General features: G+C 39.6%; 1 long non-coding RNA gene across 1 annotated transcript; it reads right to left on the minus strand.

The window, feature by feature from the left end:
* Positions 1–77,813: 77,813 nt before the first annotated feature.
* On the minus strand, positions 77,814–205,189 carry LOC110350256 (uncharacterized). The gene is made up of 9 exons (XR_015442434.1): positions 204,901–205,189; positions 133,331–133,418; positions 130,510–131,686; positions 118,064–118,139; positions 116,836–116,914; positions 115,679–115,993; positions 114,011–114,130; positions 94,730–94,899; positions 77,814–80,953 (listed from the first exon to the last, which is right to left on the minus strand). It is a non-coding gene; the product is annotated as an uncharacterized LOC110350256 (long non-coding RNA).
* Between the last annotated feature and the right edge of the window lie 56,399 nt (positions 205,190–261,588).

Here is a 261,588-nt window from a genome sequence, read left to right on the forward strand (position 1 = left end):
CCTCTTGGTCAGAGAATGCAGATGGGAAGAAGGACACTAGCCAGTCCCTGTTCCATCCTAAGAGACCTGATTCTTCCCTTAAAATGATAGGGCTTCTGGTGGTGATTTCAACAAGGAATGGCTGCCTCCATACTTGTACTCACTGTGCTCCAGAGTTGCTTTATCTCTTTTTGCAGCCTGACACTCTAACATAACTTCACTGTGAAACACATTTAACAATCAAACAATAAGAAAAACACCCATCGAGCAGTGAGTAGTGGGGGTTGCTATAAGTAGATTTGCATGCACTAAAGAACCTATAGATTTGTTATGGCAAGCATCTTACTCTCCATCTTCATGTTTGTTCCAGTTGTGCTCTTAAGGCATGAAAAACAAAATAATCAACAAACAAGCATGGATCCTTTTGTAGCATCAGTGAGTTCAGAAGCAGTTCAAAGTACTGCAAGTGAAATTCTTCTGTTAAGAGGATGGTAAATGGAGCAAAACATTGGTTTCCTTATAGATCAAGGCATTGGACTGTAAAGAATGAATTTTGAGATGCTAATTGTGGTAATGGGTAGTGAGGAGACCAGGAAGTATATAAGATCAACAAAGAGAGATGGGAAGCTGGAATGAAAAGCCAAAGGAAGCAAATTAAAAGCATGGCATGATGTGATGTCAACACCCATGCACCAGAAAAGCTAAAATGAAAAAGAAAGACAATATCAAGTATTGGAGGGGGAGCAATGAGAACTTTTATACACTGTTGGAGGTGGGGTGAATTCTAAACTCCCACTGGATATTATTTGTCTGTATCTACTAAAGCTGACCATCTGCCTACTCTGTTACAGTGATTTTATTTCCACACATATACCACTCGTAAGATCACCAAACCATATATAGCCGAATATCCATAACAGTACTAGCATCAACAGGAAATTATCCAAACGTTCACCAATAGTATAATGGATAAACCAATGATGGTATTTCTCAAAACTGGAATACTATACAACAATGATGTTTTAGCCATTTTCACGTCACTGGGACACAATATCTGACCCCCACAACTTAAAGAAGAGGTTGATTTGGCTTATAGCTTCCAGTGGGTTCAGCTCAAAGTTGGCTGGCTCCAAGGCAGAAGAAATGCACAGTGGAAGGGCCTTATGGAAGAAAGCTGCTCACCTCACGACAGCCAGGGAACAGAAAGAGAAAGAAGGAGATGGGGACAAGAATGTACCCTTCATGTTATGCCCAAGTGGTCAGCCTCTCCAAACAGTGCCTGCCTCTGAAGAACACAGTCAACTACGAACTCATCAATGGATTCATCCACTGATGAGGATAGAGCCCCCACGATCCAGTCACCTTTCAAAAGCCCACCTCTGAATTCTAGACTTTCAGGGGATGTTTTCAATCTAAACCATAACAAATGAGATTTAAAGTAACATAAATATATACAATATGCAATATGAAGGAATTTCATAAATATTGCATTGAGTGAAAAAAGCCAGCCACAGAAAAGTTCATCCTGTACAGTTTTCCTTTTTTTCATTTGGATAACGTATGGGTTGAATGGCATCCTCCTACCCTCCCCAAAACATGTTGCAGTCCTAATCCTCTGTACCTGAGAATGTGGTTTTAATTGGAAATAGGATGGATACAGATGTAATCCCTCTGATAAAGTCATTTTGAAGTAGAATGGATCCTTAATCCAGTATGGCTGGTGTTCTAATAAGAAAAGAGCCACAGAGGAACAGGCACAGAGGGGAGAATGTCATGTGACGACAAAGGCAGAGATTGAAGAGCTGCCCTTGCGAGCCAAAGAACACCAAAACCTGCAGGCAAACCACCAGATGCTAGGAAAAGATAAGCAAGGAGTCTCCGTTATAGGGATCATGGCCATGCTGACATCTTGATTTTGAACTTGTAGTCTCCAAAATTGTAAGACAACAAAATTCTACTAAGTTACCTACTTTATGGTAGTTGAAGATGGTCACTCAGTTTGTTGTAACTCCTTTGGGAAACTAATAAAGAAGGCAAAAACCATCCATGCTACGTAAGGACATAATTACCCTTCATGTGAGGAGTGATGTCTGGAAAGCGGAATAAGAGGGGATAGTACATTGTTCTCTATGTATGTTTATTTTAATGAAAAGTTAACACACACACACACACACACACACACACACACAAAGGAGGGATCTTCTGAGTTACAGGTGAGACCAGATCCCCTAAGAAGAGAACCTGCAAGTAATAGTCAAAGAAACCTGTCAAGTGCATTCAAAAATAATATTGAAAATACCCTATGTGCCAGATACTATGGTGGGCAACACAGCAATCAGCCAAATTCTCCATTAGCCCCCACCCTGGGATTCTTCTGTTCTCTAGAAGGGTCTCATGATTCCTGGCCGCATCTGCCTTTCCAGGTACCCAACTAGCAGTGATTCCTTCTCTAGCCCAAGGGACAGAGGTGAACTGTCCTACTCAGATTTAAACCACACATGGCTTGGCCACTTTATACCTCTATAACCTTAAGTAAACTGCTTAGTCTCTTTATAATATAGTTTCTTCATCTAAAAAATGAGATAATAACTGCACCTACAGCTCATAGGATTTTTGCAGAGATTAAATCACCTAATACATGAAAAGGGCCTTATTCAATAAATGTTGGCTGTCTTGTTATTTTAACTCTTTTACTATGCTTCTGACCTTGGATGACACACATGCTCTTTGATCACCAATGTCCAGTTCTCCTCTACATTCAAGAATTAGGGGAGGAGGGTTACTTCCTTTATTTTCTATTGAGGAACAATTTGCATAAAATAATATGCATAGTTATTGTTAGGGGCTGAATTGTGGGCCTTTCATTCATATGTTCATAACTTAACCTCCAGTACCTCAGAATGTGACACTCCTTGAAAATAGGGCCTTTATAGAGGTAATGAAGTTCAGATGAGGACATTACATTAGGCCCAATCTAATATGACAGGGGTCCTTGTGAGAAGAGATTAGGTTACAGAGAAGGGTGATCATGTGAAAACACAGTGAGAAGACAGCTGTGAGCCAAGAGGAGAGGTCTCAGCAGAAACCTACCCCATGGGCACCTTTGTCTTGAACTTCCAGTCCCTAGAGCTATGAAAAAAATTTTACATGACTTTCTAGTCAACAATCCCCAGCCCCATTAAAAATCACTTTCTGACTTTTGTCATGATAGAGTAAATTTTCTGGTTCTGGAATTTCATAAAAATGAAGTTATACAGTAGATAATTTGAGATTTATTTATATTGCTGCACAAATTGTTTATTCTTTTTTATTTTATTTATTTTAAAATTTTATTTTCAGTTTATTCTTTTTTATTTTGGAAAATATTCACTTATATAGATATACCACAATTTGTTAATTCATTTGCTTATCGATGGACATTTTGGTTCATTCTTGTTTATGCCTATTGCAAATAAAGCTGCTCTCAATGTTCATGTATAAGTCTTATTGTGAACCTGTATTTTCATTTCTCTTGCGTAAATGGAATTGCTGGGAATGAAATTACTGGGTCATAGAATTCAGTGGGTGACTATAAAGAAATTGCAAGTTTTCCAAAGTGACTCTACCATTTTACAATGCAATTGACAATGTATAAGTTCTGATTGCACCATATCCTCATCAGTATTTGCAGTTATCGGTCTTGTTTTGTACTAGCCATTTCCATGGATGTGAAATTCTTGTCTTGATTTGTTTGTACTTTCTGAGCAAAAACTGGCTGAAAATCTGCTAGAGAGGCAAAACCGTCAGTTCAGTGTATATAAAAAAGAGCAAATAACAACAAGGTCTCTCAGCATCTTTGAGCTCTCCATGAAGGGGATAGTCCATTGGAGGGTGATGTCCTGTGATGTCCTCACAGGAACCCTCTACAGAGGTCATGACCCAACCAGCAGGGCCAGGCCAGTAAAGATCTGAGAGAGGCACTGACCAGGGGTGGGAATCTGCAAGTCAGAGAATGTGGGTAACTTGAAATTTCAGGGACAAATATCAATTCATATCAGTCAATATTTTTTGCTGAGTAAATACCTATAGCATGCAAGGGGTTCCCAGAGGATCCAAGGGGGGAATAGCCCAGACTGAAAGATTTACTCTTCTTAATGTTGCATTATCTGTGCCTCCAACCCCGTCCATTAGCATGAATAATTAACAGCCAACAGAGCTATCAGCCACAGTAAGAGCCTCTTAGGATTCAGGCTTTGTGCTCTGCCAAGGAAGAGAAAAGTCTCATGGATTTGAAGGAATGATCGGGGTCATGATAGGAGAAAGATGACATACATTAAGTATAAACGCCATGCAGTCCCTTAGTTTCTGTTTGTCTTATTAAATTGTCTAAATCTTCATATAATACATGAGTGCTAAATTAGAAGTAATAGAGGAAACTTCTCAAACCACCCTTGCCCTTTTCTACTTCTCTCCCCTGGGAGTAGTTGGAGTTTACAGTTGAATTCTGTTCTTCTTTCAGATTTTCTAGAAAAGAGTTTACACACATAAATGAACATATGTAGCTTTCCTTTAAGTACAAATTGATAGGATTCTATCCTACATCTTATAAATCATTGTATTCACATTATTCTTTCCTTTCCTGTCTGTATGTACCAAGGACTCCATTGTACAAATATGTCACAAATTTATTTAACCACTCCCCTTAGGACGGACATTTAGGTCGATTCCATTTTTCACTATATCTTTGAGTACATGCATAAGTATGTATTATAGGATAGAGTTTATAGAGGCTGGCTTGAAAGAAGGCTTGCCGAGCCAAAGGATCTGACCGTTTTTAAATGTTGCTAGAAGCTGCCAAATTGCCCTCCAAAATGTCTTTGCCAGTTAAAACTCCCACCAAGGTGTACAACAGTGCCCATTTCCCTCCTACTCTCCCCAACACTACATATTATCAATCCCTTTGATATTTGCCAACCTACTGGATGAAAAATGGCCTCTCATTTCTGTTTATAATCACATCATACTGATTTCTAGTGTGGCTGAATAACTCTTCATACTTTCTATAGCCTCATCAAATCTGTAGGTAAAAGAACTATGCTATAATACTAGGAGGAAGCAGGAAAGTGAAAAATGTCCCTCCTGGCCAGTAATCTGATCCTCAGTGTATATTGTCGAAATACATCCAGAATGAAGTTGCTCAAACCTCTGGCAGTGACTTGGGAAGGTGGATTTGTTCAGCTGTGTTCAGACCCAAGTAATTAGCTGATCATTTGGGCATTTTACTAGAACATCTTGCCAAGATGCTGCTCACTGTAAATTCCCAGTGAGGAAAGGATGCACTTTGGGCCAGTTTATCTTCTGATTACCTCTTGAGTCCTTGAAGAAAATTCCTCTTCTGTTAGGACCACACCCTGGGTACACTATTTCTGGTGATCTGGATGGATGGGAACCATCAGCTCAATTGGTAGCTCCAAAACCAGTTCCAGAGGATTGCTCAGAGAACAAAGAAAAACATTCCTAGGGTTGTCTAAACAACACTAAACTAAAATCCTACTGTTCCAGTCCAGGCCTCGGGCTTCTCTCAGTGGCCTTTAGTTTGCTTATCCTCCTTCCTTCTTTAATGAAAATGACTTTTCCAAGCCTCCAATCTAATCTTTGCCCTCCAATAATAGTAATAGTTTGCCAGAACTGAATACTCAAATGGTGCCTGGCATTGCACTAAACACTTCATTAGCATTATGGTTGAATTGAAATCCATTGCTTTAAAACTACAAGCATTGGGCTGGGGATTTAGCTCAGTGGTTCTGCCACCTGCCTCACAAGCGCAAGGTCCCAAGTTCGATCCCCAGTACCAAAAAAACAAAACAGAACAAAACTACAAGCATTGCCCTCCTGCTGTTAGCTTATACTGACCTGTTCCCATCTCCCTGCCTTGCTGCTCCCTCAGCCTGCAGTGTTGTTACCCAGACCCAATATATGGCTTATTCTTTTACTTCATTCAGGCCTCTTATCTAATAACCTCTAATAAACCTCTCAGAGAGGTTTTCTGATGACTTTACCTAAAATACCTGAAATGTCATTCTCTGACCCCTATTCAGCGGTAGTTTTCTTCATAGCATGTTCCATTACATGATATTTTGTTGTCCATTTATTAGTCATTGCAATCTCTTTTACTCTGCTACACTTTCATTGAGAGCAGGTACTTTGTTCACTGCTAAATCTCCTATGACTAGAACAGTCCCTGCAATGTGGATGGTTTCAATAAATCTTTACTGAAGGCATGTATTTATTTATTTATTTGGTACCGGGGATTGAACTCGGGTCCTTGCACTTGCAAGGCAGGCGGCAGAACCACTGAGCTAAATCTACGGCCCTGAAGGCATGTATTTTGAAAGTATTTTGGCAATATATTGTAGAATTAAGTATGTAGATGCTCCATGACCCAGCAATTCCACCCTTGGGATTATAGCTAAGAAAAATCCATGCACAGGTCTGTAAAGGACATAGAGGAGGATTTTTTTAATGAAAGGAGACAGATAGAAGTAACATAGGTGTCTATTATTAGAAGAACTGATGAGAAAAATGAGGTGTGTGCATATCATAGAGCATTACAAGGCTATTAGAAGAAAAAACTAAGTGCATGTATACCAGCATGCATAGATCTTTAAAAGGATTCTTGAACAAACAGCATAAGGAGAATGACATTTATAGTATAACACCATTTATGTAAACGAAAATCACATATGCATAAAGCAACACTATGTATTATACAAATGCAAAGAATACACTTGTCCCTCCAAGAATGTGGGTTCTGCTTCCATGAATTCAACCAACTGTGGATAGAAAACATTTGGAAAAATACTACATCTGTATTAAAGATGTGCAAATTTTTTCTTGGTATTCTCCCCAAATACAACAACTATTTACATAGCATTCATATTGATGTAGGTATTACAAGACATCTAGAGATGATTTAAAGTATGTGGGAGGATGTGCATAGATTATATGCAAATATGGTACCATTTTATATGAGAGGCTTGAGCATTTACAGATTTTAGTATCCCCAGGGGTTCCTGGCACCAATTCTCTGAGGATGTCAAGAAATGTTTTTAAAGATACCACTTACATGTCTTCAAGAAGATGCCTATAAAGTGAGGGAAGGGACCTGGGGAAATGCAGATTTAAGGGGAAAGAGGAAGCAAGCAAAAGGGGTGACTTTGATGGACCAATGAAGATAGTGTTCGCAAAGTGAAAGACATAGCTAATAAAACTTTTCTGACCTCAGCTTTAAAAAGAAAGAAAAATTAAAATAAAATACCCCTTCCTATTCTCCATCTGACATGTTCCACACACTTTTCAAACTTAGCTCAGCATCATCTTTGCTTTGAGGGTTTCTTTGACCTTTCCCCATAGGATGAATTCCTCCTTTATTGACATTCCCATAGCATTTTAATGATATTTTCATTTTAGTGTTTATAACCTCATATAACAGCTATTTGCTTACACATCTGCCTTCTCCACTAGGAGATAACTGATGTGACTTATAAATTTTGGTAACTCTGCTACCTAGAATTGGTGATGAAAAAAATTAATGGTGGGAATGAGCAACCATGTTGCAGAGTCTCAAGAATGACCGTAGTTTGCATTTAATCAGCAAATTTTGTGGTTTCAGGGTCATCCAGTGTCTGACTGGATGGAAATAGAGTTTCTAAATGTAGAACGGAACTTCAAAGCCAAAAGCATTTTGTTTATCATAGATGGAGAAGCAATGAGCATAGTGCAGCCAGTGTGGGCTGAGGCATCTGGATCAGAAACTCTATCATCAGAATGGGGAGGTGAAAAGGGGTTGGAAGTGGGCTGCAGACCCTCCCACAGGACTGAGGTGAATTCAGGGCTGCTGGCTTCATTGCATGGACTCCTAGAGGAGATTTGTTCTAGAGGCTGAGTCCGGCATCAGAAATTATAGCCAATTCTTTTCTCTATCCAGGCAAATATTCAATAATTAGGACAAAGTAGCTGAGACTGAGCATGGGCCCAGGCACCCATGGTAGGTAGGGCATGGAGGTACAACCAAAAGGATATGATGCCGGGGGCCCAGCCATGGAGAGCAGCCCTTTGCCACTGGCAGGACTTTAGTTTCTGGAAAGGGTAATGGCATTGATCCTAATTCACTAGGCAGACTTCTATAGCCAAATCTTCCTTCCTGAGCAACTTCCTGGTGCCAGGCATTGTGCTTAATGCATAAAGTATAGGGAAGAGGGACTGTGGGAGAAACTGAGACTTGGGACTTGGAGCACACAAGGGTGGGGCAGGAGAATAAGGCTTAGGACTGGGACCCACATTTGGGTGGGTCCTAGCTGCAGAGAAGTCAGTGATGAAATCCTAGATGCTATAACTTGAGCTGCTACAAGGGCCAGGGGATTAGCCATGAGAATTAGAATGTCAGTTGACTCTAAATGTGTGGAGGAGGACAGCTGGGCTAGAAGTTGGCAAAAGTTCATGTGCTGGAAAATTAATTTTCAATGTCATACATTGATGGTATTTGAAAGTGGAGCCTTTGGGAGGTTACCAGTGTTAGATGAGGTCATACGGGCTGGACATATATGTTGGCATGAGTGACTTCACAGGAGAGAAAGAGGGAATGAAACATGCTTGTCCTCACATGATACCTCCACGATGCAACAAGGAGGGCCTCACCAGAGTTTGACTCCATGCTCAGGGACTTCCCAGCCTCCAGAACAGCAAGCCAAATACCCTTCTGTTCTTCGTGTGTTATCCAGTCTTGGGCATTCAGTTACAGTAACCAAAAACAGATTCAGACAATGACCTTAGGAGTATCTTCCCACTTCCAGTGTTTTCATTTCCTCATCAGCAGAATTTTTAAAACATTTTAAATTTGCCAGGTTTTTGTTAGGTCCCCCTAGAACATTCTAGATGTTTTCTATAATTTCATGGTTGTGCCAGTCTTTGTGCTAGGTGGCACTGTGAGAGTGAAACCAAAGCACAAAGAGGTAAAGTGACTTGCCCAGGTGACAAATCTGGCATTTGAAGCTAATAGTTTAACCACAGAGTGCACACAGACATTCTCACATGCTGCACTGCCTTGCTAAAGTGAGTGTGTGTGTTGGGGATAAGATGGCACCATCACCTCACAAAAATATGTTCGACAGTTGAGAAACATCTGCCAAGAACTCAGAGCGACCCATTTTCTCTGGCCACTGAGTTTTCTCCATGTGATAGAGTGGGGAGAAATTAGACCTGACAGCTGTAGCTGGAGGCTCTGGTTTCTGTTGTCAGGGATACAGGTACCCTCAGACAGTTCATGCAAGTGGGTGACTAAGGCCTCTTCAGCCTTGCTCTGAGGAAATCACAAATGGTGCTCTCAGAACCGTCAACAGCACACTTAAGTCCCTTCAGTGGCTTCAAGTTCCACCCTGTGCTGGGCCAGAAGTCAGTGGTTGCCAGGCCCCTGCTCTGAGAGCAAGTGGCTGGTAGAAATTGGATTTTGTGACACTTTAGAGAGGAGACAGAAAATGCTCAGGACACAAGAAGAACTTATTCCTGTGTAGTAGAGGCTGTTGGTGCCACCCATACCTGTTCCCTTCCTGTGTCAGTGCACACGGGCCCATCTCGCAACTGCCAGTACCCACATCCCCTGAGTACTTTCTCTGCCCTCCCTCACAACCCTACTTTGAGCCCCTGTACAATAGGCCCAGAATATTTGGGACCAAATACATTTTGAGAGTGACTCTCAACTCATGAAGAATGAGTAGGGGGCCTCCTTGCCTTTCAGCAAGCATAGTTCTGAGATGTGTACTCTTACCTGGTGCCCAGACGTGCCCAGTGGGATTAGCTCCTGTTGCCTGAAATAGTAATTTTATTAGCTTCCTTCCTTCTCTTTGCAGCCTCACCTCTTTGCACTCCTTCTGTCAACAGAAAGGACTTGTGCAAATTATAATACGTCCTGCCTTCTAGGAGGGAAGCTTTCTTCTAACCTTCCTAAAAGACTGGTAGTTCACAGAATTAAGACAAGCTCAGAGAAGCCTAGAAAAGAACTTTTAAAATCTGAGTGAAAGTCCGGGTGTGGTGGCACATACCTATAAACTCAGCTACGTGGGAGGATGAGGCAGGAGGATCTTGAGTTGGAGGCCAGAGAGATCAGTCTCAAAAAATGGACTCAATATGTGCATAAAATACGCTTGAATTTCCAGTACATCTCTAGTCCTTCCCAGGTGGCTTCCAGAGCACTTGGAGTTTCTCTCAGCTTTGGCTTCTATCTTTGAAAATGGAGGCAAAAGTGACCCCTTCTTTTTTCTATGAGGGTTCTTCTTGATGCTCTGGTCTTCTTTTGCCGCATCCAAATGGAAATTACTTTTCTGCTCCAGTTAGCAACAGTTTCTGCTTTCCAGGTGAATAAACATAATTCTCTGCAGGGGTAAAGGAAGCATCCAAGTTGATTCTCACAGTTGGTTCTGGCTGCTCTCATATTTACCCAGGGCGCCCTCTCCTAGCTATTCAGCCATCCTTCCTTTGGCTTGAATAAATCCCCAAATCTGCCAATAGCAGGAGTCATACATTCTCATCTTCACAAAACGCAACTTCTCTTTAAGAAATACCTGAATGGAAAAGGTTGACAGAGATGGCATTTCTCTAGAGCTGTGTGTTCTAGCCCTTTTCACATCATGAGACCTAAAGTAAATTTCTAACATTTTTCACACACTGAGGAAAATGGAGAAAGGAACTCCTGGCCAGAGGCAATTGAGAGAGGATTTTCTGCACCCCAGGCCCCAGTCAGCTGCCCTGAGAGCTGTAAGGATCTGTAATGTTCTAGCATTTCTGTAACCTATGTGGCATGTCAGTTATATTAACGATGTATTAACGACTATTCTGAGTTTATTTCATAGAAAGTCACAGTGTATCACAGGACGAAAGCACACATGATTCTTCTCAGGAGCCACAGTTTCCCCCTGGGTCCTAGTTCTGCTACTTACTAAGGTTTCCTTAAAAACAATTGACTCAGTTTTTTAAAAAGATTTGATTGGAGTGCAATTTACATAGCATGCAATTCATCTGTTTTAAGTGAGCAATTCTATGGCTGTTTAGCTTATTTGCAGAGTTGTATAACCATCACCACAATCTAATTTTAAAGCACTTTCCATCATCCCCCAAAGAACCCATATTTAATCCCCTTGTGCTTGTGAGGTGTGACAGCCAGTAACAAAGCACTGTCCTAACCTGCCTTCCTTCTCTAGTTATTTCTAGGAGTGCACAGAGAGTATTCTCTAGGTGTGCGTGGACATGTCAACTTCTCTCAAGCCCTGACACCTCTTCCAGGTTTTTCCATCAACAGGGACTGTCTTCAAAGTGCCAAAGCTAAGATGTGGTCCTCGGCAAAGAGTGTATGGGTGGGGGGAGGCTGGTAACAATCTTTGAAGGGATCCCAAAGCTGCAGTCTTCACTAACTCTTTACTGTACTCCTGCTCTGGGCTGGGTTCTGTACTTTATGTAGGTAAAGTTCATGTGCAGAAAATTCTCTAGTTCCTAAAGTAATCCAAGTCTGGGATTCCCTTCCACTCTCCACCAGCCCTGCTTGGGTGTGTTTGGTGCCTGGCGTACATACAGAAAAAGGATCCCCATTTCATTAATATTTTCACCGTTATCATTAGCTACTATTCGTATTGACTTAATCTTTTTAAAAATGAGTATATAAATTACTGTTGATAGATAAGGTCTTATCCCCTTTCCTACCTCTCAAGGAAAACAATGGATTTGTTTAGTATTGTTCCAGTGCATTCTGGTACCCCTAGTAGTACCAAGCTGTTGGTCCTTCATCTAGATCCCTTAGAATTTTTCTGCCAGTTCCACGTGTCCCTTCCTGGCTTTATATGGCCTTTGCATCAGTAGCCCGCAGTGAAGATGCTGGATATTGCTCATGGGTGCCTTGGAGTCAGGAGTGCCTGATCATTTGTATTTTTGCAGGGGCCCTTAGCCAATGACTGACTGGTGCAAGAGAAGGAAACCTCAGAGCTCCCCTTCTTTTTCTAAAATATATTTTTATTACTTCCCATTATTTTTACATATATTAGGTTTCAATGTTGTACTGTACTTTCATACACATATATCATATATTTTGATCATAACCTTTCCTCCTATTACCCCCCCTTCCCACCCTCCATTCCTTCTTCTCTAATAATAGTCTATGTTCTACTCTCATGTTTTCATTTTTGTTTTTCCGGTACTGGGAAGTAAATCCAGGGCCGGTGCACTGCCAGCACTTCCCTTCTGCATCAACTGAGGCTGCCCGGCCTTGGCTGGAACTCAACCCTTGCTGGGCTTCTTCTGCTTCTCTATCCTGCTCCCCTGATCCCTTACTGGCTTCTGGGTGGGCACTTCCTTCGTAGATCACTGCACACTCTGACCACAATAAATTACAGTCTCATTTGCCATAAGATACATCTCTTCCTCCAGAGGAGTGATGGTCTAAGGGAGGAACTTAGTGAGATTATTGGCAGTTTTCAATGTACCAAACATTCTCCAAAATGCTTGTACTAATTCATGGTGACAGAGTGCCCCTGTTACATTCTTAAAAACTTATGATATTGTCAGACTTAAAGTTTTGCCAATCTGGTAGCTAAGAAATTGTACTTCATTATTTTGCATTGATGTCATAACATGTTTCATGCCCTTTCAGCTTTTCTGTTCTGTGAATAGCCTGTTCATACCATTTGTCCATTCTTCTGTTGTTTTCTTTTCCTATCTGGTTTGTGGGAATTCTAGTATGTTCTAGAAGCCTATATGTGTGGCAAAATTTGAGAATTCTGTGTCCTTTCAAAACAGAAATACAATTTAAAAATGATAACATATGATATTTCTTTTAAAATTCAAATAATGCAGAAGGAAAATTATAAGGTAAAAATTGTTTCCGATAAGCTGAACTCTAGCCTCAGGCTTCAACTCCACCTAATGATGAAAAAATAACTGCTGTTAACAGATAGGCACACATTCTTTCAGAATGTGTAATGCATGTGTAAATATACAAACAGTTTTATATAAATAAATTGACTAAATATAATTAAGCATCTGTCATGAGTCAAGTATAAATGGTAGCACAATATATAAATTGTTCAAAATACACAGAATATACAGGAAACATTCCCTAACTAGCTTTTATCAATGCTTAGTTTATTGTAGATATCTTTTAATATTAAAACATATAAATACCCTGATCCAGCATAATATTCCATAGGAAAGCCTTATCATATTTTATTAAACTAATCTTTCATCAACAGACCTTTTGGCTATTTCTACTTTTTCTAGTTTATAAAGACTCCTTCAGTGAATATCCTTGAACATATGTCTTCTTGCAGTTACCTGATTCTTAGCATAAATGTCTTCAAGTTGAATTTCTGGATAGAAAAGTGCCCATTTAAAATTTCGATACACATTGCTAGATTTTCCTAAAGAAATCTTGTGCCAATTTACACTTTGACCAACAATATATAAATATGCCAATTTCTTCACACTATCAAACTCTTCTATAAAGTAAGATTCTTGATAAGCTATATCTGGAACTTCCAAAATAGCCCATATAATTTTTCTTTCTTTATAGATTTTGAAAGAAATAGAAAAGAGCAACTTTGGTAAATTTTTACAGCTCCAGCCTAACAAGATATTTTAATTGTTTTATTAATTCATTAAATCCCCTCTCTGGGAACTACAGGTCCAAAGTGAAATATGTTTGAAGGAAGAGGTCTGATTGGAAAAACCTACCCAAAAGCATTTTGGTTTCACTTATTAAAGGGACTCCTTCCTAAAGTGTCTCACTCCTGTACATCCCCACAACAAGGACCTCTGTCACTTATTGTAAGGCTTCCTGGCTAACCCATACCTCTTGTGTGTCTCTTAGCTCATTCATACCTTTCCATGGCATATAGAAACACACTATATATATATATATATATATATTTACTTGTTTACTAAAATCTGGAGCCTGATGGAAAAAAAATTACAGGTAGAAATAGAATGTGAACACTTAGCTTTTCACACCAGAAATAAGGAGTCCTTTAGCATCTCCAAACCAAAGTACTGGCCCATGTCCACTTCATCTCTTGCATTGGCACCATCTGGTCAACCAGCAGTAAGTAGAACCTGTACAGAAAATTTAACAGTGCAAGGTGAAGGTGCTGGTTTCCTAGGGTGGCAACAAATTCTAACATGTAAAATTCTTCTTCAGCAATATCTTTATTATACAGCCTTTCGTTATTCTGGTGAATCAAATGATATCCATGGGAAATCCTGGCTGCCCCTCTGTGAAGACCTTCCAGTATTACTCCAGGTCTCCTTGGCTAAGGGTGCAGTAAGAATGTTACAGTGAAGGCAGGTAGGAACTTAGGTAGACATCATAGAATAGGACCATACCTCATTAGTGTTGACATCCAAAGAGATCTTTGTTTATTTTGGTTTGAGTTTGTATATTTTATTGATAGATACTTTAGAAGAAGTGGCAGGATTCATTGTTGCAAAGAGAAACTCTTGTATCATCTATAAGAAGGAATTTAACCCCAGAGAAGATTGGAGGCTTGCAGTAGTATTGGAAGGGCTGAAAAAGTGGATTCTACACTGCACCCCTATGAATGAATCTGGAAACAGTATAGTATTGAGCCAGGAGACTAGCACTACTCTGCCACTAGAATATTGAGTTCTAGAACAGAGCGCTGTAGTTCAGGGATCAGAAAATGAGAAGCAAGAAGGGGGGCACTAACCCTGAACTCACTGCTGCCAGTGCCAGCAGAATGGAGCCCAGACATAAAATGGAATCTTACATTTTTACAAATATCATTGCCTGCAGAGAAAGAGCCAAAAGACCAGAGTACATCCTCTGCCTCACTACTGCCTTCCAGAACTTACATAAGTACTTTTAGTCAGCAAAACCTCAAACTTACAGCAAAAATCCAAGTTTCTGGGGAATCAAGGGAAAGGTTGTTTAAACTTTCTAGCCCATGTCTTGTAGAAAGGTAGCAGAGGCAGAGGGTGGGATAAACAACCCAAACTCAGTATCCACCACAAAAGGAAAGTAAGTGATTTATTCATGAAAATAAGAAAGAGAGAGGGAGAAGGGGGGAGAGAGAGAGAGAGAGAGAGAGAACTTGTTAGAAATCATGTTTTCAAAAGGAATGGTAGCTTCCAAAGGGAAAGATTAATTGCTATCTTATAATAGATGTGTCATTTAGGAGCTTGAAACTGACATTTTTGTGAAAGTTCACTTGTGACTCTAATAATCAACCTGTTTCTGTTGCTTTGGGACAGAGGTTTTGTGTTCATGGGGCCAGCACTTTCTTGAACATGTATATGTCTTATTTCCTTTCCCTTCCATAGGTGATGGGAAGCTCTTCTCTGAGTGTGATTTATTGCAGACTTACTGCACAATATAAACACTCCCAGGGCCCACTGATTTCTAGTGTTATCAGGTGTCATGATGTGAGATACCTTAGTAATCAACTAGAACAATACCCACATTTCATAGTCAGATAAACTATGATCCAGAGAAAGGAAGTATGTTACTTCTCCTGTCTCAAAGCAAATTGGTGTCAGAGATAGGACTACAGTTTAGATCTTTTGAATCCCTGACTAACGTATTGACAGTCATCTCTTTATGAGTTGTCTGTGAAACCTCTTCAGGAAGGGAATATATTTCCTGCTGATCGTGGAATGTGACAGGTCCCTTGTTGTTGACAGACCCAAATGTTGTTCCCAAGTCTCATCTCCTTTGCTGTCTTCCATTGTAGGAACTAGAAGCCACACACTCTATTTTCCAGCCCCATTAATAACTAAATGAATGTATGACTCAGTTTGGACTGATAATGTGAAAGATGAGTGTTTTAAAGGGCTGCTGTGACATGAGAAGAGTCACGGGATGTATGTTTTTGTTTGTGTTTGGTTACAAACACTGCTTCCTACCCTTGAATGAGATTGTGGTGCTTGGAGTCCCAGCAAGCATCTACAATGAGGGCAAAATGCCAACACACAGGCTTTGGCAGAACACAAGGGGAAAAAAGGTGCAGGCTACTGATGACATCACTCCACTGCTTGAGATCTTGAAGAGCTTTTTCTTCAAGGTGAGGCAATGTATGGAAAGAGTCAGTTAACTGATCTTTAAAGCTCTTTAATAAGACTATGCAAGTAGAACTACACATTATGGAAAACTAAGAAATGTATCTAGACAAAGAAACAAAAGTAAACTCACATGTAACTTCACTGTCTAAAAATGATGATTCCTGACTTTGTGTGTGTGTCTTTCCAGATTTAAAGACATATGCATAAACACGTACACCTCCACACACACATATCTAATGGCATAATGGCTGAAAGAACAGGTTCTCAATCTAGACTTCCTGGGTTCAAATAGCTGTTCTGCTTTTTTTGGACCATGTAAATTTTGGGCAAATTAATTAATTTCAATGTGCCTCAGTTGCTTATAATAGCAGTACCTTACCTCATAGGGGTATTATAATGACTAAATGAGTTAATTTTGGCAAAGTACTTGGATCATTGTCTACAAAATAAAAATTATTTAACAAATATTTGATATTATTGTTACACATTTACACAAATATATATCCTAGTGCATACACAGTCTCGTAACGTTTTATTCATTGAGCAGTTCCATGATGAACAGACCTAAGTTAATAACATACTCACAGTTCAAATCTAAGTGAGTTCATTGGTATTGTTTATAGGTTTTTTATTGTTTATAAGTATTGTTTTATTGGTTATAGGTTTATAGAACAATTTTTGGCATCAAAAGACCTTCCCATAAGCCCATCCTTACCAACTGAGAGTAGGGCAACATTTTGGTTTAAGAATTTTCAGTACTTTATATAATTCCCTTGTCATAACTAGTGCTACATCATCTTATTTTAGAAGTAGATACTATTTTAGCTTGATTTTTTAACTACCAGTGCGATGGAGTGAAACTATTTTGTTTCTTCTAAACAGAGTTTCTTATTATTATCTTCTTTTGGTTGTTGTGGTTTCAAGTGCTCATCTTAATGTCAAGAAGATGGCAAGAAACACCAGTGTGATAAAAATCAAATGACAATCCCATACACATGTAAATGCTATTTACAATTTTCAGTGAATTGTGAGTCCAAATCTTCCTCAGCCAAAAAAAGTTGAAAAGCAAGGTGATTAGCTTTGTATATCGAGTCAGAAACTGTGCTGCTCTATAATTTATGTGGGAGTGATTCATACAAATCAAATGCTGTTTAAACAAAGTTTAAAGTGCTACCCAACAATTTGGTTGTATCAAGATTTCACAGAATGAAATATTGCTTATAATAAATATGCTATTAGGAGTTTGCAGTAGATTGCAGAAAATGGTCATAAAGTCTTTACACTTCCTCCCATCAAAAGATGGTGTCTATTTCTCTATCTCTTGAATTTGGACTTGGCTGTGTGACTTGCTTTGGCCAATGAGACATTAGTAGAAACGCCTATAGTAGAAAATTGAAAGTGATGTACACTGAGGCTTCATTATCTTGCTATTGTGAACTCTTTTGCCAACATAGAAAGTAGCCTGGGTTAGTCTCTTAGAAAAGAAACAACAATGTGCCCTAGGTACCCAGACATTTCAGCTGAGGCCCCAGGCACATCAATGGGGCCACCCTGGACCATCAGCTCCAGCCAGATCCAACCAGGAACTAACCACCTGACTCACAGAATAATGAGTAAATCACATTGTCATTTTTCTTAGAACACTATGTTTTGAGGGACTATGTCAGCCAGAATTCTAATATGGACCCTAAGATGTCCTGTTCTTATTGCAGTTTTGTGGACTATAATAAGACATCATTCCTGCATCTATGTTACCTTATATGCCACAGTTAACTTTAAGAAAGAAAGTTTAGGTTTTACTTTCAGAGTGTTGTAAGCAACATGGCAGAATAGGAAGTCAAGACATCTTTATCTTAGATAAAGACATTTTTATCTTAGAGGCATGCTGACTTAACAATGCATGATCTAAAAGTTCTTTATGAGATACCAGAAACCAGTTCGGAAGTCACAGTATCCCTGGTAAGCTCAAAGCCAAGGGCAACTGCATGGAAATAGTGAGAAAAGCTGTTTCATTTTATTGCATTAGATCCTAGCTCAAGCCAGCACAACTCAGTACCATTGGTAGAAAAGTCCAACTCATGGCTTCTCCTTTGTGACAAAAAGAGAAAAATGGAACAAATGTCAAATATTCTGGCTTTTTAGAGGACTGTGCAAGGGAATGGTTTCTGTCTCATTTGCCTCAATGCTGACAGAGATACTTTGGATACTTTAGAGCTGCATAAAATAAAAGAGAGCTCAATGGCTTGGTATAGGACTAGAGAATTTGTAATATTACAAAATTGGCACAACTTTACATGATTAGGAGAAAACAGCCAGCTCCTGGCTTTCTCCGGATAGAAAGAGAAGAATGGAACCCATATCCAACAGTCTAGATTTTTAGGGGCATTACCCAAGCTATTTTTTGTATTATTGATGCAGAGTGCTGATGGGAAAATAGTACCAGGGGGCCACAGAGAGTAAAAGAAAGCTCAGCAACTTGGTGTAACATCAGAGAACTTGCAAGAACTTGTTCACCAAAGGGAACAAGAGATGGCAAAATCCTAATAAAGAAACAAACAAAATTCTCTAATTGAGAAATTACACACACACACACACACACACACACACACACAGAGGCATAGAGAATATTCATCCTCATAATACGTTTAAGAGGGCAACAGAATCTTTAGCCAGGCTGATTGATGAAGATCTTCCCCTGTACACAGACAAAGACTAGGAGATGCTGCTATTTTTTCAAATGCAAAAATCACAACAGAAATAACAATGCAAATGAAGAAATGGGGAAACATGTCCCATTCAAAGGAACAAAATAAATCTATAGAAACCCACTCTCAAAAGATTAATTACTTGATGATGATGTCAAAATTATCTGCCTAAAGAAACTCAATCCACAATAAGTAAATGCAAACAACTAAATGAAAGCAGGAAAACAATATATGAGTAAAATTAAAACATTAACAAAGGCAAACTATGAAAAGTCAAAGAAATTTAGAAACTGAAGAGTGCAACAATTAAATTTAAAAGTTTGTTATAATAATTGAACTGCAAATCTGATTAACCAGAGGAGAAAATGAGAGACAGGTAATGAGAAATTATCAAGTCAGATAAACAAAATGAAAAAAAGAATTAAAAAAAATAAGAAAACCCAATCAGACCCATGTACACATTATGGGACTCATAGAAGGAGAAATAAAGGGAAAGCTAGGAAGAGAACTTGTTTGAAGAGATAATCTCAAAAATCTTCCCAAATCTGAGGAAGCGAATGGATATCCAAATTCAACAAGTCCAAAAGACTCTAACATAACTCACCCAAAGGCACATAATAATAAAACTTCCAAGAATCAAAGGGAAAGAGTCTTGAAAACACTAAGAGAAAGGCAGGGCCGGGGATTTAGCTCAGTGGTTCCATAGCCTGCTCACAAGCTCAAGATCCTGAGCTCAGTCCCTAGTACCAAAAAAAAAAGAAAAAAAAAAAGAGGAAAGCAACTCCTCATGTACAAGGGAGTGTTTATAACATTATCAGTGGGTTTCTCAGGAGAAACATTAGAAGCCATGAAAAAGTAGGATGATATATTCAAAGTACTGTAAGAAAAAAAATAAAGGGCAAACAAAGACCCTCCTGGATAAACACAAGCTGAGAGAGTTCATCATGACTATATCTGTCTTACAAATTTGCTGAAAGGACTCCTTCAAGTAGATAAGAAAAAAAGAACACTAGATAACAACAAAAAATCATATGACAATATAAAGCTCCCTAGTAAAGGTAAATATATAGACAAAGACAGAATCCTGTAATACTGTAATTTTGGTGCACAGATCACTTAATTCAGGTATATAATTTAGAAGATAAAAGCATAAGTAAATAACTATAACTATGAACCATGTTAATATTACAAAATCTAAAAAGATCTAATTTGCAACATTGATAAATAAAGTGGGGAGGACAAATGTAAAGGAGTAGAGTTTTGTGTATGAAGTTAAATTGTTATCAATTTAAAATAGATTAATATAACTATATGGTGTTTTATGTAATCCCCATGGTAACTACAGAAAGTACCAATAAAATATGCACAAAAGAGAATGATAAGGGCATCAAATCATGCCACTATAAAAAATCAACAAAATCTGAAGACAGCAAGAGAGAAAAGGAGAGTCAAAATAACTACGACACACAGAAAATAATCAACAGCATGATGATATTAATCGCTTTCCTACCTACAATAATTACTTCAAATGTAGATGGAATAAACTGTCCAATCGAAAGACATTGGTGGCTGAATGTATGAAAAAAAAAGCAAAGCAAAGAAAAAAATGTCCAAGATCCAACTACTGTATATGCTGTTAACAAGAGACTCACTTTAAATATAAGGACATAAATAGATTGAAAATAAAAGGTTAGATAAAGGAACTCAATGGAAATGGTTACTTAAAGGGAACAGTGGTATCCATAGTTATATCAGACAAAATCGAATTTCAGTCAAAATCTTTCATGTGAGGCAAAAAGATATACAATGATAAAAGGGTCAGTTCACCAGGAAGATATGCCAATTATAAAAATATATTTACTTAACAGCAGAGTTCCCAAATACATAAAGCTACCACTGACAGAAATGAAGGAAAAATAGATAGCAATACAATCATAGTAGGAAATTTCAGGATCCCAATATTCTATAATGGAGAGGAACACTACAGAATATTAATAAGGACACAGTGCACTTGAACAGACCCATTTAATCCAACAGATACATACAGAATACTCCTCCCAATAATAGCAGAGTGCACACTTCTCTCCAGTGCTCATGGGACACTTGCCAAGATAGATCACATGTTAGGCCACAAAACATGTGCTAGAAAATTTAAGATTTAAAGGCCACTAAGTATATTTTCTGACCTCTATGGATTAAAACTAGGAATCAATAGCAAAAAGAAAAGTAGAAAATCCACAAATATGTGGAAATTAAACAGCACACTCTTGAAGAATGAATGGGCTATTTAATTTACAAGGAAAATTAGAACATTTCTTGAGACATATGAAAACAAAACCATATCATACCAAAACTTATAGGGTGTCCCCAAAACAGCACTAAGTAGTTTGTACAAGTAACTGCTTACATTAAGAAAGAAGAAAGATTTATATGATCTGAAGTGCTGTGGGCTGAGCCTGAAGATGGTCCTTCGCCTCCTCCCTACTCCCTTTCTCTTCATAGACTAGATAAATCAAAAGGACATAGTCTGTTTGACTACTAACATTGTAGAACCTGGATAGCACGGCCCCAGGAGACAGTTACATTATGTATCCTTCTTCCTTGCTCCCTTTCTGCGCATGCCCCAATCACAAGACAATCACACTACGTTCAGCCTGGGCCACCTAGGCCATGTGGCACTAGTTACCCCACCTTCTCTCTTGTTTGTCTTACACTATAAATAAAGAGCATGCTGGACTCCAGGAGGCCATTAGCTTATCAGGCTATGGTTCCACCTGGTCCCAGCTTTCAAGCATAATCTTGGTATGTATCTTTCTTTCTTGTTATTTTTCAATTTTCTTCATCTCCCACCACTCTCCCTAGCTTTGGATCCTATGTTGTGAGGGTCATGGCACTGAATGAATGCAAACATTATGTACTACAAATACATACTAGTAATGAAAAATGATATGAAAAGAAAGAAAGATTTCAAACAACAATTTAACTTTTTATTTCTAGAAACTAGAAAAAGAAAAATGAACTAAACCCAAATTTAGCCAAAAGAAGGTAATAATAAAGATTAGAAAAACCAAACAAACAAATAAAAAGATTAGAGCAGAAATCAATTAGAGTAGAAAAACAATTCAAAAATCAACAAACTTTAGTTGTTTTTAAAAAGATCAAAGATGACAGCTATACTGAAAGAAAAAAAAGAGCACACTGAAATAACAAAAAGAGAACATTTACAAATTCATTTTATTTTTTTATTTATTCTTTTTTTTTTTTTGATGCCAGGAATTGAACTCAGAACCTTGCACTTTTGAGGCAGGTGTAGCACCACTGAGCTAAATTCCCTTCCCAAAAATTCATTTTATGAGGTCAACATTACACTGATACCAAAGCCAGATAAGGACATTACAAAAAAAGAAAATCATAAGCCAATATCCTTGTTATAGTTTGTGTGTAGATGTCCCCCAAAATCCTCAAGCAGTCATAGGTGGGGCTTTTTTAGAGGTGGCTGGATCTATAGTGTGTGAATGATTCATGGTGCAAAACTAGGATTAAGGGTGAATAATTACTGAAGAAGTCCATTGATTGGCTTGGCACTTCCCTAATTCTTATAGCCTAGACAGAATATAAAAGGGGCAAAAAAAGTGGCTAAGGTCCCTCATCTGCTTGCTTTGCTACCTTCTGCCTGCCATAAACTATTTCTCCTCTGTGATGCCTGTCTGCCATGTGCCACCCTGCCTTGGAGCCAGCAATTATGGATTGAAACTTTTACGAACTGGAGCTAAATAAACCTTTCCTCCCTTAACTTTGAGATGTTGGGTATTTTGTCTCAGCAATGAGAAAAGCAACTACTACAGAATTTGGTACCACAGAAGTGGAGTTGTTGTGACTACACTTGATCACGTGGTTTAGGAGCCTTTGGAGCTGGCTTGTGAGAAGGGGAAGTTGAGAAAGTTTCAAAGGTAACAGCTGAAAAAGTAGAGCTAGAATGCCCTAGGCTGCACTTGATGGGAGATTCTGGTCAGATTTCAGAAGAACAGAATACTGACAGAAATGATGCTTGTAAAGATCAGGCTCAGGAGGTTTCTGTTGGGAAGAAGGACTGCATTGGCTATTGACTCCAGACCATGTGTGTTATAGCTTGGAAGAAAGTTTGTCTGCATTTTGCTCATGTTCAGAGACTTTGCCTGAGACTGAGATTAAAGGTGGTAGACTAATTAATCTTGCAGAAGAAATTTCAGGACAATCTAAAGTTGGGGCAGTGACATGGCTACTGTTAGGGGCTTTTGGCAAGATTTATGTTAAGAATCAAGAGCAAAGAGCCCAGTATAATGATTTAAAATGTTTTGAGTTTGGCCAGAAAGGAAGTTCCAGTAAAGTTAGGGCTTGTAAAGATGGAAGAAAGGAGAAATTTGTCAATGAAAAGAGTAGAAAGAAAAAGTCAAATATTTCAGAAGAAGACAACAGAAAAGATGGCCTGAGGACATCACAAGGATCAGCAGAACCCCAACCTTTGCAGCCTCAGAGTTGCAAAGGTGAAAGACTTTGCTGTGAGAACAGAGCCCTACAGCACCATGTTCCAGAATGGTGGTGGCCTAGGGAAGTTGTTTCTTGGGATTTGGTTCATAGGCACTGGACCCCTATAGCCAAGAGAGAAGGAAGCCTGGCTACTGCTCCAACTGATTGCAGACCTTGGCATCATCCACGTGGTGCTTGTTTTAGGTGTGTGCAGAATGCAAGAGTTGTGGGGCCAGTAAGGCTTCCACCCAGATTTCAGAAGAAGGCCTGGGAGGCCAGGCAGCATGCCCCTGAGAAGGTAGTGTGTGAAGCTGAAGGTGCAGTGGAGACCCCAGAAGTTTGGAGAAGCCAGGAATGTGGATCATCTGAGGAAAACTGCAAGGAGGGAGCAGAATTTGCCCAAGAGAGAAGCCATGGGAGCTAAAACCACTGGAATTGCTATAGGGGTGGAGCCACCCAAGTCCTTTGGAGTTCATATCTTGCCACAGATTGACTCAGATGTTGGACATGGAACTACAGGACTTAATGTTTTCCCTGCTGGGTTTTGGACTTGCTTTGGTCCCATTCTTTTGTATCCCCCTTTTGTACCTTTTGGAATGATAATGTCTTTCTTGCATCATTGAATGTTAGAAATGTTTAACTTCCTCTTCATTTGTACAGGGGCTCGCAGCTAAGAGTTTGTCTTATCTCAGAGACTTTGAGCATCAACTTTTCAGCAATGCTGAAACTTTTAGGACTTTGGCAAATCTTAGAGATGGACTAAATTCCTTTTGCATAAAGGGATATGTATGAGTCTTTGGTGGGGGTCAGGGGTGGAATGTTACGGCTTGTGTCTAGATGTCCTCTCAAAGCCTCATGCAGTCATAGGTGGGGCTTTTTCAGAGGTGGCTGAATCTAGAGTGTGTGATTGATTCATGGTGCAATGCTAGGATTAAAGGTGCTAGGATTAATCAGTCCATTGATTGGTTTGGCACTGCCCTAATCCTGGTAGCCTAAATAGAATACAAAAGGGACAGAAAAAGCTGCTAAGATTCCTCACTTGCTTGCTTTGCTACCTTCTGCCTACCATGAACTGTTTCTCCTCTGCAAGGCCTGTCTGCCATGCCACCCTGCCTTGGAGCTAGCCAGTTATGGACTGAAACTTTTACTAACTGTGAGCTAAATAAACCTTTCCTCCCTCAACTTTGAGGTGTTGAGTATTTTGTCTCAGCAACAAGAAAAGTAAGACAATCCCAGGGAAACATAGATGCAAAAATTCTCAACAAAATAGTAACAAGCTAAATTCAAAAGCCCATTGAAAGGATTGTACACAATGATCAAGTGAGATTTACCTCTGGGATGTAAGAATGTTTCAACATACTCAAATCTACAGGTGACACAAAATGAAGGAGAAAAATCACATGTTCATTTCAATAGCTGCAGCAAAGCATTTGTCTAAATTTGATATCCTTTCATGATTAAAAAAAAACTCTTAACAAATTACATCTAGAAGGAAAGCTTTTCAACATAATATAGGCCACAGCTAACATACTCAACAACAAAAACATGAAAGATTTTTTTCTACAATCTGGAACAAGACAAAGGTACTTACTCTTGCCACTTGTATTCAACAAAGTACTTGAAGTCCTAGTGAAAGCAATTAGTCAGGACAAAGAAATAGAAGGCATCTGAATAACGAAGAAGTGAAACTATCTCTGCTAACAGATGGATGACATGATTTTATATAAAGAAAACCCTAAACACTCCACCAAAAACTGTTAGGAAGAATTAATGAATTCAGTAAAATTTCAAGACACAAAATCAACATAAGAAAATCAATTACATTTTTATAAACTCTGTGTGCTTATACCATTTATATTTAAAGCAATTATTGATGTGTTAAAACAAGATTAATGCTTTATTATACATTTTCTGGTCATTTTATTTGTCCTTGTTTCTCTTTTCCTGCCTTTTTTGCTGTCATTTGAATGATTTTTTGCAGTGTTGTTTGCTTTATCTATGGGCTTTGAGTATGCCTCTTTACAGAATGTTTTTACTGGTTACTCAAAGAATTGTAGTATACATATGTAATTTATTATCACTTATTATCAATATTTGTTATTTCAAATTAAATGTAGGGACCTTATGCGTTTATTTTTCCTCCTTAACTCAATTTCTTAAGTATTTCCTCTACATATGTTGAGATAATCTTAGCATCCTTAATCTTAGATAATCTTAGCAACCTTCTAACAATGTCAAAGACTCAGGCAGAAATGGATAATATAGTACATCTTCCTATATATTTATTAAACCTCTTGTTCTTTCCTCATTTTTGAGTTCTCAATTTTCCTTCTTATTTTTTTTAATTCATTAAGTTTATTGGTACACTTTAGGTATGCAATGTGACTTTCATCTTTGGGAATTTGTACCTGCACATGATATATCTTGGTTCTTATTTTTTTCTCCATTCTCCTCCCCTCCCTTCAACCCCTGCACCTCTCCTTATTTACAAAGACTTTGTTTCTATTTGTTCTTTTTCTTATATTTCTTCCTTTACTTTCCCCTAGCCTTCCCATTTCCCCTTCCCCTTTGGGCCTTATCTTCCTATTTTACATTATCTATTCTACATTTTGATCCTTATCTATACTTTCAGTTTCTCACACCAGAGAAACTATTTGGTATTTACACATGTGTGTCGTATTTATTTCACCTAAGAGTATGGCCTCAATGTGCATCCATTTAGCTATAAATGTCTCTAGTTCTCATTCTTTATGGCTAAGTAGTACTCCATTTTATTAAAAAAACAGTGTCTTCTTTATTCAGTCAGCAGTTGATGGGCAATTGGGCTGTTTCTAAGCTTTAGCTATTACAAACTGTGCCGCTATAAACATGAGTGCACATATATCACTGTGGTATGATTCTTTTAATTCTTTGTGGAAGATACTCAGCAGGGGAATAGCTGGGTCAAATGGGACTTCTAATATTAGTTTCTTGAGGTGTCTCCATACTGATTTTCACAGTTTTTGCAACAGTCTACACTCCCACCAACAGAGGAGAAGGGTTTCTTTTCCCCATAGCCCCGCCAAAATTTGTTATTGGTTGATTTCATGATAGCAGCCATTCTTTCTGGGGTGAGGTAGAATCTCAGCGTTGTTTTCATTTGCATCCTTCAAATGACCAGTGATGTTGGACATTTTTTCATATGTTTATTTGCTATTTCTACTTCTTTGTCTGAGAAATGTCTGTTCATTTCACATGCCTGTTTTTGAATTGTGTCTTTAAATTTGGGAGGTCTGATTTTTTTTAAGTCCTTTATATATTCTAGATAGTAGACCTTTGTCTGAGGAACAGCTGGTAAAAATTTTTTCCCACATTGCGGGTTGTCTCTTTACTCTGTTGGTGGTTTCTCTTGCTGTGCAGAAGCTTTTTAATAAGATGAGATCCCAGTGGTTGATTCTTTGTGCTATTTTACATTTAAGGCAGATCTGTTGGCAACAAATTTTCTGAGTTTTCCTCTGTCTGAGAATACCTTTGTTTTAACTTCATTATTAAACTCTACTTTCTCTGGATATAGAATTTGTGGGCACAGAATCATTTCAGTATATGGAAAAAACTGTGTCACTTTCTTAATAAGCACCTTGATTGCTAATGAGAAATATGGTGTCATTTGAAATACTTTTCCCCTGGGGATATTGTGTCATTTCTCTCTAGCTGCTTTTGTGCTGTTTCTTTGTCTTTACTGATGTCTCCTACCAAACACAGGATATTTTCAACCATTATTTCTTTGAATTTTTAAAAATCTCATATTCTTTCTTTTCTCTTTCTGACACTCTAATGATATGACTATTAGCTTTGTTTGTTATTATCACAGAAACCTAAGGATCTGTTTATTTTTTCAATGTAGTTTTTCTATTGCTCATTTTAAATTCACTAATTCTTTCCTCTGTAATCTCCATTCTGCTATTGAACCCCTCCAGTGGGCTTTTTAAAACTTTTTTTCAATTATTCTTTTGGCTCTGGAATTTTTATTTAGCTCTCCTTTGTGTCTTTCATTTCTTTGCTAAAATGTTTTATTTTTTCATTAGTTTCAAAATATTTGTAATTATTCATCACAGCATTTTTTGATTGTTGTATTAAAATTGCTGACAGATAATTCCAACATCTGTGTCATCGTGGTATTAGCATCTGCTCATCTTCTTTTATCATTCCAATTGAAATTTTTCATAGTTCTTGATATGATGGGTGTTTCAGTTTTATTCAGGAAAACTTGCATATTCCATCTCTGGTTCTTATTTGCATAGTCTATCTCTGGTTCTTATTTATATCTTGTTGCTCATTACTTCTAGCCAATGATGGTAGACAGGGTTCTATTCACATATCTGATCTCGGCGGAGGTCCATTAGTAAGTAAGAAAAAGGACACTATATCACAGTTGCTTAGGAGGAATGGAATTAAGGTCTTTGCTGACATATATCTTCTGCTGGTACCCACCTGCTATGAAGAGAATCTACCTCACTTCTGCTCCGCTGGGATGGTCGTGAGGAATCTGCTCATACATAGGCTCTGTTGATGCCCACATGCCAGGAGGCAGAGGGGTTGCCTTGTTACTATAAAAGTGGGGTGGTAGTTACAGCTCTCCACATACAGTCTTACTGTTGAGTGCAGTGCACGGTTGGCTTAGGGAGAGCACAAGTGTGTGTGGGTATTCAAGTGGAGTAGGGCTCATGTTGCCAGAAAGGTTTTACAATGAAAGACTTTCCACATCCCCAGTCCTTTGGGAAAAGAGAAAAGGTTTAGCTTGTTTTATTGTCTGGATTTGATTTTTTGGTGTGTTTGATATTTCTGGATCATGAGCTTCTATGACATCCATACCAAGATGTATAGAAAACAAAATGTTCACTTGTCAAATCTCAGGGTTCATAGGCAGACTACTTCTTTTCTCTAATTTTCAGTGTCTTCTGATATCTGCCTCATGTATGTTTTCCAGGATTTTTAAGAATAATGTGAAATATATTCACTCCATTTTGTCTAAAACCAAATTTTCATTTATTTGAATGAGAAAAATCATGATACTCTCTATCTCAACCTGACATACAGAAAGAATATCCATAGAGATAACATATATTAAATAATAAAACAGGTTTCTATGAATAATAAATAATTTGTAAGTAAATAAATATAATTAATACACAAAATATCATGAAGGTTTAGTGTTCTTGTCAGAGGAAGAAGAGATTTGATAGTAGTGAAGAGTGATGGAAGAGGGTCATGAAAGCATCATTAGGTGGAAGTTGCATTCTTTCTTTCTCTCTCATTTTCTACACCAAATTTTCAACCTATTGAGGCTCATGAGTATATTGCATTCAAAGTTCCTTGAAAACAAAGTTATAGCATAGGAAAAACACCTACAGGGCAAAAGAATGACTAAGCAGAAGAGTGCTTTGGAAATGTGGAAGTAGCACATGTGAAAGAGAAACTTGTAGACAAAGATGTAGACTACGTTATCATCCTTATTTCTAACCATATTTGTGCAAGAAAAACCGCACTGGATTCATCAAAATGTGGCATGTAATAAAATTTTGTGTCATATGATATACTCTGACTAAAAACTGATTATGTCAGTTTGTTATGACACAAAGTGATGAACTGAATGGTTATTATGGGAGGTAAATACATATAAGTCTGAATCCTCATGAAATAAATTAAGATCTATTAATGAAGCAAAGAAACTTAGTACAATCTCATTGGAATTTCCTGAAATTCTTCTAGGAAGAAAAATAAAAGGGTCCTGTTTAACCATATTCCACATTCTTGGAGGAGAGTAGTGATTCTGAGTATATCTAGTAGATGTCACTTACGTGTATTCCAAACCTGCTGTAAGGACCATAAGTAAAAACTATTGTATTAAGGTTCTAAAAGACTCATGGTTACAAACATTTATATCTCACATTTAACAGAGAGGGGAGCACTGAATGCTCCCCCTTCTCCACAGTTTGGGTCTTGTCATAGGATGGTACCTCCATAACAGACCTGGTCACTGTGTGGAGCAGTGGTGGCACCTGGTGAAAGAGTCCAGTCCCTGAGAAAAGACAGAGAGCAGCATACTTTAGAAGAGTGGTACATAGCAAGAACAATCACAGGTTTTCTTCCTTTTAGCTGTACTCTGCCATCAAGAGGCAGAGTATACTTATCGGTGATTATGAGTTCAACCAGTGTGATTACTTTGGCCAATAGAATGAGAGAGAAATGATGATGTATCAGCTCCAAGTCTACTGTCTGATCCTTATGCCATTGCCATGAGAAAGAAATGGCTGGACTGTCACTAAAGCTAAACCTAGCTTAGATTTTTAGAATCTTCAGCTCAAAGTGAATGCCAAGGAGGTTTTCAAGTTGTTATATATCAATAATGTGGAAATAGGGTAACTGAGGCAAAGGGAGTGCTATAATTTGGATCTGGAATGTCCCCCAAAGACTTACATGTTAAAGGCCTGGTACTTAATCCTTGGTGCTATTGGGAGGTGGTAGAGCTTTTAGGAGGTGAAGATTAGTGAAGGTTTTAGGTCGCTGGCGGCATGCTCTCAATGGAGGTTCTGGGACCCTGGCCTCTTCCTTTTTCTATTTCGTGTGCAGCTATTGGGTAAACATACTTCCTTGTATGGTGTGCTGCCTTCCTACAGGCCCAAAAATGATGGGGCTAACCAACCTTGGACTGAAACCTCCAAAACTCTGAGCCAAAATAAGCCTTTCTTCTTTTTAATTTTTTATTATTACTGCATAAGAGTTATATAGGATACTGGTTTACTTTTTCTTTTGACATATTTATATATGCATACAATATACTTGGACCACTTAACCCCCCCACTACCTCCCTTGCCTTTCCCTCTTCCTGATATCCTTCTTCTTTTCTGAAAGACTCACATGTACTTTCATGTTTTCTCTCTCTCTCTCTCTCTCTCTCTCTCTCTCTCTCACACACACACACACACACACACACACACACATTTGAGAAAAACACATGTGATAATTGACTTTCTGAGTCTGGCTTATTTTGATTAATATGGTGATCTCTAGTTTCATCTACTTTCCTGCAAATGACATGACCTTGTTCTTTTTGGATGAATAATATTCCATTGTGTATATATGTCATACTTTCTTTATCTATATATCTATTGACAGGCACCTAAGCTATTTCCATAGGTTAATTTTTGTGAATTCCACCACAGTAAACATGGGTATGCAGATATCTGTATAGTATGTTGATTTTAATTCTTTTAGGAATAAATATACTGAGCAGTAGTACAGCTGGATCAAGCAGTAGCTCTATTTTTAGCTTTTGAGGAACCTCCACACTTATTTCCATAGTGACTCTACTAAGTTACATTCCCACCAACCAGTACAGAAAGGTTCTTTCTTTCCTCTACCCTCACCAGCATTTATTTTTGTGTTCTTTTTTATTATTTTAGTTTATTAGTACATATGTGTAATATATCATGTTTACATTCCTTGTGTGAAGTTAGTACATGTACATAACACGTCTTAATTCCCTTTTTCATCTCCTTTTTTGATGATAGCTGTTCTGACTGGTTAAGGTTTTCCACTTTGTAGGTATTTTGTTTACAGGTATTTTGTTACAGTAATGGAGAGCTAACATAGACTCTTTCGTATGCACAAAAAGAATACCTCTTGAAGGATGACTTATAGAGGAGCTCTTTAACAGGGATGGGACAAGAACTAGTGAAATTTGACTAATTACCTTGAAGGTGATTTCCATGAATGAAACAAGGAGATTGAAAAAGACCTAAGACCTGGGGAGAATGAACCATGAGCCCTCCTTGTGGGCATGGTTGGGGTTAGGCCCTGTTTTCTAAGGTTTATATATCAATTTCCTAACCTAACAAGAGGCACCCAACAGTAATCTAAACAATCAGTTTCTGTAAAACATGGTGTGTATTGGAACAAGTGGGGCACTATGGGAAGGTGAGATTTCTCAGAGTGACACTGACTCATTATGGGAGGGAAGTGGGGGGAGTGTTCTGGCAAAAAGAGTTCCACAGATATGACAGACAGCCAGGGAAGAGCCAAGCCAAAGAGGAAGTCAGGATGCCTCTGTGAAGGGCATGATGGGTAAGGGCTCCAGAGGCTCAACAAACAAAGGCTTCATTAGATTGGCAAGATTTCCTTTCACAGAAGTAAGATAAAACAAAGTGATAGATAACCCGTACCACCAAGCCTCTATTCATGCCTCTTTGAAGTGTGCATTTTTTTTGCTAGTTTTAGAAAAGTTATGAGTAATAGTACTTGCAAAAGTACGCTTTCTACATACTCTGAGTTCCTATAGCCCCATTTGAAGTCAAACTTTCATACTTGTAACTCCATACCTCAACTTGGCTGAGATACAGTATAAAAACCCCTAGACAAAGATTTCCTGTGGCAACCCATTCAGATCTTCTCTAGGGTTCAATACCCAGGGGCTTTCTGCTTTCACTTTACAATAAATGCTGCTTTCTGCTTTCTGCTCTACAATAAATTTTGACCAGTCCTCTTTTGACTCCCTGACTTGTACTTCTTTCTGGATTGAGAAAAAACCCACCAGCCAGATGGTAACAATTAGCATCTACTGTACTATGAACATTTGATATATTACATCTAAAGAATTGATAAAGAGCTTCCAAAGTGTGTGTGCGTGTGTATCAGACTAATGTATGTAAGTTAGATCTCATTTTAAAAAGTAAAAAAAAATCTATGCTAGTAATATCCAGTGCATTAGTCACTTTCCCATCATTGGGACAAAATATTAGACACCCACAAATCAAAGGAGGAGAGTTTTATTTTGCCTCACAGTTTTAGTGGGTTCAGTCTATGCATTATTGGCTGACTCCAAGGCAGAAAAGACATGGTGGAACGGCGAAGTGAATGAAAACTGCTCAATGCATGGTAGCCAGGAAGCAGAGAGAAAATGAAGGAGCCTGGGACAAGAATATACCCTTCCAGGTCACACTTCCAATGAGTCATCTCTTCTAATAAGGCCCTGCTTCCCAAAAGCACATTCAACTATGAACTCATCAATGGAATAATCAGCTGATGATCTTAGCACCCTCATGATCCAATCACCTTCCAAAATCTGCATCTCTCAACACATGAGACCTTTGGGGCCATTTTAGATATAAACTGTAACATCCAGAAAATCCTTCTAAATTGAAATCCAGTGAGAATGAAGTGGTCCTGTGTACCTATCCAATGTGGCAGACCCTGGTGCTATGAGCTACTTGGCTATTCCAGGATCAGGACTGTCACACACAGGCCCACAGTATGCTGATTTAGAAGTGTGCAGTATTCCACAGAGGAAGAGAATGAAGCTAACTCAGAAATCCATCATCATCAGAGATAGCCCTGTGTCTGGACAGCCAGTCAGAATGCAGGCTGAGACAGATAGGCCTGCAAAATGAGGAATCCGTGATGCAAATAAATAATCAGCAGGCTCCTTCCACAGAAGCACTACTCAGGAGTCCACCTGAACAGCTATGGTTTACTCCCACCTAGGGACCGTAAGAGGCACGTTGAGGATTCCTTTGTTAATCATTCCTAAGAAGACAACAGAAGAAATTTGGACCCCTTCCTCCTCCAATTTCCATCTTCCTTCATTGTCCATTCCTTCTTTTTCCTAAATTTATTCACTTCTTTCTTCTCTCTTTTCTCCTCCAAGGGGCTAACATGGATATCTACAACTGGCTTATTAGCCTCAACTCATTAGTTTTTTTGGTACCAGGGATAGAATTCGGGCCCTTGCGCTTTTGCAGCAGGCAGTGAGACTACTGAGCTAAATCACCAGCCCCTCAACTCATTAGTTTGTAAAAGTTCAATCCCGAAGCATCATGTGCCTGTGGTCAAATCTATTGGGGTTTAGACAACTACTCATACCCAGAGTTGTTAGTAGAGAGGTGACTGAAAAGAGGTGCTTTCTGTTTTCTGCTGCACAGAACTGCACTCTGAAACTGGCAGCCTGTAATTAATTGCCGAGTTGCCTTGTATCAAACTGTAGCAGGAGAGAAAAAAAAATCTCTAGAGATAGCAAGGGTGGATTAGAAATAACACTGGGCTCCGTCTCTGGTGATCAGAGTGTGAATCTTGTTCCTGACTTGCTAGGTGTGGAATATTGGGGCCTGGCTCCTCAAAGTGTTGTACATGAACTAGCAGCATCAGCAACCTGTGGTAAATTTCAGGACCCGTTTTATGCACTGTCACAAGACCCCTAGGTGAAGTTTGAAACATAATGGATTGGGCAAATCACTGGAGCTTACTTTGTACATGTGAGTTAATACATCAGGAGAACTTAGTGAAAGTAGAACATTGTCTAGCATAGAGCTTATGATTATTATAATATTTTCTTTTTTTCAATTTTTTCCTGTAGTACAATACACATAACATAAAATTTACCATTTTAATTATTTTAATTGTACAATTTGCGAGTCTTTAAATACCTTCATGGTTTTGTGGAGCCATCATGCTATCCATCTCTATAACTTTTTGTCTTGTAAAAATTGAAAGTCTATCCAATAACCTCCCATTCTCCTCTCCCTCCAGCTCCTGGAAACTACTGTGCTACTTTGTAGATCCATGGCTGTGACTTCTGTCGGTACCTCATACAAGTGAAATCATATGGTATTTGTCTTTTTGTGATCAGGTAATATCACTTAGTGCTGTAACATATTGCAACATTTCTTTCATTTTTAAAGTTGAATAATACTCAACTGTATGGATACATCACAGTTTGCTTATTCATTTATCTATACATAGACATTTGCATTGCTTCCATGTTTAAACTATTGTAAATAATACAGCTATGTGCACAGGTGTAAACATATTTTTGAGGCCCCACTTTAATTATTTTACTTATGAAGTGTGATTGAAAAATACAGCATGTCTTTAAATACAAAAATTACAGTAAAAGATACATCATCATGAATTAGCCTCAAAATTCTTCCCCTTGCTTTAAATACACACATTCCATCATTCTTGCCACTTTTTTTTTTTCTTTTTGGTGCCGGGGATTGAACTCAGGACCTTGAGCTTGCAAGGCAGGCGGCAGAACCACTGAGCTAAATTCCTGGCCATCTTGCCACTTTTAGAAGCAGTCCTGGAAGTGCTCTTCTATGAGTGTCTTTAGTTGTACTCTGTAAGCTGCCTCGGTGTTCTGAATTGATTCAAACCATTCACATGTCATGGTCATTTGGGAAAGAGCCAGAAGTTGCGCGGTTGCAGATCTGGTGAAGGTGGATGAAGACACACTAATGTTTTTACAATCCTGCCTTTCTATTGGCCTGCCTTTCCTTTGGATGACACTGGGCAGCAGCATTCACTGTATTGTTTTTTAACACCCTATAAAGACACTCATAAAAGTGGACTTCTAGAACTTCTTCAGAAAGTGGCAAGAATGATGGGATATGTGTCTTCAAAGCAAAGGGAAGTATTTTGAGGGAGATTAATAGCAAAGTGTTTGTTACTGTACTAATTTTTTAAAATGTAAGCTTAACTGTATTTTACATCACCCCTCTAAATACCCAGAAGGGGAATTGCTGGATCACATGGAAATTCTCTTTTTATTTATTAAGGAACTGCCATACTGTTTTCTTTCTTTCTTTTTTGTAGTGCAGGCTGGCCTTGAACTCCCTGTGTAGCCCAGGCTGGTTTTGAACTTGCTGCAATCCTCTTGCTTCCACCTCCCCAGTGCTGGGATTACAGGTATGCACCGCCACACCTGGTTAATTTTAATTTTTCCTTCCCAATCTGAATGACTATTTCTTTTTCTTGCCTAATTACTCTGGCTATAACTTTCAGTAAAATATTAAAATAGATGTGAAGAAAGTAAGCATTCTTGCATTAGAGGAAAAACTTTTAGTCTCTAACTATTGAGTATGTTTGCTATGGGTTTTGCATGTATGGCTTTTATTATATTGAGATTGTTCTTATCTATTCTTAGTTTTTGGAAAATTTTTATCCTGAAGGGGTGTTAAATTTTGGAAAATTCTTTTTCTGCATCAATTGATATGATTATATGGTTCCCCCCTTCATTCTGTTAATGTGGTATTTACATAGATCAATTTTCTTATACTGAACTATCCATGCAGTCCAGGAATAAGTCCTATGAATTCATGTGTATAATCCTTTTAATATGGTACTGAATTTGGATTGCTTATATTTTGCTGGATATTTTGCACAAATGTTCATAAAAGTTATTGGTCTGTAATTGTTTTTGAAGTATCTATCTGGCTTTCATATCTGAGTAATGCTAAAATAGGTAAGGAAATGTTTTTTCCTCTTCAAATTTTTTAGTAAGTTTAAATATTAGCTTTAAAAAATTTTTGACAGAATTCACCAGTGAAACAATAAGTTCCAAAGGTTTTCCTGGTTAGGAGATTTTTGATTACTGATTCAGTCTCTTTACTATTTGGATTTTCTATTTCTTCCTGAGTTAGGCTTGGTAGATTTTCTGTTTCTAAGAATTTTTTAATTTCATCTATATCATCCAAGTTTTTGGCACACATTTTTTCCTAATATTCTTATAAACCTTTTTATTTCTACAGTACTGTCTCCACCTACATTTCTGATCTTTGTTATTTGAGAGTCTTCTCTTGTTTTCTTAGTCCATTTAACCTAAAAGTTATCACTTTTAAAAACTTTTCTAGAAACAAAATTTTAGTTTCACTGATTTTTTTCTACTGGTTTTCTATTTTCCGTTTCATTTATTTCAGTTCTAATCTTTTGTATTTTCTTTCTTTTGTTAGCATTGGGTTTAATTTGTTCTTTTTCTAGTTCCTTAAATCATGAAATCAGGTTAAGGCTTTTCTAATTTGTTTGGGTTTTGCTTTGTTTCTTTGAAATGGAGTTTTGTTATGTTGATATGCTGTCCAGCCAGTCTCAAACTCCTGTACTCAAATGATCTTCCCTGCCCACTACTTTTACTAAGTGCTATTAGCTTTGGTATGTTGCATTTTTGTTTTCATTAACCTCCAAGTATTTTCTAATTTTCTTTGTAATTTTTTCTTTGAACCACTGGTTGTTGATAATTATTTCTTAATTTCCACAAATTTGTGGATATTTCATTTTCATTTCTCCTGTTGATTTCTAACTTCGCCTTATTATAGTTACAGAAGCTCTTTTGTGTTGTGTCTATTTTTAAAAATCTGTTGAGAGTTGATATGTGGCCTAACATATGGTCTATCCTGGAAAAAGTCCCATGTGGACTTGAGACAAATGTTTATGCAGTTGTTGAGCAGAGTGTTCTGTGTATGTCTGCTACTTCATTTATCTATTTTAAGTTATGTAGTTTTAGGTGTCTCTTGAACAGTTCTTTCAGGGCAAGATTAGTGGTAATGAACTCATTCGGGTTTTGTTTATTTGGGACTGGCTTAATTTCACCCTCATGTTTTTTTTCTTTTGGTACTGGGGATCGAACTCAGGTCCTTGCCCTTGCAAGGCAGGTGGCAGAACCACTGAGCTAAATCCCCGGCCTCACCCTAATTTTTGAAAGACAGTTTTGGAGGGCTAGAGATTTAGCTCAGTGGTTCCGCTGCCTGCCTCACAAGTGCAAGGTCCCGAGTTTGATCCCCAGTACCAAAAAAAAAAATTATTAAAAAAAATTATTGAAAGACAGTTTTGGTAGATATAGGATTGGTTGACAGGTTTTTTAAAATTTCACTTTGAAATATATTGGTCCCAATCCTACTGCCCTCTAAAGCTTCTGATGAGCACTCTAATAGTCTCATTGAGAAGACATTTTTCTCTTTATTTTTCAAGATTATCTTCTTTCTCTTTCAAAAGTTTGATTATAATGCGAATTGGTGTGAATGTCTGAGTTAATCTTACTTAGTCTTTATTAAGCTTTTTGGTTATTTATGTCTCTGTATTTCATCAGATTTGGGAAATTTTCAGCCATTGTTTCTTTAAATATTCGTTCTACACTTTTTCATTTCTTTTCTTGTTCTGGTAATTCCACAATGTGTATGTTGGCCCACTTTATGATGTCCCAAGTTCCATAGGCTCTATTCCCTTTTCCTTTATTTCTTTTCTGTCTGTTTCTTAGAACTTAATATTTTCCATTGTCTTACCTTTAAATTCAGCAATTCTTTTATCTGTTGAAATCTACCTTTGAATCCCTTTACTAAGTTTTTTATTTTAGTTATTGTACTTTTAAACTCAAGAATATCTTTTTGCTTTTAACTCTACTGATATTTTCGTTTTTGTTTATACATATTTTCTTTTTTACCTACTCCACATCTTCCTTTAGTGTTTTGAACATCTTTAAAATAGTTGTTTAAAGTCTTTGTTTAGTAGTCTGTGCCATTTGATTTGTGTGTGTGTATGTATGTATATATGTATGTGTGTATGTATGTATGTGTGTGTGTGTATGTATGTGTGTGGCACTGGGGATTGAACCCAGGGCCTTTGCACTGAGCTACATCCCCAATCTTTCTTTAGTTTTTGAGACAGGGTCTTGCTAAGTGGCCCAGGCTGGGCTCAAACTTGCAATCTTTCTGCCTCAGTCTCCCATGCTAGGATTACAGGTATGTGCCACCACATCTCACTCCATTTGATCTTCTTCAGGGAAAGTTTTGTGGATTCACTGTTTTCCTGTGAAGTATTGCACTATTTTTTGTGTACTTTGTGGTTTTCAGTTGAAAACTAGACCCTTGAATGAATTATGTGATAAATCTGGAAATCACATTCTCTTCTTTCCCCAAGTTTAATGTTCTTTATTTTTTGTTCGTTTCTTTTGGTATAGTGAAGATTGTAGGCTATCTTTATGACAAGGATCTTGCTGAGGTGAAATTTAAGGTATTCACAGATCTTCTCTGAGTCTATACCTTTCCCTGGGCATGTGTACATAATTTTCTAATCTCTCTTTTATATCTAATTCCCTTTGAATCTTCTAGTCTTTAACATCAATCTCTTAAAAGGGGGAAAAGAAAAATGAAGGAGAAAAAAGGGTGCCATTATTTTAAATCTCAAAATAATTTCTGCAGAATGTTTATAACAATATTGGAAAATGCAACAATGGCTATTCTCTTCTTTGTCTACAGTACTGTGATCTGAAACTGCAATTGGGGAGCAGAGCACAGACCCCAATATTTGGAGAAATGAGCCCTTTTTGTCTACCCTGTGTCTTGCAATCTAGGTGCAGGTTTCCAAGGAAACATGCACAGCTGCCTGCCACAGGACTGGGGTGGGGTTGGGTAAATGCTACTGTGCTAAGAACTGAAATTGGCCACAATTTACTACCCTAGGCTTCACCTTGAAGTTGCATTCCTTCAATAAATTCCAGAGTTCCAAAATAGTTATATTGGACAGATTCTGCCTGTACATTTGTTGTGGAGTTGGGAAGACAAATTTCTGGTTCTTCCTACTCTGTCATCTTCTCAGAATCCTCTTCCTTGTTATTCTCTCTTACATTTTTTTCAGATTTGCATATAGTAAAATTGATTTGAGTGGCATCCATTTTTGCATAATCACCACCAATATCTGGAGACAGAATATTTCCATTACCACCGATACTCTAACATGAAATCTTTTTGTAGCCACTCCTTGTCCCCATCTCTATTCCCTGTCAACCACTGATTTATTCACCATTATTATAGTTTTGTCTTTTAGAGGATGACATACTGTATAAAGTGGAATCATGCAGTCAGTTACCCTTTTTAGCCTGGATGCTTTTACTCCTTTGAGAGATGTACAACTTGCTTTATTTATTAATAGTAAGTTCCTTTTCATTGCTGAAAAGTATTCCATTGTATGGATATAATAAAGTTTATTTATTCACCTTTTGAAAGACTATTGGGTTGTTGCTAGGTTTTGGTGATTATGGTAGAGCTTCTCTAAACATTGGCGTACTGATTTTTCTACAGTTTACACCTAAATATTTTATTTTAATTAGAGCTATTATAAAAGGTATTATTTACATTGAGTTTCCAAATACCCATTGCTAGCACATAGAAATATGATTGGCTTTTTGTTTCACTCATGTATCCTTTGGTTCTCCTAAATTCATACACTTCTTTAGGCTTTTTTGGGGGGGGCATTCTTTCAGGTTTTCTATATAAACCATCATATCATCTACAAATAAAGGCAAGTGGTTTTATTTCTTCCTTCCTAATTTGTATGTCTTGCTTTATTGATCTGGCTAAGATTTCTGCCATGATAATGAGTAGGAGTAGTGGACAGTTTTGCATTGTTCCCAATCTTACAGGAAAGCAGTCTTTCATTGTTAACTGAATTATCTATATATTTTTATGTAAATATCCTGTATAAGGTTGGGGAATTTTTGCAGAAAGAGAGGGGTTTTTGGATTGTGAATAGATTTTTGAATTTTGTCAAGTAATTTTTAATACAAATTGATACAATTGGGTGATTTATTTTCCTTTGACTGTTAATGTGGTTGACTGGATTGATTGCTTTTAAAATATTGAACCAGGCTTACATTTCCAGGTTGAGACCCACTTGGTTATAGCATATTCTTTTGCTATATATATATATATATATATATATATATATATATATATATATATATCTTGGTTAATGGACTTAATTCTTTCTACGATGCTTCTGGTTGCAACTGAATTACAACCAGAATCATGGAAAGAATTAAGTTCGTGAACTGAGGTATCTATCTATCTATCTATCTATCTATCTATCTATCTATCTATCTATATGTATATGCTGGATTTGATTTTCTAGTACTTTTTTTGAAGACATTTCAGTCTTTCTTCATGAAAGATATTGGTCTGTAGTAGTCTTAGTCTATTTTCTACTGCTATGATAAAATATTGGAGGCTTGGAAATTAATTAAAAAAATTTACTTTGGCTTCTAATTTTGAAGGCTGAACAGTCCAAGCTCAGTAGCCACATCTAGTGAGGGCTTTGTGCTGCATCATAACATGAAAGATGACATCCTCAAATGGTGAGGGGCATTTCAAGAGTGGCAAGAGGCATGTAGGAAAGAGAATACAAAATGGAGTGGCTTTGCATTATAAGAACTGCTCTCACAGTAACTAATCAAGTCCCATTAGACCTAATCCACTCCCATGTAGTAGGCATTAATCCCTTCCAAGTGTGATTTCCCTACTACCTAATTAATTCCTACTAGGCCTCCATCTGTTAAAAGTTCTACCACCTTTTGAGGCTGCTGCATTGAGTACTTACATTCTAACACAGAACATTTGGGGGATAAACCATATCCAAATTCTAGCGGTAGTTTTATACTTTTGTGATGCTTTTCTCAGGTTTTGGTATCAGAGTAATGTTGGCCTCACAAAATAAATTTGGAAGTGTTCTAGATACTTCTACATTCTAAGAGAGTGTATAAAATTAGTGTTATTTCTTACTTAAGTGTTTCACAGATTTCTCCAGTAAAAACATTGAGGTCTAGAGAGTTCTGTTTTGGGAGGTTTTTTACTACAGGTTTATTTTATTTAATATTTACAGGTTATAGAAATTATTTCATCTTAGGTGAATCTAATTATATCAATTTTAGGTGAATTTTAATTGGTATGTTTAGGCCTTTTGTATTTAATGCAATTATTGATATATTTTGATTTATACCATTTCATTATTTTGTGTTTATTCATTCTGTTTTTCATTCCCATTTCTTCTGGCCTTTCTTCCTTTGATCATTTGGACATATTTAAGTTATATCTTAATTCATCTGTCTTTTGACTATATCTCTTTTTATATTTTTTTGTCAGGATGCTCCAGGTATTAGATTATACAAAGAGTTGGTCTATAATCACCTATACTGTCGAATCCAAATAGGTCAAGTTGTTCATACTATTCCCTCATTAACCTTTTAATGCCAATGGAATTTGTAGTGACATCCCTTCATTCATTTCTAATATTAATAATTTGAATTGTTATTTTACTTCTTTGTCAATGCTGGTAGAGTCTTATCAATTTTATAAATCTTTCAAGGATAAATTTGATTTTATTGATTTTCTCTATTATTTTTCTACTCTTGCTTTTGTTATTTCATCTCATCTTTATTATTTCTTTGGTCTACTGAATTGCCTTTATTTTGCTCCCTTAGATTCTTAAGTTGTAAATTCAGATTATTAATGTAGATCTTCCTTTTTTAATGTAGTATTTAATGCTATAAATTTCCCTTAAAGATTGCTATGGCTGTGTGTCACAGATTTTGAATATTGTAATTTCATTTATGTTTAATTTAAGATATCTTCTAATTTTCCTTGGAATTTCTCTTTTGCTTGATAGATTATTTAGGAGTGTGTGTTTAATTTCTAAGTGTCTGAGAATTTTCCTTTCATCTTTCTGTTTAGTTATAGTTTCAATCCTTTATGATCAAAGAATTTCCTTTGCATGATTTCAAATCTTTTAAATTTGATCTTTTTTATGACTTAGGATATGGTCTATATTGTGAATACTCTGTATTTACATGAAAATAAAATATATTTTGCTGATTTTAGATGAAATGGTCTAGAATTGTCAGTTAGGTCCAGTTGGTTGATGGTGTTGTGTGGTGCTTCTATATTCTTATTTTCTGTGAATTTCATTATTTTGTGTTTATCCCTTCTGTTTTTCATTCTCATTTCCTCTGGTCTTCCTTCTTTTGATTATCTTGATATTTTAAAGTTATATTTTAATTCATCTGTTTTGTTGACAATGCTTCTTGTTACAGATTTTTAGCAGGATGCTCTAGGTATTAGACTATACATAAACTTTTCAGAGTCTACTTAGAGTCGATATTGGCTCATCTGAAGTGGAATGCAGAAACTTACTACTATAGCATATATGGCTCTTTATCTTCTCACATTTACATTGTAATTATTTTACATATTATATTTAATAACATTGAAGACCCCATCAGACAATGCTATAATTTTTTCTTTCAATTGTCAAACATATTTCTAAAAAACTCAAGAGAAGAACAGTTAATTTTGTTTCTCAGTAAGTCTTTTTTTTGTTTTTGTTGTTTGAGTTTGGGTCCAACTATGATGCCCGGTCTGGCCTGGAACTCCTGAGCTCAAGTGATGCTCCTGCCTTAGCCTCCTGAGTAGCTGGGACTACAAGTGTGCATCCCACATCCAGCTTTACTTAGCAAATATTTACCATTATTTGAGAATAGGTCAGGCATGGTGGTGCTTACTTGGAGCACTCTAGGAGGCTGAGAGAGAAGGATGGCAAATTCAAGCTCAGCTTGTGCAACTTAGCAATTACTGAGACCTTGTCTCAAAATAAAAAATAAAAAAAGGGTGAGGGATGTAGCTTAGTGTGGAGGCCTTGTATTCAATCCCCAGTATTAAAAAACAAAAACAAAAACCATGTATTTTGGCTCTGAAATTTCTTCATCTGAGAATATCTTTATTTCATTTTCATTGCTGAAGAATACTTTCACTGAATACAGAATTCTGGGTTAGCTGTTCTTTTTCTCCAGCACTTGAAAAACATTGCGTCACTTCCTTCTGGCTTCCATGATTTCTTAGGAAGAAATCCATTGTCACTGAAATCATTGTTCCCCTATAAGTAATTCTTTGTTGTTCTACTTTTGAGGGTTTTTTCCCTTTGTTTTTAGTTTTATCAGTTTGATTATTATGTTGTGGTTGGTTATAGATTATCTTTAGGTTTATTTTATTTGGAGTTTACTCATTTTGAATCTATAATTTATGTATTTTGGGGAACTAGGAGAATTTTCAGCCAATATTTCTTTAAGTATTTTTTCGACATTGAGTGTTTCTCCTTTTCCCCTGACACTGTGATGCCTCAATTACTAGACTTTTTGGTATTGTCCCTGAGGTTCATGAGGTTCTGTTCATTTGTAAAAAAAAAAAAAAAATCACTTTTCCGTGTGTTAATTTCAGATTGGTTAATTTCGATTGATCTTTTCCTCCATTATCTACATTTTGTTATTAAGTCTATTCAGTGAAGTTCTAATATTTTTAAAAATTTCAGTTATTTTCATTTTAGGCTAAAATTTCTGCATATTTATATATAAATGCTGCTACATATATATATTTATATGATTGGGACTTTCGATCTTTAGATATTTTCATCTATTTCAAGCCTGCTCACTCTTCTCAAAGTATTTTTACAGTAGCTGTTTTAAAATCTTGATCTGACAATTCTAGCATCTATGTTGTCTCAGCAGCATATCTTGGTCTTTTGTTACCTCAGATTATATGCTAGAAATTTTGAATACTACTTTATTAGATTGTCAGACTTATTTATATCCTATGAAGAATTTTGTTGTTTTTTGTTTGTTTTACCAGGCAGCCAGCCTGGTTGTGTTCAGCCTGCAAGTTCTGACCAGCCCTCTGTGGCTGTGGTTTCAGTGTCAGCTCTGTGTTCAAAGCCTTTGCCATACAGTTCAGCTGTGTCTTGTGTGTGTACAACCAAGTGGCCCCTGTTGGACTTATACACTGGTCTATCTTGTCACTGGCATCTCAAAGTCTTTGATATGCAGTTTGGAATTGCAGTCATGCGTGCATAGGTCTGGGATGATCCCAGGAATTTACAAACAACCTCATGGGGTCTTTTCCACAAGCCTCTCCTCATATCTTGAATATTTTAATTTTCCCATTTCCCTGTTCAGTCCTCTAACCAGACTTAAAATGATTACCCATCTGCAGCACACTGGCAGGAAAATTCTGCTATAGAATATAGAATGCCTCTTATAAGTATTCTATAATATCTGAATAATATTTGAGTGCCTACCTTGTATTAGTTATAGTCTAAGTATTTTACATGTATTAATTTATTTAGCTCTTAAAAAACCTTATAAAGGAAATATCATTATTGCTATCCCTGAGTTACAGATTGAGAAACTGAGGCCCGGAGAGATTAAGCAACTTAGCCAAGGATGCACAACTATCTATAGTGGAGTAATAGGGGGCCAGGGTTTGTAAGGAGGCAGTTCTCTTAATCATTATCTGGTTCAACATCTATTATGTGACCTCATTGTACAAACTCTTCTTTTTCACTCCCACATCACTTTGAGCAAACTTTCATTGAAGTAATTCTTTCTCTTTCTTTCTCTCTCTCTCTCTTTTCTTTCTTTCTTTCTTTCTTTCTTTCTTTCTTTCTTTCTTTCTTTCTTTCTTTCTTTCTTTCTTTCTTCCTTGCACCAGGAATTGAACTCAGGGCCTTGCACTTACCAGGAAGGCATGGTGACACTGAGCTACATCCAGCCCCAAAGTAATTCTTGTATAATGGTTATTTTAAATAAATAATACTTTATGCCACTATCTCCAGGGCAATGATCTCTCTTGTAAACTCAAAGCTTTAGCAAGTATCTAATACATAAGTTCTCTACAGCTGCTATAACAAATTACCACAAACTAGGTCTCTTAAAATAACAAAAAGTTATTTTCTCACATTTCTAGAGGTCACAAGTCTGAAGTTAAAGTGTCAGCAGGATTGCATCCTCTCTGGAGACTCTGGGAGTGAATTGCCCATTGCCTCTTCCAGCTTCTTATGAGAGTTGGCATTTTCTTTTGCTTTTTAGGAAGCTGTGGCAGAACTTGGCTCTGATTAGGCACCCTTAATGCACTGGTTAATCTGGATTGTCAATTGGATTGGTTTGAGAAACACCTAGGAGATTAGTAAAGCACACTTTTGGGTGGATCTAGGTGGGTCATGGGAGTGTGACCTTGGGACCAAATCTGGTCCTTGGTCCTTTCTCTCTAGTGCTTTTCCCTTGCTCTCTGATTCCGGGCTGCCATGCTGTGAGCAGCTTTCTTCTGCCATGCCCCTTCACCATGATGTTTCTGCCTGGGAGACAGCTAACCATGGTCTGAATCCTCCAAAACTGTGAGCCAAATAAACTTCTCTTTCTTTAAGTTGTAGTGTTGAATATTTTTGTCCCAGTAACAGGAAAGCTGCTAATACATTTGTATTGTCTTTCTCTCCATCCTGGTCTCACACCCTCTTCTGTTTCATTCTTGTTCTTTGGCACCTCACCAAAGAACTCTGCACATCTCTTACCATTTTCTGTTTCCTGGGTTTCCCAACCAGGGTCCCCCAAACAAATACATGTCCCCAGACCACTTTCCTCTTCAAGGAGTGTTCCACTGCACACATGTAAATGGGAAGTCTGTGTTCCCTAGTTGTTTGCTGTTCTTGTCCTGAGGCAAAGTCCTTGTGACTGCATAGATGACAGGAGTATGGCTGGGATTCTTGTAGGAGCTCTTCACTGCCTTCTTGCTGTGTTGACACTGGTGGCCCAGACTGGCAATCCCCTATCATCTGTGAAACAAGCCCTAGAAACCCTGGCCCAGCCCAACATTCACAGATGACTTCTGCTAGCTTTCATCTCCCAGGTCCAGAGGACAAACTCTTTTCCTTTGTGTTCTACTTTGACATTATTCTGCTTCTTTGTTCACATTTTAGGGCAGTGTGAGGGGAGCTGTGCATTAGCTTTTGTGGGCTTTAATGAAGCAGGATTTGACAGCATTTCATATCAGGTATCTTCTTTTGTGTGCATGGGGAGAAGGGATGAGAAATGTTCCTTTAACTGGTGCCAGAAGAGAAGGCAGAGAAAGACAAGAAAAAAAATCTGATAACTACTTTTTTCCATTAAAGTCCTGGTCCCTTTCTAAAACATGCTATTCATCTATATTTCAAATCAGTTGGGAATCATATCTTTCCACAACAACATTTCCTTACTTCCTAGAAACATATATCACAGGATGTATAATAAATGTTTATGCTAGCTGTAAAGAGGAAAGTAACATTTCATAAAATTTACCATAGACCCCAAGGTGAATTTAATATAGGAGCCTGAGAGACGAATCCCAAAGCAAGTGAATTTGGGCTTGAAGCCCATCCTGAACTGACTTCATTATGCTTAGTTGATGTTCAGGAGAAAAAAATACAACAACAAAACTTCCCGAGGTCCTTGCATGAATAAATTGGAATGTTACTCTTGCATTAACCCTACACTTTCTTACGTGTCTCTCAGATACTGCACATGAAAGATTATTACTGAGCAATTGGTGCCTGGCTCCTCCCTGTGTCTTTGAAGGACAGAACAAGAAGAAAGAGTTGAAAATAGCCAAAAGACGAGATAAAATAACAGGGTCATTTAAACTTATACAATAAGGACTAATTCTTCCAAAGATAAGGTTACTCTCTTGAGATACGTTGGGGTTGAGGGGAGCCTCTATAATCAGGACTGACATAGTTGGCCGTCATGGAAGGCTGTTAAAAATAGAACAGTTTTATCTGGCCAGCATGGCTGAGGCCCAGTACAACCCAGAGTGAGGGGTATGGATGATTCAGCTCCATTCAGGGTCTTCTGTGGAGGCCCTCAGAGGTCCATATTTATTGGTAAATCAGTATATCTGAGATTGGACTCAAATATTTTCCTAGAAAACTGTGGGAAGAGCTACAATGAGGAAACTGGAAACAGGAAGCTCTTCTTTTGCATTTGTTCTGCTGATGGCATTTTATGAATGACCAAGTAAAAATTTCCATGGATATGATTTGATATGAGCAATTTCCACGTGGCCTGAAACTTTGAATAAATATTTTTGAAAACAAAATGCCTCTGGCTGAGGGAATGGTGAATACAGCTCTGTAATGGGACAGCCTGCTGTGCCACTGTGATCTGGCCACTTGTGAGTAAAAGCCCTGGAACTCCGTGGAGCCTGAAGAACTTGACACATCCTGAGATTCATTCCTTCCCACTCTCCCTTCTTGGTACCAGGAAATACACTGTATGCTTTTCTAGCATGGGGCCAACAAGAGCAACTGGAAAGATCATGCATCTGGAATGAATGCAATCACAGTTCATCCAAAGAGTGTGTTTTATAGTCAGGCCAACACATGGAAAACTACTGCTTGAGAGGTGGCAGGATGAGTCTGAGGTTAGCACAGTGTTAATAAGGAGGCAATTACTTCAAGGACTGACTCTGTACTTGCACAACCCTGAAAATGTGAAAATGCATGCTTCTTTAGGTGCCTTGCTGGCATTGCTGTGGCCAGGAGGGAAGGAGTAAGTACCCAGAGTTTAGGAAACTGGGAGCAGTTGTCCTTCCTTCTGATGGGCTGCTGGCAGCTGGCCCAGCCCAGACAAGGCTAAGCATGACCTCTGGGAACAGACTTGAATCTTTCTAGGCCTGCAGCAGGTAGAGCCCCAGCAAGTTGTAAAGGACAATTTTTCATTTACAGTGACAATTGCTTATGAGGCATCAAAACTGGATACTGTGTGGCCAAAGAACCCAAGAGCCCACTCCCTCACTGGATGTCACTGAAGATACTTTCCTAACCAATGAACCATCACACTTGCTTTGACCATCTGTAGACAAAGCTTGGCATCTTCCCATCCAATCCAGAGGACATGTTTTTCATCCTAAACTTTGGGATCCTAAATTGATCCCAAAAGGCTCCATCATCTAGCACTTAAAAATCCCTGGCAGTCTCCTCAGAGAACCATGCACCAGCCTGTGCGCCTGTGCTCCCTTACTGACCAGCTAATAGACTGGACACACACACACATGGGCATGGGTGGTCCTTGTTGTATTCTTTGACAATGGATGTTAAATTCCAGGAATGTGTTCCCAGCAATTGGGAGAGAAAAGAAAGCCCTGTTCACATGGGTGCAGTGAAGCCAAAAGCCTCCCTCACTGTCTCAAATAGGGCTTCTGTGCGCTGTTAAGTAAGGAGCCAGCAAGTTCCAGCCCTTGCAATCCAATAACTATCCATTTAAGTGCCAGCAATTGCTGGGGCTGCTTCATGACCCCAAAGCCAGTTGGTCCTGCAGCCTTCCTTCCCATGCTCTGAAAATCAGCCAGCCCTGCTCCGCCTGGTACTGTGGAAGCAAGGTACACAGCTAGCTCTACCTTCTGGGTCGCAGGTATCAGCAGCGTGAAGAGGCACATGGACTTAGTCCCAGTGTACCCATTGTAAGAGGAAGAGTGAGGAAACCCAACTAGTGGGTCTAAAATAAAAAATCTGGGGGCCCATGTGGTCTAGAAATTAGAAGTGTTAATAACCTTGTGGTGTTTGCTCTTCACACCTAAGGTAGAGAAGCACTAAGCTGAGGTAACCCCCTATCTACAGGGGTTCCCAAGTGTACCGGAACATGAAACATATGCTGAGTGCTTGCTAAGAAAGAGCCAGAGAGCCTCTTTGTCTTAGTTGGTTTTCTGTTGCTATAACAAAATGTCACATACCAAGTAGTCAATAAATAGAGGTTTATAGAGCTCATACACAGTTCAGGCCACTAGGAAGTCCAGGGGCTTGATCTCATGGTGGGAAAACAGAAAGGCTCATGTGGCAAGAGAGGAAACAAAACAAAGCCAAGGAAGCCAAATTCACTTTTATAACAACTTGTTTGTTTGTTTGTTTGTTTTGAGAATTAACTCAGTCCAGAGAGAACACCATTTCTCCTTTCAGGAGTGCAGAGCTCCCATGACCCAAGCACTCTTAAAGGTTTAACCACCATGGTCACATTGGAGACCAAATTTTATCAGACATTTTGGAGAGGACAAAGCACAGCACCTCTCGCTGGATAATCTGAACCTGTATAGCAGAAATAGAAATGTCCCCTGACAAGTCAGTGTGGGCACTGAGATACCTAGAAAGTTTTCGCCCCACAAGTGCTAGGTGAATGAGCTGAGAACCATGACCCCAAGAAGAAGCTGAGTAGAGTGACAGTTGGGCTCAATTGTGGTCGGGCACATAGGTCCTGGAGTCAGACTCGGTGGTGGACTTTACCTCTTATTAGCTGTGCTGTTTTGTGTGTTACTCAGGCTCTCTGTGCCACACACCAGAGGAGAAGCCAGGCAGCAAGAAGCAGCCCAGTTTAAGGTAGAGAGCAGACCTGGCCTCTGGGGAAATGCCATCCACACTGCGCTCACAGCTCAGCCAGCATCTGAGGACGAGGAGGATGAAGGGGGACCAAGGCAGAAATGGGCTTTCTCAGCAGGAGCTGAGCAGATCGACATTATTTCCTCATGGGGAGGCAAGCTGGACACTGTCCTCCCTCAGCCCTACCAGTGAGCTTCCCTTAATGAGGAGCTGCCCTTCCTGACCTGATGTCTCAATCCTTCCACTGCCCCCACCCACCTTGTTCTGTGAGCTGCTGCCTCCCGCCCGCCACCACTGTCAGGCTGACAAACTTCCCTTATTCGGCTGGGAGAACTGCCAGGACGAATCTGCACAGCAGTGAGCTCCAATAATGCTAAACAATGGATTAATTACACTCCTAGCCTGTTTATCTGGCACTCCCGGGGTCGCCTGCACTCGTGGCCACAGCAGACAACAGGTGCGAGACGCTGGAGACCATATCAACTGCCCAAAGTGCCACTCTCTGCTCCCCTCTTCCACCCACCTCCTGAGCTCCATTCAAGTCATCATGCCCCGCCCCCACGAAAGGCTTTTTTGTCTTCTCTCTACCCGCACACTGTTTTATGAGGTTTCATGCTGGGAATACTACTTGTCTTCATGACCCTGCTTGGAGTCATAGCTGTCTGGGGGGCCAGGCGAGACTTCTTTCCAGGAGAGCATCTGGCATGGGGTGATGGCTGGGCTGGCACTGCTCTGAGCCCACCTGGCCAGGCAGGGAAGAGGCAACAGCTGCTTTATACTCCTATGAGTGCCAGAGCTCCTGAAAGGAGGTCAGCCTCAGAGACCAAACTGCTAATTAGGTCGCATTCTGTTTCCTGCTGCCACTTTAATTTCTACCCCAGAAAGCCTTCAGCTGGGAGCCCAAGACCTTCAGCCCTTTTTACCCAAATGCAAATATATCCAAGGCCCCTCTGGTTGACTGGCCTTCTGATGGCCCTGACGAGCAGCATTGAAATCCATGGAGGGAAGGAGCTTCTTCCAGAGTGGGGCACCTTAGACAAAAGTGGTTTAGATAATCGGGAATGAGTTTGGGATTGCTTTGAAGAAGACGGGCATCTGTATGGATGTATAGCAGCCCAGTGTTATGAATGAGCACTGAACCAGGGGTCAAAATCTTTGGATCTAGTTTTGACTTCAACTAACAATCAGGATGACCTTGGGCAAGTCACTTCTACTCTGTATCAGTTTCCTCAAGTTTAAAATAAATGAGTTAAATTTATCCTTTCCAGCCTCTATGATTCTGACATTAACAAAGAGCTCATTCTCATCTGTGTGTACTTTGCTGCAAACACAGGTCTGGTGTGTTTTGCCCTTTTCCCCTGAAGACTGAAACCCCCAGATGAAGTTGACATCATCAGTTCTCATTTCCAAAGTGGGAGAGCTGAAACAGAAAGGACCTCCTGGCCTGGGCCTCTCCAAGGACAAGTTGTCACTCGGGAGGCAGATGCAGGCGTTGCCAGCAGAACTCTACAGCAGGGAAAGTCCAGGGCACGGCTGGCTGTGGAGTCTGAGGCCAGACGCCCCTGCCTCGCCCCTCTGTAATCCTCTCCCTCTTCCCTACCACTGGTCCTGGTCATCTCAACCTCAGATCCACTTCCATGACCCTTATTCAAACCTTACCCATACAGGCTCTGGATCAGTCATTCACTCCTTGATAGCCACTGAAATCAGGTTTTTGCCATTCTCCATTACAATCTGCATTTTCAGCCTCCTGCTATGAATGCTATGGTGTCCAGATGTTCTCTCCCAGGCATTTCCGCTGCTGGCCACCAGAACTGCCCACTCCTGAGGCCCTCCCTGGGATATGCTCTCAGTTCACAGGGGCTTTTCTTGCCCAAGGTCATATCTCAGTTTCCGAGGTGGGGGGAGGCAGTACAATTCTTCAAGGCCATCCCAATTCTGGAGTTCCTGAGGGATCAGCAGAGGTCTCTGTCGCAACAGCATTGCAGTTCAACTTGTCCCCTTGCCCCATCTTGCTGCCCTCCCTTCCTAAGCAGTGTTGCGCCAGCGGGCACTCCCAGTTAACTTCCTGCATGCCAATCTCCAACTCAGATTACCTTCCCAGGAAACCTGACCTAAGATGCCTCATTTCTTCTGTACCTTGGGCAGAGGAGTTGTAGCTCAGTGGGTGGGGAGATGTTTGAGGGCAGTTTCCTTCCTGAATTCACATCACTTATATAGTTACCTTCCGGCAAAGTGAAAGGGCAATCCCTTGGGCTCAGTTTTACATCTGCTCCAATACTGTAGACAGGGTGGGAGGCCCAGGCTTTGAATTCCTTTCCAGGTAGTTCACACAGGTTTTCGAAACTCACAGAGACAGCAACACCCTGACAAACTTCCCGAAGTACAAGCTCTTTAAAGCTCTGGAGGTGGTCCAGGGGCATCCACCCTGTCTCCTCTCCCATTGCTTCCTCCTGCTGGGTGTGGCACGGAGATTTTGCATCACACTTTGACCTAGTAATATTGCATAACAAACTGTTGTTACCTGTTAAGTGGCACCAGCACCCCCTGAAAGCTCATAGCATTTCTCATACCCATAACACTGGGAGAACACCAGCCAGGGCTCCTGGAATCAGAGAAGGTGCTCCAGCAGTAATTCATTACTACCATCCCTGGGTTACATCCAGTTACAAAAGAGAATTTACCTGGGTGTTTATGCAGCAAACTCTTGTGGTCCTCTAGTCTGTGCCAGGCTCTGTGCTACCAGCTGAGGCCCAAGAGATGACTAAAATCTGGTAAACCTGGTTCCAGCCCTTGAAGAGCTCCCATAAAGAAATAGTTGCAATGAGTGTGACAAATGCCAGATTAGGAGTGTGTGTGACCTGTTGGCTAAGGGAATAAGAGGAAGGAGGTTCTAATCACTCCAGATAAAGGCTTGGAAACAGGTACCATTATGGAGCCACTTGGCACCAGTGTGTGTGCATTTGTAATATGCTAAGTGAACTGGGTCATTTTACAGTCCTTGGCCTGTGAGGGTCGTCTGCCCAGAGCTCACAGGAGCCTGGAGTGCTTGTTGAGATTTCTGCTCTCCCTGTGCTGAGGCCAGGCAGAACACGGAGAGAAAGGGCATTGAGAGAGAGGGCTGCTATAGCCCTACACCAAGGTTCTCCCTGTGACCCCACTTTACTCTACACTTCAACCTTGTCCCAGATTTAGTTGAAAAGTGTGCTAGGAAATGGCGGCTTTGGCTTGTGCATTCCATGCTCCTGTGTGCCAGATGCTCTGCTGAGTGCAGGGACTATTACGGTGATTAAGACCGCACACATATGGCTGGAGTGGAAGCCAGGCAAAAAGGAGGCACCAATGGCACAGCAGTGAGAGCCCATAACAGAGCACCCACCCCACTCTTGGCTGCAGGCAGGGAGATCGGGGAAGGTTTCTGAGAAGTGCCACCCACACCGAGACTTGAAAGAAGAGCAGTTTACCAGCAAAGAGGAACAGTGGAGAGACCCCAAAGATCAGGGTGTTAGGAAGACAGGAAGGAGCACAATGAATGCTTTTAGGCCTAGAGGCAAAGGGAACTTCAGCAGAGCTGGGCTAAGAGGATAAGGATGAAGTAGAGGCTCCACAGGTCTGTTCTGGGGCACATGTAGTTAGAGAGAGGTACATGGGTCAGGAAGACATTTTCTCAGTGGACTTGATGAACTGGGCGAGTGATGAAGTGATTGATGTGGACAGAGGAGGGGAGGAGGAGGCCAGGACAGTGTGCCAGGGTTAAGCTTAGGGACTGCAGGGATGGTGGAGCAATACAGTGCCAGGAGCAGATTTCCAGATGCAGAGGATAAGCACGGCTTTAACATGCTGCCTTTGAGAGCACCTTGGGACTCCAGGTGGGTGTAAGGTCTAGAATTTGGGAGACAGATCTAGGCCAGAGGGTGGAGATTGGGCCACCTCAGAACACAGGCAGATTGTGGTTGAAAACCTGGGTACAGAGAAAAGACAGCCAAGAACAAAAGCCCAAGAAACAACCTTTAAGGAATGGTCATAGTGGGAGGAGGCTGTTAGTAGGTAGTGAGCAAAAAGTGGATCAGGGGTCAGAGATGCCAAAGGGAAGGAAGTTTCAAGGTGGAGGATGCCAAATGTTGCCAAGAGGTCAGGTAGGCAGAGAAACAGAAAATGCCCATGACAAGAGCAGTGCCAATGGCCTGTGGCACACCACAAGGATAGAGGAGGGAGAAAGCCCTCAAGAAAGGCAAGGAGCTGAGCATGGTGATGCAAGCCTATAATCCCAGCACTCTGAGAGGCTGAGGAATGAGTATGACAGGTTCGAGCTCAGCCCAGGCAACTTATCGACTTGAGACCCTGTCTCAAAATACAAAATAAAAAGGGCTGCAGATGTAGCTCAGTGCAAAGTCCCTGTTCAATCCTCGGTACTGAAAAAAAAGAGTCAGGGACATTTCAAGACCACCAAGTAAATTGCAGAGACCTTGGGCAGATCACAGATACCAGCCCACTCTGCAGCAGTGCACTTCAGAAGCTTTGGATTGGAAGGGAGTTTTCCTTGACTTTACTCTCATTCAACAGGCAACACCAATCTCAGTGTTCCTCACTTGTTCCTTGGTGCCTTGAGAACTATGCATGAGCCAGTGTCCAATGATTAAAGAACTAGAACTCGGTGGCAGCCAATAGGAACATCTATACCAAAGGAAACAGAATCAGAGGTCAGCTTCAGCCCCAGTTAGAGCAGTCTGCTCTCAGCGGCTGCCAGTTGGAGTGAAGAGAAGCTGATTGGACCAGAAATATGGCCCAGCCTGCCTTACAAGTCCCCCGGTTAGGGCCTTGTTTTTAAAAGGAGTCTCATTTGTTTAAGGGGAGAAGAGACCACCTTTATAAAAGCAAAGCTCTAAGGCCTTGGGGTGAAGGTTTTAAATTTAAAAAACAAAATCTGAAATTCTAGGAGCAAAGGAAAATGAACACTCCAACCCCCCCCACCCCAGATATTAAGCAAACCAAGTAAAGGAAGTAAAGGTTTCTGATTCTGTTACCGGGCTTTGGGGTGCTGGAGTCTCCTCTTAGAGGTGATTTCTAGGTTCTTTCTGTCCGGAACAAAGAATTGAATGAAACAAGCATAAATGGTGCCAAAGTTTTACATTTATTGAAGGTAGGAAAAACCAGGCTTTGCAGAGTGAGTTTGGGCCAAATAAAAATAGGAAAAAGGGAGGAAAAATAATTTTAAAAATACACTCTATAGCATAATGTGGGCTTCTGTGAAGAGACATGATAATGAGCTCTTAATGGCGACTGTGTCTTTATATTTCCCACCCTGGCATCCCATCCAGGTCACCCTATCAAAAACCTGCTCATTTCTCTCAAGAAGTCCAGTACAGGGGTTTGGGAATAGTTCTGCTCATGTGTCTGGGGATTTTGTCACACCTACTTTCCCAGCTAGTTTTAACCATGTGCTACCTTCCTGCCTCAATTCTACCCAAATTGATTCTTCACTCAGCTCTTGGACCCATTCCCAAGGTCTCCAACCTCTGGTAAAATACCTTTTTTCTAGCTTCCTAGACTCTTCCCCACCCTCTCTCCTTCCTTTTCCTTTCCCAATCAGAAGTCTCTTGTCAAGCAGACCTTCTGGGGACACACAAACACGATGAGCTAGCTATTGCTGTGAACATTGTGGTCTCTATGTGCCCATGGCCAGCGGGCTTTCACACTTGAGATTGGATCTGAATCACATAAAAGGCTTACTAAAACAGAATATTGGGCCCCACCCTCAGAGTTCCTGCTCCCCCCGGGCCTAAGATGGGGCCCATTACGTGCATTTCTAACAAGTTCTCAGCTGACGCTCATGTTGCTGGTCCAGGGACCACAATTTGAGAGCCACTGTACTTTAAGAGCCTAGTCCTAGGTTCATAACTGTTTAGTATATAATCCATCTGGCCCTACTCTTGTGTCCATGGCAGGAAAAGCCACCCATTAACTCCTGCTTGTCCAGTAAGCATGATCGTGGCTTTGAAACACATATCTTCTCCAGATTATCTCAGATATTCAGTAAATGGGATTGAATATCAAGATGTTGCTAGTGCTGACAATATCCAGTGTGGCCATCCTAAAAAATTATACTGCTGTCTTAGTCTGTTTTGTGTTGCTGTAAGAGAATCATGCAAACTGAGTAATTTACAAAGAAAAGAATTTATTGTGCTCATGGTTCTGGAGCCAGGGAAATTCAAGGCCAAGGATCTCACATCTGGCAGGGACTTCTTGCTATGTCCTCCCATGGTAGAAGGTAAGACAGCATGACAAACAGAGAGAAGGAGAGAGGAGAAAGAAGGAGAGAAGGGGGGCTGAATCCACCCTTTTATGGAAGTCCAGTCCTGTCACTAATATGCTCCCATAGCAACAGCACTAATCCAATGATGAAGGCACAGACTGCATGACCCAAACATTTCTTCAAAGGCCTGCCTCTCAATGCTGTTGCATTGGGAATTATTTCCAGCCCATGAACTTTAAGGGACACATTAAACCATAGCAACAACCATTTGCCTAGTTACTCAGGCCTAAAGCCTTGATTCCACTCTTTTCCTTTCCTCTTGCAACTCATCAGGAAATGCTGTCGGCTCTAACTTTAAAACACACCCTGAATCTCACCACTTCTAACCACATCCACTGCTTCTGTCTGGTTCCAAGCTACTAGCATCTTCTGCCTGGATGCCCGGGAGAGTCTCCTAATTGGTCTTCCTGCTCCATTCTTGCTCAGCCCCCCACCCCGCCCCCAGCAAGCAGAGGGATCATTTAGAAAAATAAATCATATTATCTTTCTGTGTTTTCACTCTCCAATGAAATCTAACATCTTTAGAATAAAATTAAATCCAAAGTTCTTTCAGTGTTCTCTGAGACTCAAGTTATATGTCTTCTACTCTCATCATCTCCCTACTCTTTCCATTTACAGTGCCCACCTAGAACACTTCGTGCCGCAAGGCTCTTCCATGTGCTATTCCTTCTGCTTGAATTGCTCTGATCCTGTAGCCCAGGGCATCTTACTTTATTTCATTCTCTATAATCACCTGCTCAGGAAGATCTTCTAGACAATTCACCTTCTCATCCATTCCCTAGGCCTCACCCTTCTTTATTTTTCTTCATAAAATTTATTATTATCTGATGTACACCTATTGTATTTGCCTTCTTACTCTCTCCCTTACGGATATGCAAACTCCATGAGGGCAAGGATTTGTTCTTCATATCTTCCCTCTGCCATATTCTCAGTGGTTGGACATTGTCCGGCTCAACATACATGCTCAATGCATACTTAGTGAAGGAGCACATTTATTAACAAATTTCCTATTACCTGCTGAGAACTTTTTCAGGATTGCCCATTTAATCATAATGACCTACAGGCTAGATGTTATCATCCCACTCCTCCCCGTCAGGGTGAGGAAACAGGGCTGGAGCCCTTGCCCCAGGCCTCTCATGTAGGAAGTGGAAAAGCTTCAAGGACCCAAAGCCAGTCTAACTGGAACATCTGGGCCCTTTCTGTGACATTTCTCCTGCAGCAGAGCTAATGTGCATTTCCTGGAAGCATGTCAGCAAGCTTACTTTTCCACACAGACTATTTTTCTGGAATCATCCAGCAGAGAACAAGGCTCTCAAGTGCAGCCAAGGCTGCTGGAATACAAGTATGAGAAAAGTGCTGAGTGAACGCTGCTCAGATGAAGAGTTGTGGTCAGGACTGCGTGGGGTACAGAATGGGACTGTGTGCCCTGGAATGGGACCTGCCCTTCTACAGGACAAGAAAGGACCCCAAATGGAAGATAGGTTGTGGTAAAGACAGAACAGAGGCTGTCACAGGTTTGCTCCAGGCCAGTTTGAGTCATGTAAGAAGTAGCCCTGAAACACTTCAGACTGGGCACAGGCTTGGTGGAGGAGAGTTGAAGGTCATTTTTGCTTAACAAAGACAGGTTAAGCAATACTCTGTGCATGGCGCAGTGCTGTCAAAGAGCATGCCCCTAAACTTTATCTGGGCTTCTCTTTGCCTTTAGCTACATCAAGACTGACTTCTGCTTTAGACTATTTCATAGCTCTCCCCAAAGCCCAAATTCTCTTATCTCTTATTCTCTTATCACCTCCCCCCACTTCACAGCTGACTTGTATTTGTCATAGTAACTAAAGTCACTATCATACTAGTTGGCTCCCCACACTCTTCCAAAATCCGTTGGGTCTCTCTCCTTCCCTTCACAGCTATAGTTCTTGAGTCCTCAGTTTCAACACATCTGAAATTCATTCTACACATCTGACTGAGGGCTGCAATCACTCAGCAATATGATGGCCTCCACGTTGCTATACCCAGTGGACACATTTGTGGTCTCTCTTCCTCAATGTCTCTTTGCTATGTAGAACCACTGGTACATCCATCATTTTGTGTGCTTCAGTCATACCATTCTCCCAGGTTTGTCTCCTGCTTCATAGCTAGTTTTCCTTTAGTCTTTTTTGATGTCTACTTTAGTCTTTTTCTCATTTGCTAAAGGTTGGTGCTTCCCTGTGCTCCACGTCTAGATCTTCTGCTCTTCTGATTCTGTAAACACGTCCCAGAAGATACCTTTCAACCAAGCTTTGACCACAGATATGGCAGGGTTCTACAGGTATTTCTGTCTACGCCATCATTTAAAAATTGGCATAGACCCATCTGTGTATAGTTATTTATTTATAGATGACATACATGCATTACCATATTTATGCATTCTGTATATTATAAACCTATAGAATAAATGTAGAAATTTGAAAAAAATACATCTAAATAGAAGCTCTAATCATTTCTTCTCCCTCCCAATAGGTTACCTTGCTCATAATCTTCTTGCACAACACTCATTTACAAACAAATTACCCCCATGCCAGAGACAGCCTGAAATGCAGTCCAACAGTTTATCTTTCCTCTTCCATAGCTGCAGCATAGAGCAGAGGGTGCTGTCTATCCTGTTAAAGAGAAAAGATCACCACTCACACAAACTGAAAATAAAGCTAAAGATGTACATAGATGTCTAGAGTGTGTCTGTGTGTGTATGTGTGCGTGCATGTGCTAAACACTAGATATCGGTGCATTGTGCCAAATTCAAGTGCAGCATGTCCAAAGCTAAACTCACTGCCTTTCCCCCCAAATGCTGCCCTGCTAGAAATTAACAAATGATACTCAAAAATAATGTTATGTCAGCAAGTAAGTGCCCAAAGGCTACTGTGGATGTGCCAAAAGGACAAAATAATCTGGTCAAAGGAGACCCCATTGGCCAAATTTAGGACAATTAGAACATCAGAACGAGGGACAACAGTAATTGCTTATATCACATTGTATGTGTGTACAATCCCAGAATGCATAGTAATATTATTTTTAAAATAGTGAAAGAGATGGAAAGTAGAGAGGGAAAGCTCTTCCTTACAGATTATGCCAGCTAATAAATGTATTAGGGATAACAAATTTACAAAGTCAGTATTTTGTAACCAACAACAGAACAGTTGATTCAGGCAAGGATCATTCATAGATGACACTTGCTAAAATGTTGTTCATAACAAGATATTTTATGCAGTCACATAGTATCAACCCTCTCCCCTAATTACTGATTGATTACAAAAGGGAAAAATAGCCTTTATTGTGGAGAGATCAACTTAGCATCATTAACAATAGGATAAGCAGCTGTATGCATCTCTTAATGTGATGCATTAGGAAGGATATAACAGGACCTATATAGAATTCTTGCCCAACATACACAACCTGAATGTAACCTTGAGGAAACAACTGTCTATCCTCTGACTGTGGTTTATTCTACAAGGCAGCTGGTCTGGACTCTTAGAAAAGGTCATGTTATGAAAGTCAGAGAAAGACAGAAGGGACTGTTGTAAACTAAAAAGAGACTGAAGAGGTATGACTATCACACACATATGTAATATATACATATATTTAAAAAACATTAAACACATATTTGGGGACAGCTGGGGAAATTTAAATGTAGACCATATATTCCATGATATTGTTGTGTCAATGTTAAATGTCTTGGATATTGGTGTTTTGGAGAAAAATATCCCTATTCTTAGCATAATACATTTATATATCTAGAGAAGAGAGGTCTTGGTATCTCAACTTACGTATGGTACAGTTCAAAAAAGGTACCTTTGTGAATGTGCATGCAATGAAAATAAGAGAGCACATGCATGAGCGGGAGAGAGAGAGAGAGAGGAAGCTGATGAAGTGAAAGTGTAACAACTAGTGCATCTAGGAAGAGCATATAGAATTGTTTATTGTACTATTCTTTAGACTTTTCTTCAGGTCTGAACATTTTCAAAGTAAAATATGAGGAAGTGAGCAAACAAACCTTCCCCCTGCTCCTGCTAACACAAGGGTTATCAGGGACCAGAATAGAAAAAATTTTATTTGATTTACTTATGAGTTTGATTTACTTATGAGTTTTAATGTTTTCCCTTAGTTAAGGCCAGAGCAACCTTTCTAAAATGCAAACATGACCAAAGAATTCCCTGTTTAAATTTTAAAGATTAGGCACAGTAGGAAATTAAAAACAATGATCAAAAATAAAATAGAAAAATTCACTGTATTAAGTAAAGTAAGGATTACCTGGACTTAAGCACCATGATACTGACACATTCAAATTAATAACTAAAATGGTCACTAAATGATTAATGGGCAATTAATATATACAGAGTGGATACACTGGTCCAAGGGATGAGTCACATCCCAGCAGAATTATGTGAGATTTCATCATGCTCACCTACAGCAGTGCACAATTTGTAAGTTATAAAATTGTTTATTTCTGGAATTTTCTAATACTTTCAGACCATGGTTGACTACAGGTAACTGAAACTTTGGAAAGTGAAACCACAGATGGGGTGTCGGGGGTACAAGGTGTGACAAAAAATATGGTGAATGTTTAAATTTTTAAAATTTATTACAGTAAAAGACACATTGCCATCAATCCTCCTCACAGCACTCCCCCTTGTTTTGAACACATTTATCCTATCGTTCTTGCCACTTTATGAAGCAGTTAAGGAAATTCTCTTTAGTGAGTATCTTTAGTTGTGCTGTCATGGCCGCCTCAATGCCTGAATTGATTAAAAGCTTTTACCTTTCATGATATTTTGAGTTTAGGGAAGAGCCAAGAGTTGCATGGTGCCAGATCTGGTGAATAAGGTAGATGAAGACCCGACATAGTATTTTACAAGCCTGTCTTTCCATCTAAGGTAGCAACGTTCACAGTATTTATGATCACCCCTCATAAAAGAACTGCTTCAGAAAGTGGCAAGTGTGCTGGGATAAGTGTTTAAGTTGAGAGAGAGTATTTTGAGGGAGATTCATGGCAATCTGTCTTTTATTGTAGTAAGTTTTAAAATTTAAACATTTACCATATATTTTCATGCATTTTGATCATACCTTGTACACAGTCTTGGTCTGCCTGCCAATCTCTTTAAGCTGCCCTTCCTTCCACATTCTCATGCCTCTTCTATGTCCCAGTTAACTAATTAGCAGTGCCTCAGAAGTATCGTTTTTCAGCATACCTTCAGACCTTTATCAATGCTTTCCTGCCTAAAAAATGCATTTTTTCCCCCTGCTCTTTGATTTGACTGTCTATCAGAACTTAAACTCAAGCACCCCGTCCTCTGGACTCGGGGAGGGAGAAATATGCACAGATTGTGTTCCTGAGCAACAGAACATTGTCAAGAGTTTCTTAAAGTCACTGCCATTTGATGAATTCGACTCATAAAATTATGCCACATTAAAATCATTATTTCAGTGTAATTTTCTACATGTGTTTTCAAAACACCCTGCAAAGTAGAGCAGACCCACAGAAAAAGTAGAAATGTGGCCTGGTTCCAGAAGCTGAGAACCAGCATCTCTGCTTTCCGATCCCCAAGTTGGTCAAACACAAACTTTCAAGTTCAGTGACCGCTAGCCACTGAAATCACCATTGTTACAACCATTTCCTGCAGTCATTTTCAGTGTTGAGGTTTCCAGTATCACTTGTTTCTTTGAGGTGTTTACTTCTCCTTGCATAGGTGGCCTGCCTTTGAGAGCCCCAAATATGGGAAGTTTATGGGCAGAGGTGTCCTCACCTATTTGGGAATCCAATCTATGCTCCCTCCTCACTAGAAAGCCTGCTGAGTTGTTTCCCACTTTCTGACATGAGAGGTAACCTTACTCTGTGAACTGGTTACTCCTATGGCCTACTTTCATCTCCATTTTACCTACCAGCAGCTGAAGTTGACTTCAACTGCAAAATGCCTGATTTCTGTTCTGCAGATGAAATTCCCCTTCCTGCTTCTTCAGGGCCCCCACTACTCTTCCAGCTGTGAAGGGTTGGTATAGAAAGGGAAGAGATAATGTGTCTAGAGAAGGGACACCTTATCAGAGTCGTGGGTAGATCACAGTCACACCTGAGAAGCCCCAGGTGATTCAGAGAAGACAAAAGTTTCCTTTTTTACCTTTTCGCCTTTAGCAGACTGTGGCCTTTTATACTTTCTTACAGTCACTTCTTTGTAAACTATCTCTGCCTAAAGGCTCGAGACCAAGATCCAGGGCCAAAGACATTGCTGCCATCTCAGCCACTTGGAACAAGCTACCTCTCATATGACAAATACCAGTGCAGTGCTGGAATTAGTTGCCTAGCACCAACAAGGCTAACTTATTTCTCTCACCCTGAGGAGATGAACTTTTAAAAGGAGAAAAAGAGCCAACAGAGAGCTGAACTCATACTCCTGCAAGAGAATGCTAACATAACCACCTGAAGTAAGCCCCTCAAGTCAGTGTCACTCTGTGGGGTTTCTGCAAAAAGCAACATGAGGAGTTACCTCAGGGCCTGCTTGGCCTGGAACCTGCTTGCCCCAGAGTTCTGAAACTCTTCGCCTCCATCTGCACCAACCCAGCCACAACTGGGACATTTTCGCCAGGGCCTCCCCTGGTGTATCACACACAGATCTTCAGCCTTTATGCATCTGGGATGTGCTTTCTGTTCCTGGAGCTCCTGAGGACATGCATCTGAAGTCCATAAATACTGTAAGACTCCACCTCCATATACTCTTGCAGCTGAAGGCTTATTCCAGAGCAGGCCCAGATGATTTTGGCATAAGGCTGCTTGCTCACTGTTCAAAAATATGATTTGAAACTGACAGCTGACAAACACAGTCAGTTCTCACTCCTGCTCAGGGGTGCAGCCTTGTCCAGATTCTCGCCTGCCCTCTTCTTTGCTGCCTTGATGGCCTCTCACCCTGCTGACACTTAAACTACTGCCCAATTTCTTTTTTCTTGGTCTGGGTTCAGAGTATGCCTTTCCTCACAGTGTACACTGCCTCTGGTTCCCCAGTGTCTGACTTCATCTTTCTACTTAATCAGTAGCAGCCTTTCAAATAACGCATTCTATGCCTTTTTCCATGAAGATCCTCATGCTACTGAGTGTCCCTACTTGATATGTTCTTCTATGAGATGTCTCTGGTGATGCAGTTATTACCACCATTGTTTTCATCATTATCATCTTCAATAAATGACAGTGCATTATATTTGAATAGCACTTAACTTCCTTTAAAGCCTTATACATGCATTATCTCAGTTGCTCCTCCTGACAGCCCTATAAAGTATGTAAATCAGAATTATTAACACCATTTTGCATATGAAACTGGTTGTCCAACAAAGTAAGGGTCTTGGCCAAGGATACAGGAGTACCAGGGCTGTTCTTATCCTTCAGGTCTTCTCCCACTTGACCAAGATATGATGCAGTGTCAGAAAAAAGAGCAAAGGCTTTGGCCACAGAAAAAACTGAGTTTCAGTTCCAACTGAGATTGAAATTTGGTCAGTTTCAAAAACCTCTCCTATTTGACAAAACAAGCCTCAGTATGTGCCTAGGGAAACACTTCAGAAGGTACTTGAGAGGATGAGACCAAATGTGAAAAGGCACAAGGCCCATTAAAGACCCTGGAAACCCTCGGCTGCCATCTTTCTTGATCAATTGCCCCTTTGCATGGCCCCACTAGATTCAATGTCTGCTTCTTATGTAACTAGCTCATCACTGTTCTGCTCTGATTTGGGGCTGTTTCACTAGCATGGAGACGAAACCCTAAACTCCAAGCCTTCCAGATAATGCCTAGCAAAACACTGAATTGCTCCTGGCAAGGAACACAAGTTCTTTACACTCCCGAAACACCATGTACATCCCAAGTGCTTACAGGATGTAAAAATTTAATAGTGCTCATTTGATACCAAGTACGTATCCCTGTCTTTCTTTCTTATTGAGTTAAACTTGATTCCAAGCTACTAAAATCACTCGGTAAGATGCTTCCCCTGACAGGTCTTAGCAGCTCCACTTTTTAGTGAATGGGCTGACCTTCCATCAGGGGGAGCAAAATGGAAGAGCCAGTAGGTTGCAAGAGGGCAGGTGGGCTGCATATCTAAGCCCTAGGCTTCTGAAGCCTGTGTTACCGAGACATGTAGTCTTGTAGACATTCAGGAATGGCTTAGGACAGTGATAGATGGATCAAAAAGGAGACAAATGTCTATGCTGTTGCCCTTCATGGCTGTGTCCCTGTACCCAGAAGGAAATTATGCCACCTTCCTTGTGACGTTGCATTTCATTCAGGCAAACCAGCAGAGCTGAAAACCTTTTGCTCTGATAGATGAAAATCAGCTTTGGAATAGAAAAGTACTTAGATTCACTGGGGAATGAATATAATCTCCAAAACACATTTACTGCTCACATTCAAATGAAGATTAAATGATTCCTTTAATACTCATCAACTCTATTAAACTTCATAGATGCAAAGCCTTTTGAAATAAATTAGCCAGATACTTTCTGGAAACACCAGGCATTCAGGGCTGCATTCTTCTATGCCATTATCCATCCTCCCCTCAATCGAGGGAAGGAGGCTGATGAAGAGGAGGAAGGGAGGCAAGAAGTCACCTAACTTGTATACAGAGCACATCCTATGTTTGTGGTAAGGTGTGAAGCACTGTGACACTTCCCCAACAACTCTGAAAGGCAGCTGCTAGTATCACCGATGTAAAATAAAAGCACTCAGGGTCAGACAACTAGAAAATGGTAGATTGTGGATCCCAAGCTTGGTTCCAAACACTTTGAACTATTCTTCTCTTTTAATCTAAGCTTAAGCTAGATTAGGGCATTAGGGTGACACACAATGCAACTAGAGCCCAGTCATCAGTTATTTGGGTTCAGGAATCTGACTACTTAGTTCAAATTTTATTCCTTTTGCGTTCTAGTTGTGAAAGTGCAGGGAGGTTATTTGATTTTGCTGAGCCTTGGTTTCCTCATACTTGAAATTGATATGTTAACAGTAAAGTGCATAGAATGATGCCCGCCACACTATAAGCAGTCAAAATGCCCGAGACTAGAAATACAGAAATGTCTTAGGTTGCATACTCCAGAAGCAGTGGTCTAATGAAGGATGCATATGCATTGAATTTAGTGGGGAAATAGTCGGGGTAAATATCACAGGAAATACAGGTAGAAGCAGTGTTGCAGGGAAGAGAGGGAAACTAGCAAGGGAGTGTGAATGATCAGACTACCATTGTGGACAACTGAGACTCAACCCCATGGGCACTTGTGGGAGAGAGTATAGAATTCAGTCCTCAGGATGAGCCCAGCTGTGGAAAGAGGAAGCTGTATTCTTCACCCTCCAGCTCCATTTATCACTGATTTGTGTGTCTGTATGTGGTACTGGGGATGGAAACCCAGGGCCTTCACACTGAGCTAAATCTTCAGCTTTTTTTAACTTTATTTTTATTTTTATTTTGGGACAGGGTCTCACTAAGTTGCCTGGCCTGGGCTCACACTTGCAACCCTCCTGCCTCAGCCTTCAAGAGTGCACCATCGTCGATTGAGTTCTTCTCCTGGAAGCATTAACCCCTTGACACTTCTAGCTACTCATGCTTCTCCAGGTGGAAAATCTGGGGTACTCACAAAATGATACTGTTGGTAAGAACTGCAATGTTGTTGAACGTTGAGCGAATATGGGCAGGGTAACAACACTTTTGAAGGGACAGACTCCACCCTCTTTGCTACTGTGCTACAGTGAGAATGAGAAGTTCAAAGGTTCTAAAATCATAGCTAACTGCCAGATCAATTTGAAGGTACATTGTCAAGGCAGGAGGATGGATGTATTTTATTTAACAACTTGTAAGTTTAGTTATAGCTTGTAAATGGAGATATGGTATGAGGCTTCCATTTGTACTATGCTCTGACTTTTGCAAATGTCAGGGGCCAGTCTCTACATGGGGAGAGTTCTTCTGGGATGCATCTAAGAGCCCCTAAATGCAATCCACCTAGGTCTGAAGAAAGTCTGCTCCAAAGCAATAGTTAAATAGACAAGAATAGATTCTTCTGTGAAGTTCCTCTTCCTCCTTTAAAAAAATGAATCCAAAGTATGAATTGATGAATGAATGCTCACTGTAGATAAAGTGAAAATATAGATGAGCATAAACTAGGAAATAAAGTGGATAATTTCACTACCCTGATAGGAATATAACATTGTTGTGTATTTGTTTACTTGCTTTTGTGAATGTGCTATAAAGCAGCTGAAGAGTCACACAACTAACTACAAGGCCTGATTAAAACATTGGTATATGTTGAAAGCAGTTCATTACAGTAAAAGACACATTGCCATTAACCCCCCTCAAAATCTTCCCCTTCACTTTGAATGCACTTATCCCATTGTCCATCATTTTTGCCACTTTTGAAGCAGTTCTGGAAGTACTCTTTCATGAATGTCTTTATGAGTTGTGATAAAAAGTATGGTGAATACTGCTGTCAAGTGCCTCCAACAGAAAGGCAGGCTGGTAAAGACATTATGATGTGTCTTCATCCTTTTTATTCACTGGAGATGACATCACGGGACTTCTGGTTTCTCCCCAAAGTCAAAATGACTGTGAAAAGTAAACATTTTCAATTGATTCAATACTTTGAGGCAGCCACAACAGTGCAACTAAATACATAAAATAAAGACTTTCTGCATTGGAAAATGTCAAGAACAATGGGATAAGTACACTCAAACCAAGAGAAACTATTAATGTCAATGTGTCTTTTAGCGTAATAAAATTTTAATTTAAGCATTAACCATATTTTGTGATCACACCTCATATATCTGTATCTTGAACATCCAAAACTTCTTAGAAACATTCCAAAAATTTTTATTGAGTGAGATGATTGCTAGAAAAATCACATAATATTATTAATATCACCAGTAATATAGTGTTTTATTAGATTAGCAATAATCTAATCACACTGTGGAAAATCCTTGCAGAGTATTAATAAGAAATCATTTCTGTGGTCTCTGAATAAAAGCAATTTGATCTTGACTCATCAAAGTCACGTTGGTTAGAAGTGTAAGAAGGAAAAGAGTGTAGAAGGATGTCAGTTTTTTAACCCCCAGTCTTTAGAAAGTTGATAGCTTTCAATGATCTTGGCTAGATAATGGACGAGAGTAGGGAGGAGAGACACAGGCAGGGCAAGGCTACATTCGTTCTCTTCTTTAATTAGAAACCCAGTCATCACCTATTAAGTGCCAACTGTGTGCCAGAAACAAGGCTATGTTCTGAGGAGCTCATAGTGCAGGGATGGACATGAAATTTTTCATCCTAGACTTCGTGAAGAAAGAGCTGATTCCCACTTGTCACCAGTGAATGTTCCTGAAGTCCTGCAAACCAGAGTCAGATGACTCAAGACCAGTGTGAACTCTTTCCCCTCCTTTATACTACTGGCCCCTACCTGCTAGAATTCTGGCACTGAACTGGATTTGCACCAGGGTTCTCAGGAGAATTGGGATCCAGGAGAAAGGTAAGTAGGCCCTTTCCTTAGCAGTTCACTGCACAATTCTCTTGCCCTGTCGAAAATTTTAGTAAAACTTGGGCCAAGAAGGCATTTGGCTCAGCCTATTGACTCTACAGAAGGTTCAAAACAACTGCTATCTTATTCACTCTTGCTTCTATGGATTTTTATTTGTGAAATATAAGCTTTTACTTCCTTATTAGAGGTTGCAGCTATTCCTTCTTTTCTTTAGATTTTTTTTTCAAAGATCAGCTATTTATTTCTGCTTTTATCTATTAATTTTTATGAAGGGAACTGCAACCAATGGGCCCAAGTTCATGATTCTGCAAAGACCCCCATTAGACACTCAAAGCTCAGTGCACTTTCCACATGAATCCATTATTAATTTATCAATTTTCCAACTTCATATTTCACTGTTTTAATAGGAACTAAGAGTGTCTTGGGTTCACACACTCTATATCTATCTATCTATCTATCTATCTATCTATCTATCTATCTATAATATTTAACTAGATGGTCTCTGGTAGAAGCAAGATATCATGGACAGAAAGAGCTCCTAAGAAGGAACTCCCCATAAGGAAAGATAAGGAAAGAAGTGAAACTTATTCAAGACCAAGATCCAAGCCTCTGTGGAAGGATCCTGACATTCCTCTCCTGTGAAGTTACTTCCTCCATTGAGAGTTGTAGCAACTATAACACTAAAGTCTATAGTGCTCTGTAGCTCAAGTAATCTTGCTATGGGACTGCACTCCAACTGATTGTCACACTCCTAATTTTGCAGGACCAATGAAATGGCATTCTGCTTTGTCATGTAAAGAATTAATGGAGTTACTTTACCTACCTAACCCTTGGGCTCAGGTTGTGGAGAACAGCATGGCATTGTTGCAGAAATGGTGGCATGGGGATGGGGGATTAGGGTTGTCGGAAACCCCTGTAGTCAGGTTCCAGTACCCACCTACCCAGTATACAATGCAGGCCTGAGAAAAAAATACACTAAAAGACAGAACTAAGAGAGAAAGCGGGGTGCCAGGATGACCAATGCCGGTGTAACCGACAAAGGCGCTGGCCAGTTCCAGGCACTGACTTTTATTTGTAATCAATTGGGGTAAAGGCGACATGTGGCTTCTATGTAAACAAGCCTCAGGAAGGACAAGACATGGCATTCTCAAATTAGGAACAGAATAGACAAAATATATGGTTGTAATTAGAACATTGCCCTTCTAGTAAGAAGGTTTTAGTTGTGGAGACGGAATTTGGGTGTGAGTTACTCTGACCTTGGCACGTAGGCCCCAGCCAGACTCACTTCTATAAACAAGCCAGTTGTGGGGTTAACTCTTCACAGCCTGCTTTGGGCATAATCAATATTACGGTCCTCTGCAAGGGTTGAGATCACAAAGTATGGCTTGGAATTTAAAAAAAAACTCTTCAGTACCATCTTTCTCCTTTAATCCTTTCAGACCTAAAGAAATAATTGAAGGTGTAAATAACATAACATAAATTACTGAATTTTATTTCCTTTGCAAAATGCTACTTTACATTTACCTTGGGTCCCCAGCCACATTAAGAATGTGGATTTCTGCTCATAGTTTGTATGATTTTAAAGTGTAACAGAGAAAACACAAGATAAGGAATCCAAGATAGAGTTTAAACAGCAGCACTGTTATTAATTAACCATATGACCTTGAGTTAGTCAATAATCTCAGCAATTCTTAGCAGAGGTTCTCAGAGCATTCTAAGATATCAAAATCACCATAAGGTGTGCCTTGAGTAAATAATGAACAATAACAGTTAAGTACTGAAGTTTGAAAGCAATTTAAGATACATAAATTAAAATGAATTTGCACTAATGCTAATGATTATATCATCCTTATTTGCCTGCATTATGATGTTTTCTCAAGGAAGAGAGAATATGTTAGGAAAATTAAAGGCAGTATCAGGAGGACTGAGCATAACCTGTCCACTTTCTCTTAAACAGATATGAGGAGATGTGCAAGGGAGCCTAAAGTCATGTGATAGACATGTCCATTCAAAATTAAGGGTTGGTATCTTCAAATAAAACTGATGCCTTCTGGAAGAGAAAGTAAAATATGCATGAACTTTCAAGATCACCCATAGACTTGGGATTCCTTGGAGATATGGGGTTATATATTATTTCTCCTTTGCTGATGTAGGTCCTGAAGTGGAAAAGTTTGTGAAACTCTTAAAACATGCTTAGTCAAACCAAACAGTTACTGCTCCATCGGTATTGGTTAATATTAATACAGATTTTTATATTCACAAGCCCATGAGTCACAATTCTTCAATTGCTCCCTTTTCTCTTTAAATTTCACAAAATACATTTTAAATAATAAAACTACATGCTAAAATAAGAAGAAAAAGTGGTGCTTCTCAAGTACACACAAGTGAAAATAGTTTAAGGTATATTTCTGTCTGTGAAACAACAGTTTACTAAATAACAAGGCAGACAAAGAGATAAAACAGGCGAAATTGTAAGATGTCTTTCAGGTTTACAATAAGATGTTAATAGTCTACAAATTCTTTGTTTTGTTATTGTAAACAATAAAATAAAATTTATTTATATTTTTCTTCAATTTTCAGGCTTATCACCTTATTATAGTTACCTATAGAATAGAAGTTGCTCATAGGTGGAGCTTTTCAGAGCTTGCTGGATCTAGGGTGTGTGATAACTAACTTGTTTTAGCATAATTCTGGATGTGAATAATGGAAGGCCCACCCTGGATGTGGGTGGCCCCAATCAATAGGCTTGTAGCCTGGTTGGAATATATATAAAGTGACAGAAAGAAGGCAGGCTGCTGTTTTCTGCTGGCCCTGGCATGAACCATTTCTCCTCTGCCATGCCACCCTGCCTTGGACCTATTTGACTATGGACTGAAACCTCTACAGACTGTGAGCTAAAAATAAACCATTCCTCCTTGTGAGTGTTGAGTATTTTGTCCCAGCAATGAGAAGAGTAACTAAGATAGAAGTCCAGAAAAATTTAAGACTGATTTCTTCAAAAATAAGTTAAATTAAGGAAAATTTGATTGACCATATTTTTCCTTATATGGAAACTCAGGGGTACAAAATTAGATGAATCATAATCCTTACATCACATATGCTCTGATAGATTTTATTTTCCAGAGGTGGCTGCAACAATATTTTCCTCTCACATGTTTATCAACCATATGACCTAGGTACTCCTCCAGTAGAGAGGTGGAATTTCTGTCCTTTTCCAGTGGACCTGGTGGGGGGGATTTGACGGCTGTAACCAGTAGAATGTGACTAGGTCAGTGAAGGTGAAACAACTTTTTTTTTCTTAAATTCTTTTATTGGTACATTTTAGGTATACAACACAATTACATTTCTCATTGGGGACTCGTACCTTTACATGATGCATCTTGGTTCTTATTTTTTCCCCATTCCTAGCCCTCCCTTCACCCCCTCCACCCTTCCCTACTTACAAAGACTTTATTTCCATTTTTTCCATTTCTCATCATTTTTCCATTCCCTTCTTTCCTTTCCCCTGACCCTCCCACTACCCCTACCCCTTTGGACCTTTTCTTCTTACTTTGCTTATCGATTATTCATTCTAATCATTGGTACATTGTAGGCATACAATATAATGACATTCATCATTGGAAATTTGCAACTTTACATAATCTCTCTTGGTTCTTATTTTTCACCCTTGCCCACCCCTCCTTTCAACCCCTCCAGTCCTCCCTATTTACAAAGATTTTCTTCCTATTTTTCCTTTTTCTCATATTAATCCCATTCCCTTCTATCCTTTCCCCTACCCCTCCCACTTCCTTCCCCTTTGTCCCTTTTCTTCCTATTTCATAATACCTATTATACATTTTAGTCCTTATTTACACTTTCAGTTTCTCACACCAGAGAAACTATTCGGTATTTACACATGTGTGTCCTATTTATTTCACTTAAGAGTATTGCCTCAATGTGCATCCACTTAGCTATAAATGTCTCTAATTTCTCATTTTTTATGGCTGAGTAGTACTCCATTTTATTAAAAACCACATTTTCTATATCCAGTCTCCAGTTGATGGGCATTTGGGCTGTTTCCAAGTTTTAGCTATCACAAACTGTGCTGCTATGAACATGGGCGCACATATATCAGTGTGGTATGATCCTTTTAATTCTTTGGGGAAGATCCCCAGCAGTGGAATAGCGGGGTCAAATGGGACTTCCAGTCCTAGTTCTTTGAGGTATCTCCATACATGTATCTCCATTTCCACAGTGCTTGCCCCAGTCTACCCTCCCACCAGCAGTGGAGCAGGGTTCCTCTTTCCCCACACCCCCGCCAGCATTTGTTATTGGTGAAACAACTTTTGCCTTGCTCTTGGAATGCTCAGGCTGGAGACTGGGACTACCATACTGTAAGGAAGCCCAAGCAACCCACACAGCAAGATCACCTCAAAAAGACTTGAGATTATATTACATACTCCAGATGTTCCAGACCCAGTCACTATCCAGTTGCAGCCTCATGAGAGGTTCTGAGCCAGAGTCATCCACAGATACAGTGAAAGATAATCAATTCGTGTGGAAACAAAAAAGACCCCAAATAGCCAAAGCCACTTGAACAAAAAGAACAAGGCTCAAAGCCTTATAATACCTGATTTTAAGAATACTACAGAGCCATAGTAACCAAATACCAACCAGTAGCAACAAATCACAATGGTACTGGCATAAAAACACACAGAGACCAATGGAACCGAGTACAGATCAGAGAAATAAACCCACACATCAACAGCCTAGTGATTTTCAACAAAGATGCCAAAAACATACACTGAACAAAGAATAGTCTCTTCAAATCAGTGATGCTGGGCAAAATGAATATCCACATGCAGAATGCTGAAACTTGACCCTTATCTCTCCCCTTGTACAAAAATCAGCTCAAAATGGATCAAAGACCTAACTGTAAGACCTGAAGCTATGAAACAACTAGAGTAAACTTAGGGAAAATATTTCAAGACATTGGGATAGACAATAACTTTTTTGGATAAGACCCTAAAAGCACAGCAAACAAAAGCAAAAATAGACAAATGGGATTACATCAAACTAAAAAGCTCTGTACAGCAAAGGAAATAACAGACAATCTACAAACTGAAGAATTTTTTCAAGCTATTCATCCCACAAGGATTAATACCCACAATATACACAGAACTCAAAACTTAATAGCAATGAAGCCTATGTAAACCAATTTAAAAACAGCCAAATGATCTGAATGGATACTTCTCAAACCAAGAAGTACAAATGGTCAACAAATGATTTGAAATGCAAATTACAACTACAGTGGAGTATTATCTCACCCCAGTTTAGACTGGTACTATGAAAAAATCTTAAGTAATAAATGCTGACAGGGATATGGAGAAGAAGGACTGCTGGTGAGAATGGAAATTAATATAGCCATTATGGAGAACATTACAGAGGTTCCTACCAAACTCAAAATAGTTCTAACATATGCATCAGATAGCCCACTCCTACCTTGGATATATACCCAAAGGAAGTGAAAGCAGCCTATCAACGAGATACTTGGATGTTCCTATTTATTACAGAACTATTCACAATAGGTAAGATAGGGAATCAGCCCTGGGGCCAACAACAGGTGGATGGATAAGAAAAATGGGTATACATATACACTGGAGTATTATTCAGCCATGAAGAATGAAACCCCGTTATTTACAGCAAAATGAATAGAATTGGAAGATGTTATGTTAAGCCAGACACAGGAGACAAGTACTGCACAATTTCTCTCATGTGTAGAAGTGCTGAAGTCAAGTGGAATGTAAAATGGTGATCGCTAAGAGGCTGGGAAGTGGAGGGGAAAGTAGATGAATAGAGACTGGAGTTGATCAGTTCACACTGACTGCATGTATTGAAATATCATACTGAACCTCATTAATATGTACAACTAATACATAATAAAAATAAAATAATTGCTGTTGTATCAAGCCAAGTTTGGGTGTAAATTGTTACATGGCAAATTTGATGAAACTTATGCTATCAGCACTGCCCTGTGAATAGTTGTATGGATTGCTGGATTGATTCACATTAATATAATGATTATTTGAGCCCTCATTGGCTTTCTAGATTTTTTTCAGAAACTATTTTGATATTTTTAAATGGTTGATTTCATTACATATTTATAAAGCTTTTGTAGATACAATGCCTGCCCTAGTCTCACCTCCTCCTAAAACCAATTTACGGTACTGATTGTTTATTCTAGAAACTTAAATTGAGATATGTCACGGGAGTGCTTCATGTACGTGAATTCCGCTGGTCCTTGTGCCCCTCCCCTCATCTAGTGGCTAAAGGGTTAGGAACCTCTATCTCCATTCTTCTGCGCTTCAGTTTGTCTCATGGGAATGGGGAACGAAAGGCTGAGGCAGGTGGATTTCAAGTTCGAGCCTAGCCCAGGCAATTTAGAGACTTAACAAGACCTTGTCTCAAAGTACAAAAATAAAAAAGACTGAGGATATAGCTCAGTGTGAAGGTCTTAGGTACAGTCCTCAGTACACACACAAAAAAGATGGAAAACTAATACCAAACCTATCTGGGTCATAGGGTTGCTGTAATCTCTATTTAGAAAATGTAAACAAAAGCACTATAGAAGTGAAAAGGATTTATATAATAAAGCTCTATTATTTTTGCAGTTTTATTATGTGTATTTCTTTTTTTTTTTTTTTTTTTTTGGTACCGGGGATCGAACTCAGGTCCTTGCGCTTGCGCAGCAGGCGGCGAAACCACTGAGCTAAATCTCCGGCCCCATTACGTGTTTTTCGTTGTCTCATTTCTTTCCTTACCTGGGAAACACAGATGCCATAGCCTTTTACACTATATGGACTTGATATAGCATAGGTTTGTACATTTCTTGAAGGTAGGAATCAAATCTTTTGTTTCATTTATTTCCTTCACATTAGTAAAATAGTAAAACTATGGTGTTTAATATTTTTTTTCTTACCCTGATGTACCAAAATCTGGCCTTGCACACCCATAAACTATAAAAGAAATAGGATCACGGGTAAGGCATGTCCAGCTTGGATCCTTCTGGGGGGGGTCATTACTGAAAGACCAAGAGGTTCTCATTAGAAGGTGGTCTTGCCCTCAGGGCAGCCCCATGGCCTGGTCCCTAAGGACAGCTTTATAAAGATTCTACAGTGCCAGTCCCCAAGATTTCTAGAACTAATATCCAGATGTCCATCTTCTGCTCAGACACTGCGAGTGTTGTTTTTGATATGATGTTGCTACTTTTTATTCACAGGTTGAGTATGTTTCCTGTGTCCTTTGGGAATTAAAGCTGGGGTCTTGGGTGTGGAAATCTCCAAAGAGCCGTGACATAATTTTCAGTTTTCAAATCTCACATTCAGTTCAGCCCCTAATTGCCTACAGAACTTCTGTTTACCATGCAAGGATAAGCGACCACATGAGCCTTTTTTACCTATAGGCTGAGACCTCCTTACAGAAGGCTGGCAATCTCGCCTTGGGGGAGATTTCGAAGCTCATTATTTTTTCTCTTTAGATGCGGTCGCCTCACTTCTGCTCATTAGGCTCCTTTCCCTACATCATCGCCTTTCTTTAATGTGGCTGGTCTATTAAATAGCCCTCACCTGGCAAAGCCCCCCAGTGTCCCGAATGCGGCTCTGCACGCCCGCTTTCAAGACTTTGGACGTTGCTTTAATAAGAGTGGCACAGGCACCAGCATTCCGCATTTCCTTGAGCCACAGATCCTCTCTGTAGAGAGAGTGGGGGTGGGGTGCCACAGAACTCACAGCACATGCCGCTTAGCTTTCAGAGGTTGCTGAAGGCTTTCACAGAAACGGAATGAGGTACACCAGAGGAACGGCTCTGAGCAGAAATATCGGCATCCCATTTATTCAGCGCTACCAAATATCAAAAGGCAATTGATTAAATATTGATCTGACAACTGCTTGAAAAGGAGCAGGTGCTTCTCACAATCTGGCAAGAAAACAGGGTCAGGAACACCAAATGTGGGTTCTGCAAAAGCATGTTTGCAAAATCTCCGTGTCTTCTTGCCATGATTAAAAGGCTTGTTAGTCATGGGTGAAATCCTATAGAGGGTATGTGCTTGAGTGTCACTTCGTATTAAGCTGCGTGAAATTCATGTTTCTTCTTTAGTTAGAATCCCTCAAACTGACCCAACCAGTGCAGTTGCCTTTGTGGTTCAGATGAGCTTCTTTGGACTCTTTCTCAAGGTCAGCCCTTGAACTGAAACACATCTTAAAAGACAAATGTTTGAGTCTTTGTTTGTTTCCAAGCACAGAAATCCAGTTGAACTCGTTCAAGTAAAAACTGCCTGATTAAAACACACGAACGTGTGTGTGTGTGTGTGTATGTAGACTGTATATGAATGCATTTATCAATGTTCTAAAGCTGAGAGGTCTCCAGAAAACAACTGTCCTGCTCTCCTCCTCCCTTTTCCTGCTCTTAAGCCTATGTAAGGTTCTCATTCTTAACATCTCTCTGCCCAAACATGGGTTTTTCTTCTCTCATGCTATAGCCCCGGATCCTCTTAGCTCAGCTGTAACTGGCTTGGCTTTGGCTTGGTTTGTCCTGGCACTGACTCCTGCCGCCTAATCAAAGTCTTTTTTTTTTTTTAACATTGCTGTAGGCTAGACAGCAGTCCTAAAATGCTTGTCATTGCCCTTGTATATATAAAGTTGGCCATAGTTATTCATATTTTCATCACTTCAGTTGAGATCCGTGCATTCATTGCTGGTACTACATATGTTAAATTGAATTGTTGTTTAAAATGTCTTCAGAAAGATTATAGTACGATTTAGCATTGAAATGAAAACATATCATGTACACAGAAAGGCATGTAAACCAAGCAATGGGACATAAATTGGATATTAGCAAAGCAAATATTAATCATCGGAGGAATGGCAGCAACTTCATATTTTCTTGTGAAGAAACAGCAAAGCACTTTATAAGACCCAAGAAAGGAAGGCACCTACAAGTAGCTGAAGCTGTGTTGTATTTTGCTTCCGACATACGAACAAAAGGATTGCCTTATTTCATGTCCAACAGTGCAATTGAAAGCAGAGAAATTGCCAAATCCTTTAGAATAGACAAAGGAAATTTCAAAGCCACAAGAAGCTGATGTGACCAATTCATGTGTCAAGCAGGACCATTGTTCAGACAGCAAACATCTGTTTATCATAAACTGCTCAAATTTTACCAACATTTGTTTCAACTGAAGGGAAAATAACACTATTAATTTGGTCAAATGGCAAAGCACCCCAGCATCTAAACTTGCCTGATAGGAATGAGCATCTTCAAAGAAAATCCTGGAAACATCAGGAGAGCACTCTTTCAAGAAATTCCATATCATTGATGTTTTGGGGGGCATAGAGAAAGATCTCTGTCTGCCTCCTAAGTATCTCTCCCACCCATCACATGTTTCCCAACCCCTTATTTGCTGTCAGAATCCGTATCATCATCATGAACTGTATCTAGCTCCAGGTTCCCACACTCTAGAGTAATATTCTTAAAATCCAAATCTAATCACTTAATGTTTGTACTTAAAATTTCTAAATGAGTCATTACTACTTTCAATTAAAAATCCACACTCAAGAACAGCGTGCACAAGACCTTTCACGATGGACTCCCTGTTCACCTTTCTTGTCTCATCTCTTAGTTCTCCTCCCCTAGATCTCTTCATGTCTCCTCTTCAGCTATGAACAGACACAGTAGTTCCTGCCACACCTTGTACAGTTGTTTACTTTGTCAAACATACACTCTTACCTCTTTATTCATCTAGTAAAAATCTACCTGGCCTACAAAGTTCAGTTTGGGTAGCTTTTACCTAAGTATGCCCTGTTTGATTTCCAGGTGGCCATCCCTCAATATTTGGAGACACCATGTGAAATTGCTTCTTAACTTGTCTCTCTCACTAGATGTGAGGTTCATCAGAGGCAGTAACCTGTCTCATTCATCTATCTAAGTACAGTGTCTACTACAGTACCTGACACATCCTAAACCACCCAATACATATTTGTTGAAAGAACATTTTCTTTTTATATAATCAAAATGGTAATATAAAAACCGTATGGTTTTATTTATAACTTGGGCATTAAAGGATAGTTCGGAACTCCACAGACAACAGCAAACCCCATGACTAAACCTAGGAGGTAAAGCAGTCAGAAACATTTTTCAGTGTTTATCTGAAGATCTGGTATTGGCAAACAAACATAGAGGGCTGAATTGAGAAAGATTTGATGTCTTACCAACCACAAAAACCTGTAGGTGGAATGTAATTGTGTTATTTATGTATCTATCTTTATTTATATATTGTACTCCTAATAAAGCCAGGAAAAATTGAAAGTACTTTTTATAAACACATTTCACATAATAAATTAACCTAAAAAATGTCAAAAGCAAGTCAGGGGAAAATAAAGGCATGGAAATAAAGTCAAAATGATGTCTTTCATTTTTAATAAGCTACAAAAAGACCTATCAGTCAGGTGGAGGCAACTCCAAAACTCTCAGATGGGGAGAAGTAGCCACATAAAAAGAAGAAGAAGAATGCTGATAACGGCCTTCATGCTATATATGCCTGAAAACCAAAATCTCAAAGACATGGAGAGACAAGCATTAAGAAAGGTGGTTGAAAAAATTTGAAATTAGGAAAGAAATACATGAAATAAAACTGATGCTTTGATAGGAAAACAACATTAATATTAATATATTAGTATATCTAAGATCCTTAAAGAGATAAAAAAAGAAATAACATGGTAGAGGAGAGAAACAGATTTTTATGAAATCCAAGTAGGCAAAATGGCTAAAATTAAATAAGAACAAGTTTTAATGGAAAAGAACAATTTAGCAATCTTGGAAACAAAAATATAATTATGAAAATAAAGCAATAAACAAATCAACCATAAGGCAGTTTCTAGATTGGACTTAATTAAAGAGAAAATTAGTGAATTGAAAGATAGTCTTGTGAAACTTACAAAACACAATGAGATAAAAGCATACAATGAAAGAGCACTTAGAATGAGACTAACAAAATGTTCTACATACATCTATAATAGTCCAGAGCACAATTTAGAGAAGGACAGAAAGCATTTGTATTTATTAAAATTCATGCCAAATTCCAAGTAGTAGGAATAAAAGCAAATCCAAACTTCCATTGTAATAAGATTTCAGAACATCACGGACAAAGAGAAAACTTTTTAAAGTTGCTAGAATGAAAAAATAAATAATCTTCAAAGAAAAAAGTATTAAATTTACAACAGATTTTTCATTTATAATAGATGCCAGAGACAGTGAAATATTCAAACTGCTAAGGGAAAATAATTTGTCAACCTGGATCTCTCAGCTGAAATGTCATTCAACAGTATGGAAAATAAAGACATTTTCAAAAATAAAATAATCATAGGTATTTAGTAAATGAACTAAAGTCGAAAAAAATGAACTCAAGGAGAAGGAATGAGCTATCAGAAACAACGGTGAACCAAAAAATTTATATATAATATTAGGATGGCAAATTCAATTAACTATTACCCATTTAAATAGTTACATAATTTTAAAAGAAATTAAGTAATTTAAAAACAATGGAACTTAAATTCTAGATAGAGTAATAAGTAAAATAGAAAGATTATAAGAAAATCACCAGTTGTTTGAGGGGGAGATAATAGAGGTATTAAATTGGATTAGGCTTTGAAGAGGCATTTATAATTGAAGAATGCATTGGAAAATATAAGGCTAAATAGGAAAACATGACAAAACCAATATGTATCTTCCTAACTAGCAGGTGGAGAGGGGAATTTTTTCAATCCCTCAAAACACCAGAAAAACCAAAGTGTGGTAAACAGAAAACACAAAATAAGATGATAAAAATAAGTTAAAAATACCATTAATGCAGAATTACATATACAACACAGTATTTATATGTTTTAAAACTCTAGGAAAGGAAGGATAGAAAGGGATGGAAGTGGGGTACCTAAAGGACTTTGACTACACAATTCATTTCTTTAAAAAATTATGTGACAAGTGTGACAAGAGGTTAATATTTCATAAATCTGGGTGATAGTTTCACAGCTATAGTTACCTTGGCAGCTGAAGTACCAAAATAACTATATTAGTCTATACCAAATAGACCATAACCTCCAATTTAATATATTTTTAAAAGATTTTCGGTCACATCAAATATATACGCTCTCAAATGAAATAGTAAAAGTTCTGCTTATATTTAATTTTCTGATAAAGTTACATGCACATATTTAAAACTTTGTTTTATATAAAACAAAATATTAATTTTGAATTATTGTCCTTTTTCTTATTAAGCAATTGTATTTAAACTCATCATTAATCTTTGACACCAGTGACTTTATTAGTAATCATACAGACATGTTTGAACCATCCATACTTTTATCTATGTATGATGCTGCCACTGGAAATATTTGAAGCTTCAAGTTCCCATTCTCACATTAAGGCAATTTTTTAGAAAATTCATCCTTTAGGGTTATATTCATTATCTGCAAAAGTAGACCTTTATTGCACTGCTTTTAAAAGTGATCCTTAAAAAATGAGCTTATATCAACATCTAACTCTTGCAACTGTGAGTCTTATGTCCCCAGGCATAATGACTAAATTTACATTAAATTTCTTTGCTTCCTTTTTAATCTATTCTGTCAGATGATCACCCCAAACTAGCATTGATTGAAATCATTTCTGCCTAATGAGTCTTGACCAAACACTTACTTTGTTGATCAAAACAAATATAATAGAGTAAATCAAAGTAGGGGAGACTGAAATGGCAATGAGAATTGGTTTATTTCTGGTATAACCTTATAGTCAGCCCTTTTTTTGGTATTTCAAACCCACAGGAATGTATAACAAATTGTATAAAATGAATTTATGTACATCCATCTCCCAGAAATGATGCCTGTTCTGAGCAATAATTTTGGTTTTTTTTATTTTTTAAAAAGTGGCCGCTAGTTAAAAACCCGGGAAATAGTTCAACAGAAAACAATTAAAAAAAAAAATCCTCTGAGTCTCAGATGGAAGAAAATGAACTGGCTTGGGACCTCAGGATTTGAAGAACAACACTGTGGTAAGCAGTTCCCTGGGTTTTCCGTTTTTCAATTTTTTATTGTTTACCAGGAAGAGGCAAAGCCAGCAGAAACTCAGCAGGGAGACCCATGCCCAGTGGCAGTAGTAGGCCAATCTACTCGCAGCAGTGACACAAAGAGAGCTCAGGAAGTCTATTCATTCCTTGACCCATAACAAGCAATAGCAGTGGGCAAAAGTGGGTCCTGAGTTAGACGATCTGGACTCAGTCAAAGTCAACCAAAGTGATCTGCATCAGCATTCCCTTGGTTAAATTTAGGCTCCTTTCTTTACAGACACATCACACTCAAGATTCCTCAGAAATACTGAAAGTCCATACATTGGCTTAATTGAGAAAATAAGGGGCAGGAGCCTGATCCTAAGATAAAGGAACAGGTTGAAGGAATCCAAACAGTACTTAAATTATCTACCTTAAAAAAAATAAAAAACTGGGCCCATTTGAGTAGACTAGGCTACTATCCTTCTAGGGGTGAGCCACCTTTTCCCAGGGTTTCCACCCCCTCAAGAGAAGAATACGTGTTTCCTGTTCCAGGAAATACGATACCTCTCCCTCTGGAGGACCACACTCTATTTCTTTAAGTGTGTACCTTTTAATTTCTGCCTAATAAAACCCTTCCCGTGCCTCTTATTGACCAGTCTTGAAAATTCTTTTTCCCCAACAGCAATCAGCAAACCTGTAAAATTATTCTACAGGAGGGTGGGTTAGGTTCCCTATCTCAGCTTCAGGAACCTCCTTTAGACCCTATCCAGTGAGAAGCTCATACCCCATACCAGTCAGCAACAGATACTTCATGCAAGTATCAATGGCAACAACAGGTTCCATGTTTCCCAGCCGTTGGCCTTGTGGCCAGTGCTAGTGTCTCCAGATCTTCCACCTAATGTCAAAAGGCCATCCAGACTCTGTGGCTCTTGGTCCTTCACTAAGTGGCAAAAGGTATACAGGAGGGCTCTTCGTTCCTCAAGAGGCACCTATGGAAATAGAATGAGAAGCCAGTGTCACAAGGTGACTGTTAACATGCCAGGGGAAATGTTCTTCTTGTAGGTCTGGAATCCCCCACTCCCCATTTAACATCACTGAGAAGCCCAGGGAAATACCTTCCACCCTTGAAAGTGGCACCAGCAAGGATCTAACAGAAGCTCAAACAGAGCCAAGTGAATAAAGCAGAGCAGAATATTATCACAAAGATTCATACAACTAAATTGTCATTGGAACTACAGCCCACAAAAGTAAAAAAGAACCTACAAGCTAAATGAAAACCAGGAAAATGACTACCGAAAGGAAGATTTAAATAGTCTCCTAAATAAAACCTTAAATGTCCAAGATACAGTTCAAAATTATTTATTATACTAAGAACCAGGAAAATCACAGCTTGAACCACAAAGATAATCAACTGATGCCAGTAACAAGATGAGTCAGATTTTAGAATATCTGACAAAGAATTTAAAGCAGCCACCATAAGCTAGCATCAGCAAATAATTATGAATTTGTTTGAAATAAATAAAAATGACCACAGTAAGGAAAAGAGATTTAACAAAAATACCAAATGGAAATTACAAAACTGAAATACAATAATTAAAAATTTAAAAGCCCTCACCAGATGGACTGGGAGTATAATGGAAATGACTGGAGAGAGAATTGTTAAGTTTGATTTTAAAAGTAATAAAATTTATTTAATCTGAATGACAATAATTACACTGTAAAAAAAAAAAAAGAACAGAAAATTAGTGACCTTTGGGGTAACAATGCAACAAAAACAAAATATCTAGATTCATATCATCAGAGTTCCAGAAGGATAGAAGAAAGATTGTAGGACCTAACAAATATAAGCTTCTTCACTTTGAAGAAATAATGGTTGAAAAATCCTCAAATTTGGCAAAACACCTAAACATGCAGATTCAACCTGAGTAAATCCCAAAGAGATAAACTCAAATAAATTTATATAAAGACAAATAATAATTAAACACCTGAAAATTAAAGCAAAGCAAAAAAGTCTTAAAATTTACCAGAGAGAAACAGTGTACTGCCTAAAGGGTACATCAGTTCAAACAACAGCTGATTTCTCACTGAACACCATTTAGGCCAAGTAGAAGTGGCATAAATTTTTTCAAGTGCTGAAGGAAAAGAACTGTCAGCTGTGAATTCTAAATCTGGTGAAGCTATACTTCAGGAATGAAGAAGAAATAAAGACATTCTTAGACAAAGGAAAAGTAAAAGCATGTATTCCTAGCAAACTTACCCTGAAAGAATGGCTAACGGAAACTTTCTGAGTGGAAAGGAAACTACAAAAGAAAGATGCAAACTTCAGAAAGAAAATAGAATAAGGCAGTGTGAAAGAATAAGGGCAAATGTAAGTAAGAGTATACTCTTTCTCATGAGTTTCTTTAATTGTATTTGACGGTTGAAGAAAAAATCCTAACAGCATCTTGTGTTAATGAATACACAGAAAATACCTGAGACAATCATACTTCAAAAGTGAGAAGGGTAAAGGGACATAAAAAGAAGACTGCAATCCTTAATTCATAGCAATAAAACACTGAACCCAGTAGAGTATAATAACTTACCTATGTGTATTATGATACCTAGAGCAGGCACTAAGAAAATTATTCAAGTTATACACTAAAAATTAATTAAAGTAAAATGGAATCATAAAATATATTCAAGTAACACAGAGAAAGGCAAGAACAGAGAAACAAAGAAATAGGAAACAGAAAAAAAACCAGAAAGCAAATAATAAAATGGAAGACTTAAATCTATAGATTGATAGTTACTTTAAATGGTAATGGTCTGAATACACCAGTCAAAAGATATGATTCTATAGATAAAATGTCATGACTCAACTATATATTTTTTAAAATAATCTCATGTCAAACACAATGACATAGGTACATTGAACACAAAGGAATAAATGCAAACATTAACTTTTAAAAAATAAACTTAGTTGTAATATCAGACAGAGTATGCGTCAGAGCAAAAACATTTTTACTAGGAAGAAAGAGGTGCATCACATTATTACAGAAAGATCAATTCCCCAAGAAGACGCAGAGCTTCAAAAGACACACAAAAAAACTGATAAAGCTGAAGGAAAAAATTGACGAATATACAATCATAGTTGGAAATTCTAATACTAAATTCTTTGCAATTGATAGAACAACTAGACAAAAAGCCAAGACAGAGAAGAACTGAAGAGCACCATCGACCAACAGGATCAATTGACATTTAGAGAACATCAGCAGAATGCAAATTCTTTTCAAGCAACCATGGAACATTCATCAAGATAGATTATATTATGGATCATAAAATGAACCTCTAAACATTTCTAAGTATTGAAATCATGCAGAGTATGTTATTCAAGTACAGCAATCAAAGCAAAAGTCATTAAGACAATTTTCAACAATTAGAAATTGTGCAACATACTTTTAAGCAATCCATGGACTCAAGAGCAAATATCAAAGAAAACTTAAAAATACATAGAAAACATTAAAATGAAAGTGCAACATCTCAAAATTTGTGGGATGCAGCTAAAGCATTTCTGAAAGGGAACCATATAACACTAAATGCATACATTTAGAAAACCAGAAGGTCTCAAATCACCGATATCAGTTTCTACCTCAAAAATCAAGAGAAATAAGAGCAAAATAAAGTCAAAGTAGGCAGATGAGAGTAAATAATAAAAAAATAAGAGCAGAAATAAATGAAATTGAGAACACACAAAATAGCCAATGAAACAAAAAGCTGGTTTTTGATGAAGCAATAAAATCAATAAACCCCTAGCAAAACTGACATACAAAGAGAAAAGGTACAAATCACAAATATCAAGAAGGGAAGAGATGTCACTAAACATCCTACAGCTATTAAAAAGGAAAATGAAGGAATACAAGGAATAACTTTATACTCATACATTTGACAACTTGGAAGAAAAGAACCAGTTTCTCAAACACTATGAATTGGCAAACCATAATCAAGGTGAAATAGGCACCTGATATACTACTATAATCACTGAATACATTAAAATTGTAATGTAAAGTTCTCCAAAAAGAAATATCCAAGTTCAAATAGATGGATACTTTTACCAAACACTTAAAATAATTACTGTCAATTTTACCCAATCTTTCCCAGAAAGTAGAAGAGGCAGTACATCTCAACTCATTTTATGAGGCCATTTTATATTTATACTAAGAGTAGAAAAACACAATACAAAAAACTACATGCCAATATGACCCCATGAACTTAGAAACAAAAATTCTCAATAAAACATTACCAAATCTAGGGCCAGGGATTTAGCTTAGTGGTTCAGCTGCCTGCCTCCCAAGTACAAGGTTCCGAGTTCGATTCCTGGTACCCAAAAGCAAAAAAGACAAAAAAAATTTGCCAAATCTAAATCCAATAATATGTACAAATAATTACATGACAGGATCAAGTGGAATTTATTCTAGCTATGCATATTCTAGTTATGTGACATTTAAAAATCAATCAATGCTACCCACCACATCAAGTAAAAAATAAAAAGTATGTCAGAAGAATTAGAAAAACAAACACTTGAAAATGAAGCATTTTTCATGATAAAAATTCTCAGGAAGTTATAAATAGAAGAGAACAGTAATAAAGAGTATATACAAGAAATCCAGAGCTAGCATCAAAATTACTGGTGAAAGACCATTCTCTCTTTAAGATTGGGAACAAAGTAAGAATGTTCATTTTCATCACTCATAGTGGCTAGATTATAGAAAGTTCTTGTTAGTGAAATATTCAAGGAAAAGAAAAGAAAGGCATAAAGATCAAAAAGAAAAATTCCCCCACTTGCAGATGATGTGATTGTGTATACAGAAAATTCCACTGCATATAGCAGAAAAATATTCTAGAACTAAGAAATGAGTTCAGTAAGGTTGCAGGATATGTGATCCATACATTTTATATACAAACAATGACCATGGGGAAAACAAAATTAAAACATAATATCGTTTCACTTGTCCATTTTTTGACAAGGTCCTTTATTTTGGGGGATCTAACTTTTTTGAGTTATTTATGTATTCTAGATACTTGTCCTGAAGCTGAGGAATAGCTGTTATAATTTTTTCCCATTCTGCAGGTTGTCTTTTCACTCTGTTGGTTGCTTCTCTTGCTGTGCAGAAGCATTTTAATCTGATATGATCTGATTTGTTTATTGGAACTATTTCCTCATAAATATCACATCACTTCTTTTATATGAGAAAAGAAAAATATAAAAAGGAGCAAAATAAGAGATAGGTTATAGGAAGTAGGGGATAGATGTTTCTGAAATGGGAAGGGGATCAAAAGATGGTAGGATGGGGAGGGAGGAGAGGGAAAGAGGATAAAGAAAAGAATTAAGGCAGGCCACCATAGCACCGCTCCCAGGGCAGAGGAGGTGAGCCAATCTCAGTGCCCAGGAGGAGGCTCCCGGCCTGCCATAGCATAGCTCCCAGCGCAGAGGAGGCGAGCCATGCGGGCACCAGCAGCACCCCCCACCCCCGTGAAAATGAGAAGACACATAAACAAGCCTCAAAAACAGACTTCCAGATCACCTACAGCAACCCCAAAGGGAAACGAGATGGAACAATCTGATATGCAACAACCTGGACTCCCTGAACTGGCAACAAAAGAGGATCTGGAAAAAACGAAATCAGAAATAATTTCTCACATAATCGTGGAGATTGTGCCCATATTACAAGACATGACTAATAAATCTAGAGAGGTCACAGATAAAAAAAATAGAGAAGCTGAGGAACATGATGGAATCCCAACATAGGAAACAAATGGAATCCATAAAACAGATGCAGACACATTTCCAGAAGATTAAAAACTTCATTGAAAGTTTATGCAGCAGAATGAGCCAGTGTGAGGACAGAATTTCAGATATAGAAGATAAGATTGCAATTAGTGACAAAGCAAAGAAAATTTTCTTTAAAATTGTAAGGGACCATAAGAAATCAATCCAGCAGCTGCTAGATGATGCAAAGAAGACTAACATAAGATTGATCATAGTCAATGAAGAAACAGGAGAGAGGGCAGATGACATAAAAAATGTTTTCACAGAAGTGATGGCAGAAAACTTCCCAAGCAGGGGAAAAGAACTTGACATACAGATAAGTGAGGCATATAGGACTCCAACCAGCCTTGATCAAAAAAAAATCTATGCATAGGCATATAATAGTTAAGATTCTAGAAACCCAACAGAAGAAAAAATTTCTACAAGCAGTTAAAGAAAACAAACAAATCACATACAAAGGAAAGCCCATCAGAATCATAGCAGACTTCTCAACACAAACCATTAAGGCAAGAAGAGCTTGGACTGATCTCTTTCAAGCCCTAAAGGAAAACAGCCTCCAACCCAGATTGATGTACCCTGCAAAACTATCTTTCAAAATTGATGGAGAAATAAGATACTTTCATGACAAAGAACACCTTAGGAACTTCATGAATACCAAACCAGCACTCCAAAAAAAATTTTTTTCTTTTGGTACCGGGGATCGAACTCAGGACCTTGCCCTTGCAAGGCAGGTGGCAGAACCACTGAGCTAAATCCCCAGCCCAACTCTAAAAAATTTTACACAATATCCTAGGAAAAGACAATGAGGATCACAACCCCAGGAAGCAAAGCAGAATGAATCCATTGGGCGTGACAAGAAATTAAACACAGAGGGGGAGAATCCAACAAAAAGAAAAAGTCATGACAATGATAAGTCAATACTGATCAGTTATAACCATCAATGTTAATGGTGTCAATTCACCAATCAAAAGAAATAGACTGGCAGAATGAGTCAAGAAGCAAGATCCAACAATATGCTGCATACAAGAAACACACTTAATTCGAAAAGAAGCTCATAGACTGAAAGTTAAAGGGTGGAAAACAATACTCCATGTGAAAGGAACCCTCAAAAAAGCAGGAGTAGCTATCCTCTTTGCAGATCAAGTGGATTTCAAACTAAAATCTGAAACACTTCTAGTCCCAAGAATTTCAGATAAGGGATAGTCAACTTATATGTACAAATCTATTGTGAACAATATGTTTTCATTCCTCTTTAAGTAAAAATTTAAGAACAGAACTGTTGATTCTTAACAGTCATACAAGTAATTTCTATATTGTTTTCCAAAATGGTTTTATCATCTTACATTCACATTAGCAGTATTCAAAAGTTCTAACTGTTTCACACCTAAGCTGACATCTGTTCTTTTAAAACTTTTAACTTCATCTCCTTAATGAGTGTATAATTCAATCTTGTTACTGTACTGATTAGTATTTTTCTGATTCTAATGTTGCACACCTTTCCTTGTGCTGTACTGGCTATTTATCATCTTCTTGGGTCTACTTTTTAATTGGGTTGTCTATTAATTAGCTGTAAGAGTTCTTTATATATTCTAGCCATAGGTTATATGTATTATAAATATGGTCTGCTTAAGGACTACTTTTCATTTTCTTAACGATGTCATTTAAAGTTCTAAATTTTGATAGAATCTCATTTATCAATTTTTTTCTTTTATACATCATGTTTTTGTGTCCTAGGAAATTTTTGCCTATTCTAAATTCATGAATATTTTCCCTTATAATTTCTTCTTACAGTTTTATAGTTTTAGTCTTTCATATTTAGGTTCATAGATCCTTTCAAGTTCTTTATGTATGGAAATAAAGGGTTGAGGTTAATTTTTTACATACAGATAACAGGTGTTCTAGTACCATTTGCTGAAAACACTATCTTTGTCTCTGCTCTTGAGATGAGTTTATTTTCTATAAAATGTTAATGATAAATAATCTTTCAAAACTCAGTGGACCATATATGTGTGGTTCTATTTTCAGATTTTCTGTTTTATTCCAATGATCTACATGTCTTTCCTTATACCAACACTGCTTTGATTACTGTAGCTTTAGAGGAAGTCTTAAAATTAGGTAATAAGGGCTAGGGATTTAGCTGAGTGGTTCTGCTGCCTGCCTCGCAAACGCAAGGTCCTGTGTTCGATCCCCAGTACCAAAAACAAAAAAACAAAAAAAGAATTAGGTAATAAATGTCTTCCAACACTGTTTTTTTTTTCTTTTTTCTTTTCTAGGTCCTTTGTACTCCTACATAACTTTTAAATTTCAATATCCAATTCTTCATTTATAGCAAGTATACACAGAACTGAATTTTTATATATACCTTGTGTTTTCTAATTCTGCTAAATTCAAATACAAGTTCTAGGGGCTCCTAGAGATTTCTTAGTATTTTCTCTGTAGATGATCATTTCATCTACATATAAAGATTTTACTTCTACCTTGCCAGTCCTATCCTAATTGTGTCATTTTATGGCCAGGCTATTTTGGTTTGGGCCTATGTTTTAAAGTTTAATGGGCAGATGCAGAGTACACATATCTGCCCATGTTCCCCACCTTAGGGAGAAAGCATTGTATCTTTTCCATTCATATAAGGCATTTTTGCTGAAGTATGGAGTGCATGTCTTATCTGTTGAGAAGGTTCTGTTCTACTTCTAGTCTCCTGATAGCTTTTTACCATGAACAGCTGTAGAATTTAGTCCAATACTTTTTCTGCAACTACTGAGAGGATCATATGGCTTTGTCCTTTCCTCTGTTAAAATGATGACTTTTGGGGGTGGATCTTCCAATGCTGAACCAACACTGCTATCCCTATAATAAAACCACTTTCTACAAACTGCCAGATCTGACTTCTAACAGTTTGTTTTGTTAAACAAATTTCTATCTATGTTCATACTTTTTTCTTCTATTATATTTATCCAGTTTTAGGATTAGCACAATGTTGATTTCCTAAAATGAGGGCAGAATTGTTCCTTCTTTTTTTCTGCTTTAAATGTTTGATATAAGTCATCAGTTAAAATATATATGAGCCTGTTGTTGTCATATAGATAGGTTTTCAAGCTAGGAATATACTTTCTTTAACAAGTGCTATTCAAATTTTATATTTCCTCCAGAGTCAGTTTTATTAATTTGTCTTCCAAGGCACTTCTTAGAAGTTGTCAAGTTTATTTCAAAAAGGATTTTAAAAATATGCTTTCTATATCCTTTTAAATTCTGTAAAATCTGTGGTAATGTCTCCTAGATGTTGATACTGTAATTTTAAAAATGTATAATTAATATTGTGTAATAGGAAGAAAAGGTCTAAAGGAGTAGGGGAAGTGGGAGGGGTAGGGGAAAGGAAAGACGGGAAAAGAAAAAATATGAGAAAAGGAAAAAAATGGAAACAAAGTCTTTGCAAATAGAGAAGGGTGGAGGGGGTGAAGGGAGGGCAGGGGAAGGGGAAAAAATAACAACCAAGATACATCATGTAAAGTACAAGATCCCAATGATGAATGTAACTATTTTATATCTAAAATGTATCAATAAACTTAATGGAAAAAAAAGAAAAGAATTAAGATATGTTATGTACATGTACCAACTTCCCACAAGGAATGTAAACATTGTGTACTACAAACATGTACTAATAAAAAATAATTAAAAATGAAATAGACAGGGCCGGGGATTTAGCTCAGTAGTTCCGCCACCTGCCTCGCAAGGGCAAGGATCTGAGTTTGATCCCTGATACAAAAAAAAAATGAAATAGACAAAGACAAATAATAATACCATTTACAATAACTCAAGGTGATTGTAAATACTTACAATCTTAGGTATGTACTTTACAAAACATTTGTAGGAACCCTATGTTGTAAGAAATTCTTAAGTATATACTTACAAGACATTTCCAAATCTGTATGCTGAACATCACAAAATGATGATATAAAAACAAAGACCTAAATGAATTAAAAGAATCATACCACAGTGATATATGTGCACCCATGTTCACAGCAGCACAATTTGTAATAGTTAAAATTTGGAAACAACCCAAGTGCCCACCAACTGGAGACTGGATAAAGAAAATGTGGTTCATTTTTATAAAATGGAGTACTACTCAGCCATAAAAAATGAGAAATTTGAGACATTTATAGCTAAATGGATGCACATTGAGGCGATACTTGTAAGTGAAATAAAGAGGACACACATGTGTAAATACCTAATAGTTTCTCTAGTGTGAGAAACTGAAAGTGTAAGTAAGGACTAAAAGGTATAATAGATAATGTGAAATAGGAAACAAGGTCTAAAGGGGAAGGGGAAGTGGGAGGGGTAGGGGAAAGGAAAGAAGGGAATGGAATTAATATGAGAAAATGAAAAATGGAAACAAAATATTTGTAAATAGGGAGGGGTGGAGGGGTTGAAGGGAGGGCAGGGGAAGGGGGAAAAATAAGAACCAAGAGAGACTATGTAAAGGTGCAAATTTTCAATGATGAATGTCATTATATTGTATACCTAAAATGTACCAATAAAATTAATTTAAAAAGAACAAACAAAGACCTAATAAATGGAGAAACAATCCAATAGTGGATTAGAAGACTCAGTATAATAAAGATGTCAATTTTCTTGAAATTGTTACATAAGTTTAATGCAATTCCAGTCAAAATCCCAGCAAGATTTTTTGTAGATCTAGACAAACTTTAAAAATTTATGTGGAAAGGCACAAGCCCTAGGACAGCCAAGACAATATTAAGAAAAAAATGATAAAATGGGAGGAACTTCTCTACTAACTTTTTAAGTTTTATTTTATTTTCATTTATGAAAATAAACATTTACTTAGTATAATAAAAATCACAATAAATTATTAATTGTAATTTCTAAATTAGTAGTTTTGACTTCCTAATGCACTTTTAAAATATTTTTCCTATAGTTTTTAATTATTTCCTCTTTAATTGTCACCTTTATGAAAGTTGTTTTGTTATATGTTCTATAGTGAGAATTGAAAGACAAATTGGTGTAAAAATAGACACAGATCAATGGAACAGAACAGAGAATCCAGAAAAAGACACATACAAATATACCCTACTAAATTTTGATTAAGGTCCAAAAATAATTTAATGGAGAAAGAATAAATTTTCAAGAAATAATGCTAGAAAAATTTGACATCTATAGGGAAAAGAAAGAAAGAAAAGAGATAGAAAAGAAAAGGTTAGGTCAAGGTTACTTAACCTAAACCTTATAGCTTATAGAAAAATTAGCTAAAGATGGCTCACAGATGCCTAGGGATTGGGGTGTAGGAGATGTAGAACAGTGGTAGAGCATTTCTCCTATATGTATGAGGCCTTGGGTTCTATTCCCATCAAATAAAAAGGGAGGGATCATAAAGTTAGTTAAAGTGAAGCATGAAAATATAACATAAACGCTTAGGAGAAAACAGAAAATTTGTGTGATAGAGAGCTAAGCACAAAATTACTAGACTTGACACCCAAAACACAATCAGTAGAATGAAAAATGGATAAATTAGACCTCATCCAAACAACTTTTGCTTGGTGAAACACCCTGTTGTGAGGCTGAAAAGGCAATGTACTGATGGGAAGGTTGCAAATCACATATTTGACACAAAGGACTAGTATTTATGATATATGTATAAAGAACTCTTGCTGGGCATGGTGGCACATTCCTGTAATTCCAGCACTGTGCAAGACCAAGGCAAGTGGATTGTAAGTTCAAGCCCAGCCTACGCAATTTTGCAACTTAATGAGACCTTGTCTCAAAATAAAAAATAAAAAAGAGCTGGGCATATTGCTCAGTGTGAATCCCCACTGTCAAGGAAAAAAAACCCCGAAACTACAACTATCATACAACGTAACAATTGCATTCTTTGGCTAGTGCGGTTTCCAAGGAAATGAAAATTTATGTTCACAGAAAATTATGTATACGAAATTTCATAGTAGTATACATAAAAGCCTAAGTCTGTAAACAATGTCCTTTAGCAAATGGATAGTTAAACTGTGTAATATCCATAGCATGGAATAATACTTAATAATAAAAAGGAATAAACTATTGATGCACACAACAACTTGAATGAAATTTGATAGATTATGCTGAGTGAAAAAAAAGCCAATCTCAAAGGGCTACATACTATATGAATCATATGTACTGTATGATTTTGAATTGAAAAATTTTAGAAATACAGGAAAGATTAGGGGTTGTCAAGGGTTAAGCATAGGTCAAGCTAGAGAAGGAAGGAGGTGGAGTTAGCAACAAAGTGGTCCTTGTCATGATGGAACTAATCCGTATTTTGGGGGGAGTACTGGGGTTGAACCCAGGGCCTTCCCACTGAGCTACATCCACAGCCCTTGTTAATTTGTGTGTGTGTGTGTGTGTGTGTGTGTGTGTGTGTGTGTTTTAAGCCAGGGTCTCATTAAATTGCTAAGTTTCCCAAGTTAGGCTTGAATAGTGATTCTCCAGTCTCAGCCTCCAGGGTGCTGAGATTACAGGTGCATGCCACCTGGCCGGCCTGTTCTGTATCCTCACTTGTAGGGACAGGCACAGGAACCTACCCATGTGATAAAATTTCATAGAGCTAAATATACAAATACATACACAAGTAAAACTGGGAAAGTCTAACCATCAGTGGATTATGTCAAGTCAATATGCTTGTGAGGTTGTACTATGGCATTGTGAAGTGTTAACATTGGAGGAAACTGAATGAAATGTACAAGCAGATTTCTTTGTATTATTTCTTACCATTGTATGTGGATACATAATTATCTTTCAATAAAAATCAACAACACTGCAAATTAGACCTTTCTCCTCCCCTTCCCTCCCTGACTCCCCCCTCCCCTACCCCGGTATTTGTTAAACATTTACCAGCATGTAGAATCCCCTTCTGGTGGAAGAATGGACTTTGTATTCATAGAGCTCATCGGGATTTATTTCCTGAATGTCTCACAGGAGACAAAATAGGGGACTAGAAGCAATCAAAGAGCCTGTGGCTTTGGGAGAGTAGTTTTCTTTCCCTTGTTTTTGGTTTCCTCATCAGTAAAATTAAGTTATTACTAGAGGGAAGGAAAGTGAACACCTACAGAGAATCTATTTATACCTATGTCTCTTTCCCTGGCCCTCTATGGTTTGAATGGGATTTGTCTCCCAAAGTTTCATGTACTGGAAGCTTAGTTCCCAGTAGCAGTATCAAGGTGGTATAGCTTTAAGAAGTAGGGCCTAGCAGAAGGTGGTTAGGACATTGAGGATGCTGCCTTCAGAAGGGATTAATGTAGTTCTCATGGGACCCTGGTTAGGTTCAACTAGAGTGTCTTGCATGTGACCCTTTCCACACACATTCCCATCATTATGATACCAGCCATTGGGCTAGGGATTTAGCTCAGTGGTTTCACCGCCTGCTGCACAAGTGCAAGGACCCAAGTTCGATCCCCCGTACCAAAAAAAAAAAAAAGCCATCCATCACAAGGCCCTCACCAGATCTGAGCAGAAGCCAGAATCATGCTCCTGGATCCCCAGAACCGTGAGCTAAATAAACCTCTTTTCTTTATAAAGTACGCAACCTCAGGTATTTTGTTATACCAAGTAGAAAATAGACTGATAGGCACTATGAGTTTCTACGTTATGGATGGGAAAACAGAGGCTGAGATACATGCCTGCCAAAGAACAGAGCTGAGGTTAAAGACCAAAGCCCAGGTTCTTTTTTTTTTTAAACATTTTTTCTTAATACTGTAATTTAGAAATTTTAGGCATTTTTGTCTGACTGCTGGATAACAAATATATTTTCATATGTAATGTGCACTAACCTAACACTTTCACTTTTCATGTTTAATTCTTTTTTTTGTTAAATTCTTTTGTTGGTACATTTTAGGTATACAACACAATTACATTTCTCATTGAAGCCCAGGTTCTTTTCATTATTGCCTGCTGCCTGGAAGCCTTGAGCCTAAATCTTAAATAAGGCAGCCTCCCCTGGGAGAAGGTGAATTGGGAAGAGGGAATGTCCCATCTTCTGAGTGGAGCAGGTTGGAAAGGATTTAGCCCAACCCCACTAAGCACGTAAGGTTGCACCAGAAGCCACAGACTTCATGAGGCTGGTCTCCTTCCATTCACACTATCCTGAGTGCTCAGGGGTGGCTGCTCGTTTCCCCTGGTTTGGTGTCTATTCCCATGGTTGCCTGTACCGCAAATGCAAGAGAGCCCCAAAGGCCAAGCACACTTCCCTTACAGAGTGGGCAGGCAGAGGATTCTGGTCAGTGGCTGTGAGCCACAAAAATGGAGGCATCAACCCTGGATGGCCAGGCCCAGAGGCCAGGACTGAGCCATGAAGAAAGCAAGAAATATTGCCCTGAGTTGGAGACTACATTGCTCAAGAGATTGAATTCTAATTGTGGGCAATCTCCTCCCAAACTCTTTTCTCTCAGACTCTTCAGCTGTACTGCCCATTATAGTCAAAGGCAAGGTAGTTCAGTGGTTAGAGCCCTGAGCTAGAGATCAGGACACATGAACTTTACCCAGTCCTACAACTTTCCTCTAAGACTTTAGATCATCCTTTTTTTTCCCTCTGCAAGTCTATGCTCTCATCCACAAAATGAGGGTGTAAGGTTAGGGGTCTCCAAGGCTTCTCTAAGCTCTGGCAGCCCGCGTGGTGAAGGTAGGCTCTAAGATCCACATACAGGGCCTGCCTGAATCCACCACAGATCACAAACATTATTGGAACAGAAGTCCTAGTCGGATTTCATTTTTCTCCCAAGGCTGTTTATTGCCTAACAAAATGTACTTAGTGGTAAAATCGTGACTGTGATGTAAAGTGTAGGCTACAAACCCAGAGACAAAAGAGGGGGGAGGGGTAGGCAGGACAGAGTCAGAAGAGGGAGGACTATGTAGAGGGTCAGGAAGCCTCAAATTCACAGGAGCCCCTCATGAACATGGGCACCATTCCTTATTTATGCACCTCCTCTGCCCTGTCTGGGTTCCGCGTGGTCTCCCCTTCTTGTTAGCTTTTCAGCTGCACACCAGGCCCCAGCTGGCAGTGGCTAATTGCAATCAGCAGGTGAGAAATGTAGGTTCTCCGAAAAGGAATTATCTCCAGCGCTGGGAACCATTCTGGGAAATGTAACAGACCTGGGAAGAGAGGGGGAGATGTTTAAAAGCTGAACTTCTGTGAAAAGCATTAATTGAAAAAGACAGCACCGCGCACCAGGAACCCATGACTCGCTCGCCTGAAAATATAATGAAGCAACTTAGTGTGGAAGGAAAGATGGGGGAGCATTTCCATTTCTGCACAAGCAGCTCCTGCCTCGTGCACACAAGCTCTGCCTGCCCTCTTTTTCCAAGAGACCCAGAGAGCACAAAGGTTTGTTCTCAGAGTTTCATCTTTTACCTTTCTGTTTTTCTGCATGAGTAAAATCACTTCACTGAGCTAAGGACTTTTTATTTATGTTTTAAAGAGTGACTTCACACAATCCACTGTGAAGCTGTATGACTTGAGAAATAAGGTTCAGAATTGGTTCACAGTCTCCTGAGGTCACCCAACACCCAGGTGTTCATTTGGTTTTGTGCCAAGGGAGGGAGTGGGCTGTGGGTGCAGCCATGTACCCCGAGAGGCTGTTCAGCTCCTTGGGGAGGCAAGAGACCCGTAAAGTTCAAAGTCTTGGATGGAGGCTCGCCTTGCCCTCAGGCCTAAGCTGGGCTCCTGTCAGAAGCACCTGGGACAGGCAAAAAGCCCAGGTGGCCTTGCTGGCCTCACCACCTGGCCCTGTAAACGCCCACCTGCTCACCTACAGAATCGGCTTCTCTTTGTGTGTTATCAGGAGAGGGAGTGAAAAGCGTACCAGAGGGGTGATTTGAATTTCATTTTCTCAATATGTCCCCCTGTGGGGAACACTGCGTGGCATGCATGCCGATTCAAAGAAAACTGCCTCTCTCGCGGGGGACCAAGCATAGGCATGGGCAGCTCACATTGCACAGGGCTGTGGAGCGCCCTGAAAACCGCCTGAGGGGGTCACACAATGGAGCGGGGGCTGGCCCCACAGCCTTTACGGAGGAGCCATGTGATTTGGATGGGCCTCAGAACCCTGTGGATCACAGTGTCCTTGCCTATAAAATGAGCAAATTGTACACTGCGACCCTTCACCTCGCTTTGCCTCTCAGATTCCATAAACGGCAAGTGATAAGATGGGGCTACAAACACAAACGATTCACTCCTCAAAAGAAATGTTTCCTGGGTTTTCTTGGAGGGTAGGTGGCTTTGTTTTCCCTTCCTTTTGGTTGTTTGTAGGACAAAGGGGAGGGAGAGGTTAGGATCTGGAACTGATCTCAAAAGGAACCACAATCCCTGGTGGGAGGTCACAGTAAGGACAGACACTCTGATGAGGCTGGGGAATCTTTGTCCACCTGCAAGTGCCCCCTCCCCCCAACTCTCCAGGCACCCCAAGAGCCAAAGGAATGTCAGAAGAGGATTAAAGGCCCCCCGGGGGGAGGAGATAAAGAGGCCCCAAGACCTTCAGCCTTGGAGCCAAACCCCAAGCTTTGTGATCAAAAGACAAACAGCCATTCCCACCGGGTCTCTCAAATCCGCTGAGCGGCACAAATGTTTCCTCTTTATAAACAAGCTTACCTGAAGAGGCGAAGCACACCAGACCTTGAAATCCAATGCAGTTTTTGGCAGACCCCTCAGGAGAAACTGCTGCAGACAGCTTATCAAGTGCCTTTCTCACTTCTCTCAGAAATGAGATGTCCAAGTTTGGACATAAACCGAAAACAAACAAAATCAGCCTGCCTCTTCATGCCTGCTTCCCCATTCTGACACAGGGAAGGTTGAGACTATGAGAAGGTTTAGAATTGGAAGCTGCTGAAAGGATTTTAGAGAGGCCTGTGGGTGGAGAAGGGAAGCAGAGAGCCTGCAGCCTCCTTCCAACAAATACTGGGCTCTGTTCCACCGGCTTCTCAATTCTAGGGGGCGCAATTCACAGCAAAGCCTGCCAAGCTTTAATACAAAACTAATGGTACCCGGAGGAGTAGGCAAGACAAAGGTCTCAAAAACTGCCCACTACGTGCCACCACTTGGATACAGCAGAGCACTGACAGAGCACATCTGTGCCCTAGTGAAGCTCTATGCTCATGATGCATCTGTATAGCACAGTAGAAGGAAATTCTGCTATAATGAGAACACCCAAGGGAGAGGGATACAGGGTATTGTGATTTCTATAGAGTCTGTTGGTCAGGGAAGGCCTCACTGAGATGACTTTGATCAAAGACATGAAGGACTGACAGTGAGCCCTGCCTTCAGGCTTTCTGGGATAAGAGGGATCTGGGTAGAGGGGACAGTGAATGCAAATGTCCCAAAGGCAAAGCATGTCTGGCAGAGCCAAAGTGCACCACAGAAGCCAGTGGAGCCCAAATAGAGAGACTGAGGGTGTCTGGGCAGGCCCTTGGTGCAATAGAGAATCACAGAACATGGCAGCAGGTGCCCCACCGCATACACAATGCCCCATTAGCCTGCTCTGTTTGGTTTCAATCTCAGTCACCTCTAGAGGCTCATGGGCTGGTTCTCCATTAACTAACACCTAATCTCAGATAGAGTCCCATTTAGTTAATAAGCAACTAGGGGTGATACCCAAACCCCCTCCCTCCCTGGCTCCTTGGATCGCCTGCACTTCAGTGACCACGGCTCTAAAGATTAGCCAGGCCTCAGACCTCCAAACAGCCATGGGAGTGCCTTAAGACTGACAGCTGTGGAATCCTCTCTGTGATGAAGTGTTGGGGACCTAATACCACAGGGTCTCCCACACTGTCTCCTGCCACCATCATCTTAGCAGGGCTTCCAATGCTGCAACTTGTAGCTGGAAGCATCATGGGGTTGGGGACATGTGGAGAGAGGGATGGTGACTTGAAGGTAGGTCTCACCAACTCCCCCAGTCTCACTGCAGAGGTGACACACACCCTCTCTCTTCCCTTATCTTGCCACACAGAGAATGATTAAATAAGTTTTTCTGGCATTCACCCACAACCTTTTCCCACATAGAAAGTACAGAAGCCTCTGGAAAGAATGAACTGCTTCCTGGACTCATCTGGTTTTGCTCAGGCTCTCTCACCCAAGCATCCAGGATGGATTCAGCGTCTGTCATACTTATGTACTCAAATGCCCTGGTTCAGAAGCATGCACACAGAGCCTACCCTGCACAACATGAGATTGGATTCAAGGGGTGACTCAGGCATGTTGATGATGAGTTATTGGCTACAGACAGCAAAGATGTCCTGGTCCAGAACTTCCTCATTGGATTTTCAGCATTTATCAACACTAGTACATTGCACCATGTAGAGAGAGTCTCTAAGCAGAGATGACACCAGAAGCAGAAGCTTGCTGTCCTTGAAGCCTGGGGACCTGTGTTCTGCTCCAAGACTGTGTCATGGTATCTTTTAGGGTTTGATCAGGGAAGCAGAAACCATGATGAAGTTCTAAAACAAGGGCCTTTGGGTAGAAAAGGAGCCCTCCATAGATGCAGGAGCTGATTAAGCAGTCTGTGTGTGTCTGTAGATGCACATCTGGTATTGAGCCTGAAGATGGTAGAGTTGGCAGTCAGCAAGGGGTGATGGATGTGAAGTAGGAGAGAACAAGGACAAACTTGGAAGAAGGACAAACTAGAGCCCCCCTGGACTGATAGGAATTGCAGCAGTTTCTCACCATCTCCAACTTCACCTGTGCAGGCAACCTGCGTGCTAGACTGGTGTCCTCCACATTGTGGCAGCTCACACGCCAGCCCCAGGACTCTGAGAAGCCCAGGGTGGAGGCCTGGTGGGCACTGGAGGGGCCCATAGCTGAGCCCATAGTTCAGTGATGGTATGTGTGAGCTGCAACAGTGCCCACCAGACCTCCTCCCAACCCTCAGATCGGAGGAATGGCTGCCCCTTCACATCTGCCTTCAAATTGCCCACCAGTTTCTCCTGGCCAACTCCAACCAGAGAAGGAGAGGAAACAAATTGTGGAAAACATCATTCCAGGTTAACTATTCTGGTACAGAGTCACCACAGTGACTTTCACCTCAGGCCTCAAGTTTTCTCACCTGCGACATCTACAGATTGCCTGAAGGAAACATTGGGAGCACCCATCTCATAAGTTTCTTTCCTTCCTCATTAGTGAGCCGGGAAGACAGGACATTGCTTCAGGTCAGTGGTTCAGGATAAACATGACTCAGCTCTTTTGTTATTCTGCAGGCAGAAAAGTTAGGCCTGAGATGTCTGGGGACAGGAATGACCCAAATTAGAATTAAATGCATGATCTCTTTGTCTAGTGCAGGGATTGGCAAATTTTTCCCTTAAGGGCCAGATATTAAAAACATTAGACTTTGTGTGCCATTCAACCTCTGCTGCAACTACTCAGCTCTGCCACTGTAGCATGAAAGCACCTGTAACTGATATATAAATGAAAGAGGGTGGCCATGTTTCAATAAAATTTTATTTACCAAAACAGGGCCAGGCTACATATGGTCTGCGAGCTGTAGTTTGCTGACCACAGATCTAGTACCTTCCTAAGAAATTGGGCTTGCACATGCTTAAAGCATGGGTAGACTGAAGGTTTAAATTATGTATTATTTACAAACTATGTATGTTCTAACACAGAGAAGGAAGAAGAAAATAAAGAACGACAATGAACAAAGGAGATGAAAGAAAGCTGATTTTTGGTCTCAAGCCTGGGGGAGAAGAACGCAGAAAAGAGCCAGAAGGAATAAAAGGCAAAACCTGTCTTGTAAAGGAGGCACACACTTGGATGAATGCGAGACAATGTAGAGAACAAGAGAGCAAGAAATCAAGGGACACAGACTCCAGAACATTCTCTGCCCTTGCCAGCACTGTCTCAACGTCTTCCTGACCTCAGCTTCCTCTTCTGCAAAACGCAGAGCTGGGACAAAGAGCTGTACCATTCTGTCATTCCGCCCAATCCCAGCTTCACAAAGTCTTCAAAATCCCGAGCCAAGCAGGGAACAAAGACGCAGCACGCTGCTGCAGAGAAGCCGCTGTGGGAGGGAGCAAAGGTGTCTCTTGGTGAGGACAGATCCCTATCTTCTTCCTACAGCACATTATGCTGAAGACATATCTGAGCTTGTGCTTAAATAAACAATTTAATCAGCAGCCCCAAGTTTCCTTTTATCACCCTATCTCCCAGCTAGACTGAATAATTATTTTCCATCTTCTAACCGCTGGACTGTTAAGTATCAGCTGAGGCAAACAGAATATCAGGCATTGTTGAATGGCGTCACACCCCTTGGCTTTCACTAACGCAATTCCCAGGGTGGCTGCTTTTTTAAAAGACCTTGCAACTAAACATGGATCTCGGAATGATAGTGCTGTAGAGAAGTACTTTGTAGTGTGGGAGGAGGGAAAGGGTTTTCATCTAGTGTAACTGCCATCAGCATTCTGGTCATTAACAAAGAAAACAATATGTGGGTCAGGTTGCAAGCAATCCCATCAAGGCTTTGAACAGGGAGAGTATTTCTAGACTCTGTCTGGAGATCAACCCCTTAGATTTTCTCAGCCTTACTTCTCCACCTGTACAATGGAGCTAGGAATGTTCGCCTTGCATGGTAGTTTTGGAGAATAAATCTGATAATGAAGAAATGTGTCTGAACCAGCTCCCAGCACATAGACGGGGTATACTCTAAATAAGACTGATAGAACTCAATTCTTACACAAGTAAGGTCACTCTACCTGGGCTGGGAATTGCAGGCCTTAAAAAAGATGTTTTTCCAGCTCTTGATCAATCTCCCCATGATATGTGCCTCCTACAGAGCTGTTCTCCTACAGAAGAGTCCTGGCTGGTGTAGACATTATTTACATTTACAAAAAAAAAAAAAAGCACTAGGGACTCCACCCCTTGGTTGTTGTCCCACCTTTACAGCAGTGTGGAATTAAGGAAGTACATAGGAGCCCAGAGAATTCAGGAATGTAAAATCTTCTGGGCAATCAGACCTGCCATCCACTGAGTCACAGGTTTCTTTTGGCAGGTATACACTGGACACACCCTTCCTGTCCCTGCCGCCCTTCCCAAGTCCACTCTCTCTCTCACCCTCCCCGAGGTCAATGTCCCTTACAAACCCTCCACTCATGTGGCCAGCAGGGAGAGGAGCTACCTAGCTCACCACAGAGGCCTTTTCTGGTCCAACCATCACTGGCTCTTCATTCCCACTGCCCCTCTGCAGGCTCCAGGTGACTCATAGGAAGTCCTGTAGCTACCTTCGTGCTGTTCTCTGTGACCTCAGCCTCACTCCCCTCCATTCCATTCTCCACACAAGGCCAATAGGCCATTCCAAAGACTCAAATCTGCTCCTGACTCTGCCCTGCTCAAGATCCATGGCACGTAGAACAAAGTTCAAGCACCTCAGCAAGATTGAGAAAGCCTGTCCTGACCTGGCTACAGACCTTGCTAAGATCCCTCATCTGTAGGCCTTCATTTTTGCACTGCTCTCTGCTTTTCATGCCCCTCTCATATGCTGGTCCCACTTCTGCTAGGTCTTCGTGTGTGTGTGTGTGTGTGTGTGTGTGTGTTTTACTGGGGATTGAACTCAGAGCCTTCACACTGAGCTACATCCCCAGCTTTTTTTATTTTTTATTTTGAGACAGGGTATCATTGAGTCACTAAATTGCCCAGGCTGGGCTTGAACTTGCAATTCTGCTGTCTCGTCTCCTCCAGGGGGCTGGTGCTGGTGCTGGGATTGCAGATGTGTGCCACCACACCTAGCCTCTGCTCAGTCTCTAACATCCAGCGCAAATGCCACCTGTCTCTTATACTTGTACTACAGGCTGACCCAGTTGTCCCCTCTTCTCTGCTCCTGGAGTAACCTATGTCTATTCTAGTACTTGCTGGGCATAGCACAGATACTTGCTGATGGTTTGTGGTCCTGCTCTGCTATAACCTCCATGAGGACATGGGCTATAATTTATTCATCTTGGTATTTCCTACAACCAGCATGCTACGTCGATGTATGCAGGAGACCTTTGTTCACTTCTATGCAATAAATAAAGAGAAAGAATTCTAGGGGCTTGATGGAGAAGTGTAATGGATGAAGGCAAGATACAAGAAATCCAGAGATGCCATCAAGGGAATCCACTAATATTTCTTTATTAATGTTTTTTATTTTTCCTTGGAATTGTCTTTGGAGAATTAGCCAGTTTTTTCTGCTACCCTCTCTTTCCCATCAAATCAATAACCACCTGTATTCTCAGAGCTGTTAGTCATCCTGTGTCTATGATTTTGAACTCAAATTATAATCCATCCCTTGCCTGTTTTTTACTCTGTATTCACAGAGCCCACAAGTCTTTGATTTTTTAGCATTTGCCTCACCAACTTTCTCTACCTCCTACCATATGCAATAACCTTATCAATTGTATGCATATGTGAAGTTAAGAGACTCTTCATTTTGGTGCAAAAAAAAATTCAGGGTTCCACAGTAACATCTTCCTGCATAACCCATTTGCTATTTCCCCATCCTGGGACCCCAGGGTAAGTTTCACACCCCTTGTCAAGGGATGTAAAGTCTTCCACGTCCCGGGCTTCTCCTTAGCTCTCCAGGCTCTGTTGTTCTGCTTTGCTTTCTGGCATACTGTTCCTGCTATCTTTTCTCCTCCTTCTAGACCTAGGAAACTTTTTTTTTTTGACAGTATTGGGGATGGAATTCAGGGTCTTCACCCTGAGCTACATCCCTAGCCCTCTTAATTTTTTTTTAAATTTTGAGACAGGATCTTGATCAGTCTCTAAAAGCTTCCTGGGCTGGACTTAAACTTGCCATCCTGCTGCCTCAGCCTCCCAGAGTGCTGGGATTATAGGCTGCTCCACCACTCATCCTTGGAGGCCCATTTTGGCTGTTGCCTCCTCAAAAGCATCTTCGCTACCAGCACTCTTCTCTTGCAGCCCGGATAGATGCTACATGCTTTTATAATGAGATTTTCCCCACCTTGGTTTTTTTCTTTTTCCTTCTTTTAAAATTTTATTTTAGTTTTTGATATTGGGTACAGATTGTCAGACTACAAATAATACAATTATAACAATACAACTGAAATAAATGTTATGTGAATGTAGTCTCTTTCTCATTCTCAAAATATCTTATTGTATTGTTCTCTCCCTTCTTGTAATGTTGTGAGATGACACAGTGCCTACGTGATGAGATGAAGTGAGCTGAGTGACATAGGCATCGTGATGCTTCACAGTTGACTGTGGGTAGCTGAAATGGTGGTGGAGCACTTTACTGCAGAGAAGGGGGCACTACTGTTTTGGCATTTGTTTATGGATACTACATAACTAATACTGAACCTAGTATACAAAACATCCCATCATCTTATGTCCTTGCCTCCCCAGTCAGGAAAATGTGTCATCATAAATCATATATTCATCTTTTTCTTTCTTATGTAGTTCTATTATAACTAGACATGTTCTTTTGCAAATATGCAAACATTTTATTTTAGTTATTTTTAACTTCAACACAAAGAACAACATGCTAATGTAATCATTTGGAGCCTCATTTTTTTTTTACTTTACATTGCTAAGATGTATCCATATTATACTATGCAATTATTTTTCATTCATTTAAACTACTGCGTAATTTCCACTGTGCATATATTCCATGGTCTATCCTTCCACTCACCCTCTGCTGGGCATTTGGTTTGAGATAGCATGGCAGGATGTAAAAAATGAACAAGGACAGCGGTCATATTTGGATTTCAGGTAAAAGTTTTTTAAGTAATCTTGGAACACGTGTTATATGAATACATTCTATAAAGAGCATTATGCATTCATTGTCTGAAATTTTAATTATGCATCCTAGACTTTGTCTGGTAACACTAGGTTGGGAGCAGAGCTGCTATGAACATCTCTGTTCATCACTCTGACTGTATATGCCAAGGTTTCTCTTAGGTATATACCGAGGAGTGTGAATGCTCAATTTTAGAAGGTAATACCAAACTGCTTTCTTAAATAACTGTTCTCAAGAAATGTTGAGCCTCATCTCCCATTTTTTAAAATTAATTTTATTGGTACATTTTAGGTATACAATATAATGACATTCATCATTGGAAAATTGCACCTTTACATAATCTCTCTTGGTTCTTATTTTTCCCCCTTCCCCTGCCCTCCCTTCAACCCCTCCATCCCTCCCTATTTACAAAGACTGTTTCCATTTTTTCATTTTCTCATATTAACTCCATTCCCTTCTTTCCTTTCCACTACCCCTCCCATTTCCCCTTCCCCTCCCCTTTGCCCCTTTTCTTCCTATTTCACATTATCTATTATACATTTTAGCCCTTATTTATACTTTCCGTTTTTCACACCAGAGAAACTATTCAGTATTTACACATATGTGTCCTATTTATTTCACTTAAGAGTATCCCCTCAATGTGCATCCATCTAGCTATAAATGTCTCTAGTTTCTCATTCTTCATGTCTGAGTAGTACTCCATTTTATTAAAAAAAAACCCCACATTTTCTTTATCTAGTCTCCAGTTGATGGGCAGTTGGGCTGCTTCCAAGTTTTAGCTATTACAAATTGTGCTGCTATGAACATGGGTGCACATAGATCACTGTGGTATGATCCTTTTAATTCTTTGGGAAAGATACCCAGCTGGGGAATAGCTGGCTCAAATGGGACTTCCAGTCCTAGTTCTTTGAGGTATCTCCATACTGATCGCCACAGTGGTTGCCCCAGTCTACACTCCCACCAGCAGTGGAGCAGGGTTCCTCTTCCCCCACAGCCCTGCCAGCATTTGTTATTCGTTGATTTCATGATAGCAGCCATTCTTTCTGGGGTGAGGTAGAATCTCAGTGTTGTTTGCAATTACATCTCTCAAATGAGCAGTGATGTTGAACATTTTTTCATATATTTATTTGCTATTTCCACTTCTTCATCTGAGAAATGTCTGTTCATTTCAGATGCCCATTTTTGGGTTGTGTCTTTAAATTTGGGGGTTCTGATTTTTTTAACTTCTTTATATATTCTAGATAGTAGACCTTTGTCCGAGGATCAGCAGGTGAAAATTTTTTCCCACATTGTGGGTTGTCTCTTCACACTGTTCGTGGTTTCTCTTGCTGTGTAGAACCTGTTTAATAGGAAGAGATCCCACTTGTTGATTGTTTGTGCTAGTTCACAGGCAACTGAAGTTTTGTTCATAAAATCTTTTCCTACACCAATGTCTTCAAGAGTTCTTCCTAACCTCTTTTCTAGCCGGTTCAGCATTTCTGTTTTAAAATTTAGATCTTTAATCCACTTCAATTTAATTTAGTGAATGGTGAGAGACACAGGTCTAGTTTTATTCTTTGGCAAGTTGAAAGCCAATTTTTCCAGCACCATTTATTAAAGAGGCTGTCTTTCCTCTAGTGAGGGTATTTGGCTCCTTTGTTGAAGATGAGGTGGCTGAGTGTGTCTGGAGTTGTTTCTGCATCTTCTAATCTGTTCCACTGGTTCTCAGGTCTGGTTCTTTGCCAGTACCATGCTATTTTTATCACAGTGGATTTCAAGTATAGTTTCAAGTTGGGGATTGTGATATCCCCTGCCATGTCACTGTTTCCTAGAATTGCTTTTGCTACTCCAGGTCTCTTCTTATTCCAAATGAATTTTTGGATTGTTTTCTCAAGGTCCGTGAAGTATGCTGCTGGGATCTCAATTGGAATCGCACTGAATCTATATAGCAGTTTTGGAAGTATGGCCATTTTCACTATGTTGATTCTTTCTACCCAGGAGCAAGGGATGTCTTTCCATTTTCTGATATCATCTTCAATCTCTCTTTGCAGAGTGCTATAGTTTTCAGAGAAGAGGTCTTTGATTTCTTCTGTTAGGTTGATTCCTAGGTATTTCAGTTTTTTGGATGCTGTTGTGAAAGGAATTGTTTGCCCTGTTTCTCCCTCAGTGAGTCTCTTGTTCATGTAGAGGAAAGCTATTGATTTTTGTTTGTTGGCCTTGTATCCAGGTACTTTACTGAATTTGGTTATTGAGTTTAGAAGACTTTTGGTGGAGTTTTTGGGGTCTTCTATATAGAGTATCATGGCAACTGCAAATAAGGACAGTTTAACTTCTTCCTTTCCTGTCTTAATTCCTTTTATTTCTTTCTCTTGTCTAATTGCTGTGGCTAATGTTTCCAAAACTATTGAACAGGAGTGGTGATAGTGGACATCCTTGTCTTGTTCCTGATTTTAGTGTGAAGGATTTCAGTTTTTGACCATTTAGTATGATATTGGCTGTTGGTTTTTCATAGATGGTTTTTATCAGATTGAGGTAAAGATTGTCTATTCCAATTTTTTTAAGGATTTTTATCATAAATGCATGATGGATTTTGTCAAATGCTTTTTCTGCATCTATGGAGATGATCATATGATTTTTGTCCTTGGCTCTATTGATCTAGTGTATTATATTTATTGATTTGCATATGCTGAATCATCCCTGCATCCCTGGGATGAATCCCACTTGGTCAGGGTATATGATCTTCTTGATGATCTTCTGCATTCTATTTGCCAGCTTCTTATTAAGGATTTTTGCATCTATGTTCATTAGTGAGATTGGCCTATAGTTCTCTTTTTCAGTTGGGTCTTTCTCTGCTTTGGGGATCAAGGTGATGCTTGCTTGCAGGAATGAATTTAGGAGTATTGCTTCCCTTTCAGTTTCACTGAAGAGTTTCAACAGTACTGGCAGCAGTTCCTCTCTAAATGTCTTGTAGAATTCAGCAGTGAACTCATCAGGACCTGGGCTTTTTTTAGTTGGTAAGTTTTTAATTGCATTTTCAATTTCATTCACATTGGGTTGTTCAGAATTTTTAGGCCTTCTTTGTTCAACTTTGGTAATTCATACTTATCTAGGAATCTGTCCATTTCTTCTGTGTTTTCCATCTTATTGGAGTATAGGTTCTGGAAGGAGGTATTGATGATCCTCTGGGTTTCTTCTGGGTCTGTTGTAGTTTCACCCTTTTCATTCCTAATTGCATGGATTTGGGCCTTTTCTTTCCTTTTTTCTGACAAGGTTGGCTAAGGGTTTGTCAACTTTGTTTATTCTTTTGAAGAAACAACTCTTGGTTTCATTGATTTTTTTGTATCGTTCTCTTAGTCTCCACTGCATTGATTTCTGCTCTGATCTTTATAATTTCCTCCCTTGTCTGACCTTTGGATTTGTCCTGCTCTTCTTTTTCTAGAAGCTTGAGGTTCAGCATCAGGTTGTTTAATTGGGCTCACTCTTTTTTCCCAGTATGAGTATTCACTGCTATGAATTTCCCTCATAAGACTGCTTCCATTGTGTCCCATAGATTCCGATATGTTGTATTGTCATTGTCATTTAATTGAAGGAACTGTCTGATTTCTTCTTTAATTTCCTCTGTGACTCATTGGTTATTCAGAAGTGTGTTGTTCAATTTCCATGTGTGTATGAAATTCTTGCGGTTTCTTTTGCTATTGATTTCCAATTTCATTGCACTATAGTCTGATAATATACAGGGTATAACTTCATTTCCTTTGCACTTACTCAAACATGTTCTATGAGTGAGTATGTTGCCTATTTTGGAGAATGACCGGTGTGCAACTGAAAAGAATGTGTATTCTGATTTTGTGGGGTGGAAGACTCTGTAAACATCTGTTAAGTTCTTTTGTTCAAGAGATTGATTGATTTTTAGGATTTCCTTGCTTATTTTTTGTCAAATTGATTTATCTATTTGCGACAGTGGGGTAATGAGGTCCCCCACTACTATTGTTGTATTAGTGCTTATTTGATTTTTCATGTCCGTTAGTATTTGTTTTGTATAGTTGGGCACACTAGTGTTTGGTGCATATATATTAATGATTGTTATTTCTTCCTCTTGGATTGTTCCCTTTACAAGGATGTAGTGTCCTTCTCTGTCTCTCTTAATCAGTGTTGGTTTCAAATCCACTTGATCTGCAAAGAGGATAGCTACTCCTGTTTTTTGGGGGGTTCCTGTCACATGGAATATTGTTTTCCACCCTTTAACTTTCAGTCTATGAGCTTCTTTTTGAATTAAGTGTGTTTCTTGTATGCAGCATATTGTTAGATTTTGCTTCTTGACCCATTCTGCCAGTCTATTTCTTTTCATTGGTGAATTGACACCATTAACATTGGTGGTTATAACTGATCGGTATTGACTTATCATTGTCATGACTTTTTTTTTGTTGTTGGATTCTCCGGCTTTGCATTTAATTTCTTGTTATGCCCAGTGGATTCATTCTGCTGGGCTTCCTGGGGTTATAATCCTCATTGTCTTTTCCAAGGATATTGTCTAAAATTTTTTGGAGTGCTGATTTGGTATTCACGAAGTTCCTAAGGTGCTCTTTGTCATGAAAGTATCCTATTTCTCCACCAATTTTGAAAGATAGTTTTGCAGGGTACATCAATCTGGGTTGGAGTCTGTTTTCCTTCAGGGCTTGAAAGAGATCAGTCCAAGCTCTTCTTCCTTGAGGGTTTGTGTTGAGAAGCCTGCTGTGATTCTGATGGGCTTTCCTTTGTATGTGATTTGTTTGTTTTCTTTAACTGCTTGTAGAAATTTTTTCTTCTGTTGGGTTCCTAGAATCTTAACTATTATATGCCTATGTATAGATTTTTTTTTTTGATCAAGGCTAGTTGGAGTCCTATATGCCTCACTTATCTGTATGTCAAGTTCTTTTCCTCTTCTTGGGAAGTTTTCTGCCATCACTTCTGTGAAAACATTTTTTATGTCATCTGCCCTCTCTCCTGTTTCTTCATTGACTACGATCAATCTTACGTTATTCTTCTTTGCATCATCTAGCAGCTGCTGGATTGATTTCTCATGGTCCCTTACTATTTTAAAGAAATTTTTCTTTTCCTGGTCACTAATTGCAATCTTATCTTCTATATCTGAAATTCTGTCCTCACATTGGCTCATTCTGCTGCATAAACTTTCAATGGAGTTTTTAATCTCCTGGAAATGTGTTTTCATCTGTTTTATGGATTCCATTTGTTTCCTATGTTGGGATTCCATCGTGTTCCTCAGCTTCTCTATTTTTTTGTGTGTGTTCTCTGTACATTTTTTAATCATGTCTTGCACTATGGGCACAATCTCTGCTGTTATCTGAGAAATTATTTCTGGTTTCATTTTTTCCAGATCCTGTTTTGTTGCCAGTTCAGGGAGTCCAGGTTGTTGAGTATTAGATTGTTCCATCTCGTTTCCCTTTGGGGTTGCTTTAGGTGATCTGGAAGTCTGGTTTTGAAACTTGTTTGCATGTCTTCTCATTTCAATGGGGTGGGGGGTGGGATGTGTGCTGCTGGCACCCACACAGCTCACCTCCTTGGTTCTGGGGGCGGTGGTACAGCGGCCTGGAAGTTTCACCTCCTCTTCCCTGTGGGCAGCTCTGCTCCTCTCCCATTTTGAGAATACAGAAAAGGGCCAGACTGTGGACAGTGAATATTGTATGTAGAGCAATTGATGCAGAAGTATGGTTGTATAGTGAATGCACTCTTTTCCCACTTGTAAGGCAGAGGTTGGCGTGTTCCTCTTCAACTCCAAGCCCACTTAGTGGGCCTTTGAGAGGCTTTGCAAGACATTCTCTGAAGTTGAGAGCCACAGTGGACCTCACAGAAGCCCACAAAAATTACAGTGGGTTGTAGGCTTGAGTTTGCCTCCAGCTCTGGGCCATCTGGGGGAGAGGGAATGATTATTAAGTACTGTAGTGGACAAGTCAATAGAGGCAAGAATAAGTTGGGGCAAAAGATGCTTGAGTATGGTATGTAAGTCAGAAGCAGTCCAAGAGGAGAGAGAGCTGACGTGAAGCTGACTTGAATCCTGACCGATAGTGCAAGGGGTTGTCAGAAGGAAGAAGCTGGAATTGTTCTGCCAGATGTCAAGCTAAGGAGCAGTCTTGGGCTACCACCTTTTATGGAGAAATGTCAGGAAGAGCCAAGAGAACTGTAGGAGAGAGGTCTCCCACTGTGGGAATCTCCAAAATGGCCAGGAAAACAGCTCCAGAAAGAAAGAATTAGCTTTATTCATCTTTCATGCCCAGTCAAGAATGCCAGCTGGGGCTCCAGCTTTAATCATCTGAAAACCAGGCCCAGAAAAAACAATCTCATTCTGTCAAGTTGGAGCTGTCTGCTTCCTCATCTGTCCTCTTTCTCCCAGAGTGAATAGCAGCTGAAACAAAATGGCAGCTAACAAATGGAGGAAGAGGCAAGCAAGGAGAGAGGAGGAGTTCCACCTCTCCTCCCCTACCTTCCCACTGCAGACTCTTGATTTAAAAGAGACCTGAGCTGAGCAGGGAAGATTTCATGCTAAACAGAGCTTGGAGCTTTGACTTTTCATATGTTGAATGGCACATTCTAAATACTCAGTTAGGACTTGAAGTAGCCATAACAATGACCTAACAATGAGTATGAAGGAGACCTATTCAATTGCTTTCACCTTTTGGAAAAGATTGCCCTCCCTGAAGAAAGTCAAACAATCAAGATTTGCATTGTTCATGTAGAAGGGTATATTTGTCTGCATACTGGTCCCATAAGCACATGCTAACTTACGCCCTTTCCCCTCCCACATACATTTAACCAGCCTCATTGGAAGTTCCAAGCAGCAAAGATGCCAAAGAGTCCCCTTTCTTCCTAGCCTAATCTGCATAAAACTATTTCCCCTTTCCACATCTCTCTATGTGTGTTTCCTCTTCCTTTTCAACTCCCCACTGTAGCACCTACTGTATTTTATTACTCAGTCTCTGAGTCTTTTTCCTCCAAATATCAGGATTTTTACTCTTACTTTATAAGAAAAGCAGATGGTAAGGGAAACTGGAGGTTGGCCTAAGAGGTGGTAGATAGGATCAGAAAGGTCCAATGGATGTAATGTCTTGAGGACAAGTAGACTGTCAAGGATGAGGGTCTAGAAGTAGCAAACAGATTGAGGGAAAGAACACAGGGATCAGCATTTGGTCATGTCTATTTTAAATTTTATCTCCAATGATGAAGATATAAGGGCTCTACCCAGCAAATGCATGGAGGCCAGGTGACAGAATCAGGACTCAAGGTGGCAAGCAAGTAGAATGAATAGTTGAAAGAAACAAGGTGAAATCCATGGAGATAAACGCGTATAGTGGCACTGGATTCAATGAGTCCATGATACAGATTGGGGAGACTCAGCTCCCCTTCAAAAAGTTCCTTAAGGGTTTCTGACTTGATGTGAATCAGCAGCAAACATGACTGCCAATATAGATGTTAAGAAGCAGGCTTGGTCATATCATAGCAGAGAAAACCAGGGAAAGGAGGACATTGTCAAACTGAAGCATGTCAGAGGACCAGAAGGGCAAGATGTCTAGAAACTCCAATACACAGAAAATAATTGAAGAAATGAGACATTTGTACCTGAAGAAACAGGTAGTCACAAGAATAACTTTCAATTGGTTCCAGAACCACACTATAAAAGAGCGCTTAGTTCTAGAATACAATACCACAGCAAAAATTACACATACTTCAGAAGACACTGAAGAACTCTCAATCAGAGCATCACAACCACAGAATAGTCTGCTTCATGGCACATCAGGTCTCCTGAAGAACTTCAAAAATGTTCCAGAATGACCTGTGCAGGCTCTAGTCACTGAAAATCTCTTTTTCCCTTGACTGGCTGTGATTCCACCTTGGATTAAGCGAGAACAGTATGAATTGAGGAAACAGTTGAATTACAAAATGAAGTTTTAGTATGTACAGATACTAGCTATATCTGAAATTTGGTAAATAGTGTAGCCTGATGGAAGGCCTTGAGTAGCTCAGTAGCGTGGAGGTGGGGTAGAACCAAAATTAGTGAGGTGCCACTGTGTTTACAAGACTGATTTGCAATCTAACATTCAAAGGACACTCATTATTAGTTTCAATAAGAGAAAACAGCATTCATCAAGCACTAATAATTAGCAGATCCCAAAGATTCTTGTCTACTAAAATTGAAAGCCAAATAACTCAAATTCTGTAGGGTCAGAAGCAAATGAACTGAGAGTTAAGACGGGACTACAAGACTAGATCAGAATGCCTTCAGATCATTTTATTATGCTAAATTAAAAAGTATATATAACTTTAGAGTCTTAGTTTCAATGCAAATTCTGTTTCAGTAGGGCTGGGGATGGGCCTAAGACTTTGCATTCAAGCCCTATCAAATGCTTAAGATTAACATATCACCATTCCTAACCTTTAGGTGTTCCCTCATTATTTTAAAAACATGACCCTATGCTCTACACTGCTGGCATTTGGTGATATTTTAGAAGAGGTGGCATAGAGACCTGTTCCAGGTATAATGTTTAAGGGTACCTGTCATGTGGCCTGGAATGGAGCTAGGATAAGCAAAGAGAATTTTAAGTTTTATAATGAAATACCTTGAAACTTTTTCTGCAGTGCTCAAGTGTTACATTGTCCTTTTCAGTGTGAGAAACAACCCAAGAAATGAAGATAAATGCAAATACATCAAGGTTTAAAATGAAGGTTAATTTGGTCTTGAGTGAATTAGAAAATCTACGATTTTAATTTACATCTAATCACAAGAAGCAATGAAATAGTCTTTGATTTGTTCCAATTTTAAGACCAAATCCAAACATCTTATTTAATAAGTATGTTCAAGACCATTACAAGAATATTCCACTACTGCAAATCTCAGAAAGGGTTTTTTTAAGACCAACATTTAAAACAGTTCAGCCTCCCAACTCTCCATGGGTCAACCCTGTAATCAAGAGCAATTGATTCACTAGGCAAAGGCCAAGTTCATGATGAAGCACAAATCTTGAAAACTCTCCAACAAAGCCCAAGAAAGAACAGTAGTTATCTCTGCAGTTCTTACTTACACTGTTTTTTCCCTTGTTCCCTGTATCAGATGAAAAAAAAAAAGAAAGTGTAGTTTCTCCTTTGCAGCAGGACAAGTCAAGTGCAAGGAGAGGTGCTAGGTGACTATGCCCTCTGCTTTATAGAGCCACTTATGTGACTGGCAGGCCTGGCCCATTGGACCTGGAAGCCACAGAGGATATCAGGTTCCATTCGAAATCCTTTTTCAAATGTCCTCCTGCATCATGTCCTACAAAATCAGGAAACACTAAGTGGCAGCTGTTAATCACCATCTGCTCACCTTTCAGTAAGAAAGTCACATTTATTGCAAACTTTCTCCCTGGCCCTACCCAGAGAGGGAGTCTGTTCTCAAAATCCTAGTATTCTAGGGGGCATGAAAGGACCAGCTTGCCCCATGGGAGGGCATATCTCAGGCCATCAGTTCAGCCAAATAATCCAGCGTTTGCCTAGCAGCAACGATAGGTTGGTGCCAGGGAATGCTAAAACCTAAATGTGCAAGGTTCCATCCTGCCTTCAAGAAGGTCACTGTTTTGTTGTGTCAGAAAGCAGTAAGATACACTATTCTGAAAAACTGGCAATAACAAAGCAGTCGATAATAAATTCCAAGAGAGTGGTAGAAACAAAAGTTATTGTAATAGCATTGAATTCAATTAAAGTGCATTAAACAGGAATGGAGTTGGAAGTGGGGTGATCAAGAGATCTGGGAATCCAAGATCAGTAGAAGCTAAGACTGAATTATGTATGGACATCTTTACAGCATTCAGGGGTGGGCAGAGAAGATTACAAGTGGTGGGCTGTTAATCTGGGAGGGGAGGGATGCAACTGAGCAATAGTGGGGAACAACGGCTTCAGGTGAGGCCTCTGTGCCATGCAAGACTCCTGTCCTGGTTTGCTGCATGATCTGAATAAACTGTTGGAGAGGAAGAACAGAGCCATTCTGAGGAATGTCAGAAACAATAAGATCCCCAACTTCAATTGTGGGGTATTGGGATATCCTCTTAGCTTTACCTCCTGCCCCACTGGCCAGCCTACCTGTGATTCTAAGGCTTTAGAACTATTCACCTTCCACAAGGAGACACAGAACCAATGACTGCAAAGTCAAATCCATGGCCATGAACAACAAAGAAATATGTTATGTGATGACCTTGAGCGAGAAGGAAAACTGCAGGGAAGACCTACCACACCACAGTGTCTGGTAGCCCAGCAAGCTTTGACCTTCATATAAACTGGTCCCTGATCCACAGCTTGCACATTCTTATCAGGGGCATTTCAGGCCTGTACCGCTTTCCTCAAGCCTCCTGCCCAGCCTTCACATCCTGGGCTCTTCAGATATTGGTTCCTTTGTGAACCAAGAAAATGGAAGCCATGGAAATTCCTCCACCCCCACCCTCCTTCCCACCTACTGATTTAACTGCATGGCACCCACTTCTCTTCGGTGCTACCTTTATCTCAGAGGATGGGATTAGCCTTCTTGTTCAAGTCCAGCTTCTCCCTCACGGCTCTTTTGTCGTCCCCTTTCTTCTTTTTGTCATTGCATCCTTTCGACTCACAGTTTTATCAGTCTATAAATGGGATTAAATACCTCTTTAATTTGAAATCCAAATTTAAAATGCAACACACACACACACACACACCCTTGCTTTAACCTCATGCAACCACTGTTTGTTGCTCTCCTTCCCTTCCCAGTGACAAACCTTCAGAGAATGGTCTGTGCTGACTGTTTCCATTTCCTCAAATTCATTCCATCCTCAACACTGGATCTTGGCTCCCCCACCCTCATTCTACTGAAATAATCTACCTGTAAGATCATCAGTGAACTTCTTTTCAAATCCAACAAAAAGCTTTTGTCTTCATTTTCTGCATTTGACACTGTTGCTTTTTCACTGTTTCCCAAATCTCTCCATTCACTTGGTTTCTATGATCCCTGGATTTCCATCGATTGCCCTCTTTATTACTAACTCCACTGGGGAACAAAGTTTTTTCTCCTTCCACAAGCTTCCATAACATCCTATGCGGATATATGGACATCCCTTTGTGCTCCCTTTATTCTTTGGCTCTTACTCAATCAGATTAGACTTATCTGTTTATGTGTTGGTACCCTCTATTGTAAGAAAGACCTAGATAGAAGTGGCTGTGATGGATGCTTCCTTTCCTGAGTACTTATAGATTGCAGTGCCCACAAACACATTAATTTGTCCAGTTGTCTTGGAACAAATGTCAAAGACAAACTAGGCTGGTTTTCAGCATAGGAGTTTATTCAGGATTTCATTTCCAAACACACATGTTTTCTCTTTTACTCAAAAGCCCATGATCTAGAGGGATAGCCAGATTTTCAAACTGACCTCTGGTGGCAAAAGCTGGACTTTGAGCTCCATTTTCAATGAGGCACAATGCTTTTTTTCAAGGTCTTCCTTATTCTACTCTTTCATCTTTTGGTTTACCACACTGCTGAGGTCTTTTAGTGACCTGGTCTCATGCTTGCTTGTGGGTACCTAGGTTCTCACTAAACAGAATGTGACACTCAGTTATGCAACAATCTCAACTCCTGGGCAGTTCTTTTGCTACAAAGAATTTTCTTGACTGGGGCTTTTGTGTTTATAACTGGAATGGAACCCCTTCCCTTCCTTTCTTTCAGTTGTTTTATCTCTACTATGATCCTAAATCTGAATGCTGATTTCCATCTGGGAGATTTCTTATGCAAGGAACTCTTCTTGGTATGTATTTCCTTTCTTTCCCTTGCTTGCCTACTTGTCCTGGCTCCTGCACCATTGGTTCTGACCCAGGCTTATAGTTCCAATTCTTAATGAAAAATCCATACACCCACCACTGCATGTAGCTGCTTCCTTCCTGTCCCAAACATTCAGAAAGGCTTTCTCACAATACTCCCCATCCTTTTAACCTCTTAAGAATCTGAGTATCAGGGACAACCACTGGTTCGTGGCTTTCCTTAAACTATCTATACCAGATCAGAAGGGCCAGACCACTTTGAACCTCATATAAACATCCTATCGGTTCATTAAAAATTTGAGAAAATGTGGCATGGATTAATTTTAGATCTGAGGGCATGGTGAGAAACACATTTTTGGGATTTAGAAGACATTACAACTTACTGCATAGTAAGTCCCTGGAAAAGCCAGTACATTCTTTGGAATAGAGGATCTCTTTGGTTCCCTCAAGACATATTAGTTTGGGTTCTTGATTCAGGAGTCTCCTCCAGGGCTGTCACTGCATTCTCAACCATCCCTTGAAGACTGCCTGTCAGGCCACTTAATTTTCCAGCAGGAGACTCCAATGTCCCAGGTACATCACTCACAATCATTTGTTAACATGGGCTCCCTCTGTAGCTGCTTTGACCAATTGTCATAGACGCTGGTAGGCAAGGTATCCAATAGAGTGGTTGTCCAGGTCTCTAGCACTCTTTAGACCTTGATTAAAATAGATATGTAATCAAACAACACGGAAATTCCATCTTACCCCAGAGGAAACGGCTATCATCAAATAAAAACATGTGCTGGCAAGGACAAAAAAGGAAAAAAAAAGCCAACATTGTTGGAGGGAATGCAAACTAATACAACCATTATGGAAATCAGTATGGAGACTCCTCAAAAAACTAAATCTAGAAATTCCATTTGACCCAGCTATTCTCCTAGGTATCTTCCTGAAAGAGTTGAAAACATCATATTACAGTGATACATGCATACCTATGCTTATAGAAACACAATTCACAATAGGTAAATCTTGGAAGCAGGCTATATGTCCATCAATGGATGAATGGATTAAGAAAATGTATTTATGCACAGTGGAGTACTACTCTGCCACAAAGAAGAATAAACTTGAGTTATTTGTAGGAAAATGGATGTACCTCGAGACTATAACAGTAAGTGAAATAAATCAGACTCACAAACTTAAAATATTGCATAGTTTCTGTTATATGAGAAACTGATTATAAATAAAGAGAAAAATAGAAGTTAGATAATAGGAAATAGGGAGATAAGTCTTTTACAAAAGGGAAGGGGACCAGGAGATGGAGGGAGAAGAGAGGGGAGGGAAAGGGGATAAAAAGAGAATTAAGATGTGCTATGTACATGTGTACTACATACGTGTACTAATAAGCATTAAAATTTGAAAGACATAAAATACTTACTATAGATATCTTTAAATAGATAGTTTAGGGTTTCCTGATGTTTGAATCCATGGGACCATTGCCCTGAAAGGGCAATGAAAGGTTGGACCGAGACCCCTTCAAGCATCTCTCTGGAATGCTTACCCAAAGATTCTTATTATTTTTTTCTGCCCTGGGCTCTTGGAGGTCCTCACAAGTCCAAGTTCACATGCATATCCATGATCTAGAACAAACATCAGCAAAGTTTTTCTGGAAAAGGCTGAATAGTAAATATTTTCAGCTTTGTAGGTAACACAACTTCTGATGTGACCACTCAATTCTGCCATTGTAGCACAAAAGCAAACAATACATAAGCAAGCATGGCTGTATTCCAATAAAACTTTATGTGCAAAAACAGGTGAGAGGCCAGATTTTGCCCACGTACTATAGCGTGTCTGTCATGATCTAGCCCTACCCATCACCAGCTGGAACTGCTTATCTGCCTGTTCCTTAGAAACACCTGATTTATGAAACTGACTTGGATCCCTTTGTGGATGCCTCTTTTGTTTGTAAAATTTTACATGGCCAGATCAACAGTGAAGTCTAGGTGAGATTAGGACACAATCTGCTGGGAGACATTTAAGATCCCATAGTAGTTACTGGCATTGTGTGTCAACAGATACACTGTTACTATTATTAATCACCATTTGCCAAGGGTATTCTCCCTGAAGGTAAATTTTTAGAGGACTGAGGCATTACAATTCTATCTAACCCGACTACACTGTTGTTAGACTGAATTTCAGCGATGACCTAATAGGCTTCAGTTCCAGATGGTCACCATATGCCCTAGCAAATACGTGCTAATAGCTGTGTTAGAAGTAGAAAACATTTCCATGCCTCCTCCTGTTCCCCGTTTCTATCTCTGGTCCCCATAGCAGCCCAGGCCCCATATTTCTATGGATTGTACGGCACATCCCTGAGATCTGTTCAGAGAGTAGAAAGGAGGAGGCAGGACAGTATTGTGAAAAGAGCACAAAGCTTTTAACTAGAGAAACCTAGGTGTAAGTTTCCAGCTCAGCTCCCAACTTGAGATTCTCCATCTGTTATGCAGAACAAAAATGCTAACACCTATCTCAAATACTGTTGAGACAATGATGTGGTATAAAGGGTGTGAAAGTACTCTGCCAAGGACATTTGGTTATTATTGTTTCTCCTTCAAGAGGTGACAGGCCTAGCCCCTCCCTGCTCCCAGTTGTCATTGTTCAGAGGTGTTTCCTACATACTTCACTTGGGAAAGAGGACTCTCTTACAGATACATGAGCCAACTCCGTCAAATGGTGATTCAACACAAATCCTGACTCCCCTTTAAATAATGGCAAAAATAGAATCTTACCTCTACCTCTAGCACTTTGATATACTTGTGTTTAAATGTCTTCATAAACATTCTGTCATTTGTTCTTACAAAATCTCTTTAAGGAAAGAAAAAAAGAACATTATTTTATCCATTTTTCAGATAACAAAGCTGAGAGAAAAACCCACTAAAAGAGTATTCAGAATTCATCTAGTTGTTTACTGAGGAAGTAAAATCCTGGTTTCTATTTTTTTCAATTTTTATTTTTTTATTAGTAGATGTTTGAAGTACATAATGATTGCATTTCTCATGGGGAGCTGGTACATGGAAATAACCCATCTTAATTCTTTTTTATATACCCTTCCCTCCCTCCATCTCTTGTCCCCTTCCCATTTGAGAAAGATCAATCTCCCTATTTCCTATTACCTATCCTTTATTTTTCTCTTTATTTATGACTTGGGTTTCTCATATAAGAGAAAGCATGTGATATTTAAGCTTGTGTGTCTCATTTATTTCAGTTAACATTATTATTTCAAGGTGCATCCATTTTCTTACAAATGACTCATTTATCCTTTTTTGTGGCAGAGTAGTGCTCTATTCCACACAGATACCACACTTTCTTCACCCATTCATCTGTTGATAGACATACAGGCCACTTCCAAGATTTAGCTATTATGAATTGTGCTGATATAAACATGGGTATGCATTCGACCCAGCTATTCTCCTTCTAGATATATTCCTGAGAGAGTTAAAGACATCATATTTGTGCAAATCTTGATTTCTTGAACCTAAACTAGGCATTACACAAAGTTATGTACTCGGCCACTTCAAGGAAAAATCTGCTAGGATTTCTTCCAGTTCTACTTTCCATTAAAGAATACCAGAACTAGCCGCTCCTGTGGCATTTTTTATCATGATTCTTGTCTGCATCTTATCTACTGTGTTAGCTTTCTGTTACTCTAAGAAACACCTGAAAAAAGTCAGTGTACAAAGAGAAAATGTTTACTTGGGCCCATTGTTTTGGAAGTTCCAGTCCACAGTTGATTGGCCCTGGTGCTTTTGGATCTGTGATAGGGCAGCACATCACAGAAGGAGTCTGTGGCAGAGCAAAGCGGCTCACCTCATGGTGGCCAGCAAGTGAAAAGGGAAAAAAGAGAACAGGAGACAGGCTCCCACAATCCCCTCTGAGGGCACACCCCAGTGATCTAAAACTCCTAATAGGCCCCACCTCTGAAAGTTTTCACCATCTCCCAACAGTGCCACTCTGAGGACTAAGCCTTTAATACATGGGAATTTAGGAACACTTAAGGTCCCAATTACAATACCTAGAAACTACATTGAACCCAGAGGAGTTTGATAAATGTTTGTGGGAGGAGGAAAGAGGGCAAGTGAAGCAAATGCTCTCATCATTAAAATAAATGCCCAAAAGAAAACCCTATCTAATTCAGAGCTTATCCATTCTTTGGAAGATGAAAAAAGCAAGATCCTGGTCCAGTTGTGTTTTCTCAAGCATTGATTTTGGTCTACAAGCTCTGAACATATCTGCTAGCTCACAGGAGATGAGATGACAGTGTGTCTCCAACTTTCAAAAGGCTTTGTGATGATGCAATGTCTTTCTCCAACTAAAGGTGCATTAACGTAATCTAGAAAAATGCCATGTCTTACCTACTGGGCAAATCAAATGGGATGTTAAGAAGTCAACAGCTTTCCAGGAGGACCCAGGTTTGCACAGCATACTGTTGTGTCTCATCAACTAGCATATGCCAAGGGTAGATCAGTTTGTGTTCCATTTTAATCCCTTATAATTGAGTCTCTCACTTAGAACATCACTCCGGAACATAGATCCTAGGAACTGATCTAGTGTGTGCATATATTAGCTCCTATTATATCACTTTATTAATATTATTATTTATTCAATTTTGGTAGGCAATAATTTCACACAGCTCAAATGGAAACCATTACAAAGCACATAAATAGAGACTTCTCATCTTTGCCCCTGTCTCCCTTCACAATGGGTAATCACTGCTATTACTGTATTCCATCAAATCTAAGATGTCATCGCTTTTAAGATACATCATTATTTTATGTACCACCAAGAAAGAAAATGATATGGCTAATTATAATTCTAAAGTACCATATAATGAAAGACTTTCCTATTTCACAGTGGTGGTTAAAATGTGGAAAATCCATTTATAGAATCATTCCCTAATTTCTTTACATATATGCAAACAAATATAATTATTGATTCTATTTCCTAAAAATAGCAAAGAGAACATAGTTGTCTGCTGATTTTTTCACTTTAAAGTATATCTTGGAGTTCTAACTATATCAGTAGATGGAAATATCCCACATTCATTTTTACAGCAATCAAAAGGCTATGACATCATTTATCTAATCAGTTTTCTTGTTGAACATTTGAGTTGTTCATAATCTCGTGGTTTTCAAATAAGCTGAAATTAATATTCTTGTGTGCACATTGTTTCACAAGAGGGTATTTTTATAAGATAAAATCCTAAAATTAGCCAGATGTGGTGGTGCACACCTGTAATCTCAGTACTTTGGGAGCCTGAGGCAGGGGGATCACAAGTTTAAGCCCGATCTGGGCAATTTAGCAACTTTGTGAGAACCTGTCTCCAAAAAAAATTTTTTTTAAAGGTCTAGGAATACAGCTTGGTGTGAAGGCTCTAGTTTCAATCTGCAGTACTGGAAAAAACAATCCTACAATTAAATATCTGGGCAAAATAGGCATTTGTAGTTTTGATGAATATTGACAAATTCTGTGCCATAAGGGTCACACCAAATTTATCCTTATGAGTGTGCCTGTTCCCCATAATATTGCCAACAGAGAGTGAGTAGTTTTTTTGTTTTTTGTAAATCTGAAAGGTAAAAAGAAATGGTATATTGATATAGTTTTATTTTCTATTTATCATATGAAAAGTTCAGTTGTGCATCTTTTCATAACTTTTAGACCCATTTATATTTCCTTTTACAAACTGTTCACATCCCTTGTCCATTTTTATATTAATTTATTGTTCTTCTGATTGGTTTTTCAGGGAAATTTTTACTCTGTGATGTGAGTGGCAACTTTCCTTCTAGTTTGTTGTTTATTGTTGTTATTTTACTTTGTTCATTGTGTTTCCATACAGAAAGCCTAGTCTAATTTTTATGTAGTTAAGTTTATCAACTTCTTCCTTCGTAATTTCTGGACTTCAAATTGTACTTAGAAAATACTTGCTTATTGCAAAATTATACAAGAATTCTCATGTTTTCCTCTGATAATTTTAAGATTTTATGTTTTTGCATTTAAATATGAGTTCAAATTTGGGATTTTTTTCTTAGTGATATGAGGACTAGATTCTTTTCTATTTTATCCAGATACTTAACTAGTTGTCTCAACACCACTTATTAATCAGTCAATCGTTTCTCATACTAGGTTTGAGAAGCCACCTTTATAACCAAATTCCTATAGTTTTGGGCTTCAGCTTCAGACTTTTCACCAATTCTATTAGTCTTGAGTCCTCCTATTTAAACATGTGTTGTTTGTGTCTCATCCAAATTCATAGGTTGAAATCCTAACTCCTAATGCATGGGGTAACAGGAGGTAGGGCTTTGGGAGATTAATTAGATGTAGATGATCATGAAGGTGGAGTCCTCAAAGGGGATTCCCATCTTTATAAGAAAAAAGAAGAGACACCAGAGCTTTGGCTTTAAGTGAAAGGGCAAAGAAGAGGTCATGTTATCACACAACCAAATGATGAGTTTCACCATGCAGTGAAACTGCCAGAATCTTGACTTTGGGTATTTTAGCTTTCAGAAATACAAGAAATAAATGTCTGTTGCTTAAGCCACCCTGTCTGTGGTATTTTGTTACAACAACCTGAGTTGGCTAAGATACCTACCTATATTTTAACATATATATTTTAATATAATATAAATCATTATTTCAGATATGTGGTCTAAAGTTACTCTTAAGAACTGGCTTCCATTAAAGCCTCTATCTAGAAACCTGTCTTTGACAAAATCTGTTCTGTTTTACAAACTATAACAAAAGGAGGAAGAGGAGGCAGAGGAGGAGGGGGAGGAGGAGGAGGAGAATGGCTCTGCTCAATGAAGGCCTCCAGGGAGTCCTTGGTGACATGACATGTTTGATAGAATGGTGCTAATAATCATCACAGAATTGTTATTTACAGGGTACTTGTACATCAGAACCATGCATAGGAATGGTCAATGGCTCTTAGCAACAAAGACCATTGCTTAAGTGCTCCAGGTACTGCACAGTTCTTCTGCAGACGAGTCCTAACTTTGTCTGCTCAGCCTGTCTTTTACACATCATCTTCTTACCTCTTAGAACGTCCATTTGGACTTCCCTTTTCCCCTTATAACCTCGCCTGGTGCCTGAGATTTGATGTTTGTTTTACCTTCCTGCTCACCATAACTTGTCAGTTCTATACCCTAAATATATTTCAATTCTATTCTATTCTCACTCTCCCTACATCGTGGTCCAAACCAGCAATATCTCTCTTTTGGTCATAGTGTCCTAACTGGTCTTCCTCACTCTAGTCTTCTCTACTCCAGTCTCTATATGTGGTTATTTTCAAAACATGAATCCGATCATTCAGCTATATTCCTTTAAAACCTTTAAGTGAAAAAAAAAAACCAAAAACCTTTAAGTGGCCTCTCATTGTTTACGAGAATACCCAACATTCTCAACATGGCTGTAAGGTCCTGCAGGATCCAGTCCCTTGCAAGCTCTCTACCTTCTTCTTGTCCCATGCCCTTCTTCACTCCCTCTGCTTCAGGCACACTGGGGTCCTTCCAGTTACAAAAACAGATTTTTGTACATGTTGTTCCTCTACTTGAAGTCCTTTTCCTTTTTGAAACTTATTCATCTTTCAGATCTCAGCTCAAGCATCACTTCCTTAGTGTGATCAGGAGATTTTATGTTCTGATACCATGTCTTTGTGGTGCTTATCTCAGTTCATAAATACCTGTATTGTTATCTGATTAATAACTCTTTCTTGTAAGCACCATAGGAGCAGGGATCATGTCTTTTTGGCTTACAATTTTCACCCAGTATCTAGCATGGAATCTAGTCCAGCACAAATGAAAATGTCATAAAACATTGTCTATTCAATCCATATTTATTTCCAATAAAATATCTTAACTTGCCATTGACTAGCCATTGATTCATCAGTGACTTTGATATTCCCATACACACATATCCCAGGTATATACAAAGCACAGAAGTAGAAGGAAGAAAGCAGGATCCAGTTTCTTCTATTGAGAATGTTGCTGGCATATGATCAACAGGCAGACTTCTAGGCTGGAAGCAGGAAACTAATTGAACATATTTTATTGATGTTGACCAATACAGGGGCGTGGCCAAAGGTTTAAGTGATAGTAGATCTCCAAGGTGCTTGGCACTTTGGCTTAGTTAACAAAAGTCCTAAAATTGTCCTTAGTTCAAGCCTCTCTTCCCAGCTTCCCTATCAGCTAGAGTTTACCTCCTCCTTCCTCATCAAAGCCACTATTTTGTTCCGAGCCCTACAAAACTTCTAAGATACCAGCTATACCATGTCCTCATAAAATACTGGGTTCCTAGCTCCTAAAGGGCTATGCACTGGAACAATAAATTGAAGGCAAGTGAGGGAGGTGCTGTAGATCTTTGTATTCAACATATGGGAACCTTAAGACAATAATCTCTGTCTCCTGGTATTTATGTCACTTCCCATATAGATCAGAGCTGGTAAGTGTAGCCAGTAGGATACAGCAAATGTTACAGTTTATTATTTACCTTTAAGTCATAAAGGTATTGTATCTTCTACCTTGGTCTGTTAGATCCCTTGTCCTGAGGAAGCCACCTACCATGCTGTGAGAAATTCAAGCAGCTGTGTGGAATGAGGTCTATGTGAAGAAGAATTTGGGTCCCTAACCAACAGCCAGCACCAATTTCCAGTCATGTGAGTGACCCACACAGTAAGGTTGCAGCCCCAGCTGACATGTAAGTGCAATCTTGTGCAAGACTCCAAGTCAAACAACACTCAAATGGGCCACTCCTGAATCCTAACCCACAGATACCATGGAAGATAATCAATAACTATTATAAGATAACAAGCTTTGGAGTGATAGATTATGCAACCTTAGATATAGACCACAAAGCCAAAACCAGGAGCCCAGTGTCTAGGATAGATGATTAATATCTGAGCACAAAATACTTTTTTATACACTTTTTCTATTTCTTTCTATGGACCAACCTGATGAAGAAATGTATAACCCTGTACCTGCACTTTCTTTATAATACATACATGCTTCTATGCTTGTCTTTTAATGTGCAACCCAGTACAGTGGTTAATAGCACCAGCTAATACCTTTGTTCAAATTTCTGCTTTGCCATTAAGTACTTGGTACAACCTTGGACAGGTGTCCTAACCTCATCATACCTTCATTTTCTTATTTCTAAAATAGAAATAATAATAGTACCTTCCTGGTGGGCTTGTTCCTAGTGCTCAGCAGAAGGCCTGGCACTCAGAAACTCTCCAAAAATAGGTGTTGTTATTTTCATTATTATCATTATCCTGATTGTGCTGTGTATTTTCATATCTCATTCTATATCCAGACAAAATTTTTTAAAGCAGTGGCTTGATGCTACTTATTTTTGTCTCACCAGCTCCCCAGTACCACCCAGAGCACAGCAGGAGACCAACATAGGTGTGTCCTACACTGCTTCTGAAGGGGTGTGGATAATTTTAAGGCAACATACTTGAGTCACAGTGAAGTAGAACAAAGATATTGTTTGTCATCCAAGAAAGGGGCCAAAGAAAATACAGGGCAATGTCAGAAATTGGGGCAGAAGGTAAGGCAGAAGTTTGCCCTGATGCCCAGAGTTGGGACAACCTTGGCAAAGGTGCTCAGATTCTTGCTTAAGGGCTGCCTTTTAACTCAGGAAGCTCCAATTTTCCTAGTCAGCTCTTAGTCTTTGGAGGGATCTTTTAAATGTAAAAAGTCTTTACTAATAGCCAGGTCTGGTTACATGCCTATAATCCCAGCACTCTGGTAGGCTGAGGTAGGAAGATCATAAGTTCAAGCCCAGCCTGGTCAATTTAGAGACTTAATGAGATCCCATATAAAAAATTTTAAAGTGTTTTTAAAAGGGCTGGGGATATAGCTCAGTGTGAAGACCCTAGGTTCAATCCACAGTACCGCAAAAAATAAGAAGCCTTCACCTGTAAGAGAATGGGATCTTGGACAAGTCTCCTTCACTCACTAAGCCTTGATTTCCACACCTACAGACAAAGGATAATAATCATCACACTTGAGACTCAGGATTGCCGAGGGTTAAACATGATCAAATCGGTAAAGGCCTTAGCACTATAAAGAGCTCAGTAAATGTTGGCCATTCCTGGCCTGGAGAAAATGTTTCAGTGAATACATTCTTCCACTTTCTGGTGTCTCGATGCCAAAGAATTTCAATGATTCGCAGAAAGATTACTTTCTGATTTGCAGAAACAGCCAACATGCACGCATGTACGCACACACACCCTTCCTTCTGCAAGAGGTTAACTATTATGACCGCTACAATTAGCCCCTTTCCATCTGATAACAACCCCATCAAAGGAATTCACAACCATTAATTAGAGGCACCCGGCAATCTTGTGCGGGAGGAAAATTATCGCTCAGCCTCTACACATGTCTGAACCAAGTTGCTCTGGAGTAACCTCAGTCACAGAGCCGGAGCCTGAGCAGGGACAGAGCAGGGTGGAGATTGCCAGCGCCTGGCCCTGCATAGTGCCTCTTCACTCTTCCAGGGCTCCAGGGGGCTGACTGGAGGCCCTGCAGTTGTAAGTTCATTATTAAATCATTTCTCACCGAAAGAAGAAAAGGACTCGAAGCTCCACACACAGTAGTTTTTAAAATGCTAGTCTCTCTTCAATAGAAATTGAATTCACTGATGTAGCCCAGGGAAAAGTGAGCTCCTTCCCCCCCTCCGAATGGTTCTTTCAGGGTAATATAGCAGTTAAACCTTCAGGTACATAATAGCATGCTGGTCTATTAGTTAAGCCGATTTTATTCTTCAGCTTGCAGCTTCTTGCCTGACAGATGCCACCTAGATAACCATGTCTCCATGAACTCGAGAGGAGACTGGGGGTGTCCTCTGAGGAGACAGCCAGCCTGATACATCAAATTACCTGGTTCGAGGGAACCATTCTTGGCTTTGCGATGTGGAACACACTAAATAATGTTTTTAACTGTTGTCTATTCATCTTTCCCATCACCACCACCACTGCAGGCCTCTCCTTGCCTGTGACCTTGAAATACTCACTTGGCTTCAGATCTTCCCATTCTCCTGTTATCAGCAAATATGGTTTGGGTGTGTGTGTGTGTGTATGTGTGTGTGTAGGTGTATGTGTGTATTTAACAACTTTACAACCTTTCAGCTTCCTAGGTATGTTTTTTTTTATTCTGAAACAAAGGAACTGCAAAGGTGAAAAGTTCTCTGAACCAATGTGTAAGGAGACTCTAATCAGACAAGCCCCAGCAGGTCCTGGTGACTTAATGAGAAGATGCCATCTTGGTTTGCCCCTGCCCGGGAGGGGCTGAGCCCCACTCAAGGTAGAAAGGGAGAGCTTCTTCTTCTGACAGGAAATAACAAGCACCATCAAGTTAGAGGAATAGAGGAGCAAGGAGAACAAAGTGGTCATTATGGAACAAAGGATTGCATTGCCCTCACACCAGTAAGCAATGTGACCCATGGATTGAGGGCATCAGTCACTAACTGTGGTCCTCCCAGGGTTTGGAGGGCCCATGGCAGCAGCTATAGGTGTGAAGTGAGGTCTGCTCACCTTGGATATCACATGTGAAGGGTGGTTACTCACAAGTGGATACATTTGTGGGGTTGGGGACTGACCAGTCATTCGTGAATTCATGGAATATTGATTATATACCTGTTTTCCTGAGCTCTCTGCTAGAGACCTTGGGAATATAGCACTGAACAAACCAGACACAATCCCTGCCTTCACAAAACTTACACAGCAATGGGATGAACATTCCTAAACAGTATTTTAAAGTTATCACATTGCCAATGAAGTATTTCCAGGAGGTGCCTGCAAAAGGAGTGTAGGGGAAGCAGACCACTTGTTTTAATGTACCAGTCCATCCCAAACATTGTACATGCTTAACAAAGCAAGCTGTCCTGGCAGTGCTTAATCTGAGCCTTCATGGCTACCAAGGGACCACAAGACAGACTTTCTCATACAAGTATAGTGGCCACGCCACCTACTCAAGATCCTTCTTTATGAGGAAGCACCCAATGGTATGCTGAAGCCAGCTCATTCTGGCTCTTGAGGGTTCATTGTACACATCACTTCTTGATGCCATGATCGGTGACAACACGTTGGTAGCCTGAAATAAGCCATGATGGGAATATCTATAACATGGAAAGGAGCTACAAAGCAGGGTCTTTGTTTACGAACTCATATCTCAGAACAATGCACTGATTCTCCCTTATACAAAGATTTGCTTTCCGTGGTTTCAGTTGCCCACAGTCAATTAAAGACTCAAAACATTACGTGGAAAATTCCAGAAATAAACAGTTTTCAAGTTTGAAGTAGCACACCTTTCTGAGTAGCAGAAAGACACAAATCGTTCCTTTGGCCCTTGTATTGACTCTGTATATGCTATGCCCTTTGTCAGTTAGTAGCAGTCTCTCTTAACAGATGGACTGTCATAGTGTGGCAGTGCTTGTGTTCAAGTAACCTTTATTTGCCTTGATAATGGCCCCAAAGCCCATAGTGATGCTGACAATTCAGGTATACCAAAGAGGAGCCATAAAGACATTTTGAGATATCTCACATTTACATAATTTTTATTAAAGTATATTGTTCCAATTGTTCTACTTTATTATTGTTTTTGTTAATCTCTTACAGTGCCTAATTCATCAATTAAACTTTATCATAGGTGTGTATGCCAGGGAAAAAACCATAGTGTTCATGCAGGGTTCAGTTTGATTTATGGCTTCAGATATCCACTGAGAGTCTTAGCGTGTATCCCAGGAAGATAAAGGGAGTTTACTGTACTAAACCATCCCTCTGTCCAGCCCAGAAATTCTGCTTGTTTGGTAGAATGTTTGGGTAAGATTTCACCATCCTCTCCAACCCAACTCACAGCCTGGGTCTGGCCAGGTCTACTGCTCCATCTTTCTGGCCACATCTGTTTGTACAACAAGGGACATAGGAGCCCCATTAAGCCAATCAAAGTCTTCCCTAAGATGCTTTTCCCTTTTATATTTTTAAATGGAGAAAAATAGCACATGTTCATCAAATATAACATGTTGTGAAATATGTAAACATCGTGGAATGGCAAAAACTGAGCTAATTATCAAAGGCTTTACTTCACATACTCTTCGTAGTAAGAAACTTATTTCTCTTAAGTGAAATTCTGTGTCCTTCGACCAACATTTCTTTGATCCTTCTCCTCCACTGACCCCTGGTAACCACCATCTTATTCTTTAATTCTGAGTTCAATTTTTTAGATTCCACACTTAAATGATACTATGTAGTGTTTGGCTTTCTATTTCACTTAGTATAATGCCCACCAGTTCCATCCATGTTGCAAATGGCAGAATTTCTTTCTTTTTTAAGGCTGAATAAAATTCTAATCTGTATACATTTTCTATGTATCACTTCATCTACTGATGAACACTTAGACTGATCTCATTTCTTGGCTATTTGGAATAGTGCTGTTATGAACATGGGAGTACAGATGTCTCTTCAACATACTAATTTCATTTGCTTTGTTCCCCAAGGTTTTAACCACAATCATTATTGAAAATGCTTTTCTCTTCTGCGATCAGGAGGAATATGGATCACCGTAAGACTAGAGTTGCCACCTTTTCCACTGATAGCCCTGATAGCATTGCTAGTGCACCTATTTTATGCCTGTAAGTCGATGCCACCAGAGTGCTAGTGACCTAACATACATAGGGGCCACTCTAAGCCAGGGACCAACAGAAGCTAGCTATATGGCAGAGGCCACTTGTCCCTGGACTTTTCAGTGTTGTAACTCAAACTTTACTTTTCTTCAGCTAGGTTGAGTTAAAACTTTATCACTGGCAACGTAAAGAATTCTAATTACAATATATTGCCTTCCCTTATATCCTCCTCCTTCGTAAACTGGTTTGGCTTTTAAGCAGAGAGCAGCTGATTTCAGTGCCCTGCCCATGTCCTCTTGATACTCTCCCCATGTGGCCTGATACCTTCTTACTGTGAGCAAATGAGATTCTCCCGGGCCATAGGTGGGAGTGGCTAGGGTGCAAGTGAGCTAACAAACCATAGGGCAACTCAAAGCCAATGATCAGCAAAAGGTGGTGGATGAACAGCTAGCTTCCTCTTCCCTTAGGTATGCCTTGAAGGCATGCTCCACACTGTCTACCTGAATTCCTAATTGGGACTTCTTCTTCCCCTTCTAATATGCCCCTATTGTGGTTTCTCAGCCAAAGTTGAATTGTGTTCTTGCTTTGTGTTACCCAGTGCTTGACTACAGAATTAATTTACAAATGACAAAAGAAAATAGTTATTCAGAACTGAAAATGGGAGACCTACTCCTGATTTTTGGCCATTATCACAGATTATAATTTGAGCTTGGCCTGCCTCTGGTTTCAGCTGTGACATATAAAATCTAGACACACTCAGAGGGTTACTTTGGGGCACCAGGAATGTGGAACAAAGGTTTCACTGGTTTTTCTTCTGAGAAAGTTGGCCTTGTCAGCTAGAGATAATATCACATTAGAACAGCTCCCTTCCTTTCACCTGATTTGTTCACACTTATCACAGGCAAAAGAGGTCAGCTTACCTAAGAGGCCCATAATTGCCAAGGGAGTCGGGAGAGGCCGACTCTCTGGGTGTGTGAAACTTTGGAATGCACATGCTCACAAAGTCCATGGCAGGAATGGTAAAAACCACACCCATTTTCCTCAGGAATTGGGCAGAGAAAATACCTGTTCCAGGCACTAGTCTGCCAAGCTTTAGCAACTCCTGACACCTAAATACCTGTATTTTTCCAAAGCTTTGGTCTGGGAGTAATTTCCTAACACATTACGGCTCCTTTGGACTGGGTAGGCCTCCCACTTCATGGTTAAGTAGGTAGAAAGGGACTAATTAAATAAATTTAAGTGAAAGACTTTGTGATAGCAGATGAAAAGAGTCCAGATATAAATTGCCCTGGCTAATGCTTGCAGGAATAAGGGATCTTTCAGGAGCAAATTTCAGATGAGTGGTATGGCATAAGGGAAAGCCTGAACATGGAGTGTGGGTACCTATGTGTGAATTCCAGCTCCATCAATGCCAAACAAGCTGGCAGCATGTACAGTGGAAGTACAGACACTTGAATTTGATCCCAGCCCCACTACTTAATAACTGTATGACCTCAGGCAAGTTAAATAACCTCTCTGAGCTCATCTGCATCAATGAAGTAGGCATAATAATGGCACCTACCTTGTAGGAGAGATGCAAACTTGAAATGAATTCGTATCTCTCACACATGTAGAAGACCGCCCGACAAAGTAAGCTCCAAAATGTCTGATTTTATTATAAAGGTCACCATCTCTTTAGGTCTCAGTGTTGTTAGCTATAAATGGAGGATTCCTCCTTGGACTATATTTTGGGATTTTTCGAGGACAAAATAACACAACATCATTGGAAGAGAAAATCTGGCACAACACGATATAATGTTAGGTTATGATTAAATCCATGCAAGCATTTGTGACCCACCCTCCTCTCCCAAAGACCCCCAGCTGGGCATTTAAAGGTTTGGTTAGTCTTGACTTCCAGGGAAGGAAACAAGGGCTCAGGGAACCCACCCTCCTCTCTACAAGGGTCAGACATATGGCGAGCAGCTGGGATTTATGCAAAGCATTCTTCAAATTGGTCCAGAGGCCCCACTGTTGGGTTATCATCCCCAGTGCAGCCATCAAACCAGAGATCACAACTGCCAGCAGGTTGTAACATCCTCAGGCCTGCGCTCGCCCAGGCTGCTCAGCTGCCGAGCCAAGGCCCCTCTCAGCTCCCTGGCCCCAAAGCCACCTGCATGTCCTCTGCTTAACTCAATCTGCTGTCAAGAAGGAGGAAGTAATTAAATAGGGGACACGTCAGTCCCATCACAGGCCCTGGAAAAGTCAATAAAATTTAGTCACCAGAATGGGGGCTGATTTTTAACCAGTCTACCATAAACCCTGACGTGTACAAAAAATATCAGCTTTGGGCCACATAGTGACCAAACCCAGGAACCTGGCACACTCAGTACAGTTTCCCTAAAATGGCTTTGATGGGGCAGAAGGAAGGAGAATGAAGTGCTGTTTTCTCCAGTGAAATGTGCTGTGAGGAATGAAGGAAAAATATCTGTTTCCCCCATAATTCTCTTCCTTGAGGAGATTAGGGGGAGGGGCTCAGTGGTAGTGGAGAGCAGGCAAATGGGTAAGAGGACAGGACAAAACACTGTCACTACACACTTCAGCCACTCAAACTCCATATGAAAAGATGGGCTATTAGATAGCAGCTGAGTTAACATTTTTATCTCTTGCCTGCTACTTCAAAGCCCTCTACCCACCTGTTTCACTGCTCCAGACTCTGGACAGATATTCTCAGGAGTAACAGGGCTCCCTCTGCAGAAGGGCTACAGAAAGGAGGAAAGTGGGAGAGAGAAACAGTTTGTAGGAACCAAGACTTTGTCCTGGCTGATCTGTCTCACCTTGCCTGCTTGCTAGGCTCCATCTGCCTCCTGGGTTCCCTTTTGTTCTGTAAATCATGTGAGTTTTCCATGAAATCAATGTCACTGATTGCTTCATGAAAAAATCATCTGCAACCCAGTAAGACCAGTATCCAGATTTGGCCAAAAGTGTTTGGGGGTGGCATGAAGTGGAAAGAGGAAGAGAAGAGTTTCCCCAGAAACATCGCAACAGATCCAGAGTCAAAGAAATGTGCCAAATTGCTCCTTTTCCATAGTCTCAGCTATCTTCACAAAAAGAGCTAGGAATCCTTTGCTTTGTTCATTTTATGTTTTGTTTTGTTTTTTTCTTTTCAAAAAGTCAAGGGCGATTTAAGCAAATATTTCAATATAATATTGAATGTAAAATGCAGAGCACAATACCAAGCACAGCTGCCTTGAAGTTAGTGATAAACATTTATTGAACAGTTATTTTCAACTCTCACAATTTTTCTGGTCAATGGATTCTACATCATATCTATTTTACAGATGAAAAGACTGAGCCTGCAAAAATTAATTAACATGTCTGAGGTCATGTAGCTGGAGAGTGGTAAAGACACTAAACACTCACTCAATATTTATTTCTTGTCAGCCCTTCATGCTAACAATAGCTTATATTTTTCTAATGCGTGGCATATTCTCAACTGTTTCGTGTACTTTATCTTACTGGATACTCAACACACCTTTGTGGGAGAAGTTCTTGTCCCCCATTAAGAGATGATGAGAGTAAAAATTTTAGATGGACAGATGCAGAAAGTGAAGAGCAAGAGTCAAAAGCACCTTCTGGTTTTCCTGTCACCATCTCATTGGCTCTGATCAATCTTCAAAATGGCTCCACAGGAAATGCCCAGCTCCACAGGAAGTGCCCACCTCCTGAACTTTGGGAGTCAGATGTGCTGGCTCCTTCAGTGGCCATGTCCACCCTTGCTAGTATTTACTATAAGGCAGCCACATAGGGCTGTACAAGATTTTTGGTGAAGGACCTTCCTGTATCTAAGGGGACACCATTCAGATGATAGATGTAGTAGATTTATAATTTTTTTAAGATAATTTTCCAAGAGATTGCAGTACTATGCCTTAAGGAAAGGGTGGATTCCCTTTTCTAATTCATACAATGTAAATATGGGGAGGTGGCGCTGATAGTATCTATTTTAAATTCTTCCTACCCATAGTGCCCTGACCCCTCTATATTCCTCTACTCTCTGGAGACATGAAATGGGAGGTGCTCTCTGTAGGATTTCACTTATTCATTAATTTATATTCAACAGTGTGCTTATGGGCATCTGCAATGAAACAGACATTGTGTAGGGTGGACCCACAAATCTTTCCTTCCATCTTAGATATTGAAGTTTAGTGAGCATGTGTGAAAAATATAACTTGGTCAATTTCAGTTGCTTTACCATTTCTCCTGGCTTGCTTCCACTCCACAGGTAGTAAAACTAAACAGCAACAAAAACAATTTAATATTCAGAATTACTTTGCCAATGAGCATGATTATGTGAACCAGTTCTGGCCAAGGAGACATTAGCAATAGTTAATTGATGCTTACTTTACCTCTTCCTTCTTCTTTCTGACTGGAATACAGGTGCTATGCCTGGAGTAGCTGCAGACATCTTGTAAACATGACGATTAAATATATTTGCTATAGGTAGGAGAGAAAGAAGAGAAAAGGAAACTGAGCCCTATATGGTATCATCAAGCTGCTACTAGACCTGTGCTGAATTGGAGATAAATAAATCCCATCTGTTTAAAGTACAATCAATTTTCTATTACTCGCAGCTGAAAAACCCTATCTGACAGAAGCAGACTTACATTAATCAAATAATAGTAATAATAAATGTATGATTATAAATACTAATGAATGGCAGTCTAGAAAAGTACAGGGCACCATGGGGACGTAAAGTGAAACAAGTGACCTGGTCTAGGAGGTAAGTAATGCTTGGCTGAGGAAATGACATTGAACCTTAATAACCTGGGATTAAAGCAAGATGGCTCTTGGCTGAATGAAAAAAAAAACTGTACAAAGGTCTTGAGTTAGGAGGAAGAGTACACACCGAGGATGGAGAAAAAAAAGACAGTGAGCTCAAGTGGAGAGGTAAATCAGCCCCTGTGGATGAAAACTGTGACCTTAACCTCTTTGCTCAGTTCATTAACCAGCAGGATTAGCTATCCACAGTGAGCTAACCACTCAGGCATCACCAAAGGGAAAGAGTACAAGTTTCCTCGGGCCTGGCTGAAGTGGAAAAGAAATTAGGGTCACTCTTATTCACATCAATCAAAGACAAGGAGAATCATCAAAGAGAGCTAATTTTAAAGCTCTGTTTGAGAGTACCTAAAACAATGGATGTTGGGGCACAACCTAGGCACTCAGTGCATGTTTGTTGAGTGACTAAAATGATACCAATGCTATTTCAAACTATAAAATGATATGCAAACCATCAGCCCCAGTCTCCTCTGTGCTGTAATACACCCACTTTCCAAGGTAGTCTACTAAAATATAATAGAAACCCTTTTACATTCTTGCTAAGTATAAGGCCCAGGGCCCTGTCTTCCTATTAGTGAAGCTCAGCTTTATTCTTTGCCCTGAAAAGGGGCACACTTTCTCTAAGTTCATCCCTCTGGGGCCAGTCTTTCTTGTCTCACAGCACCCCCAGTGCCCACCTGCCACTTTGCAAAAAGGCACACAGCTCCCAGAACAGTGGAACATTTACACTCTCAGCTTGGCAGAAGTTTAAAACAACCTTGCAATTTCAAGACAGGTGTCATGGCTGAGCCCTCTTTGAATTTCAGGGAAGGACATAGTACAGGAACATACAGCTCCTGAGTGCCAGCAAAGTGCCAGGATCTGCACATCTGAACCTTCATAATGCTGGGAATAGCCTTTTATTGTTTTCTTTCCCAGATAAGGATTCTGAAGCACAGAGAATTTAAGCAACTTGTTCAATGTCACAGATCTCAGAGTCAGATCAGTTTGCATATGGAGACTGTATTCTCCTTTCCTTCTGCCAGGTATTCCCAACCTTTGAGATCACTTCCCTTAAAAAACTCCTGTTCAAGACATTTCTCAGACAAAGAAGTAAAAGCAGCAAATAAATATATGAAAAAATGTTCAACATCACTGGTCATTCGAGAGATGCAGATGAAAACAACACTGAGATTCCACTTCACCCCAGAAAGAATGGCTGCGATCAAGAAATCAACCAATTAAAAAAAAAAAGAAATCAACCAATAACAAATGCTGGCGAGGGTGTGGGGAGAAAGGAACCCTTCTCCATTGCTGGTGGGAGTGCAGCCTGGTGCAACCACTGTGGAAATCAGTATGGAGATGCCTCAAAGAACAAGGACTAGAGGTTCCATTTGACCCAGCTCTTCCCCTGCTGGGTATCTTCCCCAAATAATTAAAAGAATTATACCACAGTGATATATGTGCACCCATGTTCATAGCTGCACAGTTTGTAATAGCTAAAGCTTGGAAACAGCCCAAGTGCCCATCGACTGGAAACTGGATAAAGAAGATGTGTTTTTTTTTATAAAATGGAGCAATACTCAGCCATAAAGAAGGAGAAACTAGAGACATTTATAGCTAAATGGGTGCATATTGAGGCCATACTCTTAAGTGAAATAAATAGGACACACGTGTAAATACCGAATAGTTTCTCTAGTATGAGAAACTGAAAGTGTAAATAAGGATTAAAATTATTAAAATGAATAATTGATAATTTGAAATAGGAAAAGGTCCAAAGGTGTAGGGGTGGTGGGAGGGGAAGGGGAAAGTGAAGAAGGGAAAGGAAAAATTATGAGGAAAAAAAAGTGGAAACGAAGTCTATGTAAATAGGGAAAGGTGGAGGGGGTGAAGGGTGCACAGGTAATGGGGAGAAAAATAAGAACCAAGATGTATCATGTACAGGTACAAGCACCCGATGATAAATGTAAACGTATTGTATACCTAAAATGTAACAATAAAAGAAATTTTAAAAATTGCTGTTCAAAACTATGCTAGAGTGTACATTCACCTAACCGTCAGAGTCAGATCTTCAGCCATGCCTCCAGGAAAACCGACTGTCCTCTCCCCTCCCCTCCCTTCCTTCCACTCTTCTCTTCTTTCCCTTTTTTTCTCTCCCCCCTTCTCCCTCTCTCCCACCACCTCCATGGCACTCCTCCCCTCTCCTCTGTCTCTGTCTCCTTCCTTTTCCCTTCCTCTTCCTATCCCTGTCCCGTCCCTCCCCCTACCATCTTTCTACCACCCACCATGAACACTCAGGCTCTCCAACCTCTTAATTTGCTTAGAACACAGTGAGCTACCGTGAATTCCAAATTTACTTTATCTTTTCTTCTCCCCTCTAGAATTTGTCTACAAAATTCCCCTTCAGCTCTTCCTAACTGACCCCCCACCTCCAGTTCCCAGATCATAGCACACCCATGGACTCACTGCAGTACATTTGGCCCTAATTCAGGTCAGACCTGTCCTGCCAAGACTCTGGATGGTGTTTACTCATGAGCCAGCCCTGCCACACTGCATGTCATGCCTCCAGGTGTCCCCAAAACAGAGGGGCCAAACAACCCTCTATCCAGCCAATGAAGCATAAAATAGACATAGAGTCTGGATCTGTACCTGCAGGGAAAGTATGAGCCGCCTTCTGGGAAGGCAGAGGTCACTAGGTCCATGGAGGAAATGGCATTCACTTTCCATTCTCCCTTCACTTCTCACCAGGTCCCTTCCAGCCCCCTGCATCCCACAGGACCCCATCTGCAGTTTGTATTCATCTACGCAGTACTTTCTACTTATCCTAAACTGTACCCAGCTTCTGTACATTGCTCTGCTCTGCCATCTTCCCCCACCCCATCCTTTACCCGCTTAATCCCTGCTTATCTTCCATGTTCCGTCCTAGCCATCACCTACTCCAGGAGACTTTCCAGACCTTCCAGACACAGTGGTGGGATTTGAGGTCCCTACTTTGTGCTTCCAGAGCTCCTTGGCTTTTCCTCTCCACACCCTTGTAACATTAGTCTGTCATTTAATGTTCATTGGTTAGTCTTCCCCACTGATCTGAGAGCTCCATGAGGTGAGGACCATGCTGTGTTGTACACTGCTGAGTTACCAGTCTTTGGAAATAGACACAATGCATAGTACAAAAAGCACAGAATAAATATGTATTGTGATCTTATTGTAGTATATTCTTTTTCTCCCCATTTTTCTACAAAACTGTAAGTTCCCTGAGACAGGGTCTAAATACTTTCCATCTTTGGATATTCAAGACCAAAGAGAGAGCCTGACACAGGATAAGGAAAAGTAAAAGTCCCAACATGTTTAACCTGGTGGTGATTGGGCAAGAAGAAAGGAAATCAACTCTGTAAATAGCCAAAAGACTGTCACATGGACTAACACAGAGATACTCAAAGTGTGGTCCACGGACCAGTTGCATGTACCTCACTGGGAACTTGTTAGCTATACTAATTCTTGTACCCCACGACAGACCTACCAAGTCAGAAACCCTGAGGGAGGTGGGACCCAGCACTCTGTGTGAACAGGCTGTCCAGAAGATTCTGTGTTCACTTAAGTCTGAGAAGCCTTTGATTAATGGAAGAGTACTTTGAGTTAAGAAGAAGATAGTTTTCCATTTAATGTACAAAAAATTCTTTATGAGTCTACCACAGTCACGGCTGAGTGTCTTAGTCAGTTTGGATTAGTATAACAAAAACAATAGACTGAGTCTCTTAAAACAACAAAAATTTATTTCTCACAGTTTAGGAGACTAAGAAGTTCAACATAAAGGTGTGGACATATTCAGTGTCTGGTGGTGGCCCACCGTCTCATTCATAGATGGTATTTTCTTGCTGTGGTCACACTCAGTGGGAAAGGTCAAGGGAGCTTTCTGGGGTCTCTTTTCTAAGGACACTAATCCTCTTTGTATGGACTCCACCCTCATAACATAATCCCTTCCTGTGTTAGTCATCTTTTCATCACTGTGACCAAATACCTGAAAAAAATCAATTTAGAAGAGGGAAGATTTATTTGAGCTCGTGGTTTCATAGATTTCTGTCCATGATCCACTGGTTCCATTGCTGTGGGCCTGAGGTGAGGCAGAACATCATGGCAGAAGGGTGTAGTGGAGAAAAACTGCTCACTTCATGGCAGTCAGGAAACAGAGAGAGAAGAATCAGAGAGGAAGAGGCAGAGACCTGATATATTCCTCAAGGTCATGCCCCCTCAATTCATTCCCTTTAACCAAGCACAACCTCCTAAGTTTCCACTACTTCTCAATAATGCCATCAAATGATGTTTTCATCAATGAATTAATCTACCAATGAAGTTAGAATCTTCATGATCCAATCACCTTCTGAAAGCCCTACTTCTGAACACAGAAGACTTGTAGGGAACATTTTAGATCTAAACCATAATACTTCCCAATAACCCTACCTCCAAATACCATCATCTTAAAAGTGAAGCTTTCAACATAAGAATTTAGAGAAAAATATTTAGACAATACTGCCCCACTAAGTTGCAGCTGTTAAATTTCTATTAGCTGCAGGATAATCCCTTATCAGGCCTCTGTTGGGGTTTTATGCCTTGATTATTACATTGTCAATCCAGTCAAGAGATAGAGATGCAGTTATGAAAATCCTTCATGAATTCTTCACTGATTTCAGGTGTTTAGAGTCAAGGACTGAGACTAGTTCCATCTTTCCACATGCCTGAGGTCTAGGGATTCAGGGGAAGTGATGTGAGGAGACTAACATAGGCAGGAGGAGGACACCAATAAATGAGAGACATCTTTATAGCTGGAGAAGAAACGTGACTTTGCAGTTGCAATGATATTAAACACGCCCATAATGGCAGGAGAGCATATGGGAGAGAGCACATGGTGAGAAAGGAAGCCAGAGGATTTCAAGGGCTGGGCTTGCTCTTTTTAGAACGAACTGTTCTCACAAGAAATAATCAGGATCAATGAGAACTACATTAATCCCTTCTGAGAGCAGGGCTCTCGGTCACCTATCCACCTTCCAGTACACCCTACCTTATACTGTAAAGGGGCCACCACCTCTCAATATCATCACCCTGAGCACCAAGTTTTCCACACATGAACCTTTGGGGGACAGACTCAAACCACAGCAACCTCAAAATCATCAATACTTATTGGATGCTCCCATGAAATCCATCCCTGGTCGTCTTGGGTGGGCTGCCTTTCCAAGTAGCACTCCGCCCACTGAGATCAGACCCAAGCACCTTCCTCTGATGGTTACATACTCTACCAGTGGCTTGGCAGAACATTTGGATTCCTCCTCCGCTGACTGACAAAGAGTCATAACAAGTGGAGGATCTCCAAAATTATTTGAAGGTCCACATCTGGGAGCCAAGTGAAGCACTCATTCTCTATTTTACTTGCAGAACTAATTTTATGACCTCATATCAATGCAAGGGGACTAGAAAAGAACCTTTCCTGGGTTCCCAGAAAGAAAATGAAAGTGTGATGAACACCAGAACTATCTCTGCTACAGAAAAACTTATTACTCCATCCATGAAGTTCTGAATGCTGTAGTTTCTAGGCATGATCTGTAAACATTTTAGATTACTCACATCTAACAGTAAAATGTTTTTGACCCACACACCAGTAGATATATATTTATATAGTAATCATATATATGCACTTAAGCCCATGTTGGTATTAGATATTTGATTGTGTTTGATTGCTTCATATTTTAAGTGAAAAATAAATATAACAATAAGTTTCATTATTTCCTGCTTCTATGCCAATAGACTTTCTCACTAACCCCTGTATTTATCTACTTCACTCTGAAGACTCCTGCTTCAAAGTTTTGGACCTTTCCTGAGAGGAAGCAATCTTCTGTGTTGGAAACAATTTCCTGGGGCACAAGAGTTTCTCTGGTGTCTCAGTATGGTGAGCAGAAATGTGCAGAGACCAGAGAGGAAAGAATATAGTCCTCGTCCTGTTCCTACTAATCTTTCTACAATTCATTCAACCTCTCTACACCTTCATTTCTACATCTTTAAAATAAAGACTCAAATATATGGCCCAACTTCCTCTCTGATTATAAAGAATAAATGAAAATAATTCATAAGTTCTAAACAAAAGGCATATATGAATTTTAGTCAACTAATATTTGTTTCACCTCTTTTCTTTTGATCAGATGAGGGGAAATGAAATAGAAACTGCTTTCCTCACTCATTTGGAAGATAAAAGGAATAGATTTCATTCATCATTCTTTTCTATTAAAAGCCCAAGAGTGCGTGCCAGCATGTGTGTGTGTGTGTGTGTGTGTGTGTGTGTGTGTGTGTGTGAAGATTTGGAATTAAAAGCAACCCAGCAGCGATATATGTGCACCCATGTTTATAGCGGCACAGTTTGTAATAGCTAAAGCTTGGAAGCAGTCCAAGTGCCCATCAACTGGAAACTGGATAAAGAAGATGTGTTTTTTTTATAAAATGGAGCAATACTCAGCCATAAAGAATGAGAAACTAGAGACATTTATAGCTAAATGGATGCACATTGAGGCCATACTCTTAAGTGAAATAAATAGGACACATATGTGGAAATACCGAACAGTTTCTCTAGTGTGAGAAACTGAAAGTGTAAATAAGGATTAAAATGAATAATTCATAATTTGAAATAGGAAAGGTCCAAAGGTGTAGGGGTGGTGAGAGGGGAAGGGGAAAGGGAAGAAGGGAAAGGAAAAATTATGAGAAAAGAAATAAATGGAAACGAAATCTATGTAAACCGGGAAGGGTGGAGAGGGTGAAGGGCACACAGGCAATGGGGAAAAAAATAAGAACTAAGATACATCATGTACACATACAAGCACCCGATGATAAATGTAAATGTATTGTATAGATAAATGTACCAATAAAAGAATAAAAAAAAGCAAGCCAGAACTGTAAAAGGAAGGGACAGACAAACATAAAACCACTGAGATCAATATCTTTAGGAATCTTGGTAGCAGCATCAACTACCTGTGTGATGGTGTATAAGTCATGGTTCCTTTCAAGGATTAAGTTTCTTCACCTATAAAGTGAATTGTGTGGATTCAGCTTGACCTGACTGCAGCCATCTTGATTTCCAACCATTACGATTGCCCCAGAGTAACCCTGACTGGTTTTTGTTACTTAGATTTCCAGAACACTATAAATAAACAAAACCATTAAAGTGGTATGTGGAGGTATGTAATTCAGAAATATTTCTTTGATATTAGGTTGAGATAAAATCAGTTACATTCTGGCTTACATGAAGTCACTTTTGTCCTGACCACTTTATAAGCCTCGATCTTTTGATCCAAATGGCAAGGATCCACTGATCTTGCTGCCACCCAGGACAGCATTTCTGTCAGTAGTTCCCAATAGATGGCACTCTTTGGTCTCATGGCACCTGGGGGCCAGTTCTCCTACAATGGAAGCATATTGTTCTGGAACATGAAATTGGATTAGCTCAACTCTGGTATCTCCTCAACTTTCAGTGTTCTGAACTGATTTTCCCAGTCAACTTTGACAAAGTGGTCACCTCTCTTCTACAATAACGATGGGTGAATTAACTCACAAAAGCAATGTGGGGACAGTACACACGCTGTTCACAGTCCTATAACATGGAGCTTCTGTCTGCTAGGGAAAGGAGGACCTTTATGGTTCCACAGTGATCCAGGAGTGGTGGCAGAGTAAGTGTCACAAAGGAAAAAAGGGTAAAGGAAGATATGACGATGTATCACTGACAATTTGTACCAAGATTCATAGTTTTCAAAATACTTTTATAAATAAAATCTGTATTAGTATATTCATGAGGGTGAGAGCATGATAATCATTACTCTATCCCATGTTTGGCATAACCTGGACTTGGCATATAGGCCTAGCACATGCCTATCATAAAGATAAATAAATGAGAAATTTTATATTATCCAATGAAGTATATGTAGTTTTCCCATATCCAGAAGAGGAATCTGAAAGTCAGAATAAGTAGGTGATTGCCTAAGGTCACTTGTATACTAAGTAGATGAACTGTGATTTGATTGTGTCTTTCTTTCTAAAACTACACTGATTTCCTATGTCATTTTCTGCAGTGTGGTAAATTATAAAGAAATAGTCACAAGTTCTTTTCAGCTTCTCCTACAAAAAGGTTGAGCCTTTGCTCATTGAATTTCATGTTTCACCACCTGACTTGCTTTGGCCAATAGGTAAATATGATGTAAACAGAGACTTAAAAAATACTTTCCCATTGAGCTTGCTCTTTTTATTGCTAGAAACTCTTCTAGTATCATGTGAAGAAGCCCAGTATGTCCTACTGGTGAATGGGACACATATGGAAAGAGAGGCCCTGGCAAGTCCAACTGTATAGCCATCCTCACTGAGGTTCCAGACGTTTGACGGAGGCTATCATAGATCATCCAGTCTTGGCAGAGCTAGCTCATAGCAAAAGCTACAGAATCTTAACAAAACAAAATGTTGCTATTTCTTTAAGCCACTAAATTTGGGGTTAATCTGTTACATACCAAAAGCTAACTCATACAAGCAGCAATGTTCCACCATCAGTGCCTCTGATGTTTCATAGTTACCATCATTTTATGCTGAATTATCCTTTGTTATAGTTTGTGTCTAGATGTTCCCTTCAGTCATAGTTGGGACTTTTCAGAGGTGACTGGATTTAGACTGTGAGATGCTGGGATTAAGTGTGTGATGCTGGGATTAAAGGTGTGTGGTTACTAAATTAGTCCACTGATTGGTTTGACACAGTTCTGGCTGTGGATAATGGGAAGGCCCACCCTGGGTGTGGATTGCTACCTGCTCTAAGGGCATGTAGCCTGGATAGAATATAAGGGACAAAAAGAGGGCTGCTGCCATTGCTTGCTGCTTGTTGCTTTTGCTGCCTCCTGCTTTCCACTACCCATGTCATGAACTACTTTTCTCCTCTTCAATGCCCCTCTACCATGCCACCCTGCCTTGGAACCTGCTGATTATGGAATGAAACCTCTACAGACTGTGAGCCAAAATATACCTTTCCTCCTTTAACTTTAGGTGTAGGTATTTTTCTCAGCAAGGAGAAAAATAATTAAGACACCTTCTTTCTCATTTAGAACCTTGTGCACACACATATGCATATACCAGAGCACACACCATGTACACAGATGCTTTGCATCCATTTACCTAAGAATATCTCAAGTTTATCCTTCTTAATGTCAGATTACTACTTTATTATATAAAAATACCACATTTTCTTTATCCATTCATTGATGGGCATCTGGGCTGTTTCCAAGATTTAGCTATTACAAATTGTGCTGCTATACACATGGGTCAAATGAAGCCTCTAGTTTAGTTTTTTTAGGAATCTTTATACAGATTTCCATATTGGTTGTACCAATTTACACTCCCACTAACAGTGCAGAAGGGTTCCTTTTGCCCTACAGCCTCACCAGCATTTGTTATTGGTTGATTTCTTGATAATAGCCATCCTTTCTGAAGTGAGATGGAATCTCAGTGTTGTTTTAATTTGCATTTCTTGAATGACCAGTGATGTTGAACATTTTTCATATATTTATTTGCTATTTGTATTTATTCATCTGAGAAGTGTCTATTCATTTTAGATACCCATTTTTGGATTGGGTCTTTAAATTTGGGGGGATCTGATATTTTTGAGTTCTTTATATATTCTAAATATTAGACTTTTGTCTGAGGAATAGCTGGTAAAATTTTTTTCCATTCTAAGGGTTGTCTGTGCACTCTGTTGGTGGTTTCTTGGTGTGCAAAAGTTTTTTAATAAGATGAGATCCCAGTTGTTGATTCTTTGTAATATTTCCTGTGCAATCAAGGTTATATTCATTAATTCTTTGTCCAGACTTATGTCTTCAAGAGTTTTACCTATTTTGTTTTCCGGAAAGTCAAGTGTTTCTGTTTTAATATTTAGGTCTTTGATCCATTTTAATTTTAGTTTAGTGCATGGTGAGAGACCAGGGTCCTGTTTTAGTCTTCTGCATGTGGAAGGCCAATTTTCCAGCACTATTTATTAAAGAGGCTATCTTTCTTCCAGTAAAGGTGTTTGGCCCCTTTGCCAAGGATAAGGTGGCTGAGCATGTATGGAGTTGTTTCTGTATCTTATAATCCGTTTTATTTATCCTTGGGTCTATTATTTTTTTGCCAGTACCATGCTACTTTTATCATGGTAACTTTGTAGTATAATTTGAAGTCAGGGAATGTGATGTCCCCTGCCTAGCCTTTGTTGCCTAGAATTGCTTCTGCTATTCTAGGTCTCTTTTGGTTCCAGATTAATTTTAGGATTGTTTTCTCTAGTTCTGTGAGGTACGCTACTGATATTTTGATCAGGATTGCACTAAATCTATATAACAGCTTTGGAAGTATGGAGATTTTCAGTATATTGGTTTTGCCTACCCAAAAATAAGGAACATCTTTCCATTTTCTGATATCCTTTTCAATTTCCTTTGTCAAAGTAATGTAGTTTGCAATGTAAAGGTCTTTTATTTCTTTTGCTGGGTTGATTCTTAAATATTTCTCTTTTTTAATTCTATTATGAAAGATGTGGTTTTCCTAATTTCTCTCTCAGTGAGTTTGTTATTTGTGTTCAGGAATGCTATTGATTTTTGAGTATTTTTTTTTTGTATCTTTTATGCTATTCAATTTGTTTAATAATTCTAGTAGTCTTTTGGTGGAGTTTTTGGAGTTTTCTATGTAAAGTATCATGTCCTCTGCAGATAATGATTATTTAATTTCTTCCTTTCTTATCCTTACTCCTTTTTTGCTCTTGTCTACTTGCTCTGGTTAGTATTTTCAGATCTATATTGAATAAGAGTGGTGATAGTGGGCATCCTTGTCTTTTTCCTGATTTTAGAGTGAAAGCTTTCAGTTTTTCACCATTTAGTACGATGTTGGCTGTTAGTTTCACAGAGATGGCTTTTACCAGATTGAGGTGAAGACCTTCTATTATAATTTTCTGTAGAGTTTTTATTATGAATAAGTGCTAGACTTTATCAAATGCGTTTTCTGCATCTATTGAGATGATCCTATGGTTTTTGTCCTTGGTTCTGTTAATGTGTATTACATTTATTGATTTGCATACATTGAACCCCTGCATCCCTCAGATGAATCCTACTTCGTCATGGTGTATAATCTTCTTGATAATTTGCTGCATTCTGTCTGCTTAGTACCTTCTTGAGGATTTTTGAATCTATGTTCATTAGAGATTTGCCTATAGTTCTCTTTTATGGCTGGATCCTTCTCATTTTGGTATCAGGGTAATGGTTGCTTCCAGGAATGAGTTTGGGAGTACTGCTTCCCTTTCATTGTCATTAAAAAATTTGAGGAGTACTGGCACTAGATCTTCTCTAAATTTCTTATAGAATGCAGCAGTGAATCCACTAGTACTGGGGGTTTTCCTTGTTGGTAGTTTTTAAATTACTTCTTCAATTTTATTGACTGATATGGGGTTATTTAGAATTTTTATATCTTTTTGATTCAGCTTTGGCAATTCATATGTATGAAGGAATTTGTTCATTTCTTCTGCATTTTCCATTTTATTAGAGTAAAGGTTCTCAAAATATGGATTGATAATCTTCTGGATTTCTGCGGTATCCATTGCGATTTCACCCCTTTCATTTCTAATTGTATGGATTTGAGTCTTTTCATTCTTTCTTTTTTTAAAATTAACTTTAGTGGTACATTTTAGGTATACAATGTAATGATATTCATCATTGGAAATTTGCACCTTTACATTGTATATCTTGGTTCTTATTTTTTCCCAATTTCCCCGCCCTCCCTTCAACCCCTCCACCCCTCCCTATTTACAAAGATTTTGTTTCCATTTTTTCCTTTTCTCATATTAATTCCATTCCCTTCTTTCCTTTCCCAACCCCTCCCACTTCCCCTTCCCCTTTGGAGCTTTTCTTCCTATTTTACATTATCTATCATGCCTTTTGATCCTTATTTACACTTTCAGTTTCTCACATCAGAGAAACTGTTTGGTATTTATACCTGTGTGTCCTATTTATTTCACTTAATAGTATCACCTCAATTTGCAGCCATTTAGCTATAAATGTCTCTAGTTTCTCATTCTTTATGACTGAATAGTACTCCATTAAAAAAACACATTTTCTTTACTCAGTCTCCAGTTGATGGGTAATTGGGCTGTTTCCAAATTTTAACTCTTACAAACTGTGCCACTATAAACATGGGTGCACATATATTGCTGTGGTATGATTCTTTTAATTCTTTTGGTAAGATCCCCAACAGGGGAATAGCTGGGTCAAATGGGACCTCTAGTCGTAGTTCTTTGAGGCATCTCCATACTGATTTCCACAGTGGTTGCACCAGTCTACACCACCAACAATGGACAAGTGTTCCTTTTTTCCCACAGCCCCACCAGTATTTGTTACTGGTTGATTTCATGATAGCAGCCATTCTTTCTGGGATGAGGTGGAATCTCAGCAAGGGTTTGTCTGTTTTAGTTAATCTTTCCAAGAACCAACTCTGCAATTCATTGATCCTTTGTATTTTTTTCTTAGTTTCAATTGTATTAATTTCTGCACTGATCTTTATAATTTCCTCCCTCTAATGCACTTTGGGTTTAACTTGCTGCTCCTTTTCTAAAAGGTTGATATTCAACATTAGGTTATTTATTTGAGCTTGCTCTGTTTTTCTGACATGAGAATTTACCATTATAAATTTCCATTGTAGGACTGCTTTCACTCCATCCCATAAGTTCAGGTACATTGTACTGAGATTATTGTTTAACTATAGAATCTGTCTAATTTCTGTAATTGCATCTGTGGCCCATTGGTTGTTCAGGAAGATGTTATTTGATTTCCATGTGTTTATGCATTTTTGTGGTTCCTTTGACCTTTGGTTTCAAATTTCATTACACTATGGTCGGATAATATGCATGGGATAATTTCAATTCCTTTGCACTTACTTAAGCAAGTTCTATGCACTACTATCTGGCGCAATTTGGAGAAAGTCCTATGTGCAGCTGAGAAGAATGTATGTTCAGATGTTGTAGGATGAAACACTCTGTAGATATCTACTAAGTCCATTTGTTCAAAGCTTTGGTTCAGCTCTGATATTTCTTTCTTGATTTTTTGTCTAGTAGATCTGTCCACTTGTGACAGTGAGGTATTGGGCTCTCCCATTACAATTATATTAGTGCTTATTTAATTTTTTTCATGTCTATTAATGTTTGTTTTACATAGTTTGGTGTGCTGGTATTTTGTGCATATATATTTATGATTGTTATCTCTTCCTCTTAGATTGTTAACAAGTATGTAGTGACCTTCTTTGTCTCTGCCGCTCAGTCTTGGCTTGATGTTCACTTTGTCTGCAAATAGAATAGCTACCCCTGCTTTTTTCCCAGGTTGCTGTTACATGAAGTATTGTTTTGCGTCCTTTCCCTTTCAGTCTATGAATTTCTTTTTGAGTTAACTATGTGTTTCTTGTATGCAGCATATTGTTGGATCTTGTTTCTTGCTCTTTTCTACCAATTTATTTCTTTTGATTGGTGAATTGAGACCATTTACATTGATGGTTATAACTAATATGTATTGACATATTCTTGTCATATTATTTTAATGATATTGATCCCTTTCTCTTTCCTCTGTCTAATTGCTTGCCTTGCCTGGTAGATTCATTCTGTTGGAATTGATGGAATTGTTGTTTCATTGCCTTTTTCTAGAATATCCTTGAAAACTTTTTGGAGTACGGGCTTGGTGTTCATGAATTCCTTCTGGTGTTCTTTACCATGCAAGTATCTATTTCTCTTTTTATTTTGAAAGATAATTTTGCGGGGTACATCAATCTGGGTTGGTAGTTGCTTTCTTTTAGGGCTTGAAATACTTCACTCCAAGTTCTCCTTGACTTAAAGGTTTGTGTTGAGAAATCTTCTGTGATTCTAATGGGATTTCCTTTATAGGTGATTTGTTTCTTTTCACTAACAGCTTTTAATATTCTATTCCTGTGTTGAATTTCTAGGATCTTCATTTATATGACTTGGCATAGTTATTTTCTGGATCATGGCTAATTGGAGTTCTGTATGCCTCACTTATCTGTATATCAATATTCTTGGTAAGTTTTCTGCTACTACTTCTGTGAACAGATATTTTTATGTCCTTTGTGCTAGCTTATTTTTCATAAATTCCAATGAATCTTATGTTATTCTTCTTTCCATTGTCTAGCAGCTGTTGGATTGCTTTTTTCATGGTCCCTTGCTACTTTTAAGAGGTCTTTCATTTGGTGATCGCTAACCACAGACCTGTCTTTCAGTTCAGATATTCTGTCCTCACATTGGTTAATTCTGCTGCATATACTTTCAATAGAATTTTTAATCTCCTGGATATCTGTTTGAATCTGTTTCATGGAATCCAGTTCTTTCCTCTGTTGGGCATTCATGGCTTCCATCACTTTTCTATGCTCATCTGTTTTTATATTTGTATCTACTCTAGATTCACTACCATATCCTTCATTATGGTCATCATCTCTTTATTTATGTATGAAATTATTTCTGATTTTTTTCTAAAGCCTCTTTCATCTGCTTTGTTACTTCAGCTATGATTTCAGGAAGTTCAGCTAGGTGGCTTTTGATTTCTTCTACCTCAATGCCCTCTGGATTTACCTTGGGCAAGCTGGAGGTATGGAGTTGCATCTTGCTTTTGTGTCTTCTCATTTCCTATTTTTAAAATTTGTTTTCTAGGTTGATGCTTCTAAATTGATTGTGGTAGGTAGCTTTATTACTAGTATCAACACCTCCTTAGGAAATGACTACTTTTCAGAAATGTTTTCTAGGTGTAGCTGGCTTTTTGCTTTTGAGTCTCTCCTAAGATCCTGACTCTTCAATTTATTATGGATGAGAAGTTGCTGCCTATTTGGCCTGGCATCCAGTTCTTTAGTACTGGACTATGGTATTGTTTATGACCTCCAGACAATCTCGGTATTGGCACACAAGGAAGAACAATTGATCACAACAACTATGTCACCTTGGCTAAAGTAGTACAATCAGCAATAACAATAGTATCAAGCACACTCTAGAAAATGACAAACTGTGGTAATTGCTAATTTGTCATCTTTAACCAGAAGTACAAGATTTATAGTTACATAACAAAATCTAAAACAAATCAGAAAATTATATACAATAAATATCCCCTCAGTAGAGAAATTTTACCCTCAGGGGAGAAAATTTAAAAGGAATAAGAGGAAAAATATAGAAATAAAAGAAGAGAAAGAGATTAGAAGCAAAGCTGAAGGACAAAGAAAGATTACTCAAGCTTTGGGAAACTGGTGAAGAAGACAGGATGGAAAACCAGGAGGATAAAAGAAAAACAAGAACTAAACAGAACAAAACTTTAAAAACCATGTTCACACTCATGAGAAAACAATAACAAACAATCAAGAAAAAAAAAGAGATTTCTCTGTGATTTCAAACCTATGGTTATCTTCTGGGGTGTACAGTTTTGTGATAGTGTGCAATTCAGGGCTTGTCTCTGCTGTCACTGGTAGACAAAGGAGGTAGACAGAGCCCGGATCCATCCTGGATGATCCTAGCAAGACTACATTAGGATTAGGGTGGGGTGCTGGATAATCCCAGCAAGGCTGCAGTAGGAATAGGGCTAGGGTGCTGATTCTGGTGTTTTCAACTCCACAGAATTTCAGGATAATCTTAGCCTCTGGTTGTGCAGTTGGGGCCTGAGTTGTTCAGCCTACCACACTCTAGTTGTCTCTTGCCAGCCTAACCTTGGCTCCCTGACCCTGGATGTCTCCTGCAGTTGTGCCTCACCCAGTCACTGGGAGGCCTGAGAAGAAGCCAACCCACAGCTGCTGTGAGTCCAGAGTTCAGTTGGCCCCTCCCTAAAATGGAATCAACCAAGCACTCTCTCCAGAGGATGCTGGAACTGGAGTCATTCACCAGCTGTTGTAGTTCACAGCATCCACTGCTGTGATCCACTGGGGCATTTCCCTGTGGAAGCCTCTGGAGTCCCCTGCCTTCACTGTGTCTTTGTAGATTCTAACCTCCTCTCTCATGCCATGTGCCAAGCATGAGGGAAAAAGTACAGTTTTCTTCCTCCTTTTTCCATGTTGAAATCTGTCTCTTTACTTCCCCTGTAGGCTCCAGTTCTCCCTTCAGATCCTTCCTGCATCCTGGGGACCCACCTCCCTCATTCTTTTCTTCTCCAAGTTGCTATATTCCAATATCTGTACACCAAATTTCAGAGAGGCTGAATTGCTGCTGTTTATCACTCCACCATACTCCCAGAAGACTGTTGACTGACTTCTGTGGGAAAGTCTGAAGTGGGTAAACAAAGGAATAAGATGGTAAAACATTAACAAAGAATAGAAGTTTCTCACCTGAGGAGCCTGGTCATTCTCAGATCCCAAACTTGAACACAGGGCTGCAGTCACATAGCCTCTTCTAACCATTGTCACCAATTCAACTTGAGACATTTACTCAGGTTAGTGGGCATGAAGGACTTTTCCCACCTTCTGAGTTAGCCATCAATATGGGATGCCAGCTGATTGGTCACTATAGATAGTTGTTCAAAGTATAAGGTTGCAACAAAAAAGTTCATCTCTTCCTAGAGACTGGCATTTCTTGCATTGGCATCATCAAGTCCCACTTGGTTTTTCAAGTAAGAGTTGGCAGTGGCCAAATAGCGGGAGCCCAAGCTCATTGCTATAGTTCCTGCCATCTTCCCAGAGTCTGTGAGTCAGGCTATTTCTATGCTTTTGTCACAGTCATAGAACATCCATATTTAATCAACCATGAGAGGAGTGCTAACATCCCCAGTAAGACAACAGAGGTGAAAAATAGCTAGGGCGAATAAAACCAAACACAGCCAAAAGTGCTGAAGCCTGGTAGAAGAGCTGGATCACACACAAAGACCTGAGAATCCAAGAACCATATCTGGCACATCATATGTGCTCGATAAATATTTATTGAATGTAGCTCAGCCACAGAAACTAGACCTCTTGTCTTCTCAGGTCTTAATGCAAATGCATTTGGCCCTCCATACTGAAACCTGGCTTTCTTTACAAGGCCAGCTCTGACCCTCAGAAAGAGACACATTCTAGGCCATATGATAACTGTCAGCATAAATACTTTCTGATTACCTTAAAACCTGAGATGTGGACCACTAGCTTCGTCTTTAAGTGACTTTGGTCTACATGAGATCAAATAAATTAATGTCCTCCATCTCAATTAAATGGCTTGAAAGAAACAATATTAACTACCAAGAGTTAATCTGCACAATTTCTTGCCTCAAAATAAAGGTTTACTTGTGTGTTGATTTCTTTGTGTCTCATCACCCCACACAAAAGATTTAAGATAGCAATGGCAAAATATCAAATCCAGCATTCTGTTTTCAAGCTAACAGGCATGGAGAAGGAAACTTTTTTTTTAAAATGTTTTCTGGCAGCCCCTTTTCACCCACGCTTGACATTCTGTGTAATGTACATTTGCACGAGATTGCAATGGTGGGAAGGTCATATGATGTCAGCCCAGCCCACATAGGGGGACATGAACCTGCAGGCAAATGTGCTGGAGCCTCTGGCCAAATGCGATCGTGAGATGGGAATGTCAGTTCTGGAGAATGTATGTTTTCTGGTTTTACAATACAATTTGGGAAGGTGAAAGATTGTGTCATTAGAAATTCAATAAAGTTCTGGGGAGGGAGCAGGGAAAGGGGGATGTGAAAGTAGTGTTTGGAAATTTATCAAGCTCCCTGGATATCCCTTATTGTGCAATCAAGAGCAATCATTGGAGCTTCCAAGGAAATATTTGTAATCATAGGAAGCTCCCCAATCATTTCTATTTAATAATTGTACATTTGTATGCTATCTACAGCTCCACTGTAAGAAGAATAGCAAGACAGATGGTGCCCCAGGTGAGCCTGATGGTAAGAGTATTTTTTTTAAAGAGGTTGGCCAGCTTGTTGAGAAGAATAACCTGAACTCTAAAGATGGCACCAAAGAAGAGGAAACATCAGATACTGAGACTGGCAAATGTGACAACTCAGTTAGGGATGAGTTCAGAATTCCAGACAGCAGCTGTCCACAAATGAGACTCATTTAGAATTAGTTTAATTTTTCTCCCTTTGATATGAAAAAATTTCAAACAGAAAAGTTGAAGAAATTTTATAGTGAGCACTCCTGTACCCAATGCTTAGATTCTCCAATGGAATTTTTATTACAGCTACTTTATTATGTACTTATTCTGTTATCCATCCATCAGTCTATTTTATTTTTGGACGCATTCCAAAGTGAGTTGCAGACATCAGCTCACTTCCCACCAAAAATATATGCATGCATATCATTAACTAAAGTTCAATATTTGTTTATGGCTTTTTGCTCTTAAATTTATACAGGACGAAACACATCCACACAGATATATCTTTAAGTATAGCATTTGATGGATTCTAAGAAAGGCATAAAACCAATCAACTTAAATCTCAAGATAAAGAACATCACCAGAAAGTTCTATCATGTTCCTTCCCAGTAAAGCCTTGGCCCTTAGAGTCAATCATTATTCTGATTTCTTCCCACCAGAGATTAGTTTTGTGAATTCTAGAATATCATGTAAATGGAGCCATACTACATTCACTCCTGCGCAAAGTTTCTATCATTTGCCATAATATGTTTTACAACTCATTCTTGCTCTTGTGTATATCTGTAACTCATTCCTTCTTATTGCTAAATAGTATTCCATTGTATGAAATATTGCAACTTGATTATCCATTTACCTGTTGGTAGCTATTTCAGCTGTTTCTGGTTGTTTTTTATTTTCTTGTTGTTATTGCTTTCTTTTAAGCCATCATAAATAAATTTGGATTGATGGAAATATATGGGCTGATACGCATAAGTGAAATAAGACCTGTCAACTCATATATTGTACTTTCCATTATCATGTGGTGAACCCTCTCAAGTGGCTTATTTTAAGTAGCAGAGTTCAGAGTTGAAATACAAAGCAATCTGCAATCTAATCTGACTCACACATATATCAATTTTATTTTTTCATAAGATAACATAAAAATAGAATTCATTTGCATAAATGAAAATAATTAGTATTTAATGTCACCCAATGCTTGGGAAGAACAAGCACACAACTTTGTAGTCTCTGGGTCTGCCCCTGCCTTGCTCCCAGGAGGAAGAATTATACCCTGCTATATATCTCAATTTCTTTACCAGGACAGATTTTAGGAAAGGAAGCAGCCCCATCTAAAGCTAAGCTAAACTCAAGAACCTGGTGTCCATGAAGTCTTACTTCTCTGATATCTAGTAGAAGAAACCTTGAATTTCCTTTCAAAAACTCATAAAATAGCTTTAGCAACTCTGTACTCTCACCTTTCATTCTCTCTTCAATTGACCTGAAGCCCACTGCCAATCTCAACACAGTTTTAAATAAGGTGGGCACTGAGAAGTTTCCCCTGGAGTTGACATCCACTGCTGATGTTAGAGAGGACAGTCTCAGTGACATGGTGGGGATGGAGAGGGGTAAATGTAGCCAGAGAGAAACTGAGGGAATTGAGCTAAGGATTGGGAAAGAGGTTCCTAAGAGATGGAAGGAATCACCAGAAAAAGAAGTTGCTAGAAGCAATTTTTGCCCACTTGAAAAGTTCACCTACAGGCCCACATGCAACCAGGAGACTGAACCTGCAAATGAACTGGTGAGGAGCCCCGTGCATGCCCACCAGCCTCCAGCTTGGCCGTGCGTAAGGGCAGAGCAGGCCTGGGCTGAATGCGCCCTGCTCAGTCCGGACTGTCTCGCTCTGCCCACTTGCCACCAGGAGACCAAACCAGTGAGGATCCCGGGGGCACACACCAGCCTCCAGCTTAGCCGCGCTGGTGCCTACAACAAAAGACACCCACCCGCCCCCTCCAGCCTCTTGGTTGTACAGCTACTTGGATCCACATTGCAGAGGCACAGGGGGGCATAAAGGCCATTGTCCTGAGCTGCAGAAGTGAAAAACAGAGAAAGGGCCTCTCTCAGGCTCCCTGATGAAGACTGAAGCCCACTGGAGAAGTGAAGAGAATGTCTGCAATAAAGGCACACCAGACCACCGTGCTTGGTAAGTTGGAGGGATCATCACCTCCCATTGGAACCTGGACTATCTTCAGGGGAAGGGCAACTGGAACCTGCAGTAGAACCTGGCAGAGTTCAACCCTGCAGGAGGTCAGGGAGCTCAACTTGAGACTTGCAGACAGAAATATGCCTGAATCTCACAGGTCTGTGACTGGCTTACTGAGCCTCATTGACCTATAACTGCACACTGCTGCCCATGTTGTCTGTTGTGACAGCAGAGACATACCCTGAAGGAGGCCCTTCATTTTTATCTTTTATTTGTTATTTTCAAAATTACCACTATTTTTTCTCTTATTTTTAATTTTTTTCTTATTTGCTACTCTTTTAAAATTTTTATTTTTCTCTTTTTTCTTTCTTTTCTCCTTTCTTTCTCTCTCGCTCTGCCTCACTCCCTTGCTGTCCCACATTGTTCTTCATCTCCCTTTGTGTTCCTGTTCTGGACCTAATTCATATTTCTTCTTTATCTTTCTTTTCTTCTCTTTCCTTCTCTTGCCTTTGCCCTCTGGCCTCACTGATAACCTTCACCTATCCTTCTACTTATGATTCCTCCCTCCCCAATGGCTTCTAACTCCCCATCCCGAAGGGTAAAGTTGCTATATTGAAGAGTTTATTCACTATAAACATATGTTGGGTTGGTCCTTGATTTTGATTTAATTCACACAGTTAAAGGTGATAGATTAATAACTACCACAAATTGTCATTTTCTAAGAGGTACTTGATGCTATTGTGTTGCTGATTGTATCACTTGGGCTAAGGTGTTGTGATTGATCTAATCAGTTGTGCTTTCTGGTATAAGGAAAATGAGACAGCCTCAGAGTCATTAGAGACTCAAAACCTAAAGACCAGCTATATCTGGAAGACACCTCTGAGAAGCAACCATTCCATAAGTGTTCTAAATACATCAACAAAGATACTTACAATAAACAACTTCAAAATATCAACCCAGGAACTAAACCAAGGACAGTACCAAAACCAAAACTGAGAAGACATTTAAGTAAGGCACAAACTCAGATTTCCACCCCACAAATTCTGGGGGAAACGAGGTGGAAAAGTCTGATAATCAACCACCTGGACACCCTGAACTGATAGCACAGGAAGTAACAAAACAGATGAATGAGGCTGTAGAAAAATTCAAAACAGAAATAATTTCCGAGGTAACTACAGAGATGGTGAGCAGAGTGAAAGACATGATTAGAGGCTCTAGAACAGAAACAGATAAAAAAAAATAGATGAGCTCAGAAACATGCTGGAAGCCATGAATGCCCAGCATAAGAAGGAAAGGGAAACCATGAAACAGATTCAAGCAGATATTCAGGACATTAAAAACTCCATTGAAAGCATGCAGAACAGATTAAGGGAATCTGAAACTAAAATATCAGATGTAGAAGGCAGGATTGTGGTTAAGGACCATGAAAACAGAGATCTCTTCAAAATAATAAGGGACCATGAGAAATCGAACCAGCAGCTGCTAGATGATGCAAAGAAGAATAACATAAGACTGATAGGAGTCCATGAAAAAACAGGAGAAAGTACAATTGACATAAAAAAAACTGTTCACAGAAGTAAGAGTAGAAAACTTCCCAGACAGAGGTGGAGAATTGGACATACAGATAAGTGAGGCATATAGAAGTCCAATTAGCCATGATCCAAAAAAATCTACATCTAGGTATATAATAGTCAAGATCCCAGAAATGCAACAGAAGAACAAAATCCTACAGGCAGTTAGAGAAAAGAAACAAATCACCTACAAAGGAAAGCCCATCAGAATCACGGCAGACTTCTCAACACAAACCTTCAAATCAAGGAAAGCCTGAAGTGAAGTATTTCAAGCCCTAAAAGAAAATAACTTCCAACCTAGACTGTTGTATCCTGCAAAATTATCTTTCAAAATCCATGGGGAAATTAGATACTTCCATGACAAAGAACACCTGAGAAATTTCATGAACACCGAACCAGCACTTGAAACAATTCTAAGCAATATCCTAGAAAAAGACAATGAAGATCACAACTCCATGAGGCCCAACAGAAGGAAGCCACCAGGCAAGGTAAGAAACAAAAGGGAAAGGGGGGAAAAATAGAAATAAAAGACCAAACAACAGCAAAGCATCATGACAAGGATGAGTCAATATCTATCAACTATAACTCTCAATGTTAATGGCCCCAATTCACCAATCAAAAGAAATAGATTGACAGAATGGATTAAGAAGCAAAATCCAGCAATATGCTATATAGAAGAAACACACCTAACTCAGAAAGAAATTCATGGACTGAAAGTAAAAGGATGGAAAACAGTTCTCCATGCCACAGGAACCCAGAAAAAAGCAGGGGTAGCAATCTTATTTGAAGACAAAGTAGATTTCAAACCAAAATTAATTAATAGAGACAAAGATGGTCACTACATCCTTGTGAAGGGAACAATCCAAGAGAAAGAGATGACAGTCCTAAATATATATGCAACAAATACGAATGCCCCCAACTATACAAAACAAATATTAATGGACATGAAAAATCAAATAAACACTAATACAATTGTAGTGGGGACTTCAATACCCCACTATCACAAATAGACAGATCATCTAGACAAAAAGTTAACAAGGAAATTCTAGAACTGAACCAAGCTATTGAACAAATGGACTTAATAGATGTTTACATAGTGTTCCACCCCACAAAATCAGAATACACATTCTTTTCGGCTGCACATGGATCATTCTCCAAAATAGACCACATGCTAGCTCATAGGAAATATCTAAGTAAATGTAAAAGAATTGAAGTTACTCCCTGTATATTATCAGACCATAGTGCAATAAAATTGGGGGTCAATAACATAAGAAACCACAAAACTCCCACAAACACATGGAAATTGAATAACACCATCCTGAACAACCAATGGGTCACAGAGGAAATTAAAGAAGAAATTAGACAGTTTCTACAAGTAAATGAAAATGCCAGTACAACATATAGGAATCTATGGAACATTATGAAAGCAGTTCTATGCAGGAAATTCATAGCAGTGAATGCCCATATTAGGAAAACAGAGAGAACTCAGATAAATAACCTAATGCAGAACCTCAAGCGCCTAGAAAAAGAAGAGCATAACAAACCCAAAGCTCATAAAAGAGAGGAAATTATACAGATCAGAGCAGAAATCAATGCATTGGAGACTAAGAGAATGATACAAAAAAATCAATGAATCAAAGAGTTGGTTTTTCTAAAGAATCAATAAAATCGATAAACCTTTAGCCAACCTTATCAAAAAAAGGAAAGAAAGGCACAAGTACATGCAATTAAGGATGAAAAAGGTGATGTCACAACAGACCCAGCAGAAATCCAGAGGATCATCAATGCCTACTTCAAGAAACTGTACTCTAATAAAATAGAAAACACAAAAGAAATGGACAGATTCCTAGATACATACGAATTGCCAAAGTTAAATAAAGAAGGTATAGAAATTTTAAACACCCCGATTACAATGAGTGAAATTGAAAAGGTAATAAAAAATTTACCAACAAAGAAAAGCCCAGGTCTGGATGGCTTCACTGCTGAATTTTACAAGACATTTAAAGAAGAACTAATGCCATTACTCTTTAAACTCATCAAGGAACTTGAAAGGGAAGCACTACTTCCAAATTCATTCCTGGAAGCAAGTGTTACTTTGATTCCAAAACCAGGGAAAGACCTAACCAAAAAAGAGAACTACAGGCCAATCTCCCTAATGAACATAGATGCAAAAATCTGCAACAAGATACTGGCAAACAGAATACAGAGGGTCATCAAGAAGATCATACACCCTGACCAAGTCGGATTTATCCCAGGGATGCAAGGATGGTTCAACATTCGTAAATCAATAAATGTAATACACCATATTAACAGAGTCAAGGACAAAAACCATATGATCATCTCAATAGATGCAGAAAAGGCATTTGACAAAATCCAACACCCATTCATGATAAAAAAAAAAAAACCTACAGAAAATTGGAATAGAAGGTCTTTATCGCAACCTGATTAAGGCTCTCTATGAAAAACCAAAAGCCACCATAATACTAAATGGTCAAAAACTGAAAACTTTCATGCTAAAATCAGGAACAAGACAACGATGCCCACTATCACCACTCCTGTTCAATATAGTTCTCGAAACATTAGTCACAGTAATTAGAAAAGAGAAAGAAATGAAAGGAATAAAGATAGGAAAGGAAGAAGTGAAACTGTCATTATTTGCTGATGATATGATACTTCACATAGAAGACCCAAAAGACTCAGCCAAAAGACTTCTAGACCTAATTGACAGATTCAGTTGAGTAGCTGGATATAAGGTCAACACTCAAAAAACAATAGCCTTCATATACACAAATACCAGACTCACTGAGAGAGAAATTCAGGAAATAATTCCTTTTACAATAGCATCCCCAAAAATGAAGTATCTAGGAATCAACCTCACAAATGAAGAAAAAGACCTCTACGCTGAAAACTACAGCACTCTGAAAAAGGGGATTGAGGAGGATATAAGAAAATGGAAAGACATTCCTTGTTCCTGGGCAGGAAGATCCAATATAGTGAAAATGGCCATACTTGCAAAACTACTGTATAGATTTAATGCAATGCCGATTGAAATTCCATCAATATACTTCACAGAACTAGAGAAAACAATCCAAAAATTCATTTGGAACCAGAAGAGACCTAGAATAGCTAAAGCAATTCTAGGCAATAGAGACATGGCAGGAGATATCCCAATCCCCAACTTGAAACTATACTACAAATCTACTGTGATTAAAAACAGCATGGTACTGGCAAAGAAACAGACCTAAGGATCAGTGGAACAGATTAGAAGGTGCAGAAACAACTTCAGACACACTCAGCCACCTCATCTTTGACAAAGGAGCCAACCACCATCATTGGAGGAAAGATAGCCTATTTAATTAATGGTGTTGGAAAAACTGGATTTCAACCTGCCAAAGATTAAGACAAGACCCATACCTATCACCATGCACTAAACTAAGATCAGAGTGGATTAAAGATCTAAATATTAAGACAGAAACACTAAATTTGCTGGAAGGTAAGTTAGGTAGAACTCTTGAAGACATTGGCATAGGAAAAGACTTTATGAACAAAACTTCAGTAGCACGGGAACTAGCACAAAGAATCAACAACTGGGATCTCATCTTATTAAAAAGCTTCTGCACTGCAAGAGAAACCACCAACAGAGCTAAGAGACAACCTACAGTGTGGGCAAAAAAATTTTAGCAGCTGTACCTCAGACAAAGGTCTAGTATCTAGAATATATAAAGAATTGAAAAAAATCAGACCCCTCAAATTCAAAGACCCAATTCAAAAATGGGCATCTGAAATGAACAGACATTTCTCAGACAAAGAAGTAGAAATAGCAAATAAAGATATGAAAAAAATGTTCAACATTACTGGTTATTCGAGAGATGCAGATGAAAACAACACTGAGATTCCACCTCACCCCAGAAAGAATGGCTGCTATCAAGAAATCAACCAATAACGAATGCTGGCGAGGGTGTGGGGAGAAAGGATCCCTTCATTGTTGGTGGGAGTGCAGACTGGTGCAACCACTGTGGAAATCAGTATGGAGATATCTCACAGAACTAGGGCTAGAGGTCCCATTTGACCCAGCTATTCCCCTGCTGGGGATCTTCCCCAAAGAATTGAAAGAATCATACCACAGCAATATATGTGCACCCATGTTTATAGTGGCACAGTTTGTAATAGCTAAAATTTGGAAACAGCCCAATTACCCATCAACTGGAGACTGAGTAGAGAAAATGTGTTTTTTTAAAAAAATAAAATGGAGTACTACTCAGCCATAAAGAATGAGAAACTAGAGACATTTATAGCTAAATGGCTGCAAATTGAGGTGATACTATTAAGTGAAATAAATAGGACAGACATGTATGAATACCAAATAGTTTCTCTGATGTGAGAAACTGAAAGCATAAATAAGGTTTAAAATGATTAAAGCAAATAACTGATAATTTGAAATATTGAAAGGTCCAAAGGTGTAGGGGTGGTGGGAGGGGAATGGGAGAGGAAAGAAGAGAAAGGAAAAACTACGAGAAAACTGAAAAAATGGAAAGGTAATCTATGTAAATAGGGAAGGGTGGAGGGGGTGAAGGGCACACAGGTAATGGGAAAAAAATAAGAACCAAGATTCATCATGTACAGGTACAAGCACCCAGTGATAAATGTAAATGTATTATATACCTAAAATGTACCAATAAAAGAATTAAAAAAAGAAAAAAGTTCACCTACAGCAAATCCAGCCTGGTCACCAACTCAGGTCCCAGGGCTGTTTTCTCTTCCTTTCTCTTTCAATGAGAGACTTGACAGTCTCCACAGATTCCTCTCAGTCTCACAATAGCATCACCAATGTCTTCAGCAGCAGCCTAGAACTGGAATATCTCCCTCTGGTCCTTGCCTCAACCAGAGAAGACACTGTCCTAGCTTGCTGCCAATGGCAGGGAAGGGATCTTCCCCAAGGTCAATGATCCTCTGGCCTTTAGAAATTTGGCCTCTCCTGTTGTACATTTCTGTCTTGTTCCAATTGTCTGAAGAACATTTGCTTGCAATTTCCCCATACTGCTTCTGGCCCAGCTAAAACTGGACTTCTTGCCTATTATTTTCAGCTAAGAGCACAGGCTTGCTGGCTGCCTGGGACTTTGATGGTAGTTTTACCCTATTCCCTAGAATGCATGCTATGGTCAGCTCCTTTTAAAACACTAATCCTGCCCACCTCCAAGTGTATCTTTTCCCATTGCAAAACTAGTGCTCCTATTGGGCCTCCCACTCAATTCCGGCTTCTAGGCTATGAAAACATCAGTTCATTTGCAGCACAGATATGTCTAACACAACCCAAGCTCAACGAATGACCAACATATCATCTTCTACCCATGTTCTCCCTAGTGATTCATGCATATTTCCCCACCATGCCACACACAATCACCACCCTCACACCCCTAGTTGTATGAAGTCTCATGGTCTTTAAATAGTTGAATATAGTATTAAAATTCTTTAAACAGATGATGACATTAGCAGCTAAAGTTTTCATTAAGAAAGACTATGGTGAGAATATGGTGTGATGTAGGAGTGTCTGTTAGTTTGTTCACACTATGTAGCCCCAGAACATCAGGTTTTTTTGAGCATCTGTGTTTGTTTTTAATAGCTTTGTTTTCACAATTTACTGTTATCAGTACTCAACTCTATTTGCTAGTGCCATTGTACTTGTCTCTAGCAATACTGCCACTCTATCTTCTAAGTTGTTGTTTCTAATGAAACACATTGAAAAAGTACACAGGCTCCAAGTGATGACAATATCCAAGTGGGCACAATGCCTGGACTAATATATGTACTCAAAATATGTTTTGTAATATTAAGAATTTAATAAAAGAGAACATTCCTGCTACAATGCATGGAAAGTTAGATAAAATATAATACTCTCTTTCTTGAACTTAAAAAAACTTGGCTTGAAAGAAAGAAAAATGTCCAAATTCCAGATGAGAAGAAAATGAAAACCAAAGCAGTAAATACACACTAGCATCATGCTGCTCTTCAGGGCTTCAGTTTTGTTATAGGCTCCAGGACTAAGACAGGGGCTTTGACACCTTCCCACACCAGAAGAAGTAGTAGCCTTGGGCCCATACAAATGCAAGTTCCAATGGACTCAACTGCATAGAGCTTGGAGCCTTAGAGATATCCTATCTATTAAATGGGTAAAGAATTACTCTGTCCGATGGCTTAGCGAAGCAGTGTGTTTGGTCCTTAAGCAGCTAAATAAAAAGACACCTATGAAAAATAAAACTACTAGGCCTCTATTTCTTCTAGATGTGAAGTTCAGCTTAGCACTATGTGTGGGTATAGTTACCTCAAGTTGAGACATTAACATAAAAAGTGACCCAGGGCTTGGGAAACCCTAGGGTCTTGGCAAAATTAATGTGAAATTTGAAGACCATAGTGACTCTTACATAGGGAAACAAAAGCCAAAGATAAGCTTATAATAAAAGAAATTACTAGTTATACAAGGAAATGAAATACCATAAGTGATACCTAGAAAACAAAACAAAAAGGAAGGCTACAACCTGACCAAAGGAAAGAATAGAAAAATATGAAGGTGAATATGAAATAAAGATATTAAAAATTATTAGAGACCGAGGTCCTGAGTCGTGCGGAAGGCCCCGAATCAGCCCGCTGCAGACAGGCAGGTCTGTGCACACCCTACTGAGGTCCTGAGACCCGCGGAAGATGTCGAATCAGCCCACTGCAGACAGGCAGCTCTGTGCACGCCCTACCAAGGTCCTGAGCCACGCAGAAGACGCCAAATCAGCCTGCTGCAGACAGGCAGCCACCTGGTTCCACACTACAAAGACGCAGAGGACACCAGACCACCAGACCAAGGTACTGAGTCCCGCTGCTCCTGGCCCAGAGGTAGGGGCTTCTGAGCAGCCATCCCACTGCTCCTGGTCCAGAGGAAGAGGCTTCCTGGTCACCATCTCTCCTGCAGCTCCCAGCCCAGAGGAAAGGGCTTCAGGGCCACCTTCTGTCCCGCTGCTCCTGGCCCAGAGAAAGGGGCTTCTGGGACACCATCCCTCCCACCACTCCAGCCCCGAGGTAGGGGCTTGTGAGCCGCCATCCCACTGCTCCTGGTCCAGAGGAAGGGGCTTCCCAGCCACCATCCCTCCCGCTGCTCCTAGCCCACAGGAAAGGGCTTTTGGGTCACCATCCCTACTGCTGCTCCCGGCCCCTGTCCCACCTCACCCAGCTCAGAGGAGGTAATCCGTGCAGGCGCTAACAGCCCCCCGCCCCAGTCGAAAAGAGAAAACATGTAAATAAGTCTCAAAAACAGACTTCCAGATCACCTACAGCAACCCCAAAGGGAAATGAGATGGAACACTCTGATACTCAACCACCCGGACCCACTGAACGGCCAACAAAAGGGGATCTGGAAAAAATGAAATCAGAAATAATTTCTCAGATAACAGGAGAAATTGTGCTCCTAGTGCAAGACATGATTAATAAATCTAGAGAGGAGCTCAGGAATATGATGGAATCCCAACATAAGAAACAAATGGAATCCATAGCACAGATGCCAATAGATTTCCAGGACACGAAAAACTCCATTGAAAGTCTACACAGCAGAATGAGCCAATGTGAGGACAGAATTTCAGATATAGAAGATAAGACTGCAATTAGTGACCAGGAAAAGAAAAATTGCTTTAAAATTATAAGGGAACATGAGAAATCAATCCAGCAGCTGCTAGATGATGCAAAGAAGAATAACATAAGACTGATTGGGCTCAATGCAGAAATAGGAGAGAGTGGAGATGACATAAAAAATCTCTTCACAGAAATAATGGCAGCAAACTTCCCAAGCAGGGGAAAAGAGCTTGACATACAGATAAGTGAGGCATATAGGAATCCAAATAGCCTTGATCAAAAAAAAATCTACACATAGGCATATAATTGTTAAGATTCCAGAAACACAACAGAAGAACAAAGTTCTCCAAGAGTCAGAGAAAAGAAATGAATCACATACAAAGGAAAGCCCATCAGAATCACAGCAGACTTCTCAACACAAACCATCAAGGCAAGAAGAGCTTGGAGTGACATATTCCAAGCACTAAAAGAAAACAGCCTCCAACCCAGATTGATGTACCCTGCAAAACTATCTTTCAAAATTGATGGAGAAATAAGACACTTTCATGACAGAGAGCACCTTAGGAACATCGTGAACACCAAAGCAGCACTCCAAAGAATTTTACACAATATCCTAGGAACAGACATTGAGGATCACAACCCCAGGAAGCAAAGCAGAATGAACCCATCTGGCATGACAAGAAATTAAATGTAAAGGGGGAGAACCCAACAAAAAGAAAAAGTCATGGCAACGACAAGTCAATATGTTTCAGTTATAACCATCAACGTTAATGGTCTCAATTCACCAATTAAAAGAAAAGGGGCAAAGGGGAAGAAAGTGGCAGGGCTAGGGGAAAGGATAGAAGGGAATGGGATTAATATGAGAAAATGGAAAAATAGGAACAAAATCTTTGTAAATAGGGAGGACTGGAGGGGTTGAAGGGAGGGCTGGGCAAGGGTGAAAAATAAGAACGAAGAGATATTATGTAAAGGTGCAAATTTCCAGTGATGAATGTCATTATATTGTATACCTAAAATGTACCAATGATTAGAATGAATAATCGATAACGCAAAATAGGAAGAAAAGGTCCAAAGGCTTAGGGGTAGTGGGAGGGTCAAGGGAAAGGAAAGAAGGGAAAGGAAAAATGATGAGAAATGGAAAAAATGGAAATAAATTCTTTGTAAATAGGGAAGGGTGGAGGGGGTGAAGGGAGGGCTAGGAATGGGGAAAAAATAAGAACCAAGATGCATCATGTAAAGGTACAATTCCCAATGAGAAATGTAATTGTGTTGTATACCTACAATGTACCAATAAAAGAATTTATTACAGTAAAAAAAAAAAAACTTATCAACTAAGTAAAGCCCGGGCCCTGATGGCTTCACTGCTGAATTCTACAAGACATTTAGAGAGGAACTACTGCCACTACTGTTTAAACTCTTCAATGAAATTGAAAAGGAAGCAATACTCCCAAATTCATGCCTGGAAGCAAGCATCACCTTGATACCCAAAGCAGAGAAAGACCCACCTGAAAAAGAGAACTATAGGCCAATCTCACTAATGAACATAGATGCAAAAATCCTTAATAAGATAATGGCAAACAGAATGCAGAAGATCATCAAGAAGATCATACACCCTGATCAAGTGGGATTCATCCCAGGGATGCAGGGATGGTTCAATATACGAAAATCAATTAATGTAATACACTGTATCAATAGAGCCAAGGACAAAAACCATATGATTATCTCCATAGATGCAGAAAAAGCATTTGACAAAATCCAACACGCATTTATGATAAAAACCCTATAAAAAATTGGAATAGATGGTCTCTACCTCAAACTGATAGAAGCCATCTATGAAAAACCAACAGCCAATATCATACTAAATGGTCAAAAACTGAAATCCTTCACACTAAAATCAGGAACAAGACAAGGATGTCCTCTATCACCACTCTTGTTCAATATAGTTCTGGAAACATTAGCGACAGCAATTAGACAAGAGAAAGAAATAAAAAGAATAAAGATAGGTAATGAAGAAGTCAAATTGTCCTTATTTGCAGATGACATGATACTCTATATAGAAGACCCCAAGAACTCCACCAAAAGTCTTCTAGACTTAATAACCAAATTCAGTCAAGTAGCTGGTTACAAGGTCAACAAACAAAAATCAATAGCTTTCCTCTACACAAACAACAGACTCACTGAGAGAGAAATAGGGCAAACAATTCCTTTCACAATAGCATCCAAAAAACTGAAATACATAGGAATCATCCTAACGAAAGAAATCAAAGACCTCTTCTCGGAAAACTATGGCACTCTGAAAAGAGAGATTGAAGATGATATCAGAAAATGGACAGACATCCCCTGCTCCTGGGTAGGAAGGATTAATATAGTGAAAATGGCCATACTTCCAAAGCTGCTATATAGATTTAATGCAATTCCAATTGAGATCCCAGCACCATACTTCATAGACCTTGAGAAAACAATCCAAACATTCATTTGGAACAAGAAGAGACCCAGAATAGCAAAAGTAATTCTAGGTAACAGAGACATGGCAGGGGGTATCACAATCCCCAGCCTGCAACTCTACTACAAAGCTACTGTGATAAAAACAGCATGGTACTGGCAAAGAAACAGACTTGAGGACCAGTGGAACAGATTAGAAGATGCAGAAACAACGCCAGACACACCCAGCCATCTCATCTTCGACAAAGGAGCCAAACACCCTCACTGGAGGAAAGATAGCCTCTTTAATAAATGGTGCTGGAAAAATTGAGCTTCAACTTCCTGAAGATTAAAACTAGACCTGTATCTCTCACTATGAACTAAACTAAAATCAAAATGGATTAAAGATCTAAATATTATAATAGAAACTCTGAACCAGTTGGAACAGAGGTTAGGTAGAACCCTTGAAGACATCAGTGTAGGAAAAGATTTTATGAACAAAACCTCAGTTGCCTGTGAACTAGCACAAACAATCAACAAGTGGCATCTCTTCTTATTAAAAGGCTTCTGCACAGCAAGAGAAGCCACCAGCAGTGTGAAGAGACAACCCGCAATGTGGGAAAAAATCTTCACCTGCTCTTCCTCAGACAAAGGTCTACTATCTCCAATCCATAAGGAACTTAAAAAGATCAGACCTCCCAAATTTAAAGACCCAATCCAAAAATGGGCATCTGAAATGAACAGACATTTCTCAGACAAAGAAGTAGAAATTGCAAATAAATACATGAAAAAATGTTCAACATCACTGGTCATTTGAGAGATGCAAATGAAAACAATGCTGAGATTCCACCTCATTCCAGAAAGAATGGCTGCTATCATGAAATCAACCAATGACAAATGCTGGTGGGGCTGTGGGGAAAGAGGAACCCTGCTCCACTGCTGGTGGGAGTGTAGACTGGTCCAAGCACTGTGGAAATCAGTATGGAGATACCTCAAAGAACTAGGACTGGAAGTCCCATTTGACCCTGCTATTCCACTGCTGGGGATCTTCCCCAAAGAATTAAAAGAATCATACCACAGTGATATATGTGCACCCATGTTCACAGCAGCACAGTTTGTAATAGCTAAAACTTGGAAACAGCCCAAATGCCCATCAACTGGAGACTGGATCAAGAAAATGTGTTTTTTTTAATAAAATGGAGTACTACTCAGCCATAAAAAATGAGAAATTAGAGACATTTATAGCTAAGTGGATGCACATTGAGGTGATACTCTTAAGTGAAATAAATAGGACACACATGTGTAAAGTACCAAATAGTGTCTCTGGTGTGAGAAACTGAAAGTGTAAATTAGGACTAAATGTATAATAGGTAATGTGAAATAGGAAGAAAAGAGGCAAAGGGGAAGGAAGTGGGAGGGCTAGGGGAAAGGATAGAAGGGAATGGGATTAATATGAGAAAATGGAAAAATAGGAACAAAATCTTTGTAAATAGGGAGGAATGGAGGGGTTGAAGGGAGGGCTGGGCAAGGGTGAAAAATAAGAACGAAGAGAGACTATGTAAAGGTGCAAATTTCCAATGATGAATGTCATTATATTGTATACCTAAAGTGTACCAATGATTAGAATAAATAATCGATAATGTAAAATAGGAAGAAAAGGTCCAAAGGGGTAGGGGTAGTGGGAGGGGCAGGGGAAAGGAAAGAAGGGAAAGGAAAAATGATGAGAAATGGAAAAAATGGAAATAAAGTCTTTGTAAATAGGGAAGGGTGGAGGGGGTGAAGGGAGGGCTAGGAATGGGGAAAAAATAAGAACCAAGATGCATCATGTAAAGGTACAATTCCCAATGAGAAATGTAATTGTGTTGTATACCTACAATGTACCAATAAAAGAATTTAATACAAAAAAAATTATTAGAGATGAAAAATAGACATCATAATGAAATTAAAGTATAATATGAATAGTCTGAACTGATTCAAAACAATAAGTTGTAATAATATTAATTTTTAAGAGCAATAATTAAAATTTAGAATGAATAGAATTACTGTACAGCAAAACTGAAGCAAAGGAACTTCTGTAAAAATGGACAGCAGGAAGAGACTAAGGAGAAGAAAGGGGAAAGGAACAATGAAACACCTAAAAGCTAAGCTCCCAGGGAATAAAACCAGGGACCATTTTCTATATGACCTTGCATATCCTTGCATGTCTAGCTAGTTCCTGGAATAGAAGATCTCAAAAAATGCTTGTTGAATGAATGCAGTAACAAAAGATCAAGCTATAGGTTAAAGGATTAATGAAATAATGGGGAAACCTTCCAAAGCAGCATTCTGGACTCCAATTTTTCTTTTCTCTCTTAAAGCCCAAGATATCTACCAAAACTCATTCCATCTTAGCAATGACAGACATTCATAGGTCAAGGCCATTTATAGATGTCCAGAGGCAGCAGACATTTTTCTAGAAAGTATTTTACACAAGGCTCCAGCTGAGTTCATTACCTTTGTAGATCATGGCTACACTGAGGCCTACACTCAACCCTGGCATGGATTTAAGCAAGAGTCAAAGGGGATAGAAAGAGCTAGGACAATAGAAACACAGCTGGAGAAATCTATGCAGGACAAAGCAGAAAGTCTCTGCTCTGAACACTGCACAGTTGCAAATAAAGGGCCAGAAAGTGCCTGATCTCAGTGGCTCAACTTGGCAGTAAGGATGTGGCCAGTCTGACTTCTATCTGGATGGAACTGTTGGCATTTGAATGTTGAATCAAATTAAAGTCAAATGCAGAAACAGATAACAAAAGAAAAAGAAGACTTGTTCCAGAAGCCATCCAATGATACATCTGTAGTTTCTTTCTAACTCTAATGGGAAGGAAGTAGCAATTAATATAAAAATCTTCCATGTCATTATTGCTTGAAATCATGTTTTGAATTTAGGGTCTCATTATTCTGTTTATCTTTCAGTTTGTTAGAGAATCCACTGGAGTTTTTTCCAGACATCTCCACTCAATAATGTTCTTACTGCTCTTACATTACTGAAGACGCTAAGCCTGTGGAAGTACTTCCTGCAAGTGGAAGCAACAATAAACTTAGTTGCTATAGACAACACAAAACACAGTTCATGAGAGGCTAATAATCCAGGATATGGGAATAGGATGGTCATGTTTCTGTGCCCATATAAAATACTCTGGGAAATGGAACATGTCAGATACTTTCTGAGCTTTAGTTTCTTTTGTCTATAAAATTATGATATCAAGCTGACTAGGATTTGAAGCCGGGCTTTTCACTCCCTAGCTAAGTGACCTCGGTGAGTTTTCTAATATCTTTGAATTCATTTTAAAAATTAGAACAAAAATATTATCTGTTGAATTTACCTAAGTAAGTACAATGCAATTCTGTTCTGACAGTATGGGGCAGCTGGACATACAAAATAAGATAATGTACTTGATTATAGCTCTCTGAGTTACTCAGAGTGTTGCGAATACTCATCATGGGCATTTTCATGAACAACCATTGATGAAAGTCCCAAAAGAACCACACCATTTCAACAGAGCTTTTAGATTGGAGAATTGAGAGCCTGAGGCAGAAGTGCAGAGTTCACAGTACATGCCAACTCTTAGGGCAGTGCCCCACCACAAAACAAAACAGAACAAAACAAAACAGAACAAAATACAAAAATCTGATCCAGATCCCAATGCATAGATTCCTCCATGAAGGATAATGATATTTACACTTTCAGCTATGAGGTGTTCTCCAGTGCACATCATTGAGGTAACAGAAGTCACCTCTATGGTATGTGATTAAGCATTTGAGTGTGACCTTGTGTTAGATAAAAGATGATCAAAATTTCTTCCCTATTGCTCCAAGAGATGGAGCCTAATGCCCTGCTTGTGGCACGAGGGCACATCTTAGTGACTTGCTTGACCAGTTAGTTACACACAGTAGAAGAGATGTTCTGGAACTTCTAAGAAATTTGGCAGCTTCAGCCAACGTCTGTTAAGATGCTTACTTCAGGGGAAGCCAGTGACCATAAACGGAATCTGACTATTAAGTAGCTACCACACCACTGGTGAGGAAATTGGAAGTGACCTCACAGAGAGGCCCTTAGACCACGTGAAGAAGGAGAGAAGAAAACTGGCCAGCTCCTAGATCTCCTTCTGGTCATTTCCAGTTGAGATCCCAGGCATTTCAAGGACAGTCATGTTATTCCCACCTAGCCCTGCCTAAATTGCAGATTCTAAAGCAAAAGACATTTTTTTCTTCAACTGCTAAGTTTCAGAAGGGCTTGTTACAGAGCACTACATAACCACTAGAGAATGCTTTCTTTATTGTCTGAATTTTCTATAACTAACATGTTTCTTTTAGTTTGAAAATAAAGGGAAAAATGAAAGGGAACCATGAAGGAGACAAAAGCCTTTTCAGGAAAAGAGAGAGGCCATCTCATGCACTCTTCATATCACTAGCCTCTCCAACAACCTTCCCTCACTCTTTACTTAACTGGGATTGTAAGAGGCTATTCAGCTTCCTTTTCTGAAGAAAATCGCTATTTGATGCCTCCTCTCCTATCATGGAAAATAGATCCTGTTCCAAACAGCTGCAAGTACAGGGCACAGCCCTTCAGAGACTCCGAGACAAGAGCTCACTCCCCTTTGAGGCTGACAGATCATCCTGCATGTACCCCCATACACAATTTGCCATCATTTATAATAAACTGATTTGACTCAAACTTTGCTAAAAACAATGGGTAGTGATTGCTTTAGAAGTTAGAACCTGGAATCATTATGGTATGATTTGGAGAGAGTCTACCTTCCTTCTAGGTGTATGGTCTTTAGGATCTTGGATCAGAAATGAGCTCAAGGAGTCTCCTCTTGTCCACTTGGGAGATTTCCCCTATCACCTCTTGGCTTCTGCCTCCATTAAAAAAAGGAGCTAGAACTGATGACCTTGAACACTTCTTATAATAAGTTTAATGTTTGCAGCTAGAGGAGAGGCCTTGTCTTGTTTTGCATCATATCAGGCAAGTCAGTGGTGTTCTATGTTGTGATCACAGGCAAAATGCTAAAGCTTCAATGTGACCTAAAGGAACATTCTCTCTTTCCGCTACCCCCTGTAGTGAAGGACCAAAATTCCTGTTGTAAGGAGATTTTTGGAGTAAAGGAATGCCACCTTGACATAAGACTTTGTATCCTGGAGGGAATAAAGTGTGTTCATCCTTTTTCAAAAAGAAGATTTGGTGTGTGTGACATGCTGAACTAAGCAGATCTTAGAAATGATTTTTACTGTTTCTTGGTGGGGAGTAGTTTGGGGTTTCCTGATGCCTCCTCCACAGGACAGTTTAGACTGTGTACCAACCATTTCCTCCTCCCAACAACAGAGCAGCAATAAAACTGCTTTCTGACAGAATAAACCTCTCTCCCACCCACTTGGTGCAAGAATTCCCTCATCAGTTAAATGGAGAATCAGCTCACCCAGTGAACTTTAGTGAGGTGGCCTGCTCAGCTGTCACCATTCCTTGCTGAACAGTTTACCTTTCCCCTACCGAGGAACACCAGAACAGCTTCCATTAAGCTTGGCCTCACAGACCAATGCAGCAGCAAAGGATGCTGGAACAAGTTTCCCGGAGTCTGAGAACTCCTGCAAAATACGGCTCTGTAGAGGGTGAAATTTTGAGAAACTGATTGAGATTAATCCTGGTTACTCTCATGAAAAGTCCAGGTTTAAAATACAAATATACACAAGCACCCTTTGAGTGCCAACCCTGAATTTAAGTGGGGAGCATTTCAACCTTGGTCCCAAGATTTGTTTGGATTTTAGTTGAGAAAGCAGGGAAATCATTTACAAAGATATCACTGAGAAATCCAGGAGGTAGGCTGGAACCAAAGTAGCTCAGGCTTCAGATTGAATTTAGCCACTGGCTTTGTTGCTTAGGAACAGACATGGAAACAGCAGGCCAGTGGTTCCAGAACAAGGAAAGACGCAGGATGTCAACATGGGGATAAGCATCGCAAGCACATCCTGAAAAAGCACTCAAGTACTTGAAATTATTTTTTAATGTGGAAACTTTTCCACTTTAAAAAAGATATAAAACAAAACTTTTATTATTGTAATTATTAATATGTATTAATTGTACAACTTAATGGGTTTCACTGTGATTCTTATTGAGCCTTGATTTGTCGTTGTTGTTTTTGTTTTCTTGAGACAGAGTCTCGCTGTGTAATTCAGGCTGACCTTGAACTCACTATGTACCCCAGGCTGGCCTCAAACTCACAATGATCCTGCTGCTTCAGCCTCACCAGCACTGGGATTACAGGCATGCACCACCACTCCCAGCCTTGATTATGTCCACCTTCCCTTATGCTTTCTCTTGCCTTTCCCTCTCTCCCTCTCCTCCCAGTTCCTCTCTCCTTTCTTAATAGTCCCTGTTTGTACTTTCATGTTTTTCTTTTTTCTTTTTTAGTTTCCCACAGATGAGAGAAAACATGTGATATTTGCCTTCCTGTGTCTGGCTCATTTTACTTAACCTGATGTCATTCAGTTCCATCCATTTTATGCAAATGACATGATTTCATTCTTTATGGCTGAATAATACTTTATTGTGTATATTTTCCTCCTTTTCATCTGTCAATGATTTTGTATCTTAGCTATTGTGAGTAGTGCTGTAATAAAGTGTAAATAAGGACTGAAAGGTATAATAGATAATGTGAAACAGGAAGAAAAGGGGCAAAGGGGAGGGGGAAGTGGGAGGGGTAGGGGAAAGGAAAGAAAGAAATGGAACTAACAGGAGAAAAGGAAAAAATGGAAACAAAGTCTTTGCAATAGGGAGGGGAGGAGGGGTTGAAGGGAGGGCAGAGGAATGGGGAAAAAATAAGAACCAAGATAGATTACATGAAGGTACAAATTTCTAATGATGAATGTCATTATATTGTATACCTAAAATATACCAATAAAATTAATAAAATAAAATGTAAAAAAAAATGTGAACATGCAGGTATCTCTTTGGTGTGCTGACTTTGTTTCCTTCTGACATATACCCAGGAATGGGATAGCTGGATCATGTGGTAGTTCTCACTTTAGTTTTCATAGAAACAACCATACCATTTTCCACAGCGGATGTATTTACTAATTTACATTCCCACCAACAGTGTATAAGTGTCTCTTTTTCTGAACATTCTCTTCTGAACACATTATTTTTTGTTTTGTTGTTTTTTATTGTAGCCATTCTGATATGATGAGAAGGACTCTCGATGTAGTTTTCATTTGCATTTCCCTGATGAATAAAGATACTTAGAATTTTTTTATATGTTGACCATTTGTAATTCTTCAAGTGAGAAGTATCTGTTCAGATCATTTGCCTATTTTTAATTGGATTACTTGTTCTCTTGTTGTTTTTTAAATTTCTTATTTATTCTAGACATTAATCTTTTGTCATATGAATAGCTAGCAAATATTTTCTCCCATTCTGAAGGCTTTCTTCTGTTGATCATTTGCTGTGCTGTTTTTTAATTTGATGTAATCCCATTTATCAATTCTTGCTTTTGTTTCCTGAGCTACTAGAGTCCTAGTCAGGAAATCACTGCCTATGACAATATCTTGGAGTGTTTCCCCTATGTTTTCTTCTAGTAGTTTTTTTTCTTTGTTTGTACTGGGGATCGAACTTGGGTCCTTGTGCTTGCAAGGCAGGCAGCAGAACCACTGAGCTAAATCCCTGGCCCAGTAGTTTTAATATTTCAAGTCTTATATTAAGGTTTTTGATCTTCTTTAAGTTGATAAGCTGATGTTTGTACAGGGTCAGAGATGGGGATTGAGTTTCAATACTCTACATGTGGGCATCCAGTTTTCCCAGAACCATTTGTTAAAAGAGGTTGCATTTTCTCCAATGTATGGTTTTGTCAACTTTGTTGAAAATCTATTGGCTGTAGATGTATGGATTTATTTTAGTATTGTGTATTCTGTTCTGTTGGTCTATATATCTGTTTTCATGCCAATGCCATACTGTTTTTGTTACTGTAGCTCTATAGTATACTTTGAAATGAGGTATTGTGATGCCTCCAGCATTTCTTTTTACTGCTGAGAATTGCTTTGACTAAAGTAACACTTTAAGTGTACATGAATTTTAGCAAATGCATATACCTTACAAAGGCCATCACAACCATCATCCTCCAAGTTTTACCTCTGCTGCTTTACAGTTAAATATTTCCTCGAACTCAAATCAGCCACTAAGCTGTTTTCTGTCACTACAAATTAGATTTGTCTTTTTAGAGGTTCATTTAAATGGAATTATATAGTATGTGCTATTTTGTGTCAGGCTTCTTTTTCTATAATTGCTTTGAGATTCATCCATGTTATTTTTATTTTGTACATCAGTATTTTCCTTTATACTGCTTGGTATCACTCCATTGTACAAACACAGTAGAATTTGTTTAACCATTCTCCACTGATGAACATTTAGGTGATTTCAAGATTGGGCTATTATTAAAACCCCTAGAAAATTTTTTGTGCAAGTCTTTGTGTAGAGACATTTCTCTTGGGTAAATATTCAGGAAAGAGATTGCTAGGTCTTGTGGTAAGGCTAAGTTTAATTTTATAACAAACAGCTAAACTACTTTCCAATGTGTTTCTTCCATTTACCTTCCACTCACAATGATTTATTTTAAATGTAAATGGAGCTGAGCCACATCATGTATGAGGACTCCAACTCCAGTATGTAAGCCCATTCAATTTCCCGTGAAAAATCTCTTAAAGGAGCCTAGATAGTTTTCGGGTTGCAACTCTGTAATATGTGGTTATGCATGTATAATGTATATTAAATAATCTGCATGTGTACTTGTGTATAGCAATAGATAAGTAGCTACTATATATAATATAATTCTATATACTAATGGTAGTGATAGAATAAAAAAGAATAAAAATAAAAGATAGACAAATTATATTTAAAATTTTTTTCTGCAGTTGAACACCAGATAAAGTGATTAACTTGTTTTTAGCAACTGTCTTAGCTGAATGAAGAAACCTGAGACAAAGGTTTACATGTAGGTAGTTTACGTGGAGCAGGAGTGAGGGGAAATTGGAATGAAACAGGGAGGTAGGGCAAGTCTCAATAAGGATGCATCAAAGAGTTGGCAGCGGTGACAGATGACAAGTACTTTAGACTGTTGAACTTTCTTTGGAACCTTATGGCCTATACACCTCAGAACTGCCTGCCCATAGCTGCCTCCCTCAGACCTGCCTCTCCAAAGAAGGGGGCATTTAGCTATCAGGCCCTACTCTCTGTGGCCAAAGGTAATTCAAGGGCATTCGCTCCACTGGACTTCCCACGGTGCATTCATGAACATAGAGTGTCCCACCCCACAGTATGTGAGAAGGCCTGGGACAGTTACACTTCAAGAGCAGGGGAAGAGAGGCACTGTTTCATTGCATAGCCAGGAACTGTTTGTTGCATCAGGGAATAGAGCAAGATAGGGGGCCAGAGAGGAATTTGAAGCAATGCACCGGAGGTGTCCTGGAACCAAATGGCAATCTCAAGTGGTAATCTCTTTCTCTCTCTCTCTCTCTCTCTCTCTCTCTCTCTCTGAACTTGTGTGTGTGTGTGTTTGTGTGTGTGTGTGTGTGTGTGTGTATCTTTTACCTTTCCAGGTAAGGAATATACATATATATATATATTCATACATATATTCATACATATACACGTATATATTCAAGTAATTTAAGTGAGAATATGATATGATTCTATTGTATATGAAAAAGTAGAGCTTTTCAAAAAGTGACTTCTGAGGTGTAGCCAGAGATCCAAAGATTCATTAAGTTTGCATTCAGACCATTTCCCAGACTCACCAACGTGATATCAGGGGTGTGAAGAGGGATATGCCTTCATTGTTATCTACTATCGGTGATGCTCAGAGAAAGAGCTGAAGCTTTTGCTTTTTTCAAATTTGAGTAATGTGCAGACCATTTTAAAGAAAAAAATTTCCCTTTGATGTTCACTCTTGAATAAAATTATTTAATGAAAATATTATTTATTCCATGTAAACGTAAGGGCACAGATTCCTTATGTGGTAGCTTGTCTGTCTATATCTTTTAAGCCCTTATATAACTACAAACTGATGTAACTAGAACTGCAACAATTCTAATTAACAACACTGATTTAAAATAATAGGTGATATTGTTTTCCTGAAACTAATGCACAACTGGCACTAAGAGCACAAGAAGGGACATTATGCCTACACATGCCTAGGTCAAACAATGGATTAATTTTCCCAGTACTTTGCAAATTATTTTCAAATTACTGGGGAACCTTGGCTTAAGCAATGTGCATTCAGCCCAAATGCTTCATTTACATATAATGTCTGCCTTTGTGATTTTATTAGGCCAAGGCAAGTTAACTAGAATACTTAACACCAATTCAGTTATAAACAGTCATAGACACACACACACACAAACATACACACAGAGGGCAACTGTAAAATAGAAGGCAGGAACTGTTTGTTTGATCTCATCATTATTCCTTCAGGAAACAAGAGATGGACAGAAGGATGAAGGCCCCAAACAGAAATTATAGAGCTGAATTCTCAGGTCAGTTTTTTAAAATGAGATTATTATTTTTTTCAGAATAACCAAATAGTTTGAGTCAATTAGCTAATCCCAACTTTCTAAAAATCTGAAGCTTTCCAAATCCTATTTGGCCTTTGCCAAGTGTACACACAGTCAGACACAGTCTGCAGCTCTTCTGAGAGGAGAGCCAGGAAAACAGCGAAGCCTCAAGGAGAAGAGGGAACTTTGTCAAGAAATAGGGAGAAAACCCAGGAATTCGACTTTGCTAGTGATGTGCTGTTTATTCAACAAATGAGTAGGAAGACCCAAGGGAAATGAAATTTGTCAGGACAGAAGACCAAATGCGCCTTGTTGGCAAATGTGGAGAGGCAACAAAGGAGCAAAATCACTGCTGATGAAAGGAGAGGCAGTACAGCAGTTTAGGGAATACTAGAGGAGAATCTAATAAAGATCTCTTCAGGGCCAGAGATGTAGGTCAGTGGCACAGCGCCTGCTTGGCAAGCGGGAGGTCCTGAGTTCAATCCTCGGTTCCAAAATAAATAAATAAAAATAAATAAATAAATAAGATCTCTTAGAATTTGAGTAAGATGCTACAGTCTCAAATATTTCTGCATGCAACTACCTCTCATGGTAAATGAAGGAATTGTGAGCTACCGCTTGCCAAGGAAGACACTGAAGCTGAAGAAGATCAAATGCTTTCCCCATGGTCCCAAAGAATGTCAGAAAGAACATGAACTGATCACCTGTCTCCTGCCCCCTGCTTTTGTCAACACTCTGGGGATCAAGGAGCTACAGGCAATATAGTCTACTGGCCAAGTGTGTGGGCATGGAATTAGACAGCCAAGGATCTCAAACTGTCCCTCACTGGCTGGAGGAGGTACCTGGCACTGCCCCCCCCAACCCCAGCCTGCTCATCACACAATGAGATAATGCATATGTTGGAGCTCAGGGCCTGGCACATCATTTTCACTAAATGTAGCCATTATAAGAGCACATAGATTATGCAAGCCAATAGAGATTGAAGTCAATGAATTATACGTAATCATTGAACTAGACACCAAAGCTTTCTGAGCAAGATATAATGGTGTATGGTTTAGAAACAAATTTGACATGATAAAAGAGTTGTTAAAAAAAGAAAAAGGCTAAACTATAGAATTTTGACTATTAGGGAGTGAAGCATGATGCTTCTTACCAAAGGGGAATAGAAAGAATTGGGGGCCAAATAGAACAATGAGAGTAGAAAGTCAACATTAACAATTACTCTTTTATGTTGCCATTCAAATATCTCATGTTTAAAAGAAAGATTAGTTGATAGATGATTTAAAATTGCATCTTACTGTGAATGTAAGAAGATTCAAATGAAATTTGTAGGTACTTCATGCATAGTGTATTAAGGGAAGATGTCTAATGGATACATAAAAGACACATTTTGTAAGGTTTCCTTCCGGTTATCTCAATGCAATTTTATTCTCTTCTAAAGATCCTATTTATCAAGCATCCGTGTGTTCACTTTGGACTGCTTTGGCCCTATGTACTATGTTCTTTGCTATGTCCTGGAGATCTAAGAAGAAGAAATTTCAGCCCTGGCCTTTCAGTCTAGTGTCAGATTCAAAGCTGTGATCACATAATGCTAAGACACTGTGAGACTACCATTAGAAGGCTTGTCCAAGATGCTGAGGCGCTTGGATGAGGCAAAAATTTGGTAGACGAAATTGTGGGCCCCAAATTTTCACTTCTCTGTTATGATACACCTACATATACAACCTTGCCATGACCTTATTGAGAGCAGAGTACTTTCCTGCCCTTCAACACTGGGCTTACCTATGTTACTTACTTGGACCAATAAGATTAACAATATGACATAAGCAGAGCCTTAAAATGAGCTTGTCCTCTTGTGCTTTTCATTGCTATGTAAAGAACATGCCATGTATATTCTGTAGATTGAAGCAAGAGGAGAAATGAGAAGAGCAGACTCAGATCTAACCCACAGCCTGGAACAAAACCAGTGAACTCAAACTGAATCAGCTAAACTCTACCCAACTCACATACACTTAAGCAAGAAATAAGTGATCATTTTAAGACACTGAGTATTGGAGTGATTTGTTATGTGACAATATGTCAAAAGCTGCCCTGAGAGAAGTCCTGGTGGATATGACAGTGATAAACAGGAGCAAAGTTTTATGGTGGCTCTTCCCTGCCAGAATTCTCTCCCCAGTACTCCCTCCACTAAACACACAAGTGCACACTCCAAAGAAGAATTATAGAAATTCTTGCCATTGCTAATCCTATAAACAAGACTTTTGTTGAGATTGGGTTGGAGCAATGCAGGGCACATGGATTAGCCTTTCTTGAATCTCTTTAGAGTAAAAAGAATGAGGAATGGAAATCCAAACCTCATCCAATGTACAGTTCTCTTTCTTGATGTTCTGTATTAAAACTGATGAGTCTTTCAGAAAAACACTTGCATGGTGCTAGCTCTAATGCAGTCGTAGCAGCCCCATCAACCATAAAAAGCTAGAGATGGATTTCTCAGGAGAGGTGAGCTGGTTTCTAGGACTGTAATCAAATTTTGAAAACCATCCTGCAACCATGGATGATATGGAACTTGAGGCACGGATGAAAAATAAGAAGTTATGTTTCTTTTCTGGCCAGTAGGAAGATGTTAAGAGAAGGTTGGGGAGAGTTTCTAAAGGTTAGGCAGTGTGCTGAGGACAATGGTAAGGAAAATCCATCTCATGCTATAAGGCATATGGGACTATACCTTCCCCACATGTACCTTTCACAACATAGGACAATATAGGATGATATACATTTCAGAGGCAGAGGTTTCTGTTAGAAATTTTGTTAGTTGATTTAAAAAAGAATTTAAGGAGAGAGTTTCCAACGAAGGCAGATGAGTCCCACAGTGTTAATACAGTTAAGCAAATATTGGAGGATCATAAGAAATGAGGTTGAATAAATTACATGTTTTATCAGACATCTTTGGGCTTTGAAATTGCTGACAGCCCACTGTGGAATATTAACTTTCACATTTCTCAATTTGCCTTTTTATTGATGTTGGGGAGAAGGTTGCACATGAAAAATTTTCTTCTCTCAACATTTATAACATGTTATGTATGCATTAATGTATGTGTAAACATTTATTTTTAAATGTGTAGTAGGCTGGGTAATCCCAGAAGTCAACCTCGAGACAAGGATTTGGGTGCAAGTAGTTTATTTGGGAAGTGATTCCAAGAAGCACTAGTCCACTGGTGGAGAAGAGGGGGAGTGAGACAAGGAGGGGGAAAAAGACAATACAGGGCTCATTCATTACCACAGTGGGAAACTGGGGCTCAGCTCCTGTTAGAGACTTCTGAGAGATGGTGAGGAATATTGTCCTAGCTGACAGGAAGGAAGCTAGAGTACTTACAATGAACTCACATCCTCTATTGGCTGAAGGACACTCCCAGAGGTATTAACTTCCAGGCACTTTCAATCTGTCCCATGAGCACGAACTAAGAAAAAGTCTTCAGGTAGACAGGCTCTGGCACGTACAGTAGGATGTTACTGGATGTACAAGATTGTGAGTGCTAAAAAGACACAGGCCATCCACCAATAGTATGTGCTTTAAAGTGCGTAATTAAATCTACGTATCAGTGAAAAAAGAACTACATTAGATCTTATGAAGACAGTCACTTGTTTAACCCACCACTAATGTTCTTTTGTATGAAGACTATCACTTGAAATATAAGAATCTTCTAGTTACTGGATTAAGAGAAGGTCCTGGGAGGAGTCAAGGTAGCCCAGGAGGATGAGAAGGCAAAAATACACAAGCAGAGCCCAAAAGTTTCAATATTTTAATAGCCAGGGAGACTGTCCACATGTTTACCTGCTGACAATAAGCCCTGAGTGAAGCAACTTGACTACAGACATACCAAGAAGTTGGGCAACTGGGAGTGGAGTGCACATTTGCCTGACTTAGAGAAGGAGTACAGCCGATGTGGGCCCAGGTTTCCGTTTGCAGAGGGGAAAAAAGCCACACACTCTGCAAAAGGTATGGACTTAAGAGATAAGTGGCATGGAAGGCTTCATGACATGCTAACTGGGGGAGGTTTTTGTCTTTCTTGGTTGAGGGACACCTTTAAGAGCCTGGCAAAAATCATGTGTACTCTTCCACCAGACCAAACAAACAAACAAACAGGCACAAAATATTTCAAGAGCATTTCAAGTCCTGAAGCGTCTCAGTAGATCCTAGATTAAGCCATAAGATAACAAGCACTACTTAAACTATGTGGATTGTGATTTTTTGGCACTTTCAGAAAGAATTTTCAAATTTTAGAAAATTCCCCAGAAAGAGTTTCTTGTTATCAATCTCCCCCTAGCAAGTCTCATATTAGGTCTACAGTTGCAGCCATTCCAATAGCCCCAAGTGGCCCAAAGGATTCCAGACATTAATTCATGATTAGATCTGGTAGATTTCTTCTGACTCCCATTTAAACCACAGATTCTGCTCAGACAAACTAAGTCAATCAATGCCACAGAGAGGTTATCACAAATTAGAAATTGCCTGGGACCAAGGAACATAATGAATTGCTTAACTGATCTTATCAGAAGGACTGAAGCATTAGCAACAATAACAGTGGCAAGGATCCATGCTCCAAATAGAGGTCTTTTCCATCCGGGACCTATTATTTAAAAAGCTGTTGTTTGGGGAGGCCAGCAGGACAGAGAAAGGAGCTCGAGGAAAACAGGTAGGCCTGATACCACATCCGTGTGCCACTCATAATTCACTGTGACTCTGGGCAAGTTAGGTTGTCTTTCAATCCTTGCTTCCCACGTATGTGTAGTGGGTGAATGTTCCTTTCCATATAAGGTTGTTGGAGTTGAAATGAGAAAGGAAGGTGCCTAGCATATATCTCTTGCCTTCATTTCCATATTTCTTGGCTCCAATCCCCTTATTATCGAGTGGCCATGTCCTCAAATAGCACAAAGACACGCATATTTAGGCAAAAAATGCTTCTTCAGTTATTTCTGTGTTCACATGCTGCCTAAGAACTGTTCATACTGGTCCAGATCATTTACCACAACTATCTCTGGAAGAAATTTTCTACATTGAAAGAAGTCCTAAGTCTTAGCTGATAGTCTCTTCAACCTGAAGTTATCAAATTATGAAACCATAGAAAAAGGTGAGAGAAAGTAAGAAGTATTCCAATTCAGCTCTAATTTTATAATGGGGAAGTGAGGCCCCGGTCACACGGATATGTAGTGACAGAGTGGGAACTGGTTTCTGGATCTCCAAATTCTCAATCCTGTTTTCCGTCTACTATATCATGTATTCTGTATTAATAAAACTAAAGTTTAAAAAATGTAGGTATCTCTTGGAATTCAATGTGATTGGATGCTATCTGTATCTGGAATATCCTTGGAAGAGAATGAACACAAAGTACCTGATATTCAGACTTTTTCAATCCCTGCCACAGTCTTTTTTAGAATAATTTTACCACCTCACAAAGAGACCCTTGTATCATTTATCTACACTTCTCATCACTCTATCCTCTCCTCCAACTCAAAGCAACCACAAATCCACTTCCTATCTCTCCAGATTTGTTTATTCTGGCCATTTCATAGAATGGGATATTAAAATATTTGTGATTTATAATATATTTAGGACTGGCCTCTTTCAGTTAGCATAATGCCTGCAGGGTTCATCCATATTATAGCAGCTATCAGTATTTTGTGACTGTTTGTGGCTAAGTAATATTTCCTTCTATGGGTATATCAAAACTGTTTATCCATTTCACTGTTGCTGGACATTTGGATTGTTCATACTTTTTGGCTCTTACAAATAATTCTGGAGTGAACATTTGTATACGCGTATTTTTAGATCAATCAATTTTTGAGGTCCATTTCACACCCAAACTTCTGGAACCTAGAGACACAAACGTAAAGATAATTGTTGCTTTCAAGAAAGGCGCAATCTCATAGCACAATAAAGATCTGCTTTTGAAAAACTAAAACAATCTGCTGTGATAAATGATGGGATATGCAAAGAGAGGGGCAAAGAAGCAGACATTTGAAAGATATGTTGAATTTCAGTTAGCCTTTAGGCATAGAAGAGGAACAGTGAGTTATGGGTTCTGGAAATTACATATGCAAAGGCATAGTGGTATCAAAGAGAAGATCCTACTTAGGTAGTTGCAAATAACATAAATAATATCTCATCTTCTGTGATGCTCGCTATGTATTAGACAAGACTCTAAACACATTATGTGTGTTCACTCATTTATTTCCCACATTAGCCCTATGATAGTATATTTCCTCCATTTTAAAGATGAGGAACTTGAAGGACAGAGAATAAGTAACTGTCTGAGGCTATACAACTAATGAGATCTGTTATGGTTGTATCCAGATTTCTCCCCAAAATCTCATGTGCTCATAGTGGGGCTTTTCAGAGGTGACTGGGTCTAGGGGTGTGTGAATATGAATTAAGGATGTGTGATAACTAAATTAGTCCACTGATTGGATTAGCACAGTTCTGAGTGTTGATAATGGGAAGGCCCACCCTAGGTGTGGGTGGCACCAACCAATAGCCTGCATGGAAAATAAATTGAGGCTTGGAGGCTTGCTGCTGCTTTGCTGCTTCCTGCCTGCACTGACATGAACTGTTTCTCCTCTGCCATGCCACCCTACCTTGGAGCCAGCCAACTATGGACTAAAACCTCTACAAAGTATGAGCCCAAATAAACCTTTCCTCCTTTAACTTGTGGGTTTTGAATATTTTGTCCTAGCAATGAGAAAGTAACTAAGACAAGATCCTGCATTTAAACTAAGAAAATCTGGCTTGTAGGTTCCAAAACTTACAATCATGGAGACTGCCTCAAGTAATTCCCAAGTTGTTCTGGCTGAGTGGATCATAGGATGTGAGAAGGAACATGGCAAGAAATGACATTGAAATGGGAGGCCATGCTAAGCCATATGAAATGATTGTAATTTCAAAAGCAAAAGGGAACCATCGAAGGTTTGTGTGCGAGACAATGACACAGATGAAATTTTCATTTTAGGAAGATAAGTGGCAACAGTAGGGGGATTGATTGAAAGCAGGAAGAGACCAAAGGTTGGTTTCACTGTCAGTATCACTCAAAAGCAAACAAAGCTCCTGCCACCATTCCTATACAACATACCTATTACAGGTGTGAAATTGCAAAGACAGTATTGGTTGCACTCTCTTGCATGCAATCTTTTCAGAAAGATGCCACAGTCAAGGCTTTGGAAAGATAGTTTTTACTTCTCCCCCTCTACCTTGCCTGTCATAGAAATGAGCTTGATTCTGAATGAATCAGAGCTGAGAGTTACCCTAGATCTAACCACGCAGAAGCAAGATTTCTGAGTATACAAGACCCTTGCATATATTTTCACAAACACACTAGGGGACAGCATGATAATAAAGAGAAGGTCTGTTGCCAGAGGACTACCTGATTAGGCTTCCTCCACGAATATGTTATTAAAGTGACTGGCCTGCAGCACCTCTAGTTTGCAGAACACTCACCTCTGTATTCCTAACCTCACCCTTGAGTTTGCATTGTAGCTTCCCACTCCTGGCAGAGTCCATCTCAACTACAGAAAAAACAGGAGAGTTCCAAGGGCACTCAGGAAGAAGTGCTAATAGAAAACAGGATGTGGTGACTGTAACACCTATTCAAGGCATATAGAAAATGTGTCCTGTTGCTATACCTGTATCTTAAAAACAAGGTTGTTTTAGGCAATGTAGAGGATGATCTTTGAGTCAGCAAGAGTTCATGCTTAGTGCACGAATCCTCACAATACCTTTATGAAACTGCTGTGATCATTTCCACTGCACAGGTGGAAAAGCAGAGAGAATAAAGGACTAGTGGATTGACCTGCTGTATTCAAAATTGTGCTGGTAAAACATATGGGTCTGGGAAAATCTCACCCGATCCTCTCCTTAAATCTCTTTTTGTTTCTGTTAACATCAGGAGTATTTTCTAAGCTCCGAGATGGTGCTGACTTCAGCAACTACAACACTTGCTATGCAGGTACTTAGAGTCTTGACATCTTAGCTGGGATCATGGTAGGTGTGTAAATATCCATTGAATGAATGAATAAATACATATTGGAAATAATAACTTGATGAAGCAATTACTAAAATATAATCTATATATGTGTGTGTGTACACATACATTGTTTGTAAATATACACATACAAACGTGTATAGCTGTGTGTGTATATATGTGCAGTGAATTTTCAATGCCTTGTGTATGTTTAGAACTGAGTTACCTATTGTGGAAGATAACTAAAAAGCAATATAATGGCTAACCTTTATGATGTCCTTACTATGTGTCAAGAAGTGTTCCATTCTCTGTGAGCTCATTTTATTCCCACAACAACACCTCTTTGGGGGAGATACTTTTTTCCATTTCACTGGTGGAAAAATTGAGGCCTGGAGAATTTAAACACTTTGCTCACTCTTTTAGTGCTACTAAGTGGAAGAGTGAAGATCTGAATACAGGTATCCTGGCTGTAATCCTGAATTCTTTTTCCCCCTGAATTCTTAAATTAAAAGGTAAAGATAATTTCTGAAAGTGTGTAGTGAGAAAATTGTATGAATTATATTTATCTCAAACACAATTTGGCTTCCCTGGAGAGAAACTGGACATTTGCCCTGTAGGCCTTTGTAACCTGATTGTTTTAATTGTAACCCAAATAAAATTGGGTTGCCTTAAGGTCAGCCTGTGTCAGCACTGTGATACATCTGAAAGAGACAAAAATCTAATTACCACGTGCCTTTAAAAACACTGACAATCTCTTGAGATGATGGTGATGGAATTATATCATGAAAGATACAGAAAGGCTAATTAAAATCTAATTCACACACTGCTCTTTTGAAAATCTATCTGTCTTTTTCTCTTTTCCTCTCTCTTCTGTTCTAGCCCCCACCCCTGTGCTGCTTTATCTTTTTCTTTCCAACTTATCTGCACTCACAAGAGTGCTCCCATTCTCATTTCCACCCCTCCTTAACCTATGGAGCTGACAGAGGCCTCAGGAACCAAGTGACCATAATATTTATTTCTTTTGTGACACGGAGAAAACGGGAGTACTGGAGAATAGACCCGATATCTATATCTATCTATCTATCTATCTATCTATCTATCTATATATATATAGAGAGAGAGAGAGAGAGAGAGAGTAGTTCATATCACACCTACAAAATGCATACAGTGGGTGGTATCATGTGGATTTGGGGACCCACTTTGGGTAGGGTATTCGTAAGCATCTAAGTAGATGCTGGTGGAATGTGGAAGACATCAGGGTGTATTTCTGCCGTGGGATGCAAGATGGATCTAGTGGAAAGAGGCAGAGTGTGAGCAGAGTGTTAAGAAATTGTGAGAATAGGAAACTCAGACTCTGGATAACTTTTTCCTTGCTCGCTTTCTTTGAAAGAAACACATTTCCTATCTCTTTAAATCATAGAAGAGATTGGGCAGAAAAGAGGAAGAAGTTAGAAGTCTAAAGAGGCAAAGAAACAGGCAATATTTTCATTGAGGAGAAAAGATAAGCATGCTGCTTTGGCTTCTCACCCTGTAGGCTTGTAAATGATGCTAAGATATTTGAAAAACATTATATTTCTTTTCTCTGCTTTTCCCATCTCAGGGAGTTTGGTGGGTGGACAAAAGAAAATGAAAGCAGAAACCATCATTGTTATAAAACATTCTCCTTTCCTTATTACAGTAAGAGGCAAAGGGGATTGGTAATAGTATCTTATATCCATCTTAAAACATTGTTTGAAAGCCTACTCCTTACAGCCAACAAAATAACTTTGTTACACACTAAAACACAGGGCCTATTACATTAGGTCAGGACTCCTTTAATTTTAAGTAACTAAATTCCAACTCACAGTGTTTCTAATGAAAATGAGAATTAATTGTCTTGACTAAAAAGTCTAGGGATAGGATACCAGTCACAGCTGCTCAGCTCAGCCTTGCCTCTCCCTGCAATGGCTTTGCCTACATAGCTGTATCAATAAGGAAGCAGAGACAAGCACTTATAGGGCAGGTTTACACAGTTCCTATGGCTTGTAACCCCAATTAAAGGGACAGAGATAGTTCTGATTGGCCTGGTTTGAGTCACATATTCATCCATAAACCAATTACTATGGCCAGTGGTATAGAGAACTCAAGTAGGCTGTTGAAGTCTTATGTTTCCCTGTGAACAAAAAGAAGTGGAACATTATCATTGGCAGCCCATCAAGTAGGGGAGGGATAGTTCTCACAAAGAAATCATATGTTGAACAGAAAAAAATTCAGATATGCAACCCCTTTACCTTTAGGGAGTTTAAAGTTTAATGAAGGCAACAGCCATGCAAGTTAGTAATTACTAGGTAAACTAGTACCAAGTTCCTTGGGGACATTAGAATAAGAAGTGATTGTGCCTGGGGATGGTTTAAAAAATGAAATGGTTCAGTTTCTAGTACTGAGAAGGAAAAAGGAAAAGAAAAAATTCCAATGTGTGGGAATGGGATGGAGTTTAGAGAATAAAGTAAGAAGAGGAGTCATGGCCATTAACCAAAACTGAAAAGTCAGGAAGAGGACTGTGTTAGTCAGGTTTCTATTGTTTTGACAAGATACCTGAGAAAAACAACTTAAATGGAGAAAAGATTTTTTTGGCTCATGGTTTCAGAGGATTTATTCCATGGTTTCTTGGTTCTGTTACTTTGAGACAGTAGCAAGTTAGAACATCATAGTGAAGAGTACACAGAAAAGCATGCCGCTCACTTCATGGTGGCTGAAAAGCAAAAAGAGAGAAAGACAGGGGGGAGGGAGGGAGGGAGGGAGAGAGAGAGAGAGAGAGAGAGAGAGACCTGCATCCCAATATCCTCAAGAATAAGTGTCCAATGATGTAACTTCCTCCCACTAGGCCCCAGGCTGGAAAGATTTCACCACTCTCCCAACAGTGCCGGCCATCCACTGGGGACTAAACCTTTAATACACAATATTTGGAAGTCATTTAAGATACAAATTCTAAAAAGGAGCTCAAATGGGGACATAATAAATACTGCTTTGTGGTATGTTGAGTTTGAGGGGACAAGAGGTGATTAAAGTGGAGGTATAGTTTAACATATGTAACAGGAGAAATACATTTAGAAGATTCCTATGTATAGATGTAAATGAAACTGTAGGATAAAATAAGTCATGGAAAGCATGCTGAATGAAAAGAGAAGAGAAACAATATTTAGTCTTTGAAGAACATCAGTAGTTCAATACTTGCTGATCAACTGAATATAGAAATGAGTATCACACACACACACATACACACACACACACACACACACACACACACACACACACACACATATATATAATGTATAAATGTCCGGTAAATACAGGCCTATTAGCAAGGTAAAAACCAAATTAGAAAGGAAATAAAATAATTTGAACATGAGTTTTTTCTTTTACTTTTAAAGAGTAGACACATAACATTCCAACATACAGAGGTCTAATGAGCACTTTAACAAAATCGCTTTGGAACTATAGCTCATTCGGAAATCTGCTTATAGATGAGTGTCCATTTAAGAAGATACTTTTGATATTTCAAAGCCTGGTGCACTGGATATTTTCAGGACCTTTGGTGCCTTCCAAGTGAATCAGCATTTGAGAAATGCTCAGGCACTGGGAAGAGGCTGATTCCAGTTATTTTTTTCTTAGGTTTGGCTCAGCTGTCAGAACAGAGAAAATTCTCTTCAACTTAGCCAAACAAGAATGATATCAGGGTTATATTAAAAGCATGGTTAAGGTAAATCTTCATCATGTAGTATAATTTTAACTTGCCCTACAGTATCATCAGTCAAGTTAATTATATTTTTTTTCTCCAATCAGCTCTCACTCTCCTTTTAAAGAAATGTGCTAAATGAGTTTTCCATCTGGCCTAAAATTTCCACCATTAGAGTCACAAAATGTTAGGGCTGCATAGACCTTAGAGTTCAACTAGATTAATCTCTATATTTAGATGAAGGTATTTACATGCAGAGAGCTTAAATCAGAGCTTTCCAGTCAAATGCCTCCCAGGACCAGGTAGGTAACATCACTGAGCACAGGAAGCCTCGGATTTTTAAAATATCTAGTCTTTCACTTCTATCTCGAGACATATCCCCCTTTCTTTTCTCTTTAAATTGTGTTCCTTCTGTGTTCTGCCTCCCCTCACACATGTGCACACACACAGCACCTTCAAAAAGACATAGAAACAATATGACTTCTAACAGCTGGAAAAAGAAACTCTCATTCTAAGAAGAATAAGAGATGGTGACTGATGCGTGGCTTCAGTGTTGAGGAGTCAGTAGGGAGCTACTTGATCAACTAAACCAGGCAAGCTCTATGAGAGTTCAGCTTCTCCCCAGCTTTAGTCAATGGTTAGCTCAAAGGACTGTGAACCCATTGCTGCCACCCCCTCCAAATGCTTCACTTCTCTTCTGCTTCATGCATTCTTCACACACCATAATTCATCTCCTGAAATTGAGCTATTGATCATTATAAAAGCACAGATAACGTTTCAAGGGTTTCCTTATTAACACTTTGAGCTTCCATTTGTTTTTCTGTTTTACTGATGGATGGAGAAAGCTCCAGATTTCTCCAGCCTAGATCATCTGGAGCACAACACTTCAATTTTGGCTCTTTCTGCTTCTCCACTTTTCTTTTGGTGCAGAGATTTTTTTTTCTGCAATAATCTCAGACATCAAACCAGACAGATTTGAAACCATGATGTAGTAGTTTCATCACAATAAATAATGGATTAAGTAACCAGAAGGGTGTGACAAGGAAGGTTTTTCCAGATTATGGTTTAATAATACATAGGAATGCCAGAAACAGTTTAATGAGTGTATTTATCTCTAAGATCATCTACTTGAAGCCAGAAGGTTATCAGTATCAATATATTGCTTGTAAGCCCCAGATAAAAAACTAGGTTTGTAAGTATATTGGTAGATTACCAGTTATTATAAATTTTAGAACGTTAAAATAACCAACTTATTATCTCACAGTTTCCATGGCTCAGGAATCTGGGCACAGCCTAGGTAGGTCTTCTGTTTTAGGGCCTCTCCCAACTGCAATCAAGGTATTAACTAAGGCTTTAGTCTCATCTCAAGGCTCAACTGGAGAAAGATTCATTTCCAAACTCTCTTCTGTAGTTTTTGGCAGGGTCCTGTCCCTGGAGGGCTGTTGGACTGAGGCCTCGGTTCCTTACTGGCTGTTGGGCAACGGTTGTCTTTGAGTCATTGCTACATGAGCCTCTCCAACATGACAATTCACTTCATCAAAGCCAAGAAGAAAAAGAATCTGTTAACAAAGGAAAGATAATCTTCTGTAACCTAACTATGGAAGTGTCCTATCAGACCTTTGCCATATTTCATTAGCTAGAAACAAGTCATTAAGTCCAGGTCACTCTCCAGAGAGAAGATTATACAAAGATATGAATTCCAACAGGTAGGAATTATTGGAAGCAATTTAGAGGACTGCCTACCACAGTATGATTGGAAATATACTTCCCACTGTATGAACTAGAACTTAACATCAGTTGTAGGAAATTTGAGCTTTTTTTCCTCCTTGAAACTGTAGGAAGGCTGACAAATGCAGTTATATAAATTCAGTTAAAACTGGCTATTGTAACAAATAAACTTCAATGTTTCACTGGTTCCACACAAACAGTGTTATTTATTGCAAACGTAAGCATGCACATGTGAGTGTTCTCAATCAGGTGAGTCTTCTTAAAATGGGAACTTAGGAATCCAGGCTCCTTCCATTTTGTTGTTCAACCGTTCTCAAAGCAGCCTCCAAGATCACTCAGGAGATTGTCTTTATTGCAGGAAATCAGAATGGAGAAAGAAGGGGAGGGATAACACATAAGAGGTTTCTATGGATCAGACGTGGACATGGTGCTCCCACTCCATTCCTATCAGCTACAATTCTCAGGTCATTTCTATCCACAAGGAAGGCTCCAAATTATGGTCTGTTTATGTGCCCAGGAGGAAGAAGAATCAGTTGGGTTAATAAGTACCCCATGTCTGCTGCAAATACTTTATCAAATTCATTCATTTAACAAACATTAATTTAAAATCTTCTATAAGTAAGATAGTGCCCTAAATGTTGGGAACATGCACATGAATGAATAAATATTTGAAAAATATTCTTATTATTGCATTTTCTTTTTTTTTCTATATTGTTCTTTAATTTTCTTTGCTTTTTTCTTTTCTTGTTGTTGGTAAATTGTCATTAACAATGGCCATCAACTCTTCCCTCTCATCCTGCATATACATTCTATGGCTTTCACTTAGAAATGAAGTATTTTCTCTGTCATCGAATCTTGTGGCATGCTTTGACCATGCTACGGAATCAATACAGTGTATTCCACAGAACTGGGCCTAGACTTTAAGAGATCTAGCACCTTCCATTTTTATGTTCTCAGAAACTTGAGACCACCATGCTATAAGGAAGTCCAAGCTAACAACAGGAAGAGACCATGTGGAAAAGAACCAAAGCAGCCACCTCCAACTCTACCAGGATCTGACTGCATGAGTGACCCTAACTAAACCATGTAGAGCTAAAGAACTATCCAGCTAAGTCCAGCCAAACAACAGAATCATTAACTGTAGTAAATCATTGCTTTAAGCCAAAACATATGTAGTGGTTTATTATATAGCAATAGATAATTGGAGATACATTCATTTCTTTTTTGCATTCTTCAATGTTCTACCACATTTCTGGTATGTTTTCCAGATAAAATTAATATAAAATTACCCCCAACTATAGGAAAATAGATGACACATATATATCAATCAGCTTTTCTGTCACTATAACAAAATAGTTGAGATAATTAATTTATGAGGAGAAAGTTTTATTTTGACCCATAGTTTTAGAGGTTCCAGTTCACAACCAAGTAGACCTATTGCTTTTAGGCCTCTGATACAAGTGCTACATCACAATGTTCGAGAGCACATGGTAGAGCAAACTGCTCACTTCATGTCCAGGAAGCAAAAGAAAAAAAATGAAGGGCCCACAGTTCCACTACCTCCTTTGGGGCATGCTCCTGATGACCTAAAACCTTTTCATTAGCCTCTACCTTCTAAATATTCTACCACCTCTCATTAGTGTCACCTTAGGACCAAACGTTCTGCAATTGGGCCTTTGGGAGGCATTCAATATCCAAGCCATAATGTATATCATAGTGTACTAATGTACATGACACAACAGGGCACCCTGAGCAATCATAGTATTTCAAGTCATTGATGCATTATGGTCAAACTATTTTCCTCCTAGAAATTGTAACCACTGATAAAATGCCAAATGAACTTTGAGTGTGAATTGATGACTTCTTAGGATATGGCCTGATACAGCCACATACTTCAGGCATGTAAATAAAATAAATGATAAGTTCTGAATTTCAAATAAAAGTTCAATGGACTTGGGAGTTAGCTCAGTGGCACTGCACCTACCTCGAAAGCATGAGGTCTTGAGTTGGATCTCCTGTACCAAAAAGAAAAAAAAAGAAAAAAGAAAGAAAGGAAGAAAAAAGAAAAAAATATGTTCCAAGTGGTACAGTCATGGTTTCATGGATTCAGAATGTCAATAGTAAAAGTGAATAGGGATTGATATGACATCTCATATCTGACAGTATGGAAGGATAAATCCCAATAGCTGCTGACATCTTCTTATCTCTGTTTTATTTATTTCTCCTACAATTAGCCTACATTTCTTACACTATCTTGAAAAAAACCAGCTATACAAGATGAAGGCTCAATTCCAAGATAAAAATTGACCATCAACCTCAGAGATGTTACCACCTCATGTCAAGTCCTATAAGCAAATGATACCCTCCTCATTTGCAAAAAGGAGAAATAGCTCATCTCCAAGGGATGAGTAGAAATGACTCTATCATTGGTTCCTGTCCAGTTTTGGCTAAGCCTTCCTTAGTTTCTTTTGTCCTTGAGTACACTGGATGGGCAATTTTCTGCCAACTATCAGCTATTTACATTGGGACAGTGAAGGGAATGTAGGAAAGAGCCAGGGCAGAATGAGCAGGCACTTTTTATTTGTTTTTCTCCCAAGACATTACACCTAACCTTCTTCCTACCCCTAATTCTCTATGCAAAGCCCAGCATCATGGAACTTCATTCCACTGTCTGTCATTTGTATGACTTTGTCTGCTCCTGAACAGATAATACCTTATGTTCTATGTCCACATAGTGACTGAGGCATCCTCATTACAGTTTATTGCCATTAGTCAACAAGACATGTCTTTGTGCTTCACAGGCGAAACAAAATTGTCTGCAGATCAAATGAGAGTCAGGCTTATTTGAGGAGGAAGAAAGCATCTGGGACAAAGGAGGAAGAGTTAGTGAGTAATTCCGCTCTAGGTGGTAACAGTGCATGCACTTAGAAGGGTCCTAGGAGCTGAGGATCAAAGAGACTTTCTGCTTAAAAGTCCAAGGGTGAGAATGTCAGCATTTGCAGTCAGATGGCATCTGAGGTGGGAATCATCTGAGCTAAACATTCAAAATTGACTTCACTACTCACATAACCAGCAGCCAAGTATTCCTCCCACATCACCCCTTTCTTCTCTGAATCTACACTTTTCTTCAGTGAATCTACACTTTTTACAGGAGGTTCAGAATCAAGGCTGGACCACAAGTAGGAAAGAATCATATCTTCAATATTCTACAAGTCAATGTAGTCAAGTACCAGCCTAGATTTAATGAAGTATAAAAAGAGTTAATCACCTCTAAATATGGAGCCATAACATGTGTTCACAGGAAGAGAAGGAATTGATGGTGACCATTTTGTGGGACAAGTATCACATGCTCTCTTTTACTCTCAGACTTGTCTTGGTTTGCAAAATAAACTGTAATCTTAGAAGTTAGGATAGCAGTTCCACTTGAGGGAAGGGAAGTGCAAGGCAGGACTATGAGGAGGCACCTGGGGTGCTGGGAATGGTCTGTTTTTGGATCTAAGTCTTGGTTACATGGGTGGATATTCACTTTGTGAAAATGCATCAAGCTGTACATTTATAATTCATCCACTTTGCCATGTGAATGTTGCACTTCAATGAAAAAGTTTTATATAAAGTGAAAAAGTAGATACAGATAAATTATAAGGGACCTATACTTATTACCCAACTCCAGGACAAGTAGTCCATTCAAAGTTGAAGGTAGAGAGAGTGATGAAGGTACTGGAACCAGTACCACCATGACCAAAGGGGAATAGGCTACTTCTTCTTCCCTTAAATTAGATGTAAGGGCTTTTAGAGACCACCTAAAGCCTGACATATAATGCTCAGAGCTAGAGGAACATAATGAGAGCCATCAGGTTCCCTCCCAGGGATGTATGAAGGTACTGTACAAGTCTAGCTGAGCAGCTGCCCTGGCAGCAGATCCTGGAGTCAGATGTGGGTCCTGGAAGTGACCAGACTTGGGCTCTGCACAGGAAGGCCGCTTATGTCAGTTGGCTACATCAAGCGGTGATCTGCACCGAAGCCAGAGACTGAGGGAGGAGTGAACCTTATCCCCCTTATCACAGGAGTACTAGTGAGAGATTCCCAGCAATGCAAATCCTGAAGGGACCATGAGAAGTACCAAAACAACAGTTAGATTTGAACCGTCTCTGTACTGGCAAGTTCCCTGTCCAGTACCAACTGTGCCCGTTTACTGAGAGGTTCTCTGTCCTGCCCTTCTCCCCATTCCTATGCACCAACCAAGGCTGGACTCAAAATGGCAGCTAGAGACTGGAGGAGGCAATGAAAGAAAGAAACAGAGGACAGAAGACATCAACTGTGCCTCTATCTTCTCCCACACACAGCACAGTCAGAATAGGCTGGTGTGGGGGATGGGAAGGTGACTGAAATTGAATAAAGATTGAAGTTTTCAGGTTTGACTAGATGGGACATTTTATTTACTGAAATTAGATTGCACTTGAGACTAAAGGGGATTGAAAACCTATGGGACCTGCCTGAGATTTCATCCAGGAGCGGGAACAAGCTATGTGAAAAATCGTGTTTGATAAGGTGATATGAAGAAGAACATATTATTTTTTCTTACATTCCCACACAATTGAGATATTGGTAAAAAAAAAGGTTATAATGCATGTCACAGGCCTTCGTTAGCTTGTGATTTCAAATAAGCTGGCAGCCCCACCTTACATTCAGTATCAGGGCACAGGCCTGTTCAATGTAACTGTCAGAATTAGTACCACTGAAAGGATTGCCCCTTCCCTCAGGTGATTTTGGGGTACCCCAAAATGCTGACTTGCCTGTGTTCTTGAAGAAGCCTCTCTACTTCTCCTGTCCACACTTCCTCATTTGCATCGTTCATGTGATGAGAATGATTGCACTGCAAATGTTACTGAGGAGCTGGGCACTGCACAGAGGCAGGAGGAACAATAATCCACACAATGTAGTCCCTTCTCCAACTGCCTTGACAGGCTGGTGGCTCCTACATCATTTTAGAGGAGGAGGAGGGTAGGTTTGGGAGATTAGATCCAGGGAGTGGATTGGAGAGGAAGGGCACACAGAGGGGGCACAGAGCGGGGGCACACAGTGCTGAGAATGCTGGAGAGGTGCTTTTTGCCTCTGTGAAGGAACGAGGAATTAATGCTTCTCTGATCAGCTCAACTCAAAACTTCCTGCAGATCTGAAGAAATTTCCTGAGGGGAAGAGTAGAAGCCACAAAATGTCATTGAAGCAGGGAGAATTTCAGTCTATTAAATAAAGGTTAGAAGGAATCCTGGCTGTTGTTAATTATAAATCACATACTACTTAAGGACTTCCAAAGTAGACACTCAGTTTTTCAAAGAAAAAATGTTAAGTGCATATAAGACCTTCCCAAACACTTGCTCAGCTACTCAGTGTATGTGCACACATACTCACAGAGGGACAAAAGGTAACTTCAAATAGAATGAAGCAATAATAATAATAAGTAGCACTTACAATATTTATTACTGTTTACCTGGCACTCTTCAAGACACATTTGTAGTAACCAATATAACTCTCACAGCAAATATATGAGATATTACTACTCCCATTTTATGGATGAGAAAAACTAAGACTCAGAAGGTGACATAACCTGATGGATGGGTTTGTGCATCATCATTGCATACACAGGACAATTCAGACACCTAATCAGAATTCCTGGTATTAAAACACTATTTTCCAGAAACAGTTTTGGAAAAAAAGTGTTTTCAGCTGTACAGGTAAAGTTTAAGAAGAAAATGATCCCAAAGCATAAAACTACAAGCCTTAAAATACGTCCATATGCACTACTGCCCCATTTCCTTCCCTGAATTTCCCATAGAGGCACAGTCTCTGACTCTGCAAAAGGCTGAGGAGGAGATGATGTGACCACATAAGCTGTCATAGCAGAGTAAGACCCTCCCATCATGCCCATTTGTCCCTGCTTCAGAGAATAAACAGAAAGTCCCCATGTGGACTCATTTTTAAAACATTTTCAAGAGGCATGCTAAAGATGTCCTGACTCATTGCTGACTGGTGGCCACCCCCAAGCCATGCTCAGCTGCTTCCTCAGCATAGCCCTAAAAGTCCCTTCATACCAGAGCAGTGACCTGCCAAATATAGCAGGAGCCCTATTTTTAAAAAGGTTCAGATGAGCTTGTCGAAGCCCGTCAACTCATGCCATCCACACAGTTTTACAATAACACAGAGCAGGCCATCAGCATGCCATCCAAATACTGTTAAGATCACATAGCAGCACCCAAGTTCGATCGCCGGTACCAAAAAAAAACAAACCAAAAAAAAAAAGACCACATAGCAGCAACAGTGCTGGTGCTAAGAGACTCTGGCTCAGCAAGGGCCTCTTCTGGCTGAGATTCTTCAAAATGTCTTCTTATATATATTATATTATTCTCATTTTTCATTGTGGCAATAATCCTGCAAGGGAGGTTTTATCATCCCCATTTTATAGATGCAAAAACAGCCTCAGAGAAGTCAACAGGCTGCCCTGTGTTCATACAACCAGTGATCCTCACAGCTCCTGAGAACATGTCATTAAATGTCACTGCAGTTCTACATCTCAAGGCCATGAAATTTGGGCCACTGAGGTTGATCAGGAGCACAGAAGGCCTAGTAGTAAATAAGCCCTATTGCCAAGTTGTTGCTCCCACACCTCTCAGTCTGGAATCAGCCTGTTGCAGGCATCAGCATGGGATTCCTCTCTGAGTTTAGGAAGGAGGCTGAAGGGTTTCAAGAGTGGAGCACAGGTTTGAATATAAATGCTAAAATAATGAAATTTATAGAAAAATGAGAACATCTTTGTGACATTTAGATAGGCAAAGATTCTTAGATTGATACAATAAAATAAAGAATGGATCATAAAAGAAAAAATAGACATAGTGGTCTACATCCAAACATAAAACTTTGGCTCTTTAGAAGACACCTTTAAGAAAATGGAAAAAGCAACCCATGAAATAGGAGAAAAATTTTTTTTTCTTTTGGTACTGGATCGAACTCGGAACCTTGTGCTTGCGAGGCAGGCAGCAGAACCACTAAGCTAAATCCCCAGCCCAGAATATGTTTACTTTGTGTAAATTTGACAAAGAACTTATATCCAGAATATAGAACTCTTAGCTTGAGTGTGGTGGCACACACCCGCAATTGCAGCACTCAGGAGGCTGAGGCAGGAGGATCATCATGAGTTTGAGGCCAGCCTGGACTACATAGTGAGTTCAAGGCCAGCTTGAACTACATAGTGAGACCCTGTCTCAAAAAAAAACCCAATAACAACAACAAAAAAACAACAACAACAACAAAACCCCAGAATATAGAACTCTTAGAATTCAATCTTAACAAAAGCAAATTCATTTCAAAACTGGGAAAAGTATTTTTAAAGTATCATTGGCCACAATCATGCAAGACAGTTCTCAGTATCATTAGTTGAAGTCCAAATTAAAGCCCTGAGTAGTAGCTATATTAGTTCTAGAAAGGCTAAAATTTAAAGATCTGACAATATCAAGTGCTGGCAAAGATACATTGGCTGAGGCAGGAGGATCTCCATGAGTTCAAGGCCAGCCTGATGTACCTAGCAAGATCCTGTCTCAAAAATCCAAAATAACAATAATAATAATGACAATACTGAATGAAGGAAACCAGACAACAGAAAAAAGAATACACACTGTAGGATTCCATTTATATAACATTTGAGTATAAGAAAGCTAATCTATAGTGCAGACCATGGGTGCCTGGGCTGGAGGTCGGGGTGGGGGTTGGCTCCAAATGAACACAAAGGAAATTAAGGCAGTGATAGAAATGTTGTATATGCTGACTGTAGTTGCCTTGGTTATTTTTCTCTCATTGATGAGACCAAATACCAGACACCCAAAGTTGAAGGTGGAGAGGTTTATTTTGGCTCACAGTTTGTAGAGGTTTCATAATCGGCTGGCTCCAAGGCAGGGTGCCACATAGCAGAGGGGCAACAGTTCATGGCAGACAGAAGGTAGCAAGGCAACAAGGGACCTTAACAGCATCCTTCTGTCCCTTATACCTTATCCGGACTACTTAGGGCAGGTAGCATTCACACCCTTAATCCTACCGCCCTTGAGCCTAGCGTTGCACCATGAATCACTTCCAGCATCACACACTCTAGATTCAGCCACTTCCGAAAAAGCCCCACTTATGACCACATGAGGCTTTGGGGGACAGCTAGACACAGCTATAACAGTAGTGGTTATGCATACCATGTGTGGATATGTAAATTTGACAAAATCCTATGACCTGAACATTTAAAATAGACGTTATACTTTATGCCTATCACACCTCAGTAAAGTTGATTTTGAGAAAACTATTTTGAGACAAGGCAGGAACTCAGAGCATAAGGAAGGAGACTTGGCAAATGGGCTACAGTAAGTGATGGAGATAGGCTAAAGGAAAGAGGTACAAGGAAAAGTCTCTGGCCCTGGGTGACAACCTGGCTCTGCCATTTGTCACTCTGAGACTGTCAGCAAGTCTCTGAGGGTTTGGACAAGGAAATTAACTCCTTTCAGCCTCTATGTTGGTCATTTTCCCATCACTGGGACAAACTATCTGACACCTAAGACTTAAAGGAGGAGGAGTTTATTTTGGCTCAGTTTCAGAAGTTTCAGTCCATGGTTGTTAGGCTCCAAGGCAGAAACAGCACGGTGGAAGGACCTAGGGGAGGAAAGCTGATCAAGTCATGGCAGTGGGGAAGCAGAGGAAGGAAGAACCTGGGAGGAGATACACTTTTCCAGCTCATGCCCCCAGGGACCTGCCTCTTTTGACAAGGCTCCACCTCCTAACATCACATTTAACTATACACTCCACTGATGAGTATAGCACCCCATGATCCAGTCACGCTCCAAAGCCCCACTTCTGAACACAGGAGGATTTTGGAAGACATTCTAGACCTAAAACATAACACCCTCGGTGTTAAAGGCAACAGTCAAGGTGGTGGATTTATTTCCAGCTGTCTCTTCCAGGGCTAACAGACCGTGACTTCTGGCTGTCCTCAGACTTGAAGACATCCAGAGTTACCAATTGATCTTTCGTCATGAAGCCTGCTGTTCCTGCTGCCTGCAGCCATCAGACCTCTTAAAGTAAGAAGGCAAGACTTCTGTGAAATATGCGGTTGGTATAAAGCATGAGCTGTACTTTTGACTTCTTGCAAAAAGATCATCTTCTCAAAGTATATATCCAGTCTCTCACAAGAAGGACAGCCTATGTTCAAACATGGAAAACTTGCATCTGTCTGCTGGTGCTGACTGTGAAAAGTCCCTATTTCAAAGGCTCCTATTAGAAGGTGGATGGTATTTAGCCACTTGTTCATTCATTCATTCATTCATCCCTCATTCATTCACTGAAGCACACATCTCCTTGCTTCGCTTCCCATGGTCAACACGCATACCCAGCTGGCCAGGAGACCACTGCCTTTCACGGTAGGGGCCCAGGCAGTTACTAGACCATCACAGGCGTGGTAAGAGCCAGTCTCCACCCACAGTCCCTGGACCTCTTCACCAGGTCCCTGCAAGCCCACCGTCAAGACACTCATCCCCACAGAGGTCATCCCATTCTCTTTGTCGTGCTGCTGAGGCCTGATTTGCCTGCACCAAAGAAAGCCTGAAATGTCTGAGAAGTTTTCTTCTCTTCTTAATGAATGACTACAGGTACATAATATTCCATAGGTATAATATCTAAATATGTATACATATTGTTGCCTGTGGGGGAGAATAGTGAGGTATAAGTGTCACTTTCTCTAGAGCTCCCTTCTGGGACTGAAGCAAAGTCTCCAACCCTCTGGGGGACTTGATTCAAAGAACCCTGGCTTTACTTACTCCCCTTCTTCCCCCTGCTTCTTTGCTCCTCTACTGGTTATTCCTGGAAATACTTCCTAGTAAATCACTTTCCCAGGAATCTTACCTTCAGGATCTTCTTCTCAATCTAATGTAAGACTTGTTCCAATTGTGGAACATCAATGCCCATGGAGGAGGAGCATTAGAGTCAGAGAAACCTTCTAAGGAAAGGCAGTATTTGTGTGTGCCCATGTGTACGTGTGTCAGTGTGTATATGCACCTGTCTGTGTGGTGGGTGGAGGTGGAAGAGTCAAACTGTAAGAAAAGGAAACAGCAGGGCCCCAAATCTCAGAGTCCTAAGTTGTGGTCAATTTGGGAAACAGTAAATAGTTAATTTTAGCTGGAGCACAGCACACACATGGCAGAACGTGGAACGACATTATTGAGGGTCCTAGGGTATGGAGGTCCTGAAGGTCAAGGTCACATTAAGACTTTTAAGGAAATAGTAAGCTATTGTTAGTGATGAGACCAGATCTACTCTTAAGAAAGATCTCTCTGTTTACAATGGGAAGAACATGTTTGAGAAAGACAAAACAAGAGTTTGGAAGCAGTTAGGAGGCTGGCACAGACATCCGGAAAATTACTGAAAAGAGATAAATAATAAGAATGGAGTAGGAAACCATGGGTAGATTCAAGAACTATTCCAAAATCACCATCAACACTCAAGATTTGATTGATTGAATGATTCATGATACAGAGGCAGGTAAAGAAAGAGAGGAGGCAGAAATGATTCCTAGATTCAGTCACAGGTCCAATTCCTCAGGAAGATGATTCTGATTTACAGATCTGTATACAGGAAGTTTACAGGGAAGTGCACTCAGGATTGGCCCTTGGCAGGGGGGAGAGATGGAAGCAAGATAGGGCAGAGGAAGAGGTTGGACTGTGATGAGAAGAGAAAAACCAAAACAATGGTAAGCAGTCCAGTTACACAGACATCTGTAGTACTTGATTCCTTCCAGAGGTCCCCCACTAGAGCCACTAAGAAATTGACTGCTGTCAGGAATCCTGATTGTCCTGTGGAAATTCTGAGCTCCTTCATTCTCATACTGCCTGCTCTGACAAATCAAAGACCAAATGATAAGAGTTCTGGTTGTCAACTGTAGAACAGTAGTCTGGGAAATTAGGGTGCTGCTATCAGGGACCAAGATGGAAGGTGGATATTTAATCATTCATGGGTTCAGTGATGGATCTGGAAAGTATATAGAGGAGGCCAGGCCACTTGCTTTGTACTACAAGAATGCCTCAATTGAAATGTCATCCAACTAACAGAGGCAGAAGGAAAAACAAATCCTTCTGCTGTAATTTTGCACTAGGCTTTTTACATATAAATCAAGGGGTGCAAATGACATTTTCCATCAGTCATAAGTGTAAAAAGCCAAAAGATCTGCAGCTATTACTCTGCAGTACTTACCTGTTGACCATTTAAACAGCCCATCAAGTTCCTTCCAGAAAAAATGTCTCTGAGTCCAAGTTGCAAGTTCAGCCACTTGAAATGCTTGACTTGAGTGGAGCCATGAAGTCTCAAAGGCGACTTTATCAAAAAAAGGTTTCTTCAAGGTTGGGCTGCATTGGTTTTTGTGGTTGTTCCTATGGTTGTTGGGTTTGAGTTTGCTTGCTCTTTAAAATATCTCCTAGTACAAATGAATTCCCCTTGGGCAAAGAGATATCAATCTCAAGGGAGAAAGCAGGGTGCACACACATCTAAGGAAAGGTTAAGAAGAACCTGGTAACCTTGGAATAGTCTGGAAATGAGCAGTGCTAACAGCAGTCCCGTACACAGCAGATACTTGGTAAATACTTGTGTGTCGGTGGTGGCTACAGCTGACATTCTGTAGGTAAAACTCACTGTTGCCATTTCCTCACACTTGGGAAGACGAGATGGGCTGATATGGCTGACTTGTTTATAATTTCTTTACTGGATTGTGAAATCCTTTAGTGTAGAGATTGTAATCCCTATGTCCTCCTTGCCCGTGGCCTTATGTTGACCCAATCACATGCATGCATACTCTAGATTGTACACTAGATTGTTCTATTAACCATTTTTAGAGGATTTTGGTAAAAGAGGGAGGGGATCCCAGGTTAAAATAAAAGAACAGGGCTCGGCATTGTTCTATTGCCTTTCTACTGCTGAGCGATCTCAAATGAATTACCGAGTTCCTTAGAGTTAGTTTTCCAACCAGAAAATGGATAAATCACCCCTTGTTTACAAGGTGCTCTGGTAAGACAACTGAAATACAATCAAATGTTTATCAGGTGAGATCTCTCAACTAGAATAAAAATTAAACCATGACATTTTGGATAAAACTCAATATTTTGTTAGTCAAATTCCATTGAAATTATACCTAGGTACATTAACTTAATTTAAGAACTAGTGGCAAATTATATTACTATTTGACACATAACTGCTCTGCATAATTATTTAATCAGAGCTCTCCTGAAACAAATTAATTCTGATGTAACTTAATTTTTTAATTTGAAATAGTTGAAGAATATAGAAAAGTACCGAGAATAATATAACGAATACTCATACACCTGCCATCCAGCTTTATTGAACATTCGCATTTTACCATATTTTTTTTCACATATTTTCTTGAGAAATGAAATATTAGAGATCCAGATTTAGCTCCTTGCAGTGTTGTTCTTTATCATATTCCTTTCCCTCTTTTCCCAGGGTAAGAACTTAGCAAAGAAGTGATTGGTGTCCCACCTTCAGGTTTCAGCCATGCTAGCATAGTCCACCTCTAGGGCCCAGGTCATGTCTTTGCCTAAGCTGTCCACAAAACCCTCAAGAGTACATTCAAGGCAGAGACAAGAGGATTGCCACGAGTTTGAGGCCAGCCTGAGCTACATAGTGAGTTCAAGGCCAGCCTGAACTGCATAGCGAGACCCTGTCTAAATCAAAGAAACAACAAAACAAAACAAAATGAACAAATGAACAAAAACAAAAAGAAAAAGTACACTCAACCCTCACATCAAGGAAATGAGGAGAAATCAATGTCTCCAGGGGAAATGTCTACCCATAAGGACAGACCCAGTGTACAGTCATCCCTCACAGGTTCTAAGACACTCCCATATACAGACACCAAAATCTACCCATGTTCAGATTGTCTTAGTTACTTTCTCATACCTGAGACACAGTACCAACACCCACAATTTAAAAAAGGAGATGTTTATTTTGGCTCACAATTTACAGAGGTTTCAGTCTATAGTCGGAGGTCTCCAAGGCAGGTCAGAATGGCAGTGGGGCATGGTAGAGGAGGCTTGTTTATATCATGGTGGCTGGTGGGAAGGATAGAGAGGGTGAAGGGAAGAAGGAGGGAGATAGATCCTTCCAGACCACTCTCCCAGTGAGCCACCTCCTCCTACCAGGCTTCGTCTCCCAAATCACATTTAGCTATAAACTCAATAGTGGACTAATCCACTGATAAGCATCAGGCCCCCTTGATCCAATCACCTCCCTAGGCCCTACCTATGAGTGCAAGAAGTTTTGGAAGGACATCCAGATATAAACCATAAGACATAAGACATATAAAATTGCATATCATTAGTATCTAACCTATGTACACATTCCTGTACATTTCAGATCATCTCTAGATGACTTGTACTATCTAATACAATATAAGCACTATATAAATAGTGTTAGCCTTCATTATTTAAGAAATAATGACAAGAAAAAGAAGTCTGTACATGTTCCACACAGACGTGAACATCATAGGCCTAAATACATAGTATGTGAGTGAGACTTGAGGCAAACAGTACTCCAATGAGTGCTGGAGGGACTAAGGCCCTGTGTAGTGGTGGGAGGCTGTGGCAGGGTGTACCTGCACATTGCTTCATTCACCTGCATTCTGCATAGTACTAAGCACACAGAAAATTCAAATTTTGCTGTTTTGAACATTCTAGAATTGAGTATTTTTTTCTATCTAATGTTGGTTGACTCCATGGGTACAGAATCTGTTGATACCGGGCCAACTGTGTATATAAAAGTCCTTATCTTAAAGAGTTCCCAGTGGAGTTGAGCTCTTTTGCCTACAGTAGTGACCTCGATAAAACACCCTTTGATGGTTTCAATTTCTTTTCTCCCTATCCCTGCTCCCCATAAACACTGTGCACCAAAGTACTGGTCTTGTACTTGGCTGTGGGGGCACCCAATCTAAGACACGTGCTCCTACCATTTTATACTGATTATGGGCAGTCATAGTGTGATACTTTAATCACGTGTCCTTGTGTATATTCAGAAACAATCGCATTCATGTGCATGTTAAGTTTCTACAAAAATGATGCCATATTATATTTTTTCATTTGTGACTTATTTACTCATTTTGTGGTTTTCCAGCATATGAAAAACTATATTATATCCAACTCACTAAACTATATGTTAAGTCTTTCTGAATTCATAACACATTAATATCTAAAGGAACTTTTGAAATTGAAAAACCTCAGTACAGACTCAATTTTTCAATTAGGTGCAAATGTTTATATACACAGAAGACTGAGAATATTTTAGTAAAAGTTCTAATTTCTTGGGGTAAAGAATTACCTTGTGTTGAATGTGGCACTGAATATATTTGTTGTGTCCTCATAACACATTCTTGCATCAGCATAGCAGCTCTTAAGCATCATGTGATTTTACATGTATGACCTCAGTCAAAGCTCTCAACTCTATCAGACGCTGATTTATCTATTTTAAAAACATACCTAACTCACTGCATTGAATATAGTAGGCACTCAATAAACATTTGTTGGATGAATGGCAGTCTGTTTTAATCATCAGAAAATTGAGGTCCTCCCAAAGATAGAAGCTTCAAATATACACAACTCATAAGCAGTGGAGCTGGAAGTAGGATTCAGATCTGGAAGCCAAAATTTGATTTAGGGCATTTTGCAATTCATATAGTAACATGTTTTGTTGAGTAGCTTCAATAATTGGTGGTTACACTAGTAGCAGTACAGCAATTTCTGTTATTTAAGGACCAGTTCATCAAAGCAACAGAATAGGATATTTTCCCTTAACATGGAATGCTGGAAAAATTCAGAGTATTACCAAGTCTTCATGGAAAAGAAACTATTCTCTTTCTTTTTTATCTTTTAAAATTGAAATATAACTTACATATAGTAAAATGAAAAAAACTACAGTTCAGTGAAATTTTATATTTGTTCACCATCACGTCAAGATAGAGAATGGTTTTAGCAATCACAAAGTTGTCTTCATGCCTAATTTCAGTAAATATTCTCCCCCTAAAAGATAATCATTGTTGTATTTCTCTCACTACAGATTATTTTTGCTATTTGGGGACTTCATACAAATGAAATTATACAGCATCTATCTTTTGGTGCCTAACATCTTTCACTCAGTATTATGTCTATGAGACACATCAATTGTTGTTTAATAAATCCGTAATCACTACTTTTACATTGCTATATGGTACTCCATTATATGAATATATCACACTTTACTTACCATTCTACTACTGATGGACATTATAGGATGTTTCCAGTTTGGGACTATTATGAATAAAAGTTCCATGAAAATTCTTAAACATATCTTCTGGAGGATATAAAACTCCTATGAATGTTGGATACATACCCAGAGATGGATTGCTGGTTCATAGGATTGGCACAGGTTCCACTGGAATACATGCATTACTTGGAAAAAAGTGCTAAGCGTATCCTTCACCTGAAAAGGGTTTCCTTCAGCTGAAAACAGAGCAGAGCTCCTGTTGCTAAATTCTTTCTTATTAAATACCAAAGTCTTTGGTTGGAAGAGACCTTAAAGAGGCGATGATCTAATGTCCCACATGACATCTGTGTCCTTCATAATTCCATTTATAGCTGGCCAGAAGCTGGGAAACCTTCAACAAAAAAGAAGTCACTATTTCCAGAGGATATGGAGAGTCTTGTCTCCTCGTGGCTTCCACCCACTCTTCCCTTTAAATCTCCCATGCCTCCAGTAGGACCATATATATTCATTTGCCTTGGGTCTCACCCCAAAAATCCTTTTGGCACTGAGTCATAGACTAGAGTTGGCTCAGATCAGAGCTAAGTGTGTTTCCCAGTGAAGATAGATTAAGGCTTACTACAGCTTTCATCAGTATTGATGGAAATGATGTGCAAACGGAGAGAAGATTTTGCATGATGGCAGGTTAGGAAAGTCAAAGAGTCCAGGCAACTATTGATCATTCCCCTGTTGGTCCCATATGTCAAGACCTTTCAGATCCTTTGAGACCCTTGGCAATCATCCAGTTCAAAATGTATCCAAACCCCAAAGTATTTCCAAACTTCTGTTTAAGCACATCCAAGGAAGAGAATTTAACTCATCCTGAAACAGCCCACCCCACAGTCACGCAGATCCGTTTGCTACAAAGTTCTTTCTTCCTTCAATTTCCATCTATTAGTCCTTATTTCACATACAAGGTGAACTGAAAAGAAGTTTGGGGTTTTTGTTTTTTTCATTCAGCCATTCTGCAAATGTTAAAGGAGCCCTTTCAGGACCAGAGAAAGCTGTTTTCATTCAAAAAATGAATTTAAGAAAGTTGGAAGCAGCAGCTAGGACTTAGGAAGAGGCAAACAGTGCTTCATGTCTTAGTTTTTATAATTTGTGATTCCTTAGTAGAACCCTGTTGGTGTAAATTTTGTTACGGCTTCACTGATCATTGAAGGAGAAACGTTCAGCTTTGTGTTGTGTATTAAGACTACCGTGACATCTCCCTTCTGGTTACTCAGTGCCCTTGTACCCTGGCAGTTGATAAGAGCAAGGTCTAGCTATCCACTGAGCTCTCTGGGATAATCTGGCTGGGAGTGTGGTGCGTGTTAATGTAAACCAAGCACGACTTTTGTAGTCAAATTGACATGCCTAAAATTGGTTTGCTGGTGTAAAATTGCTTTGAACCTTAGTTTCCTTAAATGCAAAATCTAGCTTTTAATATCCAATTAAAAGGAATATTTTAATTAGTTATGCTCATGTATATGACGTACCTAATACCATATAAAGCACATAAAAGATACTCAGTGCTGTTCTCTTACCTAATATTTCTAACCATTGTTGCTCTTGAAATCATGCATATTCAGTCATGAAAACAAACTTCAATATGGTACCATGGGAAGAGCTCGGGTTGCTAAATTTAACACTGTAAAGCCTTAAACCAGTGATGAAGCTAGAGAAAATCATTTAATATCTCTTAACCTTAGATATTGAGTTAGATGCTTTCTAGTCATAAGTATACCTTTAAAACTCCATACCCATGATATCATCTATCTGAATCCCCACAAAGCTGTCCAAAGAATACTAGAAAGTCCCCAGTCCCAGTCTTCCATCTCCAGAGTCAACTCCATCAGAGTTGGTCTAGTTAATCTGTTTATCCAATACTCCATATACTCCTAGAAATTTTAGGTGCATTTTATATGACACAGCATTTTATATCTTAAGACTATTCATGAGATGGAGTCTTCTGAAATTCTCAGAGCGCCATGGAAATTCAGCAACCTTTATTTACCAACCAAATTTATCTGCGAAATGAGGCATTTTCAAACATGCACAGGTCTGATAACAGTGTTCACAGGCTAAGCAAGACAAGGCCAGATTGTGAGGGTAGCTTAAGGTCATACTTGGATATGTGATGTTGTTGACATGGTGGCTCTGCCAACTGTCTCTCTGGGTGGAGCTGGCCCTGACCCCTGGCATGCAGTTGGTAGCTTGACAGCTAGGAATGTGTGACAAGGCACATTTGAGGTGATAACCAGCCAGTTCTCAGAATACCCTAAAATGGTTCATTGCACTCCCCACTGAAAAACCTCCAGCCAAATGCAACAGCCTCGATGGCAAGTGCCATAGTTTGGCATGATGTCAACCCAGACCATAATCCATTTATTCAATCAGCAAATGTTTACTGAGTATCCTGTCTCTGCAGCAGGTGGTATGGAGGAACTGGAAAACAAATCAGATGGCTGTCAGAGCCTGTAGTCTACATTTCAGCCCTTAGTTCCGTAGAGAACTGTCCTTTGGAGAACAAGAGCCCCCATTCTAAACCCCTCCCAACTGGCCATGCCCTGGTGCATTGAATTGTGCAATCCCTTAGAGAACAGAAAGCTAGTTTCCTCCTCTGCACAATCCGGTCTCTTTTCAGGTGCTCTTTTCCTCCTCAAACTGAGCAGAGGTACAAAGTAAATCTTCCGGACTCTGCTAACATGACCCTGCTTCCTTTGCCTCAGGATCTTGCCAGTGCTGGGCCAGATCTATTAACCTATGAGGTCCTTGATCCCGGCAGTTCATCCACGGGGGAGGGTATTTGTTTATTTCATTAATCCAGGCACTTCCTCAGAAAGGCAGCCAGAAAGAAAGCAAACCAAACCATGTACCTGTCAGTGCTTGGAGTGAATGAAGGGACTGCAGGCAGAATGGGAGGGGAAACGGAGGAGGAGGAGGCAGTATGAGAGATCCACAGCTGCACACCAGCATCCTAACAAGAAGGGAAGCAGAATCAGTGTCCTGTTGCAGACTACACAATCTCACTGATTTGAGACCGAGGTTAAGCAAGCCTGACAAAGTGGTTCTTCAAATCCGAGGCAAACCCTATGTCTATGGGATCTCATTAATTCCCAGACCAGTTTATTGTCGATCCCAATCAATTCAGCCTACCACGTGCACTTTTGTCTCTCCACACTTGCCTGTGCCATCCATCTATTGGTGGCCTGACTGTTCCCGGAAATAATATCACTGTTCCTCTCACACTGGCCACTGGCTGTCTACTGACAATCCTAAAAACCCCGTAGGTGGTGAGGGGGAGAACAACTGGTAACTCTCATTTAGCAAAAGTCTTTCTATTTTTAATTTCTTGAAAATATTCCATGCTAAAGTTTCTTTTCTCTTGCTCTCACCCTTTGTGGTATTTTTAGGCTGTGCAAGCTCTTCAGAACAAGCGTCTAGCTTGCTGGGCACTGCAAATAGATTTTCCCTTTACCTGTCAGTCACGCTGTACTACAGGCATGTGTCATGTGGAGAGCTGGTCCTTTCACTCTAGCCTTTTACGTGGGTTTTGCTTCTGTGTGCTGCTAATCTGTCTAGAAATCAAAGGCACATCAGATTCAAAGGGGAGGCCCTGGCCTACCGTGGCCTGCCAGGGTTATTATGAAGGCCCATCCATCCTGTACTGAGAGCTTGCTGGGAGCAACTGGCAGCAGACAGGGGACAGCCAGAGATCAGGGATCTGAACAGGGAAAGTCGATTTGGGTGAGAAGAGGGAGGGAAGGGGCACAAGGGATCAAGACTTGAAACAGGAAAGCACCCTGGGGATGCTGCAGTCACGACTGTTTTTGGACAAGGACAGACACAAGTCTTATCAGAGATACTATGCAGGGGAGACCAAAGGTCCACCCAGCCCAGGGTCTCCTCTGTCAGGGGTAGCTCAGGAGCTTCTGTGGGCAAGAGAGAGGGGTGGAGACAGCTGGTGAGCCATTCTCTGTATCATCCTTCCCATCGCTCCTACAGGTCCAGGGAGAGAGGTCTTGCAGCTGCCTGGCCTTCCCTCAAAAACTACCAGAAATGAGTAGACTACACAATCTAATAGGGTAATGGTTCTGAAAGTGTGATTCTCCAAGCCGGCAACGTTAGCATCACTTTGTAGAAGTACAACTTCTCACCCTGCATCCCAGATCTGTGCATGCAGATGCTCTAGGAGTGTGGCTGAGCACTCTGGGTTTCAACAATTCCCCAGAATACTCTGATGCAAATTCAAGTTTGACAATCATTTGTCAAATGATTTCATTTTTCCTCTATTAGGAAAAATAAGGCAAAGATACCCGCTGAAGGGGCAATAGGAGGAAAATTTTTCTAAACACTTAAGGAAATGAGACAGATTTCATAGTTATTTCTCATATTAATATTTCTGAAATGAAAATTAATGAAATAGCATCCAATCTTAAAATTTAAAATGGCCATAGACCAGAGGAAAACAATATATTTTTGATTAGTATATTCACAAGGCCCTATTCGATGTTTCCCCTGGGGAGTGAAGGGTGAGTTTTCAGTTGAAAGACTGTAGTCACTTGAAATCAGTGCATGGTGCTTTGATTACGAAGAAAACATCTTCAAAACCTTGCATGCCTGAAATTGCTGAGTCCCCCCTTCCCAAAATCTGTGCTTGAAAAGTCATATACATATGTTATAGTGATTACTGATGTCGCTAAAAGATAACTCCCCAAGGACAATTTTCAAATTAAACTTCTTGGCTGTTCAATGAAGTAGAATACGGTGGAAGTCTCACTTTCTCACTCAGCTCACAGCTTTCCTTCTTGTGTACTGAGAAAATGGAAGTCATCAGAAGTGAGACTCCAAAGGAGCCAACCACCAACTATCTTCACCTCCCTGCATCTCCTCCCTCTACCTCATTCCCTTGTGAAAGACATTTCCACAAAGCCTCCAAGGCTAACTCTTCCCCATGTGCCCTAGAATCCCATCAGCCCTCACCTGCTCAATGGTATCTCTCCCACAGTCACCAATTTCCACTCAAAAGGGGTAGAACCATCTGCATAGAAACATCCTGCACTGTTGCCACTTTAACAATCTCTTCTCACTCTACTGTTGCCACCACCTACCATTCCACTTCCATGCTCCATTTTATAGTCAAACTAAAATAAAATCTATCTAAGCTTGCTGTCTCTGCCTCCTCTTCTAGTCTTCTGGATTCTTTTCCAATCGAGCTTCCAACCCCAGCCACTCCTCTGAAAGTATCCTCCTTCGAGTCACCAGCAACATCCTAGTTGTCCCTTCATCTCATCTAGCTCAGCATCTCAGCAGCATTTGACCTAGTTCTCATCTTACTGGTAGCTCCTTCTGTCTCCTCCCTGAATTCATCTCATTTCTTTGTATTCTAAACTTTGAAATGCTCTAGAGCACTCCTTGTGCCTCTTATCTACTCTAGTTCTACATCTTGCCTAGGTGAGCTCATCTGGTCCCACAGCTTTAAATATGATCCTCCAGGAAAGCAAAAAACATCCAGAATACAACTACTCCATGCAATTGCCATGACCCAAGCCCCTGTCATCCTTTACTTGGATTATTGCAGTAGTGCCCGCCATTGTCCTACTGGTCTTTTCTTTTTGAAATTGCTCCTTTTGAAAGGCAAGTCAGATCATGGTCTTTCTCTATTCATTACCATCTCAAGTTGTCCCAGCTTACACACAATAAAAGGCAAATCTATACCTAGACCTATAAAGCCCTGTATGACCCTTTCCTGGCTTCCTCCGGGACCTCTGTTCTCACCAACTTCTCTAACACTCTTGAGCTCCAGGTACTCTGACTTCCTTGATGGCCCTTCAACCTGCCAAGCTCCTCCCACCCCAAGGCTTTTGGACATGCCATTGTTTCTCTGCCTAGAACACTTTCCCTGGTATCTAAATCTCTACATTCTTTACTTCATTTACATCTCTGTTCACTTTACCAGAGAGATCTTCTAAAACCTGTCTAAAGTCACCTATTCATTCTCAGTTCATTCAACCTCCACCATCTGTCCTTCTACCCTACAATATTTTTTCATAGCACTTATTACTGCCTGACATGTTATACGTTTGCTTGCTCATTGCCTACCTCCTTCATATGGAGTATAATCTCCATGTTCCCCTAGTGCTGTAGTCACCTTCCCCTCACTGGTACACAATACCTGACACCCACAATTTAAAGAGCAGAGGTTTATTTGGCTCAAAGTTACCAGTAGGTTCAGTAGAAAGTTGGTTGTCTCCAAGGCAGAAACATATGGTGGTAGGGCATGGTGGAGGAAAGCTGTGCATCCCATGGCAACCAGGAAGAAGAAAAGTAAAGGGAGTAGCTGGGGACAAGAACCCACCCTTCCAGGTCACAACCTAAGTGACCCACTGCTAAGCAGGCCCATCTTGTAATAGCATGTTCAGCTACTGAGCTACAGTAGTGCCTCAGTTTATAAATTGAATTCTTTCCACAATGCTGGTTACAAACCAAATTAGATAAGAACTGAATCAAATTCAATGGTTAGGTTCAATGTTGACCTTATGGGGAAATTTGCTTCAGTTCTCATCTAATTCAGTTTACAACCAGAATAATGGAAAGAATTAAGGATGAATCCACTGATGAATATAATACCCCCATGATCCAATCACCTTCAAAACACATGAGCCTTTTGGGGGACATTTTAGATCGAAAACATAACACCTAATGTCTAAAACAATGCCTGGCGCACAGTAAGCGTCCATTAACATTTTGTTAGGTGAATTAATGAATAAATGAGCCAAAGATTCTTATGTAGTCTGTCTCCCAAAAAGAAAAAGTAAGTGTGGGAAATTTTATGCTTACAAAGAGCATTTACCAGTTTCCTGGAGAATTCCACATACTTCCTGGCTGAGTGTAGAATTGATTTCAATGACTTGTGATCGTCATCTTTCAATTGACAGCAGAGTCTCCAGTGGAATTTAAAATGTGGATGTCCAGGCTCTACTTTAAGGAGATCTTGATTTGGGAAGTCAAGGCTGAGGTTCTGAAGAGCAGACTCTTGAGAGTGGGAAGTTGTGTCTAGGACCATGGAATCTGGACTCATGTTGTCATTCTAAATGTTAATACCATATTGCTGTAGGGTCTAATATTTAAAGTAAGGGTAGTGTGAAATAGGAAGAAAAGGTGCAAAGGGAAGGGGGAGGTGGGAGGAGTAGGGGAACTGAAAGAAGGGAATGGAATTAGTATGAGAAAGAGAAAAAATGGAAACAAAGTCTTTGTAGATAGGGAGGGGTGGAGGGGTTGAAGGGAGGGCAGGGGAAGGGGAAAAATTAAGAACCAAGATGGATTATGTAAAGGTGCAAATTTCCAGTGATGAATGTCATTATATTGTATACCTAAAATGTACCAATACAATTAATTTTAAAAAAATAAACTAAGGGTAATAATCATACCCCTACCTCATAAAGTTGTTGTGATACAGTGGTACCTCTGTTTATAAACTTAATTTGTCGTGTTTGTCTTCCAATGTGGAGTTTGTGAACAGAAGCAAAATTTTGCTGAACACTTTCGTTTGCAAACCAAATTGTTTACAAACAGAAGCTTTTGTGAGCCAAGGTATTACTGTAATTAATACATTTGTATACACAAACTCCGTAGAAAATGTACAAGGTGTAATAAGCTTGAGCTATTGTTACCTATAGTTTATAAATTTCTCCAGCAATTCTGTATACATCCAGGTTTGAGAGTTATTAGTGTAGATTGTAGACTTCACTAAATAAGAGAGAAAAGAGGGGCAGTCTCCATGAGGAATGGGGCAAGCCAGAGGCTGAGGAGATATAAGAAAGTACACATGCCCTCGTTTTTAAAGGGTGGATAGGCCTGAGTAGATCATGGGACAAGGCACCATGTTCTCCTAAGGGCACTCAGGAGCTCTGGGCCTGGACTAAAGGAATATAACCTGAGTTATATTCTCAGGGCTATTCTTACCCAGGTAACTACTTTAAGAGCCAATGAACTGTCTTCTCCAATCAATACTGGTAACAGAAAGTTCCATGTGCTATGCTCAGGGTTCCTAGGGCCTAGAAATACCACAGGGGTGCTAACTAGGCCTCACTGTCATGGGAGTACTGTAGGCAGCAGTTAACACATCTTCTAAGACTCAGGAGCTCCCAGGTTCCTCATAAAACTTCTCCAACCTAGTCCCTGATATCAAAAATCCCTTTAGTAGAGGATGAATACGATGCTGAAATTAAAAGCTTCCAGCCGGGGATTTAGCTCAGTGATTTCGCCGCCTGCTGCACAAGCGCAAGGACCCGAGTTCGATCCCCAGTACCAAAAAAAGCTTCCAGAAAAAAAGCATAAGTATAAACTGACAGTAGCACATGATAGAAAAGCTTAGTCTTTCTGCAAAGGGAATTTTGATAAGAAAAGGGCACTACCATGCTCTTAGCTCCACTCTACCAAAACCCTGACAAATAGGATCCAGAAGAGTTGGCTCTCCTGGTTCCCACTTCTAATAGAGATCATGACTATTCAGAGACTTATTTCACTCAGGGTTGGGACATGAATGTCATAGTCATGATTTATATTTTTTCAAAGTTACTTTTTCTCTGGACATGGTTTCATTTAGCTCACGCAGGAGTGGCAGGGCTTGCCCAGCCTTTCCTTCCACTTGTGAACCAAAGCAAAGTTTCATCAGCCAAGGACCAATGCCAGGTGTTTATATAATTTAGTCGTTCAATCAACAAGTATTCATTAAGTTCCTGTCATGAAATAACCAGGATATAACAAAGATGGCAACTTGACAGAAGTTTAGGAACTAACCTATTCCTGTGTTCATCTCTTTAGAAAATAGCCTTTGCTTTTACTCAAAACTGTTTTCCAAGCCCATCTTCTAAAGATGCCTCCTAGATCCAGATTTAGGACCATGTGGAAAAATGTGTTGTATTTTATCTGAAACTAATGGAAATGCTATCATTTCTCCCTCTAATACTCCTCCACCTGCTCATCCCTCCTCCCACACATGTCTCCCTTGCAGCTTCTTCCCCGAAGGCCTGAGATTCCTGGAGCCCCCTCCACAGGTGTATCTTGACTGTTAGCATCCAAATTCCTTCTTTGGCTCCCTGGGAGTCTCCCTGTGCTCTTTGCCCTTACAGATCCACTGTAAAGATGAATTGTAGCCACTACTTGGAAAGGGTTAGTCTAATAGGTTGAGCTCCCAGCCCTGATTGCTTTCTTCAGAGATAGTAACAATTTTTTCAAGAACAATTCTTTTGCAAGGCAAGTCTTCACAAGATCATACTCAGATAGCTCTCCCAAGCCCTACTTTCATATTCACCTCTCCCCTATTTTGCCCAGATTTACCTTTCCATAAAGCCTCAGAAGAAACTCCAAGTTAAGGCCCAGGCCACAACTGATCACACCTGAGCAGTTCAAATATCCCTGACGTTATCTGGAACCTGGAAATACAGCCATCTTGGACAAATCTCCACGTACACCATTTGTGTTGGTGACAGTATCACCATGTGATGTGCACTTACAGCTGAAAGATCAGAGAGCCAGGTACTTTACACAAATGATTCCATTTAACTTTCTTGGCCTCCCTACAAAATAGGGAAGAAACAGAGGCACTGGGAATGGAGGGACCTCATCCAAAATCATATGGTAGTGCGACAACTTTGGCCACCATGCTCGCCTATATTTTGAGAGACGCTAAAGGTCCACTCTTCAAAAAGTTCTTCAAATTGTCCTTGCCTCAATGTATACACACTGATATGCATGCATGTGCATGAGCACACACACATACACACTCACACACAGCACATTCCTGTTTTACTGCAATCAATAAGTAGAATTTGTAACACAACAACTCAAAGGATCCATTAGAGTCTACAACTTAGGTGTATAACCAGGATGATAAAAGCCAAAGCGCTCCTGAGGAGATGGTTAGAACTTCTCAGAAGGAGTTCTGGTATAGAAGAAGCAATGAATCATGAGTCCAAAGCCTTAGGTTGGTATTCTTGCATGGCTACTTACAAACTCTGTCACTTTGAAAGCATTTCTTGATCTCGCCAACCTTCAGTTTCTTCATCTGTAAAATGGGAACTATGGTGCCTGTTTTACCTCCCTCATGAGGAGAATCAAATAAGATAATGAAAAGGAAAGAGCTTCAAAGACATCAAAATGCTTTATGGATACACCCATCAAGAGAGAAGACAATAAATGCCCTTGCACATTCAAGCTAGTGTGGTTCAGATCATAGGAATTCTATAGTCACAAACTCCAGTGTACACAATTACCATTTAAAAAAATTCCTAGAAACTGGACTTAAACTCTATCTGGGGCTCCCATCTGTCTGATGCAGAAAACATAGTCTGATCTCTAATAGGCTGTCAGACACTTCACTGATTTTCTCAGTCATCCAGACTGAAGTTCAAACAAACTCTTAATTCCCTGTACTACCCTTTTTTCTCCCTGGCTGGAATTCAGCTTGTATCTTACCCAGTGCTATCTCGCCATCAGTAAGAAGAAGTGCCTCCCTCTTGGTCTCCTGTCTAAGTCTTTGGAGATAGGCCCATGTCCTCATTCTCTGCCTGGCTGGGCTGTCCATTTTATGCTGAGATGTCCCTTTGGGTGACATTGTTCTCTCTCTCTCTCTGTCTCTCTCTCTCTCTCTCTCTCTCTCTCATTTGCTCAGCTTACTTCTTTCCCCCTCCCTTAAATGTGGACTCATTTCAAAATCCAGTACTTAGTCCTCCACCACTTTTGTCTACATTACTTCCCTCATTACTTCCCTCAGGCAATTTATCTACCTTTTTGGCTCCCCAAACCTACATCCAAGATGAAGATCCCTAAATCAAAATTCTGGCTCCAAATTTTCCTCTAATCACCATAGAATTGTAGAATTGCTGGAAGGAGTCATTTCCCTTCAGAATTTTGCATTTGCAACTACCCCGCCCCCTCCATCTTCTTCCCTATTACCCAAAACGCACTGTGACTGGAATCAAATGTATCCCCGGTTCCCAGAGAGCCAGATCCTCTCTGTGCTGCATTATGGTTCCCAAGGGAAGTACCATGACCTTGGGTGTCCAGGTTTAAACCTTGGAGACTCTCTGAATTGTTCTTTATTTCCCTCTCCCACATCAGGTTAGGCCTCGCAGTGTTGACTTCTCACCATTTAAAACCCCTGGAACTGTTGGGTTTTTTTCTTCTTTCCATTCATACTGGGACCACTAAAGTTCACACAATTATTACTTCATGCCTTGATTACTAAAATGGCACCCTGACTTGTTTCCAGTTAAAATGCGTCCAGGCTGACACCTTTATCTACTGTCTCTGTGACCTCCCAATTGGTATTTATGGACTCATAAGGCCCTTAAGGGATGGCACAGGGTTCACAAATGGGCTTCAGGGGAAGTGTGGACACTCTGGAATTATATACAATACCACTTAAACCGTACAATTAGAAATCTGACTTTGAATGAAAATGTTTCTCAGAGAGGGAGCATGTCAAACATGTCAACTTAAATTCACACCCAAAATTCAGTAGCCTCGTGAAGATTTTTCCTGAGCCCAGGTTTGAAGTGAGAGAATGAAGGTCCAGGGCTAGAAGGTGGAGTCAAGGTTCCTCTCCCTTTTTGACTGGAACACCCACAGAAGTTCTTGACTTGATTTCTTGGATTTCAATCAGGCATTCATCCTCTCTTCATTTATTCATTTCATATATTGGGAACACATGTCACAATTTTACATATTTCACAAGCCTCTATTAATGATTGTATTATACCCATTTTACAGATGAGGACATTGAGATTTAAAGAGGTTAAACCCCTGACTCAAGGTCACACAGCTGGACAGAAGGGCTGAGATCTAGACTCAGTCTAACTACAGTGTCCACATTCCTTCTAAAATATGTTCCTACCTGTAGGGAACAGGGAAAGGGGACGTTACTAGAACCTCTGCAGTTAAGTCCTAGTCTCCTACGAGCCACGGCAGTACATGGCGAATTATAGGAAAGGTAGAAAAATGAGACTGAGAAGAAGCTGAGCTTTGGGTCTGATCAGTACTGCTCTGGGCAGCAAAGACAAAGCACCCAGCTTACCGCACCTTTTATTCAGTATTCAGTACATCGGGAAAAACAAATGTAACAAATGACTTGCAGAGCGTTCAGTACATCCAGGTAAACAAGATGTGACAGTACAAGAACAATGAGGAACTGAGTAGATGTTTGTTCCTCCCAGGATGTTTTCAGCTCCCAGGATGTTTCTTGTCCTGGAGCATCACGGCATCACCAGATCATTGAGGTCTCAGTTGTGACCAGAGGCCAAAATGGAATTGTGTCTCGGAGTTCCATAGCTGGGCTGTAGGCAGGAGAACTAAGCTAACCAAATGATTTTTCCCTAAAATTATGTAGCATTGCTCCCAACACCTACCCACCCTTCTGCATTCCAGGCACTGGCCTGGACCTAGGAATACAAAAACCAACAGTATGAAATGAAGTAATGTATGATAAAGAATCTGGAATTAGGCCTGACCCAAAATAGGGATTTGAAACTGTTTGTTAAAAAATAATAATCATTGGAAAAATAGTACTAAGTGCTCAATTTAAGGAACTCAGTGTGATAAGAGAGGGTCATATAAATGAGCAAGGAGGCCCTAAGGAGGAGGGTCTAACTGCTGGAGCAAGCAAGTTGTTCACTATCCAATGAGGGAGGACAGGGAAACCACCAACTAACAATATGGCCTAATACATTGAACAGTGAGCAACTCGAGATCCAGAGATTGGCCTCGGTCAGCTTCCTTCCCCTTTAAAAAATAGCTATTAAACCAGTCTAGTCCAATCAGTTTTACAGATGAAATTGAAACCAAGAAAAGAGAATAATGAAGCTGTTAGCCACCAGCAGCTTTTTTCTCCTTCTCTCTTCTTTTCTTTAAATACTTCAGATTCCACTCTGAGGATGGAGGCTTTTATATACAGGAAAGGACAACGTTATTGAAAGAAAAAGAAGTAGAGGCAAGATCCCAGTGCTGGGAATCTCTCCCTCCATTCTTCTATCACACAAGGCCCCCACTCTGCTGCACAATGTGTCCTTGAGCCAAGTGGTGTTGTAACTGATTGTTAGGGAAGAGTCATTTCACAGATAAACATACAGCCATTCCTAGGGACTTGACACTTGACTGCTATATTGTATAGCAAAAAGCAGGTGTAAGATTTTAGCCAAAGTTAAGTACGATTACAAGGCTTTATGAAGAAAAGTAGCCCGATAGAGGCCTTAGTGCTGATTCTAAGTATTTAGTGTAATTCCCTTTCTGCCAAGCAGGCTGATGGGTTCCATTATTATTCATCTGATCTTTCAGGGCCAACTTGCATCTTTAATTAATTAATCATTCTGCCATCCTTCTGCCCTCTTCCTACCAGCAGCCTCAGACCGCTACTGGTTCCTGATGCCTTAGAGGGGAAATCCTGCTCAGATAGATATGGTCACTGTCTAGCACGCTGCCTTTCTCTTCTCTTGCCTGCTCTCTCAGTGGACAATTTCCACTGTTAATGTGATACAACAAGGAGCCAACCTCAGGGAGTCCTTGGTCAGGCATTTCATTGGTGATTTCCAGCTCGCCTCAAAAGCCAGCACAGAACTACTTCTATTCTTCCTTCCTTTCTTTGTTTTTGCTTCCAACCGACCTAGTTTCCTCCGCACTTCACCCCAAAGGAGGAGTCAGGGAGTTTGTAAAGAGCCCAGCAAGTGGATAGACATGGCCAGAGCAGCAACAGTAACTACCAACTTTCATGTTGTTTCTTAATGATTCCTTCTGAGCCAACTTACAAGCAGAAAAAAAACCAGACATGTTATTTATCCTTTTCAATAATAAAAGCAAGAAGACATTTTATTCCAGCCTTTGCTAATTTTCCCCCATCCCATCAAACAAGGTTTTCTTTTCTTCCTGGGTTCTTCATTTCTCTACCTCATTTGTTTCTGCAGCCTGAACAGAGGTATAATCATGCTGGTTGCCAAGTCTCCCCTACCCCCGAGCCTCCAGGGAAGGTCAGGAATGAAATGGGGGCTCCCCCCTGCATTTCCATCTGTCTTTTCCACGGTGCCTGTGGTGAGCCTTACTTTTACAGTCTAGCTCTCTTCCTATCCTGCTTCTCTCTCGGCATACCTGCAGGCTGAAATTCTCCTTCTGGGCTAAGAAGACTGGTGAAGGGGAAATTAACATGAAGAAACAGATGCCTTAACTGTGGGAATGTTTATAAATAAAGTTCAGAGGACAAATAGCTTGCTGGAGGCAAGAGAGATCATTTTTGTAAACACGAGTGGCTCTGGCTACGTTAGAGTTTCCTCAGAAACAAGCCCACCCAACGTGGTCAGTGATGAAAATGACAAACTAAGGGATTCTGAGTACACACGTGGATCCTTTCTATGCATGCAGGGGACTTGCATCTTGAGCATTTCAAATGTCTCTTAAGGTCTAAGCACACATAGGCTCCTCCACTTCATGTCTAACACACCAAAATACACGATGGAAGGTGACACTGGTGGCCCTAAGCACAGACTCCAGAATCCCAGGCTGAGCACAAGCCCATACCGGCACCTGCACCTGGAGGGCAGAAAGATCCACAAGCGATCCTTGGAGACTCTATTTTCTTTTAGCGAAGGTAAGAGAAGTAGAAAGATTTGCATAAGGGAATGATAACTTAGAGTAAGAGTTTTACTCTTATTGAGGTCCAAGGAGGGATTCCTGGAAAGAATTCAGGGGTCTGTGAATTTAGATGGGAAAAGGTTGGCATTTTTGTTCTCATTAACTTCTTACTAATATTTAGCACTTCTTATTTCTTTATGAACATAGGAAACAGACCACAAGTTTCTTAGTAGTACCTGTGTCTTTGTAACCAATAAATGTCATAGGTTTGTTCATATCATCTTACAGTTGTTCATAATAGCTAGATATATCATTTATGTCATCTATGCTTTGAAATTATGGCAATTATTAGATCATCACTAGATCGTCTTGTTGAATATATTAATAAGAACATAAATTACTGTATCTCAAACATGTAAACTAATATTTTGATGACTGTATTTCAATATAATTGGGTCCCTTTTGAGGCCTACATTTTCGGGTGGATTTTAAAAATACTCTTTTGAGAAAGAATCCACTGCCTTCAACAGGCTGCCATGTCTAAAGCACACTCTCAAAATTATGATGCACCTCTGTCTTTGAGCATCTGTGTCAAGAGTCCACAATGAATGATTATGGACAGTTTATTTCATGTAGTAACTACAACTCCACCAGAGAATTCATTACCAACCCCATTTTATGAATGATGAAACTGAAGCTTGAAGCAGAATCTATCTGATTTCAAAGGCTTTGTTCTTTCTACTACTACTACGATGACAACTACTACTACTAGACACACATATGTAAATACACACATCTTTTTATGACTTGCAAGTATCTTGTCAAAAATGTAATTAGCACAGACACCACTAGCCATCAAAGTAAATTAAGCAGTAACCTATCTGTACAATGCCGCAAGACCTGGTGGAAACAAAGAAAAAAATCAATCTAACAGATTGATTCATAACTTACTTGATGGACTTCTCTGCCCTCCCCAAATGGCTGAGTAGGCCAAGAGTTTCCTGCCATGAACACAAGTTAAATGAGCCTGTCCTTTGGTTGTAGGAGTGTATAGATGCCCTCCTCACCCGCTGGGGCTCTGATATCCAAGTCTAGATGTCCACACCATCTTCCCTTTCCACTATGGACACTTATTTCATTTTGCCTCACCCAATGGCTTTAGGACTAAATTATTCATAAAGAGAAGGGAAGAAAGGAGAAGGAAGGAAAAAGAAAGGAAGAGAATAGAAAGATTATAATCATATACTGCCCCGGGTACTGGGGAGAAGACAGAAGAGTCTTTACACTTATGAAATTAACATTACGTATTTGAGGACCAATAAACAAATGATCTCTCAAATAATAGACTGATTCATGACAATGATAGTGTGTGCCACAAAAAAGGAATTCAGGGTATTGTATAACAGAGGTCCCTCACCTAGTCTGGAGCATAAGAAAAGATTTCTTTGTGGAAATAATGAAACAATGTTTTCCAACTCATCTTTTGTAATATTTATGGTTTTAATATCCTGCTGGTGTGTAACCATCATTTCATTATAATATGAAATACAAGCCAGGCCTCACCTCTGCTGTCTCCTCTCAAGTAGGAGAGTGGTTTGCCCACTACTTCTAATTCACATTTGACTGTTAGGAAGCAGGAGCCGGTGGCAAAGGTGTCTGTCACACTTGGTTAGTGCACAGCCCCAAATAGCTTGAGATGTTCCTGGCTTGTGTCACCGCAGCTGAACAGAATGAGACTGAAAAGTGTATCCTGCCCAGTGCAATCCAGCCCATTCCTAGCACTGCAGTTTGCTTTGGGGACTGGGGAACACCAGCCTCATGCCTCATGTGGCATTCTGACAGCCTCCTGTGAATCCAATCAATCACACTTTACAGTCTAGCGTCCCATTCGCACATGCTATACAGCATAAATCCAGTGTCTTTTCAACTAGGAGCATAACAGTCACAGTTATGATGAGGAATGGTGGTGATGTGAGGCGGACAGGAGCTCTGACTGACCCAGGAAGGGAAGTCTCCTTTTCCCCGGAGACAAAGATTCACTCTGTGAAGGTTTAAAATTCTTACTTGAGAGCAAAATTACAGGCCATTCAAGAAGGAATCCTCCTGATATATTATTCTGTGGTATGTTTTTAATCCTTCTTTTTCTTCCTCCTGCCATCTTTTGACATCACTGATAATGGGTGCTAAGCAACGTGGGAAAGGGAAGGAAGAAGGAGAACAAAGACCTTAGTGTTAACCAAAATCAAAAATAATAAATTGAGTTTTGTATGGTATTTCTGATAAATAAGAACAGAAACTCTTTATGCTCAGAATGAAACTTTTGTATTCACTTTAGGACACCTCCCTAAGTCACCTGTTCTGTTGATGGACATACGCTGTGCTTGAATTTGGGAAAATATAATCTACCACCCATAGGAAAAAAAATGTTATTCTGGGAACTTCATAAATGGTCATTTTTAACTTTAAAAATGGTCATTTATAAAACAGGTTTTCTTTGTCCATTTCACGTACAACTCCTATTAGTAATAACAAGAACTTTCCACTTACAATCCCCTTCGTGACACTTAGAAATGCATCTGCTATTGTTTTCTTAGCACAAAGAAAATAGGACTCCTTGTTTAGATTAATACAGTTTGATTTAATAACTATTAAAGTAGAAAAATAAAGTCATGATCTGCTATCTTTTATCTTTTCTATGACCTTCTAAATCACACAACAGGAAAATATTAGTCTAAGAACAAAATTATATATCTTTTCAAGAAATCAATTTTATTTAACATGTCATTGAGTCTTGCACTTGTCACTTACAAAAAATCATTTAATTGTACTTAATTATTGTGATTCTTAATGACAAACTGTCATATACTTACTTGAATTATATCACTGTTGAAATAATTTATCGAAGTCCCATTGCTCAGCATTTTTCTAGGCTATTTTTTCTTCTAAGCTTGATTTGCTTGAACTTTCAGTTGAAACGGTGAAATACGTCATTGTATAGCATGTGTCTAAGTCTGTTTGGGGTGCTATAACAAGATACCTTCCACTGTATAATTTAGAAGTAACAGAAATATATTGTTTCCAGTTTTGGAAGTTGGGGAGTCTAAGATCAAGTTACCAACAGATTCAATGTCTCGTGAGGGCCTCACAAATGCAGCTTCTATGTGTCCTCAAATGGTGGAAGGGCAAAAACTGTTCTCTGAGCTGAGCATCGTGGCTCATGCCTGTAATCCCAACACTCTGGAGGCTGAGGCAGGAGGATCGCCACAAGTTTGAGGCCAGCCTGGGCTACATAGCGAGTTCAAGTGCAGATTGAACTGCATAGTGAGACACTGTCTCAAAAAATAAAAGGAAAAGAAAAAGAAAACGGCTCTCCGGAACCTCCTTCACAAGGGAACTAACCCCATTCGTGAGCCATCATGACCTAATCATGCCTCGCCTCCTAGTATCATCACCTTGGTGATAGGTTTCAACACATGACTTAGGAGGGACACAAACATTCAAGTCCTAACAGCATGTTATTTCTCATACAGATTCCATAGAATACTGATCATTCATGAATTGATACACCAATAAAAAAGAGTTCTGATGTGAAATAAGATCAGACGTTACAAACTGTATGTCCCAGGAAAGCCCCTTAATATGATAAACACTCTGAGGATTCTATTGTGAAGAAACCTTATATAATTCCATTTGATTCAGCATTTCCAAAGTTTATTTAACCATAGACCTCCTCTCTTTCCCTACTGCACCCACGCTTATAATTCAAAAAAATAATTCTGGTCCTCAGAACATGGTTTGTGAATCTCATAGCAAATGATAGCTATGTCTACATGCAAACAAACATATGGTGTTGCAGAAGAGCGCTTGATTCATCCACACTAATATTTTAGTCATGAGTTGTTAACTGGTTGTTTTCGAAATAATTGCACATTTGACTTAACCCAATAGTTCCTTTGCTTTGCCTTTCACAAAAATCAGTTTCTGTGGATTAATAAATGGACTATCCCCAAACAAAGGCAAAGATCTAATCAAAATAATTTCTCTGGGACTGTCTTTTCTGTTTCAAAATGCTACCCTTTCAGTTCTAGTGGCTCAGAGATAGCAATTTCTGGGCAGGCTCACAGGACTTGGAAAATCAGAATTCTTGAGAAACTCTTGAGAAACATCTAGGCCTACCCATTTGTTTCACAAGTGAGCAAATTGAAGATCAAAACCATATAGCCATTTAGTGGCTGGTCAGGCCAAGAAATCTGACTCTTCCTGAGGGCCTCTCAGACCCAATACCAGGTTTTTCCTTCTTGTTTACCAGTAAGCCAATTGTATCCGTGCTGATTTCAGTACTACAGGAGGATTCATGCCCAGAAAGAGCGCTGAGATGTTTAGGTACACATACACACCTATAGGTTGCCAGAGACACTTCTGATGAGGCAAGTCCTCCAGGTTTAGTGGGTATGATAGAATAGAGACCAGCTCTCTTAGGGAAATTTAACTTCACAATGTGAAATGAAGTCTTAGAATCTCACATATGGACTTAACTCTACACTAGGATCTTGTAATTAATTCTAATTAAGAAAAGCATTAAGTAATGCTTTCCAATTAGTCCACAGTTTTCGACCCATAGTAAAATGCATGTTTGTTCTTTGCTGGAGACATTAATATTATTAAACACTGATGAAAGACAGCATTCATTGCCTGAATCCTGTGGCAATGGCAGAATTGCTTTCTATAAAAAGAATATAGACATACTGGGTTTTTTTTTTCCCCTTGGATTAAGCATATGTTTGGTGTGGTGGCTGTGATGGTCAGGGGAGGGAAATTAGGAGGAAGCTCTAAAACCTTGCGCTCGCGCGCTCTCTCTCCCTCTCTCTCTCTCTCTCTCTCTCCCCTGCCTTTGACCTAACTACTACATTTTCCTGGGATGGTGACACTCTCCAAAGTCAAATGCTACACCTGTGGCTAATTCTTAGGCATCACAAGGAAGATTCTGCCACATTAGAAGCAATTGGCTGTTTGCAGGAAGCACAATGATCTGCAGTCACATCTCATTAGGGGAGCCTGGGCCCTGTGGTGCACAAGTGAAGCAAACGCTGCCAATGTAATTTGTTTTATATGCCTAATTCTCTTCCTTATAATTAACATCTGAAATTCGAAATCAAAACGAGAGCGCTTTGTACGCATCTGGGATCTGCAGCACATTTGCAGGGAACCTGGAGTTTTGTTTATTTTTTCAGCATTGCTCATCCTTATCTTGTCCTTATCCACAACAAACAACAGTGTGGGCCCAGATACCCACCCAGTGGGAACCCTGGAAGGTGGATCCCTGGAGTGTTGCATGTGTGAGGAGGGAGGAGAGGGCAGAGTAGCTGAAAGTCAGCCTTATCCCCCAACCCAGTGTATGGGTTTAGCTCTCTCATCTTTGCTGAATTGAAGTAGCCATGTAAAGATGACTCAGCAGTAGGACAGAACCAATCACCAGTCAGGACCTAGCTGTATATTGTCCCAGGCAACTTTCACAGTGGTTCCCCCACTGCATTTCTTGTATACCTGCCAAAATGTTCAGACATGGAGGGACAGAGAAGAAATGTGGTGTGATGTTTTTGTTGTTGCTGTTTGTTTTTGCCACCAACCATTTTGGCAGACTATAATACCAGGAGAGAATGTCATCCACTAAGTCTCTAAAGCATGAAAGGGGCTATTCAAAAAGTGTCTGGTACTGTTAACAAGATCTAGAACACACATATCTGAAACAAGCCAAATGTGATTGATCTACACCATAAGTTGCCAGGCAGCTCTCTTGGTTGCAAACAGAAGTTGATCCTAGATAACTCAAGCTAAAGACAAATTTGTTGGTAGACTGTTGATTAGCTCACAGACTTGACAAATAAGCAAGAGGATGAGATGAGCAAAAGAAGCTGGAGGGCATCAGCACAGATAAGGTCATGGGGCAAGACCAGCCTGGTTAGAGTAGCCCAGGCACAGCCACCTCTGAACACTGCTTCTTAACATTGCCACTGGAATGGTCACAGCTAAACAATGGATACCACACACCTCCTTTTCTCCCAGAAAGCTCTAGTTAGGAAAACAGGAAGGAAGCTCAAATTTTGAATGCCTAAAATATACCAAGTTTCTTGTAGCACTGGCCAGGACACTCAGCAGGCCATTGGTAGTCTATTAAGTTAAAGGACTTATTGTAAACCTTGGAAGAACCAAATGTGTACTGTTTTTAATTTCCTTTTGTATCCCCTGCCCCTATGATCCCTAATTCATAGCTAATGTCACTTTATTACCCAATTTCTCTTTCTTCCCCTTCTTTTAATTTTTTTCATAAAAACAACATTAATAATCATTTATTGAGCAACCATGCGATTTGTTAGATGATTTACATTCATTGTTTCATTTAATCACCACAGAAATCCATGAAGCAGGTATAATGACTCCCATTTTCAGGCATGGAAATTAAGGTTTTCAAAAGTTAAGTAACTTGCCCAAAGTCACATAGCTAATTCATGACAGAAGGGCAAGTTGAATCCAAGTCTGGCTGATTTCAAAGCCTGAGGTCTGGAGAGCATGAAGAACCCCCTTCAATGTCTAAATCTCATAAACCAACAAGATAACAGCCTGTATAGTAGGCATTGATTTAAGGATATATAAAGTGCTGAGCACAGTGATGCATACCTGTAATCTTAGATACTTTGGAGACTGAGGCAGGAGAATTGCAAGTTCAGGGCCAGCCTGGGCAACTTAGTGAAACTCTGTGTCAAAATAAAATAAAAAAGGCTGGGGAAGTAACTCAGTCATAGAGTACCCCTGGGTTTTATCCCCAGTACTGGGGAGGAGAAAGAAAAAATATACATATTAATTACTTTCTCATTGCTGAGACAAAATGCCCCCAACACCCACAAGTTAAGGGAGGAAAGATCTATTTAGCTCACAGTTTGTAGAGGTTTCAGTCCATAATCTGCTGGCTCCAAGGCAAAGGGGCATGGTTGATAGGCATCACGGAGGAGAAATAGTTCATGGCAGGCAGAAGGCACCAAAGGAACAAAGGATGACAAAGCTCTTTCTAGCCCTTATATCTTATCCAGACTACTTAGGACAGGTAGCACTCACACCTTTAATTCTAGTGCCCTTGACCCTAGCATTGCACCCTGAATCAATTCCAGTGTCACACACTCTAGATTCAGCTACTTCTGAAAAAGCCCCACTTATGACTGAATGAGGCTTTGGGGGACATCTAAATACAAGCCATAACATGTATTAAAAGGACAAATGCAATAATGTTTCAGTATAAGTTAATATTGGCTTTGTGAATCCCAATAGTTATTTACACATTTTAATAAATATACAATGTTCATGCTTTTGAAAAACATATATGAAAGATATGTTACTTATGCAGTCTTTTCACAATGGTCCTTACACATACACCTTAAAATAATTGCGTCCCCACAATCCATCAGCTAGTGGGCAGGCATGTGACCCAAGTTTGGGAAGTTGCTTCAGGATTTTGACATGAAGTACAAGTTGTGAATGACTATACTAAACCCTGTTATTCTCTGGTTCCCATAAAATACACATAATAAATGTTGAATGAGGGAAGGATTAAATGAAAGAGAGAAGGAGAGAAGGAAAGAGGAAGAAAGGAACAGGAGAGGCAGAGCAGGTACAGTCAGAAGAAATGAGCAGAAGCAAAGTCAACTTGAAGGTTAAGGCTAACAGGTTCCTCAGATTCAAAACTCAAGTCTGAAAAACTAAGGGTGTGCTGGTGTAACAGACTGGACTCAGAGGTCCTGACAGGTGAACTAAAGCAGGGGACTACAACCTTATGAGGAAATTGGGAACCAAAATGGCAGGGAGCCATGGAAAGTGCCTAAGTCACTGAGCAGGAGGAGGAGAAGCAACAGGTACAAAGATATTATACACCAAATCTACCACGCACTGCCTGCTGCCCACTGTATGGCTTTTCTGCTCATCTAGCTAAGGAGTAGAACAGTCTTAGGGGTCAGGACAGTCTAAGCCCTTCCACAGCTGAAAACCAAGACAGCTTTTCCCAGATTGTGGTCCCTGGGACTTCTTTCTGTTAAGAGAGAATCTGTGGTTCAATTCTGTTCTCCTCTTGGAGTTTTACGGCGTGCCTGTGCACATTTGAGGTCTTTGCAAATTTACAGGTAACAAAACCTGTTTATGTCTGTTAAACCTCAGTATTTCCTAAATTTACCTGACCCTGGAGCCCTGTTTGGCTGAGTCCCTATTATTGTTGTCAGGCAGCATTAAGGTTCCAAGACCACAGCTCTGGAACAGCCCCACAGCACCATCCTAGGGTAGCATGGACTCTTCTTCCATGGAGCCATGTTCTGGAGGATCTCTCTCCTGACACCAGCTGTCTGATCTGATAGGCACACATTCTGACATGACCAAGGGAGTTATTTTCAAAGCTGTTTTGTCATCTCCTCTGGAGAGTTTCCTTTGGCATTTCCCCATCCTAAACACACCTCATTCACACTATTTTAGTTCATTACTGACCCTACACACAAAGTTAAAGGAGGAAAGGTTTCTTTTAGCTCACAATTTGTAGAGGTTTCAGTTCATAGTCGGTTGGCTCCAAGGCAGAGTGGCATGGCAGAGGGGCATCACATCCGTGGCAGGCAGAAGTCAGGAAAGAGTAAGCAGCAAGCAGCAGCACAAGCAGCAAGCCTGTCTTCTTTCCGTCCCTTTATATTTCATCCAGCCTACAATCTGATCCTATACCTAGGGTGAGGCTTCCATTGTCCACCCCCTAATCTCAATATCACACCCTTAATCCACATCCATGTACCCTAATCCAGCCCCTTCAAAACTCCCCGCCTATGAAGGCATGAGGCTTTGGGGGGAGCATCTAGATAGAAGCCGTAACACTCACCCAACCCCAGTTGGCTGCCACATCTCCAGTGTCAAGGTGAAGAACATGCATTTTGCACCAGATGGCCAGGATTTAAATTCTGACTGTGCTAATTACTAGCTATATGACTTTGGGCAAATAACTTCACATTCCATGCCTCCATCAATCTCTCAGATAGGGTTGTCATGAGGATTCCATGACAATACACGTAAGCATTCAGCATAGTGCCTAAAAGAAAGTACACTACAAAGTGTCTGCTCTCATTCTTTCCACCCAGTCTTGACCATTTTTCTCACTTCGTTGGAAAGTGTGCAACTGGAAGGCAAAAGCTGTGCCTTTTACCTCTGTGTTTTGTGGACCCAGCCCAGGGCCTGACACTTGCTGACCACAGCATATGTGTTGGTGAGTAAATAGTCTTCTGTGATTTTTGAAAGGAACTCATGGAGACCAAAACTTGTTTTTAGAAAATCTTAATAAATTAAGAGAAACCAGCTAATGATTAAAAACAAAAACAAAACAGTTTACATGTGAAGTTACAGCTGAAAGATGCCTGGTTCCACACCCCACTGCCAGTTTCATCCTTGCAAGTCCATTACTAGGAAACAAACAACAATCCCTTGTTTAATTTCAGCATCTTCTTTTAATAGAGAATTGATTTTCCCTCTCTTTGCAAAAGTTTCAGTGTGCTTACCAAGAGGAAAATAAACCTTTACATTCGCATGTCAAATGTTTTGATTTTCAATTATAAAATCTGTCTCTCTAAGACATTTGAGAAATAGCAGCAGAGGGGAAGCCTGGCTACAGTATCTATTTTAAATGGTCTCAGCAGCTCAACTTTCTAACACTCCATTCTGGGGCAAACATTTCTCAATTGGGCGGGAGTTCTGGAATGTCTACACTTTTTATCTGTCTTCGTGGTTCAGGGGAAAGAGAACTGTTTTGATTCCTGGGCCTGAGTTTTCTTAACAAAACAATTGTCAGAAATGTCCCTGCTCAGTGCCCTTCCACTCTTGTGCTCCAGCCATGAGAAGAGAGGTATCATTTAATGATTCTTACTTGTGAAGGGAATAAAAATAAAAAGCACAGAAAGTAGAAGTGAGAAGATCTCTGAAAGTCATAGCCTCTTTAATGTGTGTTTCTAATTCTTGCCACAGATACAGCTGCAGAACCAAAGGAATTTCTTCTTCACAATTTAATCAAGGTTCTTTTAAGTTAATCATATACCAAAAACCTTTAAAACAGCCATTCAGTCCAGTCTGCAAATCATTTTTCCAACTCTCCACTTTTCTGTTTTGACTTGTAGTGATAGACTTACCTAGCTCTGTCCTTGTCCTAAACTCAGTGACAATGGAAATAAACAAAGATGTAAAGAAAATTATCACATATCAAAGAATAAAATACCAATGTCTCTGTTTTCCCAAGCTGGAGTTTTCAATTCACCTGGGATGTATTTTGCACTTTGCGGTATGTTTCAAGTTTAAAACTACCACAGCCACAAAACTATTATGACATCTCTTTGTGAGTGTGCATGTGTGGGTATGTGTTTTGCTTTTGATTTTGGTAGGGAGATTTTGTTTCCTGTTGTCTTTGTGCCATTTTGTTGGTTTGGGTTTTGTGAAATGTAAGGAAGAGTGTTTAATGGCCTAGTTCAACACCTCCAGAATGGCTGGCTTTGTTTTTAGCCTTGAAATGGACTTGGCTGTTATCTCTAAGCAAGTCACTTTAGTAATCTACCCTGCTGTTTTCCCAACTCTAAAAGCTGAATACACTTACTTCAGTTCCTCAGATAAGGCACAAAGGCTATTTAAAAAGTTAGCCAATCTGTTGCCTCCCAAAGGCTTTGGGCAAAATAGAGAACGTTAATATTCTAAATAGTTCTAGCCCTCTGACCTGCACAGGTTTCAAACTTCTTCATCATCCATACAGAGCCTTTTCTTTAATCTCCCCCATAAGCATGTGCACTGGCTCAAATGGTGATAATTACCATAAAACAATTGTGTTGTCCTTCTCCCAATAAAAATCGCTCTGTTAATCAGCCAACTTCCAGCCCCCACGTCTGAGGACCCTTATGCCAAACTGGCAGGATTGAACATGGCTGCAGATAAATTAGCCCACATGTGACTGCATGCGAAAACACATTGACTTAGGATATTTTTTTCCCTCTGTTATTCAACCTGACAACTTGTCTAAATAGGCTTCTGCCTCGACCTGACAGCTCGTGGACAAGCTGTGTACAACAGGCCATTAAAACTCAGTGCTCTGAATATGGAGATTACAAAAGACAGGCAAAGGAATAAGATTAAAATATAAAAGGATGGACAGTGGAAGTGGGGGGATTACAGGGGGTAGGATCTGAAGAGTTACCCTTTAATGGTGCTTTCAGATTTTGTCACAGGTTGGAATTCCAGACCTGAAATGGAATTTGAGGTGAAGTCTTTAGGAAGGATCAACAACTATAAAAGGGAGGAGGCAGAAGTAGGATTGGGCAGAAGGAACTGAGTTGCAGCACAAGCTATACAATTTCAGCCAGCCTTTCCTTCCCCTGGGGGGCTCTGGAGTCTGTGTTGGACTGAAATGATTGAGTCACTCTTTATTCCCCCCCACACACTCTTTCATCAGGCATTGTACATGCACTCTTAGGCTGAGCTGGCAAAGTTGACAATGGGGGTACAAAGTCTCGTTACCTTTGAGGGGGATGTGGGTCATGCATCTGTGTCTACCACAGAGATAAATTTGCCTTCATGATCATCGCCTAGATCTCTGTATCTCTACAGTCATTTGCCAGCCCAGATGAATTTATAAATCTCCACTGACCACAGCATAATAAAAGTCCCTTTTATTAAGCATGAATTAACCCCATTCTGTGTTAGTCAGCTTTCCAAGACTGTAACAAAAGACCTGAGAAAAGCAACTCAAAGAAGGAAAAGTTTATCTTGGCTCATAGTTCAGAGGTTTCAGTCCATAGTTATTTGGCTTCAATGCTTGTGAACCTGTTTTGGGCCAGAATAGCATGGTAGGGAGCATGTGATAGATCAATGCAACTCATCTCATAGCAAACGAGAGAGAGAGACAGAGACAGAGACAGAGAGATATCAGAGACAAGATATACCTTCAAAGATACCCCTACTTCCTCCAACTAGGCCCACCTCCTAATAGCTCATTCAGCTATGAACTCATCAATGGATTAGTCAATTGATGAAGTTAGCACCTTCATGACCCAGTCAGCTGTCTAGGCCCCACCTGTGAATCACTATGCAGGAGTGCACTGGGGATCATACCCTCAATACATGAGTATTTGGGGGACAGTTTATATTTAAACCACAACACATGCTATGCCCGGTACCTCTTCTATTTCATTTAATTCTTATGACAGCTCTAGGAGGTAAATATTCTTAAAAATTCCATTTTTTAGATGAAGAAAACCAGGATAATAGCGATAACCTGTCAAAGGTCACATAATGCTAAAGGATAGAATTGACATATAAACCCAGGGCAGTCTGATTCCAAAATCCACTGGTTTAACTGCAGTACTGTACTGAATGGAAGAGATAGGTCTCTAGGCCCCCTGTCTGTAACTCCTTCCCTGACCTTTATCCACAAGGGTTTAGTTTAGCAGAAAACATTGTGTCAGGACTGTTTAAATTATGAAAGAGCTCATCTCTTGGAATGGAAGAAATAACTATGTATTTTTGTAGACCACTGCCTCTCTCTGACTGCTAAATTCAATGTTTTATTTAGCATGTACTATGTTCAACTGCCTCTCGATTCCCAGGCAAGCTGACTCTGGAGATTTATTAAGGTGTGCTCTTGGTACCAACCCCCAGGGAAGAGAAGAACTAAAAGCAAGAGCAGGCAGAAGACAGTTGATTGAAAGCTCAGCTGGCCACATAGGAAGATCTAGGGATCAAATGACTCATCAGAGTTGTCCTGAGTTGAGTCAAGGAGGATGAGGATCTGTGTATTATGATAGTCACTGAGTATGGGACACCCAGGGAATGGCGCATGACTTTGGGTTAGGTAGCTCCCCGCAGCTGAGACAAATCACAAAGGGAGACTTAGCTGAAAACTAAGCAACACTTCCAAGCTGGAGGAGTAAGGGCTTTATTTTCCAAAGGGAATCCCGGTGATCAATTACAGCATCCACTACAGCTAGTAGGTAGTATTTAGTTCTCAATCCATTCATTTAACAAATACATATTGAGCACTTTCAGGGTGTCAGGCATTGCGCTGAGTCCTAAGAATGTAATGGTGAATGAAAGAGGACACTGGCCTCATTCAAACAATATTTTAGTGTCAACAACTAATATTTAGTGTTGACAAAATAATTTTATGAATGTATTTCCTTAGCTGGGAAAGGAACATTCAAATCCTGTTAATACATAGTAGCAAGCTTCTTTGCAAGAAAGCAAAAAAAAATTGTAAATGTGCATTCCTAAAGTTTTAAGAATGAAGGAAGTGGCCATGAGGCGTCTGATTAGCATAATGAGGAAGTGTTTGGTGTAAATTAACCTTGAACCAGCCAGTTTTCCTGTACAATCTCAGAAAGTCCTATAGGTAATGGTATTTTTTTCATCATCTTTTCAATGGTAGCATCAAAAACACAAAACAATTCCTCAAACACTAAAAGTTTACCAAATACCTATGTCAGTCCATTTCCTGTTTAAGAAATGGTTAAGACTCTGAGGCAAGCAACAACAAGTCAACTTCTCTGAGATCTGGAATCCAGACCCTGGAAAATAACTTGGAGAATAAAATAAAAGAGAAAAGTAGGTCCCTGGCAACCAGAAGGGATCTGACAGGAAAATTTAAACCTACAGAGAAATTAACGAAGCAGAACACAATGCAGAGAAGGGAAGAGACAATCTGGACTTTCTCCCTGGCTCCTAACTCGTGGCTTTCAGGAAAGGGAAACTGAATCTACAGAGAGAAAGTTAAAGCTGGGGACCCCAGAGGGTTTTAGAGAGAAACATGGCAGTAGAACTGACCAGGAGGTGCTGTGAGCTGCAGGAAGAGTGTGGGATTGTACTCCCAAGTGAATCCTCCAACAGACAACAGCTGATGAGTAACTACAGTCCAAGCACCCACCATATCCCCTAGGAAGAGTGCTGGTTCAGAGGCTATTCCAGGGAAGGGTTATGTCTTAGTTACTTTTTGTGTTGCTAAGACAAAATGCCAGACGCCCCAAGCTAAAGGAGGAAAGGTTTATTTTGGCTCACAGTTTGGTTGGTTTTTTTTGGTACCAGGGATTGAACTCAGGACCTTGCACTTGCCAGGGAGGTGAGGCACCACTGAGCCACATCCTTGGCCCTGGGCTCACAATTTGTAGAGGTTTCAGTCCATAGTCAGCTTGCTCCAGGGCAGGGTGGCATGGCGGGGCGGGGTGGGGGGGCATCACAGAGGAGAAATAGTTCCTGGTGCGGCAGGCAGAAGGCAGCGAGCAGCAAGCCTGCCTTCTTTCTTTCCCTATTACACGCAGGCTATAAGCCTAGTGGGTGTTGCCACCCATATCCAGGGTGGTGCTTCCATTATCCACACCCAGAACTATGCTAAATCAATTTAGTTATTACATACCTTGAACCCCAGTATCACACACCCTAATCCAGCATCACATACCCATGATCCTGTCACCTCCCAAAAGCCCCACCTATGAGCACATGAGGCTTTGAGGGAACATCTAGATACAAGGCATAACAAGTTGATTGTTTGAACCCAGGGCTCAGAGCAGCTGCAGGACAGCTTCAATTCAGGGTTCCCAGTGTTGTGTTCCCACAGTGACAGAGTGAGAGACAACCATGGTAGATAGTCATGGTCAGGGAACAGTGGTCAGGCTGGAAAGAGACCCCTTGAGGAGTTGAAGCTAAAGGACAGAGGGCCCACTCCCAAAGCTAGAGGCTAGGATCAGCCTAAATTACTCTAGATTGGAAAGTTGCACCATTGAGGCCCTCACTCTAAACCTATTGCCTGCTAGTTATAGGATCCAGCATGGATCTGGTGTCTGACAGCCTTCTTTATTTACCAGCATGAAAAGGGATGTGTCTTTACTTGGACACAGCCCCAAAATTGTAGACTCTGGAAGAAAATCACACTTTTGAACTCATAGAGAAATTCCTTTTTGTTTGTTTGGGTTTTTGTTTTGTTTTGTTTTGATTTGATTTAGGGAGGTTCTTTTGTTTGTTTTTGTTTTTGTGTGTGCACTGGCTTTAGTTTTGTTATATTTTTATTTTTTCTTTATTTTCTTCTTTCCTCCTTTCTTCTTCACCAATTTGTTGGGACTTGAATAATTTTCCTTTGTCCTTCTTCCTTGCTTCTTATCTCTTTTTCTTCTTTTTTTTTCTTTCTTTATTTTTGCTCTTCCCTTTTTTAATTTTTTGCCTTTTGATTTTTTTCTCTTATTTTCACTCCCTACATAATTTCTTTCTTTTTTATCTTCTACTTCTTTCCAGTTTCTTCTTTTACCTTTACCTAATTCTATAAGTATCTTTCTACTCCCCAATAGGATCCTTTGTACCACTTCCCTTTTTTCTTCTCATATCATATACTTTAAGGTTTCAAAGTTTTCCTCTTTCATTCTCCTGTTCTCAGACCTCATATCTTTAATAATATAACCATAAAGGTCTGTTAATCTTTTGATAGTTAACTCTGTAAAATTATTGTTGAATTCTTTTCTACCATCATCAGAGATAAAGCAGTCACATTTAGTACCTATTAGCTGTAAGTTGGCACTTAGGTGGCTTTAATATTTAGACCATAATTGTGGATTTCTCCTCTAGAGTTAAGGGTAGTACATAATTCATTCTTATGGTATGTTAATATCCAATTTTTCTTGAATGATACAACTGTAGCTGATTCATTTGATATTACCAGGGCTGCATAATTGTCAATATTTCACTGTAAATTAACACTCAGATTACCTTTGTGACATTAACACTATCAGAATACATTCCCAGAGAACTTAGTTGTTGAGCTAATAACATTGCATCCTCCCTTCCCAAATTAACTAGGGTGGTCACATCTTGGGATTGAGGCAAAGAACTATAGTTACCATGCCCAAAGTACATCACTGAAAACCAACCAAAGAGATAACAAACTAAAAACAAAGTCTTTACACTAAAAATGTCCACAAACCTCACCACAAAACACAACCAACAAACAACAAAAATAATAGAAACATGAGAAGACAAGTCAATAGAATGCCTCCTCAAACTCCCAACTCCTCCAAAGTTAAAGCAGGGGGCACTAAGGGGCAGAATAGTATAAACTACACACCCAAATTACTCAAAAAGATATCAGAGGAGATTAGAAAACAGATCAAAGAGTTACTCAGAGGGATCACAGAAAATGTAACCAAACAAATAATGGAAGTAATAACCAAAATTATCCAGCAGCTTTCAGAAGACATTAATAAAAAACCAGATGACCTAAACCAAACAATAAAAAACATGAATGACAAGTTTAGCAAGAATTAGACTCCATGAAAAGGTTTCAATCAGAAATCCAGGAGATTGAAAATTATACTGAAACTATAGGCAGCAGAGCTGACCAATGTGAGGACAGAATTACAGAACTAGAACACAATGATGCATTCAAAGGCCATCTACTCAAAGACACCTCAAAAGCAGCAAGAGAACTTGAGAAATAGATCCTACAGCTGCTAGATGACACAAAGAAAACTAACCTAAATGTAATTGGAATAAATGAGAAACAGAAGACAATGCACATGGAATAAAAAATCTGTTCACAGAAATAATGCATAAAACATCCCAAATACAGGGAAAGAAATAAACATACTGATAAGTGAGGCATATAGAACACCAAATAGCTCTGACCAAAAGAAAACCTCTCCATGCACATTATACTCAAAGTACCAGATGTCCAATACAGGGCCAAAATCTTAAAAGCTGTTAGACAAAGGCAATGAATTACATATAAAAGTAAATCCATTAGAATCACAGCAGAATTCTCTACACAAAACTTAAAGGGCAAGAGGATTTTGAGTGAAGTGTTCCAAGCCTTAAAAGATAACAACTTCCAATCCTGACTTATGTATCCTGGAAAACTTTCCTTCAAAATTGATGGTGAAATAAGATATACCCATGACAAGAAGCACCTCAGGAAATGTACAACTACCAAACCAACATTACAAAAAATTCTGAAGAATATACTACAATGAAGCCAACAATGCCAATAATAAAAAAGAATGAATAAACCTGGTGGGAGGAGTACCTAAGCAAAAGAAAGAAAAAGGACATCTAAAGCAGAAAAATATTCCAATGACAGAAATAAGTCAATACCTCTCAGAAATAACTCTCATTGTAAGTGGTCTCAATTCCCCAAACAAAAAACACAGTCTAATAGAATAGATCAAGAAACAAAGTCCAACAATATTCAGTATATAAGAAACACATTTAATTTAAAAAATTCACAGGTTAAAAATCAAAGATGGAAAATAATATCCCATGCAAGGGAACCTGGAAAAAGTAGGAGTAGCTATCCTAATTTCAGAAAAAGTAAATTTCAAGTCAAGATTGATCAGAGGACACAAAGTCATTACATATTGGTTAAAGGAACAATTATCCAGGAGGAGAAGAAATTATAAACATATATACAACAAATACCAGCACACCCAACTTCATAAAACAAACTCCAATGGATGCGAAAAATCAGATAAACCCCAATATAACTTGCATAAGAGATCTCAATATCCCCCTGTCACAAATGGACAGATCAGCCAGACAAACAACAACAACAACAACAACAAATATCAAAGTTGATCAAAACCTTCAAGCAAATAGACTTATATATCTACAGAGTGTTCCCCTGAACAACACAGAGTACACATTCTTCTCAGCCACAAATGGGACTTTCTCCAAAATAGACTACATACTACCCCACAAAGCATGCATGGTTAAATGCAAAGAATTGAAATTATCCCACGCATATTATCAGATCATAGTGCAGTGAAATTAGAAATCAACAGTAAAAGAAGATCACAGAAACTACACAAATACATGGAAATGAATACCCTATTGAATACGGGCTGGGGATTTAGCGCAGTGGTTCCAGCGCCTGCCTTGCAAGCACAAGGTCCCGAGTTTGATCCCCGGTACCAAAAAAAAAACAAAAGAAAACAAAACACCCTATTGAATAATCAGTGGGTTGCAGATGGAATTAAAGAAGAAATTAGACATTTCCCACAATCCAATAATAATGCCAGTGCAGCATAACCCAGAATGTATGAGTCACAATGAAAGTAGTCCTAAGAGGGAAGCATTGCATTTCCCACATTAGAAAAATGGAGTGAGCTCAAATAAATAACTGAATGATGCACTTCAAGGTCCTAGAAAAACAATAACAATTTAAACCCAATGCTGGTACAAGGAGGAAAATTATAAAGATCATATTGGAAATTAATGAAATTGACACTAAAATAGCAATACAAAGAATCAATGAATTGAAGAATTGGTTTTATGAAAGAATTTTAAAAAATAGAAAAAGCCAATCTTACCAAAATAAAGAGAGAAAAGACCCAAATCCATGCAATTAGAAATGAAAAAAGTATAAATGAAAAAAAAGTATAAATGAAAAAAGTATAATCACAAAAGATTCTGCCAAAATGTAGATGATCATCAGTAACTACTTTAGGAATCTGTACTCTAATAAAATGAAAAACTCAGAAGAAATGGATAGATTCCTAGATATGAACTACCAAAGCTGAACCAAGAAGATATAAAAATCCTGCATAATCCAATATTAGTCAATGAAATTGAAGAGGTAATTTTAAAAAAATCTACCACTTAAGAAATGGCCAGGTCCTGACATAGTCATTGCTGAATTCTATGAGAACTTTAGAGAAGATCTAATGCCAATATTTCTCAAACTCTTTAATGAAATTAAAAGGGAAGCAGTACTCCCAAAGTTATTCCTAGCATCAAGCATTATCCTAATTCCAAAACCAGTAAAGGACCCAACTGAAAAGAGAACTACAGTCCAATCTCTTTATGAACATAGATGCAAAAATCCTCAATAAGATACTGGCAAACAGAATGCAGCAAATCATCAAAAAGATCACACATCATGACCAAGTAGGATTTATTCCAGGTATATAAGGATGGTTCAACATATGCAAATGAATTAATGTAATACACCACATGAGCAGAGGCAAGGACAAAAATCACATGATCATCTCAAAAGATGAAGAAAAAGCATCTGACAAAATGCTACATGCATTCATAATAAAAATCTTGAAGAAAATAGGTATAGAAGGTCTTCATCTCAATTTGATAAAAGCTATCTATGACAAACCAATGACTAACTTCTTACTAAATGGAGAGAAATTGAAAGCTTTCCCTCTAAAATCAAGAACAAGACAAGGATGTCCACCATCACCACACTTGTTCAATATAGTTCTCAAAACATTAGCCAGAGCAATTAGACAAGAGAAAGAAATAAAAGACATATGGATAAGAACTGAAAATTTTAAATTATCATTAATTGCAGATGATATGAAAACTCCACTAAAGGATTCCTAGAATTAATAACCAAATCCAGTAGCACAACAGGATATAAAGTCACCACTCAAAAATCAACAGTTTCCTGTACACCAATAATAAACTCACTGAAAGAGAAATTAAGGAAATAATGCCTTTCACAATAGTATCAAGAAAAGTGAAATATTTAGGTATTAACCTAACCAAGAAAGTAAAGATCTCTACAATAAAAACTACAGTACTTTGAAAAAGAAGATCAAAGAAGGTATCAGAAAATGGGAAGATATCCCCTGTTCCTGAATAGGCAGAACCAATAGAGTCAAAATGGTGATTCTTCTGTTATGGCTTATATCTAAATGCCCCCCACCCCAAAGCCCCATGTACCCATAGGTGGGACTTTCAGGAATGACTGCATCATGGATGCATGATACTGGATTACTATGCTGACTGGTTCAGCATAGTTCTGGGCATGGATGATGCATTTTTTGAAGAGGATAGGCTCACCCTGAGTAGCACCAATCAATAGGCTAATGGCCTGGATGGAATAAAAAGGGAAAGAAGGAGAAAGTTGTTCTGTTTTCTGTCTGCCATGCCATAAACTGTTTCTTCTCTGCCATGCCACCTTGCCTTGGAACCAGCCTACAATGGACTGAAACTTCTAAAAGTGTGAACACAATAAACCTTTCCTCAGTTAAATTGTGGATGTTGGGTATTTTGTCAGAGCACCAAGAAAGTAACTAAGATAACTTCCAAGACTAATATACAAATTTAACACAATCTCAATTGAAATGCCATTAGCATTTCTCACAGAAAACAATCCTAAACTACATAGGAACTACATATGGAGCCAGAAGAGAGCTACAATAGTAAAAGCAATTCTGGGCAACAAGAGCAAGGCAGGAGCATCACAATGCTATACTTTAAGTTATACCACAAAGCTACAGTAATAAACACAGCACGATATTTGAAAAAAAAAGACTTATGGATCATTGGAACAGAATAGAGGATGCAGAAACAACTTTAGACACACTTAACTACCTTATCCTTGACAAAGGAGCCAAATCTTTTCACTGGAGAAAAGATAGCCTCTTTACCAAATGATGCTGGGAAAACTGGCTACTCACATGCTGAAGACTGAACTCAGGTCCTCATCTCTCACCATGCACTAAACTACAATAAAAATGGATCAGTGATCTAAATATCAAAACAGAAACAATCTGCTGGAAGACAAAATAGGTAAAACTCTCAAAGACATAGGCATAGGCAAGGAGTTTCTAATCAGAACTGTGGTTGCACAGGAAATAATACCAGGAATCAACAAATGAAATCAAATCAAATTAAACATTTTCTGCACAGAAAAGAAAATTACCAACAGAGTCAAGGGACAACCTACCAAATAGGAAAAAATTTTTCAAGCTACTCCTTAGACAAAAGACTAATATCTAGAATATATAAAGAACTCAGAAAGATTAATCCTCTCAAATTAAAAGATCCAATCAAAAATAAGCACCTGAAATGAACAGACACCTCTCACCTGAAGAAGTACAAATGGCCAATAAATAAATGAAAAAATGCTCAACATCCCTGGACATGTGAGAAATGCAAATTAAAACAACACTGAGATACCATCTCACTCCAGAAAAAAATGGCTATCATCAAGAAATCAATTAGTAACAAATGCTGGTGAGGCTGGGGTGGTCGTGGAGGGCAGGACCCTTTCTTCATTGTTGCTGGCAGTGGGAGTGTAAACTTGTACAGCCGCTATGAAAATTGGTATGAAGATGCTTCAAATGGAATAGAAATTCCATTTGACCCAGTGGTATCATCCTGAAAGTGTTAAAGACATCATATCACAGTGTTGTATGCATACCCATGTTTATAGCAGTACAATTCATAAATCTTGGAAACAGCCTATGTGTTCATCAACAGATGAATGGATAGAAAAAATGTGATATTTATACACAATGAAGTTCTACTCTGCTATAAAGAAGAATACACTCATGTTCTTTGTAGGAAAATGGATGTACCTTGAGACCATAATGTTAAGTGAAGCAAATCCGATGCACAGGTGTGAATATCACATGGTTCTTCTTATATGAGATGCACAATATTTAAATAAAATGCAAAATAAAAGACAGACAATAGGAAAAAATGAGAAAAAAATTTATTGTAATCCAGCACAGACAATGTACCTAAAAGTGTACCTTAATTTAGCAAGATTGTCTTTTGTGTTTTTTAATGTTTTTTTGGCCTGTTAGTCTGGCTGTTAATCTGTACTTATCATAATTAACTTGATAAGGACTTATAAAATAAATAAATGAATCTGATCCTGACCAAAACAAATCTTTAAACAAAGAAAAAATTTAAAAAGGAGTGGAGGACTCAGCCATAAAAAATGAGAAATTAGAGACATTTATAGCTAAGTGGATGCACATTGAGGCGATAGTCTTAAGTGAAATAAATAGGACACACATGTGTAAATACCAAATAGTTTCTCTGGTATGAGAAACTGAAAGTGTACATGGGGACTAAAATGTAAGATAGGTAATGTGAAATCAGATTAAAGGGGCAAAGTGGAAGGAGGTGGGAGGGAAAGGGGAAAGGAAAGAAGGGAATGGAATTAATATGAGAAAAAGAAAAAATAGGAACAAAATCTTTGTAAATAGGGAGGGTTGGAGGGGTTGAAGGGAGGGCTGGGCAAGGGTGAAAAATAAGAACCAAGAGAGACTATGTAAAGGTGCAAATTTCCAATGATGAATGTCATTATATTGTATAACCAAAATGTACCAATTATTAGAATGAATAATCGATAATGTAAAATAGGAAGAAAAGGTCCAACAGGGTAGGGGTAGTGGGAGGCACAGGGGAAAGGAAAGAAGGGAAAGGAAAAAATGATGAGAAATGGAAAAAATGGAAATAAAGTCTTTGTAAATAGGGAAGGGTGGAGGCCGTGAAGGGAGGGCTAGGAATGGGGAAAAAATAAGAACCAAGATGCATTATGTAAAGGTACAATTCCCAATGAGAAATGTAATTGTGTTGTATACCTACAATGTACCAATAAAAGAATTTAATACAAAAAAAAAAGGAGTGGAGGGAAGGAAAAAATAAGGAAGTGAGATGTGTTATGTACATGTGTCAATTTCCCACAATGAATGTACTTATTCTCTACTATATGTAGTAATAAAAAATTAAATTTTTTACAAAAATGTATTGGGTTAATTACTTGCAATGTAGTGGGAATAGCTGAATCAGGTCTCCTGAATCTAGGAATTTTGCTGTCCAATAACTTCAGTCTTCACCACCTGTTGAGCCCTAGCACAGTTAAAATGATGGCAAATTTACCATTCACAGCTGGCCTGTGCTTTCTTGATGACCTTGGCACATAGGTACCTGAATCCTCCCCCATGCTTTGGTACCATGGCTATTCATTGGATGGCAAAAAGAGAGAGAGAAGAGTTGCCTCCAGTCTGGGTTCTGATTCTGCACTTCCGAGGCATAGCCTGGTATTTGCATTTTGAAATTGTTTTCTCATTCCCACATCATCCAAATGAGAAGCATGGTTTTATCATCTAGAACTCTCCCTTTACCTCCATTCATAGGATCTAATGTTCCATTCCATCAAAGCAGGCATCGAATTGTTAGCCCAATTCAAAAGGCTGTTTGGTAACTAGGCATGGTGGCACAATACCACAATACCAGCACTCTGAGAGGCTGAGGCAGGAGGATTGCAAGTTCCAGGCTGGCCTGGGCAATTTAGCAAGACCCTGTCTCAAAATTTAAAAGTTTTTAAAGGGCAGGGGATATAACTCAGTGCCAGTACCACATAAAAAAGGCTAGTTGGAGTGCAAGTTTTAGTAGGTGATAGTGAATCACACTGATATCCTTCAGAGCTAATGTCTATAAATCAACCATGTTTGTGGCCTTATCAGTTGTTTCACTCCTCAGATCTTAATGGTAGATTCAAACAACAGTGTTTTAAACAGACAAAATGAAAGGGACATCAGGATTCTGAGACTCCTAGAGTAGCAAATCAGGGTAATGGGTATAAAAGCTAATGTTTCAAATTTCAGGCAGAATGGACTAGGAGCAGGTCTTATCATCCACTACTAGACAAGGAAAAGAAAGTGGTCTTCTCAAAAAGACCACTCAATTGAAGGACAGTTGCAAGTTTTTGTTACAAGGATGGTGCTGACTTGCATGTGAAGAAAAAGCCAGAGAATTCAACAACTTCTGGGCAAATGTAGAACTGTCAGGACAGTAAGAAAAAGTCTTGAAGTTGGAGAAAATATTCACTCAGAAAAAAAAGACTGTTTTTTTCTCCTATCCTATCTTGAGCATGACTTGAGCAAGACTTCTCAATCTCCTGTTTCCTGACTTGAGCAAGACTTCTCAAGGAAATTAAGAATAAACTCTAAGATTGTAACTAACATGGAACAAGTTTTCACAACAACTCAAATATCAGATTGAAGCATATACTAGTATTTTGCTTTCCTTCTGATTCTTTTAGATAAATTCTTGCTTGCCAAAAAGATGTTTATTTGGGAAAGGATGCCACAAAGCCTTGCTGATGGCCTTGTGTGGCAGCTAGGGTAGTGTTTCAACTTGATTGTATCAGGATCCACCCTAGGGATTGGTGGAGCGTACTTCTAGGTGTGCCTGAGTGTGTAGTGGAGGCATGGCCTTGGGATCTGTCTATTCCCTCCTTCTTCCGCTCTGGCACTGTACCTCTGCTTCCTAGCCACCGTGAAGAAAGCAGCTTTGCTCCACCATGCCCTTTCCCTATGATGTCACTGCCTTGGAGCCAGCTTATCATGGACTGGAACCATGAGCTATGTCAAGTATTCTGTCTGGGCAATGAGAAAGCTGCCTGATACACCTTGAGTTCTCAAGAGTAAGCCCCCAGGAAAAAATGTTCAGTGCAGTATTCTAAACTTTCTGCCACCACAAGGAGATAAGTTGTCTCACCAAAGAATGATATATTTAACAATAATAAGAGCCAATGTTCCCAGCAGAGGCAACTTCCATTCAAATCCCCAAGAAGACTCAGCCACATGAGCCAACTGTCCTCTATGGACATTCACCAGCTTGTGGTTAAATACCTTTTAAGCTTATAAAATACAGTACATTTAACATATTTATTTAAGCTTCAAAACAACCCAGTGAGTTATGCCTCATATGTTTGTATGTTCCCATTTTATTAACAAGGAAACTAAAGCTTACTCGAGTTAAGTGATCATCTAAAAATATTCACCTGAATATTCACTTCTGATGAGCTTGGAATAGTTTTTGGCAGAGTAATCCTCCCACCTAGAACAATAGAAGAGTGGAACAAAGCTACAAAGAATATGGCTAGAGGCCACAGAGAGCTTCCAGTACAGCAGGGACTTGAAAGGGAAATGCACTGAGAAGAATGTGGCATCCTGCATCCAATCTTCCCCTTGAGGAATCTATGATTCTTAAGAGACTTGGAATTGAGAGTCTCAAAAGCCAAACAAAAAAAATAGCAACTAAGGCACTAGGAAATCAAATAGAGCTTTTGCAAGTCTCATAGCATGGAGAGACAAAACATGGAGTTCAGAGCCATGCAGGGGCCAAAACTTATAGGGAGCCAGATCAGAAAAGGGAAAAACCTCTTGAAGGGAGCCCAACATACTTTGAAGCAGTTGACACAAAGCACTCTCCCCTCTGTATAAAGATACAGCAAGGTTGAAAAATAAGCAGTGGAATAAATTATGCCATATGAACATTAGCCAGAAGAAAACTAGTGTAGATATAATAATAATAAACAAAGTAGACTTTGAAGCAAGAAACATTATAAGACAGAAGGACATTTAATAAAAACACATGGTCTGCCAGATAGAACAATCCTATATGTATATAATAATATAGCCTCAAAGTACACAGCAAAAAGTGACTTAAAGAAGAAACAAACAAACCCACCATCATGACGGGGAATTTTAATGCAATTCCCTGGTTACCTAAAATGCAAGGCCACCATCAAATTCACATTTTAGATCACCTTTTCCCAAACTCACGTCTTTCTAGAAAGCATCGATTTAGATAAAAATAATTCTAAGGAATGGAAAAATGTAAGTATATGTGCTTAATTCTGAGGCCTGGATCATTGTTATAATTTCTGTCTTGTTAGTTTTTTCCCTCTACAATAAATAGAGGGGGAAATAGGCCAAAAAACCCTTAGAATATGAAATATTTGAATAATACAAACGGCAAAGTTGATTTAATTGGCTTGATTGATCTGGGCCATAAAACATATCACAACAAATTGCAAACAATTGAAATCACTTTAGCGTGTGAAGCTAAAAAAATTTAAAAACATGTACAACTAAAAATTCCTCAAATATTTGTGAATTAAATATTATGCTTCCAAATAAGCTCTAGGTTAAAAAAATCCAATAAAATAGTTTTAACCGAGTAATGAAAATATAGTAATGACTGTATAATGATGTTTCCATCAACAATGGAACATACACACAATGGTGGTCCCATTAGATTACAATGAAGCTGAAAAATTCCTATCACCTAATGACATCATAGCTGTCATAAGATCATAGGGTAATACATTATTCACATGTTTTTTGTTTGTTTGTTTGTTTGTTTTTTCTTAAATTCTTTTATTGGTACATTTTAGGTATACAACACAATTACATTTCTCATTGGGAACTTGTACCTTTACATGATGCATCTTGGTTCTTATTTTTTCCCCATTCCTAGCCCTCCCTTCACGCCCTCCACTCTTCCCTATTTACAAAGACTTTATTTCCATTTTTTCCATTTCTCATCATTTTTCCTTTCCCTTCTTTCCTTTCCCCTGCGCCTCCCACTACCCCTACTCCTTTGGAACTTTTCTTCCTATTTTGGATTGTCGATTGTTCATTCTAATCATTGGTACATTTTGGTTATACAATGTAATGACATTCATCATTGGAAATTTGCACCTTTACATAGTCTCTCTTGGTTCTTATTTTTCACCCTTGCCCAGCCCTCCCTTCAACTGCTCCATTCCCTCCTATTTCCAAAGATTTTGTTCCTATTTTTTCTTTTTCTCATATTAATTCCATTCCCTTCTTTCCTTTCCCCTACCCCTCCCACTTCCTTCCCCTTTGCCCTTTTAAATCCTATTTCACATTACCTATTATACATTTTAGCCTTATTTACACTTTCAGTTTCTCATACCAGAGAAACTATTCAGTATTTATACATGTGTGTCCTATTTATTTCACTTAAGACTATCGCCTCAATGTGCATCCACTTAGCTATAAATGTCTCCAATTTCTCATTTTTTATGGCTGAGTAGTACTCCATTTTGTTAAAAAAACCACATTTTCTTTATCCAGTCTCCAGTTGATGGGCATGTGGGCTGTTTTCAAGTTTTAGCTCTCACAAACTGTGCTGCTATGAACGTGGGTGCACATATATCACTGTGGTATAATTCTTTTAATTCTTTGGGGAAGATCCCCAGCAGGGGAATAGCTGGCTCCAATGAGACTTCCAGTCCTAGTTCTTTGAGATATCTCCATACTGATTTCCACAGTGGTTGCCCCAGTCTACACTCCCACCAGCAGTGGAGGAGGGTTCCTCTTTCCCCACAGCCCCACCAGCATTTGTCATTGGTTGATTTCATGATAGCAGCCATTCTTTCTGGAATGAGGTGGAATCTCAGCATTGTTTTCATTTGCATCTCTCAAATGACCAGTGATGTTGAACATTTTTTCATGTATTTATTTGCTATTTCTACTTCTTTGTCTGAGAAATGTCTGTTCATTTCAGATGCCCATTTTCGGATTGGGTCTTTAAATTTGGGAGGTCTGATCTTTTTAAGTTCTTTATAGATTCGAGATAGTAGACCTTTGTCTGAGGAAGAGCAGGTGAAGATTTTTTTCCCACATTGTGGGTTGTTTCTTCACACTGCTGGTGGTTTCTCTTGCTGTGCAGAAGCTTTTTAGTAAGAAGAGATCCCACTTTTTGATCGTTTGTTCTAGTTCACGGGCAACTGAGGTTTTGTTCATAAAGTCTTTTCCTACACTGATGTCTTCAAGAGTTCTACTTAAGTGGTCCCGAGGTCCCCAGTCATGCTAAAAACACGGAATCAGCCCGCTGCAGACAGGCAGGTCTGTGGATGAGGTCCTGAGGTCGCCAGCCAGTCGCACTGAAAACACCGATTCAGCCTGCTGCAGACAGGTAGGTCTGCGGACCCAGTACTGAGGTCCCCAGTCCAGCTGAAAACACCAAATCAGCATGCTGCAGACAGCCACCTGGTTCCACACTACAAAGATGCAGAGGACACAGAACCACCAGACTACTGTATTGGAGCTAATCAAGTTCTCCGCATTTAAAGAATTCCTACCCAGAGGTAGGGGCTTCTGGGCTGCCGTCCCACTGCTCCTGGTCCAGAGGAAGGGGCTTCGGGGCCACCAACTATCCCACTGTTCCCAGCCCCTGGCCCACCTCTCCCAGCTCAGAGGAGGTGAGCCACGCCAGCACCAACAGCATGCCCCTGGCCCCCCAATCGAAATGAGAAAACATGTAAATAAGTCTCAAAACCAGACTTCCAGATCACCTACAGCAACCCCAAAGGGAAATGAGATGGAACACTCTGATACTCAACCACCTGGACCCACTGAACAGGCAAACGAAAGGGGATCTGGAAAAAATGAAATCAGAAATAATTTCTCAGATAACAGGAGAAATTGTACTCCTAGTGCAAGACATGATTAATAAATCTAGAGAGGAGCTGAGGAACATGATGGAATCCCAACATAAGAAACAAATGGAATCCATCAAACAGATACAAATAGATTTCCAGGAGATGAAAAACTCCATTGAAAGTCAACACAGCAGAGTGAGCCAATGTGAGGACAGAATTTCAGATATAGAAGATAAGATTGCAATTAATGACCAGGAAAAGAAAAATTGCTTCAAAATTATAAGGGAACACGAGAAATCAATCCAGTAGCTGCTAGACAATGCAAAGAAGAATAACATAAGACGGGTTGGAGTCAATGAAGAAACAGGAGAGGGTGCAGATGACATAAAAAAACTCTTCACAGAGGTAATGGGAGAAAACTTCCCAAGCAGGAGAAAAGAACTTGACATACAGATAAGTGAGGCATATAGGACTCCAAATAGCCTTGATCAAAAAAAATCTACACATAGGCATATAATTGTTAAGATTCCAGAAACTCAATAAAAGAACAAAGTTCTACAAGCAGTTAGAGAAAAGAAACAAATCACATACAAAGGAAAGCCCATCAGAATCACAGCAGACTTCTCAACACAAACCATCAAGGCAAGAAGAGCTTGGAGTGACATAGTCCAAGCCCTAAAAGAAAACAGCCTCCAACCCAGATTGATGTACCCTGCAGAACTATCTTTCAAAATTGATGGAGAAACAAGATACTTTCATGACAAAGAGCACCTTAGGAACTTTGTGAATACCAAACCAGCACTCCAAAGAATTTTACACAACATCCTAGGAACAGACATTGAGGATCACAACCCCAGGAAGCAAAGCAGAATGAACCCATCTGGCATGACAAGAAATTAAATGTAAACGGGGAGAAACCAACAAAAAGAAAAAGTCATGGCAATGACAAGTCAATACATTTCAGTTACAACCATCAAAGTTAATGGTCTCAATTCACCAATCAAAAGAAACAGACTGGCAGAATGGGTCAAGAAGCAAAATCCAACAATATGCTGCATACAAGAAACACACTTGATTCAAAATGAAACTCATAGACGGAAAGTTAAAGGGTGGAAAACAATACTCCATGCGACAGGAACCTGAAAAAAAGCAGGAGTAGCTATCCTCTTTGCAGATCAAGTAGATTTCAAACCAACACTGATTAAGAGAGACAAAGAAGGACACTATATCCTTGTAAAGGGAACAGTCCAAGAGGAAGAGATGACAATCATAAATATCTATGCACCAAACACTAGTGCGCCAAGCTATATAAAACAAATACTAACGGATATGAAAAGTCATATATGCACTAATACAATTGTAGTGGGGGACCTCAACACCCCACTGTCACAAATAGATAGATCAACTAGACAAAAAATTAGTAATGAAATACTAGAACTCAATCGAACTCTTGAACAAATGAACTTAACAGATGTTTCCAGAGTCTTCCACTTCACAAAATCAGAATACACATTCTTCTCAGCTGCACATGGGTCCTTCTCCAAAATAGACCACATACTCACACATAGAACATGTTTAAGTAAGTGCAAAGGAATTGAAGTTATCCCCTGTATATTATCAGACCATAGTGTGATGAAATTGGAGATCCATAGCAAAAGAAACTGGAAAAGTTTCATAAACACGTGGAAATTGAACAACACACTTCTGAATAACCAATGGGTCACAGAGGAAATTAAAGAAGAAATCAGACATTTCCTTCAATTAAATGACAATGACAGTACAACGGATCTGAATCTATGGGACACAATGAAAGCAGTCTTACGAGGGAAATTCATAGCAGTGAATACACATATTAGGAAAACAGAACGAGCTCAATTAAACAACCTGATGCTGAACCTCAAGCTTCTAGAAAAAGAAGAGTAGGATAAACCCAAAGCTCATACAAGGGAGGAAATTACAAAGATCAGAGGAGAAATCAATGCAATGGAGACTAAGAGAACAATACAAAAAAATCAATGAAGCCAAGAGTTGGTTCTTCGAAAGAATCAACAAAATTCACAAACCCTTAGCCAGCCTTGTCAGAAAAAGGAAAGAAAAGGCCCAAATGCATGCAATTAGGAATGAAAAGGGTGAAATGACAACAGACCCAGCAGAAATCCAGAGGATCATCAATACCTACTTCCAGAACCTATACTCCAATAAGATGGAAAACACAGAAGAAATGGACAGATTCCTAGATACATATGAATTACCAAAGTTGAATGAAGAAGACCTAAAAATGCTAAACAACCCAATATCAACCAATGAAATTCAAAATGTAATTAAAAACTTATCAACTAAGAAAATCCCAGGCCCTGATGGCTTCACTGCTGAATTCTACAAGACATTTAGAGAGGAACTACTGCCACTACTCTTTAAACTAGTCAATGAAATTGAAAGGGAAGCAATACTCCCAAATTCATTCCTGGAAGCAAGCATCACCTTGATCCCCAAAGCAGAACAAGACCCAACTGAAAAGAAGAACTATAGGCCAATCTCACTAATGAACATAGATGCGAAAATCCTTAATAAGATACTGGCAAACAGAATGCAGAAGATCATCAAGAAGATCATACACCCTGATCAAGTGGGATTCATCCCAGGGATGCAGGGATGGTTCAACATACACAAATCAATCAATATAATACACTATATCAATAGAGCCAAGGACAAAAACCATATGATTACCTCCATAGAAGCAGAAAAAGCACTTGACAAAATCCAACATGCATTTATGATAAAAACCCTACAAAAAATTGGAATAGATGGTCTCTACCTCAAACCGATGAAAGCCACCTATGAAAATCCAACAGCCAATATCATACTAAATGGTCAAAAACTGAAAGCCTTCACACTAAAATCAGGAACAAGACAAGGATGTCCACTATCATCACTCTTGTTCAATATAGTTTTGGAAAAACTAGACACAACACTTAGAGAAGAGAAAGAAATAAAAGGAATAAAGGTAGGAAATGAAGAAGTCAAATTGTCATTATTTGCAGATGACATGATACTCTATATAGAAGACCCCAAGAACTCCACCAAAAGTCTTCTAGACTTAATAACCAAATTCAGTCAAGTAGCTGGTTACAAGGTCAACTCACAAAAATCAATAGCTTTCCTCTACACGAACAACAGACTCACTGAGAGAGAAATAGGGCAAACAATTCCTTTCACAATAGCATCCAAAAAACTGAAATACCTAGGAATCAACCTAACAAAAGAAATCAAAGACCTCTTCTCTGAAAACTATAGCACTCTGAAAAGAGAGATTGAAGATGATATCAGAAAATGGACAGACATCCCCTGCTCCTGGGTAGGAAGGATTAATATAGTGAAAATGGCCATCCTTCCAAAACTGCTATATAGATTCAATGCAACTCCAATCGAGATCCCAGCAGCATACTTCATGGACCTTGAGAAAACAGTCCAAAAATTCATTTGGAACAAGAAGAGACCCAGAATAGCAAAAGCAATTCTAGGTAACAGAGACATGGCAGGGGGTATCACAATCCCCAACCTGCATCTATACTACAAAGCTACTGTGATAAAAAAAACAGCATGCTACTGGCAAAGAAACAGACCTGAGGACCAGTGGAACAGATTAGAAGACGCAGAAACAACGCCAGACACACTCAGCCATCTTATCTTCGATAAAGAAGCCAAACACCCTCACTGGAGGAAATAATAACACCCTCACTCTTTAATAAAAGGGGCTGGAAAGATTGGGCTTCAACTTGCCAAAGATTAAAACTAGACCTGTATCTCTCACCATGCACTAAACTAAAATTGAAATGATTTAAAGAGCTAAACATTAAAATAGAAACGCTGAACCAGTTGGAACAGAGGTTATGTAGAATTCTTTTTTAAAAAAAAAATCATTTTATTGGTACATTTTAGGCAAACAACACAATTACATTTCTCATTGGGAACTTGTACCTTCGCATGATGCATCCTGGTTCTTATTTTTTCCACATTCCTAGCCCTCCCTTCACCACCTCCACTCTTCCCTATTTACAAAGACTTTATTTCCATTTTTTCCATTTCTCATCATTTTTCCTTTCCCTTCTTTCCTTTTTCCTGCCCCTCCCACTACCCCTACTCCTTTGGAACTTTTCTTCCTATTTTGGATTGTCGATTATTCATTCTAATCATTGGTACATTTTGGTTATACAATATAATGACATTCATCATTGGAAATTTGCACCTTTACATAGTCTCTCTTGGTCCTTATTTTTTGCCCTTGCCAGCCCTCCCTTCAACTCCTCCATTCCCTCCTATTTCCAAAGATTTTGTTCCTATTTTTGCATTTTCTCATATTAATTCCATTCCCTTCTTTCCTTTCCCCTTTCCCTCCCACCTCCTTCCACTTTGCCCCTTTAATCTGATTTCACATTACCTATCTTACATTTTAGTCCCCATGTACACTTTCAGTTTCTCATACCAGAGAAACTTTTTGGTATTTACACATGTGTGTCCTATTTATTTCACTTAAGACTATCGCCTCAATGTGCATCCACTTAGCTATAAATGTCTCCACTTTCTCATTTTTATGGCTATTACTCCATTTTATTAAAAAACCCCACATTTTCTTTATTCAGTCTCCAGTTGATGGGAATTTGGCCTGTTTCCAAGTTTTAGCTATCACAAACTGTGCTGCTATGAACATGGGTGCACATATATCACTGTGGCATGATTCTTTTAATTCTTTGGGGAAGATCCCCAGCAGTGGAATAGCGGGGTCAAATGGGACTTCCAGTCCTAGTTCTTTGAGATATCTCCATACTGATTTCCACAGTGGTTGCCCCAGTCTACACTCCCACCAGCAGTGGAGGAGGGTTCCTCTTTCCCCACAGCCCCACCAGCATTTGTCATTGGTTGATTTCATGATAGCAGCCATTCTTTCTGGAATGAGGTGGAATCTCAGCATTGTTTTCATTTGCATCTCTCAAATGACCAGTGATGTTGAACATTTTTTCATGTATTTATTTGCTATTTCTACTTCTTTGTCTGAGAAATGTCTGCTCATTTCAGATGCCCATTTTCGGATTGGGTCTTTAAATTTGGGAGGTCTGATCTTTTTAAGTTCTTTATAGATTCGAGATAGTAGACCTTTGTCTGAGGAAAAGCAGGTGAAGATTTTTTCCCACATTATGGGTTGTTTCTTCACACTGCTGGTGGTTTCTCTTGCTGTGCAGAAGCTTTTTAGTAAGAAGAGATCCCACTTTTTGATTGTTTGTGCTAGTTCACGGGCAACTGAGGTTTTGTTCATAAAATATTTTCCTACACCGATGTCTTCAAGAGTTCTGCCTAACCTCTGTTCCAACTGGTTCAGCGTTTCTATTTTAATGTTTAGCTCTTTAAATCATTTCAATTTTAGTTTAGTGCATGGTGAGAGATACAGGTCTAGTTTTAATCTTTGGCAAGTTGAAGCCCAATCTTTCCAGCCCCTTTTATTAAAGAGTGAGGGTGTTATTATTTCCTCCAGTGAGGGTGTTTGGCTTCTTTATCGAAGATAAGATGGCTGAGTGTGTCTGGCGTTGTTTCTGCGTCTTCTAATCTGTTCCACTGGTCCTCAGGTCTGTTTCTTTGCCAGTAGCATGCTGTTTTTTTTATCACAGTAGCTTTGTAGTATAGATGCAGGTTGGGGATTGTGATACCCCCTGCCATGTCTCTGTTACCTAGAATTGCTTTTGCTATTCTGGGTCTCTTCTTGTTCCAAATGAATTTTTGGACTGTTTTCTCAAGGTCCATGAAGTATGCTGCTGGGATCTCGATTGGAGTTGCATTGAATCTATATAGCAGTTTTGGAAGGATGGCCATTTTCACTATATTAATCCTTCCTACCCAGGAGCAGGGGATGTCTGTCCATTTTCTGATATCATCTTCAATCTCTCTTTTCAGAGTGCTATAGTTTTCAGAGAAGAGGTCTTTGATTTCTTTTGTTAGGTTGATTCCTAGGTATTTCAGTTTTTTGGATGCTATTGTGAAAGGAATTGTTTGCCCTATTTCTCTCTCAGTGAGTCTGTTGTTCGTGTAGAGGAAAGCTATTGATTTTTGTGAGTTGACCTTGTAACCAGCTACTTGACTGAATTTGGTTATTAAGTCTAGAAGACTTTTGGTGGAGTTCTTGGGGTCTTCTATATAGAGTATCATGTCATCTGCAAATAATGACAATTTGACTTCTTCATTTCCTACCTTTATTCCTTTTATTTCTTTCTCTTCTCTAAGTGTTGTGTCTAGTTTTTCCAAAACTATATTGAACAAGAGTGATGATAGTGGACATCCTTGTCTTGTTCCTGATTTTAGTGTGAAGGCTTTCAGTTTTTGACCATTTAGTATGATATTGGCTGTTGGATTTTCATAGGTGGCTTTCATCGGTTTGAGGTAGAGACCATCTATTCCAATTTTTTGTAGGGTTTTTATCATAAATGCATGTTGGATTTTGTCAAGTGCTTTTTCTGCTTCTATGGAGGTAATCATATGGTTTTTGTCCTTGGCTCTATTGATATAGTGTATTATATTGATTGATTTGTGTATGTTGAACCATCCCTGCATCCCTGGGATGAATCCCACTTGATCAGGGTGTATGATCTTCTTGATGATCTTCTGCATTCTGTTTGCCAGTATCTTATTAAGGATTTTCGCATCTATGTTCATTAGTGAGATTGGCCTATAGTTCTTCTTTTCAGTTGGGTCTTGTTCTGCTTTGGGGATCAAGGTGATGCTTGCTTCCAGGAATGAATTTGGGAGTATTGCTTCCCTTTCAATTTCATTGACTAGTTTAAAGAGTAGTGGCAGTAGTTCCTCTCTAAATGTCTTGTAGAATTCAGCAGTGAAGCCATCAGGGCCTGGGATTTTCTTAGTTGATAAGTTTTTAATTACATTTTGAATTTCATTGGTTGATATTGGGTTGTTTAGCATTTTTAGGTCTTCTTCATTCAACTTTGGTAATTCATATGTATCTAGGAATCTGTCCATTTCTTCTGTGTTTTCCATCTTATTGGAGTATAGGTTCTGGAAGTAGGTATTGATGATCCTCTGGATTTCTGCTGGGTCTGTTGTCATTTCACCCTTTTCATTCCTAATTGCATGCATTTGGGCCTTTTCTTTCCTTTTTCTGACAAGGCTGGCTAAGGGTTTGTGAATTTTGTTGATTCTTTCGAAGAACCAACTCTTGGCTTCATTGATTTTTTTGTATTGTTCTCTTAGTCTCCATTGCATTGATTTCTCCTCTGATCTTTGTAATTTCCTCCCTTGTATGAGCTTTGGGTTTATCCTACTCTTCTTTTTCTAGAAGCTTGAGGTTCAGCATCAGGTTGTTTAATTGAGCTCGTTCTGTTTTCCTAATATGTGTATTCACTGCTATGAATTTCCCTCGTAAGACTGCTTTCATTGTGTCCCATAGATTCAGATCCGTTGTACTGTCATTGTCATTTAATTGAAGGAAATGTCTGATTTCTTCTTTAATTTCCTCTGTGACCCATTGGTTATTCAGAAGTGTGTTGTTCAATTTCCACGTGTTTATGAAACTTTTCCAGTTTCTTTTGCTATGGATCTCCAATTTCATCACACTATGGTCTGATAATATACAGGGGATAACTTCAATTCCTTTGCACTTACTTAAACATGTTCTATGTGTGAGTATGTGGTCTATTTTGGAGAAGGACCCATGTGCAGCTGAGAAGAATGTGTATTCTGATTTTGTGAAGTGGAAGACTCTGGAAACATCTGTTAAGTTCATTTGTTCAAGAGTTCGATTGAGTTCTAGTATTTCATTACTAATTTTTTGTCTAGTTGATCTATCTATTTGTGACAGTGGGGTGTTGAGGTCCCCCACTACAATTGTATTAGTGCATATATGACTTTTCATATCCGTTAGTATTTGTTTTATATAGCTTGGCGCACTAGTGTTTGGTGCATAGATATTTATGATTGTCATCTCTTCCTCTTGGACTGTTCCCTTTACAAGGATATAGTGTCCTTCTTTGTCTCTCTTAATCAGTGTTGGTTTGAAATCTACTTGATCTGCAAAGAGGATAGCTACTCCTGCTTTTTTTCAGGTTCCTGTCGCATGGAGTATTGTTTTCCACCCTTTAACTTTCCGTCTATGAGTTTCATTTTGAATCAAGTGTGTTTCTTGTATGCAGCATATTGTTGGATTTTGCTTCTTGACCCATTCTGCCAGTCTGTTTCTTTTGATTGGTGAATTGAGACCATTAACTTTGATGGTTGTAACTGAAATGTATTGACTTGTCATTGCCATGACTTTTTCTTTTTGTTGGTTTCTCCCCGTTTACATTTAATTTCTTGTCATGCCAGATGGGTTCATTCTGCTTTGCTTCCTGGGGTTGTGATCCTCAATGTCTGTTCCTAGGATGTTGTGTAAAATTCTTTGGAGTGCTGGTTTGGTATTCACAAAGTTCCTAAGGTGCTCTTTGTCATGAAAGTATCTTGTTTCTCCATCAATTTTGAAAGATAGTTCTGCAGGGTACATCAATCTGGGTTGGAGGCTGTTTTCTTTTAGGGCTTGGACTATGTCACTCCAAGCTCTTCTTGCCTTGATGGTTTGTGTTGAGAAGTCTGCTGTGATTCTGATGGGCTTTCCTTTGTATGTGATTTGTTTCTTTTCTCTAACTGCTTGTAGAACTTTGTTCTTTTATTGAGTTTCTGGAATCTTAACAATTATATGCCTATGTGTAGATTTTTTTTGATCAAGGCTATTTGGAGTCCTATATGCCTCACTTATCTGTATGTCAAGTTCTTTTCTCCTGCTTGGGAAGTTTTCTCCCATTACCTCTGTGAAGAGTTTTTTTATGTCATCTGCACCCTCTCCTGTTTCTTCATTGACTCCAACCCGTCTTATGTTATTCTTCTTTGCATTGTCTAGCAGCTACTGGATTGATTTCTCGTGTTCCCTTATAATTTTGAAGCAATTTTTCTTTTCCTGGTCATTAATTGCAATCTTATCTTCTATATCTGAAATTCTGTCCTCACATTGGCTCACTCTGCTGTGTTGACTTTCAATGGAGTTTTTCATCTCCTGGAAATCTATTTGTATCTGTTTGATGGATTCCATTTGTTTCTTATGTTGGGATTCCATCATGTTCCTCAGCTCCTCTCTAGATTTATTAATCATGTCTTGCACTAGGAGTACAATTTCTCCTGTTATCTGAGAAATTATTTCTGATTTCATTTTTTCCAGATCCCCTTTCGTTTGCCTGTTCAGTGGGTCCAGGTGGTTGAGTATCAGAGTGTTCCATCTCATTTCCCTTTGGGGTTGCTGTAGGTGATCTGGAAGTCTGGTTTTGAGACTTATTTACATGTTTTCTCATTTCGATTGGGGGGCCAGGGGCATGCTGTTGGTGCTGGCGTGGCTCACCTCCTCTGAGCTGGGAGAGGTGGGACGGGGCCAGGAGTGGTGGTAGGGATGGTGGCCTGGAAGCCCCTTCCTCTGGACCAGGAACAGTGGGAATGCTGCTCAGAAACCCCTTCCTCCGGGCCGGGAGCGCCATTATTCACATGTTTGTGCTGATGTTGGTGTGAAGAAACTTCCTGCACTGTAATAAGTACAGCACATAAAATTATGTACAGTACATAATATTTGATAGATTATTACTAAGCAACTATCACTGGCTTTTGTATTTATTATGCTATTTATCATTATTGTAGAGTGTACTCCTACTTATAAAAATATTTGTTGTAAAACAGTACTTTGTGTTACACTGGCAGCAGCTTCACACTTCTCATGTTTACCAGTTGCAGCACGAAGCCATGTCAATTGATAGCCGTGGAACTTCTAGGTTTGTATAAGTGAACCCTATAATAATCACACAATGACAAGATCACTTAATGATGCATTTTCTATAACATAGACTCATTGTTGAGTGACAAATGCCTTTGTAACATAGCAAAACTTGTGGGATGCGGCTAAAGCCATGGTTATCATGAAATTTATAGCCTCAAGTTCATAAATTATAAAATAAAGTTGAAAGATGTAGGGAACAGGGAAAGGGGACGTTACCAGAACCTCTGCAGTAAGTCCTAGTCTCCTGTGAGGCAGGGCAGTACATGCCAAATTACAGGAAAGGTAGAAAAATGAGACTGAGAAGAAGCTGAGCTTTGGATCTCATCAGCGCTGCTCTGGGCAGCAAAGACTAAAACCCCCAGTTTATCATACATCGGGAGAAACAAACGTAACAAATGACTTGAAGAGTTCAGTACATCCTGCATAAATAAGGTGTAACAATCCAAGAACAAGGAGGAATTTAGTAGATGTTTGTTCCTCCCAGGATGTTTCCAACTCCCAGGATGTTTCTTGTCCTGGAGCATCACAGCATCACCGGATCATTGAGGTCTCAGTTGTGACCGGAGGCCAAAATGCAATTATGTCTCGGAATTCCGTCGCTGGGCTGTAGTCAGGAGAACTAGGCTAACCAAATGATTTTTCCCTAAAATTATGTAGCATTGCTCCCTACAGAAAGACAATGATCTCATTGTTCATTTCATTAAGTAAGGACACATATAGTAAATAAAGCTCAAAGAAAGTAAAAGGAAAGAAATAATGAAGATAGGAAAAGAACATGAAGTTGTAGTAGAGGAACCCAACAAAGTGAAAAGTTGCTTCTTTAGGAAGGCTTAATAAAATGGAAAAGACTTGAGGGAGTTTCATCCGGCCTGAGACAGAATCATGACTTAAACTCACAACTTGTGCTCTGTCGCAGGAAGCCCTAGGCAGGTTTTGGGAAAGTATGACAGTGCCCTGGTTTGGACAGCTTGTAAGAAGGTCAGTTAGGGATACCATGGGAGCTGGGGATGTGGGTGGGAGTGTGGCTCAGTGCCCAGTTATTGCAAGGGAGATGAGGAGTCCCTGGGCTCGCTTTCCCAAAGTTCAACAATCTATCAGGGATGGAATCTCAAACTGCCAGAAACTCTGTGCCAAAAAGGAAATTTTTCAGTGGCCTACATGTTAGGTTTTTTATTCTCTTCTTTCAAAGTCTCTACAGCATCATATGGTTATGGACTACATCTTTAGATGGCAATATAATGACTTGTGTTTTCACATCAATGACCGTATTTAACAGAAGTAATCCCGCACCGCTATTTCCCATCAGGATCTCACTCAGGAACAGAGCATCTGGTTGAGCGCTAGGATATTTTGGAAGAGTTCAGGCAGTATTAGTTTCAGACCTCTGAGAAGCTTCAATTTGAACTTATGCTTCCTTGGTTTCCATCTTAGAGAGGAATCCAAGTGATATTTCCAGAAAGGAAGGGAACTATCATTTATTGAGCACCTACTGTGTGTCAGAGACTTTAAACTAACTCAGTCTTTGTATCTCCCTGGGCTATTTTCATTTTTCAGAGAAAAAACCCAAAGGACAAAGTGTTTAAATAGTCTCTCTATGGTCATAGAACTGTCACTGGCCCTTGTATTTTTCTTTTCATGCCAAAGCTCACTTTCTTGAAAGATGATCAAGTGAAATAATTAAAAGAATGGAGTCTGCAAGCAGAGAGACCTTGACTTCACTTCTGGGTCTGCCACTTAAGCCACTGTGATCCTGGGCAAGTTAGTTGACCTCTATTGGACAATAATGCTAGCACATATATCCTGGGACTGTTGAGAGAATTAAATAAAATAAGGCGGACAAGTGCTAAGTACAGTGCTTGACACATACAATAAACGGTTACTGCTCCTTCTCCTACCATTACTATTCCTACGGCTGCTTTTGCTGCTGCTGCACCACTATATCACATTGCCTATCGCCCTGTGCTGCCTCGATTTAGCTCAAACATTGAACCGATGTCTGCACTTGCTTCATGCAATGCTATTCTAAAGAGCCAAATTCACCAGCTATAAAAAGAAATGAGGAAGCTACGGCTGATGGTGAAGCACAGGCCTCAGGAGTCAGGTTCCATGGGTTTTGTTTTGACCACTGAGTCACCTAGTGAGCAAAAATCACATGCACGTTGACCAGCTCTTTGTTTAAAGACATAAACAAAGCCTTCTGCTTTGCATGTGAAAACTTCCACAACTTCCTCAGAGGGGTAGGAATCATAATTAGTAATTTTTCTTGATGGATTCATTTCATTCTTGCATCGCTCTTTATTTTTCACTTTTCATCTACCCAGCTATTCTTCAGGTATATGGGAACAGAGCAGCTCAGGGAGGAGAGAAAAGAATACAACATGTAAGTACTTGGAGAATCAAAAATGAGTCTAATTGGTGCATCCTAGAGGTGCTCGGATGCTTGTGAAAGAAATATGTGAATAAACCAGCGGGCATTTGTGTCATCATTCATTGTTTCTAAGGCACTGGGCTTTGGCTTCTGTCAGTCCCACAAGATTTCATGAGTATCAGAAGCAGCAGTCTCTGTGCTAGGAAACCTTTCAGTGCCACTCTTGGCAGTAGTAAGCAATGTGCTAGAGCTCTCAATTTTTGCTGAGTTTGGCCTTTTGTAATCCTCATTGCAACGACAGTTATTTATTTTGTGGTTGATGTCCTTGATTGGCCCAGCATGGAGCATCAAAACTGGCACATAGAGGAGACTTGCTGAATACCATTTGAATGTGAATGAATGAATGAATGAGTGAAGTGAGCTGCTTACTATCTAACAAACTAATACCTGGAGATAGTATTTGTTGCAGATTTCAACTTAGTGCTAGTGTACATTCCAGTTTCCTTTCCCAGATTTTACCTTCCAGGTGGGCTGTGGTGCACCTTCCCTACTGTTGAATTGAAATTAAGAGACACACATGGTAGTGTGAGATTGGCTCCCTCCTGTACTTCCCCCTCCCTTGCCTCCCCAGCACTGGGGCATTCACAGGCTCCTCCAGCATTCCTTAGATGCAAAGACAAGAAAGCAAGCGGCTTCCTATATGTCCACACAGTGACTCTTCTTGCTTTAATGTCTCCTTGTCCTGTACTGGTAGAGATCTGGCTACTGATATGGTCACGACCTGCAGAGCTCACTTGCTTCCAACTCTCAAAGAGAGAGGCAAATTATCTAAATGCTAATTAAATCATGAGCTTTTGGTGTGGTAATACTTCCCTGTCAAACAAATAGACAAAGGATATAGAGAGCTTTAAATAGATACTTTCTGTACCTGTTTTTCCATTTCTCCCAAGGGAATAGGCAATGGCAGAAGGCAGAGAAGAACTTAGATTAAAGTTGGTGGTTTAAGGACTGGGGATTTAGCTCATTGGCAATGTGCCTGCCTCGAAAGCCCAAGGTCCTGAATTCCATCCCCGGTACTGTCAAAAAAAAAAAAAAAAGTTGGTGGTCTAGAAAGATGAAAGAGACAACACTACAAAGGGAGCTTAATGTTTTATGCCTTGAGAGAGGCAACTGCCAGGGTGGAAGCTCACCCTTCTCTGGGTGCTGGCTTGTAGAGTACAAGGATGCTTGCGGATATTCTTGCTCCTGGCAAAGAATCCATAGGAAGCTACCTGTCTTGTCTTACCTCTAAAAGCCCTTTTGTGGTGCAAGGGATGGAACCTTTGCTAGGCAAGAGCTCTCCCACGGAGCTACATCTCTAGCCCTTTTTTATTTTTAATTTTGAGACAGTGTCTCACTAAGTTTCACCAGCTGGATTCGAACTTATGATCCTCCTGCCTCTGCTTCCTCAGTTTCTGGGATTACATGAATGCACCCCCACACCTGGCTTAAAACACTCTACCATTGGCTTTGCAGCTCTTCTGATTTGACTCCAAATAAAAGCCTGGCTGGGGAAAACAGATGGTGTTGATGCTCACCTCACTGCCCTTTCAGCAGGTGTTCCCAGCTCCCAGCTGCTGAGAGCTGTTGGCTGCTAAGAACTCACAGCTGCAGCCTTCTCTGGAGGACTGCCCTTGGCTGACGGGAGTGGAGTCCCCCATCCACTGCCCACCCCCAGCAGCCCACAGCCAATGACTGCCTGACATGGGAGCATAAAAAGCCAATCCCCTTGCTTTGAGGCAGGACTACTCTAGTGCAATTCATGTTCCAAGAGCCACTATGGGGTCAGGCTAAAGCTGGACTCCAGCTGGACCAGCTCCTTCTGTTCCATCCTGTTTCCCGCCCTCCTCTTCTCCTGAGGGTACTCTTTCATTTGAACTTGAACAAGAATCTTTA

This window comes from Heterocephalus glaber, unplaced genomic scaffold (genome assembly GCF_053883595.1).
Source record: "Heterocephalus glaber isolate CG9 unplaced genomic scaffold, H.glaber_assembly_v1.0 deba00001547, whole genome shotgun sequence".
Lineage (NCBI taxonomy): Eukaryota > Metazoa > Chordata > Mammalia > Rodentia > Bathyergidae > Heterocephalus > Heterocephalus glaber.